This window comes from Nipponia nippon, unplaced genomic scaffold (genome assembly GCF_047370975.1).
Source record: "Nipponia nippon isolate SJK-2023a ecotype South Korea unplaced genomic scaffold, ASM4737097v1 scaffold_4, whole genome shotgun sequence".
Taxonomy (NCBI): domain Eukaryota; kingdom Metazoa; phylum Chordata; class Aves; order Pelecaniformes; family Threskiornithidae; genus Nipponia; species Nipponia nippon.
This window is the reverse complement of record NW_028262358.1, coordinates 25,617,254-25,860,297: the sequence shown is the minus strand read 5'-3', so window position 1 is coordinate 25,860,297 and position 243,044 is coordinate 25,617,254. Positions and strand designations below refer to the sequence as shown.

General features: G+C 41.1%; 2 protein-coding genes and 1 long non-coding RNA gene across 8 annotated transcripts; 1 reads left to right on the top strand and 2 right to left on the bottom strand.

The window, feature by feature from the left end:
• Nucleotides 1-6,974: 6,974 nt before the first annotated feature.
• KCNH1 (potassium voltage-gated channel subfamily H member 1) lies at nucleotides 6,975-198,229 on the bottom strand. 2 transcript variants are annotated; one of them, XR_015708723.1, is made up of 12 exons: nucleotides 198,060-198,229; nucleotides 184,749-184,872; nucleotides 184,396-184,502; nucleotides 173,737-173,865; nucleotides 165,052-165,170; nucleotides 157,313-157,705; nucleotides 144,313-144,742; nucleotides 107,827-108,026; nucleotides 103,926-104,178; nucleotides 86,861-87,057; nucleotides 12,945-13,989; nucleotides 6,975-9,038 (listed from the first exon to the last, which is right to left on the bottom strand). XR_015708723.1 is itself a non-coding variant. In XM_087776469.1 (11 exons), the coding sequence occupies exons 1-11, from the start codon at nucleotides 198,130-198,132 to the stop codon at nucleotides 13,141-13,143; spliced, it is 2,874 nt and encodes a 957-aa protein (XP_087632595.1). In that variant the 5' UTR covers nucleotides 198,133-198,229; the 3' UTR covers nucleotides 6,975-13,140. The 2 variants fall into 2 exon arrangements, 1 of the variants encoding a protein (XP_087632595.1); XM_087776469.1 differs by having other exon boundaries at nucleotides 6,975-13,989.
• A 3,930-nt stretch (nucleotides 198,230-202,159) lies between these two features.
• LOC148053222 (uncharacterized) lies at nucleotides 202,160-208,138 on the bottom strand. Its single transcript, XR_015708584.1, has 3 exons — nucleotides 207,801-208,138; nucleotides 207,083-207,122; nucleotides 202,160-204,662 (listed from the first exon to the last, which is right to left on the bottom strand). It is a non-coding gene; the product is annotated as an uncharacterized LOC148053222 (long non-coding RNA).
• A 5,412-nt stretch (nucleotides 208,139-213,550) lies between these two features.
• Nucleotides 213,551-241,073, top strand: RCOR3 (REST corepressor 3). 5 transcript variants are annotated; one of them, XM_087775820.1, is made up of 12 exons: nucleotides 213,551-213,840; nucleotides 214,417-214,473; nucleotides 220,366-220,443; nucleotides 222,024-222,076; nucleotides 223,798-223,959; nucleotides 224,212-224,336; nucleotides 225,872-225,950; nucleotides 228,653-228,871; nucleotides 230,534-230,611; nucleotides 231,367-231,424; nucleotides 236,866-237,107; nucleotides 237,538-241,073. In XM_087775820.1, exons 1-12 carry the CDS (start codon nucleotides 213,699-213,701, stop codon nucleotides 237,880-237,882), a joined length of 1,638 nt encoding a protein of 545 aa, XP_087631946.1. In that variant the 5' UTR covers nucleotides 213,551-213,698; the 3' UTR covers nucleotides 237,883-241,073. The 5 variants fall into 5 exon arrangements, with proteins under 5 accessions (XP_087631946.1, XP_087631945.1, XP_087631949.1 ...); XM_087775819.1 differs by having other exon boundaries at nucleotides 225,872-225,968; XM_087775823.1 differs by lacking the exon at nucleotides 236,866-237,107.
• The last annotated feature ends 1,971 nt before the right edge of the window (nucleotides 241,074-243,044 follow it).

Here is a 243,044-nt window from a genome sequence, read left to right as displayed (position 1 = left end):
CCTGGGGGCAAGCACTGGCAGCTCCAAGCTCGAGAGGCTTTCAGGGACGCCACCGATGCCTAGGAGGAGAGGAAAAGAAGCTAACAGATCTCACCCCTATACTTTGGACTGAGCTGAAGGGTGTCAATGCCCGACTTTCAGGCAGCCTCGGTGCCTCTCCGTTCAGGGCAGCTCCCACAAGCTTTAGCAACGTAAGCCCTCCAGCTGTGTGTCAGCAGCCCTGGCCTTGGGAACTACTGAGCTCGGTACCCAACACAGGTATGAAAACCACAGGGTGGCATTAGCCAAGGGGACCAAACACACTAACAGAAAAACACAAAAAACTCCTCATTCCTAATGCTGGGAGTCACAAAGGTCAGGGTGGGAGCAGGTTAAGCTATCATCAGGCTTTAACAGGCGAATTTTGGCCGCAGCTAGGCTGCACCACCTTTCATCACACCCAGGGCCAGTTTGGTCTAAGTGTGAGTAACCTTAGGTACCTGCGCCTTTCAGAAAGGGGTCAACTGCAATGGGCTGCCCGTGGCATACGCCTTCCCCAGCAGCAGCCAGACTACAGGTACTAACAGCGCATCACTAGCTACGGGGATTTAAGAAAAACTTAACTTTACATATGGTTGGGTAGCTGAAGTGAGTCATTGCTGACAGGTGCATCAGCCAACCACTGAAAAATTAAAGTTTACTGAAGAAATAATATAGGACCATACCTTCAGCTATGACCTGTGAAGTTTAAATTGTATTAGCACTCCCTCTAGAGCTGATCTTTCTTGACAAAATTAATTAATTTTTATGGACCACAGAACTTCCCTCCCTGCACTAGTGCATTTGAGTTTCCAAAATTAGGTGGCAAAAATAGAACAACTGGAAATGATACGAGAAGACCAGAAACATCTACACTGCTGGTAAATGAATTTAAACAGCAAGTCTTAGGGAAAAAGGAAGATCCAGCTGATCTTTTTCAGACTGCTGCTGGAAGGGTTAAGGTTGTTTTAAGGGCTCAGGTATGTGGGAGGATTACCTTACAGTAAGCCAAACTGCAGAGATAAAAATAAGCATTTATGAGACAGTTCTTTAAATGATGTTACTGCTAATTTATAGTTATGGGTTTCTTTACTCTTGTGGTGGTAGTTTTGAACTGAGGTGGTGGTTTATGCTGAAATTACAGGCTAATAACCTTCATCTGGTCACATCTCTGCTCCAGGCTACTTCAGCCATCTCTCGGCTGCCTTCCCCCACCTCTTGGCATCCTGCCTCAAGGCCACCCCTTGATCAGGGTCAGTTCTCTGAGGGTGCTGCAGACACACCAAGGGCATCGCCTAGGTCCTGTCTTGGCAAACATCTGCCCAGGACCAGGCTGCCTAAGGAGCGAGCCCAGCACTTGCCAAGCCCCGCTGCTGCCTGCCGGGGCCTCTGGTGTACGCAGGCTGTGGCTCGGGGAGGTGAATAACTCCCCTTCAGTACCCTCCCCACACGCGGCCTTCCCCTGGGCCCCACGCTAAAACGCCACGCAGCAGCATCAACACCCAGCCCACCCTGGGCTTCCCTTTACCAGCCCGTCGCCACAGACCCGTTACGAATGTGCTATGAAATGCCAAAACGCAGAGGAGAACGAACCATGGAGAAAACCCTCTACGGGAACGAACCATGGAGAAAACCCTCTACGGGACTCAGAGACCCAGGACCCCTCAGTAGGGGAGCCTCTGACTGCACCTCCTCTCAGCCTGGCAACAAATGTAAGGGTTTGGGGAAACTAAGTGTTTTTAACCCCTTCAAGCCCCAGGCAGGCTTTGAGCGCCCAGCAATGTCCCAGAAGGTCACCAGGGACACGTGAGCAAGTGAGCTCTGGGTCCTAAACTCAAAGCCTGTCAACTGCGGTGTCTCTTGACCCCCGCTTCACACTCCAGTGCTGGTGCCGTCTGCCCAGACTTTAGCAACCTTCACTCCAGTTACTTGTTCTCAGAGTTCCTCAATCTGATCAAATCCTGCCAAACATCGCTTGGTAAAAATATGAGACCTACAAAGGGTCTTTGGTCTCTGAAGACATCCTGCATGCCTTGAATGGTTATGCCAATAACCATGGATGCCAAGAGAACTGCAAGTTTAGTATGAGCCCTGACATGGTATAAGGATTTAAAACAAACATGACAATCATTCAAAATACAATAGCATCCTGCTTTTGGAGTGACTTGGAGGCTATGAACTGCTTATTACTTAATGTCATTTTTCTTAAAATGACACTTTCATAATAATAAGGCTTCCAAGTGAAATCTTTAAAACATTAAGGCTGCTGACAGTAACACAAGGGTGCCCTATGACACTGGCAGAGACAGCTTAGGCAGGGTGAAGTATCTCACAGCACCTTCCAGAAGACAGCCGCACTCCACTAATGAAACGACAGCAGCTGCTGGGCAGACGGTAACTCAGAGGACTACAGCCCTTCATAGCCCCCAGCCCAAGGAGCTTCCCGGGCAGCCAGCCCCATTTGCTCGTGTGCCAGCATCGTACTTTCATTTAGCTACTCCTGCTCCCTCCCTGCTCTCTGCCCCCTCGGTGGCTTTGCAGACTGCACTCTCATCCTCTCACCCCTTATTTTCCTAGGCTTTCCTCCGATACTTGCCTGAGACACAGCTAGGTTTTCTCCATAACTCATTTTCCTGGACAAAAGAAACGCAACAGATTCAACCCACCGGGACAGATATCCACGGCGCGCTTTGCCTACATTCTGTGCCGCTTCCGTTTACTGCCACAACGTTAGACCCTTCTCCCGACACCCCGTCTACCACCGAGGTCAGAGCAACCAGCCTGCAGCCTCTCCGCACGCCTGACTACAGCTGCTTTATTTGCTGCTCACAAATGAGACGTGCCCACCCCCATTTTACAGAGCCATTTACAAGTCTTGCTGCCAGAACTGTAATTTCATGCAGGAGCTCACGCACAGTTTCTGCACACTTTCCCAAAGGGTGCTTTTTTCAATTTAGCTTTCAGGTGAACTGTTTTAGTTTATATTTCTGTCTCCACACTTCCAATAGCCAGGTTCAATATGGCTGCATGTGCAGTATCATCATCCTAAAGGAAAACCAAAACAAATACTTTATTTTGACTTGGGGCTACGTACGGATTATCTTAGCTCTCTTTCCTATCCTCATGCCACAGCTGAGAACGTTCAATAAATTTTCCTGTTATCGTTAGTTCTTCTAAAATACCTTCTGCTTAACCGTAAAACTCGCAAAAAAAGATTGCCAGAGAGGTTTGAAGCAATCTGTATTTTCCTTCGCTGTGAGCCACTGCTTGCAGGGAACCATTTCTTGTTGAGCTGTCTTGGCCCCATTGCCAAGCACGCAGTAGCCCCCAGGTTTAGTACTGCACTCGGTGTGCTACCGCTGCTTAGCGTCTTCTTCCCACTGGTAACCCCTGCTGAAGAAGAGGCCGTAGTCCTCTTTTTATAGAAAACCCATAGGTGTAATGGATACTCCAGCACAGTTTTTTTCTCCCCGAGTTGTGTATTTCAGCTAGGAGAACGGGGATGTGGAGGCAAATACCCATATTAAAGCTCGTCCCCCTCAGATTTGCACATACGAACTGCAGCAACATTGGCAGGGGCTACGCGTCCCCCAGGCAGGCATTAACAGCAAAGCCGTACCTTCGCCTCCTTCCTCATCTGCCTGAACAGAAACACATTCAAGAAAAACTCGACAAGTGAACAAAGCTTAAAAAACCACTCAATAAAAATAAAAGAAACACCGTGGAGAACAACAAAAGCGTGTTGTCTCAAAAGCAAACTCTTGGAGGTTGCTCATGCACTCCTGCCTCCATCACTACCAGGTGGGATTTTTAGTGAGCAAGGTTGAAAGTCAGTCATGATGGATGAACCTGCCCAAGTTAAGCTTGTTTTAAACCCACATCTATGCCATGGGGCAGCTTAAACTTGAACTTGGCTGTGCTACATGAGGGCTTGAACTTGATTAGGAAGGGGGAACAGGAATGGAAAAGGAAGAGGAGAGGGAAAAAAAAAAAAAAAGACAAGGCTCAAGCACATGTATTTTGCAGATATGGCTGTGCACAAGCGTCTTCCTATCTGCTGCTGACAGACATGTTAGGAGTTCAGTTACTCTAATGCCGCCTTTGGGTCTCTCGCAGGTTTTTACTCATGCTGTCTTTCAAGAAGAGGACGGGTTATTCCCCCCAGCTTCCACATACCCTCACTGAGGTTTTGGTGAATTAGAATGAAAGGAGCAAAAACGCAGTCTTCTAGGTGAAAAATATTTGCTGATATTCTTTATATGCTATATGCCTGTTGCAATGAAACCCCTCACACCACTGGCAGTAATAAATGCCATAGCAACACCGCATCCTTCTCAGCATTTTCCCGTTGGATCTGCAGCCGTACTAACGACCCCACCTCAGCGGTGCACAGGGGGAGCAGGAAAGCAGCTCATCAGCCACGATCTCCTCACGCCTCAGTGCCCGCCGCGGGCGGGCAGGCGGGAGCGCGGCGGCCGTCCCTCGCTAAGCGAGGGGGCAGAGGGCTGCGAGGCTCGGTGCTCCCCCCGAGTTTTGGCGGGCTGTTGTGAGCATCTGCCCACACCAGGCAGACACATCGCTGGCACGCACCGAGCAGAAACAGTTTTGATGTTCCTTTAGCGATAGGGGGAGCAAATAAGAGACATTGCTGTTGCACACTTGTGAGAGAGGGGTTAGATTTGCGGCAATTCAGTCCCACAGGTCCTCACAGCACAAAAGAGCTGGTTTATGCCAGTCGTATTTACTCTAAAGCAAAAAAGCATCAGAACCTGAGTGCTTCTGACCTCAGCAGAGATACTAAAATGCACCACAGGGCAATTAAAGAACCCCCATTACCAAATACAAAACTCAAAACCGCATAAGCAGCACTCACCTCCCCACAGGCCGACATGTCGCAGTCTGCCCTGGAGGTCGGTGCTCCTGCCCCTGCAGCCGAGCGCCCCGGGGCTGCAGACCTGGCCAGGTGAAGCCCCCGCATCCCCGGGAAGGGTCCCCAGCAGCTGCCACGCAGGCAGCAGCGCAGAGGCGAGGAAGGCTCCGTGGGGTCCGGGCCCTCTGCCAGCCCCCGCTGCCGGCAAGGGGCTCCTTTGCAGCCCCGGGGAGGCTGTGCGTCATTACACACGCTCCAACCCCGAGCTCTCCTCTGGCTACGCGCCTTCGCACATCTTGTAGGTGCTGCCCTTTGCACACCAACTCGTAATAAAACCGAAGCAGCGATACCTGCAGTTATTGCTGGGAGAAGTCAGAAGCTGCAGCACGCACCCCAGGCTCTAGAAACCTTTTGTCCCTGCTCTGAACATGCTCCCAGGTGCAGTGAATGAGTAGCAGGGGCTGGCACAGGTGGGCAAGGGAGGCGCTCGCTGCCACTGCTCAGCTGGGCCCAGGCCTGACGGGCCAGTGTGTAGAACATGAACTTTTGCAATTTGTCACACCAACCTGGGCAAAAGGTGCTGTGGTTAATAACCTTTGGTTTGAAACGCTGTGGGGCTGATGAGAGGAGGGAAGGCGGGATGGGGAACATTGCGGGGGCAATGCTGTCCCTCTTTGCACTAATTCAAGCTTGCAGCACAACCAGGGAGGCTGCTAAGTATGCAGGAAAAGCCCGAGCAAGGAACATAATGGAGAGTTCATAAAATGAGAACAGCCTCTAGAGACCTCAAAATAAAAAAAAGTACATGCCTTCACTATGGTAATTTTCCCTTTTCTGATAAGTACAGGGAACACTGCATATAACATTAGGCAAAAGAAAGCTGGATTTTCATATTGGCCAGTGAAACAATACTAGCGACTGGAGATCCTGTCATGCCACATACTACAGTGGATGCAGAAATGATGTTAAAAATAGCTCCTCATTGTGCTCCTTGGCTGCTCTCAGTACAGTTTAGCCTCGGCTCTGCTCAGTACAGTTTAGCCTCGGCTCTGCAGTCTGAAGGCTTATGCTTTATTGCTGCTCTTTTGAAGACGAGATTCACAATCCCACGAAGTGTCTTAATACAGGTGACAGCCGCGTCCACCAGACCCTCAAACGAGAGGATGGAGAATGAACCACGAAAACGGGTGCGAAGTTCACAGAGTCTAGGCTGACATCCTGAAGGCTAAAACTTCGTACACGCGTCCGGAGCGGCTGCTGGCCCGCAGGAATGGCTGCTGGGCGTGATCCCGTCACGTGTGCCCGTCCTGACCTGAGAGGATCTCCCTTTCGCGTCACCGGTGGTTATGGATTTCTTTGCTGAGGTAGCCAACAAAATAATATTCATTACTGCCTGTCGCAGTAGCATCACTGGCAGGAGACACAGTACTGGGGGCTTCCTTCCTCTTGTTTTTGTCTTCAGGTAAGTCCGTGGTAAGGTCACCTTCTTCTGCAGCAGATGACGGGACAGCAGAAGCCTCTTTGATCTCTAGTTCTCTGGCTTCCAGAAATTTTGTAATAGTTCTCAGATGCTGCAACAGTGAACACGGTCTAAAACACGGAGCGACTACAGACACCCTCAGGATATCAAACGATCACTGCAGACAGGTCACAGCCAGTCCTCTGCTGATCTCGCTCCTGCTCAGCAGACACCTGGCCCAGACTGGTGTCCGCAGTGTCGCACGCTGCCTGGGGTGCCAGGATATTCGCTTTACAGAACACCTGAGTTCAGTTCACCATGACCCTGGAAGTGTAAGTCCCGATTGCACTGATGCACAGCGGACAGAAATCTGAGGAAACAACCTGAACTGCTTACAACCAAAACAGTAATATCCAACTTCTCTACTGATAACACTCGAGATACAAAACAACAGCAACAAAATGGCTAGCCAGAAGTTCTAGAGAGTACCTTAAAATCCCCCAGTGATCTTATAGGCACGTACTCAACACATAGAAAAGCACACTAAAGCAACTGTAATGTATAAAATAGTTTATTACTATAATAAATAAAATTAAACTTTTTTTTACAAATATTATTTGTGCTTGTTTAAAAATGTTGAATAGGGATATCGTTAATGTTGGTGGCTGCATTTTTAACTGAAACATTCCCAGACAGCGTGTATACATACATACATACATACATACACGCACTGTCTTATCTACTGGCAGCTGCTTTGCTGACCACAAAAATAGTATCTACTCGTTCTCTTTTTCTAGTCATGCTTCATTGAACAAAGTGACAAATGCGAAGAAAAAGAACCGAGAGTATTTGGTGGATTTCTGAAAGGATAAAAACAAGTGAAGTACATTGAAAAGCGCCAAAGCAACTGCATTAACTGCATATCAATAAGGTGTCCATGCAGTGGTGGCTAAATATTGAAACGCAGACAGGTCTCCAACAGATGTACAAATATTGATTGCATGTAGGTACAATAATATAACACATTCATTAGAAAACTTGGTATTTCTTTATATAGCAGTTCATCCTGATACAAGATTATTGAACTTCTTTCATCTACAGCTAAAATGATTCGTTTTCTATGTCAGTGGTCACAGATTCAGTGGGAAGAAGAAAAAAAAACCATGAGCCTTTCAGAAGAGTTAGTGAAAACCCCGAACTGTTTTGTTAACATTAGTCATTTAGATCCAGTTACAGAGATGTTCTGGGATTACACATCAAATATGTTTACACAACACTCAACGATCAGCTGGAAACAAATTACAGTCGCAGGTAAATTCACATTAGCTTTGTCAAACTGTAAAAAAAACCTTTGAAACAAACACTTTTGCGATATGACGGGTTGGCTCCCTGATATACAAAAGTGTTTAGACAATGGTTACGTCTCTGTTTTGTGAGGGAAGAGGGCTCTTGGAGTAATTAATTATCCTAATAAGAAGGCAATAAGTGGAGAAAGAAATGTGATTACCAGCAAGTGATTTCCATTAGATTTAGAAAGCTAATCAAAGTGCTTCATCTTTAGGCAACACTGTAAATACTATAGAACATTAAGAAGGAAGGAGAATGGAATCACAGTTTGAATTATATCACTTATGAAAGGGTCTTAAGGCTAAATGTTGGATATATCTTATTGCAAAAAGCTTTATTTTTATTTAATTGAATCAATGCTTGCCACAACAACGTGGTCAAAACTATGTCAGATTGGAGGATACAGTAACCTACTGTGCCTCACCTCAAATTTCTGGAGCTTCCCCTGCATGGGACTCTCTCAAACAGGTTTGTCTTAATGAATCAGAAGCGCAGCTGAAACACAGACTTTGTTATTGCCAATGCACCCGCAGGAGACTACGTGGAAATGAAGAATTCAGCAGAAGAGGCTTTTCACCACCTGACACCAGGACAAGAAAGAAGAGGTGCAGCAGCCATGTGTTACGCTGCCCATGAGAAGAGGGATAGGCTCAGCACCTTTGAGACACCCCCTGGTACCAGGAAAAAGAAATCCATTTATTCCACCATCCCTCTCGCAGGGGAAGCCACGAGAAGCACTACCAGGGCACCTTACCTTCAGAGATCCTGTGAGCAACAACTAGTGGCTTATGAGCCTTATTCCCACCAACTATGATACAGCATTTTTCCAATTTCACACGTATTTCTGTTTCCTGACCGTCACAATCCTTGCCAGATCTTCTCTCAGTCACAATATTTGCTAGACTAACAGTGTAAAGTTGAGGCCAAGTAGAGAAACCAAAAGTCGTGGCCTTAAAAGTTCAACAGTTAACAAACAAGATACTAACTAGGACGTTCGGTGGATGTCTGCTGGGAAGATTTAAGCTCCCTTCTTGAACTGGAATCATTAAATGAGGGATGTGCTTTTACAGAAATGCAATCCATAGACTTATCTATACACAGATATTATATATATGTGTGTATGTACACGCATCTGCACAAGTGTAATCATACACATTGTTATTTATATAGTAAAGACAAATCATGTATTAAATTCTTTCACAGACTGGCTAAGAGTGATTGAAAATATATCACCAGATATTCACAGTAAATATCTTGTTCGGTTCATTAAAGTGAAGTACTGTAGAAGCAGAACATCACCTTCGAAGCTGTTAAACAGGGTGTTCGCTGGGATTCAGGGCAGCACTGTGAAAGAGATTTAAAGCAAGAACGGTGTTTTTAAAAGTATACATGTAATACCAGACAGAAGTAAATGCATCTGAACATGGTAGGGGTGAGGGTTGGGTTTTGCTTTTTTAATCCTGTGCCGCATATTGGTATTATTTCGAGCAGTTTAAGCGGGAACTTTTAGAAGTTCCCATTGTACCAAACCATAACTGAGGCTCTTTCTCTGAACTACCTGCTTTTGACTGAAGTCTAATTCCATCGTATAGTTAAAATGGAACAAACCATCCCTTTTAGACTAATGCAGGTTATTTAGCAGGTTGTTAAACGGCAGAAGAACTATGCCAGAACATAGTTAAAACTGAGGCCTTTTTGTTTTTTTCTTTTTTCTTATAGTATGTACAAACATTTGCTTGTTAAGGGGGAGAGTCTCATGTTCAGAGATCATTCATTTCTAAGCCGAAAAATAATTTAAGTGAAAAGGCTTACCCAACATGTAGAGAGAAACAAAAGGAAAGTAAAATGAAGGAACAAGTAACAAGTATGGTGAGTGCACACGACGTCCAGCCGTAGGCATCCAAGTGTAAGGCTCAATGGAGAAAGACAGATTTGTAACGCGGGTGCTTTCAATCACCTCTAAAGGAGAAGTGCTGCAGCTGCGGAGCCTGGCCACCACAGCAGAGCTCCACATTAGGCTGAGGTTCAAAGGAGTGATGTCCCATAGTGGGCAAGGTTTTGCTCATTTTAGCCCAGGGAATCCAAAGACCAAAGCTCATCCTAGAGAGTATATTTTTTTCAGATTCTCTTACAACATATACAGGTAACTGAGGGGTGATGCAGTCTCCTGCAACTAGTTTTAGTGCCTGCCAGTTCATAAAATCATAATAAAATGGGTCTAATCTCAGTTACAGCTGTGCAAACCTGAATGACATTGACCGCTGTCAGTGCTGGCCCGGAGCAGGCACCCTAAAGGTGTCTTTGTAAGGAGCAGAGTTTCTCTGGAGCTTTGTGACCGTAACAAAATCAAATCTGGCCATCATCTTCAAAGACATGAAATTTTAAGTACAATTCTAGAGTATATTACAATCTTTGAAGGCTTTATGAATGGATTATAAATGGCTTTATAGGCCATTAGAAGAGCCTCATAAAAGCCTTAAAAATGGACTCCGTGCTGCACCCCCCTGTTGTCAAACAGGGCGTGCAGGAGCACAGCATCGTGCTGAACTTCAGGCTGCCCTGGAAGTACCCCCAGCAAATGGGGACTTGGGTGCCTTTATTCACAGGTGTGGCTGCTTACGGGCCTTCTAGGGCTGACCCTGCCGTGACTCCAGACCTGGGCAACCGACAACACCAGAATAACCTTTAACGTATCCCTGAGGGCACATAAAAATACAACTGAGAAACACCAACTCAGTATCAGCAACAAAGAGCCAGTTAATCTGCAACTGCCCGTTTAATTCTATGTCTGCACTGCAATGCTGGAGGTATTAGGCACATACTTGGGAGTTTATAAACATTTCTGCCCTCATCCACCTGGGATAAGCTGATTTCCACATTTATCCAACTGCAGGTAGATGGGTGACACTTTAACAAAGTAGTTGCTACGTTCAGTAAGACTTTCAGCCTTTCAAAAATTTTATGAAGAAAACCTAGTTTCAGGAACAAAACGCTGATGAGGATTTTGCCTGGATTAGGAAACTTGGCTCCAAGTCAGTCTCTAAAACCTTGCTGGAACTTGTAGGCACCAATTATAAATCCTTGTGTATCAGTACACCCGTGGTTTACTTAGGCATAATTTCATTATCCAATGAATTTACTGACTGAGGAGACTATAAAGAAAAAAATCATTCAACAGTTTCTAACTGAAACCATTGATGTATGGATTCCTTATGGCAGTCATGCCATAGCTATTACAGGTAACTTGCCACTTATAGTGATTAATGCACCAAACACGCAGGGTGACTTTGGTCAAAGAGAGCTTTCCTCAGTACTGCATGTCTGCAATGCGTAACTGTAAAAGACACCAGTTACCACTGGAAAAACCGAAACGTGGAACCAGGAATGAATTAAGGAAATGGCACCTTGGTTCCAGAGCAAGTCGCCTCCCTCATGCTTTTTCTTGTGGGAGGGGAAAAAGTAACCTACAGATTTGATCCCGACAGATGTTTCTCGGGAATATTCCAGTCCTTGGGTAGGAATTTACAATCTGTGGGCACTTCCATATCGAACCACGGTGTAAGACCCTTGGAAGCCAATCCCAAACCAGCTGCCTCTGGACCTGGAAATGGTGGTGATGCACTCGGAATAATCAGCGTCTTTGAGAGCCAGGCAGTTCCCGCAGGAACAGATACAAACACATATCCTGACTTCAAGACCTGAGCTAGTAGCTTTGCACGGCACGGCCTCACCGCTGTGCTGGTTCCTCAGTGGATCTCATACTTCCCCAGGGATGTCTGGCACAGTTCTGCATTGGACCGTGCAAGCGTCAGGCCAGCAGAAATCCTTTCAAATGGGTCATTTTCCTTGCCTCTTCCTCACGTAACATGAACAAAAATCTTCCCCCAGAAAATCAAGTGGTTTTCGTAAATGACTGAGTACCATGGAAAAAGAACGAGACCTGACTACTCCCACACTGTGTTAAGACCTATTGCCATTAAAAATGAAAACCCAAAAAAAGTGTTGCACCATGCTTCTGAGCTCTAACCTACTGTTAAATAGTGAACATACTGGATCAGTGGAGAGAATATACTGTGAATATACACCCAGATCCCAAGGTGATAACCCAAGCCATGATACCAGCTATGCTACCCTACCTAATGAATAATGAACAGTAGTTTTGGTAAAGTGCTTCAATCTTCCTCCAAAAAAAGTTATGAAAATATAAGTTTTGGAAACATCTCCTTCTTTAAGAAGCAGATCTTTTTGTTTCCTTGCTACAATAGCACTTGTATACAGTAAGGACTGTATTTCTACCTCTACTATCCATTTGCTTACTAGCTAGATTAGATCAGGAACAATACATCTGGATGTAGAGGAAAATGCCACAATCTAAAATCTTTAAAAGTTCTGTGAAAGCCTTTGGCTACAATGAGCATTATCAAAACAAACTTCTGAATAATAATTTTATGAGAATTAAAAGAGCAGATTCATAGCAAAAAAATAAAAAGGACATAAATGCCACAGTATATTTTCATGGGGAGGCAAATCTGCAGGACCTGTTACTGATGTTCACAATACGTTGTGCAGTGGGCTGTGGTCAGGTACGCTGCACAGCCAGCCCTCCGTCCTCCAGGAGCAGGTAACGATATTCAAAGCAAAGGTAACAATATTCAAAGACATCTGAGATACATGTTAAGTTTTTGAAAACCAGTATCCTTGACTCGGTGAATGAGAATGCGGAAGATCCCATTTATTAACAGACCTGAAATACTGTGGCTATTGGTGAGGATGTTGTTAAATGTAATTGCTTTAGGAATACGTCAGTTTGCAAATAAAAGGTGCAATTTTTTTTGTCTTTTTAGCCCTCCCTTGACTATCCAAAAATAACTTTGGTACCAAATAGCACATGTTCCATTGAAATGACATACACGTCTCCTGCTGCTCTTTGCATTATTACAGATACATGAAAATATACTGTGACATTTAACATGCTGTACAGGTGACTGAGACAGTGACAGCAGCAGCAGCAAAAAAAACCCCACCAAATGCTGAAAACATAAGCACCCTAGCAAGTGCTTATTCATACAGGCAAAACCCGAGCTAACGACGTAAGGCATGCTCCAAAAACCTCAGAGGTCACCTGGGGCTCACGGGGATGGCTGCTGCTGTCAGAATTCTTATTCCAACATCCCGAGGGGGAGAGGGGGAGTGGGGTGGATGGGGGGGAATGGGCACCAACAGAGAAAAGGAAAACTTTAGAAACTGTACCCTTGGTGTCAAAAAGGCTTCAGAGTCAGCTGCCATCTTGACATGAGGTTGCAATTCCTGTTACTGTACCTTTTTAGACACAGGGAACATGCTTAGTGAACTGGTCCCTCACTCGTTTTCAAGAAAGATTAAATTTGAAATGTTAGAGGGGCTGTTTGTTGGTTGGTTGGTTTGTTTGTTTTTAAAAAGAAACACCTCAGCTATCTCCAAACATGTCTTTTTCTGATTCTGGAGACTGGGGCCTTGATATTTCAAACAATTCCTGTGGCGACTGGGAGCTTCTTCTTGAGGTTAATATCCTAAGTATCTCAGCGAGCTGTTTTTCTATATTGGTCATTTTTGTGTTTAAAGCCTTGATGTCCTCTTTCAACTCGTGTTTCACTTCTAGCATGGTGGCCTGAAGAGTCTGTTCTGGGATGGGATAAAAGGAATGCTTGACCTCGGTGAGGACCGGGCTGCGGTCCTGCGGGCTTCTTGTCTCCCCAACGTTATCCAAGCGCAAGTCACTTTTTGTAATGCCACTGTCACAAGAGTCTGTCTTCTTCAGAGTAGCTTCTCCCGAAGCTTTAGTTCTCTCTGGTAAAGTCTCCATGGACTCTGCTTTAGAGACCTTGTTCCAGTCTTCACCTTTCCCACAGGCGTCTTTGAATTTGGCCCAGCCTTTTCGTCGCGGGTAGTCCCCCGACACTTTACATCCTGCGTAGTCCGATGCGGGGGCCTGCAGCTTTGCCTGGTCAGATGCCCCAGACGTTGAAGCGGACTGGTACGACACAGGGGTTGCCGGACTCTCCCGAACAGTCACAACACTGGCTTTGACCACCGAGCGGGCAGAGGAGTGCTCCCCTAAAACATTGCCCTTCTCCACGTCCAGGTCATCCGGATCTCTGCCCCTCTCTGCTGCGAGCCGTGCTTCCTTCTGCTGCCTGAACCTCTGGAACAGCCGGCGGACCGGGTGGTCCGGGGGTAAGATCAGAGGCGCTTCGTTCTTCCTCTTCATTCTCTCCTCTTCTTCACGTTTGACATCACTGATTTTCCGGAACACGATCTACAGGAGGAAAGAGATTTCAGTCTGTGATTAACTGCACATTTGTTAAGGGGAAAAAGTTGTAGAGAACGAATTATTTGAAAGAATTTATTTTAACTGACAAATGCACAACCTCTGCACATTTATAGCAACATTTTCAAGTGCCTTATCTTGTGCGGAACATGGCTTATTTCATTATTTAAGAGCATACACCATCTGCCTTATAACACCAGAAAGGAAAAAAAAGAAGAAAAAGATTTCTCCAGTCTGAGGTCAGCAAGGCAGCGCCATTGTAAATATAATGATCCCAGGAAGTTACTTGTTCTACCTTGTGTTAAAAGTGACTTCTTATATTTGTTTTCCTGTCTCTATGGTTTAAGCACTGAGTTTCTAATATTTCGAAGGGCCGCTCTCATGTCTTACAGCAGCCTCATCCCAGAGCTCACTCACTACACGCCATGCACAAGATCTGATATTATTTTAGTGCAGCTTGGCCACTAATGGGATCAGTACAGCAGAGACTACCCTGGACTCTCCAACAGCAGTTTGCAAAGTGCTTCTTGCCCTCCCTTCCCTCCCACACCCTCGTCTAGAAGCAGCTTGCAGTTTAGGGATGAGGCAAAGCCCAGGTCAGTCCCACAGTCAAGGGTACCGTGGGGAACGGGCTCTGCGAGGCATGGGGAGGCTGTTTGTGGCTTGATTACTACAGAACCTTGAAGAGCTCCATGTCTTGATTTATTTCTTTATTTCTATAGAAAAGGGGACATTTTAGCACAAAGAAACATCAATTTTCCCTCTACCCTCCTAACTGTATCTTCCTGAGCCTGTAGGCTAAGCGATCTCTGTGGGAGCAGCCCAAGGGTCTCCTAGTACTGATGAAAGCCTCACAGTGCCCCCAGACAACCCCGAAGTGCAGCCAGGCAATGTTTCTTCCCTGGACTTGATGGGAACACATGCTCTTCAAAAACTCCACACGTTTTACATCGGTATTGGTATTTTCCAAGCAAAAAAACTCCAGTGTGGTATTAAAGGAGAATGAGTAAGTAGTCTGGTTTGAAAATGGGAGGTCCCCTAAGCTGAAGTTTTCAATACAGATTATAAAAGATGTAGCCCCCAGCGTCTACTGAATGCTGACACCTAATCTCTTAAGCTGCTTTGGGGAAAATCTACTCAAAGTCCTTACACTGCAATGCAGAAATAACTTTCAGATTCAAATCATTATTAGGAAATGTGTAAATAAACCCATCCCTCTGTTGCAGACAGGTTTAAATTAAACTAAACATAATAAGCACTGCTTCACTGGCGCACACACAAAATGCATGTTTCTCCTGACTCCAATGCTTCTTGACTGTTTTGTCATTGTGAAGCAGGGAAAAAACATCTTAACACTGCGTCTCTGGAAGGAAGACGTCGTCAGACTTGGCAGCGTTTCCCAAATACAAAAGAATAAAATTAGCAGGAAGGATATTTTATTTCCAAGCTGCAATTAGGAAACTAAATGTGAGATAAGAATAAGAAAACAGGGTACTTGACAGTATTTTTTTTTTTTCCCCAGGAAACTCAGTCTGCAGTGAGCTCAGTAGAAAGCGGACAAAGCAGCGTAATTCTTAGAAGTGAAAGAATAGCACTTACTCACTGGGAAGGGAGAATCAATACAATGCTCTAGGCTAATGGCTTCGCACACACTGGCAGTCCCCCGCTTTAATTGAAGGAAGAGCATCAGCCCAGCGCTAGGGCGCTGTCCTGCACGCTCTGCTGTAGCCCGGCGATGCCAGGCAGGGTCTCAGGGGGTCACTCCAGCAGCGGGCTGAGGCTGGCTCTGGTGGCACAAAGCCCCAGCAAGCCAAGGCAACTATAAGCCAGGCCAATTTGTCTCTGCAAACTTCTGTGTCCCCAAGCCCTCTCTTCTCCTGGAGCTTGCGTATTTGGCGCTGGTATGGACGTCCACGTCCTGCACGGACTGTCCTGTGCCGGACAGTCAGGCAGTTAATGGGGCTCACATCACTTTGCACGTGAGCAGTCTCAGTCTGACCTATGTATCTGGGCCGTGTGTTTTCCTTAAATGTTCGGAAGAGGCGTGTGACTGGGTGGTGCAATGGGCACCCTCACAGGGGTCACCAGGAAAGGCACCTGGGTGCTTGGAAGAGCTAGAGGCCAGGCTGTTTGATAAGAGTCCTTGCCTAGTTCAACCCCTGCTCCACGCAGCCTGCTCAGCACCTTGTCTGGTGAGCACTGGAGCACCTCTCACTATTTAATGACTGACTTTAACATAAATGGGTAAGTTATTTGACAGAAGCTGCTCCTGCTACAGCACCATACAGGTGAGAGGGCAACGGAGCAAGTCTCAAGCAATAACTTATTAACAAGCCCAGCCCAACCCATACTTGTACTAGCCATTGCACCTCATGCAGCTGGTAGCATGGTCTCCATACTGGAGTACAAGAGAAGCAAATTTACTAGCAAATGCAAGAGTGAACACTGAGAGACAAGTGGTTGGTAGTGCTTATCTCCCCACAGCCCTCACTGCTTTCTGTTGCACTGCCTAGATGAGCCCTGTTGATGCTAAGCACACTCGGTCGTGGATCAGCTGCCATCAGCTTTCTTGCTGTGTGGTGGTCAGCCTCAGGGCCCTGAACACACCTTCGCTCCTTTGCCTTCAGGAGATCAGACTGCAACAGAAATAAGGAACATATGTGGAGGGAGCAATTACATAAATATGGCCTTTGCCATGGGTAACTGCTACCACGCTGATGAGACCCCTAATTTCCATTTTCCACATGAGGCCTCACACCGGCTATAAGGCAACCACACCACAGCAGCAATCACCTGCGTGAATGCAGAAATGCAATCCTCGAGTCTCCAATCCTGTTCAACATCATTTACATATATACATTTATGTGACAAGCTGCACTCATGCGGTGCAAATCAAAGCTATGCACATTTGCCAGGGGACACAGCCTCCAACTCTTGGGTTGGCTCCTTTTAACTAACTCCTAAGACACTGGATAAATACCTGTCAGAGAGCAACTTGTCTTTGGGAAGCCCAGGCAAAGCTGTCACTGGTCTCCTTTTCTGCAGTCTCCCCAGTCCAATATTTACTCAAGACAGCTCCATATTTATGTATTAAGCAAAAGTGTTATAACTATGCAAAGCTTAGCAGTAATTGAAAAGACTTTAGATAACTGCATTTTGGATTATTTTTTTTTATTGCTGTCTTTTTTAAGATTAAATGCAAGTCCTTATAAATAAAAATACAAATAACTGTTTTAAATGGACTGTTTTCTTACAATTGTTGAGGAAAAAGCAATTTTTAAGTAGTTAAACAGCTTCAGCAGCATCCAAGATATTCAGAAAACGTGGTTGTCATGCTGATGTATGTACCCCTGCTCCCACAAGCAGTAAGAGTACAAAGGGAAAGAAAATAGCTTTCATTTGTTATAAGGAAGAGAAGTCTGGACCTACACAGCAATTTTCATGTGGAATTTGATAGGGCTACCAATATGGATCTTAATCAAAGTTAAAACCCAAAATATTACAGCAAAGATCCTAAGATAGTTTTTAGAGCAGTTCCTCTTCATGTCTCTCTCCAAGCATTCCTTTTTGCCTGGGAAGGGGTAGCGCTTTGTACCCTCAAAATCTCCTAGCCTGTGTGTTATACGCCACGCAAACACAGGGGTCTTCTACTTTACAAGCTATGTAGTTCTCCATAACATCATCCCCTTTGAGACCTAAGCACACAGAAAAAAAAATCTAGTGGGAGCATTTTAACAGCATGTGAAGACCGAAATATGGACAAAGAACCTGAACTGAGATGAAATAACAAGAAATTTAAATACCAGGCCTAGAAGTGCATGCTTCACACAGCCAAACTCAAGTCTCATTTCATAATTCCATTTTTATTAAAAAGGTGCTGAATCTTGTAGCTCCACAGGAAAGCCTCCCAAGCTGCCAGAAGTGTGAGTATTGTGGGGGTATCAGCCTAGATTTGCCAAAAACTTGAAAAATAGCTATGTTAGGCACAGATTACTGCCATCGTATAAACGTTTAACTGAGGCACGCAGTTACGATGACTCAATAACAACTTTATTTTTGGACAATGCACTCAGAGAAGTGAAGAAATGTGCTGACACGTCCCAGTGCACTCCTGCACCTGTATGTCCCACTGACCTATGACAGCACACAGCCTGTGGCCACATTCCTGCCTGTGCATGCGCCATGTCCAAGGAAGAAAGACGCGGTTACACCTAGCACGTTTCCCTTTCCTCAGTATTAACTAGTTGTGAAACTGAAGTCTTCAGTAAGGTTTGGGGAAAGACTCCGCCTCTTTTTAATCTTCAAAGAATTTTCAAGCTGTATTTGTAGAATCAATGTTTTTAGAGATTAGGGTCAAGATTTCTCCCCAAAGTCTTAAAAAAATAGGTGGACATAAATGAATACTTGAAATATCTATTTGGTTGTCAAATGTGGAGTGCCCAGCAACTGTTACTTGGATTTTCCTGTGCTCAGCACTGAAACCCAAGCATCATTTAAATAATGCAACATGGACATTTTTCGTGAATATGACTTCCATGATTTCTTTATGATAAGACCAGAAGAACAGAGTACAATGTGACCTCCAGCATAAGGCAGGCCATAGGATTGCTCTGAAGGAACATTCCCCGAAGGGAATCCTGTTACAACTAAATTGCATCTTTTAGAAAAACATCCAGTTTGACAGCAATAAAGAATCCATCATCACATCTTGATAAAAGATTCCTGCAATTTGTGCTTCAAGACTGAGTTTTTCTGACATCAGTGACATTTCTGTTCCTTGCTCCTGCAGACACTTAAAAATTCACTTTTAGAAACTGACTCTAGACTCTTATGTTTAAAAATCTCTGCAGAAGTATTACAGCTAGGCAGTTACTACTGTGAAGGATTTAGACAGCAATGTTTTACTGATATGAAACAGGCAAAGTTCACACCTTTAGAATTTTCCATTTACTCTAAGTTTTCCAATTTTAACTCTTTGGAGAGGTTTGAATTATTTTCTGCCCTCCAGCATCTTTAACTCTTAGTAGGCAGGGTTCAGTGCTTAAATTCTCACTCTTGCCCAGAGCTAGAATATGTAGTTGATTTAGTGAAATACAAGGTTCCTTTTAAAAAGTCAAGTAAAATGACTAATCATATAATCAATCTTCCAGCTGTTTCTCTCTGCCGGCTCACTGCTACCCACTGCTCTTCCCATCTCACTACTTGCTGATGTTTCTCTAGAACTATCTAGCATAGCTCCAAGTTGTTTTTCCTGAGCAGTAATAAGAGGGGAATGGACACAGGGGTACTCACTTTGTTTCATGAAGACATTTCAAGAGAACCTATGCTAGGTTGGCCATTAAAACTGAAGACTGCCTTGCAACAAGATAAAAGGCTGACATACTCAACAACAGCGCTCTCTCATCTGACCAGATGCAAATATAGATGCAGTAATTTAAGTGCCTTCTTCCTTTACACAACGACGGGGGTGGGTGCGTGAAGAATATGACAGGAGTGTATAAAATCAGACACGGCATGAACAGGGGTAGGCAGGGATTGACTATACAGTGTCTTATCCAATATGAAAACTACAGCATCAAGTGACAGGAGGAGAAGTCGCATAAAAGCCAAAGAGAAGTTCATGGTTCTTCACCTGAATGTATTAGACCTGTCAAAGATGTTAATAAAGGATGCTCTGAATGCAAAAAGTCTGCACGGATTCAATAGACCAGGCAAATACTTGGTAGAGAAAGGCATTGAGGGCTACCAAACAGACAAAACTGGTATCCTTCCTGCTCAGGAAATCTCCTGAGATAAAATTAGTTGGAAGCTGCAAAAGTATTTGTAGGAACTGCCACATAGGAGAGTTTTGTTCTTATTGCTTCCTTAGGCACCCCTAGGCAACCCTAAATAATTACATAGGCCAAATCTGGAACTCATCACTGAGGAAACATTCCCAATGAAGGTGATAGAAGAAGTGCCAGAGGGAAAAACATCAGAAGACAAGTATTATAAAGGCTCAAAGATCTGAGCCTTATACATCTGGGCAGGCTGTTCACCTGTTTCAGACAAAGGTTCACTCTCATTGCACCCTTCACTTGCATATAGGCAGAGGCAGGCCCAACAAGCCATTAGTGTGCAGTACTACACAGATTTGACATTGCTTTGGAACATGTCCAGGTTCGAATGAAGCAACTAAAACTGGCATGTTGTTTTAGTACAGTAGGGAAGACTGCTTGGTGCACATGGGGAATTAAGAAGTCCACTGTCTCAGTTCTCTTGTAACGAACAGCCCAGTGAGGGGTTTCACCATCTCTAAACTGTTGGTAGTCCACAAACCACACTGGAACGATGCTGCCTGCCGAACCGTAGCAAGTCATGTTCTTTAGCACTCTGCACACTCCCAGGAAGGTAACCAACAGAAAGGCGAGACAGAAGTAACATATTAGTAACCGTATTCTGGTCTTCTTGCAATCTGATTGTAAATGCAACCGCTGTGCCAACACTGCATGAGACAGTCTTAAAGATCAGGGAATGCTTCATTTAAAACCCATTACGAATATGTTGAAAACCTTATCCTGTCAAATGCTAAAAAAGACCTGCCTGCATCTGAAGTGGAAAGGATCTTTTGGTCTTATACAAAAACATCCAAATTTCTTTTCAACTTTGATTTGTAAGAACTGATCCAAGACCCACAGGTATAGATAGAAATATGGATTTCATCATGTTTTGAATCAGACTGTCATCATGGAGTTACAGTTATGAGCTCCTAGCCACAAAGCTGTTGCTATTATTAGCTCCACAAGCTTCCCTTCTTTCTATCTCTATAGCATGCACAAATTCTGCAAGATTTGGCACGTCTTCCTCAGCGTTAGCAGCAAGTAGCATGGCAGCATTTTTCTCTGGTGCTTAATAATTCTTTTTCACAGATACAGAAACATTCACAGAGTCTGGAAGCGCCAGATATCATAAACAATTAGAAGCTTAGAATTACTTCATATGGTGCTCACAGAAAATAGACTTAAGTGTGAGGAAAACAATCACAAAAAGGCATTTATTAGTACACAGTCCATCTAGCATCTGCCAAGAACTGATGAAAATATCTTCAGGCTGATGTTAGTCCGATGAAAATTGGATCCAATCTTGCTTGCTTTTTTTTTTTTTAAGAAGAAAGCAAGAGGAAAAAAAGGAAAGAGACAGAAGGCTTGACAATAAAAGTGCTTGTGACACTGATGTTAAAGAAACCAAAGCTGCATGTGATCAACATAGTCTATGATGATGAAGAATCCCTATAGCAGTGTATTAGCAGGTGTCAGGGAAAATGGTGGGGAAATGAGGCTGCGTCTTTTGCAATTACATGGGATGGCTTGTCAGAAAGGAGGGAATTACTAGTCCTACCTTCTCACAAAATATAGGATCAACAGTGCAGGCTCGTGAAGCTTCCCACCAAAATCTACAATGGGTTTCACTTCCATTATCTATTACCATGGAAAATTCCTGGGTTAAATGCTAGTCTCAGTTGCACCTCTGGGATGTAGAGGTGTAGATGTCTGAGAAGGTGTATAAGTACACGGGTCACATTTATGACAGGTGTCATAAATGCAGATCCCATTATGCAGTTCAAGTCTCAAGGCACAATCCTCCAAGTCCACATGCCTGTTAAAAGGCTGATGCAAATTACCCAGTTTGTAGTCCCACGTTGTTTGGCTTTGACCCTGGCTTTCAGTACATGATTGGTGCATGGGACTTAGGGCCACACGAAAAGGCACAAGTCTGCAGTAATGCTGCAGATGCCAGTAAGTGCTCTCTAGATTTACTGGCTACAACAGCAAAATTTGGTTTCTGCTTCTGAAGAGGAACAGGTTTCTCTCCAGTTCATGTCACATCCACCCAGGGCACTCCCAAACATTTCCAGTTTTGAGTAATAATTTGAAAACTCAAAACAAACTAAGATTTGGAAGGTCCTGGCAGTGGGGCTGTAAAGGACTGCTGGTATTGGGAATGCTGGTATCAGGAAACCTCAGGTATACCTGGGCCACACATAGCCCACGAGCCAATATGTGGATGGGCAGAGCCCTTTTGCATCTCCAAGAAGTCTTTGTCCTGCGGGGAGTCAACCCAGCCCTTCTGACAGAGCAGTACCTGCTTACTTTCCAAAAATCAGACCTCTGTGCACTACTGGATCATTAACATACAAGCGTTTGGAAGAAACACCACTTCATAATTTACTGAGCATCCATGCTATCCAGATGAATAGAGGTAACAAGGTTTTTAGTCTATACAGAACAACATCTGGGCTAACTGTTTCTGTCATGAGCACCATTGGCTTCAACAGTACTGAAGCTCTTCTCTGTGACAGCATATTTTTGTAGCCTAATTACAAATTCTAGAAATACTGACTTGAATATTAGCGGTTAATCATGTCACTATTATTTATTTAGAAGTTCTGCACAAGTCAAGACTCTACTCCTTTATGTCAAACTCCTCATTCTAATTCATGTTTACAGGGTATGCTAGTGTTGAAAGAAAAGGAAAAAGATTTTACAAAAATACTACTGAAAGTAAGACAGAATTGTATGTCCAGAGCAATTAGTGGAAATAATAGACAAAACCTGCCTGATCTACAACAGGCTCACTAGCAAGTTTTGAGGCATCAAGAGATGTCTCTTCCCCAAAATAGGCTCTAAAACATTATCATTAGTAAACTTAGACAACCACACAATTAAAATGAAAAACCACACCATTGACATTGGTCAATCATTTGGATAGACATTCACAACTACTGCACATTATTGCTCATTTAGCAACCTCCTTCACTAACTTATAAAAAGAGTAAAAGAATAATATGAAAAACCACGAAAATATATATTACTAAAGATCTGCTAGAACGTCATTATTTCTGAGAGGAAAAGGAGCTGTTAGAAGCAAATACCTAACATGTAGGCAAGGGCTTTGAGGAAATAATGCCAGATCTGAGTGGGGGAATGTTATACCACCTGAGAACTGCTATGTCCGTCAAAATGTGAAATGTTCTGTAGGAATGTCTTGTTTGTAGTAAATGAGGAAAAAAGAATATTTCTGCTTCCTGCCTGCCAAGCGTCAGCAGTTTCTAGGAGCAACACCTATAAAATATTATTTTCATGTTTGTTTATTTTTTTTCCCCTTTTTAGCACATGGAGTGCTTTTGTATCTGTGTACACGCATCAGACACACAAACAGCTCATGTAGACTCATCTTTTACTCCAAATCAACATATCACCTTCATTCTTGGGCAGACAACACTGCCTCAAAAATTGCTTTAAGGAGAGCCGAAGGCACAGCAGGAACTTACCTCTCTGTCACCTAAATTACAGCTATACAAAATGTCATATGATCTGTACAACGTGCCTTCTCAAGAGTCAGAGCCTGTTATCGCGAGTTCCCTGTGGCTTGCTGCCATTTACCAAGTGTTTCCTGAAAGAAATCAGGCAATTTGTGTGATTCAAGGACTTGGGATCCCACACCTCCCCCCAACTCAGAGACAATTTCAGTTGAGGTCTGAAACGGATGCAGAGGTTGTAGAGCTGAGGAAAGCAATGATGTGTTGAGATGATAGTTAAATTGTATAGTTTGTTTTCAGTGATTACATTTTAGACGCTACCTTGCTGTTAAGATAATTTCCTCTTAACCAATGTCTGTCTTTCATGCACTTTTTTTTTTTTCTGCTTTCATTTATCTGCTTTCTATCATTAGGCTTATAGTGATTGACAGGTATTTTACTTTCCAAGAGGGTATCAAATGTATTTTCAAATGTATTCAAATCAATCAGGCGCCATCAGTCCCAAGAGCTGACGAGTCATTCAGCTGCCTTTGAATGCCCACTCACAAACCAATCCACACACACACAATGCTCAGTGTCCCTGATGTACAAGGCTTGTGCAGCTCTTGAAATTATAAAATGAGAATTACATTAAGCTCAGCTAAAGTTCCTTGCATAAATTGCCTGAGATAGCATAAACTCTTCCTTACATGTCTCTCTCTGAGTTAACAGGCTTAAAGTTCAGCTATTATATTGAAGAAAAACAAACCAACCTGCAGCTTTGTGTAAAAAGAGAACAGATCTACCAGACAGTATGGCCGCACAGCCGTGCACACCCAAATGCCCAGTGCCACTCAACCGCTCTGTCCTTTTCAAGAGCACTGCTTGGATAACATTACATGAGAAGGAAATAAACTGTTAATAACTGACTGAGAATCAGAAATAAAAAGTACATTGCTTGCTATTTCCCAAAGCAGCTGTCAAATCTCTTCAGCCCTAACTAACAGCCAGGAGCTTAAAACCTTAAAGGGAAGAAAACAGTTGACTGTAGCAGGTTGTCTCAGATCTTCTCATTACGAGGAGCAACTCTTAGCTAGCAGTTGCTGGGAATAGGTCTCTGCCAGTTTGCCACAGTCCAGTTCCAGATGGTGATAAGCGATGGCCCTGTCTTCCTTGTCAAGTGTCAAAACTGACAGCTGTCTCCCATCTGGTAAATGCACAGGTGAGCTAATTAAAATAGCCAAGAATTGACAGATCCCTCCAAATAACTTCACAGAGAATCCTTTAGGGCTGTACTTCTTGATTCTGTTACAGGTATTTTTATTCTGTAAAAGCAGACACTTAGGTCCCATGGCAAATACAGATTCAAATACTGACAGAGGTAGATGCTTTCTATCTTGTCAGGGTATTTCATTCACAGAATCATAGAATCATAGAATACCAGGTTGGAAGGGACCTCAAGGATCATCTGGTCCAACCGGTCTAGGCAAGAGCACAGTCTAGATGAGATAGCCCAGCACCCGGTCCAGCTGAGACTTAAACATGTCCAGTGTAGTAGATCAATGCAGCATTCACACATCTCCAAGTCTTTTACAGCAATTCCTCAATCCTCCGAATATGACCAATGCCATTACTTTTATTTATTATTTACATAGCAGCAATGCTTAGGGTTGTATTAGTCTTTCAGTTTATACACACACACACAGAGCAAAATGCCATTATTCAGTGAGGCACAACAGCCTGTTTCATGGGAAGACATCAGAGGCCCAGCACATATTGCAATGACTGATGTCAGCCACACAAAAATTTAGGAGCACTTTGAAACGTTACTTGGGCAAGATGTCCCTTTCTGTTATGACTGGTAAAGGTTCACCCTTACAAGTTCCAGTTAATAGATCCTGAATACAATTTGTGAAAACAGCTGTGATTTCAAACACACTTCACTTAAACATTCCTGAATTTCTCCTGAAGAAAACAGCAGCTCTAAAACAGGAAAACCAGGATAACTCAGCACAAGGGTATTGTTTCCTCACAAGTATATTGATACACTCATTTTAAAAATATTTAGGATCATGTGTATGTCATTCAAAAAGGACAAAGTTAAATCTGAATATTGAAAACCTCTACATGCCGACCTCTATTATCAGGAGCAGTAGGAACAACAAGCTCAAGAATCCCTGGCACCATCAAAGGCGAGCCTCAAAGCTGCCTTTGGCCCAGCCTTCATTTGTATCACACCTCTCCCTCTTGCATACAGATATGGGCAGATACATATTCACAAAGGTTTATTCATCCTCAAATGCCATTTCAGTCATCATAAATTCAGACTGCATTTGCAACTACTTTTGTTAAAAGGGTTTGTTCAGAAAAAATGTGCTTGCATCTGACTCTTGGACTACACAGTCATGGTGTTGTCTCCCTTTTCCTGAGTAGTTGAGAGCACTCATAGATAGCAGAAAGCAAATTCCCTTTTCCCCTCTGCCAAAAGGAATTGAACACCCCTTTCAGGAGCATGCTCCAGTCACCATATTATGGGGCAGGGCTGCCCAGCCAGCACAGAAACCCAGTTCAAAGCACAGAGATGCAATGAGAGAAGCTCTCCGTCCCCTTCCCTCCCTCCCCAGAGCTTTGCACTGTGACAAGGCAACTGTGACAAGAGATGCCCGCTCGCTGCAGGCAAGACACAGGCCAGAATGGCTGAGGTTACGCTCGGGAAAGCTGCTCTCAGTCTCCCTGGCCGTTTCACTTCAGATACACAACAGAGCATCCTGTCTTCAAGGCTACAGAGCCAGTCTCTCTTCTTCACCAAACATTTCCAAATGAGCGAAACAAGTTCAACAGGAAGGGCTGAAGGAAGGCCTCCTGCTTTTGAAGGCAGGGATTGGAACGGAGGCCCCCCCAGCTTCCCTCAGGCAGGTGACAGAAATGGTGTTCCAGCCTGGAGACCCTCACCAGGAGGTGGGATCCCCACATTCTGGTTCCTGCTCTAGCAAATGCCCTCACCATTGGTTCAAAACGGAAAGTCTCAGCTGGAGAGACTACGACACCTGATCCCAGAAGCACCCTGAATAGCAGTTTTACCATTCTCTTCATCTTCTCAAATCAACGAGAAAAATGAACTTCCCGAGTCTGAAAGCTAGCCCAGTTTTATCTAATAGCCCAGCTTTATCTAACAGCCACCTCCTTCTGCTTTGCAACTCTAACCCTTCATTTCCCCAAACTAAAATGTTTCATTTCATCTTACAGGCAGCTTTTCATTTAAGCTTTCTCCTCTTCTCCTGTTTTTCCACTTCGCTGAGGCAATGCAAAACATTTAATTTTCATTTGAGAGGCAGGTTTGAAGAGTTCAGCTGTAGCTTAAGTGAGGCAGAGCACAGACTGTACATCGACATGGTTTCGTGCTTTTAAGTGATCAATAAAATATTGATCATTTAACTATTGTACTTTGCCATCTCTACCTCTTCCATGTTCTAACGTCACATTGGGCTAAACTTAAATACCTGGGGTGACGTCTCCTTGCTTTCTCCTAAGGGACACTGTAAACCAGTTTCTCCTTGATCCACTGTTCTGAGATGAGGAAAAAGAGATGCGACACAGAGCTCACCCTTGAGCAAGCTGTCTCTCTTCCGCTGGCAACACTGGGATGGTAATTCTTAACCTCTAAGCCTCACTGAAACATGGCTTATTTTGACTTTCAAAGTTGTACCAGCATCCAGCGGAAGCCACCATCAAAGCCATATCTCAGGTTAAGAGTGCAGCGAAGCCTTGTAATCTCAGCTTAACTCCCCCTTATGCTGCGCCACAGGCTCTTTAGTTCTCCATGTGCATTTATGGTTTATATTTACATAGCATAATTTTCTTATTTGTAAAACAAGAGAAAAGCATTTTCAAGGAGGTTGTCACGCTGTTTTATGTTACGCATTTTCTAGTCTCATATTTCACACAAACTGATTCTTATCCCAAGCTTAGGAAGATGAAACATGATCATCCTGACCAGAAACAAAGGCTGTGAGCAGCATGCTATGTTCTCAGTTTCCTGAAAACGGGAAGAACTACAGACACGGAGAGGCTGGAGAAGCTGCTGGAAGCCCAGTGGGCTTCACACTGCCATAGACCATCGGCAGGTGCTGATTCCACTTTGTTGCCATCACATTGCATTGTTGTGCATGGAGAGAGGAAATAAAGGTTTGCCATATATCACATACAACTTAGGGTACACAACCAGGGCCTCGCGCGCTTGAGATCAAGTTAGGAACTTGAGATCAAGTTAGGAACAGTTCCCAATGCTAAGTGTAACCTAAGAGCAGACGCTTCAATAGGTGCTGTACATTTTCCTGTTAGGACAATGATTGTACTTGACTACAGTGTAAAAAGTTGTTTAACTGTTCAGAATTAAGCAAATGAAACCAAAAATCACTCTCTTCTTGCTTCCACGAGAGTTCTGCTCTCCTTTCTGCTCTTTCTTATGCTTCTGTAAGACATCTAGTCTGCAAGAATTACTAGTCCCAAAACTCACTTAAATATGTTCAGGTGAGAACATGGATGTTCTTACACCACAGGCATAAGCTGAGACATGAAAAATATATATTGAGAAAAGGAAACTATTTCCTTAGCAACTGAAGAGTGCAGCAGGCACCTCAGCAGTTAAGTAGATGTAGAAATAATACCAGACTCCTTCAAGAGAGTATTTCAATACACTGGAAAGAGTAATTTAATGGAAAATTCTAATTAGAGACTAAAAAAAAGACATTATTATCCAAAACAATGTTAGACATGGATCTAAACTCAAGCAAAGACAACAGCAGGTATGGCCCAGCATACCACTCTGAATCTGAGTAAGCAACGGTTAGATCAACCTGTTATGTCTGGGTGTGCATATTTGGCAATGACACCGTTGAACAATTTAACAGAGAGCTCAGAGAAAATAAAAGTGTTTGTGCATACAGCAAACAACATTGAAGAACCTCTTCCTGACGATGTTTTCAACTAAGAGGTTGCGATCCTCAGAAACACGAAGCAGCCATCATTATACAACCAGCACCAGCAACTGAAAGCTGGATCTTGGCAATAGCTTCAGCATTCCACATGAAGGAAAAGTGCTCTTCGTTTTTCACATAATGACATCCTAATCAAATGAATTGCTTTTAGGTCCATCTCCCCTACTATGTAATAACCCCGTTTCTCCTGGGCAGTCACCTGTCGATTAGGATTTGCCACCTAACTTCTGTGCACCCATTTCTCTAAGAGAAGTGGTACTGAAATCACAGCTCAAGAGCATGTGGACCCGAGCCGTCGTCGTGTCTTTCTAATCACAGGCTATCCGGGGGCTGGGAAGGACAAACAGATTTTAGAAGACTCAGAGGCTCATCAAGGATGCATCTCCTCCCCCACCCGCGCTGTCCTCTCAAATGCCCCTGAACTCTCCCAACATGCATCTTTATCACCAATCTGCCCACAGCATAGATTTATATCGGGCTGCAAAATTAAGTCCTTAAAAGGACTTTATCTGGCTCTGTGCTACTGACAGCACAGGGGCCTTGCTGCAGAGGTTTTGGCACTGGATTCATAAAAAGAAGCTACAGCGCTTTCAGATTTCAAGCAGGTTTTTCAAAAGGCCACAGGAGCAAATATTTTCTCTTGAGATGAAACAACACAACTCCTACAATTCCTGGTGTGGGGACTCCACGCTGCCCCTGCTGAAGCAAACCTATGGCATGTGCACACACCTGGGATAGTCTGCACAAAGCAGGTTTGCATTCTTCTAATTTATCCATTTTCCAACACTTTGAGCTACTATTATATACTAAGTAAAGTCTAGAGAAACTTATTTTTTGAAGTCCTGACTTCTACCCCTCCCCTCCCAATTTTTATCTCTTACTGGACTTTCTAGCAAACGCTCAACTACAAAGGCACAGAAGGGGCAAAGAGATCGTGCATTCGTTACACCAGTGCACTGGCAAATTTACTTCATATTCGGATGGAAACCATTTGGCTCAGAGGCATCGCTGCTCAGTAAATCAGCTGTAATTTCCATTATTCTCATTGTGCTACAGGGGCATCCAGCCCAAAATGCCTGTTTGGCTGAAGTGGATGGAAGCACCAGGCAACTGCCAGGATCCAGCTTTTGTTCTTCGGTGACAGAAGGCTCTGGAAAACGCCGTCAAGGAGTGCATGGCAATGCCGGCAGAGATCGTTTAATCCCCCTGAACTCCAAAACACACTCACTTGTAACTTGTCCTGATGCCAGCCCTCAGGACAAGAGTCTCCCGGCAGGATGCCAGTCCTGGAGCACCTCTTGATGTGCCTCATGCTTTCTTTACATGGAAAAGCTGTCCTCTAGCTCAGCAGTGGGTAAATGAGCTGCCCCACCACACACTTCACCTGGGCGGCTATCCCTGTGCTCAGAGCAGAGCCCTCAGGATCACCAGCCCCACAAGCAGAGGGTGGCATGGCAGCACACAGGGCAGGTGGGGCGTCCTCGACACGGCACAGCACAGGGTTGAGGCGGCACGCTCGAATGCTGTCACTGTCTCCAAAAAGTGGGTGAGAACAGCAAATAAACTGCCTGCCTTTGCTCTCTCAAAGTCAGGTCTTGCATCAGAAGAGGCAAAGAATTAAAATACTTGCAAACTGCCCTCTTCACTCCCTAAAGCTCAGCAGCAGAACAGGCAGGGGACAGAAATCTTTTCCCACTACACAAAGTTGGACCCACGAGGCCCCTCTCTCATGGACAGACAGTGGGAAATGCTGGATATCACCAGTTTCAACTGAAGTCCATTTATCTCTAACACAGTGCCAGACTAGACTTTTAAAAGGAGCTTTCTGCGAAAAAAAAAAAAAAAAGCCAAAAAATCATACATATTTGACCTCCCAACTCTTAGAAGGCCCTTGGGAAGATTTGTCAGAAATGTACTGTGCAGGCTCCCACGGGTGTTGGGAGGAGTGGGAGATGTGTCACTAACACCCGCTGCCGGGACAGGCGTGATGTGCGGGGCGGTGGGAGGCCTGCGTGCAGATGGGCAGTGCTTGATTGCAGACCACGGCAGCTCAGCTGCTAACAGGCATTCCTGCGTGGACAGATGCACTAACTTCCACAGCAGCTCCAAGGTATAAAGTAGGTTTCACTTGTGATGTTGGATGAAATGGAAACACCCTTTCAAGAACTACTGCCCAGGAATCTTTTCAATTGTGTTTCCAAATTAATTTTGCCCCTCAAACAATCTCTCTTATCCAGTTAGGAAAAGCCCAGCCCAGCCTCTATTAGACATTTCTCTAACAGGAAAGTTTGCCAGATCCAACATTTTAAACAGATTTTGTCTTCTGTATTCCTTTTACTTAGTATTTGCCATCTCATACATGACTTCTTAGGAAATAAAGCATCTGGTTTATTAACAAAGAGGATTATTTCTAGAACATTAGTTTGGGTTAAAACAGCTAAAATTCAAACTACTGCTTTTCAAAATCATCATCCTTGGAATACTAGAAGTTGAAAAGCTGTTACTTTAGTAAGTTGTGCAATTTTTCAGCATTTATCTTAAGTATGGCTATCTATCATTACCTGTTCTGCAAGCCAGCTGCCCTCATGCTATCTGGAACTGAGCTTGCTGAAAATATGAGTTACAACAGCATCATCTGATTTTTCTTTGTTTGCTTCTTTTTACTCTTCTATCCAGCCTTCCAACCTTGTTCAGATGCAGTGGTGATTGAAAGAAAATCCTTTTAACTTTGTTATTAGAGCTTCTCCCTTGGAAGAGCCCCAGGTTTGCCAGTGAGGGGTGCAGAGCTGGCTATGAACGTCTGGCTGCCTGCTGCTGCTGTAGCATGCAGACCCAGAAGGATTTACCAGAGGCTCCCTGTTAGCTGAGTCAAGTAACCTCACAGGGAATATTGTAACTAATCAGCACACAAACCTCATCTTTGCCTGACTCAAGACAACAGGATTCCTGAGAGGGAAGGTAGAAGTTTTTCTGTCTTAATAGATATTTGGCATATCATGTTGCATTTGATTATCATCTTGAATCCATAATTCGCTGGATACATCTGCCACAACAAAGATTTGAAGAAGCAGTCGTCAGGCAGACAAGATGACTTAGCTAAGTGTGAGAATACTTTTAGCCCATACCTTGGGGACAGGGGGAAGCTAGGCTCATCTCTGCACCACATCCAGCTACACCAGGTTAGGCGAAGCCTCCGCTCTCTGAAAACACTTGGCCATTGGGCCTGTGTTGGTTATTGAAACTGCATCTTGCCAAATGATCCCCGACACAGGCGCTAAAGCAGAGTCACTCTCAATTGCCTGAGAATTTCCAAGGCGTTTACATGCTTCAATACAACATGCTGTTCTTGTTCTCAGAGAGGCTTCTTCACATTCAAAACCTGTTCAAGGACAAAGCTACAACAAACAATTACTGACAGCAAAGCGAATGACACGGAAGCACACCATTCTTTGCTTAGGCACTCCAAAATTTGTTGTTGCTCTTGGCTTTGTAGTTGTTTCTGTTTTTCATGGTCAGAGACAGAGTGCTAGCCCGTTACTGCTGCGTCCAGAACTTCAGCTGTGCTTACAACCCCTAAGGTTGAGGGCGAGGAAGGCGAGGGAGCAGCACAGCCACTCTCCTGCCAGCTTCATGCAGCAACTCACTGGCCAATCGCACACCCCAGGTGTGACCCAGCGGCTCTGCAGCCTCGGGCTCGGCCCCAATGAAATGGGAGTCCGATGGCGAGGCTTCTCCGTTTCCCTTCGGGGTACTTCAGGAGACACAAACTAGCCTCCTGAATTGCATAAAAACATTTTGATGACTGCGGTGACACCTGCCAAACGGATGAAATCAAAACTCCGAACAGACCACGTTATCCTTTCAATACGCACAGACCATTAATTCTCCTAGCCGCAGTCCGGCATGATGATCTGTTTTATAGACACAGAACAGAATACAGAAGAAAATAAATTATTTGTTAAAGGCCACCAGAGAAATCTTTTGCAGAGCAGAGAAGTGGACTAGCATCTCCCAAGTCTCAGATTAATACACTCCACAAAGGTCCTTCTTCCTCTTGTAGGCTTGGGACTAACTGATCAGAGGCTTTCTATGCAGCTCAGTAATACTAGCCACTGCAGAGGTCCTGCAGAACCTGAATGCTGCATAGTGCTGCATAATGTCAATAGCCTGATGCAGGAATACGATGATCCAGCTATGCCGTGCTGGATTTGTAGATAGCTGCACACACAGAAGCTAAACTCAGAAGGTTTCTGGCTAACCAAAATGGCTCCAAACACAGCAGCAATTTGCACCAAATACCCAAAGCGAATACTGACTGGCCTATGTCCTCACTTTAATTGCAGGAACAAACCAGGCAACAAATTTGCAAATGCATCATACACTGCATTGAGATGTGTTTTGAATATAAGGGAACCAGGACTAGGATACTTCAGACTCCCTTTAGCTGATGGCAGCAGCTTGGCTATTTTTGTTGCTTGCTAATCTGGCCTTACCAAAGGCACTGAAGTCAGGAGTCAGGACTGAGCTGAGCTTGCTGCTGGGAAGGTCAAGCGCTCCTGGCCAGTGGAAGATACAATGGGAAAATTCATCATCTCTGATGAGGCCATTGCTCCAACTAGGTCTTTTAAAGTCAGATGCTTATAAAAGGAAACCTAAATGCCTGAACAGGAGAGAGCGACAGATCTACTTTCTCCTTTACTTTGTCAAAGCTGAGATAGGGTCTGGACTCAGATGTATGCCTTCCCTCTTCCCACACTTGACTGCCAGATTGAGGCCTAAGTTTTGTGTCTAACTATAGCTGATGGTACCTTCTTAGCACTGGCAGTTTTAAGCAACAAGCAGATGTCACTATGGCCTCTAACACATTGCTGGACATATCTTTAAAGCATCATGATTTTGTTGAAAACATTTCCAGTTTGTATTAGTATTACAAAACCAAACAAGTAGAACAGAGGCAAAGTTCAAAGTGTTTAACAGATAAGGAATTCTGCTTCGTAACAGGCAGGAAGTGTGTGTCACACGCAACAGGCTCAGCAAATCAAACCCTGGCCGCAGCTGAAGAAGCAGGCATCGTCCACACCGTTTCATTTCCTGGCCACTTTCTATCAATTCTGTAAATATCTGGCAATCGAACTGTCTCCTACACTCTGTCATATATAGGAAATGCACCCAGAATCAACACAAAAATAACAGTCAGAAGGAAAAAAAAAAAAAAAAACCACAAATAATGCAACTAAAGTAAGCGTCGGACCGTGGTTTTTACAGGTAGTTTGGTATTAACATGAAACGGCACACTTAAAGCCCTCCACGGGACAGTTACAGCACCTCTCATTTAACTTTTTAGGCCTTTTCCCTCTATCTAAAAAGATTTTTTTAGATGAGAATAAAAAGTTCCAGCTACAGTCTTTAGGTCACTAAAGATGTTTTTGTATGCACAGCCGCTGTCCTCCTCACAGAGGGCTCCAAGACAAAAAGCATTCAGAAGTCCCTGCTGCTGTAATGACACTGCAGAGGAAGACAGAAGGTATATGGGAAGTCCTTCATTTCAACTGGAAAACTAATAAGCACTGTCAAAACCTCCGTCTTACTGCACACATAAGAATCAGACTTAATTTTGTTGCCAATTCATTCTTTCAGGCAGAACTCCTATCTGCAAACAAACTCAGAAATCGTTAGCCACCAAATCCAGCAACTTGCCACCTCATATGGCCTAGTAGCTTGAATACTTTAAGACAAGAAACATACTCAGGACCATATTTATGGAAATACGTGGGGAATCCTCCTCCTGCCCCAAGCAACCACTACACCATGGCCATTTCACAGACTGCTCTGCGCCTTGCCAGTCACCCCTCCTCACCCAGAGAGGAGGACGTGGCAGGTCTCTCTCCTTCCCAGCATGCTATGTTTGAAGGAATATTAAATACAGTTGCATATTCAGAAGAGGTCTTTAACTGCCTCAGGAGAGAGCTATGAGCTCAGAGGGATTTTCAGCAGTAGGTTTTAGACATCTAATACTTACTGACATATTGTAATCCCATCATGTACCTATTTGAATCTACAAGTGTATAAATTCTTCCATAAATCAGGCTTTTAGGATCAGAACAGTTCTCAGGACAGGCCACATTTTCAAATTAGGCACAATTAGCAAAGCATCAGCTATTGCATTCAGGCATCGCCTCTGTCACTGCCAAGTCACAAGTCTTCATAAGCCCAGCGCTCTTCAGGAACCAGGACGGAATAGGCAGAAACCAGCAGGTAGATGATACTCTCCCACAAGTGAATTGGCCTCAAATCAAACTCCCTCTAGAGGAAAGATGTAGAATTTATTGACACAGGCCAACAATTTCATGAAAAGATGGATAAACTGATGACCGCTTCAGCAATGCAAGGCAAAGACAATGCTTTCAGAAGAATAAAACCTTGAACTCAGGGTGCTACCTCACTGAATCACGTCCCCTTGCAGCAACCAAGATGTTGTTTCTCTCCTCCTCTGTGATGATAAAATTATTTCATGTTTTGCAATTTAGCAGATAGCAAGGTCATGTGGTTCTAAAGGACATAATAGTGGCCCCTTGTACAAGCAGGCTACCTGACTAGATGGATCTGTCAACTGCTATATGACCAATCTTACCATAATTAGCTATTGTTATTAGCAACATAATTAGCTATTGTCTTCTTGTGCAATAGTGTCCAAGTAGGTAACCATTTTTGGTCTACATTTGCTTTCTACTTTACCATATATAGTTAACTACAGAATTAAGGAATGAATTGAAGAAAGAAAAAAAGGACACTGCAGCTTCAGAGTGTAAATGTAGGGTATGAATGCCAATTCTACAAATGATTGTTTTGCTGGGAGAAAAAAAATGGAAAAGTCTTTGATTCCATAAGAGATGTCATAGTCTTTCATATTTTAGCAGGTTATAAGTGGACTTTAAAATAAATGAGTCGTGAAGCTATTTTGGTTAGCAAAACTCCCAGTAAAAATAAGTACTTTAGGATTTGATCCAAAGTTTATAAACAACAGTCAACTTCACTTTTTTTTGTGTGTGTGTGTGTGATCTAGGCTGTGGCATAAGCTTTAGTCTCTTAAATAGTATCTGTCCACTTCAATACCACCTTTTACCTGGGAATCTTAAGTAGATTCAACTTCGTAACAGCTTCTGAGGCAGGGAAAATATTATTGCTTTTGCTGCCTGGATGGAGAGGGAAGAGAGTGAATAATCAGCCTAGTTTTTATACTAGATGCCTGCAGTAGAGAGAAAAGCAATCCTAATTTTCCCAGCAATGTAGGATGCTCATTGTAAGAATAAATTTTCCAAGGAGTCACATATGCTTGCAGAACAGTTCTATACAATGCATTTAGTTATCAGCACTGTAAATAAGTGATTTTTGACTTGTGTCATGCAACATTAATAAGTGGCTCCTACCTCTAGTTCACTGTGATCAGTTGCTTTCAGGCAAAAAGGAAGACATAGCTGTAAAGTGATGATTCTAACTGCTACCACCAAAATGGAAATGAGAGGAGTTCGTTTATCCAAGGGCATTAATTTGACCATGCTCTACTAGACTTCTGTACAGATAAAAAAATATTCATTTCAGGTAAATGAAAGTTGATCTCACTCCCACAATGGTGTGCAGGTCCCGTGAATTTGCATTACTGTAAAGAAGCTTGTATTGCCAGGTTAATCTTCTCAGGTAGAAAATACTGCAGACATAAAGCCTGTAATTTGCCTATCTTGCCATCGCCAGAGGATCATACTTCAGCTTCTGAGTGCTGGGGGATTTCAGTAATTGCAAAATCAAAACCAGTTTGATTTAAAAGCCTAAACAAGCTTCAACAGCCAGATTTTCCGTGGAGCCTCCCCGTAGCTCGGTGGCCACACAGAGGGCTCAGCACCGGCGCTGACCTTAAGCACCATTTCTCAGGCCTGTGAGACCCTCCCCGGTAGCCCTCCCTCCCACACACATGCACGCACGCTCAGGAACTAACTGCACTGGTGTGAGGCTCAGGCAGGGCTGGAGCGTTAAGAAAGCCCAAGCTCTGGCTGCCTCTGACAACTCTCCCCTTATGCTGTGGTCATTATTTATGAAAGCTCTGCCCTCTAACCCAGAGCTCCTGCCTTATGAGCAGTGCTGAGTTCATCAGGTGCTATTTTTCACAGCATTTTGCGTGACCTGGTCTCTCAACCACTGGCATACGCAGCATCCAAACCCTGCGCAGCCAGCAGAGTAATTTCCTCATGGGCTTTTCTCGTTGCAGTAGCTTTATCCTTTCCAAAGATTAATTAATTCCTCTTTGCAACACCCTGTGGCATTACTACCCATTTACCCGCAGAAGAAAGATTGCACGACTGCTCCTAGTACAGACTCGCGCTTTATAATCAAGCCAGATTGTTTCTTTAATACCAATGCATGTAGTTCATCCTTTAACTTAAATCAATAAGGATCAAAATAGGTTATGACTTCTATGCATACAAAAAGGCTTGAGACAGTCCGTAAACAGCTGTATGGATTTTGTGGAGCCTGAAGGATGACTTTGTAAGACGCACGGAAAGTTGCACATTTTCAAGCAGTCAGAAGAGGAGGGAAATATCATCAACTAGTGTCAGTGCAAGTGCATCTCTCAGGAATGCCAGAAACTAAGTAGGATTTTGGAAATTATTAAAGCATATTGCAATGCAACACTTACACATACATCTCAACCCATACTCCTTTATATACATAAGTGAGAATTTAGGGAGAACCCACCAAACTATACTGTGATCTGTCTTCCCGTAAGATAGCTGTTCGTCATTTTTTTCTAGGTAGCTCTTTAAGGAAGTGATAGATACGAGGGAGAAACAGCAGACGGAAGCAAAGAGTTTCCTGAGAATGGAAAGTCTATTTGCAAGAAATTTTAAAAACAAACCCAAAAGAAATAAAACTGTATGTGCATTGAATTTTTTGGTAACGAGAACCAGTGCTGTGAAAATAAAATAAAATAAAAAAACTCTCCAAAGACCTTTGTATGCTAGGGCAGTAGATATTTTTCTTGAGTCTAAGGAAAATTGAGTCAGAGAATAGCTATGACTCAAGAAAATATATCTTCTGAAATGTCTGGTTTATCAATTTGATACATTTACATTGAAGAATGTTAAAAAACCCATGCAACAGAACAGAAACCTAAGAGGTATGTGTCAGCAATAGGACAGGATCCATCTTCTGTTTGATATAAAAGAGCTTGAAGAACCTCTGAAACATTGAAGCATTCAGAAGCAAGCAACTTGAAGAACTTTATACTTTTTTCAATCTATACAATGGGGAATGATCAGACAGAATTAATGGGTGTTCTGCAAAAGCCCTGCAGTCATAGTGAGGTGACTGATGCTACATTGTTCTTACACAGCTTATGTGTATGGAAATCTGTATATCATATTTATATGCTACAATATATTTACATTGTATGCAAAGATTTCATGCGACCAGAACAAGAAAGTGCTTCCTACACTGAAAAAACATCATTTGTATTCTGTTTTAATACAACTGACACCAAGCAAAGAACAGTCTGCAATGCTCATACTGCACAAAGCCACCCTCACCCTGAAAAGGAGGAATTATCAGCTTTCTGACAGATACCTGCTGTAACTCTGCACAATGGAGACGAGACACCTTGGCTAATATTAGGGGATTTCATTAAAAACAGGCAGCAAGATGCCACTGAGCTGCAGTGAGGAGCTGCTTCGACTGCTGACGACAGTATAATGGAAGCATATCCTGGACAGATAACTTTTGAGAAAAACCTCCCAGTGAAAAAGTTTCTTTCATCCTGTATCCATGTGAAATAACTGAGGTAGCTCATCTCAGGCAGTACAAAAAGGCCAGACTTCTGAGACCGGTCACACAGAATCCAAAACATTACAGGTTTTCTCAGTCTCCAGACTTGTTTCACCATCAGTTGCATTCATTTTCTCCTATTCTTATTTTTAGGAAAACAGAGCAGGAACGTCTCGGTGAAGTGCCACAACATGATTGTGACGCTCCTAAAAGAAAATTGTAAGGTGGGTATGGAGCAGAAGCCTAGCTCCTTAACCCAAAGTGAAATTAAATGTCTAACATGGCTGAAGCAAGATACCTAATCATCAGCACATCAGGAAGGCAACTTCATTGTTTGTCTGGTGCACTAGAATTACATTTTCAGAAGTCTATTTAATCCCTCAGAGATATCATTGCTTTTTTTGGTTTTCCAGCTACACTTGAATCAGTTATCTCACACTTTTTTAATTATTTTGTCCAAAATATAACTTACTGTCCATTGGTTCAATCACCCTTTAAAATGAAAATCTGAGAGATCATTTTGCCTTGGCTTCACTTCTTTTGTTCTGCAGGAAAGGATAAGGATGCTGAAAAGGTGCCTTATAAACCTAGCGCCAGCAGAGCAAGGTCTCCTCTGGTGACAGGGCTGTGGACAGAAGCTACAGGCTGCCTTCCTGCACAGCCACTTGCAGACTCTTGCGTTAAGAAAACCATTCTGGACACGAAACTGTGTGAAGGACACAGTGATGCTACAGGCGGTACAACACCCGGGAGGTTGCCATAACACAGACAGGGCAATAGGTCTGCTAAATTTCACTATGGGCCATTCCTGCCCTTAAAATAGCCTAATTTAGGAGCACACAAAACTCCTTCCGATCACATCCTTCAGAGGTGCAAGTTCAGCATAGCTTCACTGAAGTTACTGGAACTGCCTAAAGAGAGCAGTTTCCCAATCACCGAAACCCTTGGTTTCAGTAGTAAGACTAAAACTATACAAAAATCCAGGAAATGAAAAAAACATCTGAGTAATTTTGGAAGACATTCAACCCTTATCTCACTTCAGAGCTTGGCATCATCATATTTCTCTTACCAATTTCTCTAAAGAAGATTCACGATATTTTTTGTGATCACAAACATAAATGTTACAAAACATCTTTAAAGCTTTAGTTGAAGTAAATTCCGCTGAAAGCGGCTGTAGTTAGAGCCATACTGGAGCTCTTGGGACACCTGAGCCACAGCACTTACAGGTATAGGTTCCCTACAAGTCACCAGCACTTCTACTGAAGTGCAACATACTTTAATAGCATAAACTTTTAAAGGAAAAAAGGCTTTGTGACAAATTAAAAGATAAAAAATTTCAAGTATCTAACAGCATCTTACAGAGATGTTTGACAGTGGCCTACATGCAGTCATTATCCTGCCTTTATTCACTGACCCACATCACTTCCTTACTGTGCTATGATGTTAAAGCCAATGACAGAGTATTGCCTTTTCACATTCACATTTTGCTCAGCCTGAATCTCTAATGTCCCTATTTTACCATCCTAGAGAAGTAAAAAAGTCCTACTGAACAGCGGTGCACAAATGAGTAGTACTACTGCCTATTAGATTTATCTTTGCTTCCCTCACATGAGGCATGCTTTAAAGCATCAGTCTACTTTCAGATCTGCAGTGCAAACCCGCTACAAATTTTAATGCACTAAGGTCAAATGCAAGCGTGCAGCCCAAGCCTGCATTTTTCAGACATGTAACTCTAGGAGGTGAGAAGTAATCAGGAACCCACCTAACACATTACCATTTTGTCCTGCCTATAAAATCCTATCAAAGGTTGAGAAGAAGATAAATACATGCACACACTTGCTGTTCAGGGTCTCCAGTCCCTCTTCCCATTCTAGAAAGGAGCTGTTCTGGGTTGGGCTGCTCCAAAGTGTAGATGCAGATATTCAAAATTTGGCTTTTAGTGGGCTATCAGCAATCTCTGTATATTGCTCTGTGTGTCTCACAATGAAGAATAGGCAAATTTCCAGACCATGTGTTTTTCACATTTACGTTGGAAGATGCAGCGAAGAAATTGGTTGACCTGAAGTGGGACTAAGCAGTAATTATATGGCACATTCTAAATCCAGCAGATATAAAAAATAGCAATTACTAACCAGAGGAGAAAGATTTTAATACATTAATGCCAATGATAAATAGTAGAACTTGTAGTTGCATGACCTACCCCATATGAGAGTTTCCTGGGAGGTTTAAAAGCACATACATTGAGGGGATTTTGTTGTTTTGGGTTTTTTTTTTTTTGTTTTGTTATTGTTGGGGTTTTTTTTACAAACTAGTATCTGTGCAAATCAGATTTGAAAGCAAAACACAGCACTTGAGAGGTATGTAGATTTATCATGCGCTTCTGGGTTCAGAATCCAAAAGACCATATTAAAACACTTTTTAGAGATACACACTGGATTTCCTATGCCGTAGATAAAATCTTATTCTACTACTGTTCTGGTGACTCATGGGGGTACAACGCCAATTTTCTTCAATTCAATGCTTTTGCATTAGAGCAGGTAAAAGATATTGCTTAGGCTCAATAAACTGGGAAATACAGGCCTTATTGCTCATCCTTATGAGATGAGAAGAATGGGTACAACTTTTAAACTGGTTTTATAACACTGCATTTGATCAATCACAGCTGAAACGGAAAGTTCTTCTTCAAAATCTAAGAGATTTTTTTTGCATGACTTGCTCTCAGTTCACACATAAGACACAAGAAATGCCATTGCAAAAAAATGGCTAGGAGACAGCAAAGCTAGGGGAGATCACAACTGAAACAACAAGATTGTGCCTTGCGTGCATGACCCTTGTGCTAAAATACTTCATTCCCTTCTGCACGATGCTACCCTATAAAAAGGTCAGATATACTGTATTACCAACCTATAAATAATTCAGGGTTATAAAGCTTCTTATCTGATATTGAAAATGCAGAGGGCACACAAGAGTGCTCTTTGAATAAAGTCTTCATAAACCTTACAGATCAGAGTATATGAAACTGTGCTGCCTTTACCACAACCCTGATGAAGGACGCATTATTCCCTTAGCCTACCTCATACGTCACCGGCAGGTCCCTGGGACTGTCTGCCCAAGTTCCCGGTGAAGATACATTGCAAAGAAGTTTAGCTACCCCGGCTCCTGACTCAAAGGCTGAGTGCGCAGGCTAGTGTGGGCTCAGAAGCTAGAAAGAAACCACTGATCTGCATGTGGGCTCTTTCACACTAGACTTTGTACAAGCACAAAATAATAGCTGATATTTTCCACAATGAGCTTTGGTCGAAATGCTCAGGAGGGAAAGATTGCTTTCTATCACCCCAGTGCAATCACAGATACCTATCAGAAATCAGGATAACACTGACTCCATACTTCCACACTCTAAACCCACATATTGCTGCACCCGCAAACTTAAATGTGCTAAAAATCAGTGAATAAGTTCTGGTGAAAGCTCTGATACTGCTACCCATACGTTGCCATTTTCATGGAATGCATAGCTTGCTTTCTCTATTTCTCCTAGTAGAGAAATTTTAAAGAATACTATCAGAATTTTTGGTTTCACAACTAGTCCAAGTATTTTAGCATATAGCTTTTCAAGTTGTTGAAGTAGACCTGATATTAAATGCCAAAATGCCAGCCATTTTAGAATCTCATCTTCTGACAATTATTAACAAGAATTAAATAATCTCCTTCTTTTCCTTACTTGTGTCTTAGAAAGTTCACCCTGCTTCTGTATAAAAAGAAGGAGGAAAGAGACGACTTTGAAAATGACTGGACTTTATTATCTAAATCAAAGCTAAGTGTTTTTCTTTCTAGATGACATTTTAAAATATTTGCAATAAATCAAAAATATACCCTTAATCTGTTTGAACCATTTTTCCTCTGTATATATTTTCCCACTGTTTTTATGGATTAAAAAAATGCTTCAAAAAGAAACATCTGTTTGACCTTAAAGCATACAATCTGTCCATTGTCTCCTATGGAAAACAGAAATTATATTGATTTTCCAGCTTTTTTTCCTCCTCTGCAATGGAAAATTGAAAATGACTTCAGCATGCTTAGAAGACCTTAGCCTAGATCTGCATGGTCCAGCTGGCAATTCTGTAGGGCAAATTGATCCTTTGGGATTTTTTCTACCTGTGCAACTGTCTTTTCCTCCTAAGAGATTGGGAACAGCTGCAGAGCTGCAGAGAATGACCACTCGGCACTGACAGATGGCTGTCTCTGCCTGTGTCTGTACCTACACCCCAAACTACAGCCACAGCATCCACTTTGGTGGCAGGCATGGGGTTACGATGCACCTAAGGTGCATGCCAGCACTTAAGAACACTTATCAGTAGGAATGGGGGAGATGGGAACCACGATCCATTTCTGACAGCTGATGGGCATGGATCTGCAATATTATTATCTGAATACGTCACTATCGTTGCTGATTGTTTCAATATCAGCCCAAAGCACGCTATGTGCTATACAGGCATGTAAAAAGAAAAATCCTTGGCTTAAAGGGAGGCGTGCTGTCCTGTATTATATGGCTACCACACAGAGAGAGCCTTGAATTGCTTCCTTGCATCTTTGAGCACACGTGTAGAGAGGCAAGCTACCTGCCTATCTCATCAGGAGCAAAACACGAGGGAGCCAGCCCTCACCTCCTACCCTGATGAACCAGCCACATAGCACAAGGGGAAAAACCCTACTAGTCAGGACAGATATCAAATGCAACACTTCTCCTGGAGGCTGCAAATTACAATTTTCTCGGAACAAAGTGGGGAAGTGATAATTTTTTGGATGGCAAATCCTTTCTAAGGTGCTGTGAGGAGTAGCACAGCTATATACTGCAATTTACAGAAAGATTATGAACTGTGACCGAAGCCCATACTCCCCAAGTTAAATCACTCCTTCTACAGGACTGAATTCCAGCAAGAGACCTACTGCAATCAATCACATTCTCAGAGAATAAGAATTGCCGAACTTACAGCATCAGAGCAGTATCTTGAATGGGAAGGGGAAAGGGAAGAAAGAATACAAGGAGAAATTGTCATTACTTTCATTTTCTGAGTATTATTCTTCCTTTTCACTTGTTTATCTTGTGCCAAAATTCTTATTTCTGATACAAAACTGTAAAGCAGGTCCCAAATGCATTATATAAGTGCCTTAATAATATAGTCTTAAAATTTTAAAATGAATGCTTACAATGGTTTTTTTCATTTTATTTTGGTGAGAGAAATAATTAATATTAATGCAGGGAGCACATTATCAATTTACATTCATTTAGCTTGCTGTTAAATTGCTGTAAATTCCCCACTCACTCGTATTACTCATTGCTATTTTCCTGCTCCCGTGGTAGCTGTAGGAGTGAACTCTCGGCTGCTGTCTGTCCACAGCATGTAGCTCTCTCTCAGTCAGCTTTAGAGCATTAACAGTCATGCTCTGATAAATCTGCCATGGTAGGAACAGGATTAGGTCTTATGTTACTTTAGTAGGATCAGTACTAAGCCTTGAATCCTCGCCTATGTTACACACACACACACCAGCAAGCTAAATACCTTAAGTGATTCAAGAGCCCTGTAGTACCTCAGCTTTGCACCATTTGTTATAAAGACTATTAGGTAGTTCAATCAATAGAAGTCTTGTGTCGTATGAACCATGGTGTGGGGCTGGACATGTCGTTCAAATGAGTGATAGCAAAGGAGCCCTGCCAAGGTACCACGGCAGAGCAAGGGAGAGCACGGCTGCCCAGGGAAGGCACAGCAAGGGATGCTGAGCACAAAGCTTCGTGCCAACAGCCCGCCCTGTCTCCTTGGCTACTGCCACACACCAGAGATTGGCCAAAGTAAAGGTGATTGCAATGCCCAGCAAGCAGCTAAAAAGGGCTGACCACTGAGAACAGTTCAGTGGATGGCAGCAGTGACAACAGCACAGACTGGTTCATGGACTGCCTGCAGGCGTGAGGCTTTCCAGGAGGCTTTCTCCTTGTGGTCCCCTGTGCCGAATGCCTATTCTTGCAGCCCTGGCCAAGCCTCCTTCCAGCAGCACGGGAGAGGAGCATAAAGGAACACAACATGTACATCCATCTTGTATCAAAAGCTTTGTCTGTATGTACCCTTAACACATGATTTCAGGAAAGCTTCCCACATTCACAATAGCCCACATGGTAATTGGTTTTGCCTTAGAGAGCCAAACGTCTCCCTTATCCAGTGACCCAGCTGCAAAGACATTGCCCCTTCCACACACTACAGAAACAGTGCAAGAGCAAACAGTACGTTCTCTGAGATCCCATAGCATGGGACAAAATTTGCCTTCAGGACTTCCAGCGCAGCTTCTTGTCATCATTCACCAAAGACAACTGTGGCTTCAGGTCAGCACAGACAAGTGTGACCCTCAGGAGGGGCAGAATTGCAATTGCAACATTAAATAACAAGTAATTGCCCATAGTTATGGATATCTTATCCTACAAAAACAGAGTTATACAGACATAAACTATTATAGCAATATATCAAATAGAAAAGCCTATTTTGTGCAAAACACACAGCAACGGAACGATGTAATGGGCACATCCACTGCTTCAATTACAAAGGAAATCGTCTTGTGACATTTTAAAGCACTTCAGAAGACAAAGGTAAATCCTCTGTCACCTCTAATCAGCTGCAGCTGCAATCAAGGAATGAGCAATGACACCAATGAATGTAAAATCTAGAGCAGTTAACTCTTAGCTGAGTGGACAGTCCATTTGAAAGTTTGGGAATCATGTTCTTTTTTCAAACCTCATTTATAAGAAAACAGGGAACGCTCTGATGTGGCACACCCCTGGCACACAGCTGGCTTGGAGACACATTCTCTCCCAAAGGTAGTGCCTGATCTCTGTTTTCTCTAGTCTAGTTCCCTGTTTTCTTATAAATGAGGGTTTCAGCCAGCTTTAAAGCAAAGCCAGAAATAGCTTTTGGGGAGGAAAGGGGAGCTTAAAAAAGTCTAGTAAGACTAAAAGTGGCATGCAGCTAAACAAGTGCCTGAAGATCCACTTGCATTTACACGTTCCATATTAAACGAATTATTAAAGAAAAATAATCAGTCAGAAAGGGGCAGTTCTGTTCTCAGTAAGAAACCACCAAGCTGTTGCCTACCACTGCTACAACAGAAACTGCTACTGGACTGGGGAAGAATTTAGGAAAATCTCAAAGGGACAGCAGGAAAAGGGCAAGCAGAAAAGAGGATCTCAGCTCAGTCTGATTTGTAAAGCCCTGGGCTGAGTATTGCTGTATTTGCCGTGTTCTACTTTTGGGACCTGTACGCGTGCAAGGATAAGTCTATGACATACATGCACTTTTCTCCAGAAGGCACCTTTTCAGGGAAAATGCTCAGTGAACTTCCAAGTTAGGAAACTGTTGCTTCAGTTACCATTGCTGTCCCAAACAGCATTAAAATGTCTGTGCAGTTTGTCACGTCAGCTACTGGCTGAACATCTCCTCTTACCTCTTCAGAAAGCAGAAAAACCTCACTCCATTTCCAATGAAGACAACATTAATGTTTGTATTAGACAATGGCAAACAACATCCATGTCTGTAGAAAATTAGAGGCAAATCTCACTCAGCGATGAGCGTGCTATCTGTGTAAGCATGCAGCATCTAACCATTAGGCAACACACTTCCTTCAGTGTGTCCCCTCAGAAAACCTGAAACATGTCCCTGCTTTCTAGCAAACTGTTCTGCAGACACTGGTAAGACGCTTTCCAGCCTTCCCATAGGACATGCAAGGAGCAGCAGCTATTTTTCTCAGCTCAATGGCAGAGTTTTAGAGTATGAAAAGGCTTTAGACACTGCTTTCATACCACGGAAAGGACCATCAGTATCCTTCTCCATGTGCTGGCTTCTCAAATATATGGGAAAGAGATGGTCTTATTAACTGGGGATCAATTTATTTCCCTTCAAAAAATGAATGGAAAATTCTGATGAAAACTGGTTTCTGCTTCTCACAGGAGGCATTTTCAGAACCATTGCACTAGGATGGCAAAGCTGCTCACAGCAAGCTTGCATCAGAAGGGCAAAACATCAAGAAAAAGGGTGTTAGTGGAAAAAAGCCACAGTAGACAACCTTCCACGATAGGCAGGATCCATTTGCATGAGAAACTGTGGCTATCCCTTTAGCCACCTTTAGTGCAGACCTCAAGGAAGACAAGAAGTAGCCTAGTTGGAGAAATTGGGGTACCTCTGTCTGAAAGGTCTAGAGGAAACACCCACTGACACATACCTCAGCACAGGGTCATGACCTGCCACTGAGATTTCATTCAAGTAATTTCATAAATAACTGTATATACATAACTTCTATTGCATTGGTCAAGCTGACAGCTCTTGCTTATAAAATATAAATAGGATAGATAACAACAGGATTAGTTCAGTTTCATCTAACTCAGCACTGTTAATATTTTTCCATAAAAATGTACTCAGGAGTCTGCATTGCAATCATCCAGGCATAACTTTGTTATCATGAACTAATTATTATAGACAGTTTGCAATGGCTACACATTTCTGTCTCTAGTAAACAGATTAAATCACTGCAAGATGTCTACAGCAATAATCATACCAGACTGTTACAGTGAAAACTCCATTTGCTGCGTCTTTTTCCTTAATGCTCTGAATATCACAATCAACCGATCCAGTGGTGAGGCTGCCTGTAGGACTACCAGTGAACATTCAGTATGAACACAGTGCCGTAGGGAAAAATGCTGATATCTTTTGTGGAAAAACAGGAAAAGTATAGCCTCGCTTCCATAATTTTTCCCTCACAGTGAGAAAGCAGTATCTCAGTGCTATATGACACACGAAGTTAAAGAAAATTCATCCTCTTCCCCTGCACAGGTGGTCAGAAAGAACAAATATTAGTCGACATAGAGGGCAAGAGAGAGAGGGGACAGCTTACGGTAATGCAGGACACTGCTATAAGCAATAGCATTGCCAATGATCTATCTACCAATTTGCAGTGATGTAAATGAAGCCCCATCTCACCAATGGTTATTTTTCTACCTGGGCCTCATCGGTCTCCTGTAAATTCTTTCCTGGAATTTACTGGAGTTGACACCAGCCACAGAGGCAAAAAAGCAAGCACACCACCCGTACAAACCTTTTCCAAAGCACTTCTTTGCTTCTGGTGCTTTGGCACCTCCAACTGACTGACAATAAATCATAGCTGTTGGCTGAATCAAGGATTGTTTTAAATGCCATTGTCTGTAAAAACTCATACCAATTTACTGGTGCTACGCTCTGATGAATGGAAGAAAACAGTGTCAAAATCTATTCTAGAGTGACACCTTTACTGACAGTATTTTGTAAACAATGTTGAGGCTGATCTGGGTATCAAAAAGGAACCTGTAAATATTTTGTTACAGCATTGATTGCAGGGATTTTATAAATAAATGTATATAAATGTATATACACAGAAATTGCAATTAAAGATCTTGGTTGATTTTGTTCAGTCCCTTTGTTCTTCGAAGTAAAATTCAGGCTTGTAGGAACCTCACAGTACTGTCACAGCATTTAATTGGAAACAGCTATTTTCCACCATTTGCTTTGATGATCTCCCACAGAAGTTTTGTTTTGCTCCTGGTGACAAACTAAACTTGGTGCACAGTTCCAGAAATTAGCGATACACATCTGCAGAGCCTGAATTATAGATTTTGCCAATATTCAAAAAGAAAAAGGCAGAAGCAGATTATACACACAATGAACTAGCAAGCAGCTTTCTACCTTGGTCTTAACCTAAGGGTTGAAACCAGACTGGCTGGCTAATCCAAGATTCACAAGAGACTAGAGCCACTTCTATGAAGAGGACAAAAAAATAAATTCAATCAAGTATAATGGAACTTGTTTTTATCACTCAATTGCCTAGAAATTACCAGGTACATTCATACTACTGTTAGAAACCTATTATCATTAACAACCATATTGATTTCCATTTACAAAGATGTCTTTGAAAGAGATAATTGCCCAGTTTGACTAGACAATTCCCTTTTAACAACACATAGAAATCTGTGGCATTACGACCCTCCACTCAACAGCTTGTTCTCTACCTATGCTATGACTGAAAGACATAGTAAAGGAGCACTCGCTCTTTTTGTGTTTTATGATTTATGGTATAATTCGTGTGATGGCAGCGCTTTTTCCTTTACTGCCCTCCCAGTATGACTTAAATCTGACTTGGAAGAATGGTATGTAATATTTCTGTCTGCTCAAGCTGTGTGTAAACAAACTACATCCATTAAAACCATCAAGTGTCTCTATGTTTGTTAAGATGACAACCAACTAACGTGATGTACACTTCACTCGAAAAAGGGGCTGTTGGTATTGTTCTGCTAGTCCTTTAAAAGAGGAGGCTGTGATCTTTGAGGTGAGATGCTGAAGAGGAAAACTTGTGTAACCTGTGAGTACCCTTCAGGTTTCATCAAAAGGTTGGAACAAATGGCATCATTCTGCCATGAGTCCAGTTGCACGATGGAGCAGATGTCCAAAGAGGAGCAGGGCTGGTCAGGGGTGCTGATCACACACAAAAAAAGGCAAAAGCTGTTGCTGAACTTGTGACTGATCTTGTTGCTGTTCTGGTGCCTACTGCCTAGTCCCCAAATCAGTCAGTTCTGAACTACTTGAGGGTGCATGGGCAGCTATCAGGAGAAGGTTTGACCTCACCTATGCCGAGTCAGTGGACAGTATCCTTCCTTCTAGAAGCAGGTTTTAAAGAAATTACAGATCTCTCTGTGACTACCTCGCTTCTAGAAATAAAACTTCTGATGTATAAATGTGAAAGCATAGACCAGCAACAGCGTTACAATCTTCAACAACGGTAATTTGCCAGCAACTCCTAGACTCTAATTTGAGAAGGAAATAATATATTTAAATTACATTGCAGATTCAACAGTTCATAACAGATTTCTCTCAATGACTATGAGAAAAAGCTTTTCTCTTAGTTCTTTTATAATGTTTATTTGCCTTTTAACTAGTTTTCCTGCAGGCAGATACTATAACGGCATAAAAGCGAATTTTTATACTGCACCATCTTAAAAGCTGCGTGCCTGCAGCTACCTTAATGTTATTCTTTATTGAAGTCAGCACCATCAAATTTATCCTTTTATCATTCATAATCTTCAAATAGCTGATACAACTGCACTAACATCCAAACATATTTATTTCCAATGCATCCAGGATCAAGCCATTTATTTTGCTTGACTGCTGACAGTCCTACACAGTAGTAGAAAACATTTTTGATTAGCTGAACTAAAGCACCCTTCTAGCAAATGAACTCTTGATGAGCGTGTCATTTTCTATCGTTTACTGAATTTCTTGGAGTTCTCAATATTTAAAGTTGCTTAGAGTGATAGTTCATTTGGGCTGGAATTTTATTCTTCATACCTATTTGTACCACAGTTTATAAATTACTACTTTGATCCTGAATGGAACACCTGGAATGGGGTAATAGAAATATTTCAGTTGTTGTAGATTTAAGGATTTACCTTACCTGCTTCTCTGTCCAATATGGAGCCAGAAAGATATTACTCTTCAGGGCTTCTGGCATTATATTTTTTGTTATTTTAAGCCAAGATCTTGACTTCTGCTCTTCTGTGTAAAATTCCCTACTCATCCTCCTATCCATCAGAGCCATTCAAAACTTACACTTACTTACTGCCCACACCATCACCTGTGCTGATCCTCTCTGGTTATGTGACACAAACCAAGCATTCTTCCCTGCTTTTTTTCTCCTACTGGAATTACATCAGACTTATGATGCTGTCAGAGGACAAAGTCAGACCTTTCCTAATGACTACACAGAGAATCAATAAAAACCTAAAAATAGATTTTCCAAATAAGGTACCTTTTCTGTTCTAAAAGTCCATTTTGGCTAAACACACCCTACAAATATTGGGCCTTACCCTCTCATAACAGCTCAACACCGAGATCTGTATTATCATCAGTCTGTGCTGCAGCCTTTAGGCTTACTCAGGAAGGTTTGTACAGTGTAACGGGGGTAGGTCAGTGGGTTGTGTGGCAACAGAAGGCAAAAGTAACCCTATGTGATTTCAACATAAAGGCAAACTCAGCCACAAGTGAAGAGTACTGTAGTGTCATTATCCTATGCAAAACGTGCATGTAAATGTGGAGGAGATTTCCCCTATGGTTGGCTAAGCACCTTTATATTCTTTATGGAGAGTTCAGAAAGCTTCTCCTCCTCTCCCCCATCTCTTCCTTCCGTGTCAGCCATGGGCCTTTCTGCACTGGCAGTTCCCTGAAGCCACCGCTCACTTTCAGTGCCCAATTTGAATAGGAACACACTCTTCCCCTTCTCTCAGAGGAAAAGGAACATTTCAAACACACAGCACAACAGATCTTCCAAAACCCCTCTGAGAAACTCATGGCCTCTCCCCAGTTCTGTTCATCTTTCATGCTCTCCCTGTCAAATGCCATCAGTGAGCCCAAGAAGCGGGGACCGCATGCTTGGGGGCTTGCTCGTGCATGGTCCTCAGCTGAGGCTCCTGGACCATGGCCCACCATAGAGAACAAGGAAAGGAGAGATGACAGTTGTGATTAAGGAATATTTCTGTTTCCCTCTGACGTTTAATTGTCCTCAGTCGCCTTTTCTTGGTCATGAATGCTACTCTAAACATCAGCTCTTTGCTGCATTAAATGCCTGTCCATTCCCAGCACTAGCAAGCTCCTGCAATGTTTTCCTCCCAAAGCAGAGCACAGGTTCTATAAAATGAATGGAAACAGAGAGCAGATTTGCGGGGCACGGATGCAGGAGGGAATAGGGAGAGGTGTTCCCTACAGTGAACAGTTCATACAGATACACTTCTGTGCCTTTCTATCTATAACGTGATAGCAATGCTTTGGGGAGCACTAACGAGATCACTGTTAAAAATGGATTAGGAGCAACATTACTTTTCTTTGCTGGGTCATGCTTTAAATATGCTAAATAAAAATCAATTCATTTTGCAATCAACTGAGAGTTAAATCACAAAACATCTTTTTATCATTTCTTTGTCAGGAATACTTCTGCATCGCCAAAACATTACAGCATACATTCAAAATTAGCGAACAAAGCCTGCCATTTTTAATAAATGTTGTGCTAAGATTGCTTTTTAGCAAGGCAAAATCACCAAGATAAAGACACTGTTACTGTTGTGGCAGCCACGGTATAAATCAGAAATCCCTTTCACATTGACTTCCAGTCATGGGTAAGTGACAGAGTTAGCCTTTTAAATGCCAGCTTCCTTAAAATCTAAGCTGGGGTAGCTGTTTTCTCTGAGACATGTTTGAATCCCACTGCAATAAAGCCACATTTAAAATTAGCTAACACCACAATTCTGTCACGAGGCTAACTCTTTTCTCTCAAGAGGAGTTAGAAAAATTTCCCATATTGCAATAGTGCAACCTTATCAACGAAACTAATTCTTACAAAGCTGTTATTTTTACTGTTCGGAATCCATTAATACCACCATTTAAATACAACATACCTTATTTTTGCATTCTAAAATGCTGCTTTAGAGAACTTATTAAGTTATAATCAAATGAGAATCTAGCCCAGGCTATAGAACATACCATCTGACAGCAAAATGGCACAGACTAAAAACATACTAATTTATCTTTCTACTCTGTAAGAGAAAGATTTCGCCTCTTTTAATTGTCCTAAAACAAAACAAACGAACAGAAGTCCCTTAGCTTAATCTTCTTGCAGCAAGGAATCACATTAGAGGTAGATACAAATCAGTGTTTTCCTTCTCAATCTATTTTCATTGCCCAGGCCATACAGTCCATTGGCAAGAGGCAGATTTAGCACGGGGGGGTGATTTCAGTGACTCGCAGACACCCCACTATTGCACAGTCACACAGAAGAAGATGCAGTGGCTTCAGCTCAAACTGCTTCTTTGTGGAAGCAATTAGAACTAAAAGCAGAATAGGGCAGTTGGTAGATGCACGTATGTAATAATTCAGGGGTGATGGATGCAAAAACACAGGAAGGACATTTGCTGCAAAAGTTACTCGATGTCTCAAGACTGACAAAACCAAGTAATTAGACATACACAGAAAGAAGCCATGTTGGAATTACCTCTGAAAGTGGAGGGCTTATAGATGCCACAAGCCAAAGACTCTTCCACAAGTGTGCGTGAACATTTGGACACACAGACCTGTCTGTGTAATACCCGCAAGATTTGAGAGGGCAAAGGAAGGGGGCGTGAAGAAGGGAAATGCCAAACATACTTTTTGGTCCCTTCTGGCTCTGCCAGCACCTCTGGCTCAGAAATACTGTGAAACATGGAACTGACTCAGCAGGTTTCAGACTTTGCACCTCGAGTATAAACACCCTCACACAGGCAAAGTCTAAGGGCCCACGCGATTCCTCCAATAACATGGAATAAACACAGCAATAAAACAATTTTTGCCAGCAGGACAGGGGAACATATGCTTAGAGGGCAATGACAACTCCTCCAAGTCCAATCCTGTGCTGTCACAGACAACTGCATCCTCTCCATCAGCTTACCAAGTTCTGTCTTGGACCTAGTTTGACTTTTTTTTGCTTCTTTAAAAGCCAGTTTCAACATCGCATCCTTTCAATAATTAGAAACCTTATTTTGAATTCCATCTAAATTTATGCATGATCAATGTAGATCTATTTGGCAAAAGCCTTACTCTTTCTTTAGCAATGGTCCTGAAGTCCCATTTTATTTCCTCTTGGAGTTCACCACTATAATATTTTATATCAAAAGCAATGCCATGCCATTCTCTGCCTTGAAATTAAAGAAAACAAATTGGCAGAAAACTCTTTGACCACCAACTCTAAAAGGGTTGGAAGAACAGTATGTCTTAAAAGACCAGCACATGAAAAACAAAGATTACTGATGGATGCCGTATTGACCTTGAATCAGCCTGCGAAGCATTCTCTGTGGCCAAGAAAACATTTTCAAAAAGGCAATTTTGGCAGCACGGGCAGGCTCCCAGCTGGCAGTGAGGTTGCTCCATATCTGTTAAGAAGCAGTACCCTGTTTCCTGTTACTTGGAAATTGTTGGGATTTCTCCACGGTTTCCCCAGGCAGCTATTTTTTTGTACTATTGATACTTATTAGTTATAACAGAAGGACCATATTCCTAAAAACATCTTGTCACAATATGCTTGCTTGTTTTTCAAGTAAATATAGCAGGTGGAATTAAAAAAAAGTTTAGGGTTTTTTATTGACTAATTAATTTATCAATAAGTCTAGTGGTATTTCTATTTAGTGCCTTAATCAGATGCCCACAAAAGATAATTTCACATGCATAAATATATACGTTATACTTCTCTGGGAGGTGAAATGTGGTTTTACTATATGAGTGTATGCCTACATCTTTACAACAGAATAACAAAATACATTTCTGTGAAAACCTTTTCATATCCAAAATCTTTAATGAAAGTCCTGTGACTTGTCACTAGATTCTTTTTCCTTTCCCTTATTTTTCCTTTCCCTTATTTTATACTGAAGCAGCTATTTTATAAATAAATGTTATAGCAGACAAATATGAAAGTTTTAATATTATTTTAGTGCTTTTGAAATTACAGTCTAATTTAAATAAAAAAAAATGTTGATTTAAAAGATGTTGGTTATATATAAAACACAGGACCAATAAAAGACCTTGAAAAGTAATGCTAAGAAGGGTATAAAATAACCTTGCTGCTTTTTTCCTCTTTTCTTCATAACAGGGAGAAGACCATGTTATCAGCAATATTATTGCCTATCATCATCATTAAAAAGCCATGAGAATAGCTTTGGAATTCACAAGATTAAAAACAAAAACCACCCTGCTTTTTAGGGTTTGTACTGTATAGATTTCCAAAGGTTTATAATTGTGGAATTCCTAAACATATGAGTTGGGTTCTTGCATAGATGCTTGTCTCCAGGAATTGTGCCATCAGGAGAAAAAGCACCAAATGGAGTATTTTTATGAAATTAAGGACCTGGCAAGTGCTGTGACTTTTGCTATTTTATTGTGAATCTTATACTATAAAGTGGTTTTTTTTAATGGCCTCGTTCTCAGAACCAAACAATAAAAATACTTTCAATATGCAGAAAGAAAGAACTAGCTGTTGGTCTACAACGGTAGGTTGGCTAGCACTCAGAAGTGTTAGTTTAAATGTGTGGTTAAAAAATTCTTCATCATCATGTGAAATGAGATTTTGGGCCCATCCTGAACCCTTCATCTTACACCATCTGCTCTACCTCTCTGCTCCATGTGCTCTCTTGAAGTCAGCTCTGCCCCCCACCTTCAAACTCCAGTGAGGCAGAAGAGATGCGTGCTGCTGAACATTGGGCAAGCGCACATTTTTTTCTTCTCTGGCTCTTTCATTAATATCTCTCATTTTCCTAACACTGTAGTAAAGGTAGAAAACCAGTCAAATACAAGCCATTCATCATCCAGAGTCTGTGCACAGAAACAGTGCTGGAAATTAAGAAGTAAAAAAGAATACCTGCAGAGGCAAACAGAAAAAATCCATCAGAAAATGGAAAAACCATTGAGAATTATCACAGCTTCAGAATCTGAAAAATTCAAAGCAACCAAAGGGAAAAAAGGAAAGAGTTTGAGGACTATGTCTGCAGGTTCGTTACACCTCATTCAAGCAACTAAGCCAGCCTGAAGTGGGTTTAGAAAAGGGAAGTGCACCCCGGACGTAAAGACCATTCAGAGCAAAATGCAGTTCTGCATTAGGACTAGATTTCATGCAGCATTTACATCTCAGCGTAACCTGGAGGCTAAACAGCAGCAGACGACAGAAACAAATGGGGGAAGGAAGAGCAGTACAAGAGGAAGAGCTTTATCCCATGTCGCTGGTGCGCAGCTATCAGTCTCTGGCTGCCTCGACATTTATTTTGCAGATCTCAGCTAGGATCAGACGTCTCTATAATTCCAAGTATGCTTTACCTTTTCGACAAATTAAAAATTTAAAGCTAATACCAAAAAGTATTAGCCAAAATACCAAGACTAACCAGTATATCTCCAATATATCTAGAGGACACCATGGAGAAAGTCATTTAGAAGACAGACGTGCAAGAAGGAGAAAGAGGCTGGGAATGGAGGAGGGGGGAGCCAGCGCTGGAGTCGCTGTCATTGTGAGAGAAGGAGGGGGAGCAGGGTCAGGCAACAACGAGGGACGTAGCGTGGTCACCACCCCCAGGAGCTGAAGTCTGGAGCGTCTGAATAAAGGATGTATCGCATTGATACTGTGGGGGAAACACTAAAGCATTTATCAGCCACAGTCTTACAACCAGCTCCCTTATCGCTTCTGGTTGTACAGCAAGGTGTTAACAAAACCATGGTCCACACCGTCCTCTGTGCCCTGGGACCTGACCATTTTCCTCATTTATTTTACTCAGAATATTCTCCAGAAATGATTGAAGCAGCTTGTACACTTCAGCTCAATCCCTCCCCTGTGTTCAGCAGCTCACCAAGGCTCTAGTTTAACAACAGCAAAAGATGGTCCAGGTCACTGTTCATTTTGTTCAACTTTTTTCAGTATTGTTGACAAAATAACTCTGATCCTACTACTACTGACTGCAACCAAATGTAATGAATTCATTACAGATTTCATTTCATAAATAAGCATTTTGCTCTTGCATTATTAGATGCTTTTAGAAGTAATAAATCAATTAATAAATGCAGCAAGTGGCTTTTCTTTTTCAGTGCTGACGAGGTACAAATTCTGTTAATTTTAGATGTCAAAGTCTATCATTAAACTAGTAGGCATACTCTGTATAATACCCAACCATCACCCTTAATTCCAGTTTAATGTTTGCACTATGACACTGCATTTACATTTGAAAAAAACAAAAAACAGGTTGAAAATTATCCCTGCTGTGACCAGTTATCCTGAAAGACATGAGAAAAAAAAAGCAACTTGTTATCAGATTGGTTTTATTTCATTCTTTATGTTTTAATAATTCTACCTTCTTTTTCTGTATGAATCTTTTTGTTCTTCACCAGAATGTTCTGATGGGAAATGACAGAACATATAAATTGGCCAAAAAATTGTAAGCAAATTGTTCGAAAAATTGGTAAGAACAGCAATAAATATGCAATTTAATTACAACGTATGCGTAACTATGAAACAACTGTGTGCTTTATTCTGTCTGGAAATCAAGATTTGCAAACACTGGGGTAAGTAACATGGTTCTAGAAGGACATTTATATCCCATAGCAAAATGGAAGTTCATAATCTAGTATTTTCTTTCTTTGGGATCAGAGAAAGAAAAACTGTAAACCAAGCACTCAAAACTGTAGGGAAAATAAGCAGAGTTTGCCGTTTTAGAGGTATGCCCAGAAGACTTGAAACAGCCCATGCTGGGAGGAAAGTGCTACAAAATGGCATCATCAGGTTCTACCAAACTATTTACATTTGAGCCCCTTTTTCTCTGGATTGGTTTCTATATTTATTTCAGACAAGTATTTTTGTATTCTCAAAGAGCTGAGGTTGAGCTTGGCTTTTAAACTTATTCCTCTATACTGAAGAATACATTTCTCTATCAAAGACTTCCTCAAAGAAGTTGATGCCTATCTGCAGCATGCTTAGCTCCCTAGCACAAAGTAATACAAGCAGAAATCTAATCTGATGCTTTTGTTTCTGACACTCTCAATGGCATAACTCAGATGCAACAAGAGAAACATGGGAAATAAATTTGCCCATCATGAACATTTTATGATCATTTGAATTTTGTGTCATGTTACAGGCCATATACTTTTCAGAACTGGACAAATTAAATATGTCAGGTATGTTCAAAAATATTGTTAAAAAATCTAATTAGCCCAGAATTAATTTGGGGAAGTAGGGAAATAAAATTTTTCATTTAGAAGACATAATAATGAGTATGTTTGGAAAAAAAACCCTGTAACTTCAAATAATTTTTTTGTAGTTTCAGAAGATGTTCCCCATTAGTAATTTCCTTTAAAATTTCTGCCCTGCTCCTCGTAAGATTTATGGAAGGAGTCTGGGTTGCTGGGGTTTTAGGACAAAAAGGAGAATAACTAATATACATAGCACTGTCCTGCACTTCTAAATGCTAACTTTAGCATCAAGCTTTATTTTTAAGAATTACTTTTCCAAACTGGCTAGCTCCCTAATTTTACTGACTGAAAAATAACTGAAACTGGGGAAAGGACACTTTTTCCCCTCCTTCCAAATTCTTTCTTTTTTTCTGCATTTTTGTTTGTTTGTTTGTTTTCTATTACAAGGTAATTCTCAAAAGGACATTTTCAGCTAGAATCTATGAAGAAAATGCTAGGTTATAGCTGCAAATTCTCTGACAGCTCAGACCAAGTCTGATTTCTGATACCTGCTGATAATGCACTAACTTCCCAGAAGAGACCACTGCTTATCATTACACTATTCATCATCTCACAGATTCTCAAAGTGCTGATCAAGCTTTCAGTTTAATGAATAGTTACCTTAAAGTAAAATATGTTTTCCATTTAAAAAAATAAGTAATAAACGAAAGGCTTGCCTTGAAGGAGGTAGAACGTTTGTACACTTAAGTTCTTCGGTATATGCTCTTCACTATACATTGTTCAAAAAAGCATAATGTTGCCCTAAGCAAAATGATATGGAATCATAAATGAAGGTCACTGCAATGGCGGCTTGTCTCTCTGTCAAGGAGGAGTGCAGATCCACTGCAAGGAGGAGAGGTGGTCGACTCAGGTCCTGCCAGTAAGAAGCACACAGGTAGCATGATCCAGGGGAAGCATACGGTTTTCCATTGCTACCACCATGGATGAACTGCCAGAAGTGCACATAGCTCCTATACATGCAGTAAGTAGAGCCAAATGGTTGGTAAGGATGATCACTATTGACCATACTTTTGTGTCAAAAGCAAAACTTTGAACACAGGTACATGTATTCACCATGGATAAGAAAATGCTTAACAGCAGCACAGAAACAAATCTTTTATCTACATTGACCATCTCACATATTTCATCACCATTCCATGGAAACTGAAGTCCACATCTTCGGTATCATTTTAATTTTCTGCAAATACAATTCTGAATGGTATACAGCTGTGATATTCCCACTTCAGTCTTCGTATACACAAAATGAGTTACATTGACTGTCATCATGTTGTTAAAAATAGAAAAGGGAAAGAACTGCCCAACCATCTATTCCATTTCTAAGCCAAGGAAAGGGTTTTGTTTGTTGGGTTTGTTTGTTTTTTTTTTTTACAGTATATACTTCAATGATCTGCCCAGAATAGATGGGCACTGTGATTTACATTTCTTTCGTGGTACTTTTTAATGAACTAATTAATTCTACCAGTAATGACCTAGATAGTGCTTGAAATTCTTCTTGCTACAGGAAATAATTTGCATAAAATAATAAAACAAGAGAAATTTTGTTCTTGTTGAACCTGCACTAAAATATGGCACACAAGAAAATCTTATCATCTAGCATGTTGCAGAGGAACATCTATCCATCTAGGAAATAATTCAGACCCCACAAAGTAACAAGCATAAGTGCTGTCCCTTGCCATTATTGCTGTTTGTGAAAAAGCAAACTGGGAGAAACCCAATAGTTGAAATCTGCTGGCTTTGAACTACCCACTCATTGCTATTCACACAATTACCAGCCAATATGTGCATTTCTATTTCTCATTTCTCCCTGGAACTCATCTCTGGGCTGAATCACAACCACATGAAAGATGACTTTTCCAAGGCAGCAGCATTTCAAATTTAGTGTCTGCATCAAATGTTGCTTGCTTAGTTTGATCACATTGCTTTTATGAACACCCTTTGAATTACTGCAAGCAACACCCAACCCGCTCTGCTGTCCCTATAGCCAGTGGATTCTCTGCAAACCAGCTCATGATGAAAAAAGTAGAAAGGGTTTGGTTAAAAGGTACTTTTCAGGAAGTTTTGTCAGCCTTCCTCAGCTATAGCAAACAAATCTCATTCCATACTTTTGCTTCACGGGCAAAACCAGCCACATAGTCTCAACCATGCCATGAAAAAGATACTGGTTATGATGGTTTCAAGGCAATAGCGAAAATGCTGTTAAACTGGACAAGCAATCCAATATTTTAAAAGAAAAGAAATCCAAATGTTCCAGGAGGGAAGAAGGACTACAAGAAATTCTTCTGAAATAGAAAGCAAGGTCTCTACTTTGACGCACCTACTTGCACGTCCCACCCAGACACTTCATCGTTCTATGGAGATTTAGGAAAAGAATGACTGAAGGTCAGTCAGGGCAGCGTAATACAAAACCAGATTACAATATCCCTCTGTCTTTTCACCCTTTTAAAGATCCCAGGCACTACTGTAAAGTATTATTTAGGCCCACAGTTGCGCTAGCTATGTTTTGGGTTTAAAATCAAGAAGTAAATTAATAACAACATAAACCTGAAAACAACAGCAGGCTCCAAAATTATTCTCTGCTATCCTGCTGACACACAGATTATTTGTTTTTAATTTCCACCCAGTGAGCTGAAAGCAGTATGCTCTTCCAGAATTTCTTCCACACACGTCCAGCTTTCATGCCGCTCGCTCCTCTGAGCAGCTTTGCCTTACCATCTCTTGTTTTTCAAAATGCCTCTGCTGTGTGAAAAATAAATAGCTTCCCTCCTTTACAGCACCATTCACTTAACATTGTGGTGTTAAATAAATATTAATATAAGACTAGACTCAGGCTCTTTTATTAGTAGTAAGTGCTACCTTACTCTGCAAATATTTCCATTCTCTTTAACAGAGAAAGGTATTACTTTGCAGAAGTAAAGGAGGCTGAGCCTGGCCCAGCCCAGCAGCACCCTTTACTCCTCCTCCTCCACGGCTCAACTCAGTCCACTCGGGCTCAAACACAGAAACTCTGCTGCCTCCAGGGAAGAGAGGAGAAGATGGAGACAGCCCTGCAAGACCCCACATTCAGCTCCAGAGCACACTGACATCCAAACACATCAACTCCTTCCACCACGCTGCAACACCAGGCAGCTCCCTTCCGTCTCTTCTCCTCTTGGAGAAGCGCACGTGAGCGAGACCAGGGCGCAGCAGGCCAGAGCCTCCCAAATGCAGCTGGCATCTGAACCTGCTGAACACTCAGGTGCAGGAGCAGCCTGTCATGAACATGCACATTCACGTACGTGTACCTTTTTTTTCCCCTTGGGTTACAAGAGCAGAAATCTAACTCCCTTGCTTTTTGAAAAGGGGATAAAATACAATTTGGAGTTATCTGGGCTTGTAGCCACTTACCCATCTAACCGATTTACCTTGCTGCATATCGTCAGTTTGCAAAATATGCCCCTCGATTCAAAAACTCGTCTAATCTCTCCAGTTTTACTTTGTGGTACTTAGAATAAAACACCAAACATTATGCTGCTCTGTGCCATTTCTCTACAGTAAAAAAAGTTAAAAGCTGCAGCTTCTTTTGCTCTTGTTTGCTGCTGATTGATTTTTTTGTTTCTTTCTTGACTCTTGTTTGCTATTTGTATTTTAACGTATACTGGATTGAAAGCCTTTAGTTTCTAAAAGAACATGTTTAAAGGTATTTAATCATATGCCACATTCCATCCAATTCACGTACTGAATTTCTATTGAGCTTCCTTCAGTTTGTCTTCCTACATCTTTCTAATAACAGGATGGTTCAGCCCATACACAAGTTACATATAAAAAAGCATATGATTTTCATCTCTGTATCCCCCATCTAGCACTATTTCCAGATTTTCCTCACCATTTTATGATGCTAACTGCTCTAGAGTTTGCTGGGCACATTTTTCTTTAAATAGGGGGGCTCTGGCTTGCCACTTTAAACTTTTTTATATGCTACATCATTGAAGAAACTATAAAAGGATAAAGTGTGACTTGTCTTCATTCTACTTCTTCCAGGGTTTGTGCTAATCATCTAGATGCCAGTTGATTTGAGATGTGCACTGATGTACCTACAGAGCACAACCATTTCCCTGCACGTATGTACAGTATTCTTCCTCTTAATCAGATTTCTCACACTTTTCACCATTACAAAGAAAACTGAGCAACAACAGCTTAACAAATCACTCATTGTCAATCCCCATATAATTTTCTCAAATGTTCAGCCTCCATGTATCTCCATAATGTTCTAAATGGATAAAGTCTGTTGAGAGTCACCAAATAAAAAATTCTCACTACCCTCGTTTTGTTTGTTATTGCTATCTAAAACATAATTAAGCATCAGAACAGTTACTTTGCTGTGGACCAGATGGTATTGTTTTCCTATTTCACCTGTTTGTAAACTGAGTCAGAGAAAGGTCAGTCAACATTTCCAAAGTGATCTCTGTTTCGACCAAGTCCATTTTAGACCTCTGATTCGAGACAGGCATGGCAGGAGCTGTAGAAATGTCCCAGTTTCTCTGATAACTAGGTCCAAAATACCTCCAACCAGACAATCAAAGATTTGGTCACCCCAAAATCAGAAATATCTGGCCATAAGTGTTCAGGTAATCTCTATGGACACGACTACCATAGTAGGTAGGAGCCAGATAATGTATTCAACTGCACAAAATTTCAGATTTATCAATAAAACTCATCTATCAGAGTTAATTAATACCACAGAGCCACAGAGAAGTTTTGATGATTCTGCAGGTTAGCTATAAAAAGAGATTAAAGCTAAGCGAAGGGCCTGATGACGTACTTGTGGTTTCTGAAGTTGACAGTTTGTACCTAAGAAGACTAAATTGCCTTGTGTCCATATTTGTCTGTAGTTTTGGGTAGTACTGTGGTATTAAAAAAAAAAAAAAAAAGACAAAATTTAAGCTGGGGGCTCTTTGTGCTTTAACTTTCTAATAAGCAGTCAGACTGAAACTTTAAGAGTTAAACTGACGATTAGCCTGAGACCTTAGATAGCTGTTAAATCAGTCAGAAAAGGTATGAATCCAAACCAGAAGCAGCAAAACCAAAAAACTCTTGCACTGAGATCTGCATAAAGGCTGCAAGAAGAACAATTTCTTCCTAGTGAAACCTGTTTTCATATAGACCCGGTGTATCCTGGATTTTGGCTAGAAGATGGTGTCCCACAGCTGGGGTGGAGCCAGCCGGCGGTGCCAGTCTGACCTGACTCCCGCTGTGGAACAGGCGCAGGTCCCAGGGCCGGGAGTGCTGCTAGGCACAGCAAGGACTGGGGAGATGATTAAGTTCTCCAAAGAGGAAAAAAAAAAAAGTGTTATCTGCCTTGCATGGTACACACTCAAAAAATGCTGTTTTATCATTGAAGTAAGCTCCTGAAAACATCCTCAGAAGATCTACTTTCAGTCAAGCAAAATGCTTCATTTTATTCTCAAGGGGTTTTTCCTACTTACATTGTTTTGTGCTTCCAGATTAAACCATTATGAAATGAAACACCTGACTTTGAAAATGTGAAAACAATTTTACATCATCATTTTTTCTCATCATGCTTTATTAGTCAAATTTAGCATGAAGCTGTGAATGACAAGTAGTCTCACATCTGCCTTGGGGGTAGGGGAGAGGAAGAGAAGAGAAGGAAGGAGCAGAATAAGGAAAGCACGAAGGGGTCTACAGGGAGCTATAAAATCATTTGTGTCACAGTCAAGGACAGGGAACAGTTGCTCACCCTCTTTCTTCCGATAAAAGAATTAAGGGGTATCAAATGATATTAGCAGGTTCAAAACAAGAAAGGCAGCTCTTCTCACGCAGCTGGCTACTAACCTTCAGATCTCCTTGTCATGGGCCTTATGATTTTCTTAATTTTAGCTTTAAGGAGATTCAAAAGGTACCAGGACGAAGTCATAGAAGAAAACCACACAAAGGGTTATGAAATACCAGCAAACTGCTTCTGATCCTTTTCCCTAACTGGCTGGGTGCCAGGAGATGATGCCAAAAAGTCCTGTGACACGTTCATCCTGCACTTGTGCTGTCCCCTAGGCAGTACCACCGGACACTGTCCAACACCGGACACCCGGTTAGATGGACCTCTGCGAGGAGCGATCTTTTTATGCTTGCACTTGCGCTCTTAAGGAGGTTGAGTAAATATTTGTTGTAAGATACCAACCCAGCTAGAGCCACATAACTGTGTATTCCACAGTTACTATTGTGGACCACGCTCATTCATTTTTTTGTTTTACATGACTGATAGAAAAGCAGAGAACTCACTTTTATCTTCACCAAGTGATTTCACTGGCTTTACAAACTGCATTCCTCCCCAAATGAAGGTGGCTTAGAAACCACAGCATTCAAATACATTCTCAAAAGATGTGCTGGTAAAAATGCAAGCACAAGCACTCTCATTTATCAGGACAAACTGAATGATTGCATGCACAGTTCTGGAGCACAACTGCACCAAAGCCATGCATGCTAATGCTTGCAGGCAGAAATGAATACAGAGTAACCCTGGAGCTGCCTCTGCCAGCAAGTGTGAATTATAACATTGTAAGCCAGGTTTTCATCAGGTCCAAGTCTGTATATCTTTAAATGTTTTAGGGCAAATAATTATTTGCACTTACTGTGTTCAGGCACAACTTACTTTGCTTAACTATTACATCAGAAATTCAGCAGACTGCCAATACATTTTGGACTTCATAAGGAAGAGTACATATTTCCTAAGAACTTGATAAAAGCTTTTAAAAAAGGTAACTAACATAAAAACCACAGACATCAGTTTCAGCGACAGCGTAAATTAGAAATTCCAAAGAGTCTCAGTAAGGAAAGAAAGAGAAAGGAACCCAAAGTCAGGGATTTAGACTTAACAGACTTTATCTTAACATGTAAAAGGGCTCCTACCATGTTGTTCTGTAATCTTGAAATTCTAATACGATGATACAAAGCCGAGACAAGAGCTGGAATTAGGCAACGTATGTCCCTGCAAGTTCTTTGGACTTTACTCCAAACCTACTCCTTCTGTGCAGGAGCAGAAGGCAGAAAGAGATGTGATTTATTTATTTATTTTTAACAGTTTACAGATCTATTGATTCTTACTAAGCAAACATATGACCTGAAAAGCTACGTGCAGTCTCCTAGACTTTATCAAAATACTTCCTTCCTTATAGGCAATGCACTGCCATCATACAAAGATCTGAGAGGAAAGCAGAAAGATGCTGCAACAGGCACAAAATTTATACGAGCGATTATTACCTGCACTACAAAAAAAGAGACTCAACATAACAGTGAAAGATTGCAGGAGCATCCCATTGTGATTTTTGATAGAATAAGTAATACTTAGTATTCAATCAGATATCTTTACAGTAACGCGAAAGAAGAATGCAACACAAAGGCGCAGAATCTCTTACTGTTCAGGCTGATGCACAAGGTTAGAGAGAAAATCACATTTCTATTTTTGATCTCTGTGACGTTGAGTACATGGGGCGCATGTAAGCCTAACAAGTACTGTTTACTGATTGCAAACATTTAGCAGGCATGGTGACAAACTCTTCATTGTAGCTCTGCAGAGACAATGCCATGAAGGAGGCTTCGCGTGAGAAGGAAAAGCTGCCTACACCTTCACACTGTGAGCGGGAGGCGTGCCCGCTGAGCAGCCCCATCTCACCGGCCGCCTGTGGGCTTGAGGCTACATGTGACACGGGGTCCTGTCAGCGTCCCAGGAAAGTGGGAAGCTGCAATGGGCTCCAGCCAGCAAGGGGCTCCTGTGCAGTCTGTTCCCAATTGCTCCCTTCTTGGACGTGACTTGGGAACTTGCTGTGGGCACCTGGCTGCCATTGTCACTAAGGATTAACGAAAAGGTCCTGAGCAACCTGCTCTAGGTGACCCTGCTTGAGCATGGGGAGGTTGAAAAGATAACCTCCAGAGGTCCCCTCCACCCCCAACCAGTCTGTGATTCAGTGAACAAGTGAAGTGAGAGAAGAGTCACCAAGGTGCGAGGGATGCTAGCACATTCCTGTATGCTGTATCTGAGCCTGTTATCATTGATGAAGCTGTAGGTACTTCCACACCCCAGAGAAAGATGGTGAGTGGAAGCTCACTATGGGAAAATCCAGCCAGCCCTTGTTCTGCTCCTGAGGGGCCCTCAGGAAACAGAGTACCACAGCTGGGTATGGCACCAACCAAACTGTCCTTGGAGGTTCACAGACTGGACACCCCTCCTCTAGGTAATGAATTTTCACTCTCACAGCAAGAATTCAAAAGAAATAAAAAGTATTTTAACATAGTGGCTGCACTGGAGACAGCAGAACTGTGTTGCTTGGAGCTCCTTTAGGGTGACAGAGCCCTGCCTCAGCATCTGAGCTGTACCCAAACCTGGCAGGAGACTCTAATTCCAGCCAGCCCATAGAGAAACCTCTAAAGGACACAGTGCCCTGCTACATCTCGAGGCCAAAGTCAAACTGCCACAACAGTACGAGGCAACAGTGAATTAAATTGCAGTCCCTCACTCTCTGAAACTTTACCGTCAGATAAATGACATCACCACAAATCAGGCACTGTGGACATATATAATTAAGTCAAGGTCAGTCGTCTCTACGTAGTGTTCTCTAGATAAGCATAGGATTGTGATTAAAATCAGACTTAGAAATTTCTATAATTCAAGATTTCAAATGACAGTTTTTAGTGATGTGTCACTAAAAGACACACTAATACTGGGCAAAAATGGCTACAAAATGTAGGTTTACTTTGTGGGTTTCTAGTCTAAGAGGTATAACGGCTTGCTGAAAGTGCCACTTGACTGACAGGCTCTTTTTCAGGATCTAGCATACAGAGAAGCCACCGCAGAAAGTACCTAAGGACCTGGGCTAGGAATCTGGCCGTCTGGGTTTAGCTCCCAAGTCTGTCACAGATTTCCTGTATGAACTTGGGCTTATTTTATTTTATTATTAAATGACTTATTTAATGACAAAGGATCAAAAATAAGAAAGATGTAGAGTAAAATTATTAATAAGGTTAAGCGACTTTTATAGGTAACTCGACTCTGACAGGCTTAGGAAATCCCAAAAGGTACTGAACTCTTTTGTAACTTCCAACCCTTCAGACAAAGAGATACTAATTCCCCGTCACTACAACAGGAAAAATGCATCCTCTGCCTTAACCTGTTTTGCTTCACACCAGTATCTTTGACATGCTGACAGCTCCTTGCAGGCAGGAATAGGCAAGTCTGAGGATCTCAGTTTGCTAAGGACATTTTACTGTTACTGAATTGAAATAATAAAATATCATCATCACAGCCACTGCCCTCAACCCTCAGTGAGGGCACAGGTAAGCAGGAACTTTTCAGCACCTGGCAGTAATGCTCATTGCTGCTCAAAACCAACTTTTTAAAAGGAAGTATGGAGTTGGAATGGTGTCAGACAAGTAAATAGCCATCACTGGCATATTTTGTGTTCTGAGCCAGATCTCTTCAAGTTGAAAAAACAAAACAAGCTTATTCTGGTTGGCATGGCAAAGTCAATTAATCTGCTCAGGAGTAGCCTGTACCGTGAGCAACACTTTGACCATCTCAGCTGTCTGACAGAGATTCTATCCCTTCCTCTCCAATGCTGAGCTTATTTACTCATCTCAATTCATTCTTAATTAGACTACACACCGAAACACAATGCACGATTTCTAATTACTGTAGACCACCAATGCGAATCCTCAGTACGATAATCTTTTTTGATAATAGCATATACAATCTCAACTTTTCACTGAATTCCCAAGGAATGTAAAATCTTGCTCTGTTTCCCATTTTCTCCTCAGCTCCATAACTTCCAGGGGTATGTTAAAACCGTTTAAGTTCTAGGGGAAAATCCTTCTAAAATCTTCGGTCCGTAAGTATGGAATCACTTCATACCGTAAAGGCAAGCTTACTTGTGCAGGATACGAAGGCCTCTTAAGGGTCAGAAATACCAATAGAAAAAGTACCCCCATAAACCTTTCAACCTTCAGTCTAAAGTTGACAGCTCTTTCCCTGGCCTCTTGTAACATAAATAATGCCACACATGCAAAAAAATTCATGTAAATATATAGTGAAAAGTGAGAATACCCAACCCTCCCCCAACAGAGGAGACAGAGAAGGCATGTTGGTCATGTTACCAGATGCCCTAGATGGGAGGCAGACCCTACACTAAAAATGTAATGCAAGAACCTGCCCAGAATCAGAGAAAACGAAAGGGATGGAGGAATGGCAGCATGACTCACAGCTCACTGCAAGACTACAGAACTGGCAGACCAGGGAGGAGAAAAAGCCAGCAAGAGATGACAAACTTTTTTTCGTAGGGAAAATTACATGCAACAATTGAATCTATCAGCTTGTTGCTGCCAAAAAGGGGGAGACCTCACTCACCTGCTTTCCACTCCAGCTTCTTTCTCACTCCTGCTACCCAGCCACCTCTTGTCCCTTGCTGATACCGAATGGTACTCATCCAACTGGAATTCCCATGACCCATCTTCTCTCTTTTTGCCAGGTCAATGAACTGAATGGGCCTGCAGATGAGGTCTGAACAGTGTCGGAGTTGCCGGACACAAAATAAGTGACAGAAGCATGCAGCCAGAACCAGGGAAGAGGAGACAGCAGTAATTCCCCCCTCTCAACCACTGAGGACTACCAGATCAGGTCAAGTCACCTCATGCAATTTTAAGTTACTTGAAGCTACTCAAGCTTCTAGAATATAAATTGTCTTTCAAAAGAAGTCTCTCAAAGGAAGAACAACCTGAGAAGCGCTCTGCGTAACTTTTTCAATTAATGGTATGTTTCAGAATCACACGCAGGAGAATGCATTTTTAGAAGACTGCAGCACTACTTGAGTGCAGAAAAATTATTCCGAGAAAAAGCATACAGAAAATTTTCCTACAGTTATGATATGTTATCCATTCTCCATTGTTCAATGGAGATGCAAAGCTGGTTTTTTATTGTGAATTACTAACATCCTTACTTCTATATATACAGAAAAGCTCCGTTTTCTCAATGCTCACAAACCTCCTTAGGTATGAGATCTCATGGAAAGAGTTGCATAAATGGCTCCTTACCTTTCCCGGAAAAGTGGAATGCCTAACAGGGCAATAAGAATGGTAATAGGTCTCCAGCACTGAAGAAATGATCACAGATAATGAAGAAGAACTGTTCTAGGGGAGGAAGGCAATTCAGAGAAGACTTCAAAGTGATTTCCTTGCAGTTCCCAATACTATTAAGGGATGATAAAAAAGAAACTTGAATAAAGATAAGACAGATGAAACAAAGAGGGTGAAGATTAAAGAGCTACTAGGAATGGAAAGGGCAGAAGTTAAAAGCAAAAAGAAAAGTGATTATCTAAATTTCTTAATGCACAAAGTACCGGGAGATGTACTGAAAGAAGATGTGTCAGTTGTTCCAAGAGACACCATCCCTGCTGCGTTTGCCCCAAGAGCTAAACTCATTACCTGGAATTATCATTACAAAGAGGAAAGAGCAAGCACCCACAGGCTTTCCCTTGTTCAGCTCAGCTCGACCAGTAGGTGTCACAGCAGTCAACGTTATCGTTGTACAGCAATTTCAATCCACAGAGGTATCTAGTTTGAAGAAGGCTAAATTACCGTAGTTAAACCGGGTTTAATTAAAAAAAAAAAAAAAAGTAGTCATTAGTCTTTTCTTGACTTTCTATCAGATATTTCAAGTATTCATAAAGAGCTTGGAAAAAATGCAAACCAAACAGATTGCCAAACATATCAGCAAATACTGCCACTCTTACGCCTGCACTTAGGGCTTTAGTGAGGCATTAAATACTCCGTGCTGGCACAGGTAAAAAGAACAGAGATGCTTTCTGCCCCCTCCCCGATTGTATTAGCCAGCCTAACCAGCTTGCAGGCCTGAGGTTTGTTCCCAGACATGCCTGGTCTGCGAACTACATCTAGCAAACGTCAGGCTGCCACAACGCGAACATGAAGCCACAGCAGTACAAGTTGCAGAAGGAAGAGAATTGCAAAGCAATTTTTAAAATTCTGTACTTCAAAAGAAATGGAAAACAAACACATCTGAGAGAGCTCCTTGGGTTTAGCTTCCTGTTTGCTGGTGTGTATGCTCCAGCCGCAAAACTTTGGGCTGAATGTTTTCCTACCCTTCCCCAGCACTAAGGGAAGCAGATGGGCTCTAATCATGCTCCAATATAGCAAAGAAGAAGAAAAGCATATGATGGCATCCCCCGTCATGAGCCTGCCTTTATGCCTGCCAGTCAGCTGTGCACATATAAAGCGATCGTGACTTTGTTTGGCATTTCCTCTGGAACATATGGTGATTTACTATGCAGTTTCCAGCATATATTGACACTGTTTTGAATTGCACTTAAATCCTCCTCTACTACACGCGCAAACATAAATACATGTGGTTTATGTTTAGGGGCATCTCTACCTGATAACAGAAGAGTCCTGCCAATAGCTATACAGCAGCTGCTGAAAGCCCTCGTGTCCCCAGTGCCCAGAGATTTAAATGGGAGGAAATGGGTTTGTATTTTGGGGGAGACCATGGCAACTTGCTACAAAGCAAGCCAGCTTTAAACAGACCACGTGTGCCCAGAGGACGCCCGCTGCTTGGCTGAGCACACCAAATGGTTTATGTTTATCAGCATCCAACCCTGATCTCTCCCTTTCTGCCTAGTCCCACTGAGTAGTGGGCTGCATAATGATCCAAAAATAGATCACTAAAATATGAAAATTATTAGACATAATAATAATAATCCCTGCAGCCTCAACATTTTTCATAGCAGGCAACTGGCTGGCAGGTTACAAAATTTAACATCCAAGATGCAAGTCAGAGCAAAAAAGAGGGAAGTTATAAGCACGTAAGTTAAAAACCCCACAGATTTACGCAGTGCTCAGTTCATTATCAAGATACAGCAACTGTGACAACTTTGGAACAAGTAACAGTTTTCTTTTCTCACGTGTAACTGAAGAGACCATCCAACAATTCATCTTCTCGTGACAGAAAATACACTTTTTTTTTTTTTTTTAAAGCAGCATTAATATGAAGAACATAAGTTAGATTTATCAGAGTCTGGGATTTAACTCAAATTTCATAAAATCAAGAGAAATATCAAATAACATGTCCTGTGAAACACCAAGATTAGAATATTCTTTTATTGTGTGTTTTTCTCAAAACAAAACCAGAAAACCCATTAGATTGCCACTGTGTTGTCTGCTGGTCTTTACACTGTCCTATTTGTAGCACTCTTGAAACACTTAAGAGAGGAAACGTAGTTTGTCTTTTAAAAGGCAGAAGTAATTCCAGTGAACAACCTTTTAGCCCTTCACTCCTAGGGAAAATAACCGTACTGCCCGCAAGATGCATCTCATCAAGAAAATGTAATTATGTATAATATTAGATGGGGCTCTACTTCACCTTGCTTTTAAGAAGCTATTACCATTTGCTGTTCTCAGTGCATAGACTCTACCTTCTTTAACACAGACAAATTAAGAAACCCTACCAAAATAAACCAGTATCCTGAACATACATTTACTTCTCCAAGGAAAAGAGATGAAAAAGAATAAACTACATATGGCAGAAGTTCAGATGTTAGTGCTTTTGCTTTAGGCCTCACCAGAAGACACTGGGATAACATGGTGATAAAGGCAAAATGAGAGCCTGCGTAAACCTGAATAGAACTAAAGTTAAAGAAAAAAAAAAAGTCAATATACTATTACTATTTTAATTGTACAAGAACCAAAACTAATTAGGTGAAAACAGGTTACTACTAGCACTTCTGGAGCCTGAAAAAGTGTCACATAAGCAAGAAGTCTGCCTTTAAACGTCTTATCTTAGAGTGCATTAAGCAGGCCAGATAAGAAACACTCATGATTACTCAAGGTACTTAGGTTAGTGGTTCACTCACCTGAAGCTCCCACACTTCTGCAAAAAGCTGCTGACTACTGGCTTAGAGATCTGAGAAAACTTACTAAGGACCAAGAAGGACACGAACAAGAGTGCTTCAAAGAATCACATTCAGTCATCAAAACATTGATTTCAACAATGGCCTTATCAGTTAGATTTATAAGTTAAAATTAGACTATTGTTGTCTTCCAAAGCCCCTGCTCCAGTCTCACCTAATACTGCATGCATGCAGATCCCCACTTAAAGGAGGTGAGAAAAAGCTTCAGTGTTCTGCATTAAATAGCTTTCTGGAGACAAGCCATAGCCTTGTATCTCGGGCTCTCACAATGTAACTCATTCCAGGCTGTAGTGGAAAGATGTTCTCTGGAAAGCACAGGTTTCAAGGGAAATCACAGCGGGAGCTCCTGCCTGGGTGGCAGCACTAGAATCATAAACAAGGAAATAAAAGGAGCTTGATGGAACCCTAACAAGCATGAGTCAATGTATTTCAGGCTTGTCTGCCATCGGGAAAGGCAGAGACACTTTACCAGTGCCCAATAAAAAGAGCAGCTTAATTTCCAAGGTCTAGCAAGCAGCTTGTTCCAAATCTGTTGTTTGCTTCATTGGAGTATAAAACAAAATCAGAATTAAATAATTTGTCTGCTTCTCTAAATCACTTAGGATGTATAAAGGCAATTGAAGCTTTTTAATAGTAAACAAAGAATATTTGCGTTGCAAAACAATCTTTACCAATTAATACTATGCTATTAAAGAAGGTCTTTCTGAAATCTTTTCTTGTTCAGTCTCTTTCTGCATTAAGTGCAAGTTACAATACCTATACCCTAAAGAAGAAATAAAATGGGAAGCTTTCTAATGTAATGATGACTAGAATGTCCTAAGATAAGCACGTGGGAACAAAAGAGCCACTGATCCAGCAATAGCCAAATAGCGACTAACATTGGCTACCTTTACACTACACCCATTACAAAGGTAATTTGTTTAGCTTATTATTATTGTATGAAAAGATTTCTTCCCACCCTACTCCTACCTGCTCACTCTTGCCTTACTGACCGTGCAAAGAGGTGATTCAGCATGTACAAAAATAAAGGGACTAGAAACCTCTGGTTAAAGGCGGCTCAGGAAGTTCTTCAATAGAAGCGTTCTCCACTGATGTCAGATCCATTTTAGGAAGCTCCCAGCCATGAGAACTATTCCTATTTGTTTGTTGTACAACTCCATGAACCACAGAATACCTTGCACTGAACTGTGCTGGATTTCAAAGCAACAGTTTATGCTTTGAACAGTTTGTGCTAGAAACATCCGAATAGCTCAGAAGAACGGTAATCCTTTTTTAAAAGCTTATTTTCTTCCAGACCAATTAACATTGACACTCCTACAGTAAAATTAACAATATTCAGTGTCACACTGCCCTTTCAGAACATTCCTGAGTGCTGTATATGCAAGAGGGCCTCAGGCTGGAGCATGAATGTTGTCTTCTCAGCTGCTGCCCAGCCTGGCATCCCCAGCAGGCTCTAGCTGGTCTTCAGTGCACCCCTGAGAGGGCACCTACTGCCATAGATACTACCATCCCTTGTAGCTAAGCCAATTTAGTCTTTAATACACACACTGTTAGTCCACACCGTGCACGTTCCCATAACACAACGCAGTCCTGCGGAAGAGGTCCTGCCTAGCTCTGCTACCTGCCAGCATCTCTTCAGGCAGGGTGAGGGGAATGGAGAAAGAAATCAGAACCAGGAGAGATCCAGATCTCTGAGAGGTCAGCCTTCCTCATCTGCCTCCCTAGGCCCATCGGTGCCAAACGTGAAAAGCCAGCCACCACTGACCTCTAGGTGCTTGTCCCAGCAGACCTATTTGCTCACATGGGGCAGAACACCCCTTCTCAGGCTCTTGGCTCCCACACTGTCTCCTGAGAAGGTGCTCTCACAACTCAGCAATATAACATGCCTCACAGAGCATGAGATGTATCAGCTATCTGAATGGATACAGCTGGCCCAGGTCACCTTCAAAGGCTGCTCAGAAGGTGTGGGGCTTACCTGCTGGTGGGCAGAACAGAGCAAAACAAACATGCAGACTAAATCTCAAGAGAAAATGTGACCTGACAGCATGCTCAGGCAGGGGTAGGCAGCGTGGTGTGCTGAGACCGGCTTGGCACATCCCAAGCACACACACGGTTGCTAAGTGAGTCTTGGTAGTCTGACAAACCCACATTCGGCACTCATCCAGCAACCATGGAGCAGCAGCCTCCAGCTTGATTACATGTTGTTCCTCTAAGGCGGGAGGGCTGCAGGATGCAAGTGTTATATCTCTTCTCATCCTTAAAGCAGCTTTGTCACTCATGTTCACGTGGGAGGAGCAGGAGCAGCAGTATCAATCATGCACCATTTGGGTTATAATGTGGAAATACCAATTAAGATGGCTTTTGGTGATCACCATGGCACAGGCCCAGCAGCATGACCTGCCCAGTGGGAGAGGTGGGCTCCACATCCATGCCACACAGCTTTTGAAGCAGCATGTCGGGTACCCCTGGTTCTAGGGCGCTTTGAAGTAGTAGTAAGACATGATGCAGCCTCCACCACCGAGGTCTCACATCAGACTTTATAGAAGGCACTGTGTTGGTAAGGTTAGACTTGGGTACTAGAGCAACCTCAGAGAGCTGAGAAAGCACCTCAAGTGCAGTAATGTCACTAGAAGATGCTCCTGACTTCTTCATCTCCTCTTGTTGGCTGCTTTAATAATATTCCTTGGATCATGAGAGCGTAGATGTTGCTGTATTGCAACTTCTGTTGGCAGGAAAGGGTGGCAGATAGGCCGTCAAATGGTGTAATCAGAAGGGTTTCCTTGGTGGCCAGCTAGGGGAAAAGCTGGTGAATAAGACAATGCCAGGTTGCCCTGTATTGCTTTTGTTGTGTCCACCTGGTCTAGGAAAGTACTGAAAGAGAATGAGCTGCCTCTGTCCCCAATCACCTACTGCTGTCCTATAGCCTTGTGAATCACACACCACCAGCTGCTCCATTCATCCATTTTTTTCCACCCATCTCCATGGAGAGATACCAGATGCTCCACTCCTTTTCTCTCCTGCCTCTTTCTCTGTTTAACTTGCTCAACTACTGAGAGGCTCTCTTTGTACATGCAGTATTCAATAGGAGAAGAGGGATAAGCTTGTGTTCCAAGCACCATTTTTCTAGTCTCTCTTGGCAACCTTGTCCTTGGTTTTGCTCACTCAGTTGCTTCCTTTAGCACTCTTTGTATGTACTATTAAATACTTATTATTCATAGGGTGGCTTGTCTTTCAGACAGAGAGCAGACACAAAGGCCTTTTACAAGACTGCAGCACAAAATTAGAGTCTGCTCTTCCACTACACATGGCATAATTCAACATGCTACGCTACATGCTGCAGAGCTTCAAAGTTCTTCTACACTGTGTAGAGCACATGGCTAGAAAATCCTGGTTCTGTTCCTCATCATCACTGAGAGATACTGTACAATCCAACAAGTCACTTAATCCTCCACATTTGAGTTTCCCTTCACATAAGGACAAGAAATTATTCAATATCTTATAAAAAAAATAAAGAAATAAAACCCCACATGAGATCTTTGGGTGAAGTGCTCCATTTGTGTACCTTAAAATGTTCAGTAAGGAAATTCCAACACATAAGAAAATTATAATATTATTAAAGGTAATCTGGTAGGGGCCTTATAATTCTACAAAGTATGCCTTTCTGAACAGCTCTCTGGTGACAATGATGAGGTCTGGAAAATCTTACTGATGGGAAAATGTGGCAAACCAAGCAATATGCAATATTTCATGATAGATTTTCAGAGAGCACAGTAAGAAACACCCCCTCAGTATTTTTTAACTTATGCCTTCATATAACTAACTAATATGCTAGATATCATAAAAATAACAGTGCAATAACAAATTTAGACAAACTGTCATATATTTCTGAAATATATTACAAACCAGAAGCCACAAGTTTTTCCAGCTCCCTTCATGGCTGCATCTGTTTTATAGGATGGTTTCAGTATGAATGATGAAGGTCATTTATGAACTGTCTTGATTGTCAAAAGCAAATTACAGTTTTGAATGTTACTGACAAAGAACATCATAATGCTTTTATGTTAAAGGATAGAACTGTTCCCAAGTGACATCCCAAATAAAAGCTTTGCTTTATTACTTTTTCCACTTACTGCAATGAATTTGTCATTGGACTAAATGCAAATCTCCTCTTTCGGAAAGGGTACAGGATAATCACTGAAAGCATGTAAGGCACTGAACTACCCGATACAACTTTTACTCCTACAAGACTTGCTGCTTGAGCAATTTCAAAAATGTGGACAAGGGAAATCAAAGGCTAATAATATGTTTCTAGACTATACCAAAGTTCTAATAGCAAAGCCAATATCCGTTTGTTAGAGCTAACGCTATTTTCTTCCTCTGCTATTGCTTTGCATCTTAACATGAACAAAGGTTACAGCATCCTTGTATTCCATCTCTAGCCTAAACCATCCGATCAAGTATGTGATGGAAGTCAACAGCAACTTTGTTTTCGTTAATCAAGGTAATAACTGACCATAAATAACATCTTTCCTGTTACTGTGAAGTAACAGTGAAACCTTGGAAAACAATTAACAAATTGCCCAACCCCTTACTTAGAGAAAGACTATAACATGCCTCACTTCTGCAACAGTGCAAAGAATGCTGGAGTTTACATGATTTATTCAAATGTTGTAGAAAAAATAGGCATCAACCTTGAAGACTGGAGACACAGAGTTATCTATTCTGGTCAACCTGGGTATACTATCAGCTTTTTTTAGAGTAACATCCTAAGATTTTTGTAGGGATTTTGTTTGCGTTGGGGTTTTTTTTAAGAATAAAGGAAAAAAAGATCTCCAAAAGGGGAACATAATTCTGCATTTTCACACAAAGACAACGCTCATGGCAGTTTACAAAGTAAATCATCCAATGTGTTACAAAATTATTTCGGTAGAAATTTTCTTGGATTCTCTGATGTCAGCTGTGTAAATGAATCACAAAATTTTGTTGTGTGGTATATTTATTACAGAGCATATGGGAGAAATGACGAGGATGGTGGAAGCACATCCTCTGAAATTTTAAGATGAAGGCATAGTACCTTTAGATGAATTGCAAGAAAAGGCCAGGTTGGGCTGGCTGCATGGTTCCTGGGGACACATGCTGGGGACCTGGTGTAGATGTGGTTTGCCAAAGTCACAAAGACTTGGAACAAGGCATGTGTTGAGCATTTTCCTTTCTGTATTTGGACAAGACCCCAGAAGGTGGTGACAAAAAGAGGAAACACCTAAGTATATGGTAACAAAAGCACATAGTATTCAAGTCTCAAATATTACTTTAACTGGGTGTCAGGTTTTCATATTCATAATGCTGTACTAATTAAAAATGGATTTAACAGACTTAGGCCCTGATAAAAACTGGTGAAAACATTATGCAGTCTCACAGCTGCATAAAGAGACAATGGATTTGGACCTGTGGTTAATTAAGATCACTTCATGTCCAGCTGCACAGCTGTTTGTGGATAGCGCTATTCCCACTCCGAGTCCTATATGGACAGCCTTTTGGGACACTGAGTATACTCAGAGTAGCCTACCACTGTATGCTCCTGCTTCAGCTGAGTGAGATATTACTGAAGTCAGTACACATATATAAGTGCCCTTACACAAGATACTGAAGTTCACATCCCATTTTGGAGTGTAATAGGTAGAAAAAGAAAATGAATGGGAACCAAAAAAAAGTGATAGCATGAGGGAGAATACTGACAGTGTTTTCAAGTGGAGCTGAGTGTAAGTCCCCTCTGCAGTTGGCTAATTCAGAAAAACTATTCTAAAAACACATAGTACATTCATTTGCATAGGGCTTTAGCATTTTACATCAGCATCAGGTATCACATTTCTGTTTGAAAATCTGAATCCAGTCAGGTGTTTGACATGATAATGCACTTCCTTTTGAGGAAGGAATCATACACAGTTTGAGGAAAAACCCAGTTGCCTGCTGCAAAAATAATACCAAATAATGAGAAGCTGATTCATGATCCTACTCTCAAAGTATTTCAGTAAGTTCTTATACTGAGCCACAGCCCAACACAATGCCCTCCCTACCACTTGACTTCAGCTGTGGCAACAGTCGGTAGCTATGGTCAGAGGTGGTTATTGGCAAGATGCCCTATCGAGTTTTGTTTGCAATTTGTTCATTCCCATGATGGTAAAGCTTACTGGATTTCAAATTCAAAAACTTTCACAAGGCCACACCTAGCAGTTACTCCACTTCACGTTCAGCAGTCAAACACTTCAATGTCACACTGGAATGGGCAGCAGCCTGTAAAGCAGGTTGACATCAGACACCACATTCCCTGTGTGACTCTCTTTGCAGCAGGCTTCAGACTAAGGAATGTGGTACGCTCCTGGCTGTATCCCCCAGCAAGATACTTGTTTGAAGGCAACTAGAAGGCTGATTCTCAAGGACAGATACAGGAAAAACATCAGTTGTTTTAACATGTAGGACAGTTTGACACAAATACTCTGGGCACCTCCCAGCATTCACAAATCAAGCTGAGAAACTGCTTTGTTTCACACAAAATCTTAACAGCATTTGTCACATTTAAGGTGAGCTACTTGTTTTATGCCCATCATGGTGTCTATCAAATAGAGTCCTTGGAGCAGCTGCGGAGACCTGGTTCAGGTACACAAAGAGGAAAAGGACCTCTTTTGTCTCCCTGTCCAAGAGCTCATGGTTACAGGTAGGGTTCGGTCTGGAGCAGGGATCACAAAGTCCCTACACAACATTAGCAGTAACCTCCAGAATTTTATTCCTTTTTTTATAGGGGGTAGTTATTTCAGCTTTCATTGGAGAGCTGAAGAAAGGACCAACCTGATCACTTAGGTTATAGAGTTTGATTGCTCAAGGATGTAGGTTTGCCATTGTAACTCAGCTTTCATATTGCACAGCTATCTACATTTTCTCTTCTTCATGGAGTGCCTTGAACAGGTTGAGTGTTTGGATTTGCAGTCCTATGAGTTTGGCTTTTAGTGACCTTAGAGAAGACCAGAAGATCAAAGCTGTTATGCCAGGAAATCACACCCATTTAGTAACAGTTTGTCCTAGAGTCAGCTGCTCCCCAGACCACAGAGATCATTTTCAGAGTTGAAAAAAAATAACACAGAAGGGTATTAGGTCACTGTTCTGTCTTTTGCTTGGTCAGTAATGCTCCACAGTGTATGAAGCACCAGGGTGTATCAGAAAATATGATCACCAGGGCACACCAGTTACCAAGGCATTGACTTAAATTAGTGCAGTTATGATACATGATAGAACATGGCGCATACAGGCAAAAAAGCCTGGGCAACAGCATTCATATGTTAGAAAAAGCACATAATATTTGAATTACTTGAGAGATTCAGCAATAGGCCGGTCATTATGCATATATATACACATGTACACACACAGGGATGACAGGCACCAATAAAAATTATTTTTTCTTTTTTAAATCAGAAATACAGAGAGATTTTGAAACTCTGGCCACTCAGTCATGGTTAGCAGTAGAAGATAGACTTCAAGCTTCGGAGAAAGGGTAGGAGCTCTTTGAATTCCCATGGAACGTCCCCTTCCTCTTTGCCAGCATGGTGCAGAAGTGGACTAAGGCACCTCAGTGCACTTAACTGTGAGCAGGTGGTAGTGCGCCATGCACATATTGGAAATGAGAATAACACACTACACAGACAGGCTGCTGTTCAGCCTCCCTTGTTTATCTGTATTGCACTTCTATTTATCTAAGTCAACACAATAAGAAGAAAAATATGCGTTTAAACTAAGGACTTCCTACTGTAAAAATACTAGTGAGCATTTCACTCTTTTCACAATGAAGGCCAGATTCCCAGACTGCATAAGAGCAGTTACACTGTCTTTTGGATTATCATCTTCTGTCCCTGGTGGTGGGCCAATATTTAGAATTTCCCCAGTTCCTAGGAAATTCATTTTCTATTTTAAAAAGGCTTAGGGGACCTATTCTGGGGAATCCTCATTCACACTAAGTAACCTTTAGCTATATTAAAATTATCTCTGCGCTTTAGTCTACATGGGTGGAGGAGGGTAAAAATCAAAGTAATGCATTTTCTTCTGTTGGGATAAATAAGCTGGTGTGGGTGGTTGTGCATGCTAAAAATGAGAGAAAACTCTTTTTTAACGTTAACATTCTATTACTCATCTGCAAATAGCTTCACAAAAGCCAAATGTGCCTTTTTATTTTTTTAAAGGACTAAAATAGTCTGAAAACAAATTTTATTTTAATTCACCATCAACCTTGTTAACTGTATTTTTCATCTACTCAGAATAGCTTTACCATATATGGAAAGACTTTATGAACACTCTACAGATTTTGAAAAGGTCAGAACTTTTTCTTTTATATTTAAGGCTGAGTATTTTATGGGTCATTGAGAAAAAAAAAACCCTTTCAAAAACAGTTCAAGCGGGTCTACTCAAAGTGTGATAAAACAAACAAAATATCAATCCTGTTTCTGGATTAATGAATGAAGCACTTACTTAACCTCAATTTCAGGATGACCAGAACTTGTTCCATTTACCACATCTTTTTTCCAAGTAGTGACATATAACTGGAATGTCTTTCATTGACATAACATTGACATAATTTTCCATACTTAGAAAACATATTGGAAAACAGCTAAAATTCTGATTTTACAAATTCAGTCTGTACAAATTTAATTTCTAATTCAGTGATCAGAATGCAAATGATTGTTAAGTATTTAGAGACCAATGTGGGAAAACCTATAAATCTATGATAGCACAGAACAGGAAATATTCTCTTACTGAAGATACTTCAAGGCAGTTATGGTTTTAGTATCAGCTTCATAAAAGGATCATATTCTTCCATTTTAAGATGAACTGTAATTCAGAATTCACCCTTACCAGCTCTTCCATCAATTTCTTTTATTGACAGTTATTAATATCTACTGATCACTAGATTACTTTTAATGTGATTGACTAGTGAATGACCTATCAGAATTTCAACAACTTAATATTCCTTTGGGGAAACACACATCTTGTTTTGTATAGTATAGTAAGTCATTTCTTTATAACAATTGTACAGACATTATACTACAGCATCTAAATGTATGAAAAATTGCTCATTATTCATAGTAGCAGAAGGCATCTCAAACAAGTGATGAATTCATCAAATCAGTTTAGAAGGGATTAGTCATTTAAGAGCATTTTAAAGAAGCATTTTGCTACTTACCCACATAGATTAATCTAAGTTACAGCTCAAATGTACATGAAAATGTATCATGTACTGAATTCAAGCAACAGAGCAGTTTTGTTGTCTGTATTGGGTTTATGTGGCAAAGATTTGGTAACAGCGGGGCTGCAGGGATGGCTCCTGCGAGACGGTACCAGAAGTTGTCCGCATGTGGGACAGAGCCAGTTCTAGTTGGCTCAAAGATGGACCCGCCGCTGCCCAAAGCTGAGCCCTTCAGTGATGTTAGTAGCACCTCTGCGACAACATATTTAAGAAAGGGTAAAAAACACTGCACAACAGCAACTGAGAGAAAGAAGTGAGAATATGTGAGAGAAACAACTCTGCAGACACCAAGGTCAGTAAAGAAGGAGTGGGAGGAGGTGCTCCAAGCGCTGGAGCAGAGATTCCCCTGCAGCCCGTGGTGACAACCATGGTGAAGACCATAGTGATGTAGGTTGTCCCCCTACAGCTCATGGAGGCCCATGGTGGAGCAGATATCCACCCTGCAGCCCACTGAGGGGAGCCCATGCAGGAGCAGGTGTTCTGACCAGGACCTGTGGCCCCATGGGGGACCCACACTAGAGCAGTCTGTTCCTGAAGGGCTGCACCCCATGGAAAGGATCCATGCTGGAGCAGTTATTGAAGAACTGCTGCCCATGGGAAGGACCCACATTGGAGAAGTTTGTGAAGGACTGTCTCCCGTGAGAGGGACCTCACGCTGGAACATGGGAAGAGTGCGAGGAGGAAGGAGCAACAGAGACCAAGCATTACAAACTGACTGCAACCCCCATTCCCCAACTCCCTGTACTGCTCAGGGGGAGGAGATAGAAGAGTTGGGAGTGAATTTGAGCCTGGGAAGAAGGGAGGGGTGGGGGGAAGGTGTTTTTTAGATTTGTTCTTATTTGTCATTATCCTACTCTGATTAATAACTTAAATTAATTTCCCTAAGTCAAGTTCGTGTTGCCATGACAGTAATTGGTAAGTGATCTCCTTGTCCTTATCTTGACCCAAGAGTTTTTCATCTCATTTTTCTCCCCCTGTCCTCTTGAGAAGGGGGAGTAATAGAGCCGCTTGGTGGACACCTGGCAACCAGCCAAGACTCAAGGCCATATAGATTTAAATAGAACAGAAATAACTTTAGAGTTTAAAAGTTTTGGAAACTAAACTTTAAGATGACATCTCTGAAAGGTAATGGAGTTACTCTGGGCTGAACACTTACACTCACTGTAGAAATATGAATGTTAAATGCTTGCAGTTGGCCAAATCCTCTCCAAGTCTGGATATTAAGGCTTTACCTGAAGGGGTGCAAGAAGATGCAGGAGAGGAGAAGGAAGAAATCCAAGGGCACATCCTCCTCAGAGCATGGGGTTTCAACTCATTGACAGTCACATCACTCAAATTACCCATAGCAGACATGCAAACCTAACAACACGCAACATGCCTCAGAGCACTTTCAGTCCAGGGTGTAAAGAAGATTTGCACAAAAATCTGTGAGCTAGATAAACAGTTATCTGTTAGAGACAGATAAAAGTTCAGTAAGTAGTCCAAGGCCAGACAGAAGGTGCAAAAATGCAATAGGGAATCTACCAATGAGGAAACAGAAGAAAATATATTTTGCTTAGATTGGTATGGAGAAACAGGGAATATAAAAACATTCAACTACCTGAACAGCTTTTAAAAGGCAGCATGGGAAAGAATGGAGTTGAGTACTTAAGTGTTTATTTACATTTGGAAGGTTTTTTGGAAAATTACAACTTTGCCTCCGGCCAGCTAATACGGCATAACTCCCAAGCCACACACCTATCCAGATGTCTCAGTCATGTCCAGTGTCCTGGGTTTTCAGTGCTGTAAGACACATGCCAGTCAAGCATCAAACCCCTCTTCCCACAGGACTTGTGGGATTGTTTTGGTGAGTACAAACGCAGAAGGAAGAAGCAGGCTGTCAGTTTGACCATTCTGAAATCCATCATCAAATGGACCAATATTCTAAAATTAAAACCTTTCACTCTTCTCATTTTAAGAAATCTTTGGTAAAATCTTCTAGCAATTCAGCCTTTCATATCAGAAAGAATTCTGAGATACCATTTTGAATCTATATAATGAAAAAGAACTGGAAAACTTGTCATGTGGAAGGTAGAACACAAGGCCATAGATTGCATCTCTGAAAACATCTCTGCTGCCAAGCCCCCCAAGATTTAAAATCCAGGCTTGAAGCACTCCTAGCTGAAATGTTTGATCTGAGAGAGGTTCTATCTCTAGTTAGAGTTTACAGTATAAAAAGAAGAAAGGTGAAGCTAATGCTGAAGAGGAAAGAACAATTATATTTTAAAATTGCTTTTAGAAAGAGGTGGTGGGAGCCCTGTCCAGTTGGAATAGCATAGAATAAGCACACCACTACATGTACAAAAAAAGCAAGCAATCTTACACCAGCAGGGAGACAGACCATCCTGTTGCAGTGACTGCTCTCTCAAGAAATATGTTCTGACTAGGAGCTTTAGCTTTAAATCACTAAATCATGCTTGCTTTGTAAAAAGGCAGAGTGTTCTTTGCCATTTCTTTCAGTCTTACAAAATCCCAAATAACATATCTACATCCTACTGCATTCCTTCTTTTATTTCAGGACACAAATTTCAGCTTCTGGAAAAGCTACTTGCGCTTTCTATCATGATACTCCAAAGCATTCAGAATTAGTCATTTAATCTCTATCCAGACTAAAATGGCTTACTAGAGAAATCTCAGCTTAATAAATTATGTATAAGAATTCTCTCTTTTATGTAGCGTGTGCGAACATTTGAGCTATAATATCATTTATGGCTGCAGCAGAATGAACTGAGCAAATACACTGTGGTACAACCCAGCGTAAGTTAATATTGGTCACAAAGCTCATACACGTGCAAAGAAGCAACTGCCAAAACCAGAACGCTTGCAAGTGCTACCAAAGGCCTTTCACATTCCTAAAGAAGGTGCTAGCAAACTTGCACCTCATCACAAGCAAAAGCCAATTACAGGTAGCTATCATGCACGCTTTTCTCTTCTTACGCTTCTACTAACCCGGAGCTATGAAGTCCAGGCTGGAAACCCAGAAGTGTTTAAAAATTTCATGGGGAAAAATAGACCTCCATCCAGCCTGTGAATCCTGCTGCCCTCCAAACCTGCAGTATTTCTCTTTCGTCTAGCACACCCTCCATAAGGGTGAGTTTGTCACTTGACCATCCCACATACCCCCAGTGCCTACACTCTGGTTCCTCCCTGAGATTCCAAAAATGGAGAGAAACATCAAGTTAACCTGCTTTAATTTCACAACACTGTTACAGCAGAAAGTGCTCTGAGAAGTCCTCCGTCAGCTTCCTTCCAGCTGCAAAGCCCTTGAGCCTGACATACAGCCACCTGCAGCCACAGACTGCGGTTCCAGTTTCTTAAGATGTTGGAGAGAGAGAGATGGAGCAGCTGATTCTCCCCCTGCTTCCAGTTAGAGGAAAATGTCAATGACTGGCAGCAGAAAGAGTTAATTAAAGGTCTCCTTTCTCTTCTCCTTTAGGAAAAATAAAAAGTTTTCTAAGTCTGAGCTCCAGCCAGAGGTAACTAGACAGCTAATAATTTCAGGAGGGATTTTAGTCGCTTGAGGAAACTGCTCGGGGAGTCACCTAACAGCGAGCTGACAGTTTTAGAAAAGAGGGTATTTCACTGGTGTTTGTCGAGAAAGTGAGTGAAAGGAAACTCTTTTCACAGCACAGACACGGACAGTCACGGCATGCCAGGGCCAGAGCACTGGAAGCATCTCCCTTGACCACGAAGTCCTCAGACGTCACGGGCAGTAACATTTCATAACTGCGGCCCTGTTCTAGGGAGGGCATAAAGGGGACACAGACAGAAGGGTCTTCCCCTCCCAGCTCAGCTCAAAGCACATTCAAGACCGGTAGGAAGAGCAGCACAAGGAATGGAGGGAAGATGCTTTTTACCTTGCCTAAACCCAGCTCTAGAGTTAGCTAAGGTCAAGACCAATTGGTTTTGGTACCTTACGATGTCCCTGCATGCCTGCTTATATCTGTCACAGTCATTAGCAAGTGGATCCAGACCCCAGTAAGTGTGGGGGACATCTGTGAGGTCAGCACTGCCCACTGGCACCAAAGGGTCTGGGACAGGGAGTCCCATCTCCACGAGGGAAGGGATCGCTGAAGGAGACCCAGCAGCCAAGGAATATGTGAACATGGTGAAAGAGTGAACCAACGCTAAAGCTCACTTAAGCTGAGTGAAACTTGGCTAGAAAGTACCTTGCACTATGCAGTGAGACTCAGACCCATGGCCAAGTGAAGGCATACGCACCCTGGAGATGGGGACACCTCAGAGGAATAACCAAGTCTAAAAATACACCCATGAGATCCTTCAGGCAAAAAAATCCCCGAAGCTGCTTTTTCATGTATTTGGAATCTGTATGAATATATTTGGGATGAATATACAGTATCTACACTTCAACTAGTGGAACACTTTTGAAGCCAAAGATGAAACTGTTTATTGAAATGAAAAGTGTAATTCTGGTATTTATATTCTAAAGGATATGCAATACATCACAAACATAAGTCACAGAAGGTACCAGTTCATCTGAATTCTACAAAATTCCATTTGCAGGAATAGACCAGGAGAAGTGTTAGAAGCGACAGGCTGGGGAGCTATTTCTATAAAAGATTCACAGATATTTAAACCAGATTAAATTCCAAACTCTAAAAAGTTGGCTTTAAACGTGAATTATCTCCAGCTCTAAAGTAGCGTACCTTCTATGCGTTTCCAAAAGCATATATTATTTACATTATTTAACATTTGCATTCTGATTGCACTCAGCCTTCTTTCAATAAAATAAATAAAATTACAAGTCTGTTAACCTAGAACCATCAAACTCTCACTTCCCTGATCAATCAACGCCACTTTTTCTACCGACTGCAACTCAATTAAAATCCAATTATTTGAATAGCTGGCTGGAAATTGCTATTATAAAAGGTACCTTTTTTATTTTTTTTAGGACCATTTTGTGTAGAAAATTGACAGCATAGGAATTATGGTACTGTAGTTAAAAAGTGCTTTGTAACCTGGGCTGGGAAAAGCTACACCGATGAACATGGAGGGAAAGAGTGTCACTTCTAGAGTAGGCATTTGATTCTAAAATTAGGACTTTTGGCTCAGAGCAGATCCAAAATGATGCAACTCTGCTAGCATTACTGCAAGCTTTAAGAGAGTTGGTCCTTCTATGCCTCAAAGTTTGTTATTTCTACTGATGTTAAAAAAAAAGTAGTTATATATTCTTAGACCATCTTACCACATTACCCACACTGTTATTTTAAAATACGCCAGTCGGTGATACCGATGCTTTAGGTGATTTCAATACCAAATTCTTTCATTTCTTTTATTTCTTACATTAATTAACACCAGCTAAGTAGCTGGCTTTTAAGGACATCTCTCTCAATCTTTTTGCAGCTGTATATCTTCTCCTTGTCCTGCAGTAACTCAATGTCATTTGAAAAAAAAGTCCTATGAGGAAATCCTTGAGTATAAATTCGCTTCTTAGTTTTTAATTACATGTTTTCTACCAGAGCATTGATTTATTTGACCAAAGTGTGGGTAGCACCTTCTTCTTTGCCCAACACTGAAAAGTTGAATTCTTTGATATTGATAACATATGCAGATAAAAAACATCATCACACTATTTTAATTTCAGTATGCCAACTCTAAGTAAAAAAAAAAAAAAAAAAAAAAATTTAAAAAAACCCCGATACTCTAGGCTTAAAGTCTGATTTTACAAAATGGACTTCCAAGATAAAAAGGTTTCTATCTTTTCAGGTGTAATTATCTAGGACTTACTCGGCACCTCAAATTTACCATGGAGAACTGTTTCTAGGAATGAAAAAATCTTCTATCAAACATATTTCTTTAGCTGATCTCAAGTATCTTATCATAATATTTTAAAGCAAGTATAGGTGCACCAATGTATTTATTTTCAATGTATATATCATCGTCTTCTACATTGTGTCATAAAATCATATCAACTGAATTATACCTACTACAGTTTTAATAAATTTCTACAGAGGTGGTTCACTGAAGATTACACAGAGAATTTAAAATGGGATATTAGGTTATGATGATTCGTGTTTGACAAAATAACTTGAACTGGCACACAGGAAGAAATGAAAAGAGCCAAAAAATCAAGGATAAGAAAACGGAAACATTATAGATATGCAAAGGAATTCCAAAATGTGATTGATACTAGAAGAAACAACTCTCAATAGAATCAGTCATGTTCATATTACTTTTCCATTGTGATTACTGTTGTTGACTTTTGTTCCATATATTGGATGTCATACCTTTCCTTCCACTTTCCTTGTAACTTCAGGCAACACACCTAACATCTTTTTAGCTGCTTTACAAACTAAAGTTGCAGAAAGTAGCGAACGCTGTTTATCACAAGTGCGCTACAGTTCACAAATATGCTGGAATCTGTCCACTTCACAGAAATGTGAAATACTTTCACATATCCACAGTCCAGCTTCCTATAAAACTAGCACTGGAATAAATACTTATGGCCTTTTGACTCTACATGCTAGCAGGCAAGCTCTGAAAAATCTTCTTACAAGAGAGAGAGGCTATAAAGAACGCCAAAATTCAAGCAATCCATTTTTTTTTTTCCACACCAACAATCCTTAGAAGTGATCATTTATATGGTGTATGTTAAAATCAAAGCTACTTACCCTTTTTCTCAAGTTGTAGGTCAAAATAAGATTTCTGGAGAAGGAGTGTGAAAAGGCTGTATAGAACTCCAGCACCTTCTGCAAGGCATCTCTCTTAATCACATGAAGATCACAGTAGGTCAAAGCCCTTACATTAGCACAGGACTGGGCAAGGGTAGACTCCTTCCAGAACACATCACCAAAAACGTCTCCTTTGCCTAGAGAAAAGCAGCAGCATTGCTTTCAATAACGGTACTATTTCCACCAAAAATATATAAGAACATACATCTCATTTATGCAGTCAAGGTTTTTCTATTTTAGGTGGTCAGGAAAAAAATTCTGTCTGGGAAAAATCTTTGAAATATTTCATTGATAACCTTTTCCACTGTCTTTTTGTTAATTACAACAACCCAGCAAAAATTTGTAAGAATAAACCACAATCAAAAAGTGTTGCGTGTTACAAGTCCCCTTTAAATATCAGTAAAAGTTTTCCTCTAAAAATCAAGAAAAGTGGTTCGTTCTTGGTTCATGTTCTCTTCTGATCCCTTTCAAAGAGATTAATTAAGAGGAAATGCTTTTTCCCTTTCTTCTTTTTACTGGCACACAAAGGATTTGTTTCTTACACCTACGTTGTTGAGTTTTCTTAATCTGGCTAACAATTACCCACTATTTTGTCAATAAAACCATCTTGTATAATATGTCAGTGCAGTTACAGGCTGTAGCAAAACACTACTATACATCAGTATTAAAGTAAGTTTGCCCTAGTTCGCTAGATCCATCACCAGAAAAGTCTGTCTTTACAACAGTATAAAAGAGCAGATCTCACAACTCTGGTGGCTCTAACGCTTTGCAGCTGGTAAGAGTCTCAACAAAATCTTTCAATAGTTGTGCATATGTGCCCCCATATAATACAGCAGAGGTTTAAGGTAACAACGTAGTCCAAAACAAGAAGAGTACAAGTTAGTTATCACCAAGATAATACTGACAAGGCGAGATTATTTAGCTGTTACACATTGGAAGAAAGAAAACTGCCATTTCCTTACAACCTTGCCATGTGCCTGTATCTATGAGCTTGGGGCAGCCAGTGAAATCCCTACTGAGGAATACTGCAGTGAGGGCATTTGCACCAGCACGGGCACTACAATGCAGGGCACATATACCCAAATCTGCCTGAGGAGCAGCCCCCAGTCATGATTTCACTGGTTATACCCCAGCTCAGACTGGGCACAAAAGGGAGTGTTTAGGAGAAAGTTACAACCTCCTTTACAGAGTAATGGTCCTTTTTTTTTTTTTCCTTCTGTTTTCCAACATATAATGCTAACAAGATAAGAATATTCAGTTGTTACCTTGATAATGAAAAACTACCCTGTTCCCATTTTGAATGCTGTTTTCCTTTCAAACCTCTGCTGTGTTATATCGCCACTGCACATCACTTTTAAGACAAACAACAAAGAAATACATTCACAATGTCTATCAAGTTGTGGTAGGAATGGACCAGATAGTCCCTTGTCTTATAAGTAATACTTTGCCCGTAGCAATTCTTAAAGCCAAAGCATCAAAATATATATTAGTTTATTGACTTCACCCGAGCCCTTTTAGATTTAATTGCCTAAATAAATAGTCACGTATGAAAGTCTATATGAAAGTCAGGAGAACTATCATGAGTAAAGAGGTCAAGAAAACTTCTAAATTAAACCTAGAACTCCCATCTCAGCCCTTGAGCTGTACTTCCACCATTACGTAATCTCCTCCATTAGATGATAAGCGTTTTCTCTTTGAGGAGAAGCTATCAGCCTGATGGTAAACTACGCTGCAGTGCGATAAGCTGTGGTTCACATTGATGTGCTTCCAGTCTTCCACAAAAGCCCTATGCAGTCCACCTGCCAGGGACCAGTTTAGTCCCTGAATGCTTTGGAGGAGCACAGACTATATCTCCATTTTAAATACATATATACACTGAAACCCCCTCTTCCATAAGCACATTTTTTCCCCACAAAGTTAGGCAAAGGCAACATAATGATATCCTTTCTTCCACCTCCAGTCTCTTTACATAGGACAGTGCCAACATCCAGAAATACCACAAAGACTGCGTATCAGTAAGCATGGTGGTAGTCCAATAGCCCGATGCAGTAAGCAACTTTTCATTTTAACGGCAACGACTTTTCACGTCTTCAATTATTTAAACATATGCTTTTTCAGTAGATACATTAAAAACGGCCTAAGAAAAAAGCTTCCATGCACTTAAAATAGATCATCATCTCTAAGGCTTTTAGACAGACAAACACACAAGATATTCAAAATTGAAGTGAAACAATTTTTATGCACCGTAAAAACTGATATGCTTCACTGGGTAAAAATGGATTGCTTGCCTTTGGAATAAATATGCTTTTACTCGCAATCTTCCAGGCAATTAGCTAAACAACTATTTTAATTAACGCTCTGGAATCTGTCAAGTATTGAAATGTGCCATCACTGATGAGCAACAGTTAGAGCTGATAGTCCAAGCATAAGCGAGAGGGATTCTAGCTCATTTCTAAGCATATTTCTTAACATCTCCAGACAAGTTTCCCTACCTTAAAATGACAATAATTATTCTTCTGCCCCACAGTAACATGAAGAATAATTAGTATGATGCAAGTACAAACAGCATGGTGCTGCTTTGCCTACATATGAAATGACATACAGCAGAAGTTAGTTATGTCTTACTCTTTTTAAAATTTAATTCTGCTTTTCATATAACACAGACACAACTGTGTCCTTCACCTGTGGCAGCAATCTCAGTTCCCCCTTGCTATTTGTAACTCCCAAAAACCTCCCCCTCCTGCAGTTCCCTGCCAGCCCAGGGAGCCGCTTCCCACTAGCGGCAAGAGCGGCACATGAAGGAGCTACGTCTGCTTGGGTGCCCACTGAGCCAAACCAAACAGAGAAAAGCAACACGTGAACCACAAACTGAGTCAGAACATAGAAGCCTCAATTTTTAAGAAACAAACCAGGCTAAAACAAGAAGTTGTACCGTTTTCTGTCATTAACAATTTCCTTGAAGTTAATCAAGTTAACAGCCAGTGATCTAGTTGAAAATCAATCCTACGTTACAGTTTGATTTCCAAAGCAAGGCACACGTGTAAGCATCACGCTGCTTTGTTTCTGTCAAGTGCATTTTCTAGATGATGCATACCAAAAGTATCAATCTAGATTGCCAGATTCTAAAAAAACTTGTGTTTGACGTTCATAGAAAAATGGGGAAAAAAAGGAGCAGTAGGAAGTCTTTATAGCAAGCGGGAATCAAGATTCCACCCAGGAGTATCTGCACTGGATTAGAACAATTGTCCTCTTATACATAATAAGGAACTGCATACCGTCTCCCTTTGTTTATATGTTCTCCCTAAAGTCAGATCAATCACTCAGGAAAAAGGAATTAAAAAAAAAAGAGGGCAGATTAAGTGGGTGTTTTATCAAAAACATCTGTAATTGGAAAGCAAGAAGAGTAAGGTGAGACTTCTAAGTATGTCAGAAGGTGGTTGGCAAAGTCTAATGGCTTCATTAGAGAACCTGAGTCAAAAGCCTCTTTCTACATACAACTCTGAGCTTTATATATTTCACCTTACCTCTGAAGGAAGATTAAAAAGCTAGAGAAATGCAGACGGCTGTTTGTTTGTCAGTACTTTGCATTTCTCATTCCCAGCTTGCTGAATGCCAGACATTTGCCAGGAACACTATCTGTCAATCACACTTAAAGTGGATAATCTAAACTTTTACCATCAATCATTTATATTCCCTGCTGGATTTGTGGGCTGATGACCTTTTCTACTATCAGCTCAGTATGCACTGGAAAGCCAAATAGTTTTCTGCCTTTATGTTTGCTTGTTTAATTATAATAACAAGTCCCCAAACCTGATACATTTAAACACTCAAGAATTATTTCATAAAACCAGCACCTTCTGTTCCCATATTTATTCTTTCCCAATCTTTTCTCCATATCAAATTTGCTATTCATCTTACAAGTGAAAAGAGGATTTCTCTGTTACCACTGCAAATTCAGCCCGAGTCAGGCAAAAGGTCAAGCCACATCCACTCTGTCTCCTGAAAGCAGCACCAGTAATGAAGATCCGATTATTGCAACTTAGCCTAGTGTTTTGCTGATTCTGTTCGAGAAAAGAACTACGCTCGCACATGACAGCTGTATTGCCTTGATGTGCCTACCGGAACAACTCTTAGTTTTTTCACTCCTACAAACAGGAAGTGTTGAAGAGCTCTCAGACAGAAGATATTCCACCCTACTCTGAAAAAATATGACTATGTGGAATATTTTGACTGATAACCTACTTAGTTCACTTTTGGGTTCTGGGTGTCTGGAAGTCGTGGTGCAGTTTTGGTGTGATAGCAGCTGGGTGAGAAGATGAGGCCATGGATTCAAGTGCTGAAGGTCTTCCAAGTCAGTATGGACTTTGATGGGATTCACACGAATCCATGAATTTTCAGTACATCAGACAAAATACTCATGTTAGAATCATTCTCAAATCAATAGTAATAGTTGTTACAGCAGCCAACACCAGAATCTCAGGTCCCTTCCAGATCTGCCTTCATCTACATGTTTGAACTATAGAAGAATTGTGATCTGACATAGTCTCAGCAGACCCAAAGATAAGCTAGAATGACCAAACACTGCTTGATGGTACCTCAGCAGCAATGCAGCACTAAGCATATCTTGGAAATCAGGTGTTAGCAAATACTGTTATCTGTGACACTGACCCACAGTGGCTGCCACACCTGCGCAATGACTTTCCCAGCACAGCTCCCCGAAGCACCCACACTGGCCTGTGCCCTCAGGATTTGTTCTCCACCTCCAAGCAGTGGGACACACCAACTGCTGTAAAGGCAAGCACAAGTTCTCTGTGTGTCAGTCTCTATTCTGGTGAGTGCTCAGTTAAAATGCTGCTGAAATTCAAAAACAAACAAAAAACTTGGCCTGATTTTTCTCTTTTTTTTTTTTTCCTCTGGAACAGATTTGAACAGAACCAGAAGATCTGAAATTAGTTCATGTCACAGGGTCCTAGCAATTGTGTTCAAGCATAATTCCGCTAAGGACAGTGTATTTACCCCTAGTGTTGAAAGCCAGTGATGTGAGACTCAGGTCAAACCCCCTCTGTGATCACGACATGTCTGGCTGGCTTCAACTGAAAATCTTTCCCTCCCCTCTCTTCCCTCATCTCCTTCTCAGATAAGGCATGCAGTTTAAATTTTCCCATTTCACAGTGAGAAGAAAGATTCAAGGAAAGTAGATGCACTAGAGCAAAAATAATTTTTCCTTTTGGTGCATTGTTTTAAGGCAACGAATACTGCCAGCCAGAAAAAACAGAGCTACCATTTGGCATCAAGGTAGAGTATTCAGTATCCATCCCACAGATAAATTGCACAACTTGACAGCCACTGAATAGCCTGTAGTTTGGTCCTCCAACACAGTACAGCTGGCAGGAGATGATGCATGGAAGTGATTTGCTGCTTTGGATTTTCTTAAGATTTCTCAAGTGCAAACTGAGACACACAATGAGAAGTGAATGACCAACTGCACTGCAGAGAATAGACTGTTTTTCATTAACCAGAGGTTTTAATCACTCTTTTCCTCTAGCAAGACCTTAAGGAAAAAAAGCCAGAGTACCAGTGCCACAGAAACCAAAGTGTTACAGTGCTAATAACCAGAAGTTGCACTTCCAGTGATTTGCCTGGTGCACAAATAGAAACACACAGTGTATCTGTTCATGTTTTAAAACACAGCTTGGCAACATTTTGCAGACAGTTTACTATACAACTGCATCAGTTTTCTCTGTTAAAGCACATTACTGTACAGACAAAATAAAAACATTTACTTTAGAGCATGGGATGAACAGCAACAACATGAATTAGTTACAGCTAAGATTTATATTATTATAATTAATGTGTTTATTTGTCTCTCTGAATAGAGCGTGGATTATATTTCACTACGTGACTTACTGCGATCAGAAAACGATGCTTAAAATGTCAACTGGGCCCTACCAGGTGTATTCACAAAAAGCTAGGAGTCTTCACCAGAATCTGAATCATTTATCCTTATTTGCTTTTTAATGGTTACTGTAAAAAATGTTATAAATGTGTGGCCAGTTTGCACAAACTCAGAAAACATGGAAGTTGCCAGCTCAAATAACTAGAATCATAAATGTATTTGCATTTATTTGCATTTGTTAAGTAATAGGAAAAAAAAACACAGCTCAATCTGTGTTGTCATTGCATGGACAGTGCAAGTTCTCTGATCAAAAAACCTATGAGAGGCTCAAAAAGCAACATCCTCAGGAGTTATTCCCCAAAGACTTCGAAACCGGCTTTATGTTATACCTATTGCTTGAAGCTTACACTAAAGCCCCAAAATTTAGGTTTTTTTTTTTATTTCAGACAAAAGCATTCAAAGAATTTAAAATAGCAGATTTTGCCTTCAGAAATATATAAAGTAAATATTTTGAAAACTTCACAAGGTTCATAGCTATAGTATACTTCATTTTAGTTAATATTTCTAACAACTCCTCAAGGATAAATGTAACAATGTTTCAGAAACATACCTCTGAAAAAAGTTTTAATTTGAAACTTGGAGAAAACAAAGAAAAATAAGTGTTCCATGAAGATTTTTTTTTAACCTGGCTTTTCAGTGAAAAAAAAAATCTTCTTCCTCCAAAATTCTGAGACAGAAACAAAACCCTACCCAAAACAAAAATTTAATTAATTGGTTCATCTGCCAGAAATCAGGGCCTTTATAGAAATCCTGTTTCTATTTCTTTGTTAAATTATAATTTTTACCTTTTCACATCTCTGTTTGCAGTACACAGACAAACGTGATGGGCAAGCCTTCCTAACACAGCCTGAGATATCAAGGAACATGCTGGAACAGAGAGACTTATCTCTACCACATCTCAGTTTCAGCTGCCAGTGCATCACGGATCTGCGTTGCCAGCAACCTGCCAGACACTACCATCTTCCAAAGGGGACTTCTTCCACATGTGGTGGTGTCAGACTACTTCAGAGCACATTATGCAAAATTGCATAAATTTGCAACAATGAAACATGAAACCATTGGGGAAAAAAAAAAAATCAACTAATCAACTAACTAAGTGCCAAGAAGTTCATGACTGAGGCCTCTATTCACAGGGAATCCCCCTCTTCCCCAGTTATTCCAAGCAAGCCATTCATCAAGTGTTTTAAAAAACCTCTTTCTCCAATACCCTGCACAGTCGTAGGCCATCTACAGATTATCAGTGGACAGGGGCTTTGGTGATTCCTAGCTTTAATGCTCTACCAGAAGTTAGACATAGAACAAGTAATGTCTGGCTGAAGTCTCAAAACAGGCACCTCCTGATGTCACCCCACACTACATTTTCTAGCTGTTTGGAGCACAGGAATAAGGAATACTCTCCATCCAAATACACCATTTGGAATAAACCTATATTTCTCAATAAAAGTTTTAGTGCTGCTCTTACATCCACCATGAAATTAAAATTTTGTATTTTTAATTTTTTTTTTACTTCTATTTTAATATTTGTAAAATTTTGTAAACCTCTTTATGCCAATGTCTTTTAAAAAGTTTAGTCTCATCTCCACTTGTAATTCTTTTGCTAATAGTGTGCTTGGACACGTGTTGAGGAAATCAGACTTTTAAAATCGCTCCTTCAGTTGATGTTTGCTGAATCACTTCATAGAAACATGCAACTTATCCAATCTGCCTATATATGTCAATGTGGAAAAAAAAAGGCTTTAAACTATAAATAGAAAAAGCACAATAGAACTACTGAAGATAAAGCTGGATTTTCATTTCAATCATTCCTTTTTCAAAGCACCACTGGTCACGTTACAGTCTTATTCAATAGCACAAACAATGCTGTGACATTAGATCATGGAATCATAGAATTGTTTAGGTTGGAAAAGACCTTTAAGATCATCAAGTCCAACCATTAACCTAGCACTGCCAAGTCCACCACTAAACCACGTCCCTAAGTGCCACATCTACCCGTCTTTTAAATACCTCCAGGGATGGGGACTCAACCACTTCCCTGGGCAGCCTGTTCCAATACTTGAGAACACTTTCGGTGAAGAAGTTTTCCCTAATATCCAATCTAAACCGCCCCAACACAACTTGAGGCCCTTTCCTCTTGTCCTACCACGTTAGCTGGGAGAAGAGACTGACATCCAGTTCGCTACAACCCCCTTTCAAGTAGTTGCAGAGAGCAATAAGGTCTCCTCAGCCTCCTTTTCTCCAGGCTAAACAACCCCAGTTCCCTCAGCCGCTCCTCATAAGACTTGTGCTCTAGACCCTTCACCAGCTTTTTTGCTCTTCTTTGGACATGCTCCAGCACCTCAATGTCCTTCTTGTAGGGAGGGGCCCAAAACTGAATACGGTATTCAAAGCGTGGCCTCACCAGTGCTGAGTACAGGGCGACGATCACTTCCCTAGTCCTGCTGGCCACATTATTCCTGATACAAGCCAGGATGCTATTGGCCTTCTTGGCCACCTGGGCACACTGCTGGCTCTTGTTCAGGCAGCTGTCAACCAACACCCCCAAGTCCTTTTCTGCCAGGCAGCTCTCCAGCCACTCTTCCCCAAGCCTGTAGCGTTGCATGGGGTTGTTGTGACCCAAGTGCAGAACCCGGCACTGAGCCTTGTTGAACCTCATACAGTTGGCCTCAGGCCATTGATCGAGCCTGTCCAGGTCCCTCTGTAGAGCCTTCCTATCCACAAGCAGACCAACACTCCCTCCCAAGTTGGTGTTGCCTGCAAACTTACTGAGGGTGCACTCAATCCCCTTGTCCAGATCACTGATAATATTAAACAGAACTGGCCCCAATACTGAGCCCTGGGGAACACCACTTCTGACCGGCTGCCAACCGGATTTAACTCCATTCACCGCAACTCTTTGGGCCTGGCCATCCAGCCAGTTTTTTACCCAGCAAAGAGTACGCCCGTCCAAGCCATGAGCAGCCAGCTTCTCCAGGAGAATGCTGTGGGAGACAGTGTCAAAGGCTTTACTAAAGTCTAGGTAGACAACATCCACAGCCCTTCCCTCATCCACTAAATGGGTCACCTTGTCATAGAAGGAGAGCAATTTAGTCAAGCAGGACCTGCCTTTCATAAACCCACGCTGACTGGGCCTGATCCCCTGGTTGTCCCGTAAATACTGCGTGATAGCACTCAGGATGCTCTGCTCCATAACCTTCCCCAGCACTGAGGTCGGGCTGACAGGCCTGTAGTTTCCTGGATCTTCCGTCCAGCCCTTCTTGTAGATGGGCACCAATGCTGATAGATGACGGAAAGTGGCTTGGTGAGCACTTCCACCAGCTCCCTCAGTACCCTTGGGTGGATCCCATCCAGCCCCATAGACTTGTGTGTGTCTACATGGTGTAGCACATCAGTAACCATTTCCCCTTGGATTACGGGGGCTTTGTTCTGCTCCCCATCCCTGTTTTCCAGCTCAGGGGGCTGGGTACTGTGAGAACACCTGGTCTGACTATTAAAGACTAAGGCAAAGAAGGCATTAAGCACCTCAGACTTTTCCTCATCCTTTGTTACTATGTTCCGCCCCCCCCCCCCCCCCAAAGGATGGAGATTCTCCTTAGCCCTCCTTTTGTTGCTAATGTATTTATAGAAACATTTTTATTGTCTTTTACGGCAGTAGCCAGATTAAGTTCTAGCTGGGCTTCTAATTTTTTCCCTGCATAACCTCACGACATCCTTGTAGTCCTCCTGAGTTGCCTGCCCCTTCTTCCAAAGGTCATAAATTCTTTTTTTTTTTTTCTGAGTTCCAACCAAAGCTCTCTGTTCAGCCAGGCTGGTGGTCTTCCCTGCCAGCTCGTCTTTCGGCATATGGGGACAGCCTGCTCCTGTGCCTTTAAGATTTCCTTCTGGAAGAATGTCCAGCCTTCCTGGACTCCTTTGCTCTTCAGCACTGCCTCCCAAGGGACTCTGCCAACCAGTCTCCTAAACAGGCCAAAGTCTGCCCTCCGGAAGGCCAAGGTAGCAGTTCTGCTGACACCCCCCTCCTTACTTCTCCAAGAATCGAAAACTCTATCATTTCGTGATCGCTATGCTCAAGATGGCCTCTAACGATCACATCATCCACAAGCCCTTCTCTGTTCACAAACAAGAGGTGCAGTGGGCACCTTCCCTAGTTGGCTCCCTCCCTCACCAGCTGCACAGGAAGTCATCTTCCACACACTCCAGGAACCACCGAGACTGTTTCCTCCCTGCTGTATTGTATTTCCAGCAGATGTCTGGTAAGTTGAAGTTCCCCACAAGAACACAGGCTAATTGTGAGACTTCTCCCAGCTGCTTACAGAATATTTCATCTGCCTCTTCATCCTGGTTGGGTGGTCTACAACAGACTCCCACCACGATATCTGCCTTGTTGGCCTTCCCCCTGATTCTTACCCATAAATGCTCAACCATATCATCACCATCATTAAGCTCTAGAAAAATCAAAGCACTCCTTAACATGCAGGGCTACCCCACCGCCTCTCCTTCCTTGCCTATCCCTTCTGAAGAGTTTATAGCCGTCCATGGAAGGACTCCAGTTGTGCAAGTCATCCCACCACGTTTCCATGATGGCAACTTTGTCACAGTTTTCCTGCTACACAATGGCCTCCCACTTCTCCTGTTTGTTGCCTATGCTGCATGCATTGGTGTAGATGCACTTCAGTTGGGCTATTGATCCCGCCGCCTTTAAAGATACTGTCTTTGAAAATAATAAGAAAACTCTGATGCCATCCATAGCCCTGCAACCACTTCTTAAGCCTAAGAGCACAGCAGCTTGGCATTTTTACCACAGGCAGGTGTACCTAAATTTGAAACTCAGGTGAAAAATGAAGTAGAGAAGTAAGGGACTTTTTCAAAGACTTGACATTAAACAACAGGCCTCAAAACACACAATTAAATTCTGGAAATGGAGTTATACACAAAGCAGTTTAGCTTAGGGAAACCTGAGTTAACTCAAGTACTGGGGACAGTCTAAATATAGTAGCCTGGGCCCAGCGTGGTTAACTTATCTGACATGTTCAAGCCTGCTGAGAAGCAATCTTCACACGATTGTGTGGAAGATGTAATGCTTTTCCACTGAGAAGTTCTAAGACAGACAATACTTCTGCACTGCTATTTTTCCTCCTCTAAAAAAAACCATCCCTGTGGTGCAGTTGCCCTTGCAGTTTGCGTTGTACTATCTGGATACAAATCTGTCCCACCAAGATCTGAATCAAGCCTCTTGTGTCTATATCTGAATCAAATGCTTATGGCTAAATGAGTAAACTAGAACAATTGTAAAGAAAACAAACAATTATTCTTATAACGTTCCTTTAAGATTGCAATTAGATCAAATTAAATCAGCAGGAATTTCTCCACACAAAGCAAATGGAGCATTTAATATCCTGCTGAAACAAAACATGGCACACCAAGCTCTCCTACAATATCATGTTAAAACCACAGTCTCCAATCTTGTCAATGTTATAGCTTTGGAAATAACAATAAAAGCTCTGTATTTCAGGGACATCCAATTTTCACTTCCTCAACTCACATGTGATCTTAAAAGTAAATCTATGTGCATCCTTTGCACACTTCCCCGCCAAAAAAGGAAATGATCTATCCCACTTTCTCCCTGATGGTGAAGAAGGCAGCCAGGTCTGGACTATAAATTCCCATTCTTTGAAATTCTCTTACTGCATACTTTCATACTTATGAAAATATTTATTTACATTGTTATTTCCCTTCAGCTTTGATAGCAGCAAAAGGAATAGCAACAGCAAACTGTCCTTGTGAAGGGCAATTATTTTCCTTGCTCATAATAAATTACTGCCTTGATTTCCCTTCCTATCTCACTCACTTTACCTGCCCTTTGTGGAATCAGGAGTTGAACTTGACGATTCTCATGGGTCCCTTCCAACTCAGGATATTCTATGATCCTATGACTAATACTCTTTGCTAAACCAAAAGTCAATTAAAAAGTTTATTGTTTTGAAAGTTTTTAGCTCAAATAAGGATAGCAAGAACACAACAAATGCAGAACAGCTGGGATGCAACACTTGGGATAAAGTGCTTTACTCTTGGGATAAACTGTTTTGTGTGGGAGTTTTGTTTTTTCTTTTTAACTAAACCTTCCAATAAATGTTATTTTTCTTATCCATTGCTCAGCTCTGAAGACCACAGTGGTTTTCAAGGCTTTGTTTTTTAATCGCTAAATAAAGGCTTAAAGGCTCCCAGTCTCTAATCAAATTTGCAAGACTAACCTCCAGTCTTACCATCCGTACACACAGGGCCCCCTTGCAGGGATCATCAAGACCACTTCAGCAACTGTGAACAACTCACATAAGTGAAGATCTGCTGCTCAGTCAGCCCTTCTGGGAGTCACTAATTGACAAATTTTGCAGCAGCCTGAAAATTTAAGGACAAGACACTGCTTTCCCCATTGCTATCTAGGAAAAAAAGCCTGTCACCCTATTTCAAGGGTCTTCTCCTTCCTCTCTCTAGCCTTTTACTGGAATGTTTTCCTAAATTTCAAAGACTACTCCAATTTCAAGCAGAAAGGGTTGGAACCAACCTGCATCCAAGAATCACTTGCTTCCTTCAGATTTCCTAGAGAAGAGGGATTTTCTGTTCAATCTTGGAGTACAATTATGTCAGTCATATCTAACTTAGACTTCATTATTTTCTAGTAAGATCAAAAATGGTTTTCTTGGTCATTCAGATATCTGTACATACACCCTAACACAATATAAATCCTTTTCTAACAAGGCCTTCTATCCAGTTCTTCCGTGTATTTCCAGAAAATACTTACAAAAAGTTAATTTTGCTACTATGCCATTATTTTCTATAATTTCCATTAAACTTTCTATGCACACATAACACAAGAACTAGCACTTGCTCCAGCAATGGTGAGGTCCAGATTGGTGAGATGAAAAAGGTCCAGACTAAAAGGCTGGAGGACCAGGGAAGTACCCTGCTAGCCCCCAGCAATGCCATATCATCTGCTCAGCTGGACTTCTAACATTAGCTTCTTGATTACTGCAGTTCCAAATAATCTACATTCTCATGCTGCGCTAAGGAAATATGTACCTTCATAGTGTAAAAGAATTATAAAAAGTGCATTGAAAGACAGTTTAGGTCTTCCAGCTTCCCTAAACTAAGAAAAAACAACTAGCTATGCAGGCTTATTTCACGCTTCTGCTACAATCCCTTTTCCCCTGCATATTTCAAAGAAAGCTGCAGCCAGACCTTATGGTCCCTGCCTGGAACACATTTAATTCAGGAGGAATCTTTTAAGAAGATATTCGTTAAATTAACATGTAGCAAATCTCTCCTGAGCATGAGTAAATTTTAACTTTTCAAAGACCCGTGATAAGGTCAGGTTTTCAGATGGTCAGTGGCTCAGCCTGAAAAGTCTGCTCCAAGGTCTGCAGAGAAACTACAGCTGCCAAATGAAGTGCATGTAAATGGTTGATTGTTTTTAACAGTGACAAAACAACCCATTTTCTCTAACCACATTTGGATAAATGGGTAAGATTTTAAGCAAGAGCAGTTCAAAGAGATATGTCAGTCTCAGATGGATAAGGCAGCATCAGCCCAAACGGGAAGGCTTAGAAAAGTTAAAAGCAAAGCCAAGTTGAAAACAGTCTCTTAATGGAAGTCCTGCATGACCTGCGCTTCGCTCAGTTCTCCTCAGGGCAGGGACTGTCTGATTTGTCTCTATCTTCCACAAAGTGCTGAGCGTACGTCAGCACTTCACCCTACGCAAGAACAATGGCGTAAATGGAAGAACAGTGAACTACAGAAAACAGAATTGTATTTCATCCAAGCAGCTTCCCTCTAGCTAATCTTCACTTCTACATAATCCCACTCACATGCTTACACATTAACACAGAAAACCATAGTAATACAGTGGCTTTTCTTGCTGTCTTCCTTTTCTGACCAATTTGAATCACAAATGAATAAACCACCTGGCTTAAAGGTCAGTTTCTACTTTTTTTTGGTTTTGTTTCTGTGACACATCAAATCCAAAGATTGTGTTGCATGAACATCAGTAATTTCTTTATTTCAGCAGAAATTTTGGATAGAATTCAAAAATACATCTTTCATCCCAACAAATCAAACTTCATACAAAATGCATCAATTTCTTTAAATTTTTACTGTAAACATTGCAAAGAATTTTTTTTTTAAATTTACGCATTTTTGTATTTGTCTCTAAGTCAAATTAATGGGGAAGGCAATCTTAGGGGACACAAAAAAAGAGCACATTTTTTCACTGCTGGCCTGTGTGCAATTTCTTCCAACTCAGTAGTCGTATTAATCCAAGTCAATCGAAGCCAGTGCTTTGTTATAAGAACATAAGCCTGAACTGAGAATATACCTGTCTCTTGGGTATTACACAGAACTGATCTAGAAGGATATTATGCAAGTGTACACAACACACTCCAAACTCCAGGGCTACACAATACACTTTTACATGCTAGTCTGCATGGCTAAATGATTTCAGAACTTGAAAATGTTTCATATGAATTGGATCCTTTAAGATTAAGCATAGTTTGTCTTTGGTTTGTGTAATGCTGTACAGCAGTCACACAGACTAATTTAAAGTTGCAATTTATTTCTCTATTGTAAGGAAGATACAGGGTACACTGCAAATTGCAAAGGCTGCTTTATTAAGTGACAGCTAAAGCTGAGCAAATAATTCACCTTGAATAATTTATGCCCTTATTTTTTATTTCAAGAATGCCTGAGAGAAGATTATGGTCTCTCTGACATACCTGCTAACTGAAATTGCCCTACAGAATTATTCACATGGTTTGCTGTTACATGCCTGATGTTCATAGCTATGCTTAGTTGTGATTGGTAAACAAAACTTATGGCATAGGCTGTTCTGGCTGAATGATCAGCAACAATCACGTTTCTTGTACGATGTAGCTGTTATTTATTTTCCTTGTAGTGCCTCATTTTATCTGGTGTACTTTTATCAAGAACTTGACAAGTTTAGCTGAACATGAAATTAAAAAAAAAAAATTCATTGCTATTCTACAGATAAGAAAACTGAGAGTACAAAGAAGTTAGGGAGGAAATCCTGACCCATGTCCTCCAGCATCCTTCGGTAACGTGATGGTTATATTACGCAATGCTGAAGGAGAAGAAAGTCCAACTGATTTAGAATAGTGAAAAATTTAGTTAACCACATCATTTCTTATCAGGATAGAGAAAGCTTCAACAGAAGGCTTCACAGCCTGGAGGAGGAAGGTACACACATGTGTGGAAGGAAAGGGATTCCTTAGTCCAGAAACTGAAACACAAAAATTGATACATATTTATCCAAAATGAAATCTCACAGAATCACAGAGCCCACTTCATTTTACTTTCCTCTCCTATTATAATATTCACACAGAAAATGACAGAGCTCATCAACTTTAGTGCAAGCCAGAGAACTGACTCCAAATTCCAAAAAAATAAGTGTGGAGGGAAGAAGATCAATAGTTACTGTCCCAGGAGAACAGCAATAACAAAATATTTCTATTCATTCAGATACCAAGAGATCAGCCTCATTTATCTGTAGCTATCACTCTGCAACAGCAGAGATTAGGGGTTCAGGTTTCCTTAACACTGATTTCTCAAGGAATCTAGGCTGAGTGTTTTCTAAAGTGAGTATTATGATAAAACATGGAAGTTACTGGTAAAGATGAGGACAAAATTTGTATCTTTAAAGGATATTTTAAAAATCCTATTTCAATGCTTTTTATCTATACTGATTAAATATTTTGAGGTTTTCTTCGTGTGATGGACACAGCAGGAGGCATTATGGGATAAAAGGTAACAAAAACTGAGAGGCTTTAGTTTGTTCTAGATTTGCCATGTTAATTCATGAGAGTCCAACATGACAAAAGCCAGGAAGTTCTTGACGTGCAACTTAGAAAAGCAGAAGTTGCTAGTATCATATGGCACTGAACAGCACAGGTGATTCAGGAACAAGAGAATCAGCTATGCCCCTACTTTTCACTTTTTTGGTTTCTGGCGTGGCACAAAATATTATGAACTTGATTTCCCAGGACACTAAATTCACCCTATGCTATATATGCAATCCTGTTCAGAAGTAGAGAAAAACTGAACTCGGCATATTTATTAGCCACCCTCATTTTCCAGTAGACATTCCTCTTAGGAGAGTTGGGTGTATGTGTTCAGAAAGAGTAAGATTACCAAGCTGTTTTCTTCTCTTTTTGCAGGCTGCTATGAGTGACAGGTACTGGATTAAGCTACAGTGAGAATTTACCTTATCACAAAAGGGTCTGACAGAATCAAATGATAAGTATTGCCTCCTCAATGCTGCAGCCATCCCACGATTCATCTACATCTATTGGATTATCACAATTTTTTCTCCTAGCTTTGCCTCAGAATGTTGTTCACACCACTATCAGCTTCTTTTTAATGCCTCCAACCTAAAGCTATCATTTCAAGTTAACACAAATCGGCTCTAAATTTTTATATTACTTTGACTTTAAAAGAGAGAAATATTATTTCAACATGAGATCTTAAATAAAGCTAACTGGAAAAATTTCAGCAAACGTGGATTATTATCAGGGGGTGCGAGGGAGGCAGGGAAGCCAGGCACTTTAAAAATAGGTTTTCTGAAGTCCTCAATGGTATTTTTAATTAAAAGAGATGTGGCGAGACAGGGAGAACCCCAAGAATGACCAGGAACCCAATGCTCAAGTACAGCTTCCATTGACCAGAGCGTTGAAGCAATCTGGAGATGAGAAGATTGCCCTTCCTGATTACCCACGTGGAACAGGAAGGACAAATCAATGACTCCATGCAATGCTCCTGCATGACATTAAGCAAGTATTTTTTCTCCTCTCTTTTGATTTTTCCAGACAATAAACATCTAACACCACACCGACAAGTTCATTAAAATACAGCTCACCAAGCTGTGGCAAACCTAACTTGACTGAAGCTTTTTAAAGAATGAGTTAAGTGCTTGAGTCGAAGAGGCTATAAAAATGCTCTATGCATCTGTATTTGTGCACAACACATATTATTAGCTGTGAAACTCACCCAATATAGCAACAACCTCATCATCCTGGATTACTTCCAAAGACCCCGAAACCACAAAGCAAAGGCTGTCTACGCTCTCGCCGGCATGGTAGATCAGGTCTCCCGGGGCACAGTGCACTGTCTGAAATTCCATGGCAAGCGCTCGAAGGCACCCGTCGCTCGCCAGCCTGAAGGCTGGGTGCTCCTTGAAAACTTTGCGGTTCAGATGCACGCAGATATCTGCTCTCATGTCCTTAGGGCATATCTGCAAAACCTGAGAAGGAAATTAGGCAATCAATTCCCGTGCATGGCTTATATGTGCCACACGATTATCCCTAGTTCACTACACAGGGTTTAAGAACTACTTTCCTCCTTCATATAAAATTTCTAATCTCAGTCTGCACATTATTTTTGTATTATTTATATACATGAGCCACAATACCTGAAAGAAAATAATGTTTTCAGCTCAGCAACATGCTCTGCTGGATATTGAATTACCAGGATAAAGCCTCAGGTTTTTGAGACAATAAAATTAAGAGCACAGCAGTACAAAAAGTCGTGGAGAAAAGCTTCCTGAAGGATTGTTTCTAGTGGGTAGGTCACTCTTTTCATAGGCAGATTCCATGAAAAGTCTGCACAAATTATATGTTCCAAGTGAGAGAAATATTGTATAGAGGGGAAGTGTAATCTCATATCCCTTTAGCAAAAAAACCAAAGTTATTAAAAGTTTCATTAACTCATAATATTGAGATCTGCAGGTATTCAAATTCACCCCTCAGTGGCAGTAACAGTCTTTTTCTTCATGCAAGGGACTTTAAGGTATGATACTGTGTTGGGCAACTTTTGATCTTCCAAATGCAATGTTCTTCACAGCAACTCGTGATGTGTGCTCCTAAGGGTACACAAACTGACACTTAGCACGGCGGGTACCAGTCAGGGCCATTTCTGAAGGTTTTTAACACAATACAGACAGCCGAGTGGAAAGAATACAGAATTACTACTGCATGTACAGATTAAAAGTTCCTGGCAAAAACACTGGAAATACATAACATGAAAAGGGTTTGGGGATGACAAATTCCTTGGAGGACAGTCTGCGATGAAGTACATCTCAGGACGTATTATTTGAGAAAAACATTGAGTAGTATAAGTCTGCCTCATTTTTTTTTTCTCAGTATAACTATTCCATCCAATTAAGGAGCACTTTGGGCGAGCTTCAGAGTTACTCCCACACATTTTCCTGGATGGAAAGAGATGGCTGCTTCAATGCAAACACTCCTGGAAAACACAAAGGTAACACAGAAAGCACTATGGCTGTGCCTACACCTCACAATGGGGCTCTGTGCAAGATCTGAGCAGAGAACCAAGCTCATAACTGTGCACGGCACTGGTTCCAGAAGGTACACTTGCTACGCCAAAAGCAAATGACTACCACCACCACCATCATCTTTGGCTCACCTCCAAGCAGACCTGCTATTAAGGATATTAATTCTGAAAGAGATATATTTCTATAGTGCTTAAGTGTAGGGTGCTCATGGATGATCTCTCTCTGTCCCACAGCAAGCAGCAGCCGAACCTGCCAGTTCTCAGTTTTCCAGGCTCACAAGAATGCGTTGGGGCAGCAAGACCAGCATTTAACGTGGAACACAGGCAGCAGCCATAGCTGTCATTGCAATTATCTCATTTACTCTGGCAACAAAAATATTCTGTATTTGCAGATGCTTGCCAAAGTTTGGCACTGGAATTAAACAGACATACACTTCGCAGTTACTTGAATATCACACACAAGAAGGGTTGTTTTAATAGAAATAGAAGTAAGAAAACCTGAAGATACAAGAGAATATTTAAAACGAGGCTCTTAGCCAAAACCTCCTTGGTTTCCCGGTCTAAAAGGAAGTTAACTAGTTTTCTACTCTCCATTTAGAGAAGTTATCTCCAGATTTCACAAAAACAAAGAGGGATAAAGACATTTGAGAGTTACAGACAAACGTCAGACGACTTTCGTTTGTATGGGAGGTAAGAAACATATCTTCATGGATTAATTTTAGAATCTTTCAGCAGCTCTTGGTTAAATTTTGTTACACTGGCATTTTCTAGACTTACAGACTTTGCTTTTAGCTGATTATTCACTCCTTGGCATGCCTGCAGTTAACACTGAACTGACAAATTTGTGGCCTACAAAACAGTGAGAAGATTGATTCTGTGCTAAGTTCATCTTTAAATATCTGCCTCATGTGTAGAAAGCTGCACTGCATTACACAGCAGCACAACTACCACTGTTCTGTCACAGGAGCAATACATGTTTTATTCATTGCATGACAGCCTGGAAGTTATACACAGGCATCAAACCAACAGAGCTCAGACCTGAGAGTTTATGGATTGGCACAGCCATTAGTCGGTCTTATATCTGCTAGCTTTTGCTATGCAGATGAAAGTTGATTTCTTGGTTTTACAGTCATCACTATTGGCAGTTCAGCTATGAACACACCAGTTACTGAAATCAACACCATATTATGCTCTTTGACGTCTTGATAATTGGAGGCTTTTCTTCCTGTTCATTAAGATAATTCTCAAAGGCTACAATGAGTTGTGCTCAGTTTGGTTATCCTGCTGTCTCCAAAGGCATTCTTAAAGCATTTCTCTCCTTATCAGAGAAGGCCAAGAAGGAACTTTGAAGATAAGCTAAACCAAGCATGTATTACATAGCATTTTTTTCTTGTTGCTTTGTTAAAATGACGAGAGGAGCTTGTACTGGGAGGTGAATGAAAGCACCAGCATTCATTACACTATGTATTCTCAGATGTTGTCTCTCCACCTTGCCCAAACGTACCTACCTCAAACCCATAACTCCGCACAAAGATATTTTGTGAGAAAACAGGCAGAGCAGCTTCTAATCAGCACTATCCAGTACTAAAATGCCATTTCTTTCTGAAAGCTAATATGACGGACAGTGCTTCCCAGAACCATGGTCTAGGATCTAAATGGCAGATATGCTGAAGACCATTTAGGAAAGCAAATAGTACCCTGTGTACCCACTGGTCTCCAGACAACCCAGTGCAAGACCGCATCTGTTCTACTCTTTCATAATGATGTTTTAACAGCTAGACAGAAATGAGACTGTTTGCTCTTTAACTGCATCATCTACGGTTTAGAATTCTAAATTAAGCTGCCAACCAGAAGGCTGGTGACCGGAGCATTGGTATGATCTCCTGAATGAACCACCCCACAAATCACATCTCTTCAGAGGCAGAAGAAAAACAAGTATTTATCTCCATAAAAGCTGGCAACTAATATGAAAGCGGCAAGTAGTTGCTTTTGTACATTTGTCCTGGTGAAGGGCTGTTTATTATTTTAAAAGACACAATGGGAATTTACTTGTAAATTCAATGAATTAGGATGATAACATTTGCCTCACATAAGGCAGATTTTGACCAACACATTATTATTACAGTAATGACTTCCAGCTTTCATTCGTATCTTTAACCTGCACACAGAATATTATGTTCAAATTCTACGAAAGCAAAACAAATTTTACTTCATATTCAGGCCCACAGAGCTGCAAGTAACCTCACACAATAGAAATATTGCAAAAAAAAATCTCATTTGAAGAGATCCTGAGGTTGTGTTAGAACTTGGAACTTTTTATTTAGTTATTTTCTTTGTTTACTGAAACCAAAGCTCTTTCCTTCATTTTTATACTATTTCATGACATAGCAGCAGCAACACATACATACTTTTACCACTAACATATGTCAGTATGACAGAATAGGTGAAATACTGTATTTGAAAGTTTAAAATTAAGGGAAGCTACTACTTGGAACTTTTTAAAGAATATTTGTCTTCTTTACTGAGAAAGTACCTCCTGTTTATTTTAATGGAATACTTTCAGGATGTGACTTGTTTCCTTGTAGTTAAATTTACTTACCTTTTCAGTATCTATTCCTCTGGACATTGACCAGGTGGAAACGATGTAATCCATCACACGTTCACTCAGCCCTTTAGGGACCTGGTAGAGCTTTAGGAAGTCCCGGACACTGTTCAGCATTTCATGATATCTGTTTGTATTAGCATACATTTGCTGAAATATGGTTGTCACATTACCAAAAATGGTTGCATACAGAAGAGCTGTAAAAAAGAAGAAAAACAAAAGAAAAAATACATAATAAGTTGTGATGATCAGTCTGTGTTCCACTGTCCTTTAAGACTGAAAATGGCAGGCCCGTAGAAATGCATGCAATATCCATGCTTTGTGAGGAAGGTCTGATGAGCGCAAGCATTTTATAGGTCACCTTCAGCACTACAAGATGAGGACCACAACCTGCTTTTGTGATGGCGAGTCCTGCAACACAGAGTTCCTGAAACACAACTATTTGTCCATCAAACAATTCAGTAGGATCCAAACCCTTATGAAACCACAATAGAAGACACAAGAATTTTAAGACAAATAGCTTGACAGCAAATACTTTAAAATTTCATCTCTGGTTTATAGCGCCTGTGTTGAAATGCCATCAGTGACAGATTTCAAAGCTTTAAGTGGATTACCACAGTAGTAAGCCGAGTCATCATTACCCACCTCAGTGTGACAACAACAATGCATCAAAGCAGAAGATGGAATATGTAATAAACAGCTACACCAGTGATTTATAGATGTAAGTTTAATAATACATAAAAACTCACATTATGTTTTATATTCTTCAGACAGAAGAACAGCAAGGCCTGAGGCAAGAGCTAGAGCCTTCAAACACAGACCAAATGCTGCACAGTCCTTCTGACTTCATTCAGCATAGTTATGAAGCCAGCTGGTTCATCAAGTTGGGTTTAAGAATAAACATGAGAAAGAAAAAAAAGGCAGTATTTCCAGGTGTGGAGAGAAGCAGATGAAAACACACAGGACTTGAGAAGATCCGCCTGCCAAAGCCCAAGACAGAACACAAGACTGGTGGAAGTCTCAATGGTCGTGTTTTGACGGCTTGCAGAGGCTGAGGCTCTTCCAGCCAATCCAGCCCTGAATGAAAGGGAAGGACAGGAAGCCTCAAGGCAAGCTTTCCTATGTTGTGACTTAGGTCAGTGAGAGGCTGGCTGTAGAGGAACAGTCAGACAGCAGATGAGCCGATAACCACCAGTAAGTGCTCTAGAGGGCTTGCTGAGGAAGTTCCTCCTCTTTGTCATATGCTGTCCCCCAAAACAGGCACCAAATTGTCAGTATCTCCTCCACTCAAGATAAAAATAAATAATTGAGAAGTCATATTTGTAAAAAATAAGATAATATTTTGCCTTATCTAAATACCCCTTTTTACTGTTTATTTCCTCCCTCACCCCCTCTTTTAAAAAAAATAAAAAATTTCCTCATCCCATTCATTCCTTTGAGAATGCAGCTGTTTATTCAGGCCAGTGTTATAGGCAGATATCCGTAAGCCAACTAAGATGCTTTTATGACCAACAAAAAACCTTTGATAATGTGCAAGAGAAACTTACAGGACTGCCTTTTCCCTGATCATTGAAAGATGCGATTTAAATTTAGATTTGCTCAAGGCCTTTACACTGCTGATTCTCTACAGAATTCCTTCTTGACACTGTATGACTACTTTTATTTTTATGAGTTCCTGTAGAGACCAGCTCTCCCCTTTTCCAACTACCCTTCTGTACAGACGGGTATAAAAATATATATAAAAATGTGCAAACTCAGTTTAAAAAATTGGAGAGTATAAATAAGGATACAGTGACCAGAAATGTACAGATTATTTCTCTGTTTAACCTTAACTTGTGCCTGAGCTAAACCATACAGGCAAGTCTGATGCAATGAGTACTGAAGAATAAAGAAATGCTTTAAAAAACAGAGTTACTATAAATACTCCTTAATCCATGAGTATTTTGTATTCGAACAGCATTACTTTTCCCTAACTACGTCCTGTTCTGCTCTCTGTTATGCAGATGCAAACACAACCCTACAATATTGCTACCTTAGGCCCTACTTACACAGGTCTTTCCAGGTTCCCTACAAGAAACTGAACCCAGGGCCTCCAAAACTGTGAAGCCCCACTGGCAGAACACTGCAGCAGCACAAGGCATCCACAAACATCGTTATTCTGCCAGCCAGTATAACGCTGAAAATAGGTGACAGATTAGGAAGAGGGTCACAAGCAAATTCTTATCTGTAGATTTCCAGGCAACCATACTTGTGCGCATACAACTATCTCTTGCTGTCTGGCGAACAGTGAGACCTGCTGGTTCAGTATCTTGGGACGTATAGCTCTATGCCAGCAAAGGTAAAATGGACTCCCTACTCTGTCCCATTACTGTCCAGCTACAGGAAGCCTAGAGAAAAAACAAAAATTTGGTTCTTCATTTTGATTATTATGAGGCGAGCAGTCCTAGAGCAATTTCCACTGCAAACTGCAGCTACTATGCTCCAGCATGACAATTACCTTGGCAAGAAAAATTATTCCTGCCTACATTAATTAAAAAAAAAAAAAAAAAAAAAGAATTGCCAAACTTACAATCCTTAATTTGTCATTAGCTAACCACTTTATTACTATTAAAGACACATTAAAGCCAAGGATTTTTGCAGCCTAATATTGGGTAGATACATTAGAATATTAAACATTGACCTCTTCTGCATAGAAATAGCTAGCTGTGTGCCTTTCCTTCTTTTCAAAGGAATAATGAAATGAACCCACTGCAGTACACTGCAGCCCCAGAAAGATTTCAGAAACACCACTCTACTACAGGAAGAAGGTTGGGCAATTTATGACAGAGCAAAATCTCCAAATCCTTGTTTCAAGACTGACTGAACACTGACATTCAACCACTGCCCTCTAACAGCAACAGTGCAGGTCATAGGCCAACATTCAAAGGTCCCTGGAGCCCTTGGCCAGAGTTTGTAGTGATGCTTTACAGGCTGTATACAATCTATCAACTCCTTCGCAGTCCTATGTACAGGGGATCACAGGAACTAAGGAAAAGTATTTTAAGGGGTGTAAGAGGGTGGGAGGGGGAAATGTCCTTGTATGGGATGGATTCGACTCAAGCAAGGCCACAAGTGCACCATGCAGAAAGGTCACAAGTTAATCTGACCCCAACAGCCTCCTTGGATGCATCAGCTGGATGGAGGCTGTGTGGTGGTTTTTGAGGAACTGTGTCCAGGAATAAGACTGTTTGCAACCATGCCCACACATCAACCAGGGAGAAAATTTCTTCTGCAGAACAAGCAATAGCCTGTTCTAATGCTGCATACAAAGCTGCAGCACGTCAAGCAGACAGCAAGCACCTCCTCTCCCTGAATGTCAAGATCCCTCAGAAAAGATACAGCCCCCCCTCCCCGACATTAATATTCTTTTCTGACAATAGATAAAGAAAAACACATTGTCCCCAACAATGTGGCTACCCATTTACAATGCAGTCTGTGTCACCCCATTTAAACCAGTGTTTAAATAACATCAAAGATAAAAGCACAGGAATTTCAATAGCCAATTACCCACACAAGTGAATCATGAAGGTCAGACACAGGTGGGAAAGGTCACCAAATCATCTGCTAGTTTTAATGATGTAACAAATAAGAATAGAGAAATAAATACAAGTCAGTGTAGGTCTCAGTTACCACAGTAAAAGATCTGGGATCTGATTTTAGAATTATAAGAGGAAGAATTTCTATCTGTAAGAATGAGAGGTTTGCAATTACCCCAATTACAGATGTAAGTGCTGCATGTGGTTCCTGAGATGAATCATCAGATTGATGATGATTTGTTCAAAATGCACTCATCCAAAGCCCTTGCATACAAAATGTGTGCATAAGAACTAGAAAGCAACAAGTGAGACCAACAACTAGTGAACAACCTCTTATATCTTGCCCCCAAGACTTGCAGGGCTTTCTAAAACTGAACAGCCTTCTTTTTGACTTTCTGGAAAGCTGATACAGAAAGTCTGCCTGTCTGTGTATAAGTTCCACTTAACAATTAAAAAAAAAAAACAACCAAAAACCAAAAAACACAAAAAAAAGCACCTTTTACATACTTGAGGAGTAACTTGTGCTAACCTAAATACTATTCAAAGAGCAAGCACCTGGATAGACAAATAGTAGATGATTTAAATGTATAATTGCACTTTTGTTTCACTAACAAGTTCCTAGTTTAGAACGAATTATTGAGTTCATAGATGGCTGAGAGAAAGCACAGCCTTGAAAACCTGTTGCACTACATCACTTCTCACTGAAGGCGAAACATAAACCGTAAACTAACCACAAAAATTGCATGCCTCAAAGGCATTTTTCAGATAACATGTTGTGAGGTCACACAAAATTAACATTGATCAGATAAAAAGAAAAGCAGAAATTAATAACTGTATGGATTATACCATAATTATATGAGAAAAACGCATTGTTTTTAAATGTGCAATTAGAACAATGTAAGAGCTTATAATTGCTTGAGATTAGGGGTCTTGATTAGTCGTAATTATGCCTACTTATGGGTAGAGAGCATGCAGTTAAAAGAAAAACACTGAACTGTTAATTACAGTCTGCAAGCAAATACCAAACCAAACAGGTATCTATCAGCGAATTGTTTACAGCACTAGTTTTGATAGAATTGTTATTTGTAGTCTTGCAACTTGAAACCAAAGCACCTAAAGTAAGATTTACTTATCGAGTATCTATATAACCTTCTAGAACAGTACAGAATTTAAATAGGTTGCCCCATTTTCTATCAAGACAGATGCAGAGCTGCTTATTTTGCTACTTCTTAGGAAGCTTTGTATATTATAAAGTTTCCTATTTGTAATCTTTTATCTACCTTTTATTTTTTATTATTACAATGTATAGAGATATCATTTCATTTAGCTAGTAAAGAATAAATGCAAACAACTTAGCCATAATCCAGTAGGTCAATTAATATTATGGACTTTATGAATTTTCACAGTATATTTACATAATGTTTTCACATGGTATAAAACAAATTACAATTGTTACTATCTTCTTAGCATGTACATCAATTCCTGAATTTCACAACTTGGTGAAAAAGACATTTTTCGAAGTGAAAGTAAATTCCCAGAGGAGCTCTCCCCCATGCTGTTTCAGTGACTGTTAGATCCTGCCCTTCCCACGGCGCTCTGTTCTCCCGGACTGAACTGATACGCTGCTCCACCTCCCTCCTCTTTCACTCCACCAGCTTGTAATTTGCACCTCAGCTTAGGTACCCCACAGGCAAAAGCAAGGCAGTAGCAATGGCAAAGATCAAAGAACTGGCACACTACTATCAGTTGAGCAAGTCTGAAAGTCAATTCAATGGGCAAAGAGCAAAGCAGAACGCCTGAATAGGCCACAAGGGACATGAGCATCAAGCTATGTGGCAGAACCACTTGACTTCTAGGATGAAAGATGAGAGACCACAGGCAAACTCTTTTAAACTCTTAGTCAAACCCTACTGCATATCTTCTCACACTCATCATCACATTTGCTGAAATCACCCTGCTCATGACAGATGGGACACAGGAGGACACCAGTGGGCTCCAGCTACAACAGAAATGTCTCCCCTGCAGAAGGATAGGCCACCAGTGAGGACACAGTTAATAAGAGCTAAACAACAGAGCATCAGAGACATTTCTTTTTTTCCTCTTCCCACCACCAAAAAAAACAAGAACTGCAATGAAATGAAAGAGACATAAACAAGGGAACAGCTGCTCTAAGAAGCCACTTAAGCAACTACCAAGGACTAGAGTAGTAGACACATCTGTGCACCTTAAAATAGGCTGGCTGCAGAGTGTAAGGGCAGAAAGGGAAGAGTTAAGAACAGCTATGGAACAAACACCACAAACGGCTCCCACTGCTTCTCTCCTCACACCCTTTCCTAGCTCTGCAAAATAAAGGCAGACTGCTACTCCAGCAGCACAGACCCACAGGCGAATAACCCCGTTATCTCAGGGACTTGAAACCACTTACATTTTGCCAGTTTAAGGCTTAATATGGAAGAAGTGTTGGTAAAACACCAAACCTTCCAAAGATGCTGAACTCCAGCATCCCTAAGGATGCTTCAAAACTGAAATTTTTTTTATTTTGATTTGATCTGGTAGCGCCCACACAGCTGGTAGCAGCAATCGCAGGTGTTTTGGCTCACAAGAATTTCACAAGCCTGGGCATCGTGGGCAGCACAAATCTCTAACAGGTTTTGCTTTTGCCTTCAGCGTGTTTGGGCTGAGATAAACAGCATGGGAAAACACACAGACCAAAACTGATCAGAGGAGCGATCAGAGCCAAAGTGAATAAAAGCCAATAAAACAAACTTCAGCATCAGCCCTGCAAGAAAGCTCTCCAACACAAACAGCTCTCTCTAAACTCACAGTGAAGGGCCAACATCAGTTTGCACTCTATGAAAGGCTGCATCTTGGATCCAAGAGCTTGCTTATGAAAAGAGAGGATGAAGGGCTCCCGGGCAATCCGTACAAAGGAAGGGTGGCTATTACCTCTAGGGCCAAGGCTCCTACCTCTGTACAGCAGCACCTGACTAAATTAACACAATCCCACTAATTAACATTGCAAAGTCTGGATTTTGGCAAATTAAGAAGTGCCCAAACAAGTAAAATGGCAAGAATCCTGATTCACAAAACTCATCATTCATTTGTTTTGACAGCTACAGTTTAGTATTATATTCACAGTGCAAGGCGCTAACAGTCATCCAGAGGGGGATTTAATGACAGCCACAGGCTCCACTGCAGCCAATATGCTTGCAGAAAAGCAGATTACTAAAGTAATCAGATGCACAACAAGTCAGAACCAGCCTGTGAGGACTCGGATGTGTTCTTGGTTGCAAAATTAAGGAATAAGAGTCTGGTTGTACATTACATTTGTGCTGTAAAGGGAAGCCAGCAGAAGACAACACAAGCATGACACTGAGAGGAATTAAAGAGAAGAGCATCGTGGATACAGAGAGACTGCAAGCTGGTAGACTTTGAAATCCCTAACCAAAAGCTTCTCTCATCTTCAGGAAAACAGGGCTGCATGTTCTTATTCCACAAACACACACCACTTGCAGACTAACGAGTTCACCTGACTCTTCTCACTTAAATTATCTGAAGGCATCAATATTTCTGCAAGGCCCTGTACTTCCACTGACTCGTTAGTCCCAATGGGGTAACATCATTTTACATCCAAAGGTGCATCAGAAACCAGATATTAAGATAAATGTTCTGCTTCAACTTGTGGGTAAATTCTTAAACCTACCAGATAGCCATGACTAACTGCAAACACTGTAATGCCTACTAATTAATTGAAATTAGGGCCTTAGCCCTTGATACCAAAAAGACTTTCAAAGAACCATTACGGTTTAATCAATGAGTCCGCAGAAAGCTCCTTGCAGAATCAAATTTTATTTCAGTCAAAATACAACAATATGGGATAGCAAGAGCAACAGGCAAGAAGATTTGCAAAGGGAAACATCAGCATGATTACTCAAAGGTAAGACTAGAGAAAAAGGAAGATAATTCCACAGAAATGGCACTTTCCAGTTACCTCTCCCTGTTTTATCCCCCACAAAATAGGTTCACCTCTGATAAAGTAAGACAGAACAGCCAGGAAATGTACTGATTTTCACAACTAGTTAAAACAACTACAATTCCTGTGAAGAACAAGATCTTTATCAGAACATCTTCAGGAGGGTCATAAAGGGTTTTAAATGGCGAGCAGGATCTTGATGATGCTCTGTGTTTTAAGCATGTGTACTTCAGTGAATGCTAAGCCTTGCTCTAGACTAAGCCAATTTGATTATCAAGAGGAAACTAACTGTACAAAGAGATTACAGCTGCGAAAACCATCTGTATTCCAAACATATGAGGCCAGACTCACCAGTGGGACACTTTTATCAACAAAGGGATGACTTCAGCTCAATGTATTCACTAGCAAGTTTTACCACGATGAGAATTATTAAAATGGCCAAATCTGATTAAATCCTCTACAATTTGCAAGAAAGGACACTATTTCACTGTTTTGTAGAATTTTATGGACAATAAAATTTAAATTGTCTAGAAAATTGAAATGGATTTCCATTTCATTTCCCAGCATTAATGAACAGATCACCATTTAAGTGACGACTAAGCCGTTTAAGGGCATCATTTTTCTTCTACAATTTATACAGGGTAATGCATGGCCATTTTCAATTACTTGGTTAAAATGAAATCTCCAGATACTGCTTCTAGGTTTTTACTGACTTGCACCAATATGAAGGCTTTTGCTTTGAGAGCTGTTTTTTACCTACCCTCAACTTATCTGAAATGGTTACCCCCAATTAGAAGCAAACTCTCTTCTTTTTTTTTAAATCTATTGCTGAAACAGAGCTACAGATAAAAATCAGTTAGGAAAAGATTAAAGAAAGGAGGGAATAAAAAGGAAAAGTTGTTATCTTTTCATGTGAAACTGCTTACATACGTAGTTTTTATGGTTCCTCTGTTTACCCTATTTTCTCTATGATTTGTATGATGTTTTCCACAAAGCCTTGCAGCAGAGAAATCTAGAGAGGCCCAAGGAGACCGTCTTTTATCCAAACTTTCTGGCCCTTTCTCTACAATGCTGCCACATGTTCTGCTGGGCTTTGTACTGCTGGCTCAGGCCCATTCCTGTTGGCAATTCCTGAGCCTGATTTTGCAATAACGTACCTGTGGCCTTTGAGAGTGCAGAACTGGATCTGAATTTTGCAGATCAAAGCCATCATCTAGCACTTAGGCATACTGAATTCTGGACTGCACTTCCCACCATCACTGATGCAACACAAGAGTTTGATGGCTAAAGTCACTTGCTGACAACTGCCTAAGCGGCATTCTCCTTTTGGTCATTGCTCCAGATCTCATTTAATTAAGGTATCTTACATTCCAGTGAGATATTTAGAGTTACCCTTTGTTCCCAATCATAAATGGATTCAGGTAGATTCCCTCTACTCCCACCAGAGCGCCCATGTGGGAACTTGGTAGCTGGCTGCATTTCTTGCTGAGTATGTTCAGATCTGAATCCACCAGTAAGAGTACAAGGAGGAAGGACCCAAGGCCTCCCCTGAGGCTGCAGTGATCTCACTTCTCATTAGGCTTAAAACCTCAACTCAGCTATGCATAGGCTTTAAACACTGCTTCACAGGTGTGAGCATGTATGCCTGTGGTGAAAGTTAAGGACACAGTTAGGAGAAATACTGAGACAAAGCAGCTCTCTTCGACCACTAACTGTCATCCACTGACTTACAAAAGCTTTTGCTGTCTATATAGCAAGTACATCACAGTCTTTTTTTAGGCTTTATCTTCTCTTAGAAGAAAAGGTAAAATTTTAATGCCTATAAATTATCCCAATACAAAAGCAGAGTGGGATGAAGGTACTATGGTTTCATTGTGCAGTGAACCAGAGGTGGGTGGTAGAGCGCTGGCCTCACCTAGCCAGCTGATGTAAAAATGGCACATCCCTTGTCCCACAGATTCCAGAGAGAAGTAACTTCTCTGGATTAACTGCATTGTCCCCAAATGAAAAACTAGTTAAACAAAACCCTCAAAACAACGGAAAGGGTGTAACTGAGACGAAGCCTGGGTCTTCTGTAACTTACCTGGCTTACACTCACTAGCAGCCTTCAAGCTGACTTCACTCCAAGCAGTCACGCTGCAAAACAGTCAGTGATCTATACATTGCCCGCAGAGAGAGGTTATGTTAATCACCGAGGAGCTGTCAAGCTTGTTCAGTTGGCAGGCCAGCCAGCTAGAGTTAAGAGCACATCTGACACCCTGAGTTAAGAGCACGTCCTGACAGGATGAATGGATACCTGAGTTAAGGACAACAATTAATTCTCTGTTCAGATCAACTTTGCTGTGAAATTAAGCCCCTAAAGCTATTGCACTTAACTGGACTGCACCGTACCTGACTGCTTTGCTTCCCTGCAGCTCAGGCTCTGAAGCTTCTGATGTAATAACCTTGGTAAGCCACGTTCCCAGAGTGGTGTTACTTCAATAACCACAGAAAGACTGCAAGACACTCCCCAGCCAACACTGAGTGACCTGCCAATCCCTTCTTGCACATGCACATCTTTTGCTTTTGGGTGCAACAAGTACAAACATGTTACATGACTGTATTCCATACAAGGTTTTCAAACACTTCCCAAACAAACCCGAAGACAAACAGGTCTAAAAGCTTCCCTCTTCTGGTGTCATTAAATAGTTACAAATATTTAATGGTGTTTATAACACAAATAAGAATACTGAAGTTTTTAATTATGTTGAGTAAGCCAATGCGGTCTGAGATAAAGGTGACATTCACAGATGAAGACTAATTTGAGGTGGTTAAAGAATAATTGTCACTGGAATGACTAGGTCTGAGTCATGCTCCTCCCACACACCAGTCACAGATGTGCCTGCAGACCAAAATCAAGAGGTACATACGGTATGTACAGGAATGGGAAATGGGAAAAGCTCACAGACAGTTGCTTCTCTAGGGGGTCCGCTTTACTGGTGAGTGAATTGACAGGTTAGTGAAGACAAATATGGCTTATCAAAAAATAACTGAAGCAACTGTTTGGGTTTTTAATGAGAAACCATGGATGACTACATGTGAGAAGAATACTTTTCTCTGGAGTGGTGAAGAGGGTTATAGCCTAACTTTCAGAAATGGGTAATCATTACTGTTCCTATGGCTCCAGTCTTGAAGATGCTTGTCTTCCAGGCTGACTCTGCTGTTTTATTAGAACTCAGCAGGACTAAAAGCAGCAGTAAAGGTAAGCATGCACACAGCTGGCAATTCCACACCTAACTTCTAAAAAAGATACATCATTATATTCAGGGGTAGATGTTACTGCGTAAGAGATACTGCCTACTTCTTTTTAAAGTAAACATTACATAGAAATCATCTGACGTCTAAAAAACGTCAGGTAGCTGTGTATTGTGCTTTGGTGAGTTTGTTAGCAAGCCAGCACAAAATGCAAATATATTCGCGCATATACAAACTTATACAGTCAGAAGTAATGATGTAGTAATATCCCATTGGGACCTTTTTAGACAACTATACTGCTTGTGCAGTGCCTGAACCAGTGAGGCACACAAGAACGGCATTTGCAGATGCTAACAAGCTGAAGTTGGCCAACAGAAAGTACAGAGGACTCTCAAAGGCAATGAAATATCTCTGTCAATAATTTGCAGCTACAGACCTCATCAAGTAGTTAGGCACACAAAGCTTTTCCTTGCTTAGGGAAGACAGCAACTATACTCCCCTGCAACCAACGTAAATCTGGGATACAACAGGCCTGTGTTTCAAATCTCAGGGCAGGAGTAGAGACCTAAACTCAGGTCTCCCATTTTCCTGTAGAGTTCCTTCACCTTTAGGTGACTGGGTATTTTGAGAGAAAGAAAAAAGAGAAGAAAAGAGTTTTTACTGTTAGACCTGTTCCAGTCTCCATAAATACAGCAGGGATATGAACCAAACATTTCCATATCCTTGGAGCCTTTCAACCATGAAGAAATTGATTAGATTGGGAAAGGCAGGTATCTCTGGCCATAAACACAGACCTCTCTGCTCTCACCTCTCCATAGAGTAATGCATTTTCTGGCAGGCATGCTCTGGGAAGCTTTACTTGGCCAGCCCCAGCAGGTGGAGAACACCTACTATCATAGCACTCCCAGAAGACCCTAGGAAAAAGGTAATTTCTAAGATTGGTTTAAGTGATTTCACATGTGTGCATCAACAAAGTCTTAGGAACCACAGGGATAAAAGGTGGCTGTAGCAATTGGTAAAAGTAGCCAGAATCTCAGTTTAAGTTAGCCCTAGCACATTATCAGGAGTCAAACCTCAGAGTAAACTGTTCATCACTGTGATACAGGGCACATAATATGAGAAAAATGGCTCCTCCTGAACTTAAATCCTAATCTTTGGATTCCAAAAGGAAAAGTACTCTCTGCTGACACAACACTGGATCTAGCCTAATCCTACAGCAGTCCCAAGGCAGTCATTAAGGAAGCATTCCCTGATACTTCTTGCAGATCAGGGATAACTTTCAGAACATCAGAGGACTTCCAGAAGAGGAGTTTTTGAAGTTCTCACAAGTCTTTCCCTTGTTTAAGCACCAAAGAACTTGCCATCCGTAATTCTCTGCCACATGCAATACCACTTTTTAGCATCTACCAGTTCTTACATTCTTCCTTCCCGCTGACGGAGGCAACAAGAAGATCTTACAGCTCATAGAGTAATTGGAGACTACCAGTAGGAGTTGGGCAAACAATTGTGCCAAATACATTCCATGTCATTTACAGGCATTGACGTTATCAAATTATAAAGAAGTAAAAATACAGGAACTCATTTTAGCACTTAACAAATTGTGGTAATAACCTGCATGCTCATCTTTTAAAAGCTATGTGAGTGAAGAACCATTTGTAAGCTGTGTGTACCACCATGAATATTCATGTACTGGTCTTAGGAACAAGGCAAGGATAGAATGCTTTTCAACAGCTTGATTTTTTGATATTATATAGCTACTACTGGCTGACAGATATTAATGATTCTTGACAGAATACTTATCTTTGATCTGTTGCTGTAATCAATCAGCACATGAGCACCAGGCTATTAAAATATTTTTCTGTCAAGCTCACTTGACATGCTTTGAATGGTACACAGCCTCAGTGTTGGGTGCAGGTTTTTTTTAGGTTTTTGATTCATTGTTTTGTTGTTCTTTTAAAAATTAAGAGAGTCTACCTGCAAACCACACAGCTAGATTTTCTGGATAAGCGTCTCTCGAAGCTGTGCCTAAATATCACTCCTGATGTTGAGCATTCAGGATCCAGTCACCATGGTTTCAGCTCCCTCTGACAAATGTCCCTCTGATGTATAACCATCTATCCTGCCTTTCTCCATCTACCCCACATGTACACACATACTCTTCTTTAAACCATTTCCCCCTGTCAAATTCTTGTCATCTACCTGGCCCAAAATTACTCTTCATGCTTCCTTCCAGAAGTTCTGCCCTCCCGTTTTCTCTCACCTCTTCCAATTTTCTATTCATTACTCTGTCTTCCTCCAGCCTTTCAGAAACCTGTCATGGGAGCAGTGATTTAGCAGTCTGCATCACAGAACCTGCAAAATTTAAATCAACAGCTTAGCAGACCCATCAAAGAGGCTGCCAGACCTTCTTGGCCTCAATAGAGAAGCCTAATGACTAGGAGGGAATCAAAGTTAAATTAGATGGTCAAGAGAACAGGGAGTCTTCACAGGCTGGAGGAGGGGAGGAAGGGGAGGGACAGGGATGCAAGCCTAAATAAGTGAGCGCAGGATGGAGGAGCAGAAAAGGAATGTAGGTGAGGTTAGGAACATGGAATGCAAAGCGCCAGAGGATAGCCGTACTGGTGAAAAATACAGAGAGAGTTTAAACATCTAGTTTTCTCGACAGGCTTGCCTTTACTGATACCAATATCCTCAAAGTCAAAAAGACACACTTCAGTAGCCCTGCAGAGGGAGGGAATAGCTACAGAGTGGTATGGTATGTACAGAGCACAGTAAAAGACATTCTGTACTAGTAAGATGTGAAGAGTTAGAGAGGCAAGGCAGGCAAAGCAGACGCACGGAGCAGTTTGCAAAAGGTCACATGGGAGAGTGTGCGACAGAGCGGGGAACTCAGGCCAAACCTGCCAACTCAGGTCCTCTCCCCCATGCACTAGCCCCCACCGGCTCCCACACTGTATTTGTGGTATTCTTCAGCACTGATGAGATAAGGGGCAAGGGGTTTTTTTCACCTTTTGCTTTGCCCTTTGCCTATCAGCTTATTTCCTTCACAGGCCATAACACCCATTTTCTGTGTCCAGAACCTTCTGCAGCTTCTAGAGGCTAACAAGCACCGATTCTCTCTGAACGTTTGGTAATCAGCTCCCAGGAGAAGACAGAAACACTGTCTCTGGGTAAATCTCTATTTCTCCAGGAAAAAGAAATCGTACCAAAAGCCTGCTTGATGAAGAAACTGTTTGAGTTCGGATGACATTCACTAAGATCAATACGTGAAATGCAGCAGGAGTAGGCTGAGCTGTGGCTAACAAGCATCCCTAAAAGCTTTGTTTGAAGAGTGTGTCACCATTGTGACTGCAACGCAAGACACTTCAGACTGTGCAAGTCAGACCAGAGAAACACAGTGCCTGTAATAACAAATAGTATGGTGAGAATGTTGCCTTTGCTAGAAGCTAATGAAAATAAATTGCTCATTTTTTTATATCTTAAAGCAAATACTCTATAATTCTTATTTACTTTTCTCCATTTTTTTCCATGCTGAAAGCTTAGGCAATAAGTCAGAAAGATGAACAAATAAACACTTTAGAACAAGCCAAGAGGACTAGACAACGAATCCAGAGATTATCGCAGAGGGGACTAAAGAGAACAAAAATGCTGGGTCCTAACAGTATCCTCCATACAAAGCCTAAGCACACAGGTTGTCACAAGCAGGGTGTGAAAAGGAATAAAGTCCTTTGCGCTACTCTGCAGACTGGCAGAAAAGAACTTCAAGAGCTTCTGCATAGCCACAAGTCTCTTAACAGCATTTTCACTTGCCCAAGTTCTCCTCATCACTGTGCCATCAGGGACAGATCCATCCATCTAGAGACCACTGCTCCGCAGCTGGAAGGAGAGGAGATACTGGTTCTTCTCAGCATGTTGCTAATATCTTGAGCCTTTTTTCCTCCCCAGCTGTGTGGAGCTATCTTCCTAGGAGCCTCTCCTATTTGACTTTATTTTTCTGCCACTGACAAGGCAGAGATGTGAAATCCCGAACAGTTCTAAACGCTACCCCACTCCATGCTTCATATTAGTGTGGACTGTGAAGAGCACAGGAAAGAGGGAAATTGCTCAGTAAAGCATTTTTGACTGGAATGTGTTTTCGTGTTCCTATTCCAAGTGCACAGGGAGAAAACACATATGTGTATCACACAGGAGGCAGAAGATTCTTAAAGGAAGGCTTTTTATACTTCACCCCACACATCAAGAATGTGTTTCCCCTTCCAGATGATGACCACTGTGATCTGAAAATCTCCAGCAGTTAATGTCCAGTCCTGACTCCCTCTGCTGGTACTTGCATACCGTCTCATCTTCCTCAGCCTTAGAAGAGGAGCAATGTCCTTTAGTGTTTCCAACAGCAGTACAATAGTGTGAATGTGTTGTCACAGCAGTTTCATGAACATTTATAAACATTTTGTGAAGTGCTTGAAAAAATACTTTGGAACGTGTGAGTGTTCATTATCAGGGTTTTTTTCCTTCCTGTATTATACTACCCTTGTACTGTCTGATAGACTCGTACTTCCAGCTAGACTAAAGTTAGAACAGAATTAAGTTGCAATGAACATAAAACCTTTACTTGCCTGAATCCATAGTTTCATACTCCACAGAAAAAGGACAACTGCTAATAAAAGTCTTTTAAAACAAACAAACAAACAAAACACACTTCATCAACATTAAAATAAGAGTGAAAGCACAGAGAAAGCTTTAAATACTAGAAGTTGCAAGCTGGAAGTGTGGGAGCTCATTAAAAAAGCACTGCACAAGAATGCTCAAGGCAAATGCCATTCAAACTTTTTCTACTCTGAAGTTATTCAATCGTCACAGCAATCACAAGGGATAAGGCAACGTATAAAGGAATTGGCTTCTGTAGGCTTGCTGCTGTTCAGCCTTCTGGAAAGGGATTCACTGTAAAAGTGCCATCAATTTAAAATGCTTCTCAGTTCTGAAAAGCAATCTTTCTAACCTGAGGCTTGATACTTCAAGCTGCAGAGCACCCTCAGCTGAAACAAGCCAAATGACATGGGGCTTCTGAGTGCCCCAAAAGACAAGAACCCCAAAACAGGGGCAAACTGAAGTGATCAGCAAGTAGAAATATTTGTTTTACGCACACACAAGCTAAATTCCTCTTTTTTTTTTTGTGTCACCAATTCCAATAATCCACCATTAAGACAACATAGTTCCTGCATTAGTTCTTTCTGCTCATTCCCTGGGCTAAGCTAGCGGTGCAGCGTCAGGGAAGTCTGCACTTCCATATCATATACATTTGCATGGAGCTGCCCGCTTTCCTTTTTCACTTCATTTACAGTCACTTACACTGTTCTGCACAGACTGGATGAAAACATGCTACAAAATCAGCATGGAAATTTTTATAGGCATATAAATTATTACAATTACTACAAGGCTGTGGACAAACCAGTCCTAGGCATGTGCTTAAGTATCAAACTTAAAAGATCTGAGGAATTCTGAAAAAGGTGTAGCAGCATCGATGTTGCCACAGGACTCACTCCACCAGAGTTAGTCTTTTCTTGCTAAAGTAACCATTTCTTCATTGCTTTCTGTCAGCTAACAGTCCATACAGAAGACCTGCATTTCTCCTTGCTTTCAGGAAAGCCACAATCTGGCCCAGCCTTCCCAGCTGTATGTTCAATTAATTGCTCTGAGGGGACGCAAGTGTGGTTGGATTGCAGGTGCTTGGCTGAGCTGAACCTAGCTACCATCTCTGATGTTCAACTTCTAGGCACAAACCCTTAGCATTGGCTTTACGTGCAACACATCTCATTTCGAAAACTAGTACCATCTCCCCATGTCCACACCTTCTTATCCCTCTAAAGTACTGCCAAAGCACCCCTGAGGAAGGCTACTCAGTTCAAGAAGAACTAACACAAACCACCATGTCATTAAATGATACAGTCTATCACCAGGCTCCCATTCAACAGCCCAGCATTTGCACTGTGCTTGAATTGCTGTTATCTGTTCTAAAAAGTCAGTCCAAAGGCTGGAGCTTTTACACAGACAAACAACTAGACAACACGATGAGTGGGGAAGGAAAGGAGTTTCTTCACTGACCAAGTCCTTTTCTCCCTCACAGGTACTCCCAAGAGCATCAGCCAGGCACCCTTTGGCTGACAAACACCGAACCACTCCATTGACTCTTCTGCAATGAGAATTAACAGCCACTGCAATATGTCCATGCAGAAGATAAAGGAGAAGCAACCAGAACTGAAGAGTGCAAGATTTAATCAGTGAGCCTCTGACATTATCTAATTCCAAGAAGTCAAAGATGCTACATTTCTTTTCTACCTTGAAATAAATTTAAGAAGTGCTTTCCACTGAAAATCCACATCCTTAATGATTTGCACCAAACCTCTGCAAGACTTTGTAAACAGCAGAAACACCAAAATTCACTGCTCATTTCAATATGGCTACCAAAGATGGGAATATCTCGTAGAGCCCAAAACCAGCATCTTCACTTTCCTATTATGCTATGCCACTGCTGGTTCTGCCAAAGCTGACTATGGAGTTCATTATGGCTCAGCTCCCAAATCCTGCCCCTTTACAACTCAACAGCTCTCCAAAACAAGCTGTGATGCAAAACAGCTAATTGTACTGAAAAAAAAAAATGCTACAGCAGCAAAGCAAGACTTAGTTTTTCTCTCAGGGTTTGTGCATCCAGCACAGCATCCATAAGCATAACACAAAGTGCACATATGCACCAAAAGGCAAATTGATGTAAACTACTATGAAAAGGCTCTCTCCCACCACCCTAGAGAGGAGTCATACCTTCAAGAGCTTCCAAAGAACAACAGTACAGAAGTTGATCAATGGCATTTGAAGCTTGACAATAGGGTTTTAAAAAGAGAAAGTTTAAGATTAAAGGGGAAAAAGTCAGCATACAGTTGGTGACCATGCAACTCTGCCAACCCAAAACAGCAGGTTTCAGAATGACCCCAACTGAGGGGGAGCCTGAAGGCAAATGATAAAACAGCTGCTGTCTGGGACAAGAGTTTAATTAATGTAATGAAACCCATAATTAGGTTAATTGCAGCATGAAGACATCACCAATTAACTCACAAATTGCCAGTCCCACATATCTAAAAGTCAGTGCCTGAAATGAAGCACACACAGCACTCTGCTATCACAGCGGGCTAGAGAGGAACACAGCAGAAGGGAACTCACTCCCCAAACAGAAGGCGCCAAGGAGGATGCTTTTAAGGATCTCGACAAACAAAACAGCGCAAAGAACTCCAACTTTAGACAATACAAAACACACCAACAAGTCACACTTGGCTGACAAACAGGCGTGCTAACAAACATCTGTGCATAGCAACGCAGCTTGGGCAAGGTCTAGCACAGAACTGACTGTGCAGAAAACCATTTCTGTCCTCTTTGAGGCAAGCTTACAAAGACACAGGTACCAAAGATCAGCTTAGCTAACCCAGTAGGTACATACTGTCCAGTATTTAAAAGTCCACTCTGTTCCTCACCTATGACCTTTTCCCAGATGCTCCTAAGTTTCACACGTCCTGGGCTCCAACAGCACCACTCCTCCGCCGGACGCTACTGCTGCCGCAGCTGGGTTGCCAGCCCATGCTGCTTCTCCCAGTGGGCGCCTCCCCACAGCACGTGGATGTGGTCAGCCTCCCAGGCTGGGCTGCAAGTGCTAGCAGCTAAAGGCTGCCTATATGTCTTAGCTGGTCCTCAGGGCAGTGGCTTTCAGGAGCTAAACATGGCCATCTTTTCCCGAGTCACGCTAAAGTCAGGCATCTCCCTGTTGCTTCCACGATTCATTGCCTTGTGATTCATCTAGAGAAGGCAATACATATGATTTTTATGTCTAGTCAGCACTTCCACTGACATTAAACTATGTATATGGCTAGCTTAGTAACTGCATAATCTTGTGTGTATTTCAAGGCCAGCATTTTCCAATGGGTCACTATTAAAGATCCTTACATTGTTGGTATCTTTCTTGAAGAAAGGCGGCTTGGGTTTCTTCCAAGAATTCTTCTCTATGAGTATTCTCTTGCTGCCAGATTTCAATTTCCAGCCCTGCTGTTCTTATATATCTGCTCTGAAGATCAAAATCTTGCTTTGTTAAATGGACAAACAACAACATTTCTGCTCTCAGAAATGGCTGATCTTGATTATCTCAACTTGGAAATTGAAAGATTTAGAAAGTTAGGAACATGAATCAAATGGAAAATAGAAAGAAAAAATGTGTAGACAACCCTAATTATAGATGTTGCTACATTTTGTTTCTAATACTATCATGATGGCAGCAGACAGATAATAGCAGTAAAATCAGAAATGGTAGGAAGGACTCAGAACACAAGCAATAACATAAAACACATCATCAGCCTGTGGAAGGCACAAAGCCATCAGTAAAAAAGCTCTTTGTTTTGGAGTTGAGTTTTTTTCCCTTTCTAATGGGAAGACACTGGTCCAATCAAGCTGTTTTGAATTGATGATCATAGTTGTTATGCTCTGTTTACTTGTCTGATTGTAATTTTTAAAGTCCACAGTCTGAATTACAGCATACCCAGTGCATTCATTACACAATGATAAAACACAGAAACAGCATAGAGATCACACAAGGAATACAGAAGCACAGTATGGTTTTGTTGTTGCACAGATATCAGCGCTAAGCTTATCAGCTGATACTGGGAAGGTGCAGTCATCTCTCTCACCAGAGAGACTGCATATCTGCAAGTTGCAGCTCCTTCCTGACAGGACCAGAAAAATTAATACCCACATTGAAAGTGCAGTTGTTCCAACAAATAACTAGAGGGGTTAAGCTGGCAGAATTAGCCTATGCTACTAGGCTTCTCTGTTAAAGTTTTTTATTCACATTTTAACTCTACAATCCCATCCAGATTTTCTCTATTAAACATCCTGCTTAGATGCCATTGACATCTAGGTATGTACATAATTAACTCAAAAATCATATACTCTTACACCCATTCCCTGTCTTCCGAGATCAGGGTTTTCTAGTGGGTCACCAGTAATACTTATAATTCTTAAGATCAGGTTTGTTGGTTTTTTTATAGGTGCTAAGCACTCATAGATGTATTTTATGTCAGGGGCTTAGCAACATAAAGTCAGGTTTGCTGTGTACCACGTGGGGAACATCAGAAGTTAAAACATAAATTATCAAGCACCCATGAAAATATTGGTGAAAATAACTTGCCAAGGGTTAACAGAAAAATGATGTGACAGCACACAAAATAGTCTCCAATTCTGTCAACAGGCAATTTTTTGTTTGAACATTCAAAATTGACATAATTTGAAAATCTGCCCCAATAACATTATATGAGGAAGAATAAGTATATTTACAAGCAGAGATTCTGAGTCAACCTCAGAAGAAATCCAGCCCTTTGATGAAATATGTTTTGCCTGCCTGTACCACAAAAGCTCGCAAAACACTGGCAGCTCCTGTGGGGCCAGAGCCTTTGAAACTCCTTCCAGAACACTTCAGGAACAGCACCGCTGGAGTCAGTGGAGAAGAAATCTGTGCGAAAGTAAAATCTGATCCTTAGGGTAAAGAGGTTTTGTGGATTGTGTGTTGATTATTTCCTTCAGTTGGCACATTTATATGCTGCCCTCTCTCTCCTAGAGGACCTGATCATTGAGAACTGGGGCACAGAAGCGCAGCTTGCTTTCCCTACCCACCCTAGATGCAGCTCAGCAGAGACTGGAAGAAACTTGCTGGTTTTCAGCTATAATTACTGCAAGTGCTCTTTTTTCACTTCAGATGAATCTACAGCCTGTTGAACTGTGACAAGCAAGCAATCCTGCAGCAACCCTGCACATGGGTCGGGGGAATCCCAAGCACAAATACAAGCTGGGCAGAGAATGAATTGAGAGCAGCCCTGAGGAGAAGGACTTGGGGGTGTTTGTTGATAAGAAGCTCAACATGACCTGGCAATGTGCACTTGCAGCCCAGAAGGCCAACCGTATCCTGGGTTGCATCAAAAGAAGCGTGGCCAGCAGGTCGAGGGAGGTGATTCTGCCCCTCTACTCCGCTCTCATGAGACCCCACCTGGAGTAGTGCAGCCAGCTCGAGTCCTCAGCACAGGAAAGACATGGACCTGTTGGAGCAATTCCAGAGGAGGGCCACGAAGATGATCAGAGGGCTGGAGCACTTTTCCTATGAAGACAAGCTGAGAGAGTTGGGGTTGTTCAGCCTGGAGAAAAGAAGGCTCTGGGGAGACCTTACAGCAGCCTTCCAGTACCTGAAGGGGGCCTACAAGAAAGCTGGAGAGGGACTTTTTATAAGGGCATGTAGTGATAGGACAAGGGGTAATGGCTTTAAACTGAAAGAAGGCAGATTTAGATTAGATGTAAAGAAGAAATTCTTCACTGTGAGGGTAGTGAGGCACTGAAACAGGTTGCCCAGAGAAGCTGTGGATGCCCCATCCCTGGAAGTGTTCAAGCCCAGGTTGGATGGGGCTTTGAGCAACCTGGTCTAGTGGAAGGCGTGCCTGCCCATGGCAGGGGGTTGGAACTAGATGATCTTTAAGGTCCCTTCCAACACAAACCATTCTGATTCTGTGATTTAAAATGACCTGGAATTAATGGACATTTCAAACAGCAGGTCGTTTGGGAAAGTAGCCCTGCTTTACAGGAATGCAACTGGTCCACCAGGCAAATGGCGACTGATGGCAAGCTCCTCCATAGCTGTTAAAACAGAAGTACTACTGTGTAGCTATCGAAGGACAAAACTTTCCTGTCAGCAAGCAGTGGGAAATTTGGCTGTGCAGCCTCAGGCAAACATCACTGCGTATCAAGCATTTTGTGCATCGCTGCACAGAAAATGGTACTAAACCAGACACTTTCCTCTTAAAAGTATAAAGCAGTACTCTCTAGCAGTATAAGGTTAGAGACAGTAATTACAGGAGGAGAAAAATGCTAGCAGCACACATACATGCACAAACATAGCAGTGTCAGATTTAAGTCCTTTCTCTTTCTCCACCCATACTGTCGTCTTCTGGGAAGCAACTTCTTTCACTGCCCATTTACCCAAGATCAATCAAACTCTTCAGCTATCTGCAGTAGAACCTTAAAGCCTGGGCTTACAAACCCCTGCCCCAACCCCTCCCAAGCCCTACCCAGTCAGTACACTGTGTTTGCATGTTGTATGGGATATCTGGCAATATCCAACATGAAAAGCTTACAGGAAACAGCTTTTCTCATTCATGTACAGCCACCAAATGTTTTCCCAGATTCCTTCCCCACTGCTCTCCACTTCTGGCACTATCTCATACTACTAAATCTCTGCTGAAGAGAGACTGAAGCCATGATGTGACTTACAGAACAGCTGTAGGAAGGACAACGCATAACTACTACGAGGACAGTATTTGTGTCATCAACACTGATTTACGCATGTTTGTGCAGGCTGTGCAAGGCTAGAAAGTTACTTCTGTTCCTCACCAGTTCTACACTCCCCTAATGCATCAGGAGAGGACAAGCTTCACAGCAGACTGCTATCCTTCCCAGCTGATGGCAGGCAGCTCAAGAAGTGTGGCTGCACTCAGGTTCCCTTATATTCCCTGCTGTTTTGAATGTCTTATCTGCCCCAGTATTCCACTGGCCACTGAACTATTGAACTGCACATTGCACTGTGCTGTGGACCCTTGCAATCATACCAGTACTCCAGGTACTGAACCATTCGTACCTTCCTGCTATAGTTGCCTGCTGCATCATATTTTCCATTGTAACCCAAACTGGTAATGGCTGGGAGCGTTTTCTTCATGTCTGGTTGCACAATGATACAACACAATGGTCCCATAAAACACAAGTCTTCCCTCCAGTCTTCTGTGCTATTGAAGTCTGCGTACGAGTAAAAGAGAAATCCATCCTGGATCTGAACTACACCCTCATGAAGGGAGATATCTTTTATATTGGCATAATCACGATTAGAATCTCATACACTTTGTACAGTACAATAATCAAACCTGATAAAATCAGTATGGTCAACTGGTCATACTTATCTTATCCCCAGCATGCAGTCAGCCTCACATAAATATCTCCAATTCCCTTTTCAAGTCTTTGTCTGCTTCAAAGCATCATGCTTCAAACCATACTGTTTCAGCAGTGAAGACCGAAGAACAGAATATTGTTCATCTATTGGACTACAGATCTGTAAGTAGTACGAGGAAAGAACCATCTTAAACATGCACCGTGTAAGGTTCTGTTTTTTGGGAAGCAGTCAAAAAAGAAGTTTAAGAGTTTGAAAGGGAAAAAGAAGAAACCTTAATTTCAACTTCAGGTTCTATTTCTCTGTCTCAAGGCCTGCCCCCTCTTTTGTCCACCCACACACACCCCAGCATGAAAGCAAAAGAAGCAAGGGAAACTCACCAGCTACATGCTTCCATCTCACACCTGTCAGTGCATTTACTAACAGACCAACAGGAGCCCAAAAAGCAGATGGTCAGCTGTACTGCCCTGAAAGGACAACCGTCTGATGCCATCACTGGAAAACAGGAGCATCCATCCACTTGGCAGCTTCAAGTCATACCCCAGGAGATGCTTGGCAGGCTCATACAGATCTCTGCCTTGCCGGTACTGCTGTTCCCGTACTTCTAAACACAAGCGGAGAAGCTTTGATTGATTTGTCTATTCTAGTTTTCACAGGGAGTGTGCTGTCTTCTCTTATACCAGCAAGAAAAAAAAAAAAAAAAAAATCTGACCCACCTGCCTCTCCCCTTTTCCTGTTTTTTCCAGAAAGCTCCCCCCATGGTCAGATAGCATATTCCAGTGCCATTCCCAGCCTGTACTGGGGACTCAGCATGCTGAGGTGCCTCTCAGAAACACCTACGCCAATGCAGGCAGCATGGGGAACAAACAGGAGGAGCTAGAAAGACTATGTACAGTTACAGGGAGATGGCCTCATTGGGATCATGGAGACATGGTGGGATGGTTCACACAACTGAAGCCCTGCAATGGATGGATACATCCCTTCAAGAAGGGCGAGCTGGAAGGGCGAGGAAGGGGACTTGCCCTTGATTTTAGAGAGCAGCTGGATGCATGGAGCCCTGCGTGGGGATGGTTCAGGAGCCAGTCAAGAATTTATGGGTCATGACTAGTAGGTAGACCAACACAGATGTCATTGTAGTGGGTATCTGCAATAACACCTATTTGCATTTTAGCAGAACTCCAAGCTCAAGTTAAGATGCTTCTCGCACAGCTTCCTGTCACTTAAGTTTATTATATACGTGAAGGTTTAAAACAGTATTAGACATTATTTTCTCTGTCTGAGCAGATCAGAACAGCATAATAAGCCAAAAGTGGCATATAGCTAGGTCTTCTCCACCTTTTACCTGCCCACAGTCAGTGTGGCACCTACATGACACAGTGATTTGCTCCAAGTGATTTGCCTGTTTGGTAATTCCTTTCTGATTTTCACAGAAGGTTGCTAACTTTATGTGGAATAAGGCTCCCTTGCACAAAATGCTCATTTTCACCTCATACATTCTGTTGCTGTTACCTCATTATTCACCTGCAGTCAACTTATTTGCAAGGAGTGTGAGAAAGCTAATTCCTGGAAATTTTAGTTTTGGCATACTTAGTTCCTGATAAAATTGATTTTATAATTTTCCCAGTCATGTGAAGGAAGGCTTTTATGAAGAAAGAATAAGTAGAATCAAAAGCATTCAAAACAAAAGGCAATGAAAAGGGAATCAAGAAATCAAAGCCTATTTGCATCTTTGCAATACAGGAATCACCTTTCTTTCCCCACCCTCTGCATTTAAATGCACCAAACTGAATGAGAAGCTTAAAGTCCTACAAATGTGTAAGGAACAAGAAGCTCAAGGAATTACAGCTTATAATAACTTCCCTCTCCAAAAGCAAAGGGGCAGAACAAGGCAAGTTGAGTATCTTTTCCAGTTCCTTGTTTCTTATGAAATTCTCTCTGTGACAAAAAAAAAAAAAAAAAAAAATCCCAGGATGAAGCTGCTAGCGTGGGATGGCAAACCTCAGAGCAGTGACAGGCCCAGAAATGAAGGTTTATGCAGGGAAGTGAGAGAAAAGTAGGAGGAAGGAACTGGTGGTCCATTATAGGAAAGAGAACTGGAAATAGGAGAATGGCCACATGAGATTTGAGGTGCACTTCTATGAACTATTCTCAGTGGATACTGGGTTATTTCCAACAACACAAAATCATTGCCAAACCTGTGTGTTTGATGCAAAAGGACGCACTCTGTGCAGGACCGCACACACACAGTGCCACAGCAGACCTGACAATTAGAAGGCAGAATTCCACTCATCTGCCCTCTGAGTATCAAAGGGGTGAAAAATTTTGAGAAGGGGAAATTAAGATAGGGTTGGTTCAAAATTGGAGCAAGTGTCCTGCTTCATATTTTACAAAAGCTGTACTAAAAGTACAAACTGTTGATAAGTGATACAACTGTAATAAATAAGCTTATGGTTTTCAGAATTCACTCAATGAACTGCCTAGGAGCTCTGAGACTGTTCAAGGTCTTCGTGGACCAGGATGATCCAAAAACCCAGGCGTTATTTTCCATGCTTTTGTAGTAAATCTTAATCTTATCAGAAAATAACTCACAAAAAAAACTCATTCAAGTTCAATTTCAAAGACAGAAATTAATTCTTTATCTTAAGTCCAATTTTCTCTCCTTCAATTTGGCCTTTGAACACTTGGAAGATGTTACCAATCTCCAGCTCCCTCTTATTTTGTAGTGAAAATCCCTCAGGATCTTTCCATTAACATTAAAGAACTACCAAACCATGACCATGAATCATCACACTCACCCGCACTTACCAAGCAACTCATTTTTGCCTTTGAGATGGTGGCAGCAGAGGGTAAGGTTTGCCTATTATCTGACCAGAAGAATTTACTTCCATGCCAACTGGTACAGTTACTGGTTTGATTTCACAGGAGGAGGAAAAAAAAGCATTCCAAATTCATGTTGACGTGAGTAAGAACAGTCAGGCTTTAATACCTCAACTATTTCATTCTTTACCATAAGGCACTTAGGATTTTAGACCCTACTGGCTGTCAAAACCCTTTGGTTAGAAGAATAAATTTTCTACTTTCCTTCCAGGCAAGAGGGCCTATTAATAAAGTTACTTGTCTCCTTCCACATTTTTCACACCAGTTGCAGCAAGAGTTGCTGTACTGTGGATAAAAGATACTGACATTTTCACATATATTCCATATTTTCTCAGGAGATCAGAATGTCTTGCATTGGGCTGCTGCTGCTTATGATAGGATGTGTCTTCAGACATCAACTCAAGTTCAGATCTAGAATATTTCAGAGCTCTCAGCTCCAAGAAATAAACCACATATGACCCACAGCAGCATCTACATCCTCTAGATCATTACTTACCATTTTTATAAACTGACAAATCTTTCTTTAAAATATAAAAACAGCCAAATGCATTAAAACTCACTGATCTGGCAAGCATAACTAATCCTTATTCATTCTCAAGAGATATGAGATAGCTCACCTGAGTGGTTGAGACACTGACATCTCATGATCCATTAAACCACTTATATATTACAGCTAGGTAAGCTGTTTCTACCACATTTTGTAACCTACAGCAGGTCTGTCTGAGTCCGGTAGCAATTAGACAGTAAAATAACTATATCCTTTTTGAAGCCAATACAGAAGTGAAAGGTGCTTAGAAGATGCTTCAGATCTTCTGTCATATTCCACATATTAGATGATGAGTGGCACGATGTGTCATATGACTGGATGTGCTATTTTGCTATTTTTTCCCACACCTATCTAGCTGGACTTTTCTTAGACCAAAATGGACTTTGAAATACATATTATTCTCATGTAAAACCAAATCCTTGTCCAAGATTTCTATCCTTCACATAGAGTTGCTGCTTAGGGAAAGGCCTCCCAGGACTGCAAAGAGAAAGAAAAATCTGTCACACTTTTTGTGCACTTTAGGTATTTAGCCAATTTCACAGGTGGAAATCCAGAATAAAATTCCAAAAAGACAATTCATGCCCTTCTAGATTAAACTTGTGTGCCTCAGTAATTTAAGAACAAAATTATCAACTGAACCCCTGCGATTGCTGTACTGTATATCAAAACATAATGTCTCTTGCAGATTCTTGAAGGTTTTTTTTCATAGGGAGCAAAACAGTCATCTATTACCCCCTGATTCACCTGCCTGAAATATTCCTTTTTCCTTTTATGCTCCTATGCCCTTTCAGTCCATGTTCTGGATGCATCAGGCACTTCCTTCTCAAACATTAACTTCAGTTAATGGTGTTCCTTCAGAATTCAAAACGAGTTGGTTGCACATGCTGATGAAAGTTGGAAAGCGCCAGCACATTTCAGTGTTTTAAATCTACTTATAGGAAGAAATCTTAGAAACGGCCTAAAGAAAGCAAAATTCTGCACTAATAATCATGTGATATGGAAGAGATCAGGTGAAAAAGAGAGACACCCACAGCTGGAATACCTATTTATTTTCCTTATCCTCTTCATTGCTATTAAATAATTCAAGGTAAAAATTTAGAAACACTTTGCAACAAAGAGAAAAAAGGCAATTATCTATAACATTACTGTAGTGTGAGCTCTCCCCCACATGCCCAAAAAAACCAAGCCATTAACACTTTACAGCTCTCATCTTCTCTCCTGTCAAACTGAACTATTTTTTCTCCATTGCATTTACAGTCCTTTCAAAAAGTTGTCCAGCGTCTTGGAGAGCAAGGTTAAGCTCTGCAGGAGACAACAGATTGTAAGAACCTTGAGAATTAAAAATTTTCACAGAAATCTCACTTCAAAAATTATCCTGAGTGGATTTACATGATCTGACAGTGATTTGGAGTAAAATTTCCTGGCACTGTTCTAGCAATTAAGTTCTAGTATATTCTGAGGTAGGGCCATTCCCTAGACCCATTAGGCTGAAGTACAGCCTGAAATTTTTAAAGTCATTAAGGCAAGATGACACATCACGGGGCCATTCATCAGGCATATACACATGATATAGCTCTGGAATTTTTATCATCTTTTTTCCCTCACAACCAAAAGTACATGGGCAATTTACCCTTGCCATTTGCAAATGGCATTTTGCAGGAAATTTAATAGCAATAATTTCTTATAGCTTTAATCTGGTCATATACACTTTAAATAACAAGAAAAAGAATCTTGCTTACTCACTTTTGCATAGTAAGAAGTAACATCTCAGAGTTAGTTTATATTTCCCCAAAGCAGGCCAGGAAACAAAGTACTACCACATTAACATACTCCCCAAACCCAATTTATTTCTTCTATAAATATTGCTTTGAAGTGTGTTGTGGTGAGGAGATGACTAACCCCATATGAATGGCACACTCCTCACATAGCCATGGTTGTTAGCTCAGACAGATTTATTTCAGCATTAGCACTGGTGTTGTGAACCTGAAAAAACCTTCCAGTCCATCTTAGCCTGGAGACGATGATTTTTGTAGGAGTTTGCTATTTACATGTGTCACCTAAAGCCTGCCCTTTTGCTGGCTTTAACACCAGTGTTTTATGTTTCAGTAGAAGCAATCCTTAAAAAATCTGCAGGCCTTGGACGTCCTTATCCAAAGAGGAGGCAACTTTTAAGAGTTACAGTTCAGGGTTTGGAGCTTGCTATGTTGTGAAGTCTGTCAGCACTGACCGCATCCCTCCAGCATGCCCTGTCTGTACTGAATATCAATGATATAACTCTGTACGGGCCAGACACTCTGGCTCATCGGTGGGTCTGAAAATGCCACCGTGACCTGGTGCAGTCCAGTGCTTACTGATGAGAGATACTGATGCACTTCACTGAAAACTGCATCCCTCAGGACTCAACTGTTTGAAGGGTTGTTTATGTAGCCAAAAAGCCTAAAACAATGTTGTCTATCCATTTTTTTTTTTAATCACAATGACTTCGGGGGTTTTTTTGGCAGGGGAAGGAGTAGTTGTTTTTTGGAGGCTTTTTTTTTTGTTTGGTTGGTTTTTACTCTTAAGAAGAAAAATCAAGGTATTTTCACATTTAGAGATAACCAGACCAAATCCTGCCCTAATAGCCATACCCTCCTTCCAGCCTTCAGAGAAACTCTATCCAGATTTTTGCTGGCCCTACCTCTTTGCTGAAACTTGGTGTAGCTGAGAAATATATCCACAACACTTCTGGTGGTTCATGCCAATAGAGAAAGCATCCAAGCAAAATAACACTCAGAAATCCCAAACAGTTGCTTAACAATTATAGCAATAACACACTGCTCTTCAAATATCATGACTAGCTTCAAACAAGAAGTAATAAAGCACAGCAGAGAGGAGTGAAGGAATAGATCTGGAAAGACTGTCCCTACTTATTAAAAAGAAATAAAAATAGAAAAAAAATCCAGGCCTTTAAATTAGGAATTACTGGCTTGAGTAGTGTTGCTCGTGGCTAAGATAGATGAGAATGAAAAGCAGTGCAAAATTATCAGCCATATGGAATGCATGCCAACTGCAACCTCAGGGGCTAGCAAGAAGTCTGTGGCATCTAAGAGATTTCTGTCATCTTGCCAGGGTTAGTGACAAAGAGCAGGTATCCAAGAGACCACTTCTGCAAGGCAAGGTTTCTTTTTCCTTTCCCAGCATGTCCCCAAATCAAAACATCACACTTGCAATAACCATGAATACAGAAAAAGTTGCTTTGGGTTTCAAGTCTTATAGGCCTTTGTGCTCAGCCCCTGAGTGATATCCTCAGCAAACCTAGTTGCCACTTGGCACATGGCTGGCCCTCAGTTTCAGGCCACCAACTTCCAGCAAAACCAATTTCAACATGCCCCTGCCCCCCATCCCCTAAAAGGGGTACTAGGGGTACACATGCTTCTCTTCAGTTAGATACATGTTTGGTAAGTACCCACACAGCATGGCCACATCCATTGGCTCTAACCACTGATAAACTGCATTATGAGGGGAAAAATCACGCCTCAGGAACATCGTCAAACATGATGCTGCAATGCATCTGTATCTTGTTCAGGTGTTTTGATAACAACAGTCTAGTTTCCATCAGTTCTCGTTCACGAGAGCCTCTGAACACTTCCTACCCTGCTGGGGGTCACCAAAGCTCTCTGCTCCCCTGTGAAGGAGCAACACTGACCCACGTGTCATGATACCAGCCACCAAGATTTTCTTATAGTTCAGAGAGATGTTCACATTACTAGGGCAGATTTCTGTTCCTTTCAGCAAGAGTGCTGTAAACAAAACTACCTAATTATGTTTTCAAATTTACTTAATGTTATCCTCATTCCTGTTTTTATGTCTGATGAGAAAGAAGCTGTTCACAGACAAAGCTGAACAAAGCTGAGACAGCTATTCCACGCTCCTGGGATCTGTGTCTACTTAATCAGAGACAACAGCTGAAGTGCTACAGGACTGCATGATGCTTGTGTTGTACAAGATCAATGAAGATGAGTGGTTTTGGTCTCTGGTCTGTTTTGATTAATGAATTCAGTGGCTGAAAATTTATTACAGTATGTGAGCACGCATGTCCTCGCGTCTGACCTTTTAACTCCTACTTTTGTTCTTTTTCCATGATCCCTCTCACTATCTGGTCTAATTATAGTGTTCACAGGGGAATTTATGATTTAGTTTAGCATTCAAACATGTGCCTTTTCCTCAGCGAACTCCATACTTTGGATGAGTCAAGCCCTGTAGTTCCAGGAAGTTCCTACTTAACAAGGGGAATTCAGTGTGAACAGGCACCGAAAGCTTGGGACCTTTCAGTGCAAATGAGAACACTAACAAAAGGCTCCCAAAATGATAGATTTTGCTCCGTTGCTCAAAATCCAGATAGGCGAGCATCCATCAGTATTATGGTATGTTAAAAGGGGAAAATGCAAAGCATTTTTAGAACTGCTCATCCCTACTCCACCTGCACAGCAAGGGGATTGCTGACACAGTGCCCAGATACGAGAACTGCAAATGAAAGTCCTCGGGTTTCTGCTATTGCTTAGGAAAAATAAACAATACGCAACCCAACCTGACAGCTTCACTGAACAAAATATACGAGAACTGTTATTTTGAGGCATATGTCTCCACAGGGAAGAAACTAAAAATTGAAATAGCTTTTTTTTTTTCCTCAAGTATTAAAAATGGAAAATATATGTCCCAGACAGTGGTTTTAAACCTGGTTTTATGTAACATCAGCCTCTCTGAAAGATCTATCTGTTGACATATTCCCTATTAATTAGCAATTTAGTGGCCATCTGTGAAAAGGGATAAGCAAATATGTTTTGATTCATTTAAAATGAAGCTGAGGAGTTAATGGCTTTTACTTCCAATAGTCACACTCATACTTCTCTCTATATATACACATACACTCAATAACTAAAGTGAGGCAAAAGCATGCAGGTCAGTTCATTGACAGATGTGAAGACAGTTTGCTTTACAAAACTATAATTTACCATATGTTCAGGAAAAACAGCTACATAGTAATACGAACTGCGTATCTTATCAGAAGCATCAAGCCTCCACAGAACAGAAATCCTTAAGAGCAGCCACTGGGTACTTCATCTCTATTTTTAAATAATTTGTTCTTCCCAAACAGATGTGCATTATTTGAGGTCACGAATCAAGAGCATTATTCACCTACCCACATCCCTCTTCGGTGGAGCTGACCAATGGACCATACATCCCCAGGGCTACATGATGAGTATGCTGCAGTCCCTCGCAAATCTCATTAGGGGTTGTATCTAGCCACGTCAAAATAACCAACCATAAAACACTTTCTCCCTGAAAACTGCTGCCACGATGAGGTCAGGAGGACAGCGCGTGCAGCCATTGCATTTGAGAGGACAAGAACACCTCCCTGCAGAAGGTGGCCCCGAAGCAGAGACCAGGGCTGCTGAGACCAAGCCATGCTTTCTTACACTTTGCACCAAGTGTAAAACCAACCAACCCAGCCCCACAGGCTCAATACCCACACACAGCTTATTCACCTCAATCATCCCCTCCCAGTGTCTACACACTGCTAACATGACATACCCAGCCTTCCTTCTACAAGCTCACGTACCTTAAACTTTTTATTAGGCCAACATTTGCACTCAACTCAGCCAAAATTCCCACGGGTCCAGGATAGCTTCACTAACATATCTCTAAATTTTTAATTAAAAGCTACCTGGATTTATTATTTACCAAAATGAAAGACTGAATAAAAAAGAAAATGGAAGTGATCTTACCTACTTTTTTAAACAGCTATCTGACATTATAGCGAAGTACTATTACCAGTCAACAATGGGCCTACAAAGAGTTAATGTAAAAAATTTATTTCTGCCACAGGATCAGCTTTACAGAGGGAGTAAGCAGTGAGCAGAAGGGGATATATCAGTGGCTGAGCAGCAGAGAAAACCAAATTTTGTCTTACAGAACATGAACATAATTACAGAGTATTAATTCCACCTCTCTACGCATAAGTTTACTAAACACACATGGAAGGACACTAGTTTCAAACTGCTTACACTTTCAAATACCTGTAATATTCTGAGCCCTTCTGACACAAACGTCCTGTTTGGATGTCACCATAGTCTTGTGCTGACTGTACCACAAGCCTTTCAGTCAGTTTGCCAGTGGGGAAGACAGCAATACATGTCTTAAAATCACTTGTTTACTCAGTAACTCCTCTCCTGAAACAGAGAAGCTCAACAGACAACACTCCAAGATCAAAGAAAAAAGTATTGCTGCTGTTCACGACTTTCCTCCCCAGAAACCCTTCAAGATACTCAGCCAGTAAATCAAGTAAACTAAAACTAAACTAAGAACTAAGTTTACTAGAAACAAGGACCAGAAAGCCTTGCAAAACTGCGCCACCTGGCAATGCTCCTCAGGGTAGCACACACCATGTCCAGCCTTCCCCAGAGATACAAGAACTTTGCACAATCAATTTCATTCTATTAAAAATAATTCTAGAATATCAAAAACGGATTAAAAAAATGCTCTCTTTTTCTTCTTTTAAGCATAATAATATACATGCGCTGTCTCTCTGTGTATGTATACACATATGCCATGTATATATGTGTGTATATATATATATACATAAAATTTATTTATTCTTAAGTTCATATATATAATTTAGTTATTCTTAAAGTTCACTGAGTAGGAAGAGCTCACACTTCTAAAATTAAATTCTTCCTTTCCTTCCACTTGATGCTAACATCTGCACTCCCGGGAAGCGGTCCTTGAGTGCCCCTACCAGACCATGGTGACATAGCTCATGCAGCAAAGACCACTGACACCAAAAATCAGAGGGAGGGTGCAAAGGCAGTGCTGTGACTCTAAGGTGGATCCAGGAACGAGCAAACACCACACTGTTGTAGTTTCTCGGCCAGCCACCAGTGGGAGGCAAGTGCTTACTCTGCACTGAAGTGGGACCTGCACCCTAACTTTCTGGAGGGTAGCTACACATACAGCCCATGGAAGGAAGGCGGGGGTGGCAGACATTTTCACACATGTTGACCACCATCTCCATTTCAAGAAAATTCAGTTTCTTTTACAAATAAAGAGAAGATAAAAATTTCAAAGGTGATCTTGCTAATAAAATTGTGACCGTGGGCTTAGCTGGCCACAGTATTGTTTAACAAGCCACTAGTTTTTTTGACACAGCGCTTATGGCTATTCAAAAAGGGCAGAGCATAAAACGCACAAAGAGAAGGAAATGTTATCATTTTCTTTCCGTTCATCTAAATCTGTCCCCATCAAGCTAATGGAAGTTTTACTATTTATTCACAGGAGGTTAATTGGCCCAAGGGGAAAAAATTATCCTCCTATTAAAAATTTCCAGCCTATTTAAAGTAAAATTTTTCTGGAATCACTTTGAAATATTAATGCTGGCTGTTATACATTTGTCCTCAAATACTCTTTTTTTTTTTTTGATTACACTACAGTGGCAGTTTTGGAATCTCAAAACCAATCTCGTTAACATGTCTTTACTCAACTGAAGAAAAACAAAAACATCCTCAAAGAAAAAGTGATGGTGTTGTTTCCGTTTCATACAGAAAAGGCTGTAAAATTACTTCACTTATTTCACTGGACTATTTAAATATAAAGGTATGTATTTTTGCCCAGCCTATACCTAGCCACTTCAAAATCAAGATAAATTCACATAGTTCTTAAAGACTTATCCTCTAGCAGGGAAGGAGTTAATGGAGTGATATGTTTGAGGTTGGACTCAGCAAATCCCACCTATCTTCAGTTGGAGTTTTAGACAGTCAAACAATTAGGGTCTCTCTGCATCCTTCATGGAAAGAAAACGGCATTCCCTGTGCTACTGAAAGACAGCAGTAGCTTTTGAGAATGCATCACTAGATAGGTGCTAAAATAAATGCAGTGTTAATGGCAAAGTAAAATGAGAAATCATATACCCTTTCCTTTTATTAGTGGGCAGTAACACATTAGTAGAACTGATTTGAGATTGCTTATTTCTGATGCCTTGGACATCCACAGCCCCTATCGATTCCACGCGCAAATCTCTGATCTGGTCTCTGCAAAATGAGGACCATAACAAGAACATGTAGCCACCAACTGTGATATGAGGAGCTCAGCTTATAACAAACATGTTACTTGGCCAGAGACAACTATGAATTTTTCTGAGTGACGTACAAAAGCTTTAGCCAGGAAACTTCTTTTCCTCCCCAACATCTATCCCCCCGTACATTTGCTATGTACCTTTCAGGTTCCCAACAGATCAGACAAAATACTTATACAATAGCCCTAGTTCAAGCTCAGATCAATGTTTGAGAGCTTAATTCTACAGGCAAAATACTGTTACTTTAACATAAAATTTTATGGTGGAAGAATTTATGTCAAGAATTAAGCTCTAAATAGCTGCAAACTAAACAAATCAGTGTTTTTCCTCCCATCCTGAGGAATGACCACAGCTCAAAACTTCAGCGTGTTAAAAGCCATCAAGACCCTACAAAAAGCAGAGAGTTAAAGACTGGATTACTTAGTTGCCATTCCTGCAAACACATATTGCAAATAGTCCTAATGGCTTCCAAGTAGTTGTTCACAGGATAAAGGTGCTCAGATACACGGACAGTTATAGGGTTAGAAATGTAAGGTTCCAGAAGTCCAAATACAAACAAAATTGTTTCCCTCAAATGTGATTGCAATCATGAGATTTAAAATTGCGAGAACACTATTGTTTACAACTTGCTGAAATTGAAGTTAATTTTAGAATTCAGAGCAGATATCTATCAACCTTAATCTTACACAAATTCAGTTTCTTTCCACCACATTTTCATATGAAGAGTTTGGAGCAGGTACAACTCCAAAATATCCCCATGTACATTCTTGATTTTATGAAGGTTATGTTCATTCAGTATGCATAGTACTGAATAATAATACTGAATAATACTAGCTGTTCTTGTCTAGCTAGTATCATGAGCATAACCTACTGAACAAGAAGCCAAAGGTCAGGATATTTCCTATTAAACAGGTACCTTCATCAGGAAATATGTTTGGAAGCCTGTTTTGTACTACACTGCTACATTGTCTAATGCACCTTCTCATGAGGAAACCGCATAATTGTCTCCAAGTTTTACATAAATTTCCCTTCTGCTACGCAGGTGTTTTATTAGGATGATGGGACTCTCAGTAGTGGAAAAAGCTAGAAGAACAAAATTAACAATTTTTATAGCTAAAATATCCCAATCCCTATGCGATCAAGAATGCTTGTCTTTATACTTCTCACTGACCTTCAGCCTGCTTAACACTGCACACGTAATCTCAGTACGTGATTTCGTTGTTGCTGTAAAATGACACACACATAAGAATCAAAGCTTCACGTTTCTATCGTAACAGGCATCGTGCTGCTAATTGAGTTTCATTATATATTTGGTTTTAATTTTCTGCTTAGCAAGGATCGATTTTTTTCTCATCTAGATGTAATATTACCGTACATAAGCTTCTCTCTTTCTCCATATAATGATATGCTCTTCCATGTACAAAGTGGATTTTTTTTTTCCTTATTTTGATTCAAATTCCACCCTTATCTAGAAAAACATGACCTAGTTTAACAGTGGCCACCGTATGGTTCTTAACTCCAAGTAGCCCTGAAGGCACTTTGAGTGCAAATCCTGCACTGAAGTGACACAACATGGCCAAAAGCTGGACAGCTTGGCAATATGAATCCCTTGCGACAAGGAAGTGTGAGCCAGAGGTGCCCAAGGCATGTATCATCCCAGTTGCTTTAGGATCTGACTGTATGCTCGACCCACAGCAGAGTTCATGGCCTCTAGAGAGCTACTGCTCTCTCTCCCTTACGAGACACTCTTGGACCTCCTCCCACTCACCGAGTTACTTGGCCCATACATACAGCTCTCGGACATATAAAGATTTTGCCACATACCAAATGGAGGCACAAAGGTTGTCTGTGCCCATTCTAGTGCATTAATTTTGAATACTTCAGGCTTTACACATTTTATGGCTTTACTTATAAGAGAATAGTGAAAGGATATTGGCAGAATATTGCTTCCAAAATGACTGAATTTTTGCTAATCGCAGCAATACTCCCACTTGTGATTTTAAAAACTAACTGGTAAGAAAGTAATAACTATATTGCCACCAAAAATATTTTAAGCTGCATAATAATATTTGACACAATTCCAGATGTTCTTAAGATACCAGTGTTTATGACACACAGCTATTTGGCATTGTGCGTGTGAGAGACAGAATCTCTAATACTTACAGCCAATCATCATCATAGCAACAGCAAAGATCTTCTCCCCATCTGTAGTCGGAGCGATGTTCCCAAATCCCACACTGGTGAGGCTAGTCATTGTAAAATACAATGAGGAGATGTAGACCGAATCTTTGCTTGGTCCGCCTTCCCATTTTCCAAAGCCTGATGTGTTAAAGCGGTAAGGTGTTCCTATTGACATCCCTAGCTGATAGAGCCAGCTCTCAGTTCGGATCGTGTTTGTATCCTCATCGATAACTTCATAGTCTCCTATGCTGTACCAAATGCAGGCCAACCAGTGTGCTGCAAGACCAAACACGCATACCAGCAGAACCAAGACTGCTGCTCCATATTCAATGTAGTGGTCCAACTTCCGAGCTACGCGACCCAGCCGAAGTAGCCTGACAACTTTAAGTGAACTGAAGAGGCTACTGATGCCCTAGAAGAATAAAGCACAGTGACCATTAGAATTTAATATTAAAGCAACAATATTCATTACTGCAGTTTCCAGAGGCACGAGGCAATCCATCACAAATAGATGGCCATCAGATAACGCCTGAAAAGAGAGATTGTGAAACATGAAAATGTTAGTGACGCTTTTCAGGGATGGATATATGCACTCTTGTCTTCATCCACTAACGTTTTGTGGGTTGCTCTCTGAACTCTCCTTTCAGATAGTTTGAATAAGTCTACACATATGTTTGTAAAGGCTTCAAATGGCAGGCTATTTATTGCACGCCCAGTTGTGCAAGTAGACCATCCCTGCGCATCCTGATGCTACTTTCGGCTGACTGAATATAAATGTGGAAGTCACTGACCATTAAACTATACAAATCTAATGTTGAGAGGAACATAACCAGACACCTATTGAATTCACTCCAGCATCTGGAGTCATGAACCTCTTATGGCTATTCCTGAGTTCCTTAGGATCCTGGGTAACGCTTTCCTCTCACGTCTCAGATATAACACAGTTTGCAGTATTTAGCTCAGACATACCAGAAAGATAAATAAGGAAGGTCAAAAAATACTGGAAGTATCTGGTGATTTCTAATTTTTCAGCGTAACAGTGCATTTCCTATGACTTTACTTTCATGTAAGATTCACACACTGATAATCAGTTCTCCAACATTTCTTACATGGACTACACAAAACTTAACTATTTCAAATATCTCATTGTCTAATCCCCACATCATATTCTTTTTATGACAGCTTTGTTATCAATGTAGTATTTCTGTGCTGATACTAATATAGCTCCCATAAAACAGATTAAGCCAGCACATAGGATTTTGTATTGTTAACTTTTAAACAGAATTGCAATCCCATGGACAAGAAGTTAAATTAAAAAAATCAAAGCTATTTGGAGCACTAGAAGATCTGGCTAGCCTTTCATAAAAATCCTTTCTTCTTTTTCCTACTCCCTCTTATCAAGACTGTTTCATACATAGAAGTCTGATTAAAATTTAAGCAGACTGGTTTAATGAGTATTTCTGGAAATGCGTAATTGCATACTTCTGGTCACCAGCTTTTACTGGAAGTTTGTTTATTCCTGCGTAAATACAACTGCTTCAGTATCTCAGGCTGGTTCAATGCACTAGAAGAGATGTTTTATTAAATAATTACATAAAGCATATTGACTCATGTTCCCCAGGACTGCAGCAATGTATTTCTCCTTTATTTCATGACTTTGTCATGATTACATTGACTCATTTTTGGAGACAGATGCAATTTGTTACCTGGGAACACACTGTCAATTTCTATTAAGTATTTGGACAAGATCTAACACAACCAGGGGGAGGGGAATAAAAAGGAAGGGGAAAAAAAAAAGATTAAAAAAGCAGCTTTCCTTTAAATCAGAGATATTTCCAGAGATCTAGAAGAGACCAAGTGATGTATTTTTTTCATGATTACCTATTCCAAACTTTCCAAGTTACTGATGCAAAAATTCTTTCACAAAGTAAAAGTTCATTTCCATTTCCCATTCATTCCATACCCAGCTTTGTTTTGTAAACAACAGAGCAAAGCCTTGATGCCAGTTCAGAGAACATGGCACAGAAGGCAGAAGGCCTTCATTTCCAGGGGAAGGAAAGCAGGTACTTCTGAACATTCAGTATGGAGAGGAAAAGCAAAGAGGAAAACAAACAAAAAAAAAAAACAACATTACAAGATAACCATATTTTAGAACTGGATACGCAAGTCTCTGAGTGACAGCACATATAGTCTCTACATTCTAAATATCTGCATTCTGACATTACAACACAGCCTTCTGGCCTTTTTCCGCAGGACCAATGACCATTTCTGCCTTTCCTCTTTACAAACTTTAACAGAAAAACAATAATGTTTTACATTTTGAGAAGCCTCCAGTAATGGCCTGGCTTTTAGCTTCAGTCTCAAAGCCAAGCTTTTTAATCATGCAGTGCTTACAAGTCTCAGGCAAAGGCAGGAAATTTTTCCATCCCAGCATTCTAAATACCATTTTTATTTTTGCTCAAAAATAGTGGTGCGAAATTTGTTCTTAAAATTAAAACTCATCACTGGGATTAAAAAAAAAAAAAAAAAAAAAGTGCTGTTTGGTTTGTCAGTGAGAGTCCTACCAAAGACAAAAATAATGATGACTCAGGAAGGACTTAAAAGTTTGGAATTCGGTTAATTCTTGGGGTGGGGGGGAAGTCAAGGATTAGGAATACGGCAGGGGGGAAATCACAGAAGGGAAGTTTAAGAAACTGGATATGAAAAATGGGAATATAAAATAAAATATTTGAAATTAGATTTAAGATATTTAAGGCAAACTGCTTTCAGACTACTCTTATCCTAATTTCCCTTATGAAATTCAAAAAAAGACATTTTGTAAAAACATTTAAAATGTGACAGAACTCCATCATTTGGGAAAAAGTGATTCTACCAAATTCTGATCAGAGGTAGAGAGAATTAGGGTTTTTGTATAAAAAGAACTTGCTTATTTACAGAAAATAAATACTTGATTTAGTTGCATTGAAAGGCAACAACATTTAATATTCAAATTAGGCACAATATTTCACCTGACTGCATTGCCAATAAGATTCTAAAAGTTCAGAAAAAGCTTAAAAAAAATTATTTTTATCCTGCATTAACTATTTTTTATTTGATTTCCTCAGAGGAAAGGATTTGTCTGTTTTAAATAGATCAATATCAAGAGGAAGAAATGCCCAGGGAAATAATTATTCATATAAGTTAAAAATTTCTAAGTGACAGAATTTCAAATGGGTATAAACAATGGAAACTTAATAGACTGTTTCATAGATGATACAGTAGAAAAAAATCAGGTCATTCGCCAATACTTTAAAACAGTACTTTTTGTCACTAAATTTAGCGAGTGATATTTTAATACTCGCAGGAATAGATCTGCTGGATTCAAAATTGACAGTTTTAGATTACCACTTTCCAAAATAGAACGGTACATTTAGATTACTGCCCATTTTGATGCTCTTATCAGTGCAGATTATTTGTATGCTTTTATCTTACAGATGGCTCCAAGATGTCACAGAAAAGAGCCTGAACTCAATTTTCTCCTCTTGATGCATGTCCCACCCTCTTAGCTCTGCTACTCCTATAACCTTTGAGAAGCAGATTAAGAGACACCCAGAGTTCCTTCTGCCCGAAGAACATAGATAAATCTTAGTTCATACAGAGCTAGCAATTGCACTACAGGTCCAAAAGAGGCACCCCCAGATGCTCTGCTCTAAAGGATCGCCATAAGGAACTTTGGTGTGGCAGGCAGGGAAAGGACAAGACTAAGTAATATCCCACAAAGTCCTACTTGGGCCTGACTTACGCAGACACGGTTCCACCTATTAGTACTCTATCCAACAGATCCCTTCCCCTAGGGGTATGCGGAAGCTAAGAAACCTGTTATAGGGCCAGGGTAGAAAAATATTTTTACCAGGTTTTGTTACAGAGATAGCTTGTGTGCAGCACTTACTTAAATATGCAGCACTTAGTCAAATATGGCAGAAAATGCTGAATTTCACACAATCTTAGATATCAGATTGTTTGAAGTAACTGAATGACACTAAATAAAGATTCTACTGCTGATACCTGCATATTGTTGTCAACAAATATTTAATAGGCTGGCAGTTTTACTTTCATTGTCAGTGATGGCGGATGCATAAAAATGGAAGAATCTGCAGCGAGCCCCATCCTAAGAAAAGGCCAGGCTCAAAGCCCTGAGAGACAGACGAAATAACTCTGTATTTGCTGATTGAGCAAACTTGAATGTCAGAAATCCTTAAAGTAATAAATACAACTACTCCCCCTTCCTCTCCTCCCATGCAATCTTTGCAGAGTGGAGCTGCACCTCAAACACAACAGAAACACAGATCATCCTCAGTTCTGGAGGAAAGCAGGACCCACGTTTCACATTTAAAGAGAATACTTCAGGAGTTTGTCCATTAAATACTGCCAAAACTAAATTTCCATCTATAATTTGCCGTTCATTAGGCCTACTCACTAGATACTGTGCACATTTAAACAGAATTTCTTTTGTATCTCTTTGTTTTGTGCAAGACGTGCCAGTACACCCCTTGTCTCACACTGGTATCTCAGCCATGTAAGTAAGCGTCTCTCCAAACACACGATCCAGGATATCCGTGTTTTGGCTCTAGCTTTGCATCAGACAGCATAAGATTTGTGCTGCTACTTCCATATCCACAAAAAGAGATAGAGAAGAGACGCTGTGATGAATTACTGTGTGAAGTGTTCAGAAAACATAAGGCCTGCAGCAGAATAATTATTAGTTACTTGTGTCGTTATGGTCCCCAAGAACAGTGACAGTGGACACTACAGTGCTAGCTGCTGTACAAATAAAAAACAGCTGCTGCCAAATTAAATTCAACTCAATTCATTGAATAATAAAATTCCACCTAGAAAAAACAAAATACAAATTGTTTAAAGAACAGCAATAAAAATTAACTGCAGGAAAAAAAAAACCAAACATGAGAAATAATTCATTTTCCCTTCCAAACAAGATGTAGGCTGAACAACTTTAGAAAAGAACTAAAATGCAACTTTCATCCCACCTCCTACAGCTATAGTAACACTACCACTTTAGTAATAGATTCAATCTGCATGACAATATTAACTTTTTAGGCCATTATTTACTTTCCATGTGTACAGAAGGAAAATGCACTTAACCCAAGCATTAAGGGTTTTTTCTAGGCTCAAAGGAAGTGTAATTTACTTCCTACCTACTATCTATTTTAAAGAAGAGAAATACTCAGTATTGACACAAATCTGTTCTAAGTTTCCCAGCACTTTCCCCTCACATGTAACTGCTACAGTTCTGGCTTCGTCTCAATTAAAGCGAGATACAGGAGACTGAAAGCTAACCATTAAAAGAATGAGAACAAAACAGAAAAAAAACATAAATTAATTATTTATCCAAAAAAGGGAGGCAATGAATCAAATTTATCACTACCATAAGTGAGGCAAAAGCCATGGAAAGCACTGCCTTCTTTCTTGACATTTGATTCTGAAGTCAGCTGTGCCGCAGCCTGGCTCTGCCCACCTGCAGTAACACGGCAGCCCTGTCGGGTCATTATTAGGACTTCTCATTTCTGTTATTTGCCTCTTCTGATTTTCTTAATTAGGTCTGAGAACATGACCTTTCCTACAGATTGCCATATTTAGCAGCCAGCAGATGAGATAACATTACGTGCACAGGTCAAAATCAATATCTAAACCCTCTGGTTACTGCTGTGGTTTTCAGCACTGAAGAAAGCAGACCTCTAGACTCACAAAGCTTATTTTACTCAGGCATCTGTGAGCTTGGTTAGAATCGAGGGAGAGACAGCAATAATTCATGTATAAGAGCACAAGGCGTGCGAAGAGATGGAAAGGCTGATATTTCATTTATAAAACTATGCCCATGCTTGCCTTACACACATACATGCACGCTCGGGAAAAACTCTTTTTTTTACTTTGAGAGGAAGAACAAGGATAAAGATAACACATAAATAATCTAAAGAAATCCCACTTTCCACACTAACAAATAAAAATTTACCCCTGAGAGACAGCAATCTGCTTCCCAGTGCTTCCGATTCAAAGAAGCCGTTAGTTTCAGAAGCTTTTTACTTATCTCAAAGAGGCAAAACACCCAAATAAGATTTAGTGTTACTGGCATCTAATACCACTCCATCTTTCCAATTCTAATCCAATCCCTAATATGAAATAGACTATAAAGCAACCATTTAGCTACTCAAATAAATACCCTTTGCTGTCTCATCTGACTTTCTGCCTCAGATCGATACAAGTATGCTGAATGGGGAAAAAGAACAGAGTAACTGATCCCCATCTCTGAAACATGCTTCCCTTTATACGCAGCGTAAGTATCACTGTAGCAGCAGCTTTTTGAAATAATTCAGAATCTAATATATTCAATTAGCTCTCCTTCTTGGACAAAGGCTATCACCATACATTATCACTGAAAATGTAATTCAGCGTTTTAATTCTTTTAGCCTCATACAGATTGAATAGCTTATGTAGACTACTATTCTCTCTTTAACAGTATGATAAATCATGTCATGCTTTTCAAAGCCATGAAGGAGTAGCCCTGAAACCCAATAACACCCTTACTTATCTGTGACTTAGCAAAAAGACTAATCCAAGCATTAGTAGTGCAGAAGAGGAGTTAATTGGCATCTTAACAGCCACAGCAGAACCTACAGAGTAGGTGTTGGGCAGGGACACAGCCTTCTCTGGTATTCTCTTTTGGGAAGGGCTATCCATCAGCAGACAGTGTAGATGTCTAAGCCACCCAGGTGTATGAAGCTGGGGGAGACCAGGGAAGCAAGCAGAATTTAAATTAACTAAAACACCTTAAGCAGGCTGGGTGAGAGGAGCGAATTTAACCCTAAATGCGTTAAATGGCAGAAGAGCTCTGCAGCGCCTATATTCAACACCAACACAATTTGGAAAAGAGAGGACTTGGGGGGAAAAGGCAGCCTGCCCCTTCAGAGGGTAGCATAAAAGAGGCCCTTCATTAGTAGCACGGAGGTTGGGTTTTCAAGGAAGGAAGTTAGAGAAACTTATATTTGATTGAAAAAAAAACAGGGGGGGACACAGGACGGGACAACACCACACTTAGACAAGAAGAGAGACACCCTGAATCAAATCCTCAAGAGACTGTGATCAGTAAGTGCTTCTTTGCCTCCCTGGTTTATATCCTGGCAGTCCGCTTTACCTCAGGAATCTGCTTTACCCCATTTGCATTTCCCCAACTACTCCTTCCACCTATCTGCCTGTTAAGGAGTAATTCCTGCCTGGCACAGCCCCTTGGGGCCATGCCGCAGTACAGAGGCATCTACAAAAGTCAGACAAGCAGCACTCCTCTTCCACGACCACCTTTCCTTTCTTTTGCACTCCCCTTCTTCCAGAGGTCAAGGCCCCCAGGCTCCTTCTGAAGCTCCCAACACCACCCAGGAGCCACACCAACAACGCCCCTAGCCTTGCTCCAAGCGCCTCTGGCAGGTCACAGCCCAGAGCACACACCTCCCTGGGCTTTGCCCCTTTTTTCAGGGGTGTCTCACAAGGGGACACCCAACCAACTAAACCTCCACCACCACCACACCCCTCAACCCAAGGCCCATGCTTCAGCCCTCCCACTGCCCCACCTGGGTACAGTAACCCAATTGCTCGATTCTTCCCCAGGAGCCCCGGTAAGGAGTCACTCAGGCCAGGGGGTCTCACCAATCCCTTCTCATCTACTTTCATCACGTCCAAGAATCACGATTTGCCAACACTTCTTCTATGCCTGGATCATACTCTGTGATGCTTAGCTGCTTTGTTATAAGCATTACATAGAAAGTAGGTTATGACTACTTCAATTTTAATGAGCCTCAGAAAAAGATTCATTCATTACCAGATTTATCAATAGACTCACATGCAAAACACACTATTGCCTAATTAGACAGATCCAAATAAGAGAGGTGAACTACTTTGTTTCAAACAAATTTCATATTATACAGCTGTTTACAGTTTAAGAGAGTTTAAAAATTGTATTTTGCAGTTTGCAAAATTCATCTAACCCAAAAATCTTTCTTTATGGACCCCTGTTTATTCCATAAAACTATAAATATGATAATTTATTCCCTTGCCCCTTATTGCAAGCAAACGGTAAAACAAGCCTAGGGAAGTTGCATGCTTTTCAGTGTAGCTACTTCAGTAATTCCTAGATAGCTAATTTGTATTAGCATGAGAGATTATTCCACTAATAAGATTTAAATTAATCTATTGCAAAAGTACTGCTTCAGAGAGTTGCCAACAATCTGACCAGCAACACATTCATTTTTTCCTCTCTCACAACTCACTGTTTACTTTCCAGCTACACCATGCTCACTTAGCACTAAATAGCTTAATTTACTTCTATTACTTCTGTATTGTGTTTTTTCTGGGACTTTTTTTATGATCATAAATTTTGTCCTTTCAAAACTGTATATCATCTTTGCCTACATGCTAGCTTCTCTCTTATTCATCCACTTAAGTGAACACTAGATCATTTATATTGAATACATCTTTCCTGATGATCTTTTACTATGCATTTATTTCTCTTCTACCTCAACTAATAAGAGTGATATATGGTTCTCAATTTGGCATCAGCCAACAGTTGATCATAGTGTTCCGTTCAAATATAGATAGCAATTACTACTACAAACTCCCTATTTCAGAGATTTATATGGTGGTGACATGACTGGATTCCACTCCTACCATGAGATTTCACAACAACAGTGTCACATGTAATAAGTCAAATTTTTTCCAATATAAATTATATCTTATGGTATTATGGCTGAAAACCACAGTCTAAAATTGCTCAACCTGACACTGCAAAAATATGCTTCAACTTGCCTTTGGAATTCGAAGTCTTAAATTGCATTGTTCTTGGCAAAAATTGTGGAATTTTCTTTAAGCCTGTCTTTTATTAAATCTACTGATTGATGTCTGAACACAAAAAGATAACATTATCCCCCAAAGTAGGTGGTATTTTCTGAAGTGAGGAATAATACTAAGTACTGTAAAGGATTACTGACAAATGTTATTGTGATCATTCAAATTCAAAAGAGACTAATATCACATGTTTTATGGGCTGTGTAAATTTTAGAGCAATATTTTCTTTTCTTACTCAAACTATACTACAGCATGGTGCATTGTCTTAACAGCAGAAAGTCTGAGCCTAGCATTAAGTTGATTCATCAATCAGTGGAATATTTTCTTGTCTTGAAGTTCTATGGAAGGTCAAGAAAGTAATCCATATTTAACTATATAATTAGCTTCCCATATAGAAAAGCCAGGAGAAACATTTATAACTTTTCTTTCATTTGGGCAACAAGGGAAATTTCTCTACAGCTATTCATTCCTTCATTTGTTGAATTCTGTTCACGTCTGAATATGAGATACTGTACTGTCTCTTTGAGCACAGCACTTGAGATCAGAAGCTTCATACATTCTCATATTTAATTCTATGGCCTTGAACAAAGACATTAATGTTTTTTCTTTCCTCTTCCATCCATAGAATGCGGCTATTCATACTTAAGTGCCTCTTGTATTAACTGTAGTTATTAATAGTTGTATTGATTAATAGTTAATGAATTCAAAGTATTTTTGTGGACAAAAATATTCTCAACAGTGCAGAGAGGGAACTGGAATTTAAATTATATTAAAAAATGTGAATTGAAAATATACTAATGTTCCAAACTGCAACAAACCCAAAGAATTTTGAAATTGCCTGAAAAACATAGAAGTCACACTCAATTTTGTTTCAAGAAAATATTTTCCATTATATCTTATAATGCAATAATGAAGTAAATTGCAAAACAAAAAGTTACTTCAAAATAGAAAAAAAATCAGTATCAGAATTTTTAAAAATTATTATCTGCTTGTCAAAAATATTGATCAACTCTAGTTTCATACATTATAATTAATCTTATATTAGTGGATCACTTTAAAGATGACAAAAATGATTGCACTATTAATCTATGAAGAGTTAAGCGATGGGACAGTCCCAACATTTCCCAGAGCCAAAAGGGCCTCAAGACCCTATATACACAGCTTTTTAATTCTTCAGCTCCAGGTCCTGTGTCCCTTGCAAATCAGTTAATCTCCATCACAGTAATTACGGCATTCTTAAAACCAAATTGACTTGTCAAGTTAGCTCCTGCACAGCATCCTCAGTGTCTTCAGTGATGTTTCTTTTAATAATGACAGCAGGCAGAACAAACAGTGAGCTTCCACCTGCCCCAGTCCCCCTTCACTACAGGGACTGCAACAAAGCCAGGATTCTATTTCCTCCTGTTTAAAATTGTATATGGAAAACATCGAAACAGAAAAATAGCAATTCATATTCTTCATGTCATTTTATCACCCCTGTTGACACTGGGCATCATTTAATCTCTGGCAATTTTTTTAAGAGTATTCACATTCGGACTAAAAAAAAAAAAAAAAAAAAAATCCCTGCAGCAGCCATGGCCACCTACTAACTCCAGTTTCATGGCTCCAAGGGAATTCCCTTTAGCAAAATCAAAGTGACACACAGATAACAATCCAGTCTGGCCACTTATGACTTGAGCAGCGCAGCTTCACAGCTGACTTAATCCAGCTGTGAAGTAATATCGTGTGTAATCCAGGGTGAGAGACAGGTAAAATTTAAACCAGCAAGTTTGAAAGAAAGGGAGTTGACCCACAAGAGAATGCTCTACACAACAGAAAAGAAGGTATGAGGCAAAGCCTTTCTGCTTTCAAGACACCTTGAATGTGGCTCTTTTTTTTCTTCTTCTTCTAATAAAAGGTTATCTTTCTCTCTACAGGCAGTTCATGAAACAGTGATCAGCATATACTGTCCTAAATCCCCACCTGATGTGTACTGTTATTCTGCTCCCATTGCCAGCAAAACCCCTCAGGTCCTGTAAACCAGTCTATGAGCCCTTAATAGAAATACAGCAATTTACACCAGTGGAAACTCTGCTCTAATGACCCTACAATGATTTATACCAGCTAAATGTCAGAACCCACTAGTGGAAATAGAAACAAACAATCCTGAAAGGACAGCATCAAGAAAAATGTTCTTTTCCTTGGGCATGATAGCTAGAGTAACTAAAACTAACACTGTTATACTGATTAAGGAGACTGTTAAAGAGCCATAGGAAAACTGAAGTACCAATCAGCTCCTCATTGTTACAAGGCAACCCTGAGATGGAGAACCTGGAGAAATTCAAACTCACACAGCATGAATTTCTCTGCAGAATTGCTACCACGAGTCTGAGAGCGCCTGTGCTCAGCTCAAGGGTTGTCACAGCCGCTGGTATAGGCATTTTCCTCAGGGATGTTCTGTAGGTCACATCACCAGTCTACAGTTATGAAATGTTCCTCCAGCAAAATCATCAGCAGGTTGTTACTATCTGTGGCGGGTGAGAAAAGCTTCCTTCCTTTTTTTTTTTTGTCTCTTGCCTTTTTTTTTTTTAATTTTATTTTTAAAAATTTTTTTTTTTTAAATCTTTCAGGCTAAATCTCAGAAACTGACGTATGGCCACTCCTTCCATTGCTTTAGCAGTGCCACAGCAAAGTAATACATGAAAGCCCTGCACGGTAATCTGCAGCCTCTTTATGACAAACAAATATTTAAGGACAGCTCTCACAAGGCTTTTTTGCTTGATCTCATTTGTGTTATTTCAGTCTGCAGCTTTATATAAAATGAAAACCTCTCTAGGGAATTAAATATCAAATAACATTATGTTTTTTCCACCGCATCCAATAGTTTGCTTACTTGTCCTCAAGTCATTGACCAAAATACATTACATACTTTTAAAAACCTGTGTAGTGTATTTTTACAGAAGTAATGCGTTTTTATGTTTTTACCCAGATATTTCAGTTGGCATAATTTTCTTTTAATAGCTAGGTTGTCCTTTATAACATGAGCATATTTTAAAGGAGCTCATAAAAATTAAATTTTACAGGCTAAAAATTAAATAAAAAGCACTGATGAGATGTGCATGTATGTTACAGGTTTAGTATGTGTCACAGATAAATACCGACACATAATTAGTTGATGGTACAGATTTTATAACACGTAATTAAAAAGTGGGCTGCTGGAATCCTCTTTAAGATTTTATTAACAATTCATTAACTCTCTGAACTATTTAGGCATGGAACCTTAATATAGTTAGTTTAGGAATATTTTCTTGGCAGCCCGATCCAGTAGGGGAACAAGCAGTTAAAACAGGGTAGTACCGTGGTTTTAAGTGTCTGAATGTTAGTTCTTTTGCTGGCTTGTGACCTGGTCCCAAAGAAATGAGCAAGAATTAAGGAGTCGTCTGGATTTCCAGTTTCTCCCTATCCTTTCTTCTAATTATGGAATTACCAAATGAGCATCAAAACAGCATCTTCAGTTGCTTCACCTTCCTCTAAACCAACTGTTGCCAAATAATGCTGCGTACATCACCAGATACCCAACACGGTACTTTCTGCTGGTCTAAGAGGATTTAGTGAGTCACTGCCTGCCTCCGCTACCTGCTATATTGTCTTAGAAGCAGCTGAGAAAAGTGTATTATACTTTCCAATTGTTCATGTGAAGAATTGCCATTAGCGGACATACCCTGTTCAGTCAACAGTGAAAGCAAGAGAACCCTGCCCCAAAAAAATACCTTGACACACCAGTTCAAGCTATTCATGGTAAGTCAGATGAAGCAGTTTTCCTCAGTGCTGTACAGAGGTTCTGCTGTCTGCTTCTGAACTCTGACGATGTAGAATGAAGGAAAATAAACATGGATTTCTGACACCAAAAAGCTCAGCCTCTCCCAGTGCAGTTAAAGATGGCCCAGTATGGCTAGGACTCATAAGCAAACTTCTACATGGGCTGAGGGCAGCTACTAGTGACATATATACACTAATTCACTATATTTAAAAGCATGCATTTCTTTCTTCTCTCCCTCCCCCTCCCCCCACCCATTAAGTAATAATTAAAGGGTGGAAGTGGAAATAGTATACTGACCTCATCGACATTCTCAAATGCGTTGATGACATCATATGGCAAGCATGAGAGCAGATCGATCACAAACCAGGTCTTCAAGTAATTCATGCGAATCAGCTTTGGGTCAGAGATCACTTCTCCTGCTGGCCCCACAAAGGTGGTATGGAAATTAAGCACAATGTCTACCAAAAAAATGACGTCTACAATGCTGTCGACTACTAGCCACGCCACATTGTTCTGTTTGGTTTTGAAGGAGACATTGTAAGGGACCAGAATAGCAGTGTAGAAGGTTAAAATCAAGATGATCCAGTCCCAGGTAGTCTTGAAAACACAATAATGCAAAATTATATGCGGCGGAGTCTTTGGTGCCTCTTGTTTGTACTGCGGGAGAATTTCAGAGCCCAGCTGCAGTACCTGTAGTCACAGAGATTTCAGGAGAAAAAGAAAACATGCTTAATTTTTTAATGTTATTAACTGTAGATTCTCAAGCTCAGTACAACAGTTGATAAAAATGCATGTCCATTAACTCCTTTTATCTCCACCAAATGGTAAGCAAGTCAGGATAAGTATTCTGTTAAACAAATCAGCATCAACCTAAAAACAGTTGTTCTTTCTTTTAGTGCCATTAATTATTTTTTGACACTAAGCCTAATGTACTGGGGCTCCAAGACATATAGAGAAGAGACAGCTCCTTCAGCAGTCTAAATAGATGAGACAGATAAATGATGGGCAGGAAGGCAGTTGCAAATAGAAATCAATGGCAAAACCAGGAACAATACCGCAACTTCCGAGTTCCAGTCCAGCACCAGGACCACTGGACCACATTGCTTCTCAACATTGTCTGTTTAAGTCTTCACTGTACTGTATCTGAAATAGTCTTATACTACAATGTCATGAATGCACAGGTCTTTGTTCCTCTTCTCTAGGCTATGCAGGACCAAAGCCCATGGATAACTATCGTTAGCCTCAATAAACTCATTTTGAACTTTAACTTTTCACTGAGAGAAGATCAGTGTCTTCACTATCTGATGGTGTACAGTCAAGTTACAATGCAGTTAGGTCTGAATTCAAAAAAGCGCTGTAGCAAAAGATGATCTGTCAGCATGTGTTTTAAACCCTGGGCCTCAAGCTAAGCACATGCTCCAAGTGTTCTGCATAACTGCAATCTCGATCAATACTGCCTATTTTAAGTCTACCATCTTTCCAGTTCTGCCCACTAGTGCAAAAAGAGTATGATCAGGTCTTTAAATTTGGGGAACTACAGTTTCTTTTACAAGAATGCATTTGCTTACATCTATGGATATACATGAGGGTGAAACCAACATGAAGGACCTGTCTCCAAATAAAGACAAGTTAAATTTTAAAATGAAATTTACCCTGGATGAGTTATGGGTGAAAACTAAAAGGAAGATGGAGGTTTGCTCAAGTGAGATGTGTCTGCTAATGCCAAACTCATAGAACCTGTGAAAACTATTTAGGAGCATGGTTCCTTTTTCACATTTATTTACATCACAGTTCAGAGCAACAGGGAGCAGAGAAGGAAATTAAATGGCCACCTTCTCAGGGAAAAGATCAGACAACATACCTATAATAGGAGGATGTCTTCTTTTCATGCTCCTTATCTCAGCTTTTTTAACATCAATTATTTGGACACGGATTTTTATCTGCAGGCTTTTCTGAGTGTTTTTTATTATTCTTTTTTTTTGTGAACTGGTGGGGTTTTTTTCCAACCGATTAAGCCAAAAGGGACAAAAGAAAAAAATCAGCTACAAGAGTCATACTTGGACGAAACAGCCTCAGATCAAGTTCCCTGCTGCTTTGAACCTCACATAATCACTTACTCTTGTGCACAACAGGGGTCAGACACCGTCATACCCCAGTCCCTTGCACATGTGTAAATGACAATAGAAACTGCAAGCCTGCTGACTTTGAGCCCAGTATGTTCTCCAGAAGAGACGTAGCATGGCCTGCTCAGAAAAACCTGCAGCACAGAGGCATCAACAGTTTGAAAAAAATAAGAGGACTTAGCATTTTTGTTTCTCTGAGTTTCTAGAATGACAGCAAAGAGGGAAAAGGAACAGTTTCCCCTAGGTAGAACGCTTGCAGACTAAACTAGGACTCATAACATGTCCACTGCACTATTAAGTACTCTGCCACTTCCGACCTTGATTCATGCAGGTTCTCCATACCACCAAAAAAAAAAAAAAAAGAAAAAAAAAAAAAAAGAGTTGCCTTGTGGTGAGAGGAGCTGGAAGCAGCACAAGACAGAAGCAGTCTCTTCTCTGCAGGAGGCACTGGCCAGCCAACGCAGTCCCCAGAAGTCACTGGTAGTGACTGGAAGAGGCACAGGTTGTGTACTAAGTTAGTATGTGTACTCAGAGCATCGTTCCCTTCAGGGCTTGTTTGCAGTCCCAGCGACAAATGTTAGGATGTCTTTTCTCAACAAAAGTTCTAGCCCAAGATCAATATTGCAAATACCTCCTGCCCTCCTTTTTGAACATCACAGCTGTACCTGAATCAGTTGGAAAGCACTGAGCTACTACTGGCTTTTATGAGGATTTGCATGAGTAGCAGACCTAACATAAGATCCTAAGCCTGAAATATGCTTCACTGGGCAAGGAGCATCCTCTGCAATATTCACTCACTGGAATAACTGATCAACAAAACCAAGCACTTTCTATCACATAGCAACATTTTTCAGTCAGTTAACTGGATTTCAGTTCTAACGATGAGATCTTACCAGTGTGGGGAGACTGTATCACCCCTTAAATGCATGCTGAAAACATAATTGCTTCTTTTGCAATTACAGGTCCCCTACAGCTTATTTTTTTTAGCCTCTGATATTATATGAAAAAGTCAAACATTTTGGTAATCATTCTTATCAGCACAGGAACCGAAACATGAAACACTGAAAAACTAGTTTTGTTAGTTCTGTCAGATTGATTCTTATATACACATACATAAGTTCTAGGCTGAAAATTGTGTAATGCACTCCATTTTGCCCACCACTGGTCAATTTGTACTCCAAGAACTTGTGGAAATTTTCCATCATCGAAACTGAATTTACTGGAAAATGTACTAATGTATTCCCATATACCTGAACAAAGGCAAGAACAATCTCTGTTTGGCAACACAGAAGGGGCTAAACTATGGTATCTGTTATTTTGCTGTAAATAAAAAAAAATTACAGTAAAGCCAGTGGAACTGCAGGGATGTAAAACTGAACTGAATGCAGAGAAAAACAGACTTCTGGTTTCAACTTGTTAAGAAAATAAACAACTTTGCTGCTTCAGTGTTTTAAAATGTCATCACCAAATACAAAGCACTCTCCTCTAGCTTGTTTGAGATTCAAAGGGCTACAGCACAGGAAAATAACAGGATTGATGTCTGTTTTCCTTTTTATTTAGAAGTAAATGTACTCTAAACTATCTGAAAGGCTAGGAACCTTATTAATAAGTCTTTTGAACTTCCACTACCACCTGGAGTCTCCGGTTAAGCTCTACCAATGGCTATTTAAAGTGACCAGGGACAATGGCTTTAGCTGGTCTCCAGTGGAAGGACGTGCACCAGCGGTGTGGGTGTGAATCTCAAAAGGAGGGGCAGGGACAGGGCAGGAGATGGGCATCAAGGAATGACGTAGGGATATCAATCACTTGCAAGGTGAGGAAAGCCACGTGCAGCAAGCCTGGGGTGTCTCCAGTCTTTTGTTTGGGTGGGTTGGGGGGGGGGGGGGGAGTGACAAGTTCTAGCCCTGGCTCCTTCTCACTACATCACTAACGTGCACCTTGTAAAACTGCTCCATCTTGCTGGCATTGCTAGAGAGATGAACCCTCATTTCACAGCTTGAGATGGAAGAAGGGCACTGTCCCAGCTCACGCTACCTCTCCCAGGAAAGGCAGCTTGCTTTACAGATTGGCAAAGGTCTTGCAGCCCCCAGGACTGCCAGCCAAGAGCTTTGTAAGGCACCAAATTCTTCTTTTCATTGAAGGAAGAGAAAAATCCCTGTAAGGACGCTTAATTATCTCAGAGAACAAGGATATGCTTTTAGCATTAAGTACAACAAAAGCACTCAGTGCTGTACAGAAATAATGGAAGGAGGTGGCCAGAGCTTAGTGCTAAAGCTCTAGGTTTTGTCAGGTTGCTGCACTGGAAGTTAGGAGAGCTCTTTTCTCCACTTTTCACACCAAGGGCCATACACAGTCCACCCCTGCGTCATCTAGAGATTAAGAGCTATAAGCCCCACTGTCTCTGCACCATATAGCAAAGCCAGGTAGATGCAAAGAGAAGTACCTTCTGCCCTATTCCAAGGTGGTCTTGCTGCATTCCAGCCTCTAGGGAGAGTAGTGCCAACCTGAAACACAATATTTGCTGAAGCAATCAGACGTGGTTACCCACCCATATGAACTAACTAGATTCAAACTGCTTGTAAAGGTACTTCTCCTGGAGAGGAAAAAAAAAACCTCAAGAGATGAATATAAAAGTAATCATGAAGAAAATGTACACAACTGTATAAACCGATATGCTGAGCTTCCACCCATGTGCACTGAACAAATATTTCATTACTATAATTTTCTAAATAACTGAAATAGCCCTGGTTTTGGAAGACTTTTCTCTATTTTGCAGTTATACCGTAGTAAAAGAAATATTTGCTTCAGAAAGTTATTAATGAAAGTAATATTCCAATTACTTATGATTCATCAGCCACTACAGTTGTATTATCTGTTTATTATTTGTGGTAATGATGCATGATGTTTTAATAGCTCTCTAAAGCCGGAGAATATTATTTCAAGAGCAGAACTGACAAATTTCATCATGGGTTCCACAAGGCCGTGTTCATTTTTTTAACATAACAAAATAAAAAAAAATAATTATCCTAGGTCTGTTAAAAAATGGTCAATGTATCACCAGTCAGGACTCATAAAAGTGCATTAACAAGTGGTTACAATGATTTATTTATTTTTAAGACTGCATGACTGGGAAAAAAAAATCCACACAAACAATCATTCATTTTCAGCTTAATCTCTCCCTTTTGTGGTTTCAACTGCACATATTTGCTTTCTCTTACTCTCCTTTGCTTTTGTTTTCACAGGCACCCACACAAATTGCTCCCAAGCCAAGGGCTAGGTGCTAAGTCTCAACTTGAAGTTGATTTTAATGGCAGTTATAAGTCCCTGGTAAACAAGGTTTAAAAAAAAAAAAAAAAAAAGGCAGAAGTTCCGTTATCAAGCAGTGCTGCTAAGCACCTTTATAATTTTTCTGCTTTTATTTCTCATAACTATCGCATTTTTTAAATTATGACACAATCTTGTTTACCCATAACTGCCCGGCAAATATACAGAATAGATCAGCTGTTGTCCCATAGGTGCAGAGGACACGTGTACTATGCAGTGACCAGGAAGAATGGTTCCTACAATCAGCTCCTTGGTGATAAAGCCACAGAAATGTATCAGTTACTTCATACTCTTATTGCAAAATGTACTCACAGAGTTACCTAACACCCTTGCATTAATTGCATAATTAATTTAAGCAGTTTTCATATGACTGCTATTAGAGAAGTCAGGCTAAACAAATCTACAGCTACTGGCAAAAGTCAGAGACTGAGGCTTAGTAGACACCACTTGTATTATCCATGGCCTGTGGATAAAACAAAGTAGCTTGCCACTAACACCTTTCTTAAACTAATATTTCATAAACAGTAAAAGAAATGGTAGGCTTTTGTGGCAGGCTGCTGTTTTGTGTTTGTACAACACCTTGCCCCACTCAGGTTCTAGGACACAACTGGCTCCTCAGATACTCAAAAATATAAGTGATAAAGAACTAAGAGCAACACAAATAATATTGCAATAAATGAAGAGCCTTCTCGAACAAACAAGATTGATGTGAAATGCCATAGTGAGTGAGAAAAGAAAAAGGATGAATTTTAATTTGAACTTAAGATTTCAAATAGGCTACTGCAGAGATGAAGAAAAAAAAATTGAAAATACAACAGGGAAGAGTTAGACATCCCATGTTCAATATTATCAAGAGATCTTTCCAGAATAAGAAGCCTGGCAACCCATATGTCTTCCAATAGAAGAAAAGTGAGCTTGTCTGTATGATTATCTGCACTCTGCTTTTCTCTAGTGTAGTTCTATTGACTTAAGTGGAATTACGGCAGATACACAACAAGGTACCTAACATCACAGTTGGGGCTAATTTCTTTTTAAAATAATGACTGCAATATTCAGTTGGCAATTAAAGAAACTCATTTCAGACATGTAAACTATACACTTGCCTTTCATTATTTGTAATGAATCAACTGGCTGTGCCAGTTAGAATACTTGCAAAGACTTGTTGAGCACATCAGCTTGCAAGAAGTTTCAGTAACGCGTAGTTACTTAGGTCCAGACTGAGGTTCACTGAGCCAAACAGAATATCCTCAGACCCTTTCCCTTACATTCTACTGCCTACATTTTAGCATGAACTAAAATTCAAGGGTAGACATCTAAAGAGAAGGAAGGATTATTTGATGCTAAGCCTTGAGTAGGATTAGGAAGGAAACTATTCCAAATTCCAGGACATTAAGGCCACCTCAGGGTGGACACATAATAAACACATGGTATTCCTACAGTATAGTGTCCATGTGAATGTCTGCCCCTCCCCTACGCTAGTATGATCTATGTTATTTCTGTACTTCCAACAGAAATCAGTTTTCCATTCTTGAGTGCATCTGTATTAAATACTGAATAGGTAAGCTCCTGTCTGTGGGAATTTCATTGTCGCATGTGATAATAGTACATGCCTGGGCAGGAGTCGTTTATTTTGCATAGAAACTAAGACATATACAGGGCAAAATTAACAGAGTACTGACTATATAGAGACCCCATGGAGCCCATCAATGGCTTACACCTCCAGCTACACAGGAAGATTAGGAATTATTGACAAGAGTCAGAGCTGCTGCCATGGCATTCACAGCAATAGGTGATACAGAAGTGCCACGTTGTATTGGCCATGCTGTCATTAATGCCATATCAAGACTTCCCTTAAGCTGGTTTTATGCCAGGGAGACCCTGCTACTGGCCCAGGAGACAGCTACAGTAAACCTGGGACAGTCTCTCCCCTTCGTGGTGAAAGCCCTAAAACCCTAAGTACTTCAAGGACCCTTCTCTGCCTGGGGCTTTTCTCAAAACTTTGAGAGTCTACTTAAATCACAGGGTTCCATTTTCCTAATCTGTCTGCAGCGTTGCTTGTGGCATCTCACAGCTGCTCTGTCCATAAAACCAGTAACTCAAACATATGTTTTCATCAGTTTGTAAAGCAGGATTGGGATTCCACTGAAAAAGAACTAGACATAAATGAATGCAGAGAACAACCGTGTCAAGGATTCTCCAGAATTTCCTTCTGTACTAGCCAGAGTTTTTCTCACCTCAATTTTACAAAAGTGAATAGTCTAAGATCCTGATAACACCGAGATCCTCAGAAGAACGGAAACTAAACAAGAAGGTATTACTTTAATAATAATGCCATGATAAGACTTTGCTGAGATATGGAACACAACACTGCAATTAGGTTACATGAAGTCTTTTGGACATCTGTTTCTCTTCCACTGTCACAGGACACATTTCACAGCGCATGTGCCATATTCTGAGCTGCCATGCCTGCTACCAGGCTTCAGATTCCCAGGGCAAGGGGGACAGACAGTGCCAGGCTCACGCAGAGACAACATAACCACAAAGGCTAAAAACATTTCTTAACAGTTTCTCAGGGAAAGAAAACGTTACCTCAGCAAGTCGCGAATGTTTGTGAACGTTCTCTCCTTTCTGCACGCTTGGAGCAAGCTGCTGCAGCACGCCTCGGCTGCTTGTGAGGGCACGGGTCAAGCGAGCAAACTTTCCCCAACCTTGAGAAAACATGCAAGATTATACACATTACCAAAAAAAGCTGCAAGTGTACTACATAAAGCCGCCCATAACTTAAAGAAAAAAAAGTTAAAACAGAGCAATCTGCTTTAATACTGACCACAAGGGAGTATAATTTAACCAAGTACCAGATAAAAGCAAGTCACAAAATAGGTGTCAGGGTGATAAAGGAATAAAACCCATGACTGCAGTGACTTTGTATTCAATGGCTCTACAATAGTGCTGTTACACGAACTGCATCTTTTGTCAGGATAAATGTCCACTTTACAATAATCTTCTATTAAATCCAATGGCCAGATGTGGACCTCATAGCACTGCAGAAGACACTCAGACTAATGAAGATGTAAGACTAAAATCGCGCACAACGAAAATTACAGTTGCCCATAACAGAAGTCAGTCTGGCCTCAGATATATTAAGCGTAGATCTGGCATAAGCAGAGAAACATACATAAGATAATAAAAAGCAGAGCAGACAAAGCAAAACAAAATCATTAATTTTATCCTCTCTAAACAAAAGGGGGAAATATACAAATAGATTTTCTCAAACTCTAATAAAACATTTAGCAGCCTCTGCCAGAGAAGTCATATGCTGAATTTTAATTCAGAATATTTTCAAATACCCCTCAAAATAGAAGGCCTTGAATGACAGTCACGAGAGCTAGTTACACCTATAATCTTTATGAGCAGTTCTTTGCCATAACAGAAAGTCAGGCAGAGTATACATCTTGATATTTTTGGTATTCTGAAAGGAAAATATCAGTGCATTTAGTCCCAATCTTGAAAAATGTTAGCACCACCTGGGAACTGTTGAGCAGTCTCACCTCCTACTCCAACTGAGGACGCTCAGCACTTTGCAGATTCCATTCTTAATGAGAACCTGGTTCTGGAAAAAGTTCCCTCCACATTATAGTTTTATCACCAAAAGAAATGGTACTATTAACAGTGACTGTTTTTAAAGACCAGTCTGGAGTTTAGCCTGCAAGTGATCCGTGACAAGTACAGGAACATGGGTGGTTAAAATACTACCCAGTACTTTGAACATATCCTTGCTTGACATCTTACTTTGATGGAGTTTGCAGGAACATATTTGGTAATTTGAGAGATAAGCACAAAAAATAAATGAATTGCACAGATCCAGTATTGAACAAGATTTTCCAGGGCAAACCTGAAAAGAGAGCTTAGCATTTTCTCTTTTAAGAATATGCAAAACAATGCATTTATTAAAGGGAAGAACTAAATTCATCATCCAATATCAAGAATAAAATGACAGATTTTCTTATGCCTTAAAGCACATTTTAAAGCAAGTCTGTCACTGGTGATTTAATAGCCAAATTGAGTAGAATTAGCAAACACTTCTGGGCAGTATTCAGCAACAAGCAGACTGAATGATTTCCATTCCAGGAAGCCAGATCTTTCCTGATAAACCCATGTAAGATCAGCTAGTATACTAAAGGACTATTCCTCAGAGAAATAAATCAACATGACAGAACCTCAAGTGAGGTCAGTTTGTATCTGTTATAAACCTGATTCAAAGCGCCTGATTTCAAACAATACACTTCCAGTGAAGGTGGTGGGTTTTGGTGGGTTGGTTGTTTTTTTTTTTTTAAAGATACATCTATAAATGAGTATTCCTTCTCTACTGTACATGAAGAAATCCAATTACAGTGGATAGGCCAAGGCTTGAAGGCCTTACTATCATCTGACTAAAGCCAGTAGAGGTTAAAAGAATGGATCAGGTGGGAGAAACCATTCATCATGGCTAATCTTCAGCTGATATAAATCAGACTAGCTTTTGTAAAGCCAACACAGCTACAGCAATTTACACTGACCTAAAACTTTGCTTTCGCGGAACTTATACGCCAGCGCTGCTGTTTTCTTCCTGTTTTACGGGACCGTGGGAGAAGGCTATCAGCGTCGGTGTAGTTTTCAGTGATGTAAATCCAGCCTGACGAGGCCCGAGGGGGATTTGTTCCAGGACCTGAACGATATCCCCGTGTCCCAGGGGCGGGGGCGGGGCGGCGGGCGGGGCCGCAGCGCCGCGGCCCTGGGCGCTGGCCGTGGTGCTGAAGCGCCGGCCGCGCCGTGCCCCGCCGCGCCGTGCCGCGCCGGCTGCATCCCCGCAGGGCTGGTTTGCAAACGGCAGCCCCGGCGACAAACGAACAAGACGAGCAGAGTTCGAGCTTCACGTGGGGACTCGAAATCTGCCTCCCTTACCAGACACATAACGGTTTTAACGCCAGCTAACACAGAGAGCCCCTTTTACTAACGCAAAACAGACCAATGGGTAGGGCATTTTCCTGGAATATTCAAAAGTTGGTTCAAAACCAGAAGACAAACTTGGAGTGTGCATTGTCTTCCTGTCATCGAGTTTTCTAAGAACTGGGCTATTCAGACATAAACAGAGAGAGAGGGAAAAGGAAGCACCTCACCTGAGCTTTCTTGCACAAAAGCACTGCCGGACATCTCCGTGGCATGGTTTGTGGCTATGAATGCTGAGCACCTTCAGGTACCTCCCCTTCTTCCCAAGAGTCATCTCCTTTTCAAAGGTACAGCTTAACCCATTCCTCTGTCCTCAGCATCCCCTATAAGCATCTCCCCTGCCCTGCAGGTTGCAAATCTCATTTGTGGGTGCCTGAATGGTTCGTGAACGAACTGTTCCCATGAACATGAGATCTCTTACCGCATACTTGAAGCTCTGATCTGAAAACAATATAACTGTATAGGCAAGAGACTGTGTCAAGAGGCAGGGCTTTTTAGCTTCGCTTTTGGAGCCAGTGCTGACCTGAGTATGCTAGGGTGGGAGTATATATCCTAACTCTCTCCATACATTGGGTACAGCACACATGAGCTCAGTTTGGAGCTACACAAGCCATTGTGTGATGAAATGCCTAAAACCAGGCACTGAATCACAATGTCCCAGGTGTATGAATCTCATCTTTAGGACAGAACACTCTCCCTCCTTGTATTGCCTTTTTTTTTTTTTTTAAAGGAAGATAAAAATGTGGGAACTTCTAAGTATAATTATAGTAGACCTGCAGATGATAGCATAGGAAAAAGAAAACAAAAATGAGAGAGAATGCCAGTACTAATCCTATTGAATGATAACCTCTCCAATACTGCTTGAAAAGACAGCAGTACCTGTTGAATTTATTGTAATTTTTCCTCCAGAAGGCTAAGGACAGACACAGACGACAGCAAGTCAGATGTTTATCCAGTGAAGACAGGTCAAATAATGGACTTGAGCCACAGGAGAGAACATAAACATTAAATTCTAAGGGCTGATTACAGGAAGAAGATGGAGCTTTCCAAGACAAGAAACTAGGTTTCAGAATGGTGTAAGAATACATCGATGTTAGTCCTGCTTGGACAGGGGGACCAGATGATATGGATTAGGGGTTCTCTTTCCACACAAACAGTTGGTATATCCCTACATCCATTCTTTTCCTCTAGAAATAGAGAAATTATAAATTAAATTGAAATCTAATGACCCTGGCTGATTCTCATATAGATGTGTATATTCCTCAAACAGACAAGAGCTCACATAGCAGAGAAGACAACTGGGAATTCAGGAACCAAATATAATGCTGGATGCCAGCCCCATGGTTGTGCTTGCCTGTGCCTCTGTCTTTGATTCTAACCCATTTTTATTGTTGTTCAGTCTCCTTTTTCAGTTCTGCAGAAAACATCATGAAGGGACAAAGCAATGCGATGGCACTAAAACATCTCCAGCTTCAAAAGGATGAAGAGCCTTCAAGATTAACAGCACCGATTTCAGCTGTCCTGCATTCCATGATGCTCTTTCAGTTTTTCACCATTTCACTGCAAAAGCTGAATAGGAACTGCTTCTGAAAACACCAAGGATGACAAGATGCCTACAACAGGGACAAAAGGTATCCCCTGAGCTTTGTTTCATGGGGAAACGTGGCATTGAAATACACCTTTGTGATGTGATGTTTAATTCATCAAGACTTCTCTTCTTTAAGGGATGAAGCTTCATTTAACAATGCTCTTAAGCTGAAGAAACCAATTTTCTCTATTTTTGAGGTGAGCATGATCTGTTGATACTAAATCCACAACAACAGTTATTATTTATTCGTAGGTAGTTATTTGTTTCCTGCCACTCTCCTCAATTTCATGATGATGACTCAAATTCAAACATTAGGAACTGTGGCAGTTACAGAGCCCTTGTTACCAAGTTGCTGATCCATGACTTACACAATCCCTAGAGTTAGAACAAGGAGCCATTGCCTGCTAGAGAATAAGCTCATGTGGTCACGGGTCTGTTGTTCACACAGAACTGTGTAAATGTGAGTAAATCAGGATTCTAGCAGTTCTTGCCTCCGCTCAAACCACCTTTGTTTTCTTGCACATCAAAGATCCCTGCTTACATCCATCATGCCTCTCTGCAGTCTTAATGCTCCTTCCCTCTGAAACTTCATGACTAAAACTGTCTTATTTTTCCATCTGGACTGGGAAAGCATACCAAAGTTTTTTAATATACTCACCACTTCCCCTTCATTTGTTTCCTTTTTTAAGAAAACATTTCATCTAGATGAAAGTAGAGTATAACTTAATCAAAATATTTCAAACACTGGCTCTGCTCATATAAATACATCTCTAAAAACAGAACAAAAAATTAGACAGCAACAAAAAAAAACAAAACCAAAAAACAGAAGCAAAAAGGAAAAAAAGGAAACACTTGGAGTTTTCCCTGAATTAAGATGAAGGAGGCAATCAAAGTATTTTTTGTGTAGCCCTGCTTGCGATGCAAAGGACAGCTTAGCTGCAAAATGAAATAAAGTTTCTTCTGCAGAGATGATGATAATTGATGATTGCTGCAAAGCACAGAAGGTTACAATAGGTAGGAGGCTAACAACCATTCTCCTATATGATTCAGTGATATTGAATTTGATCACCTTTTTGTATAAAAACAAAGTATCAAAAGCAAAAAAATAGGATCCAAAGCATAATTTCCTAACTCTTATAAAGCAGCATAGATGCATCTGAATACATTCACATTGTATTCATACATGCAAAACCCGTTCAGGCAAACTTCTTACTAGCTACTCTGAGTGCAGGCACAGATTCTATTTGTCTGCACAAATTATTGTTTTCATAAAGTGGTGCATTCCACTTTATACACTATTCTCAAACATCTCATACTTGTTGTGTTAGACCTCAAACCAAAAAAGACATACAGACAAAATGCGTTAATTCCAAAATAGCATATACTCTAAAATTCAGCTAAGAAGGTGACCTATCACTTCACAAGCCAAATTTAGCTATGCTATAGCTTGATTTTGCCTACTTCTATTCAAGTAAACCTATTTTTTCCTGATTTTTTAAAGGGGCAAGCATACAGGGAAGAGTGGAAGGATGCTGTTTAAAAATATTATCTCATCAACATCCCTGACACACTATTTTAAAGTTGTTTTATTTAGAATGCACTATTTTTAAAGCTGCTGCATTTAAAAACAAATTTACTTAACTTCTATGGCAGTCATGAAATAAACATCTTCTAAATTATCTGAATCAATTAAAAAAGACTACAATTAGAAGTCTACTTTTTACATGACTTTAGAAATATTTTTTTGTTTCATCTATTCCAATATCTGATATTATCAATAAATTATTAGGAATGAAAAAAGGTACTGGGACCTTCTGTATCTCTGATATAGATCTCTATATCACCTTCGGATAAAAGATGCCTAGTCATTTTTGTGTACCAGTCAAACACCTGTCATTAGAGCTCAACACTTTCCACTCAAGGAGTCACTACACCGTTTGCAGCTGAACAATCATGCTTGACATTGCCCGCAGGTGATACAAAACTAAGATATACCACAGCTAAGCAGGTTTAGCCTGACAGATTAGTTGCTCTTTAAATTGATCATGGTTTTGTACTACATAACATTTTTCTCTACATAGACATACAGGCTTTCATTTTGAAAAACTTAAATACTTTATGCTATGCCACTCTGCCACTATGCAAATAGCACATATGTTAATAAAATATCTGCGTTTGCAGGCAGCCTATTACATATTAAGTCATCATATGCACAGGAAACTGATTTCACATAAAAACACAGTAAAAGAAAAGTAGTTGATAAAAGCTGATTGAAGGCAAAAGAAGGAAAAATAATTGATTTAGTAATCAGTTTTCAGTTGTTTCAATTAAAACGATAAATCTTGAAGTTCACAGTTTTAGGTTTTCAGATTGGGAGTTCATTTGGTTTTAGAATATGAGAAACATTCCTCGGAAAATTGCTATCCTTCAAAAACATGCTACAAAATTCCCATGTAATGTTGTACACAGTGCAAAGAATATGCCCTCTTCAAAGCTCAGGTCTGTAAAAGCATAATGATTCTTAGAAGAAGCTAATACAATTTTACCTTTTTTAGATCTTCCAAAAATGTTTTTCCTCTCCATGAATCCTAGAGCCCACTACGGACACTTGTCTGACACTCCATACCTGCCTTTTTCCCCCCCTCACAGTATACAATTGCACAATGAGATCTAATATTAAAGACATGGCCATGCATGTAAAATTCTGTAATTGTTTGACAAATCAGCTCTTCTTTTCCAAGAAATTGCTCATCTAGCCATCAAGTGACTGATACAATATCACCTTCTGAGATGCAACAAAATTCCAAAGCTAGCCTATAGCAAGTATCTTAGGGAAGAAAGAAAGGCGTAGGGGATAAACTAAGGATTAGAACAGAATGTGCAGTTTCATTTATATCATGTTTGATTTCTGTGTACAGCGACAGAGAACTCTTTACCAGCATGAAACTGGTGCAACTTCATTAATTTTAGGAGATTCAGAAACAGTATTTGGAAGACTCATTAAATACATGAACTCTTCTGTACATAAAGCCATAGCACTCAGGGAAGGAGTACAGAGCTGTGAATCAGTGGCCTCTAAATAATACGTCCAGTTCTTCTGTCTGCAGCTTTTGTTAGTCACTTAGCCAGTTTCCATGGGCCAGATGAGGAAATTTTGCTTATCATCTTAACTCTTCTGCAAGCTGGTGTACTTATACGTAGGTTTAGTGCTTATATTGCTTTACATATGGAACTGCTAAGAATTACCGTGATCACTGTAAGAACAGCATGATTTCAAGATCCAAAGGAGGTTAAAAAAAAAAAAAAAAAAAAAAGTGTTCCCTTCCTTCAACCTACTTCTCTTGAAAACAAGAGAGTTACAGTGTTTCCTTGTGTTGAAAGGGAAGGACAAACTTTTCACAAGAGTGCATACCACTATCATATTACGGAACTTCTGTGAAAGCAAAGAGAAAAGACAGAGCTACCACCCTTGACAAAGTCCTGCTTATCAATTGACTAAACGAAGGAAGGGCCTTCACTCCCACAAATAAACAAGAGCCAGGTTTACTGCATCATGCTGATTTATCTTTGCTGTCAGTCCTCATCAGGATACAGTGAGGAGCACTAGGCAGGGGAAAAAAATACCGTAGACCCAACCTTTCTGACAAGATACATTTTTCAGTTTTATTAAAGCAATGAAGAACCAAAAGAAATAGCATTAAAAAGAGAAAAAAAAATAAACCACATAGCCTGGAAGAGGATATGTTTGTCAAGGTTGTACTTCCTTTTTCATGGTAACAGGTGTTTCCACTTTGAGAAACTATGTTTTTAAAGAATAACATTTTGAGTATAAATGTAAATCAGTTCACCTTCACAGTAAGTTTCCTGTTTAATTTAATACTACAAATATTATTAAATACCACAAAAAATGCAAACAACAGGAGAACTTACGTCTTTTTTTACCCCAGAGGACGCAAGTCTCTGTAATTCTCCATATGGGTACAAAAGGTCTATTTCTGACAGGATCTGAACTTGAGTGCAAGTTTATGCTGCTGTCACAGCTGAGTTTGCTTCCAGGTTTCCAGGGTGTAACTCACCAAAGGGTTAATAGCAAAACACAGCAATGCTACTTCACTCACCAGGACAGCTTAAACCTGATTCAACTTAAGATGATGGGAATCTCTCCACATATGTTAAAGGAAACTAGTCCAGAACTTTAATATAAGGAATCCCATAATAATGGTAAGAAACATCAAGCCAGGCAGAATGAAATTATTCAGATCTTTGCTAGACTCAGACAGGGTTAATTCATCAGTTTTTGCATACAGTGTCATGCACAATTTGTACAGGGCCCAAGACCCTTCAGTTCCCTCTGACATCCAAGAGGCTGTTTAGCAACATTGTGACTCCTTGAAGGCTATGCCAGAGTGTGGATTAATAATGAATTTAAAAGGAAGAACAGCACCTATTTGCTAAGTAAACTCTGCTTCCTGAAGCACTTGTGAGTTTCATTAGCAATGACCCTTTCCAGTGCAGGCCAGAGCCAATTCGCTTGAGAAACCAGCAACCATTCCTTGCACAAATGCAGTCCTCAGTGGCATAGCTACAAGCTATTTTAACATCTAATTCTTTGGCTTCAGTATTTAAAGGAGTTCAGCTCTTTCAAGACCAGGGCAAACAAACAGAAGCAGCATAAATATATAACTGTGAAAAAGACAAACCTTTACATGAATCATCCTCAATGGGCTGCTTGAAAGCCGTTATGTCATTGAAAGTGCAAAGAAATAAAACCACTTTATCCTGCTCATTTCGAATCGGAGCAATTTTCACAAAGAACCAGACAGGTGTTCCTGGAAACAAACATATCAAAAAGTTGGTCAATGGTAGGCAGAACAGTCAATGTGTTAGTTTAGATGTTTACACTTCAAAATCAGCCATCTGTAAGTGTTACTTTAATGTTGTTTTGGTTTTTTTTTTTTTGTGCAAACACCTATTAGGAAAAATGACAAAGCAGTTGACAAGAGTGTTAGTTAAGTTCTCTGCTCTGCCTCTGATTAGCTTTTTAATCTTCAGGAATCACTCACTATTTCTGGGCTTCACCTACAAAGTGAATATTTGAACTTATGAAGTGCTTTGCGATCTCATGAAAGAAGGGTCCCACGTACGCGCAAAGGGTGCATACAACAGAGTCTTGCTGGTTCTTGACAACAGGCCAACTGTGCCTAGACCATGACCATAATACAGAGTCTCAACTCAAGAGCATGAACAGTTTGGTTGACCTTATACTTCTCTGCAAACAGGGAGCACCATCCCCTAACACTACATCAGCCTATGCGCAGCTTCAAGAGCAAGGCTCTGGGAGCTCTGGTCTAGCCTGTGAATCCTCCCATGCAAGGGAAATCCCTTGCAAGCTGCCTTTCAGCTTGCCTTGTCCTGAGCCTGCTCACAATGACTCTGAGTATGAAGCAAGCCTCCTCTGAATTCAGGAGAGAACAAGCCATCAGGACCAGACCACGGGCTGTGGATGGGAATAAGGTGTCCTGCATAAAACCGTACTTTTCTAATTACTGCAGTAGATAAACTGCTAATGAAAACTGCTTGAGAGATTAGAGCCTGCACATCACAGAAAAAAAAATGATCCCAGATAATGACCCTTCAGATGCTGCTGTCAATTTTCCTTGACATCTATCCACACAGATCATCTTGAGGAGAGAAACTGCCAGTCAGCCCTGCCTTTCTATATTTCTGGCAGTTCTGCTGAGGCTGCTGAAAAGACCCTCGTGATAGCAATGAAGTTCCACGTAACAAGATGGTGTCTACCACTCGTTTCACAGGAGTCACCACACTGATTTTAGTGATACTTGAGTGTAAGCTGACTGGAGGGCTCAGAACAAAGCAGTTGGCTCCTGTATGCCATAACATGGCCTCCTTGAAGGCACCATTTTTTTAGTTTGCAGTCTTAATTTTGGTCATAAAAAGATGACTCCTTCTCCAACTGTAAGGTACATGGCGATCAGGAGACTCCAGGGTCACCAAGCCTGGGCCTGCAGGGAGCTTCTACATGAGTTTTCACACTGTCCCTACAGCCTCAATGATGATGAAAAAGCTCACCATTGCTTTTGCGGATGTAAGAAAGAGCCAAAGAGGATTCAGGCTTGCTTGCTATGAGCAACATTTCTCTTCAGTGTCCCTTGTGATCTGTGTTTGGAGAGAAGGGTCTACATACCAGGGGCCAAAAAGATGTAAAAATCAGCAGGATTTTGACCATCTGGGAAAGCCAGAATAAACAGCACCCCACATAATTTTTGTCACTCATGCAGGAAACCCTGTTTTAGAAAGGGTGAGCTTAGAAGACTATTTCTTTTCTTTCTCAATCACAAGACTCTCCTCTAGGCTAGAGATCAGATTCTCTTTCACCTGAATTGCTCTGTATTTTTACAGGAGTACTACATGGTATATTTCATGCAATAGTTAGTTACAACAAGGGCCGCTTCTGCTTCCTGACTGTCAAAGGGTCACAAGGAAACCTCAGGCACTTCACAAGTTACTGTTCAGCAAAGCAAGAAAAGGCAGCTTTTTTCTTCCAACTACGTTAATAAAATAGAGGTGGTTGCTACCAGTGCCTCACCTGGCTGTTTCCCAGCCTCTGTGCTTCGCAATCTTTTCTGGCCACAGAAAGCCAGGGCATCTCCAAGACCCGTGGACAACTTCCATAAGCGAAGTTCAATTCCTAAGGCTCCCACTGTGCCTGCATAGCACAGGCAGTTTCTAACCCTGGCTGAGATTCCATGCCATATGTACAGCCACCTCTATAAACAGCAGGGTATATGATGCATGGAGGCCTCTGCTCAAAAAGCAGAGAAATCCAGATGGAATCACTGATGACCACTTCTGGAGCATGCCTGCATGGCAGAAATTATTCAGGGGTCAATATATTATTTTTTTAAAGAGTTAGCATTCCTGAACAACCCCTTCCAATAAAGTATGAGCAAACAAAAATGCTAAATGCAAGAAAAGATTCAGCAAAGTAACTGTGCCAGCAAAATCACTAACTTGCTAATGAGCTTAGAAGACACTGCCACAAAGCAGCCAACAGCAATTTTCAAAACAGTAACACCATTTACACTACCCTTTCTCAAGAGCTCCTGAAATTGCCTATCTCTATTTCTCTTGCCTACTTGTTTTTCCCGTCTTCATATGTGAACTATTCTGAGGCTGATCAAATCCGTATCTTGCTTTCACACAGACTCCTTGGTGACTAATTGCTTTTTATTTTACCATCTTCAGCACCCTTCACTAACACTGCAACTTTTTAATCAGCCAGGATCTCCATCTACAGCCTTGCTTTTTGATCTCCATATACATGCACTTGTTTTTTTTGCTTAGGGATTTTTTTACCCTCCCCAAAAACACTTTGTATTGTTTTGCTACTTCAAGCTATAGCCATTCTGCTATGGGCTGCTCATAATATTAACCTTCATAGCATTGAGGCTGAATTACGTAGTCAGCTTCATCTCTGCCTCTCACAGCTATAAAAACTTATTAGCCTGCTTTTGAAGATCCTGTACACATCACAGAAACAGAAAGGATGCAATTCGCCCTCTTACTCTGGCTATTTGTCACATGCATGCTGTCATCTTCTCTTTATGATTATGGTATGATATGTTGTTGCAAGATTTTTCTAACATGTTCTGAATGCAGCAAGAGGAAAGACTTTTCCTGATCACCTGTAGAAGGCTGCTGCAGGGCAAGGAGCTTGCATCAGCAGGGTTCTTACTTTCTGACTCCCTTGACTCCCACTTCTGTGCTACATTATTTATAGTAAGAAGGCAAACAAAACACTGTTTTACCTGGAACCAAGTGTAGATCTTAGTGATGTGCCCCACAGGCAACGAGAAAGAGCCAGATATCCTTGATAGCTAAAAGTAGGTGGTTTTGATGACTGTCACTATTTGGGTACCCTTATAATTTCCAGAGTGTCAGAGTGCCACGAACAGGGTGTATTCCAGGGCAGAACGTAAAATCAAGATGGCACGCGTGCTCTGCGTACATCATCTTCCAGTTTTGGATCTATGCAGTAACACAGCAACAGCAGAAATAATGACATGGAAAATTCTGCCAGGCCATGTATCTGCCTCCCCAATATTATTCAGTATTTTTCCCTGCAGTGTGTTCCCCACCATCTTGTCAGTCTCTTGTGAACAGGAGACAAGTGGATATAAAAGCACAATCATGAGGTGAGTGCTCACAGTGCTGCATTACGTGGGCTTTCCACAGCGCTCTGCAACCAGAAGCTCATTCACAGCAGAACTGGGAACTGAACTGTGGGAACACACCGAGAGGCTCAGCCAAGATGTGGCTGTGCTCAGCTTTTTTCCTCCATACTGGTTTAATTATCAGAAGAATTTTACTTTTTAAACATTAAACAGTTTATTTAACTATTAAACAGGAAAGCTTAAACTATAAACCACTTATAAATCAGGTCGGAAACTAGAATTTCAACCTCCTACAGGCAGCCCTCGTACTCTTGGTGTCAAAGCGGATGTCCCTGCTCAGCCAGACGATCACTACTGGCAAGAGGCACAAACAAGGCCATTTTAATGAAAAATGTGATTTTCAGATTCAGCCTATGGGTTTTTCAGGCAGTGAAACTGCAGCATGTTTCAGAGCTCTCACAGCAAAACAAGAGTAACTTCTTCGTATGCCCTCAGTCTACACTGATGTACAGCCACACAGAAACTGTTTACTAGTGTTTCCACAATACATCTACTTTCATTTACATTTTGCGTTCAGTCCTGGCAAGCTCTCTCAGTGGTGAAGTTCAATGATAATGCCAATGCACAAAGAAGTAAACACTCGTGAGCCACATTAGCTTCTGTTAGATTTGGAATCAACAGTGAAAGAATCCAGAGTTTGCCTAATGGCATAGGACCAATCCTGCTAGGAAAGGGAATGTCACTTCAAAGCTGATGGAGGAGCAGTGTGAACAACTGGGAAGAAATGAAAATCTACAATGAACTTCTGACAGTAGCCATAGGAGATCAGCCTGTCTCGTGGTACCAAAGTTATGTAGCTAATTCCAGAATTAACAGATGCAGCTCTTAATAGTCTTCCCTGGCCTGAGCACAGTACTTACAGTGTTGCCTTAAAGGCAAGACAATTTTAAAAGCTGTGATTCAAGACCCAAGTCTTCAGACTAACACACAGTAATTGTCTCCACACCTTATAATTTCCCATCTGTAACACAAATACTACTGTCTTTTCCCTCTCCTCTTTTCCAGTCCTGTGTATTTCAACAGTGATATGTTCAGCCCCTTGCTGAGCAGGAACACCAGCATTTAACATGCTATTTAACTTTGGTTGAGGTCCTTCAGAAACTCTCATACTATCAAAGTGAATGAAACATTAAAGCTCTATTCCAGCTTCTCCCCCTGAGCATGCTGATGACTTCTTCTTCAGTTTTCCCTCCCGTCAAACAAAAGTAGGCTATAATAAAAATCAAACTCACTGGCTAAATATGTTTTTTCCCCATACCTTGAATCATTTAACCAAAGAGGTCAGCAGTTTTTCAAAACTACAAAAAGCACATTTTTAAAATAAAACTACAATACGCAATTTTTCTTTCCACAGAGTAAAACAGAATTTGTTTTTAAATACAATAAAAAAACCAGGATTTGACAATTCAGGCAACATCTTCACTGCCTTTACTGAATGGGGCAAGTTTCCTCAAAGCAGCACAACCTCTGCATTACTTGATAATGTCTCAATCAAATGGTCATCAGACAGGTATTGCTCTGAAGGTAAACAGTCAAGCAGTATGGAAATGAAAAGGATAGAAGCATGTGCTGTGTCTCCACCAATTCCTATGTGCAGTGATGCAGATAGCAGGAATTCAGTTATATAAACAGCACAGCTGACCATTACAGTCACCCCTTTTGGGGTTTTACGTGTGCCCAGGTACACAGTATGAGACTGTTTATCCCACCCAGACCGAATAGTTTGTCCAATATCAAATCAGCAAACCAGCTGATGAGGTACAATCAAAAAGAGTTAGGCAAGCCACTATATCCACACAGATTTTAGCTAGGAGCACAGAGGAGCCTATGACATTTGACCATGCAAGACAAAGAGCAAAAGTCTTCCTATAGACTCTACCTTCTAGCAGAGAGCGTGCACCGAATGAAAACAAACCAACTCAGTATGTAGCTCACCACTCTCTGCCAATACTAATAGACATTAAAATACATTTCCAGCACTTTAAAAGCTGTTACCTTCATGTTTTCTGCATCTGGTGCTCCTATGCTCTGGCAGCTAATGCTTCTAAAGGTCAGATCTTTACATGCTAAGATAAGGAAAATCAATTTCAGTCCCCAAAGGTGGAATCGCTACACACAGGGGTTATTCTATGACACTGGAACAACACAGTAGGAAAAAGGTTCGGCACACACCCTTGTACTGCAGCAGTGTTGATATGGTTTACCTGATTCCGAGCTCTCTGAAGAACAGAAAGTGAGTATAAGGAAGGGGAAGACACAGGGAAGTCTTGAAATCTTCTTTCCATTTACCCCAGATAAAATATTTAAGGATTACTACTGGGAAGTCTTACTGTTCTGTGTATGTTTGAGGAGACGACAGCAGGTCTTGCTTGCCAACACATTTTAAGTTGACAAGATCAATGGGAATTATCAGTTTTATGAATCCAAAATACTTAGATTTGACCTTGCTGAAGATAACTGAAGTTATGCAGATGGATTTCACAGAAGAGGAGGTGCAGGTGTGCATACTGTTTGACAAATATGGAGCTAGATTTCAATGGGAGGCTCAGGAGGGTACATGCCACTTTACTCCAACACCCTCATTCCTTCCTGCTGCTGGTCCTATGCAATGATTTGGTTTAGCAAAGGTTTCTATCTGGAGACACTAGAGGCACAGCACAAATATAAATGGTTTTAAATGGTTTTAACCAATAACAGTTATGAGAAACTCTCGCTAGTGGTGGGCAGTCACAGGTCTACCACCCTGAAGTGAATTTTGCTCTGTATAAATTAGGATGGGGTTGTTTGTCTGTTTTTTAACCTCTGTAGGAAGCACCAGTCCCAAAGATAAATGCAAGTAGAATCTGCCAAATCACTATTTTGGGGTTATTTGTCATTCTTTGACATCTAAAAGCCTTCTAATACATTTTGGGGGGATGGTGTGTGTGTGGGGGTGTGTGTGTGTGTGTGTGTGTTAAAAAAAAAATCCAACAAACAAAACAAAAAAACCCACACAAATATTCATGTTATTAAATTTGTTAAACATTCAAGCACCCAGAAAACCAGGGAGGTGAACCCCAGCACAAATTGAAAGTGAAGCCCAGCCTTTGGGACTCTCATCATAATATAGGTACTCAGAAAAGAGCTACTGCTTATCCAAACCACTTTGCAGTGTGCAAAATAATTACCTATAGCCAACCCTTTGGCTGCTGCCATTCCACTGGCCCCACCTGTAGAAAACCTCTGAGGAAAAAAAAAAAAAAAAAAAAAAAAAAGGTGTCTTATCACTCTCTGCAGCACTGCTGAAGACCGTAAGCAATAGGAGTGTCTTTGCTCAGACAGGGGACACTTGAAGACTCTTCGTAATTCTTCATGCATTTTAGTTTTTAAGAGTCCAGCCCACTTCAGATATTCTTCCACTGAAGCAGATCAAGTACTGCATAGAAAAGGGGGTTAGATTTCAAATGGGCACCACCTCTTCAGAGGCAGAAAGAAGGAAGTAAATTTATATCTTACAAAAATTTACTTCAGCAAAACAGAAGTAAGTGCATCTAGAAGAAGCCTGCTTTTGCACTGCTTGCAAGTCCAAGTTTAATTTACTCAGACATTTTAATTTATGAGGCTGACCATAAAGTGTAAAAAACCTAACAAACAGCTGTCAAAGTCTCATAAGAAGTTAGATGTTTAAGCTGCATCAGTTCAGATAAGCTAAGCTATGACTAAGACTAGATACAAAATATTTTCTAATACATTAGGCCGTATCCTTCCTTGGTGTAAGTTAACATAACTCCACTGATTTCAGTGAGACTTAGCAATGTTTTGATTTTCCCATATAAAAATAAACAATACTTCTAGCATCACTGGACACTCACATCTAATCAAACAATGGAACTGAAGCTCTCACATGAAATTACTGTCAATCTGTCTATTGTCATTTTCCAGTCCAGATGAAAGAAAGCTTTCACTTTGTCTCCTTCCAGGTATGACCACGAATACCCACTGAATGCAACAGGATGGCATCAGAGCAACAATGACAGAAATCTGGTGGCTGTGCACCTGCTTGCTCCAACTGCTTCCAATTATCCTGAAGGAGCTCTGCATTTCTACGAAGGAAGTCCTACAGAGAATAACAATGATCATCACATATCTGCTAAGTAATCAAGGGCCTAGCCGAAGGAACCATCAAATCTATTGCATCTTAACTTCAAGTTCTGAAAAGAAGGAGGATAGTCACTTTTGGGTGGGGGGAGGGCTGGACAGAGAAAGGGAAGGCCAGGGTAGAGACAGTATCCATAAATGCAAACATGACGAAGGCAGAAAATCATATTGAGTTGATATTGTGAGATGATATTGTGAATTGCAATGAAGCTGATGGATATACTGTACCTATCAACATCTGGATGGGGTATTCTTATCAGACAACCACGTAAATACTAGCACTGGGTCACCACCATGGAAAGTGCCGTGTCAAAAAAAAAAAAAAGCCTATCACTTCTAGTAGCATTATTAAATGTCTCAATCCATTGTTGAAACGTCTAGTGTAAGATCAGGACATAACTGTTACTCAGATAGAGAAAGACAGAGATGACTGCTGCTCATAAAGATACATGATGAAGATTCACCTGCACTAGCAACATCACAGTTAACTTGAAACTCCTGCTTTGTTCTCCTTTTTTCGCTCAAAAGGACAGAGATTGTATTGTTAAAACAGCTAGAAGTACATTAAATGCGCAGGCTGTGGAAAATGTACCAATTATTGAACAGCACAAAAATGGAAGAAAAACTTGCTATTTATCATGACTGTTAGTTTGTAGGGAGGGAGTGGACAGGTAAAGAACAATAAAAATCTATTCCCTGTCTAATTTACTGGCTATTTTGAAGAAAAAAATAGAACAAAGGAGGAATAGAAAGACAAAAAAAGAAAGAAAGAGCAGGAAAAAAAGATGCCTAACAAAATTCAAGGTCCTTTCCAAAACCTTCAAACAGAGTAGATTGAAACCAATCACGTTCATTGCCCGAGCAGGCAACTGCCATAGTTGCACGCAGAGGTAAGGTGACCACAAAGGCAAGACCACTTAGCAGCCTGGGTGCTAAATGACTGGTAAACAAGACAGTGCTTTTCTGTGATGTGGCTTACTCCGAGAAAAAGCTCCAGGATGTCCCCTTTTTGGTATTTCTCAGTTACAACTCTCTAGTGTTATTAGTCAGTCTCTGTAACAGTAGTTAATGTACCTCTAAAGCCACGAATCTAACAAACATAAGAAGACTGTGTTTTGTTAAACTTAAAAGCAAGCTCTATGCTTTCCTTTTTCCCATGCCTGTGACCCTCTGTGCACACAGCAGAACCATCGCAGCCCTACTTTTTGGATGTCGCACAACACAGCTTCTGCACAGCTGGACTTTGTTCTAGGCCACCTCTCCTCGGGGAAGTGCACAGCAGGGCAGGAAATATTCCTCACTCCACGGTTACCTTGCTTTAATTCTGTGTAAAAGACAGAGAGGCCCCAGGCTCTACTACAGGCCATATGCTGCAGCAATGACAGAAGAGTAGCTGCATAGCCTCTTGGTGCCAAATCACTGTTAACTAAGAGAGAATTCCAGACCCTCCCAGATCCCACGACTGCAGCTTATTTACTTGGCTTTGGATGCACAGATGTGAGATGCATATGGTCCCTACGGCCACTAACTGAGCTAGGAACAGAAATCATCTTTAAGAAATAGGTAAACATTGGAGGCAGATAACACTAGAAGGAAAGAAGCACAAAGCAAGGCCATTCAGATAGCACATAGAGCTTTCCAAATGAGTTGGACCAGCAAAGCCATGCTCCTGAAGAGCCCTGAGCAATGGCACCATGTCAGAGGTCACGGTGCTTTGAACAGGCTAAAAAGAGAAGAAAAAGACTAGAAGAGAGATGAAGCAAAAATCTCTTATGATTTTTATTTTCTCCCTAAAAGATGACAAAACCCAATTCCATGTACTTTGGCACCACCACTTCTTAGAAGAACAGATTAATTCTGATAGAAAATAAGCAGCTCCACACATCCATGGATCAGCACTAGCATACATAAGTATTATCTTTTAGGTTTTGAGAAATGCCTGTGGTTCTCTCACCAAACTCCAACAGTCAGTGCTAGCTGGTCATTTCGACAGAAAGACCAATGGTTCACACATACAGGTAGATTGGATTACCTTTCCCCAGAAAACTGGTCTTTCTAACAAAAAACAAGGCAGCAATGAGGTTAACTGTTGAAAATTACATCATAGCAGTTTATGTTACATTTTGTGGTTAAAGTCCCCCATTCCCACTAATGCAGAACTGATCAAATTGATCACCACAGCTGTAATGGGAAGGAGCTGCTAGCAGGATGCTTCTGTAAGGTAACCTCCCCTGTACATAGACACTACCAGTTTCGTGATTAGAAAGCAAAATTGTTAAGAGCAAAATTAAGTTACAGAACGCAGACTTTCAGCTTAACATTTGGCCAGGCTGAAGACCCCCATGTATTTACACTTCAGGTGACATTAAGCAGGTTAAAATAACTGTGCCATGACATAGTCCACATTAGATGGGGCAACAAGTTTTGGGCAAATAGTTCAGCTGCTGACATGTGCAGTTACAGACAGACTGAAATTTCTAGGAAAAAATTATATCCCAATTAAGAAATTTTTGTCCAACACAAAAGACAGTTTCACCTGAAAACATCAGAAGTAGTTCAGCTTCTAAAACAAATGATGGGTTCTTTTTATTCTGAAACTACATCTAAATACTGGCTTTTCTATATCAAACTTTTAAAAATTGAAAAAGTATGTTCTCTGTAACGGAAACCATTTGCACAAACCTAGCTTGCACATTATCCTTGCTGATGGAATCTTGAGTGTTGTCTTAAAGCATCATACACAAATTGCTCTAAATGTCAGAACAAATTAGAGAGCTTTGTCTGCCTCCCTGAGTGACTTTCATCCCTAATGTTCTCATTTCTCCCTTGTAGATCAACTGGTAGAACTGGGGCTTATTTAGCCCCAGATAAAGCACAGTCCTCCAGGCTGACAGACTTTCAGTTTACACTATAATTTAAAACGACTTTACACACCTATGCTAACGAACAAACCAATCGACTACTTACTGTTCTTCTTGTACATCAAGATTTCAAAGGAGTTCATCTCATAGTTCTCAAACGTTTGCCGGACCTTGTCAATTGTATCTTTGTCTGTCAGCTCTCCATACATAAAACTGCAAATAAAGCGAGAAATTCAAGGCAGATACTAGACAAAGGCACAAAACCATTTGTTTACAGTGTGAAAAGGACCTATTTAGAAATAGCCCTTCTTTGATTTTGTTTCACCTGGAAAGCATCTTTGACAGATGCAGCCCCAGGAGATAAAAGACGAAACTGGAATAAACAGATTATTCTTCTCCTCAAGCAACAAGCACAACACTACAAGCTATTTAACAGAAAATAAATCTGTTCTCAAATACCTGCAGGTGCTGCTTTTTTGCATAACTTCTGCTCTGTGATATCCCGATAGCTTGCAAAATCCATCGTTGCTGTAGACAATGGGCCAATCCACTATCTGGGCATTACCCAAGACAAAATTAGTATCTGTTTGAAAGAACACATCAGTTAGACATTAGACAAGGCTATGGTTGCATTAGAGGAAATACTCATTTCAGGACCCATTCCTGATTGCTTCAGTCCCTGCACAGTTTTTCCCAGATACTATTCCCACTGCAGTCAACAGGATTATTCCCGTTTTTAATTTTAAGTAAATTTTTATTTAAAAGATATATTAATTACTCATGCAAAGCTTAAGAGGATGGTTTTATGCAAGTGAAACACATGATGGTTAAGGAGGTAAAGTTCATCCCTTGACTGAGGACAGATTCACCAAACTGCTTCCCTCCGTGCCACGTGCACTGATCCACCATGACACTCAGTTTGAATGCGAAGCCTCTTACACACGGCCAAAACAGCACATGACAAATATTTCTCCTCTCTGAACGTAGACACAGTGGCTCCTCTCATTACAGCCTTCCCTGCTGGCCACACAAGCTCAAATATTTCTTGTGCGACACGTACGGCACAGCACTCCAAACTAGACACCAGACAACTAGGGTTAGTACTTATACCAGTAGAAAGAACATTTTGGTTGCTGTACAAGCCAGAAGGAGTTTCAATCAGTAAGAAAAAAAAATCCGAGCAGGATTCATGCCTCCATTCTTACTGGGTCTGTGCATGCTACTTTTTTTTTTTTTTATGATTGATACCTCACTCAAATTATGAGCATACCCAGTGCTGGGCCCAGACCTTGCTTTTCTCTGCTGCTTTGGCTCTTGTGCAGTCAACTAATTATGCCTGTGCCACGACAGACAGCAGTGCTGCTGCCTGGGCATTGGCAGGCAGGCGGAGATGGTGGCTCCTTTCACAGCTGCAAAGATCCCCTGGCTTTTGAAAAAAAGGCTAGGCAGCCACATGAGATGAAGAGCCATCCATATTTAAGACGAGCCTTTAAGGGAGTCCACTACGCTGTCTGCTTTTCAGGATCTACCCCCAGCTGCTCAAACATACATAGCCATCATTAATGCTTCCTGCAATCAAGAGACACAAACAAGACATTTTACCTATTAATTGCAAAGTTTTGTTTATTTTAACTTTCCCTTTCAAATCTTTTGTCCCATGCAAATTTCAAGTGGGTTTAAATAAAACATTCCTGTAGCTATCTAAATCCATTGCCCAATCTCATGAGCATGATTAAGTGTATCTTTATACACTCTTTAGAATGAAATACACCAGTAGTATAACTTCAGGACATTTTAACTGCTTTGTTTCTCACAGCCTCCTTTAAATACCATGGCTTTTGCTTGGTTGAAGCACTTTGTTCCAAAAACAATACATGTGTTTTACCCCTTCCAATGAAAAAGTAAGCCAAGTCATTTCTCATTGCTAAAGCAAGTGTTTTTGAGTGTCTATTATAAACACTGTATTGCATTGTGTTAGGATATTTTTAAATTTTCATCAGGAAGTACAAAAAACAGACAAAAAATATGCAAATACAAATGTTAGGCCATGTCCTGCCCTGACCTGAATGGCGTTATTTCACACATGCATTCCTTCTCACAAGGTAACTTACCCTTCTCTCTACCTTCTCAAGAGCTCCTTGAAGAGCTTTTATTAACTTAAGCAGTGACCTTCCTTTCACACTTAAACCTCAACATTGTCTTTGGATAAATAATCTCTTTTTTTATTACAAGTTATATAGGGCACTTTTCTGATGACCATTACTGTGCTAATCCTACATTTATCTAGCCTTGCAATGCTTCTGTGAGGTAGGACAGTACTCTTATCCCCTTTTTACAGGTAAAAACAAAGCACTAAGTCCACAAGGGGATTTAAGCACCAAAAGGTGAGACTGCTACAGCCTAGCCTCTAGCTGTCCAGCTCTCAAAGACTTGGGAGCTGGAAGCTCCATGTCTAGTGTTGGTGAGATTGAACTGAAAAACATTAGCACAGCAAATAGAAACCTGCCCAAGTTAAACTATGGGAAACAATGAAAAAAGGGGATCTTTTACGGTTTTTTTTTCTCCTTTCCTATATTACTTATGATACCTAATATTTTAACATAAGCCCAGTTCTCACAGACAGTACCCAAGATTCTTTGCCATTGTTGCAGGAGCTAAAGAATCACATTCCCACTTGCATTCCCACCTTCTAGCCCAATGACGCCTGATTTTTTTTGACTGGCAGTTTCAAAAGGATGCTTAGAGAACATGCAAATATTTCTCTCCCCCCTGACAGCCTAGCAGTTTGGATGTTCTCCTACGAGATGTGGGACTACCTGAGGCCAGTGAAAGCTCAGCCTTCATTTCAACTCCTGAATGACCATTCTAATTTTCAAGCTACCGAAGAGGACAGATGCCAATGTCCTCACCATATGAGTTTTTAAGTCAGTGTGACTTGGCTGTTGTATTTTATGCATCCCTATTAGGCAAACCTGTTAGTCTACATTGGGTGAGCCTCTCCGGGAGGTGGAGGTAGAATGCTTCATTGGAGAGTCCAGGTTGGGTCTAGTTGTGAGTTACAACCAAGCTGAGAGATTGTTATGTACATACAAAGCTTTAAAGGCAAAAACTTGGGCACCTATCAATTCAACGAGCAAGTCAGAGGTTTTGATGATCCCACTGTTCTATGTGTCTCACTTCTACCTAGTTCCCACTTCATGCATCTTCACCCTTCTTTGATCCAGGCTTTACATAGCTTACAAGCACACAGGAAGTAAATACTGAAGTTGGACCCATTCTCTAGAGTCAACACCACACCCCTGACTCATCTTTGGGCTTGCTCCTCCAGCTCCATTGCCACACTTTTTTAGTGCTTGCCCTGGGGTGATCCCTAGATACAAAAAAATGCCCTGCACGGATGGGTGCTTGGGAACTCCCCATGTAGCTGAAAGCCTGCAGAGAAGCCATTGGCCCCTGTAAGAACAGCAGCCAGGCAGCCGAGAGAAGCTGTAGTGTAGCACCATCCACACTGCCAGGCCAGGAAAGAGGTTTCCAACCCATCACTCTCTACCAGCTTTCCTTGGGAGGTTATCAGGCTCAGGATGATCATTTCCTTTGTTCCTGATTTCGTCGCAAAGGGAGAGACGATCTGCATTGGTGGTTTCCAAGCTTCCTGCACCCACTTTTTTTTTTTTAACTTGCTGTGGCCTAACAGCCCACAGAGTAGGAGCCCGAGCATCTGCAAAGAAAGGGTCTTGGAGACACAGGAATTTCTTTCCAGTTACTCACTCCTCTTCCCAGATCTCTTTAAAGACAAAACAATGACACAACAGTGGTTCTGTGCCTATGTGGAGAACATGCCTGCATTTCTTCAGGAGTGTCTCCGACAACGGTGTTTTGCCTGTGCAAACACGGGCAAGACATAGCATAAAATAAGGACTCCCACTTATAACTCCCTTGCATAGTTTATTATGACAGATAACCTGGAGGTAGAAGGGCTGTTCTCATTGCTATCATTTACATTCAATTGCATTGACGTCCCTGACAATGTGCTGCTTGGAGACAGCTCATAATCTGTTAAACAATTGTTCCTAACATAAGAAAATATTAAATAACATCCACTGAGGCAAATGTTGCCTCTCCATCTGCAGGGACACAGGGTCCCAGAGGCCAGGAAACAGCTGTGGCTTTGTTTCACAAAAAGCATGAGGGGAACTCTGAACATCACAGGGCAAAGCCTCGTAGGGACTCACAAGTGGGTCAACAAGGCCAGGAAAGGAGCTGGTCAGAAGATGACCATGAAGAAACCCACTGCTAAATTCTCTTCAAAGACAGGGGATAAAATGCACATGTGATAGCTGCAGTACTGAAACTATTTAGTGACTTGAGGCACCTCTTTGAAAGGACTCAGAGGACTCCCTTACCAGGAAATCAATTTCTATCACAATGTCAATTGGGTTAGCGGTATTGCCTGGCCCAAGCCGTAAGCATCATTGGCCCTTCTTATCAGCTCCAAGAAGAACTGAGCTAGGAACGGGAGAGGACGGGCTCGTATAAAAGAAGACCTGGGGTTCTGGCTTGTGCTGCATTTGGCACAGTCTGAGCAAGACCATTGGGAGGCATAGAAATACGTAGAAGCGCAGCACAGAGCACATCATGCTGCAGAAACACAAGTAAGAACTGTAGCATCTCAAAGGCAGCACAGTTACTTGCATGAGTAGGGCGGGCTTCTGTGATGAGAGTCTGCAGCACTGGTTACTTTGTGAAGTGCCTCACTGCATATTTTCTAGCCTGCATTTTCCACAAGTCAGTTCTGTTCACTGCAGTATATCCACATGTCAGCCTTTACACGCTCAAATGTCAGACCCGTTTTGGATTATCACTTTAAACTAGACACAGCTGCTTTAAAGCAACAAGAAAAACATTTTAACTCCTTCCAAAATGTAAGAATGGATTTTGCTCAGTCACTGAAATGAGTACTTTCCTCCACTCGCAAAATATGCCATCACAGAAGAATCAGAAAATTTTTTTCCAAATAACAGCGATCCTTTAACAACAGCAATAGTAAGTCTCTAGAAACCCCAGCTTCACCGAAACTACCGTATCCACTGAATCTTGTTGTTACATATAGTGTTTTATTTAACCAAAACTGTCCATCAGCTGAAACCTCCAAAACACCTGAGGACAAGAAGCACCTCACAGACATGTATCTGGTCAGGACTAGCGAACTGAGGAGAGGTCACCTCCTTGCAAAGAGCAAGTTACTGAAATGCTTCCTCCCTGCCATTCCCCTGCAGTGCTGCACATTCACACCCATAGCATCCCAGCCTCTCCTGTAAGGTGGACCTTGCCAAGCTGAGCCCCCCACCTCTTTCCAGAGGCCGGCACACCAGTTCTGCCTTCCCTGTCCCTTCAGTGACACACGGGCCCTCTTCCAGGACACACTGGTCAGAGACCAGCAGCCAGGCGTATTCCCACAAGGCTGCCAGACACGCTCCCACATTGCTGCCTGCGCAGAGGAAGCACACAGAGGCGACCGAGAGGAAGCCTCTGCTCAGCGAGTTGTAGCACAGAGCTCGGTAACGACAGAGGCTGGTGCCCACGGCACTTTCAGATACGTATGCGCGTCTGTCAAAGCCCCCCACAAGTTGTGCTCAGGTTGGCCCAGTGTACAAATGTAATTTAAATATATTAATATCTTTTCCCACAGTCATCACACATATACAAAACTCAAAAGATTTGCTCCTAATTTATTCCCCTCTCAGTGAAAGGAGAATCAGGCTCACTGTGGTGGGAAGACCTGCTCCTCACCAAATTTGCTAATTCTCCCAGCATTCTCCAAGAGAACAGAAATTGCCCTCCTCGTTCCAGACCACAGCCTTCACCATGTTGGGTGAGGACATAACCCTGGTTATTGAGACCCGCGTCTCTTTTTTTATCATGTCTCAAACTCCTCCCATGGATCTTTGGTGGAGCAAACGTAGACCTCTAGCATTACAAAGCACAAACCACTACTATAGCAGAACTAAAAGAACGGCTTAGTAAATAGGTTTCTTACCCTACCCATGGTCACCAGGGATAGGGGTGGGAGATACAGCCTCCTTAGCTACTGTTCCGCTAGCTGCGCGTAAAGCAGCATAGGTGCTACGTCACAGCCAGCATAAGAAACGTGAAGTAGGTAAAAATCATGTGCAACTGTCATATGATTAAAGACTGTGTCACAGAGCTTAAGTACAAGGGACAGATGAGTTCTAAACAATTCTGGTATTTACAAACTTGCGACTTTGCATCTCAAGTAGCATCATTGGGATATGGGGGAAAAAGACGGTTTCATTTTCGGTAAGGTACACAACGCATGGAAATAGAATGCTGTTTATAAGTAGGCCTGTCAAAATTGCTACAGTCACACAGCTCATATCACGCTTTTGCTTTAACAATTTGCAAAGGATAGGTATGTACAAATTTTTGCTCATGTTTAGTCTTAGCTTTGAAAAAAGTAAAACTGCAGCACTTAGTCACACTGATTAGTTAAATTGTTCAAATGTAACTTCTAAGATCAAAATATGGCCCTAAATCAGTACAAATAAATCAAACTGAATTTCAAGCATCTATTCAATCCTTTCTTTGCGTACATGGGATTCAAGGCTCACACTTCAGGGAGGAAAGACACAGGAACCAACCAAATTTTCATCTTAACAGAACTGCTGTAACTGTATTCAAAGCCAGTACAGAGCTGCTCAAAGGACCGAAAGACTATTCACGTGGTAGAATAAAAGTAATAAGAAAAAATTCTGCTCTTCCACCCACATTCTCCTGTAGAAGTCAATGGTGTTACATGGATACACACATCCACTCAGTATCTCCTTGTATTCATTCCTAGAGTGGGAGTGTGTCAATGTTTAAATGTCCCATTGAACAACTCGATCTCTCTACAGAATGATGATATAGTGGCCTCAAAATTGTACATCCTTAATATTGAGACCAAATTATTTTAAGCTGTAGCCTCACCCTAATACAAAACAACATATTATAAAACCCTATAGATAGGTTCATTTGGGCTTACAAGTTTTATAAAAGTTTTATATAACTATTTATTTTACAGAAACAAAAATGGATTTAAAAGCTCCTTGGCTGCTACAGCATTAAGACAATCCACTACATGCAGGCATTTCATGCTTTATTCAAACATGACTTACACTGTCACGTGTACTCCAGAATATAGCACAAGTACAGGCTGAAAAGAATTATTAAAAAATGTATTTCATCATACTTACCACAAATAACAAAAGAGACACTAACTAAAACAACTTCAAATGACTCCGTTTGAATCATTACAGAAAATTAATGCTAATTTCAGCCAGCAGTATAGATAACAACTACTGGTTCCATCTCAACATTTGATATTTTGCATTGTTATAGCAAATATTTCACAGTAGGCCTCTACCATGAGAAAAGTTTAAATTGAAAAGAATACACCCTTCCAACACTAGCAGCTGTAGAATCTTCATAATTATCTGTATTCTTTAAAAATAAAACAAATTAGTGCAGAATAATGGAACAAGAATAGGTGAAATGGAAAGTGCACAGAAGCTGTCATATGTATTTTATGCATTGCCTCATTCCTTCCCTGTCCCTGAAGTACTGCCCATACTGAGAATTTAAAACAAAACAAAACAAACCCAACCCCAAACATTTAGACAAATGTGATGTTAGCATGAAATAATTTTCAGAAATTAGAAAGTTCTTCAGTTGTAAGTGTCATACATTGCACCATTCTTAATAAAGGACAAAAATACTGTTTAGCAGTGAGACTTTACCACTTAACTGGTCAGGGTTCCCACCCCCCCATCTGATCTTAAATCCAGGAAAAAGCATGTTTTAGTTGCATCAATTATATGGGTCTTCCATCAGCTTGAAGAAGCCTATTGATTTACTGATTAGAGCTACAGCCAACAAAGGCCTTAAAAGCATTTGACAAGACCTAACTCCCTGCTCACTTTTAGCTATATAAGTTACAAAAATGCATTAACAAATTCTCCAGTGAACGGATTTCATTAAGATTTGTTTTACAATCTTGTTCTAGGATTTAATGCAGAAATGGACCGATCTGTTGAATTATCACAGTAGAACTTCTTGAGCTTTCAGAACATTAATTTTAAAACACATTATCTATTATCTCTGTGTTGTACTTTTTTTTTCTTACTACCTATAAAAGTCATTTTAAGGAAATCAGGTCGTACATTTCTAAATACATAAAGATGCATGCACAAAAATAGAAGCTTCTAGCCTTGTAAAAGCCGGAAAAAAAAAAAACCCAAAACATTTTATATTCAACTCAAGTGATACTGAGGAAAAAAACATTGTCAATAGTGAATAGATATTTTGATGCACTGACCAATTGTATGAAAAATATGGATGAAAAAAGTGTCTCCACAGTTGTTAACTTAGAAAAGAAGGAAGATCAGGAAGAAACAAAACCCTTTCCTTTGTTTCATTCTCAGTTTGGGAACACGTCCTTAACACAGAACCTACAAGTTGTCCCCTTGTGGTTTTTGAAGGTCTGTTGCTTTCATGGCTAAATGTCTTGTTTTAATCAGTGGCAAAAGACAGACCTACACGCGTGGACTTTACTCAGCCAAAAGTGATTTTACAGGAAATCTTGAATAAACTGGGTCTTGCAGGATTACAGAAGGGTACAGACTCAAGTTCAACCACTGGATGCCAGATTTGTAGAGGATTAACACCCACTTTGCCTTGCACAGAGCAAGCCACAGTAATGGCAAGAGAAACAAAATCTTCAGCTAAAGGCACTCTATACATATAGCACCATCTTATTACTGATCCAGCAGTTTTCCATGCACTTTTTGCAAGGTGTGACTCTGGCAAAGAGCCTTCCATTCAAGCGAAGAGAAGCATTCTCCAGGCCAGACCCCTCTAGTCCACTACACTGGGGTTTTTTATGCTGAAATTAACCCACTGAAGTCCGGAAGGTGGATGAGACTTTAAACTGACAGCATGGAGCAGAAAACCTCCTGCATATCTGCTACAGCCTTCCAAGTCAGCCCATTTGGGAGCTTTAAGAACTAGGATGGCTTACCCAGACACTGCACCTCATAAGAAATGCCTCAATATTGCTCTTCCCTGTGCACAGTTAACTTTGTCCTTTTCAGTACTTTCATGTCTAAAACAGTCACTAAAAGGCATTTGCCTATTTAATAGAACCTCACTAGATCACACTAGGATATCATTTACCTGCAGCACAAGGCTTCTGAGCTGGTCCTCTGCAAATAATGAATTCCACCCAGCGTTGCTTGAAGATTCATTGAAAATTATGGAAATTTATGAACTGTCAGGAAACCAAACATACTCCATCGAAAGGAAACAGAAAAGTATACTCCACCCCAAAAACATGCTTGCTCATTTCAACAAAAGGAGTCCTCTTCTTGGTAAGAAAATACCTTCTTGATGACTGATGCTATTTACGGGAAGTGTTGCAGTAGCATGAGGTACCCCAGCGATGCCCAGTATCTGACTGCCCTTGGCACATCACACGCGGAAGAGTGATGCAGAGCTTGTCATGTTCATACCTGTGTTCCCTACCAACATAACAGCTCAGTAGTCTGAAAGCGACTAGACCCACAACACTTACGACAGCAAACCCTACCTTTGGGGAAGCATGCCTATACTGCTGCTGGACCCAAATCGCCTTAGCTGCAGCCAGGTCTGCATCTCCATACCACGCTGCTCCCTGATTTGGGTTTTGAAGGAAAGGCAGGCAGAGCCAGGTTGCAGCAGACACAGCACTGTCAGGTTAAGGATCCTTTGCAAACATTTAATTTAAATGAACATTTTATTCAAGTGCAAAAGTATGAAAATAAAACTCAGTTTAGTTCTTCATTCTCTGTTAGTTTCCTTTGCATTTCTCTCTGGCTGAACACAAAAACAGGTTTTTCAGTTTCAGAGCTGTTTATAATAAAGTTAATTTCACTCCTAGGTCTCAGGCAATGGTACAAGGTTAGCATGCCCAGGTTGCAGAAAGTTTATTGTACTGAGATGTTATAGTCTCCAATGGAAGTAATGCCATAAATCATGGAAATGTCTGTTATTCTCAGGATTTGTGTCTGAAGGTGCTTTTTCTTTCCCTCTACAGGGAACTCGCTGCATTCTCCATCAAAGGGTGCAGGTTTGCTTCCATACCTGACATCTCCTTAGGGTGTTCCCAGGGGATCTAGTGAAAGCAAGACTAAATTCACACAAGCCTTATGCCTTCTAACCTCCCCTTCTTCCAATCTCCTCGTTTTGTCAATAACTCAGGAAAGCATCTGTGGCTTCCACTGAAATTCCAAAGCCATGTAAACACAGGGCTTGCTTTTACCATCCTTACCCATGCAAATTACCACATACCTCAGTGAGAATTTTGACCAAGGAAGGACTGCAGAATCTATCTGCCATTTACATAAACTTAAAAGTATTTTTGCCTCCAGTTATTGATAAAGTATTGGAATATCACAAAGAATCAGTATTCTCTATAACATACTGCACCATTTGAATTGGGTGCCTTGGCCATGAACCAAGATTATAACTGTTATTGTTACAGTGCTTGTATACTGCAGCCATATTACATTACCCGAGAAAAACATTAATATCACATTAGCAGCAACCATCAGGGGCTAGTGATTCTTTACATACTGCACTGTTTTACAGCATGGGTTCATTTTCTGTCCCACTGGGTGTTCTGGTCTTTAAATATTTCAATGCTTCAAACAAATTTTTGTCAACCAAGCACTACATGGAACATTTATTTTTCTAGCTCTACATGGCTCGTATAGAAACACAGCGCTTAAACATTAAATACAAGACAAGCAGGATTATGGTGTCCCTCATTTCAAAGAAGAAAGAACCTTAAGTGCACACTTCATCCAAAGGTCTTCTTGTGAGAAGAAATCACAGAGGACCAGATGAGGCCCACAGGTCTAAGCGGATGATATATTATATATTCTTTTCTGTGGGTGCTAGCATAAGGCCATCCCATCTCAGGATGGGCTGAGAAATTCTGAATTCCTTCTTTACTCCGACGTGTGGAAAGGAAATACTGTGTAGCTTCTAACCCTAGCATAGGTCTTTTGGCTGGCATTTAGCGCATGAGAACCTGTCTCAGCTGATTTGCAACCTAAGAAGGTCTCATCCCTAATAACTCCGAAGGAGAGAATTCAGACCAAGGGAGTTTGACGTGAGTCTTGCTGCAGATGGTGTGACATAAACATGAACAAAATACTAACCCTAACAGAAGAACCCTGAACTTGCATGTCTATGTACACTGGTATTACCTTCAGCCATTGAAGGTACATCAGCTTACCAGTCCCGCATCTAATACAAAAGGCTGTCCAAAGAATTCCTTGTTAAACTACTGGTAAAAAATGGTATAATTAGTGCTGTCCTTAGAGCAGTGCTTCCAAAGGAGGTTGTGTGCCAATTACTTTGTTACAGCCTCTTTCACTGAGGTAATGCCCCCTGCCCCAACATAGAACACGTAGCAAGAATGTTTTCCTCAGTTCACCTGTGACGGTGGATGCACGTCGTATACAAGTACCTTGAAGTGAAGCACTTATTCAGTATCTGTTTCTGTTCTATGACCAAATTCCTCTCCTTTCAAAGGGAATCCTCCCCAAATTAGCAACATTCCTATATCTGTATCAACTCAATATCTGTTGGCACTACTTAACTTGCTTGCATGTGCCAGCAAATACAGTTTGACAGCAAGCCCGAGGTTTATTTGGCAAATCCCAAAAGGCCTAGATAGTTTCATTGTGGGTCACATTACTACCCAATCGAATGAAACCAAGACAGGGGAGCCAAACCTCAAGCTTTATGGGCCCATTTAAGCACTCTTCCTGTGGGCATCCCAAATCATCTCAAACGCCAAGCAGGCAGGCCAAGATGAGACAGGCAACAAGGAACCAGCACGTTTCCATACTGTCCCCATTGCTGGTCAGCACAGCCCCGCCTGACGAGGAGAGAAAGGAGACTGTCCTTGTCTGCTGAACGAGACAGAGGTTAGAAGAGGCTGATGGTCCCACGTTAGAACTGATTCATACAGCGTTCGTATGTGACGGCATCACATTTACAGCAAAGCTGGACTGGGTCCAGCAAAAACTAGAAGGCACATTACAGAAGAAATGGGCTTCTAAACCTGAGTCACTTCCCTAAGCTTCTCCTAATATGTCTGAACTGTGCATCACTTCCTACCAAGCTTAATCTAAAAACTTGTATTGATTACAGCCCTCAGGACTTGCTGAGCATTTGGAAACAGAGCGCTGTCATTTTACCTGTGCTGTCTGGCACCACGCTCTGTTATGACACCTTCTTAATAATGGGGGAAGAGAGGAAGAAACAGAGCATAGCTTCTGCTGCACGATTCCTCCCATCTCCAAACCTCAACTGATTTATTGCATCAAGGTTTTGGCACTGAAAGTCAAAAGAGAAAATTGAAGAATGAAGAAAATAATCTACGAACTCAAGACAGTTTTGAGAAAAGCCTTAGATAACTGGTGTTGGAAGATGAGAGAAGCAGCCTGAACGTGATGAAATGTAACATTGCATTTTTTTTAAAAAGAGGGCAAGATTCACTGTGAGAATGGCGAGTATTTTTTCAGGAATGCAGCTTCCAACCCCTTCCCTTCTACAGGAAAGTTGCAGAGAGAAACAACCTATAAAAAGAGCCTCACAGTTTTATGTGAAAATATGGTCATCAAAGGCTATTTCTCCAATAATATCGCCTAATTGAAAAAAAAAATTGAAAATCATTCTTTGGATAGTTTGAGTTTTTAGCTGCTTATCAAGAGGGTTAATTGTCTTTGCCTTATCCAAACAAACCGACTATATTTTTAATTAATTAAATCGTCTTGTCTTGTCTTCAATAGGAGCTTGATCCTGCCTATCGTACCAGAAGTTCTTAATCCCTTAAGTAACCCCATTGAAGTCAGCGGAAGCATTAAAAATGGCAGAACTTAGGCTCATAGCTTTAAAAAAATGCACACACCTAGGCTTAAACAAATACATAAACGCTTGCATGGTCGCAGGCTTACTGAGGGAGCAGCTTTCGGTAAGCCCCTAAGTGAAAGAATCTGGATAACATTAATGCATATTTGCATGCAATTGTGAAATTCGAGTCATTTTCCACTCCACAGTTTTCCAAGAGAAAGACCTGGTTACAGTGCACTAGGAAAAAAAAATTATCTACCCTCAGCCCTCAAAATGGCAAACTCTCTCCTCACTTATGACAAATCTTCCCTTTCAACTCAGAGAGGCAGCCCCCGCCGATGCCCGGGCGCCGGGCTCCCCCTTCCCAGAGACCATCTTGGATCCCCGCACCGCCTCCCGGCCCGAGCCGCCGTGCCCCCGCAGCCCCCGCCGAGCGCCGGACCCCACCGGCGGCCCGACCCCCCTCGCCCCCGGGGCCGGGTCGGGCCCCGGCGCTGCCCCCGGCTCGCGGATCTCGCCCCGCCGCGGGCGCAGCCCGGCCGGCAGGTCTCCCCGGGCGCCCCGCCGTGCCGCCGCACCTGCAGCCGGAGCCCCGCCGCCCGGGCCGGGGGCTCTCCACAGGACTTGGGCGGCGCAGCCGGCCGGCGGCACCGGCTTCGGCCCCGGCCACCTGGGTGCGCCGCTTCGGCGGAGCCCCCGGGGAGCGGCCGGGGCTCGGCGTCCCTCCGCCCGGGGCTGCCCCCGCCCCCGCCGAGAGCTCGCCCTCAGCCCCGGGGCGCGGGCGGCGGCGCCGGCCCGGTCCCCCCTTACCGTTAGACCTTCGCACGATGTTCTCCAGGAACGTGTTCTGAGGCGCCACCAGCCCTCGCCGTCCCCCGGCCATAGTCGCTCTGCGGGAGCGCGGCGCGGAGGCTTCTCTCAGGGCCGCGCCGACCCGCGCTCTGCCGCCCCGCTCCCCGCCCGCCCCGCGCTCCTCATGCCTCCGCCGGGACCGGCGCGGCTGTGCGGCACCGGCCCTCCCGCCGCCGCCGCCGCCGCCTCCCGCGCACCGCAGCCCCGCGGCCGCCGCCGCGCCGCCGCCGGACCTCCCCGCGGCGCCCCCTGCCGGCCGCCGCCGCCCCGCGCCGCCGCGCCGCAAGGTCGGTGCTGCAGCGCCATCGTCTGGGCGCCTTGCGGCCCGGCGCCCGCTGAGGGGCGGCGGCGGCGGCGGGCACGGAGCCGGCCCCGGCAGCTCGGAGCCGCCGCCGGCGGCCCTCACGGCTGCGGGTCGGGGGGAAACGCGGCGCCCGCCGGCCGCGGGGCGGCCCTGAGGGGGCTCGGCCCCTCACCGCTGCGCCGGGGCGGCCGAGAGGCTCCAAGTGCTTGAAAACCAGTCACAAACTCATGGCGGCGGCTCCCCGGGGCGGCGGGAGGCACCTGCGCCTCGCGCCCCGGTGGGACGCCGCCACCGCACACCGCGGGCTTGGCGCTCAGCCCCTTTTCACGCTTTCCCATGACGATTGCTTGTAGAAGGCTACTTAGTATTACGTGGTCAACCTGATGGGCAGCTCAGTGGAAGTGGTGAGGTAACTATTGAAACATAACCTTTGACAGGTCTTAAACTCTCTGAAAGATTTCATTTACAACGGTTTTTCACTCGGGGATTGAACGACTTTGTTCTTTCCCCCTTACCAACCTGTCAGTAAATGGAAAATACTCAGATCTCTTCATCTGGGGACAGACTTTCTAGCAGGGCCAGTAGCGACAGGACAAGGGCTAACGGTTTTAAACTAAAAGAGGGTAGATTCAGACTGAACACAAGGAAGAAATTTTTAACAATGAGGGTGGTGAAACACTGGCACAGGTTGCCCAGAGAGGTGGTAGATGCCCCATCCCTGGAAACATTCAAGGCCAGGCTGGACGGGGCTGTGGGCAACCTGATCTGGTTGTAGATGTCCCTGCTCATTGCAGGGGGGGTGGACTAGATGACCTTTAAAGGTCCCGTCCATCCCAACCCATTCTATGATTCTACGAATTCAAAAGGCAGATTTTCTTGCAGGCATTGGCATTTACTTGCTGTAATGCCTCGTTAAGTGCAGCACCTTCAGGCTCCGCATGTCAGGGCACACGCAAGACATGAGTGACCTGACCACACGTCTGGGGAAAAGCTACTTCTCACCAGATGAGCAAATACAGCACGGCAAAGATGACGGGCCACGTCACTCAGGCTTTTTGAGCATTGGCACTGCTCCCACAGGATCGTGGCGCTGCCCAGCTAGCTCTCCCCCAGGTAATGCTTGGGCCAGGGCCACAGGACAGGCGGGAACTGCCGCCAGCTCCAGCGTGGCCACGTGCGCGGTCTGGTTCAGCTACGCAGCGCGGCCCGCGGTTGTGACCGAACGCTGACTGCACCCACACGCTGCCGCAAAAGCCCAATCTTCCTGCCACTGACCTCCTGCCTCCCACGGCGCTGAAGTGAAAGGACACGCACCACATATCGTGGAGAGCTGAGGGGTGGAGGCAGGTGACAACTTTGTTGTGGCAGGAGCTACAGATCAAGTCCCAGAGCGTCCCAGTGCCAGCAGCCCCTCACACAGCCGGAAACCCGGGTGACTCCTAAAATCACAGAATGGTCCAGCCCTGCTGCCAGGCATAGGAAGTAGCTGTGCCATAGAAGCCGCTTTTAAACTGGTCACGGACTGTATACTGGCCATCCCTGGATTTGCTGCCAAAGACAGACAGTTTAGAAGAGAAAAATTAAGCGCCCGAAGTTGCAAAAAGGCTACTAATTGTCCCTGAAATGTTGGATTTTGAAAAATCCCATGGAAGGATTTATGTGCATCTTTACACATCTAAATCTGTCTCCAACAACCGTACATACAAAGACCCCAGGTTATTTAGCTCCTGCTAGCTTCAGCAGCACAGGCCAAACCTGAAGAGATCTTAAAATCTCTGGCAATTTCCCCAGAAAAATTGTAACTATAACCTTTGACACTGAATTTACACAACTGCTAACAACCAAGCGTGAGGTTTTGAAAAACTGGGATCCGGAAGACTCTTTCGTTATTCCTCTAAGCCACTCTGCCAGAGGGCTAGATAAGTGCGTGCTATCTTAGCTTCTGCCGGGCTCTGCAGGAATATCTATGACTTGGAGACATCTGGCAGCTGGCATACATTACAGAAACTTTGAGGCCTTTAAAGAAAAAAAAGATTTTAAACTGAATCAGCAAGTACACAGAAGTGGGAGCAAGGGGACACAGAGTAAGAAAGAAAAGCTGTATTTTTTCTGTAACTCCACGAAGTGTGGGTTGGCTGCAGTTTGTGTTGCATTGTGTGGTCCAGTCTCTGATTATCTAGCTCTGATGATCTAATTTTTCAGCGCATCACGCTTAATCCTACGAGTTCCATGTCAAGGGTACCATTTTAGCTAGGTTGGGGTTTACATCTACCTTGTAACGTTGCAAATGAGTAAAATGTTAGAGCAAATGGAAGATTTCTCCTTTGTCTTCCACCTCCGTTAGACTTTCTCCCCACTGCAAAATATGATTCCTGCTGGTGATACGAATTTTTCACCACTAGTGCAGAAGGACCCTGTGTTCATGTTTCACTGTGATTATTTTGAATTCTATACTCATTTTCTTGCCATTACTGGTAAATTTTGCAACGATACAAAGCTGGAAGCAAAGCCCCACTTGAAGAAGCGCACGTACACTGTCTGACCTCATTACTAGATGGTTACCTCTCTCCGGCTATCACTTTTCTGGAAAGTTGAAAACTGGAATTGTTTAAATTGCTTGTTTGCTAAAGCCTATTGGACAGAACTTAATACCTAACACTTCCACTTAAGGCTAATATAAAAGGTCATAGTTTGCTATAGAGGACATCCAGCTGCATTTTATTATGCTGCTCTTTCAGCCTATTGTTTTTTCCTGAAAAAGGCCCTAGGTCAGGACTTGTAGTACCCCAGTAAGCGACCGTCCCTCGGCTGCAGAGCCTTAAGCTACTGTTCCACAGTCACTTTGAGCAGCTGCTGCTGCAAAAAGGACAGATTTGCCTTCATCTAAGCTGTGCATATTTGTCACCCCACTTGAATTGAAAACCAGCCTGAAAAGAAACCCAGCACTGGTGGTGAATGAGGAAAGGCAGCTGAGCCACCTCCCTTTTTGGCAGCAGCCTGTATTTATGCCAACCCATTTACTGACATGACCGTAACTTCCAGTGTTGATACACACAAACATGTTGAAAGCTCCCTCATTAATAAAAACATCAGTTCCAGGCACTAATTTGTGGGAAAGTCACTAAATCCCGTGGTATCTATGAAATAAAAACATTGGAGAGCTCCTTTCTTTCATCTCATCACAAGGTTCCCTCCTGAGAGATACTAAAGTAACTTCCTTTAAAAACTTCCCGCTAGTCAGCCATACCGTGTCTCTAGGTAATCTGTTCCAACACCTAACAAATCTCATAAGAAAGCTCTTCCTAAGGTACTATCAAGTCACCTGGTCTTTAAAGTTAGTAAAAACTCTTTCTTCTGCGGACACAAAAATCACCAACCCTTTTACAAGTTTTCAAATGCACAAAGAGTTGCTCTAATGCTCCTCTGCCCTCGCTGCCTTTCAGTCTGAGCACACCCAGTTCTTCCAAAGTTGCACAAGACTTTTGCTGTGAGACTCTCTCAGTTCTTTGGGACTTGTCATTTCGCTTTCACGGCATCAAATCAGTAAAGAAACACAGTGATTAGGGAAGTGTCATATGCTCAAAATTTAATTCATTTGTATTGAAAAGCACTGTTTTTATTCAAGGCCTTTTTGATTTCTACCCTGTTTTACAGACTACCTTTTGATCTTCATAAAATAAGTTCTTTGTTAAAAATAAACCATCAAAAACCAGAATTATAACAATGCAAAATTATAACAAACTACCACCAACACTGAAAATAAAAAGAACATTCAATCTTTAAACTGAGTTCCATTTGTATACTACCATATGGCTTTTGCTAAACTGTCAAAATAAAATACATTAATTGATAGGATAACAAATTACAGAAGATAATGCACAAGTTAATCTGCCATACAGACATTAAACAAAAAAGGAAAATTCTGAATTCAAACTAAGATGGAAAAACAATATTTTTTTAAATTAAAATCAATAAAGCAATCATTATTCTACAAATTCTAACCCCCAAAAGTTCACAGGCTAAGGCCCCCATCTAAGTACATGCATACATAAATACTTAGTTGCTTGTGATTAACATTATTTGTTATCTTATGGAAAAAAAAATGAGAAACAAAAGTCAGACCTTAAAACTAAGGTGAGCCCATAGCTCAACAAGTACACGCATCAAGAAGAAAAGAATGTGGCAAAACATCTGTGCATCTTACTGAAACTGTTCAATTTATTTCTACAACTCATTTTAACCAAAATGCCCCAGACATTGTCAAAGTTCAGCCTGAGGTTCCTAAAGGTTCAATTATTTTCGCGGTCTAAAATTAAATTAAATGTTTAACTCAAAGAAATACCCAGTTGCCAGCAGACTGCAGACCTAAGAATTGAGGAACGTTAGTATTCCCAAATAGCCATAACAAATTTGTCAAAAAAAATAAATATGGACACCTTTCCAGTTTTGGAATTACTGAATTTCCTCCAGACTTTTTACAGGTAACAAATATGAAAAAATAATGAAAAAATCCTACGTTCTGAATGGAAGAAAAAAAAATCTCAAAATAAAACTGATGACAGAATACACAACCAGTCTTTTATTTATACATCTAACATTTGGAGTGTGGGCTAAACAGGGAAGAACTGTTCCTTCTTAGAACAGCTCAAAAGGGCACAGAAAAATTTTCCCCATTTGGACAGCATGTCCATCTCCATTTATTTCAACAGGAGGTAACATGCTGTCCTTCCAGATTTAGAAAAAACAACAACAACAAAAAAAACCCAAAAACACCCACAAAAAACAGAAAACCACAACTCAACACAAAAAAAATCTCCACACATCCCGACTGGGACATCAGCTACTATCGCCGTCCTCCTCACTGCAGATGTCTCTACCCAACCCTCTTGGCTCAACCCTGTCCTGCCCTGCCCATCGTCTCTCCCAGTCTCAGAGCAGAGGCAGTGACCCACTGAAGAGTTATCACCCAGAGAAGGAAAAGAAATAAACCACAATTTTTTTTGGTTCCAGGTCTGGTAAGTTTTTTGTTAACATTTTGATTGTGTATTTCAGTTGGCTTCATTTTTCCTGTGTCTGGGTCAATATAAAACAAGGCAAAATGAAGCCACTCAGGTGCAGCCTGCTTGAATTCTAACAGAATGCAGGGGCCCCCACTAAGTCATTGTAATAAACACTTTTATTTGCATGCCCTGCCCACAATAAGCCTAGGAACCCATAGTTCTGGGTGATAGTTTTTCATTAAGTAGCAAGGAGCACTGCAGGCTCTATTACTGTGTTAAGTTACTGACTGCATTTTTATCTCTCAACTGTGGTACAGTAGTCCCTGATTTCACAATATAAAAAAAGCTACTTTTAACCCTACATTTTCATAATATGCTGTACAAAGAATAAAAACAAAAACTAGCTATTTTAGGTCCAGATTCAGAAAAATAACTCCTAGTTAGGAATAAGCTTGCACTAGCTAGCAGGTCTTCCATCTCTTTTTTTTCCTACTTCAGCCCTAAAAAAATCCCCTTTTAGCCGCTGCCCTTGATCTAAACCATGTGATTAGCCTTCTGAACAAACCTTGGATTCCGCCATATGGCAGTTTCCAACAATGTAATAATATGAAGAAGAATTCCTAAATACTATGGAGTCAGACTCCCCAAATTATCATATGTAGCCTAAACTCTGCAGTTTAATTTAAAAATCAGAACAATCTTAAAAATCTCATTGCTTGTTCTCTGGACAGAAGCATCCACCTGTGAGGCTGACAGTGGTAAAAACACTGCTAGTGCCTCTTTCACAGTAGCCTCTCCAAGAAATACTCCTCAAAAAGCACCCAGTGTAAAACTATTCTCAACACAGTGAATAAGTTTCTTGCACAGGGCTTGTATTTCATAGCTTTTGCTTTACACATGCTCAGAATTCCTGTTTCGGAGTTTATATATAAAGTTGACCTCTTACCTCACAACTTTACCGACCATATCTGCTGCTTGTACAATTTCAATTTTAGGTTTGTCAACAGACCGAAATCAACCCCTCCCCCTCAAAAAAAACCCCCTACAACAGGGGGGAAAAAAAGCAAAACAAACTCTTCTCACTTCATTGCAAAGTTTAACTAAGCCTAACTTTTCATCATGTTTCCCACTTACTGATCTTCCTGTCAACAGGCTGGATTACTCGCAGCATTTGCTTTCTGTGTAGACAGAACTTTGTTACATTCTTTGACAGTGGGAGGGATAAGCAGAAGTAGCCAAACAACTCAGGAGCACAATCTGGAAAGAAAGAAAAAGAAAAGAAAAAAACCCCACATTGTAACTAGCTTAGTACCACCACTTTTTTAAATTTGAAATTTAAATATAGTGATTACCGATTTTCTCACTCTAACTAATCTCTTACTGTTATCTTCTACAGTTGAACTGAGAAAAATTCCTCATTTTCTAAGTTTGATCACATCTTAATAGCATTTTGCCAGGGCCTTTATTGGCACTGGACTCATATCCAGTTCTAGTGACTAATATCACATGACCCTAAAGTCTGATGGGCTATTGATTTTTGTAAACACTTGGATACCTGCTGGGGGGGGGGGTATGCCTTTTCTAATTTTGTGGGTTGTTGTTTTTTTTTTTACAACATATTCAGCTCAGGCACTGCCACGTACAATGTTCGTAAGGAGCTTACATTTTACAGATGTTCAGTCATGAATATAGATGCTCTATGAAATTCAAAGTGTTTAAACAAATAGAACAGGATTCCTTTTTGTGCTTCCATTGATTACTGCGATGCAAAGACTGCTATCAGTTAATTGATACGAAAGCTTCTGTGTAAAGTCATACAGTACAGTGAAATATCAGGACATTCTTTAAAAAAGATGCACCTTAATATCCAAACATATCTCCAGCTACCTAACCAAAATATAGTGTATGGCACAAAGGAAGGTGAAGTTAGGGAATGAGCGGTCGGGCTAGGACACACGCTTGTTAGAAGTGAACGTTTATACACGGGACATCAGCAGAAGCATCATCTATCAAAGATGCCTTCAGCAGTTCTGCAGTATCTGTAGGGAGCGGATCTCCAGCAGTGGGCTCAGTATGCAACTCTGAAACCTGGATCATCTCTTTGATTTTCCAGAACACTGGATGTCTAACACAAATGGACCTCATAACAGGCTCCCAGACTGTGACGTATTTCAAGTTTTAATTAGTTTAATTCATTAAAAGGGATGTAATTTAGATGAAAGATAGTGAACTATATATAAGCAAGTATACCTCACCTCCAGCATAAGAGTATTTAATAAATTGGTTGACAGCGAACTTGAAGTGGGTATTTTTCTAAAAACTATTGTGGAAACCAATGATAGCAAGGTCCTAGTGGTATCCAGTATTTTCACCCTAAAGTTATATGAGCATGAGTTCTTGTTTTTCCTCTTAGTTTAACAAACACTCCGGCAGAAATACTGTGAACTGCTGAATCTTCCCAAGGAGAACTCTCCTAGTGTAGACTGACCCTTTATGTACTCATCCATACCCGCAAATGCAAGATTGTAGATTTCAGTTTTACATTTATGTAGTTTTATCTGCCTCAGACAGGAGAAGAGAGAATCATCATTCCTGAAAGCATTATATAATACAACCTGAAGAGCCAGACACAGCCAGATTGATTTGTTTGTTGTGGGGTTTTTGTTTTGTTTATTAACAGAATACACTTAAGAGAACCATTTGTACTCCTACCAAAATCCAGTGAAATAGTATTATAATAACAATTTCCATGTCGGAAAAGAAATCTTACACATTTCATTACATCAGCCAAACAATAGTTACAGTAGGAAAAGATATGATACTTGAATAGCAATAATGTTTTGGTATCTACACAGTCCAGCCACACTGATCTCCAAAATGCAGCATAGCTCCATAACACAGGGATTTCTAAGAAATGATATATACTTTTCTATAGAAACCGTGAGAAGGAAAAAAAAAAAATACAAGCTCTCGTAATACCTCAGGAACCTTCTTTTGGTCATACACAGTCAGTGTTATTTTCCACTTTACACTCCCCCTCCCTGTCCTTAAACCACAAGAAGCCAGGTAGAATAAGCTATGGAGAACAAAATTTAGCAGGAGGTGCCAGTATGCTGTAGCATAAAATGTTATTACAGTCCAAGACCCAAGACATACACCAAAACAAGCTGCCACTACTGGTTACTATACCACTTTTCATACTTTTTTTCACATGCAAAGATACATCTCCTTCCTCAAATGAGGTTCTTAACACTTCTACCTTTGGTTCTTTCAAGTCCCTCAAGATTACTCCTACAAGGACACTGCGTCTTAAATGGATGGGCAGTACGGGGTTACAGTAATTTTATCTGGTTTGTTCACATTAACATATTACTGAAGTTTCCTTTATTCTCCCTTGTTTTTCTTAATGTTGGTTATACACACTGACTGGATCCTCATTAAACAGTAAGCTGTTTGGGGCAAGGTTATCTCTTTTTCAGGATTAGGCATGCAACAGTAATGTACCAGAGCATACTCTTTTTATTCTGGTATGTATTAAAGGAAATTTCTCTCATGGAAGCGAGCGTTGGTATTAACTGCAAGAAAATCTTGCACAGTATGTTCCTTTTGTAATGTTACTTCACAGAAGGAAAAGGAGGAGAAAAAAACAGGAGGGAGCATAAACTTCATTAACTCACAGCAAACGGTCACCTCATCGGTACAACAGCAATGAACAACCTGACAAGAAAGAATAAAGCATAAGTTCAGCACACATTTCACTAAGTGCATGAAATCAAAGCACTTGTTTTGCTTTGCATTTAAAAAACAACAACAAACCAACAAAAAAAGCACAAACAAACAGACAAACCCAGACGTCATGCAGGAGAAGTAAAATTGCATTTCTTATGGAAGTCCAACAGCTTTAAGTATCAATTAGGTGATTAGTGCTTTCCACTGAACAGTCCTATGAAAAGCAGTTTAGGTAACTGTATGCAAAAGTAAGACAGGACAAAGTAAAAGCACACTAGCTTACCAAAACAATTACAATGCCTTTTTTTTTTTTTTTTTTCTGTGGGAAACAACTGGCCCTAAACCCAAATTATTTGTAAAGAGATGCTGCCATTTCAGGCACGTACATGAGCTATTCATACACAGACTGAGGTTCTTCACTGACAATACTGAATGCCAATGATCTGATTCAAAGACATATTGCCACCTGTTACCAAAATTTACTTTGAAAAGGGTATGGGAAAATATAAGTAGTTAAATGACATCTGTAAACTGACTTTCTGAAATGACCTATTTGCCTATGTAACATAAGGTTAAGCCAGCTAAATTCAGGCTTTTCCCACAGTGTGTCATGATAATCAACTGGACACAGAACCCTCTTTACTTTCTGTAAAGGGTACAGCTTACCAGATATTTAGGTTAAATGTAGAGAAATGAAATAATGAGACTGAAATGGCTGATCAGGAACACCTGTCCCTCCTGTCAAGAAAAAGAGGATAGTTGGAAAATTTTTCATTTTTCTTTTAAAAGAAAAAAAAAATTGTCATACAGTGTCAGTGGAAATTGCTGCTATAGAAAATCACTGAAACAAGAATCTACAAAAATGCAAAGGTGGAACAGATATTTTCTTAACACATCTGGAGGAATCAAAATCATGATTTTTTTTTCAAAAGATACCAAGCTTTACATTTTGGAACTTCAACAAATCTTTAGAAGACCAAGAATAGACTTTTTGCCAAAAGGGAATGGAGATTATGCCACCTACCCCAAAATCAGGTCCTCTATAGACTTTGCTGTTCATAACTGTCAGGATCAAAGTACCGAACAAGATGGATGTTAGTACTAACTCATTATGCTAGTTCTTGGATAAGCCTTCCTACAGTGCAACAAATAATTTCAAAATACTATTTTTAACAGAGTGCCAAGTCCCAAAATTCCCAGCTTCATTCCACGTATCAACCACCAACACCTTACAACACAGCCTAAGTCTCAAATTTTGGCAAAAGTTTCAGGAGAGTATGATTTGATCAGCTGGTGGCAGATGAAATAACAGAAAAGTCTTTACAACTGCTGAAGTCCTTAGACTTCTCAAAGAAACTGCAACATGATTTTCTTCATTTCCCAAGAATAAGTTCCTGACTGTCCCCATACAGACAGTCTATACTCTATGATGCTAACTAAACTGCAAAAGAATTCCATCCAGATTTGGAGAGCAGACACCTCTTGAAGCCTGTAACTGGAAGACAGCACTACAAAAATAAAGCAAACAAAGAAAAAATCTCAAATCTCAGTTGGGGGATATTAACAGCAGCAAGTCAGTTAGTCAATGTTTTATTGTTGCATTTCACTGATTAGTTATAGAACAAATTTTTAGTGATTTTTGCCTTAATAAAACATTAATACTAGAATTCAGAAATACTAATAAGTGCCCAGCTTGAGACCGATGGCCTGATTTTCCAGAGCTGTAGAAAACCCATGGCTTCAATCACCTTCCATTGGTTCCACTAAGACATGGAGTCTTTGGAAAACTCCATGGAACAGAGCAATCACCACCACTCTGAAAGAACTAATAAATCTCACCCTGTCCACTCTCAGCCTCCCACTTACCATGCAGCAGGCTGAGTTGTGTTTAATAAAAAAAAGAAACATGGTACTTTACAGATGACACATATATTTTCCAGCAGAGGAGTGAACAGACTCCAAACAGTGTAATTTATCTGAAATTACCTTGATTCCAGGTATGCTTTTCTTAATGTGTTTATGAAGACAAAGAGCATACTTTTCTTTATGAAACTTTCATACCAAAGGAAATTATAAATCTTCACATTAAAGCACAAGTTTCCAGGCTGGATATTGCCAAAAGAGTTCATGGTCATCCCATTTTCTCTACGTTTCACAGAACACGTTACACATTTGTAATTTTTCTGAAGAAGCAACACAAATTAATTTGACCTGTTTCTAAAAAGATCTAGAAAGACACAGATTTTAAAGGGTATAAAGTTGACATTCCCAAGCCGGGGAACTGTCAAAATGCTCTTTCCAAAAAAACAGAAAGCATAAAACTCTCACCATAAGAGAAAAAGGCCAAGCATCCAATCTGCAGTACTTTTTATGAGCTAGAAATTTCATAGGCAAGATGGACATAACACACAAGAAAGACATTGAGGTGCTGAACCACGTTCAAATGTCCTGGTTTCAGCTGGGATAGAACTAATTTTCTTCCTAGTAGCTGGTATAGTGCTGCGTTTTGGATTTAGTATGAGAATAATGTTGATAACACACGGATGTTTCAGTTGTTGCTAAGCAATGTTTATACTAGTCAAGGACTTACCATATGATGTCACGCTCAGTATGTAAACTGGGGGGAGTTGGCCAGGGGGCAGCGATCCCTCCTCGGGGACAGACTAGGCATGGGTCAGCGGGTGGTGAACAATTGCATTGTGCATCACTTGTTTTGTATATTCTTTCATCATTTCCTCTTCCTCTGCTGTTCTATTAAGTTGTCTATATCTCAACACACGGGTTTTACTTTTTTTTTCCTCCCCCAATTCTCTCCCCCATCCCACTGGGGAGGGGAGGGTGAGTGAGCGCCTGTGTGGTGTTTGGTTGCCGACTGGGGTTAAACCACAACACCAAAGAAGGGCAACAAAGCTGGTGAAGGGTCTGGAGCACAAGTCTTATGAGGAGTGGCTGAGGGAGCTGGGGTTGTTTAGCCTGGAGAAGAGGAGGCTGAGGGGAGACCTTATCGCTCTCTACAACTACCTGAAAGGAGGCTGTAGTGAGGTGGGGGTCGGTCTCTTCTCCAAGTAACAAGTGATAGGACGAGAGGAAATGGCCTCAAGTTGTGCCAGGGGAGGTTCAGATTGGATATCAGGAAAAATTTATCCACCAAAAGGGTAGTCAGGCACTGGAACAGGCTGCCCAGGGAAACGGTTGAGTCCCCATCCACGGAAGTATTTAAAAGACGGGTAGACGTGGTGCTTAGGGACATGGTTTAGTGGTGGATTTGGCAGTGTTAGGTTTACGGCTGGACTCGATCTTAAACATCTCTTCCAACCTAAATGATTCTCTAGTAATATAGGCACATGAAGCCATCTAGTATTTTAAGAAATTATTTTGTTCTGAATAAACAGTCCTTCCTTTCCCATAGCTCACCACTCAACCGTTAGTGCTATCATTATTCCTCACTGCAAGGCAATAATAATGAACTGCAAACGTCCACAGTCTAAGAGCCTGATTTTAAGCAATGAATTCCAAGAACCTGCTCTGACAAAGATGATTGCAAGAGGCCTCAAACCTGTGTGGAGCAGCGTCAGAAGCCATGTGGGTTTGAAGCTCAGCTAATTCATGGACAGGGAAAGCTGTTTGCCTTTGAGCTTCTATTTCTACTTTCTATTCCAGCAACTCTGTTAAAAGGCAGAAGCAACTGCGTCACCTTCCTTGTTTGCAACCTCTCCATTCCTTAATTCCGTTCCTCTCTGTTGCAATCTACTTGGCACTCCAGCAATCGCTCCCCTCCTGCCCAAATATAACCTTTCCCCCCAAAACTCTGACTTTGGGAAGTAAGTTTTAAGAAGAAATGCATAGCTTCCAAGAATGAAAAACTGGCGGGCTCATAAAAAGCATCTTTAGACTGGCCCGAGTCATACCTTCTGAATGCATTGGTTACGTTGCTGTCCTCTATGGCTCATGCTTAGAAAGAAAAATTAAGAATAAGGAGATATATGGTAATATTGGTCTAAGCTAACTCCTTATGTGTAGTGTCTACAACAAATGCAGGACCAATCTCACAAATAACAGTCTACTTTAGCATACAGCATCTAATCCAGGAGCACCCAGATACTGAATGTGACAGAGGAACTATGGAGAGGGAAACAAAAGAAGAAAAAAAAATTTAGAAAGGAAGACTTCTGTACAAGAGAAGGCATATTCCAAGGCAAGCCAACTTTTAAGATTGCATGGGGAAAAAACTCACTACACGCATTTGCTAATATTTAAGTGCTTGACTTAGTGAACCTATGCTCTATTAATGTAACCTCTGAAATGCAGTTTTAACAGTAGCCATGCGAATCACAGAAACAAAAAGGGACAAGCTCTTAAGGCAATTCTCCTCCTGACCATACCGACAAGGAACCTTTCTTTCTTTCCGGTGATTACCTTCACAACACTTGTAACAACCTAGCATTCCTGAAAGTTGTAATAGCTCATTAATATTTCCCGTGGCTTTATCAGTGAAGAGAAGAACTGACAGACATACGCAGTCATAATGCTGCTCATATGCCCAAACCTCACATCCTTAGAAAACAGCTAAAAAGCCTCAAACGCTCAGTTCTGGGAGAACTAAAATAACAAAGCCTAATTTCCTGCAAGTTTTCTTATGGATTTTGCGTCTAAAAAGTGCAAACGTTGGTTGAAGATTTTCCCGTGGTTCTGGTATTCGGGAGTGCTTTCTCTTACGTGAATTCTTTTGTGTACATTAGAACATGGGATCGCATTAAAACTTTTTTTCCTCAATTGTTGAGGCACTTGCAGGTAGTCAACCACCTTTGCTTCTACCTTCTCCTTACTAGTCTTTTTTTTCCCACTCTTGGAGAGAGAATGGCAAGCACATGGGAGTCAGAGCTTGTTTTCTCCCATTTTTGATGGTCAGCTGCCAAAAGCTGTCACAAAAACAATTCTTCAAAGACCACAATATTCCCAGAGCAGAAAGAATCTTGACAGTATGTTTCCACCATATTCTAAGAAGCACACGTAAATCAGAGGTTTTTCAAAAGTATAGTATTTGACCATATTGGGCTGATTTCAAGACAAATATTAAACATCAGCATCCTGTAAACGTGGCAAACTACGTGATGTTACAATCCTACTGTAAAGCACTAGGGACACTTAGTAGTAACAAGTAGTCATCTTAATCTTGCTGTAAGAAAGCATCTGTACCATTCTAGCAAGCACTCTTAAATCAATCAACCAACTTGGGGCAGACAGCTGCCAGGGCAAAGTTTGGGAAGAATGGCTGAGGTGTGACAAAGTATAATGAACTGTGTCAGACAGCCTTGGCTGGAACATGCGACTCGACTACAATATATAGCAACAGTAACTTTAACAGTTAAGTTTAGACTTTTTTCCTACATCAGGAAATCAGACTGCCAAGTTATCACTGCATCATTAAAAATACCTTTAACACATATTTGAAGTATAGCCACAACAACATTAAATGTATTTGCATAGAAACAAACCAGACTAACACATCTCCAGATTAAATAACAAGACTGTCACATATTGTAACTCGGCCTCTATCTGGAGCCAGTCTCAGCATTTTTTTTTCCTCTTAAAACCTGGGTATTTTGATATGAACTGGGGTGGTGACACTTAAGCACTTGGTAACACACTGGAATTACATTAAATAAATAAATAGATAAATTATTTTGTGCCTTTAGAAAGAAAAATCGGCACCATTTCACACACACTTCACAGCACCTGGAACTACCTGCAGTGCTGCTCCTTTCTGGTGCCGGCTTGCCTGTGCCCTTAATCTCCTCACCCTGACTTGACCCTGGTTTGAAACGTTCCCAAAAGCCGAGGCTAGGAAGGCAGGCAGGCAGCCAGGCAGGCAGGACGGGAGGACGGCCGGGAGGACGGCCTGACACCGCGCCAGCCCCCGGCCGCAGCCCGCATCGGCTTTCACAGCCGGGGGCCAGCCGCGTCCCGCCCCCCAGGTGACCGCCCTCCGGCCCCGCTGGCGGCCGCTCCCCTCCGGCCCCGCCCCGCCGCCCCACAGCCGGGCCCCCCGCCCGCGCCCCCTCCTCTCCTCACAGCCCCCTGGCTGCGGCCGCGGCGGCCCAGCGCCCGCTCCCCGCACCGCGGGCCGTAACGCCACTAGCAGCGCGACACCACCCCTCCCCTCCTCGCCGGGATCCCTGCGCCGCCGGGGGAAATAGTTCCCTCCGCCCCCGCCCGCCGGGAGAGCCCCGCGGCGCGGCGCGGCACGACGACGGCGGCGGCGAAGCCCCGGTATCGGGGCGGACGGAATCCTTCCGCCGCGCCGCCGGGGCTCCGCCGGCATCCCCGCCCCCTCGGCTAGATCCGGCCGAGCCGGCGCGGAGGGATTCCCGGGGGCTGCGCGGCGCCGGGGGAGGGGGGGCGCGGGGAGGCGGGGGGCGGGGTGAGGGGGGAGGAGGTGCCGGCGCCGCGGCGGCCCGAGGGGGGGGCGGGGAGGGGGCAACATGGCGGCTCCGTATTAACTTCCCCCCCTCGGCAGCCCGCGCTGCCGCCGCTCTCCCCCCGCCCCCCCCCCCAAGCCCTGACATGCCGGGCATGATGGAGAAGGGAGCGGAGCTCTTGGGGGGCAAGAGCCGGGCAGCCCCCAACGGCACCAAGAGCAGCAGCCCCTCCAACGGGCACTACTCGGAGCCGGAGAGCGGCGGCGGTGACAGTGGCGACGAGCACGGTGCGAGCCTGGGGCCGGCCCCGGGCCGCCCCGCCAGCGGGGGGAGGGGGGTGGCGGCGGAGGCGGCGGGAGGGGCGGCGAGCCGAGCCGAGCCGCCTCCCCCTTCCCCGCGCCGGTGCCGGGGCGGTGCGCGCTCTGCCGCCGCCGCCGTTGCTCCTCCGCCGCTGCCGCCGCGTCTGTGCTGCGGCGGGCCGGGCCGCGGCCGCGTCTGGCGGGGGGGGGGGGGGGGCGCGGGAACGCGCAGCGCGGCCCCGCGGCTGCCGGGCGGCCCCGCGGTGCTTAACGATGGGGAGTGTCTGCCGGGAGCCGCCGCCGTCCCCATTGTTCCGCTGAAATAAACTCCCCCCTCTCCCCCTCCGGCCCCCTCCCCGGCGGTCGTCGGGGCTTAATCCGCGGCGGCGGCGGGCGGGGTGGCGGGGGGGGAGGTGGCTTATTCCGCACGGCCGCGGCGAGGCGGCGGGGGCTCCCGGGCGGCGCGTCCGCCAGCCCGCCCGCCGCACGGCGGTAGCCTGGGAGGGCGCCCGCCCGCCCGGGGACACCCAAGCCGTTAATTTCTCTCCCCGCTTTGCGTTGCAGATGTAGGAATGAGGGTCGGAGCGGAATACCAGGCGCGCATTCCCGACTTCGAGCCCGGTAAATCGCCTTTTTTTTTTTTTCTTCACCCCCCGGCTGTAACCTGACATCTTGCCGCCGCCGTTCCCGGGGCGGGAGGGGATGGCTTTGGTGCTGGGGTGGGCTCGGCCGGGCGCTCTCCCGGCGGCGGCGGCGGGGTTTGTATTTATTTTGCTTTTGAGCCTTTGTGCGGCCGCCGGGGTGCCGGCGGCGGGAGGCTGGCGGGGGCAGCATCTGCTCCCTGCGCGCCCGGGGGCGGGGGGGCACCGCGGTGGGAAATTGGCACTTCATTATCAGCCGTGTTGTGTGTATCCGGCGGCGGGCGGTGAAGCAGAAAAAGGCTGGATGCCTTTTATCCCGCCCCCCCCCCCCCCCCCCTTTAACGCATATAATATATTAACGAGGTGATTTAAAAAAACCCTTCGCGGAGGGGTGATGGATGTGCTCGGGGAGGGTGGGCAGTGCTGCGCCCCGCCGGCAGCGGAGCAGACCTGGCCGGGGCGCCGGGAGGGAGATGCGCGGGGTGGGAAACTCCTGCCCCTGGTTTTGTGTGCCGTAGTAGCCTCGCTAGCCCCGCCGTGGCAGCCTGCGCTGCTCTCCTCCGCCTTCCTCACCCCCCCCCCCCCCCCCAACCCCGCCCTGAGGAATACGCTTGCATAGCCTGGTGCTCGGTTTTAGCAAGTTAATTGCTAAAATGCTGTCTGTCTTGCGTTACTACACGGAGCGGTGAGATGGTAGGAGCGTTTATCAGTTTTGCTGTAGTGGTCAGATGAAGCCTATCTACTTTCCTGTTCTCCAAACAGGCTCCATTGGTGTCAGATGATTTCCTACCGGAAGAGGATTGGGCCAGAGCTTCTCACATAGTGCCTCCTAAGGCTGGAGCGAGCCCCTCTTGCTGGGCGCAGGTCCCCACAGGCCAAAGAAAAGGCCGGGGGAAAAGAAAGGGGGAGGGTGGGATTAAATGGATGCGTGATCTTGGCATAAGGGAATGCCTTTCCCCTAGAAAGGAGCGCGCAGTCTAGGTCTCTTTGTTAATAAGACTAACCGTTTACACCCTTTATTTTTACATTCCCTACGTAAAAATAAACATAAATAAAAATTATCGTTTCTACCGTGCAGCCTGGGCTTGTTTTTCCTACAGGCCACTTAAATTAGAAAAACACATAGCGTTGTTTTTTTTTTTCTTTTGATGAAAAGAACTCTTCACCCCTTGCAGGGCAACTGAGGTTCTGTGGTTTCAATTTTGTAAACTATATATGCAATAGTACCATTGCGTTTGTAACTACAGAACTAATTTCATGCTCTCTTATAACCAGACTTCTTAGAGCTCCTAAGTATTGCTGGGGGGTGGAATTCAACTGATGCTTCTTTCCCCAATAACTACTTTATCAATTTCCTTAATGATGGAAATCTTTCCTTAATAAGTCTTGTGTAAGAGGCATGATGTATTGTATTGTTCTTCTTAGTGTGTGCATTTTGATTGTTAGGGCAAGAAGATAATAACTTTTTTTTTTGGAACACCTAAGTCTTATAAAATTTAAAAAAAAAAAAGTCCATAAAGCGTAAAAGTACAATACATACCATGTTAGCAGATTGGTTATCTGAGGACATCTCAGCAAGATCTCATGCTTTCATCTGCTGGATTTTTTTTTCCCCGATGCATCTTGAGGCATCATTTTTTAGAGATGGAAGTAATGCTGGACAAAAAGCTGTGCTCTTATCGTAGCTACACTTAGATTACTTTTTTTTTGTAGCAAATGATATAATGGGCACTCCATCATACTTCTAGGTTTGCATATATGGACATAGGCACAATCTCTAACTAATGTTAATACTGTTTGTTCTTGGAATTGTTTTAATGCCTTTTTTTGAGGGTGTACCAGCTACCTTAGAACGTGTGTTTATTTACAGTACTTTGCGTGCTGGTTTTTTAACCCCCTTGAAACAAATAGGTGGGAGAAGGGAATCAATGATGAATAAAACTAGACAGAAGTCTAAGACACGAATGCAGCCCCCTGGTACACACACAGAGTACTAACATGAGTAGAATAAATACCAATCCTTTGGCCTCCCTTGGCGTGTGTTGAAAAACATTCGTAAGCAATGCTCTAAGACAATACGTTGACAAACAAAACAGTCATGATCAAAGTTGTGATGGTAGTAAACATTTTTGTTTAACCTGGGTTCATGTATAAAATAAGAAATTTTTTAAAGAAAAAGTGAATCAGCTGTTTGTCAGTGTCTCTTGGAAGAAGTGGATTGTGGTTGGAAGCAACAATTAGGAGACGTTAGTTTAAACATGCTCTCTTACCTGTTCCCCCACCATCCCCTTTTTACAAGCAAGCCTTCAGGTAGAGCTGTAAGGGAAATAGTATTTTTAAGTGTCACCAGGTACTACTGCAATGAGATCAATTTTCTCACTGCAAAAAATGGGTTTAATAAAATAAATATCCTAAATCTCCTTACGTAATTTACTGAGTTAGTAAACCACCTCCCGCACTCCAGATTTTTGTCTCCTCCTGCTGGTTTTCCTATAGTACTTTATGTTCTTGAGGTGAAATTGTTTCTGCCTGTACTTTCTGACCCACCTATAGATGCAGCAGGATGTTACAAAGCTGGTATCCTTACGTTGCGGGCTGTTTGCATACTCTTGGAAAGCGTAGTGGAGAATGCCATCATTGGAGATGCACCATACTGTTGTGTCATCCACGCATGAGATAACTGCTAGAAACGTTTTATTCTACTCAGATTTGGACTTCCCAAAGGCTTTAGTATGAATTTTGCTTACTTAATGCTGAAATACTTATTTCCTATTTACCTTCTTCTCAGGGCTGGGGGGGACGGAGCTGTCAAGAAGAATGTTTTATACCTTTTAAGGTCACACATGGAATCCGTTTCTGTGTAGTCTTTGTAACTTTTCTCCCTCTAGTCTTCCTATATGAAAACAGGCTTTCTTAAATTGAAATTATTAAGTGGCGTGGTGAAGTATATAAAATTTTCCATTTATTCCATGCCGCCTGTCCTCGCATTCCCTGATTTTTTATTTATTTACTTATTTATTTTTAAGATTGCCAGTCCTTTATTTTAGAAATTTAGTTCTTCCTCCTGTTAGTTTCTGTGCTTCTGTTCCTAGTCTCAAAGCTTAGTCTTAGGCAGATAATGGTACTTTGTGTGCTGGAAACCAATATACTTGTAGATTGCCGTGCTGCCCTGCAATGCCCATATTAAGTCTTGTATGCTTCCAGATTTTCATTTTATCCTCAGTACTTGGAGTCGTGAACAGAACAGCATCATCTGCATGTACCTAACTTCTAATGCAAAGCTGAAGTTTAGAAAGTGTCAGTTTGCTGCTACAGTTTCTTTATTCTGGAAGCAGTGGAGAGCGCCTGAGGGCTGTCTTCAGCTAGCCCCATTTTCTGAGTGGTATCGACAGAGGAGCACAGCAGCTGGAGCACAGAAGCCTCTTCATAAGTGGCTTGAATGTGGGGTTTGGGCAGGGGGAGACTTGTATTTGAGATGTAGCTCATGGTCTTTCCCTTCCTTACTGGCTTACAACTCTGCTCTTCTAACATGCTTTGGTTAACGTGTTGCCTGGTATTTCCAGCCACTGGCTGTAGTAAGAATGGATCTTGCACATAAAGATCGTGTTGTCCTTGAGATACAACACAGTCTTTTTGGGTGGGGAGTGCTGGTCACTTGAATACTTGGGGCACAACAGACAAGAAGCAATTCTCCTAAAGGTAGATCATAAAGGTCCTGCATATGGAGATGGAGGGGTCCCTGTATTGTAGCTATGGACAATCCTGTATTGAGGACAGGCTACTTTTCTTCGAGCACAGATCTGCCTGTATGCATCCCATCCTTCGTCATCCTTGCTTTCCTTCTGGCAGCGTGAAGATGCCACCTGAAAGGAAACAGTTGTCTGATTCCTGCTGGAGAAAAAGCACTGCTTCATAAAGGGGTGTTCTGGTGGGAGCCGCTTGTTAGTCACGTGCAGGTGGCACCTCAGCAGGGGAGGGTCACCACATGCATGATCTTCTGTGGGTGCAAATGATAGGATTCTGAAACTTAAGTTTTTTCACTTTAGTACTTGAATATTCAATAGGTGATAATATCGATGATATCCACTTGTCTGCAGGTGTCTGGTTTTTTTTTTTTTTTGAAGGAAAAACTGAGGGTATACTCACGTCAAGTTTAGACATTGCTTGCTCACATTGGAATTTCAGGTTGCGTTTTCTAATGGTCCTGTTTTCTCCTCATCTCTTAGAGTGGAGTACAGGGTAGCGCTCATTTACTTGTGATAAAAGCTGAGTGGGAAGAGAAATGTTGCGCCTGTAACATGTTTGCATTACTCTTCATGAAATATTGCATTCCTAATGACTAAAAATGGCATGCTTTTTTGTTTTGAAGTAGAATGTTATATTAAGGAATTTGTTCTTATATACCAAAATTCTTTCAGAGTTTAGTACTGCTTATGCCTTGAAACTGGTACTTTATGAATGTATGTACATTTTTAACTTGTTACAGAGTTTATGGTGCATTTAGGTTATCTCTCTTACACATCTCATTTTGGAAGACACATGAGTTCTTTTAGTTTTTCTAATTAACTGGTTTTCAAGTTCACAGTCATAATGGATTTAAAGATTGCAAAGATGATAGCAAACACACAACACTGCCAATCTAAAGAGGAAAGAGCAACAAAACACAGTACATAATTAGAAAGCACTAAGTTGTTCTCTTTTCCAAAGCATTGATTTGTTTTGTTTTGTTTCCTTCAACAAGATGTAGAACCTAAATATAAAGTGCGGAAGCTTAAAATGGAGTGAAAAGTTTATTTGTTTCACTGAATAAAAAAAAATCTGTCCTTCTCCAAGAAGGATGCAAGGAGAGTTCCTCTGAGGGTGATTCCTCAAGGAATTCATACTGACACAAGTGTAAATGCTCCAATTGTTGAGCAATGTCTTAGCAAGATGAACTGTTGTAAACAAATAGATTGGAAGAGGCTTTATGTAGTAGCATACATTTGTAAAATATTCATGAAAAGTAACTATTAGTTAATGCTTTTCCAGTATTGGAGAATTTCCTTTTCTTTTACAGCATGTTTTTAAAAATCAAAGAGTCTATGATTTAGTGCTTTGTACGAAGTTGCATCAGTATTGCAAAAATTGCTCTGTCCTCCTGATAGGTTAGGTAACTTGGACTGCTTCCCTTGCTACATTGAGGTGGAGGTGAAGCACAAACAAACCAACCAAAAAAACCCCCAACCCCCCAAAAAAAACAGCCAAAGAAAAGAAGATTACTTTTACACCTAACTGCTTTCTATAGCTACACAAGTTGGTTGGCTATGAATATCAAAATTACATGGCTATGAAAACCAAACCGAGAGAGAGATGAACATAATTGCTTCTGGCATACTTATTAGTCTAGTTCCTTGTTGAAAGGATCAGGGATGGTGACTGTATTCTGCCCCCTGTCATTGGGTTTTTTCTTTTAGGGAAGCCTAACTTAACACAGTAGATCCCGATACTCCTATGATAGTGATAAATGTTAAAGTACTAATAGACAGTCATAACTTCTGGAGGACTGCTCCAACACAAGTACCTCTATATTTTGTATCCGTGCCAGCTTTAGCAATGCGCTTTAATGCTCCAACTGTGGTAACCAGGATCCTGTCTAATATCCAGTTATGACTGAACCTCATGAGAGTAGTGTCAAATTCAGCCATTCGATGTCTTAAGGAAATAATGTGGAATTAATGATTTCCCCTGTGTCCTGTCGTTCATCCGTCCCCCCCCCGTCCCCTTAGTAGTTAGGCTGGACTTCTTAATATGGTTGACTTGTACTTACTGTCCTGTGAATAGTTGTTCTCTAGATCATATTTATAAATACTGAGACTTACTTGTTTTCTTACAGGTGCCACAAAATATACTGATAAAGATAATGGAGGGATGCTTGTATGGTCTCCATATCATAATATTCCAGATGCCAAGTGTAAGTCCTTCCCTGCTTAGGAATTTGGATGCTTAAGTATAACTAAATAATTGTCTCTGGTGCGCCTGTTCACTCTTCATTTTACACGCAGTGAAACTGCAAATTAGTAAGTTAAACACAAAGCTGCTCTTTTTTATTATTATTATTTCAAGAACTCCAGCAAAAGGAAAGATCACCTTCTCTTATTTTAAGTCTTTGTTTCAAATCACGCTGTGTTGTATCATCATCAGTGTCTGTGAAACTTTCAGTTATTAATAAAAGAATAAAACATCTAAACATGAGGAGCTTGCTGCTCTAAATTTCTAGGAGAAGGAGTTGCAGTGGATAAATTCAGAAAAGATGTGTTGAGGCCCAGTTCAAGGGGAATGCTCAGGAAAAACTGAGCATTTTCTCCCTTCAAAAGTGACCTGAAATACAGGAGTCATCTGACTAAATGTGATCAATTATCTGTTTAATCTAGTTTAAACCTGCCTCCTATGCTAGAACTTCCCCATATGTAATATAGGGGAGTAAACTTTGAGGATGCAGTCATGAGAACCTGGTCCTCTGGACAGTTTCTACCTATTACCTATTGAGAGGTTTGTGTGCCTGTACATTTGAGGAAATACAGCTTCTACTACTGCAGAACAGTTAGAAATAAAATGCTCTACAACTATGCTTATTAAACACTTACTTTCTTCATTCCTTTAAAGTACAGTTAACTCTTTGCTGCAACAGTTCATGGCAAGGACATCTCTGGTTCATTTGAATAATAAGGATATAATTATTTCCTTTTGTCAGTTATGCTTCCTTTCAACTACATTTAGTTGCCACATAATTGTGAACTGTAGAAGGTGAATGGGAAGAGTTTGTTTCTTTAAAAATAAAAAAAAAGTACCCGTTGAAGATCAAAACTAGCAGGACTTAATTGCAAAATGATGGCAAGTGTTCAAGTCAAAGCTGGCTCTAGTATGGCCAAATATGATTTAAAAAATATGTTATTGGTGAATTTGATGACCTAATTGTTGAATTTTCATATTCTCTATTGAAAACTGACTTCATGCCATGGTTAAAATTAATGTTGGTCAGTGAAAACTGTATTAATATTGAGGATATGCATAATCATTGATCTAGGATCTCTTTACATTAATTTTTAACATGTTTGGGAATACGAACAGCAGAAGTAGTTCAATTAAATACTAACTTAGGTGTCTGCACCACCCCACCACCCCCCCCCAGTGTGTCTGTGTTCTTAGGAGCGGGTTCCAAGAAGGCATAGCCTTTCAATAACAGCTAGTCTCTGATTTAAATAAATAAATGATGAGCCTCTGTGGCTTTGTTGTAGTAAAAATGTGAAAGCAAGCATCTTTTTCACTGAGAATTAGCTTGTGCAAAAATTTATAAAATTAAATGTTGGATTAAAGACAGTGGGTTTATTATTAATAAAGCTATGAATATATTTAACGTTTTGGGGGACCTGGGCCTATACAGTGTATTAAGGCATGGGAAGACTGTTTTCCCATGTTAGATGGCTAATTCTGTGTCACCTTATAGCAGAACTAAAAGTACTAAAGAATAATTCTGACATTGCTTTGTTGCAGTGGATGAATATATAGCAATAGCAAAGGAAAAACATGGATACAATGTGGAACAGGTAAGTGCTATGAAATGAGAGTGCTCATTTAAAGGATTTTTTTATATAAAAGTACAACACAACTCATTTTTTTTCCCTTGGTTGCCATTAATTAACGCTGTTTCTCTTCAGGCACGGCAGCAAACACTGCAGTTAAATGGACCTGCATACAGTTGTGGTCTGGATTCTCTGCAAAAGATTGAGCTCTTTGTTTTCATGACATGCTCAGCTTGTAATGTGCACTTTTGAAAGGTTTGGTATGTTTCTTGATACACTGGGCATGTCATGCAATTGTGTGTGTATATTTAGCTAAAGAATTTCTTAGGAAAGCAGCTTACAAATTTAATGTTTAATATTGAAATTAAAATATGGTACAATTTTAAACCACTAATTGCCATAGGGACAGCACTGGAAAGGTTTCTTGCATATTTAAAAAAAAAAAAGGGCAAACCAACTTTAAGTGAGTGTTTTTTCAGAGGCAGGAAAACTGACTCAAATTCTAGGTTTTAGAGTAACAAAAAAGTTCACCTTTTTTTTTTAATAACCTTTAGTCACCATCCTGTAAAAAGTACAGGATAAAACTTTGCTAGTCTGCACTTAGTTCTATTGCAGTTTTCTTCATAAATTAACCAATTTATGTAAAAGTGAGATTACTTATTGCAAAAAAAAAAAATATTTGCTGTACAAGTGAAAACAAGTTGTATGGTCAGGTTTTGGATGGAAGCTCATAATAGCAAAGACTTGATAGTCAACTTCTGTCTGAAAAAGATGCTGCCAATGTTATGCTGTCCAGAGTACTTCCAGTTTGGTGATGTTTGTTTATGGCTTGGCTTTCGTTAGGGGAGAGAGGGAACTGAGGGATCTCAAAATAAGTCTACAAAAAAGACTGATTTTCAAAACAACTTCTGGTACACAATATTTGTGGACTGTTCACAGTGGAATAGAAATTATCTTTGCAAGAGGTGCTTGTCACTTGCCATTTTAACGAGAAAAGAGGTTTGCTGTGTCCTAGTTATTAGAAGATGTGAAATCAGGGGTTTGGAGAGCTGATGAACAACTGGTGATCATGTCTGCGCTGTATGGTTGAAACTGAGTGGATTACATTTCCCAATTCCCATGCCAGACTTGGCATCAAATCTGTTATTGATTCTCTGGCAGAAAGTCTAATCAGCATAAAAATCTTTAAGAATATCGAGAAATGAAATTATGTAAGAAAATATGTTTAAATTTCAATTTTTATTAGGTGCACATGACATGGAAGTGGCCGTGCTGTTATTTGTGGATTGGAGAGTTGTAGAAAGACCACTCTCACTTTGAACTTTCAGACTTGCATTTTGGATGATCCTCTGGCTGCTGAAAAGTATTTTTATTTTCTTTTTTGAGTGGGCTGCTAATAAAGGCCTGAAGACCTATAAGGAACTGTGTAGGTGATACATGCTTGTAAAGAAAGCAAGCAGGTCAGATTTGAGCCTATGAGCCTAGTTCATGCTACTTCAGAATTACTGCTGCCATGCCAACCTTAAATTGTCTAGCTTTCATAGCTTGAATAAAGTACAGATGAGCCCACTCTTATATTGTCTCCAAAGAGAATTTTGTAACCCGTAGTACATAGCCAATAAAATTGTAAATATATTTTGAGAAGGGGTTCTGATAGTCAAATTTTATTTTAAATAAATAAATAGTGGGTTTTTTATTTAACTTGTCTCAACATTTTAGAAAGTTGACTAAATTTCTTTTCAAAGGCTCTCGGCATGTTGTTCTGGCATAAACACAATATTGAGAAGTCCCTTGCGGATCTCCCTAACTTCACTCCCTTCCCTGACGAATGGACAGTTGAAGATAAGGTCCTATTTGAGCAAGCATTTAGTTTCCATGGAAAGAGCTTTCACAGGATCCAGCAAATGGTAAAGTAATATTTTAATCACAAGCAGTACATTTCATCACATCTCTTGGACCTATAGCTTTTTCAGTCTAATCAAAAAAGCCTTTCCCCCCACTCTCCTTTTTTAAAAATGTATACGAAATGCTTCTCTTCTTTCCATCTTATCCATGCATTTAAGATATTTGGGTAAAGGTGGTTGTAAATAGAGCAGAATTATAATCCTGGGTGGAATTTTAATTTCAAGAAGTATTAACATGTTAAGGTATTCTTCTAGCTTCCAGACAAGACTATTGCAAGCCTTGTAAAATATTACTATTCTTGGAAAAAAACGCGCTCTAGGACAAGTTTGATGGATCGGCAGGCTCGAAAACTAGCTAATAGAAATAATCAAGGTGACAGGTAAGTGTTATATTCTTAAGTAACTAACCAGAGACTGAAGTCTTTCTAGATAGAGATGTCAGAGTAATTTCCAGCCATTATGTTTCAGCGTGAACCATGTTTTTAGGTTTGAGCATTTGTGGTGATGTCTCTGCTTTTTAGCAAGGGGTTTGGTACCTGTTATATCTTTCCAGTCAGTGTGAGTTGTAATAACACACTTGACTGCTTTAATGGATAACTGTAAAAGCAAGGATTTAAAAAAACTGAAGTCTGGGGATGTGGTTTAGAAAGAATGCTTTATTTGAGAAGTCTAACCCTGTATTACTGTGTGGGGAGGAGAGTGTTTTTGTGGGTGTGGGGGTTTTCTGGGTGGTGTTTGGGTTTTTTTTGGGGGGGGGGGGTTTGAACTACAATGGAATTAAAACTGAAAGGTCAACCACTGTAAAGAGCTGTAGCAATTAGAATGCCCAAGTACTGTTTATAACAAAGCTTTATATAAATATAAATCTTATAGAGACTTAGAACTACTATCAGTCAAAGAGAATTAGAGCTCAGAATAGTTTTAAATTGTCTTGGATAGAAGAGAATGACATTTCCTGTAGTTACTATGAAATTAAAATTATATTGCACTTAGTATACTTGAGTATTAACTTGCACTTTTTAAAAAGTGATTTAATATGTTGAATGTATAAGTAACATCATCATGTTTATATTGGAAAGTATGATTTTACATCTACAGAAAACTGCCTAGCTAGAGCAAAAGGGTCTATTTAATTATATGTTACTGAAAAGAACTCCTGAAATCTAAAATTCATATGCTTACTTAGTGACCCTATAGCTGAAAAATTACAGAAGAAAATAAGTTTGCTTCTAATACAGCATTTGGGGTTTTTTTGTAATAACTAGACATTTTTATTGTTTTTTTACATTCATTTATTCAGAAATTATATTGTGGGAATGACTAGATTGGACTCAGTTAAACTAACTGTTATCTTTTCAGCCTTTTCTCTTTGATTAAATTCAGCAGATTTCATTTCCCCCCTGCCCCACAAATGGCTAGATTTTGAGCACTTTGGTGAAAAAGCAGTCCTGTGTTTTCCCATCTTATATTTGTCCCCTTTTGCTCCCCACAGACTTCAGCAAGGGTTTATTCCTACATCTGGTGCAGTGGTTTGAGAACTGATCCATTAAAACTAACATGGCAAATGAAAGGTTATTTCTAGCCTTGGTGTAGTTGACCGTAGAAGTGTCCATGCTGGCACAAGTGGTTGAATTGAAGAAAGGTGACAACAAATTTTTTGGCAGCGGTACCAGCACTGCTCAAAGTCATTCTGAAACTGGAGTTTAGGGTTGCTTGTTCATCTTGATAATTATTAGAATTTAATGAAGGGAATATGTTTGTAACAGCTCTCTTTTGAAAACTACAAATAACTTCAAGATGACATATACTTAGAGTAGATATTTTAGAGTAGATAATTCTGTCTTACCCTGATACATATTGATATTTGGGGTTAAAAAATAGATAAAATGACCAGCTTCTTATCATCTGTCCTCAGTGATGATGACGTAGAAGAAGCTCATCCAATGGATGGAAATGATAGTGATTATGATCCCAAAAAAGAAGCCAAAAAGGAGGTAACAGATAGCTTAACGGTGAATGTCAGTTTGTTTGTTTTCTGTGAATGTGTTGCTGTGAAGAATATGACTTCTAGTAAAGAGGTTTGGCTTGCAGCCTGCTGAATTCACAGGGGTTTTAGGTGATCAAGGTCTCGACAAGTTCTGATTGAAACAAAATTTTATCATATATTTTTGCCATTCTGTGGACTTAAGTGCATCTCTCATTACCTTCACTATCTCCTGAGAGATCTTCAGGTTTTGTAAAAGATGTATGCTGTAGCTACTAGGTAAAACAACATGCCCTCTACCTTTGTCTTGTTAATATGTTTACAGTTTTAGTGGTTGTGAATTATTGGAAACTAAATGTTTTGTTTGCATTTTAAAATTAAATTACATTTTTCCAAGAACAACTTCTTTTGTTCTTTCAAAGCCACAGTGAGGTTATGCATTTCAATTAATGTGTGCCTTTATTGAGACGCTTTCTACTAATAAATGTAGACAAAACCATTTTTGTCTCCTCTAATGAGCACTGACTGTTAGCTTTACAGATGAGTGCTGTGTCTGGGGTATGTTCAGGTTTTGGGTTTTTTGAGGGTTCTTTTGATAAATATTTATGAACAGTTAAGTGTGTGAACACTTGATTGTTTCCTCAATCAACTTAATGCATTTGTGATTTTCCTAAAATGGTAGAGATCATGCTTCTTGAGAATATGAGAGGTAGTGCAAAACTTCAACATTCCCATGAAGTGGTATCTAGGATTATTAATAAAACTTTGCAGTTCTACCAAAAATGATGTTGAGTAAGAGACTGATAGGTTGAGATTCCATTCTCAGCTTTGCAGTGACTTTCAATGTATCACTTTATCTAACTGCCTCAGGGGGGGAAAAAAGGACAATTACAATTAACCCTTTCTCTAAAAGGAGTTGAGATTTCTATTTTTTTAACATGCCCAGGATATGTTCTTTTAGAATTTGAAATGGCACAAGGTCCAATAATGAACATTACTACTTTTTATTCTGCTGTTGTAACAATATTCTTGCAATCTGTTGATTTGAGTTGCTGCCTAAGCCACTTCTAAATAAAGGTTATTTTGTTCAATTTACTTTCCTTAGTTATTGTTTGAATCACTACACACAGTCCATAATGAAAGTAGTGTGTTCATAGACTTCTAGGACAAATAGGTTTGCAGTTTCTGATGAGCTATTTGGATCTACATAAGATAATTTCGTGATCTAGTATTTCTGGTAGGATTTGTGTACTTTCACTTCCTAAGCAAAATATAAACTGAGTAGGCTACTTGAACATGCAGAGCAATGGAAACTTTCTGTTACCAGAGAAAACTAAAACAATCCAAACACTCTGGCTTGGCAAGAGAATATTTTCACTTTAAATCCAGATTGAACAGACAAGACCTGCAATTTCATACTGAAAGAGCAATGCAGAACCAAAAAACAAATAGTATAAATTGGTCAGAGGTAAACTTAACCTTGGGATTTTTAGATGTCGAAGATGTAAGGCTCTATATCAGCTTTCCAAGAAAGAGCAAATATCTTAAGTGCTTTTAAGATTGCCTCTATGAAGTCTGTGGACTGGATTAAGATGTTTCATTAGCTGGGAAGAGGATGTGGCAGAAGGTCAAGCATAGTAGAGCAAAATACTGTCTGCTGATCTGTACTAATGCTATGGAAAATAATAATGGCTGCTGCAATTGGTTCTCTCTTCACTGTGATCAGATGACCACCTCCTCTTAACCTCCATAGGTACCAGCAGAGAGGAGCAGTAGGGAGCTGCTTGAAGTAGCAAAAAGCCTGAATCCCATCTCTGTTCTGGTACTTAGCATTGCTTTGAATTGGAAAATCCTTGCAGGGAAAGTCATTTTTGCTTCTCTACTCCTGGTCTGTAGGGAACATACCTGGTTGCTCTATGGGAGTCATGTACATGCAGACTAGCTGTTGTGCAGCAATGCGCATTGAAGACAAAGCTGACATTTTTAGGTGTCCAAACATATCAAAACAGCAGCTACAAAGATTGCATCTCCTCTTTGCTATCCCTTTCCACTTCAAAAAAGTGAACAACAAAGGCTTAAGTTTCCTAAATTACATGAATTTTTATAATGACTGCAAAAGTAAATCCATCCTCTCTCTTCTAAATCTGAAGTCCCTTCCCAAAGCAAACAGCACTATCGCTTTCCAAGTTAAGAGTACTTGCAGCAGGGAAAAGTGTCATCTTGCATTCTTGCCAGTCCTGGTTGACTTCCCCTCATTCTTCTCCCCTGATTTTCACTTGAACTCCTCATATCTGACCAGAAATAAATGTGTAAATTCACTAATTACTTGGTTTAAACACTTTTTTATATATATACATATATTTTTTTCTTTACCTTCCATTTACATAAGAGGTTCTTGATTTTTGCCCTCTTTCACAGTGTTCAGACTGTGATTTCTATACCATGTATTGTACTTTCAGCCATGTTAAAAAGAAAGGAGGGGGGAGTTTTGAAAACTTGCCTTTCTATGAGTAATGGAGGCTTATCCAGCAGATGACTGGTATGCTCCATCAGCTCATCTGCAAGACTTGGTTTGGATACTACATGCAGAGGAGGATGTTAGCTTAAGTTTTCTTGGTCGCAAATATGACATTACAATGCTATATGATACTTTATTAAAGTTGTATATAAGATACTGTTATTCTTTAATGATTTATTTCTTGTAAATTAAAGGGCAATAATGAGCAGCCTGTTCAGACCAGCAAAATAGGTCTGGGTAGAAGAGAGTATCAGAGCTTGCAGCATCGTCACCATTCTCAGCGTTCCAAATGCCGTCCACCAAAAGGCATGTACCTGACCCAGGAAGATGTGATAGCTGTTTCCTGTAGTCCCAATGCAGCCAACACAATTCTTAGACAGCTGGATATGGAACTAATCTCATTAAAGCGACAGGTACCATGGGCTATTGGTCTTGTTTTGTTTTCATCTCAGATTGTTCTGATTGTAATGATTTTGAAGATTATCTGTGAAGATTCTGAAACTTCTTTAATGTGAGTCTTCCTAATTTTGTTCCACAGTTATCACCAGAAATGCTGGACACTAGCTGACTAGCTGTTCTTTGGTTTTGTTTTTTATGTTCATCTGCCTTTGTGGATAACATGAAACAAGATGACTTCCTTTAAAAAAAAAAAAAAAGTGTGGGGGGAGTATGGCATGAAAACAATGTTACAGATCTGGGAACAGGAGAAAACTGAAGTCACCTTTGATTTGATTTTTTTTTTTTAACTTTGTTAAAAATATTTGTGTGACAAGTGAGAATAAGACCAATGAAGCAGTGGAAGTTATGTTTATTATGCTTAAAATTGTAGCTGTTTTTCTGGATGTCCTTCCCCACATGCCATGAAAGTTTGGAGGGAGGGAAATCATGGGCCTAGTTATTTCTCTGTTTGAATTGATGAGCTTTCTACTTCTTATTAAATTTAGAAAAGCGTTGTAGTCTTCACCTTTAAGAGGACAATTGCCTGCATCCTTTGCATGAAGAAGTTAACTTTCAGTGCTTAAAGTTGAAACACAGAATCTATTCACCTTCTACGGGTACAGCCGTATGTGCATGCTTGCTTTCTAGGAGCGATGGGGCTACAAAGTCAAGGCTTATCTCCTGGAATTTCTGCCTCCCTGTAGATGGCTAAGAGCTGCCATGTTGCAAAATCATGGAGTGAATAAAGAGTTCTGTGGGGTTTTTGCTCCCTTGTATTCTTTTACAGGAGAAATGCTTCTTTCTGTCACAGCAGGACTCTGGGGCTAAATAGCATAGGTGGGTTTCACTCTTTAGCCTAAGTGTAGGTGAGTTACAGCCTTGAGGTTGTGTTTCTCTTTTTTTCTTGCAGTGATCTCAGAGACGCAGCCTTTGGAATCTCCCATGAGTTGTCTGCTTTTGTGTCCATACTTAAAGAACACTTGTAATAGCTGTGCACCGTAGTATGCAAAACTATTTTCTTACCTATGTTACCTTATGTGCATCACTGTCAGGTTTAAATGGTTAATAGATATGTACATGTACGATTTGGAAGCTCTCTCCTTTTTATAGACTTAAGATATTTTATTTAAATATTTTAAATCATTTCAAGAATCACTCTGAAAGGAAATCATGATGATCTAAGGTCAATAAAAAGCAGTCTGTCAGAAGGAACTAACTGGAAACATCTCATAAATCTTTATGGGTTTTTTTTAAGTGCTTTTTGGAGAAAGAAGTTAATGTATACGGTACATCTCACTTAGATTTCTAAGAACCAAGTTTTATGTCTAGAATATTCTGCATTCTTCTTCAAGAGCATATGCATCATTATCAAAACTTGCTTGTTATGTCCTACTTTTAATATTCCTGCAGACAAACTGTTCTTTTTGAAAGACTGGCTTAAATATTTTTCTCTCCGTAGTAAACTGTGCTGTATTTTTTTAATTTTTTTTTAAACAGTTAAAAGTAGTGAAGCCTTAAACCATAATATTTCTCTTTCTAACTTAGGAGGTACACTTGTGGCAATCCTAGTGAAGATATATGTGTAAAGTGACCAACTTTCTTTGTGGAGCTGATTAACTTTGTTGTTTTTGACCAAGGTTCAAAATGCTAAGCAAGTAAACAGTGCACTTAAACAGAAAATGGAAGGCGGGATTGAAGAATTCAAACCTCCTGAGGTAAATCAGAATAAATATTAGAACTTGTGGCCTTGCACTTACATTAGTGGGAAGCTACAGAAATGTGTTTTGCTGCAGCACAGTGTTTGCATTTCAGCAGCCCCTTAAACAGGATCCATTGAATTACATGCAGGGGTGAGTCTGTCTGGCTTCTTTACAAGAAATTAGTGGTAGGTGGAAGCATAAGAAACTGGAATGTCATGTCTGTTCATGACTACAGGGAGCTGAAATTGAGCCCTGATATATGGTTTTTTTTCTGATTAAAAGTAGCTAATGTAGATTGCTAGCAGTAAATTCTATGTTCTGTGTGCAAACATGACTATATATACATTTGGGCATCCAAAGTGAATAATTTATTCAGTTCTCTCTTTGCTTGTTTTAAAGGCTTGGATATGAAACATAACGTGAATGCAAAACACTCCGGACACCAAGTCCTAATAGTTTAGATAAATGTAACTATAAATTCAAATTCTGTCTGCATAAAGATCATTAGCTTGTGCATAAGTTATGATATAGCTGATATTAAGGACTGCAGTAAAACAGAGGAAAAACTATTGATGTAGTTCTAAGCTCAAATCCTTAAATGGAATCCTGTTCATGAAAGCAATCTTAAACTGTAAATTTACGGCTTATAAGCAAGAGATTTTTACCTATGTTACAAAATGCAGTGCAAGTAAAACACATTCTGATGCTCAGATATTTTGCAGCTGTGAAACATTTTAATGATCTTTGTGCCATTTTTCTAATTTTAATAGTCTAATCAGAAAATCAATGCCCGTTGGACCACAGAAGAGCAGCTTCTTGCAGTACAAGGTATGTTAATAGTAGTAGCGACTTGAAATCTGATGCAAAGGATCTGAAGAGGTACTCAGGTTTATGTTTGTATTTCCCTCTAATGAAAAGCTAAACTTCATCTAGTCTTACAAGAAAGTCACTGGGAAAACAGCAAAACTAGTGAGAATATTTAGGGCATTCATTCAAGCAACAGGACACTAGTCTTTCAGTTACCCATATTAAATCTCAAATAGAGAAGCTAAGCTGGGTTTAACAACTGTAGTAGTACCAATAAGTCCCTTCAATGATCTTCTAAATCACTTTACATTAATTTCTCTAGAGTGGAACACTGAAGGAATAGTTGAAGTAATAAAATTTGAAGCAAACACTTAAGACATGTCTCCGTATTCTTTAAAGTAGGAAAAAGCGGAAGTAAAACTGCTATACTGTTACTTTTCTCTGTTCACGAGGGAATAAAAGAGCAGATATCTACGCAGTGGAGGCCTTTTAAGAGTCTGAAGCTGGATATGGATACTTGACTAACAGTCTTATTGGAGAAAGAAGCAAGATTTTCTAGTTGGCTATTGATACAGCTAATTGACAGTTATTTAATTTATATGAAGGAAAACAGACTCTCGTCTTGCTTTAACATGCACTGCCTAATCAAGGAACATGCAAGGGAAATACCTGGAGAGCTTAATGCTGTCTTGAAGTCACTATATATTGACTCACTTCTATGGAACATCTTTTTAAAGATAATATAATCAGCTCAGTTATACACATCAGCTTTATTTCCCTGTATTCTTTACCTCCTTTAAAATGAAAGACGGAATTTTAGTATAAAACTTTCAGTCAGATCAGGATATCAGTGTAAAGTTGTCAGGTGTGCCAGACCTGGTAGTTATTAGCCAGATGACTGAACGTAAAGTTAGGTTTATTTTGAAGTGTGAATGGAAATGCTGAAGAGCATGGTGTGTCTGAAGTCAACTTACATGCCTCAGACTGGGATTTGCATCTCCAAACTGTTTTCTGTCCTAAGTTCATCCTCTCAGTATTGCTAACATGCTCACTTTTTTATTTTCTTCCCAAATGCAACTGAAGGAGATGCCTATCTTTAATATGGTAGTCTAGTAAGGAGAATGCTTGCTGGAGAAGGGGGGGAAATCCAGATTCATTGTGCCTGCCTTAGCATGAAAGGATTCAAATCATCTTGCATTTTCATAGTTTAGTTATCAGAGCTCTCACTAAGCATCAGTTTGGGAAGCGATAAGAGTGCATTGAGCTTTTGTTAAGCTATGGCGCTATGTGACTGACAAGGTAAATAATAAAACTGGAGCATGGGCAAAAGAATGAGGGTTGGTGATCACTCCCTGGAGAGGAGTTCTAGTCTTCAGGTCTCTTCTTTAGGGAATGTTTCATGTTTTATAAAGGTAGTCAGCCTCACTACTTTAGTGTGGGGTGAGAAATCAGGCCTTCTGGAAGAAACCTATTTTCATTGAATTTACATGTGCTTCTTATATGTATTGTTTGCTTTTTCGTCCCCTTCCTTTGCCACTGTATAAAATGGAGATGGGAGAGCACCTTAACACCCAGGGACAAAGTATTCTTATTGTCTCTCCCTTGCCTACTGCCTGGTAGTAGAGTCTCCCTCCTGGAATGAGAGTGCTATAGGCATTAACCTCCTGTCCCTCAGGCTATGGACCCTGATGTCTTGTTTCAAAATAATTGCTTGAGCTAGTAGACTTATGCATGAAGGAGCCACGCTGTCTTTTGCCCTGACTCTGTTTTTAAAAGAAAGTAGCCAAGGTTGCTGTACTAAAAGCTGCCATAATATGTGTTAGGCTTGAACTTGAAGTTGACTTAAGCATGGGGACATTGAGTTTGTACGTTTAAAATAGATCTATTTTATCAAATGTATTGATACGTTTTGGCACGTGCTTTTAATCATTTTACAGAAATCATAACCCTTAAGCAGGTAGGTGGCACTTCTATGATTTGTTCACTTGAATTCAGACGTTAAATCCTACCATGGAAATCATAGAAAGTAGTCTGCAGTAATACAATTTTGGTACTGTTTTTCCTAAACATGAAAAAACTCTTGTCATCTGTGGGCTAATCTCAAGAGATTGGCAGTAACTAAAGAAAAGGTAATGAAAAAACCCACCTTAAAATAGAGCTGAGTGTGTGATCTTAAAAGCAGCGTGGCTGCCCGCAGTGGGGTTGTGGACTCAGACTTATGATCTCTGAGCCGATCTTTTGCAGTATAAGTTGTCAGGTTACTGTTCAACTTTGTCTCAATAGTTATTGAATGTAATGGGCCAGTTCATCACTTGAGGTGTTCTTAAGTTACAAACTTTATCTATGTGTAGAAATGTATGAGCATGATCATCTTTTCAAACTAAGATCTCAGCCATATGAAAATTGCAATTGCAAAAATGTTTTAAGACTTGCTCAAAACAACAAAATTTGAATTGAAAAGCAGTACATGACTTTCATAGCATTGCAGTGGAAAACAGCTGGGACAACCAGGATCTAACTCTATGTAAGGGAGTTGCCAGGAGCACTGTAATCCCATCACAGTGAAACTGCAGCTTTCATAATCTGGAGGTTGCCGTTAACTATTTCTGCCTCGTTGTGGTGCTGTATTATATTGCTTTGGACCCAGGCTAATGTTTTGTTAGCAGCATTAAGCAGCGTAGACAGCATCAAACTTGGATTTATGAATTTCTCTTGAGTTAGACATGAAAGATGAAACGTTGTAATAGTGAGCACGCACACCTTCAAGTGCACCTTTGCCACTGGGCAAAGTTTTGAAGAGCCTGAAGGACCCCCATGATCAGGGCTACTTTCAAATGAGCTGGGAGAAAGACATTCATACATGTGAAGTGAGGCTATGCAGTCATCTTCTGAGCTTCGCTTTCAGCAACCTACTAAAATTATTCAATAACAGATTAAACCCTCTAGAAATAATTTGGGTGGTGTTTAGCACAGAGTTTGTAGAAGGATGTGTAAGTAATATGCACCAATTTGAAAGGGATGATGAGTTGGCATTAACTCTTACAGATATGCCAGCACCTTACACATAAAACTTTCATAAACATGTATTGAACTTCCTCTGTTTCTGTTGCAGCTTGAAAGGGTTCTACTACATCGTTGTGTAGAAGTCATGCTGGTGATGCTAGAGCAGTACTACATAACGCTCCGAAAAGAATCCAAAATGAGTAGTGCTGTGTGTAGCTAAACGAAGGAAGTTTTATTTTCCTTAGATAGTTCTTACAGTTGGGCTCTCAGTGAAGGCAAGATACATTGTTTTCAAGCTGTTTGCTTGGAAATAGGCTTTAAGACCTTATTTTTGACAGCTTTAATTGAAGTTAGCCAACAGGCTTAGTCGTTTTGCAGATTAAGGGGAAGGAAGAAGTATAGACAGCACAGTAACAGAAAAGGCTGAAATCAGTAAAAGTCTGAATTAGGTTTCAAACAAAAATGTGCTTTGTTCTGCTGGGTACTTCATTCACTTGATTAATTCTACAGAATGTTAGATATGTTGCAGTGGACATTTAATGATCATTATAAATTAGTAAGGGTGGTAATGGTAGGGCAATCAAAGAATATTAAAACACTGGAGGGAGTACTCTGTGGGCGCACGCAGCTTTTAAGGAGTAGAGCTGATACCTTGTACAACTGATAAAGCACAGAGCCAAATCCCTGTCTTCGCTTTGCCTGGATACATGCCCTCCCACATGGCTCTGCGAGGTCTCTTTGTTTTCTTTTCAAGGTTCTTGCAGTCAGGATAGTTGGATTCTTTTGTATGCCCCAGAAAAGATCTTCAATAATGTAGCTGGGCTCTTGACAGCTGAAACATCAGCTTCAGCTACAGAAATTGTTATTATCCTAGAGCTGAACTTTTCTCTTAAATTGCAGTGAGTATACATTACCACATCAGAAGTGCCCATTAACGAAGAAAGTAGAAAAGAGCAGAACAAGCTGAAGGTCATACTCTTCACAATTAGGTTGAAAAGTAACATAGCTTTAAGATTTGAAACAACTCTCCCTTTCTGAATCCTTTGCTTCACTTTCTGAAGTGAGGCATGAAATCAGACATAAATTTCTCTTTCTGTAATGAGACAGAGTGCCTGTGCTGTAAGCACTGTAATATGTTCCGAATGAGTTTAGTTATCAGGAGCTTCACAGAAGGAGTCAAACGGTAATTCACTCGTGCATAGCTGAGAGCAAAAAATGAGCCTTCCGTTTACTGAGCCTGGAATAAAACTCTGTTTTATTTCTTCTAGTCTCCAAACTTTTGGACACTTGTGATTAAAAATATACTTTGTGCAGCTAAAAGCTGTGGTTTAGGATGCTGGAGAGTTTGAAGATTTTTTTTTTTTTTCTCTTAAGCAGGAGAGAGGAGGAACTAGACACATACCCTAAATACAACTGAGAAAATCCATAAACTTTAGATTATAGTTCCAATTTTAGGTTAAAAACTACAGAATGCTGTACTCAAGGGGTTTTTTTTGTGTTATATGCAAATGTAGTTTTAGAACTTTAAAAAGCACATGTTGGGATTTTTGGAAAGGACAAGCAGCATTTTCTTGTGAAGTGCTTGTAAACAAGAGCGACCTACTGATGTCAATATGAAAATGAATGAAAGGAATGATGCAAAGATCGTCTGTCATGCTGCTTCTTGCTGGGGGATTTGATCCTGGAGGCTTGTGCTGGGCTGTCTTATAAACAGACACTAATAGCTTATATTTACTTACATTCCCCAAGGTGGTTGTTCCAAAACCTCAGATTCTTCTACCGAGCTCAAATGGTGAATGAAAGCTTTAAAGACTTTGTCAGGTGAATGCTTGCCGGTTGCTCTTCATAGCCTTAGTAGAGCATGTCACAAGTGGAGGAATGAGCAGTATATCGTGACTTATGGAACTGTGCCCCCCTGTTCTCCCCTGCACTTGGTCCAGTAGCTACTGCCCTCTACCACTCCTGCTGCACAGGTGTGAGCAAAGAAACATCTGCATGCAGCTGGCATGGAAGGAACCTATAGAAGCCATCAACATTTGTCACTTGACATTTCTAGTGTTATACCCTGTTTACAGCTGTGTACACATGCTTGGTCACCCTCTCTCCCCATCTTGAACTTGTCTTGGGCTTCTGCCCTTACTGCAAGCACACTGAAGGACTGACTTTATTCATCAGAGGCCAGATCTCTGGTTTTAGGTTGGGAGGCTTGGTGAGTAAGCCAGGATCTTTAAGAAGAGTGGGTAATGACCTTTTAATAAAGTTCTTGATTTGTATGTTGATAGCTGTGCAATTAAAAATTATTTTGTTTTAATGGAAATTGAGGCCTTCTCCTAATTGAGAAGTCCTCCTAATTAGTGAGTCCTTGGTTTGCAGGTCCCATAGGTTCTCTCTATAAATACAACACACGTAGCTGTGTCTGACTGATTCTTCACAGCTATGTTATTTACTTTGCCTTCCAGGTGTCCGAAAATATGGTAAAGATTTTCAAGCTATTGCAGATGTAATTGGCAACAAGACTGTTGGCCAAGTGAAGAACTTCTTTGTAAACTACAGGCGTCGGTTTAACTTAGAGGAGGTATTGCAGGAATGGGAAGCGGAACAAGGAACCCTGGCTTCTAATGGTGATGCTTCTGCTTTAGGGGAGGACACAAAAAATACTTCTAATGTGCCATCAGGAAAGAGCACTGATGAAGAAGATGAGGTGTGTTTTGTGTACCAGAAATAAGTAAGCATGGGTTGAGGAACAGCATTTTATTTAGTGATATAATGTAAGGTTAACTGGTGTGGAGTGGCAAACCGCATTCTAAAGAATGATGATGAGCTTGCATAGAACTTCAGCCAATGTCGTTAACCAGCTGGGAGCAGGACTGCACCTTTCATAGTGACGATCACGTTACTGTTTTATTGTTAAAATACAGTTCTTGTTCTAGAAAGAAGACTCTTGCTTCATAAATATTTTTAGTTCTGCTGTCTATAATGTTTTGGTTGGTGATTTCTTTTCAGTAACTTCTCAGTTTTTTGTTTTTGTTTTTTAAATGCTGTTTCCTGTGTAGTGGACAGTGGCAGCCCAACTGCATCGCGTTCTGGCTGGGACGGCTGTTCACGCAGTCTTGTCTTTGTCCTTTGTGCAGGCACAAAGCACTCCGGCCACTCAGTGTTTAGGCCCTTCACCTCCAGCACAGGCATCTGCTCCAGCACCTACCGCTCCCATGGCAACTTTAAATCAGCCGCCCCCGTTACTTCGTCCAGCGCTTCCTGCTGCTCCTGCTCTCCATCGTCAGCCTCCGCCACTTCAACAGCAGGCGCGATTTATTCAGCCAAGGCCGACTCTAAATCAGCCTCCCCCACCGCTCATCCGCCCAGCTAATTCCATGCCTCCTCGTCTAAACCCAAGGCCAGTGTTAACCACGGTTAGCAGCCAGCAGCCACCCTCGCTCATCGGAATTCAGACAGAATCCCAGTCCACTCTGCACTGAAGAAATAAAGCAGAATTATGCTAACTCCTACATTTGAAAAATTATATCAATGTACTTTTTTTTTCCAAATAATGAAGGGGAGAAAAGAGCAAGCCTTCACAGGTATCAGACCAGTTTTACAGAGGAGCAAGCTAATAACTAGAAATGGAACCACGTGAATGACCACCTGTATAAAAATATTTTTATGTCGAAGACTTGTACAGCAGAACAATGCCTACGATACAGCCCTCCTCTATATGAATAACTGTTGAAGGAAGCTAACTTCTTAAATGAATAAATGTTCAACACACCAAGATTTTGTTTAACTGATTTTTACTCTATTTATTTTATTACAGTTCTTTGTAGTCAAGCATCTAACTACAGGAAAGTAGTCTGGCAAATCTAGGAATAGATAATATTGTAGGAGACTTAAATGTAGCGTTGGGGTTTTTGTGTGTGTATGTGTGTGTTTTGGTTTTTTTGTTTGTTTTTTTTTTTTACTTTTTAGTGAAAAAAAAAAATGGCCTTCGGTTCAGAATCTTTGGCCCTGTTTAGACAACAGTAGGAGCATTTCACGCACTTGTAAAATGTAGGTGTTTCTTCTCTTCATGTTTTTCCCAGAACATTTTTCTTGTTTAAAAAGGTACTGTCTTATTAAATACTCCTCTGAAAGAGTATTCTGAAGACTCAGTGAGCTATTGTACCAAACCTACTAAATCTCACGCCTGTTCTACTCATAGAAGTTAACTGAAAACAGGAGTCCAGTTCCCTGCTGCAATCTCTCTTGTGGGCTGGCGTGGAGAGAGAGACAGTAACTCCCACCACCCAGGGGGATGACAGGAGAGGAACCATATAGCAAGAACCATTAATTTAATTTGTTATTCCACTAATTCTTCTAACTTAAGTACAGTAGAATTTCATTCCTCTGAGAATGCCTGTCTGCAGTTCACACATATTAGATCATTGATACCTTGCCTAAGAATTCATGAGTGAAGTATAGAGGCTGATGGTGGTAGTAGAATATTGTGGCAATAGAGTTACCTGCTGCTGGCCCAGTCTTACTGTTAAATGATTATTTTTGATTTCTGCTATTTCTGGTGGAGTTGTTAGCTGGGTTGAGGCTGGGGCAGTGGGGGGGAGGGTTGGTTGTTTTGTTTTATTGATTAAGTAAAATCTGCATTTGGGTATTAATTATTGTTTCCAAATTTTAGGAGATTGAAAGGTTTTCTTTCCACTGCATTCATTAAACTGTTCCTGAAACCTTGATTTATGCCCAGCAGTGTTCTGGGGGGTTGTTTTAGTTTGTGTTTTTGTTTGGGGTTGTGTTTTGGTTTGGTTTGGTTTTTGGTTTTTTTTTTTTTTTTTAAAGTAGATCCCTCTACCCTCCAAGTAAAGCAGGCTGCAAATTTGAGTAGCAGTGTTTGAAACCGTGTGATCTGAATCAAGCTATTGAAAAATATTGCATTCTTGACTATGTAATGACATTCATGTTGACTACCATACTATTGTAGAAAATTATTATTGCTTATAGCTGAAATGATGTTTGAAAATCCTTTTAAATCCATTCTGTTATTAACTAGATTTGCCCTTGACTAAAATGAGACTTTATTTGAAAATGGAATGTGCTCTCCCCAGGCTTTTTCACAGATAAATTGAATGGTCTGACGATCAGTTTAGCAGCTGGCCTAAGTCTTTTTTCATGTGCAAAGGGAAGTTCTTATAGGATCAGATCCTATTTCATTTGTAAATCTAGTATTAAAGTTTGATAGTTGTGGCCTGACTTGCAGTTAAGGTGTTGACCTTTATGGTTTAGTTCTTCATTTAAAAATATTTCCAGACCAAACTTGAGAGACTTTCCTTTCCGAGCAGCTTTCACTAGTGTGCTGAGGCCTCATACAAAAGGTCCTTTTTACAGCTTTTCTTTTGCATCAGAGTAGATGTTTAGCCACTACGTGAGCATCAGATGACCTCTCGTCTAAAAAAAAGCAGCATTGTAAAACAAGCACTGAGGAGTTCATGGTCACTGAAACTTGTGTTCTGGGAGTCGTAAGTGTCCCCTCACCAGCTACACACAAATCTGGCTGCTCTCCAGCCTTTAAAACTGATACAGAACTGACCTGGTACATTTTGATATCCTAAGTATCTCAGTTTAATTGTTAACAGTGATAAGATACATCTTCAGGATTTCTTTTTTCGTTTGTTTGGGGTTTTTTGGGGTTTTTTGGTTGGTTTTTTTTTTTTTTTAGCATTGAGTCTCCCAGTTGTGTGTATTGTACCTTTGCTAATTTTTGTCTTGTCTCTTGTCGATAGACTTCAGTATGCAGAATGTTGGGTGTTGCAGTACAGTTGGCCACCACCAACTGCTATAAAGCTGTTCAGTACATTGTAATTCCGTTTAATCTTGTTTAAATATTCTATAACTGGGCAAAGGTGCTGTATTTGAAGGGGGGAGGGAGGGTCAGAGATAGGTAGTATTTCTTAATTTACATACACTGTAGCACACAGTAGGGAACTCCTAGCATTTGTAGTACTAAATAAGTATGTACATAGCAAAATGTCTTTATTGTGTGCTTTGCAGAATATGTGCATACAGTTTGCACGTCCTGTTTTTGGGGGGTAGGGTTTGTTTTAAGCAGTGTTTGCCTGGAGAGTGATATGCTTGCTGCTTAATCAAAGGATTAAAGTTTCAAAGAAATCTGTGTCTTCTATTTTTATGTACCTTGTAATGGTCTAATATGTTAGGGCCCTTATACTGTGATTCTCTTCTAAATTCATTTATATTTTTTTAAGAATTAGAAATAAAATTATACAACGGTGTTGATTTCAGTGGGGAATTTCTTTTGCCATATCTAGTCTCCTGTTTTGTAATGTAGTAATGAACTCTGACTTCAAGGTTGGCTTAATTTTGTCACTTTAAAAAATGTAAAATGTTTGCACACTAAAGTTTGGCAGAGAACGTGTATCCTACATTGTTCAAAGCTAATGTAACTACAGCTTTTTGTACAGTTTATTTTAGTTAATAAAGCAAAACGGTACTAAAAAATGACAGATTTTACAAATGCAAGGCATAATCTGAACGACGTCTTCTAGGAACAGCACTTATAATATGGATGTACAAGAACTATCAGATTTAATTGTTGCACTTTAAATCAGAATGGGTATGAAGTTAAGCAGGTATTTCTGCATTAATAAAACAATCACTAAACGTTGCACATCATAGTAAAGCAGTTTAATTTGTCTTACAGTTGATCATGAGCAACAGGAATTATAGTTACCTCTGTCCTTAGGATTTTGTTCATCTTTATATCGTTGGGATTTTTCTTAAATCATACAGTGTTTATTCTGGAAACTTCACAGTTCATAGAAAACAGAACATAAACCGGTAGCTTATATATGTGGGAGTTTGTGTATGAAGAGAGCAGAATTGCAGAGTTTAGGGAAGCGTTTAGGATGAAGGTTACCAAAACAATGTTGTTGTGCCTCTTGCTAGCAGAAGGAAGGAATAGATGGAGGTTACAGCTGGTGCTAGGCAGAAATGTGGTTGTCAGGCAAAAGCAAAGCCAGGGCAAAGACAAACTTCTCAAAATTGTTTGCTTAGAGGTACACCTCAAAATGCAAAGGAAGCCAAAGAGGAGTTAGCAGCCGTCGCGTCTCCAGTGCAAAATGGTGCACTCTAAATTGCGCTGAATACACCTTGGTAGTTTTAATAAATGTGGTGAACCTCTGGCTTTTCCTGAGGTTGAAATAGCTAAACCTCAGAGTCTGCCTTTCTCTGAGCGAGTTAAAAGCAGGCACCGTCATGATAGACGTCTGCTTTAAGATCACAGGAAGTTGTATGTGAGATATAAAAGGCAAATATAAACACTTTTAACATCACTTGTAGTCTGTTACTGATGCATCAGGCATCAAAAATCTATAGGCAGGTAGGGCGAAGAGGCAAAATATATAGGCAACAGTATCTGGACTATTTAATGGGCAACTGGTCCATTTTTTATAACCAACATCCTTAAAATGAATACTGAAGTAGAACTTCAGCAGAATAAACCCTCATTGCTGTTACTGACGTGGAAGTTTTCCCTTGGACTGGCACAAAAGGGAGAACTGAGATTCGGGGACTGTGATCTCTACTGCTGCTTCAGGGCGGTGACTTTGTCTTGATGCAAACCAGGTCTCCTGTTATGCTCACTGAATCTTAGGAGTCGTGATTTTTAAAAGTAACACCTGCACCCTGATAGCCGATGATCCATTTGACAGATGTATGTCACCACAAAGCTCCATTCCAGGGAACTGTAATGTTCTGCAGTAGAAGGAGGATCACGAGTGCGGAAAATTTTTGTCGTGGGAACCCAATCCCACCTCCAAAGAAACTATTCATTTAGGTTTATAAATATTTACTTACAGAAATACAATGCCTGTTGTTCTGACAGATGCTCCTGTGAACGTCCCAGACAAATAGTACCCAGACGAATCAGAATATTCCTAAAAGCCACGAAAAAAACTCCCAGTCCTCAATTTTTGCAAGAGGGAACGTTTTAAAAGGTCTCTGTTGTAGTAACGGCCTCTGTACCTTTGCTGGACGCCCAGAATCTTAATGCAATATGGACTGACACCCTTGGGAGAGGCAAGTCTGAGTCATTTTAGCAAAAGAAGAGCCTGAAACCATTTTATTAGTATTATTTTCAGAGCTCATCTTAAGGCAATCCAGATAACACAGCCCAATTGTTTCTTTTTCCGATTGTTTCTTTCTCGTCAGCCTTTGCGCTTCTGTGCATGTGCTAGCGTGGTATTTTCCTTAGAGACTGGTTTTCCTAGAAGTGGTGTAATGTGAAAGACAGAACAAAGTGCAGCAGTAGGTGATGGGGAGCGAGGGGTAAAGCAATTGCAGCAGTAGCGTTGGCTGGAGGATGGCCGCCTTGTCTGCCTTTGTAAAAAATCCTTTGGTATGTCTTGAGTAATTAGTCTTGAGTAATGCCTACTGGCATATGGGAATAGCTAACGTCTGTGTTCTTTGTGTATTTAGCATGGGGTTTGTTTTGCTATTTTGGCAGCATAGATGTAAATAATAAAGAGGAGCTGTATTGCAGGCAGGCAGGCAGGGAGATGGGAGTAGGGTGTATTGCCCAAAGGAGGAGTGGGTGAAGTCTGCTGATCCTCACCAACACGGCGGTGCTCCTCGCCGTGGT

Bases quoted from the DNA above. Each gene is read 5' to 3' on its own strand.
- KCNH1 (XM_087776469.1), bottom strand. From the start codon at position 198,132: ATGGCCGGGGGACGGCGAGGGCTGGTGGCGCCTCAGAACACGTTCCTG. The intron at 184,503-184,748 runs GTATTTGAGAAC...CTTTATTTGCAG, and splicing joins CAAAAAAGCAGCACCTGCAG to TTTTATGTATGGAGAGCTGA. The intron at 13,990-86,860 runs GTAAGTAGCTTT...TTCCTCCTGTAG, and splicing joins CCTACAACTTGAGAAAAAGG to ATCGTGTTCCGGAAAATCAG.
- RCOR3 (XM_087775819.1), top strand. From the start codon at position 213,699: ATGCCGGGCATGATGGAGAAGGGAGCGGAGCTCTTGGGGGGCAAGAGC. The intron at 231,425-236,865 runs GTATGTTAATAG...TTTGCCTTCCAG, and splicing joins GCAGCTTCTTGCAGTACAAG to GTGTCCGAAAATATGGTAAA. The intron at 237,108-237,537 runs GTGTGTTTTGTG...TCCTTTGTGCAG, and splicing joins GCACTGATGAAGAAGATGAG to GCACAAAGCACTCCGGCCAC.